Source organism: Microtus pennsylvanicus, chromosome 3, assembly GCF_037038515.1.
Source record: "Microtus pennsylvanicus isolate mMicPen1 chromosome 3, mMicPen1.hap1, whole genome shotgun sequence".
Taxonomy (NCBI): Eukaryota; Metazoa; Chordata; class Mammalia; order Rodentia; family Cricetidae; genus Microtus; species Microtus pennsylvanicus.
In genome coordinates this window covers 104,111,147-104,399,504 of record NC_134581.1, presented here as the reverse complement: position 1 = coordinate 104,399,504, position 288,358 = coordinate 104,111,147, and the positions used below count along the sequence as shown (strand labels likewise).

Sequence of the window (288,358 nt, the reverse complement as noted above, 5' to 3'; positions counted from 1 at the left end):
GACTAGACTGTGGAGACAGCTGGTTTTTGGAGTTTCATCATTTTTCTACTGGGAAACAAAGGCAAGACTGTTTCACCCCACTGAAGCTGTGCATCTCCTGGGAAACGCGACCTTCTGTACCAGGTATCCCACGCTGAGTCAGGCACTTTCTGCGTCCTAAGCGTCATAATTCCTCATTACAACCAGTGAGGGGCTTGCCAATATTCTTGTTAATTGTTTTCTCTCCTTTACGGGTACAGCTCTTGGTTTATCCACTGCTGGTGAAAGACCCCCAATGAGGGCTGCCTTTCAGTCTGGGGAGACCCCTCCCAAGGAACAGCGAAACCACTCGTTCGGATGCAAACAGCAAGAGGCTTTTATTCGCAGGTACCTGCGGGCAGCAAGTCTTTCGGAGGGCTTGCGCCCCCGCAGACTGGGGAGAGGTCTTTTTATAGGAAAGAGGGTAGCAGAAGCGGATTACAGAAGCAAATGCATGGTTATTGGTCAGTTGGAATGGGGCAAGGGGCACAGGTGGTTTTTCCTTTCCCAGCCCAGATGTATGGCAACAGGCTTCCTGTTAATTGATTCTATATTCTGCCTTGCAGCCAGGAACCCTGACCTCACTCTGCATTTACATTGTTCGTCAAAAGCCGCGTGGAATGACGTTACAGCAGCTAAGCTGGGATCTTCCGTAGGGGGAATTGTTTCTCCTGTGAATTGTTGATATATCCTAAGTTGGGCACATGTGCTGGCTATAGGCATCCTGTTTCCCCTAGACAAACGGGATGTTCTCATTCTAAGTTGGGCACATGTGCTGGCTATAGGCATCCTGTTTCCCCTAGACAAACGGGATGTTCTCATTCTAAGTTGGGCACATGTGATGGCTATAGGCATCCTGTTTCCCCTAGGCAAACGGGATGTTCTCATGAGAGCCGGCTAGCTGCAGGTCCTGAGAGGGTCCTGAGGGTCTCAAGCGGACAGGATGTTTCTCATGAGAGCCGGCCAGCTGTGGGTTATGGGGGGGGGGGGGGCGGCTGGGCTCGTTATTGCTAACTTAATGCTACTAGGTAGGGGTCTGCTAACTTAATGCTACTAGGTAGGGGTCTGCTAACTTAATGCTACTAGGTAGGGGTCTGCTAACTTAATGCTACTAGGTAGGGGTCTTTTATTCTTTCACTGGGAATGAAACCCAGGCCTTCATGCAGCGCGTCAGGCGAGCACGGGGAGGGAGAGGCCAGTGTGGGGGACTCTGACAGTTAGGCCTCTTTGTTTTGCTGTTTTCAGGCTCCGGTAGTCCAGGCTGGCTTTGAACTTGCTGTGTAGAATTGCATGCCTTGAAATCCTGATCCTCCTGCCTCCACCTCCTAAGTGGCAGCCAGGATTGCAGATGTGGGCCACTATGGCACCTCAGAGGCTGGGGTGTGTGTGTGTGTGTGTGTGTGTGTGTGTGTGGAAGGTTCCTGCTTTCTGGTGGGTAAGTCCAGAAAACCTTTCCCTTCCGTTTGCAGGATCTGTGAACCAGAGCTGCCCCTGAGGGCAGAAATGACCCCTGGAGTGTCACAGCTGGAAAGATGAAGACAACAGAGGTTTCCAAGACTTAGGTAGCTCAACCGAGCAGTCATAAGTCAATGGGGTGCTTTTATGGTTTCCTGGCCACAGGTCAGGTTCTGCATGCTCCACGGGCTCTGAAGTGGGACCCCCTCAGCCCCCAAACCTCTCTGTAGTGCTGCTGTAATGTCTGGGACAAATGCTGCAATTCCAGCTCATTGTGGCAAGAAATGACAGTGGCAGGAGCCTGAGAGAACAGGTGTTATTGCCCAGGGTGAGGAGCAGAGAGCGATGAATTAACATGCCTATACTAGTCCTCATCTGGCTTTCTCCTTTTGTTCTTCCCAGGCTCTGGCCTGTGCAACGGTGCTGCCCACATTCAGAGTGGGTCTTCCTCCTGCATTCAGGCCAATTAAGAAGATCTCTCACAGACACGCCCAGGAACAGCCTAACTTTAAAACCCTTCACTGAGACTCCTTTGGCTTCTACACTGTACCAAGATTGCCTTCGAAGCTTCCCCTCTGTTCTGTTCAGCCTGACCCTCACTCCTGGTCCACTGCTGACCCACCTCAGGACTTCCAGGTCCCTCCGCATTGATCTCCCTGAAACTGGCTCTGTCTAAACCTTTGGGCCCTCTCCTCTACTTGACCCCTGGATAAGGTCATAACTCTATAAATTGGACTTGTAGGGCCCAGGGCAGTTTGGCTACACTGTTGCCAAGACAGGCTCAATAGAAGCCAGTCAAAAAGCAGGGCTGAGTTTCAGTCTACCCTGAGGCAACATGTGGTTCCAGGAGAGACCACCCAGGAATGGGCCAATCAGCATTCAAGGGTAAATACCTACTGATCAAAAGGAAATACCTAGTGTTCCAAATGTTGTAGAGAGGATCACTAGATGCCTTAGCTCAACAAATACCCATCCCCTTTCACCAGGACACCCCTAGACACATGTCAGCCAATCCAGAATCCTAAACTTTTAAAATCCTCTCACCCCCAACCTCTACTATTATTTAAAAAACAACAACAAAAACAAAACAAAACAAAACCCTACCCTGCCCCAGCTTGGCACTGCTGGATTGGACACACGGAGGGAGGGTCCAAACTCAAGCTTGAATATAGGCTCTTTGTTTTTGTGTATGAGTTCAGACTCCTTGATGGTTTTGGGGAGACCCTGAGATCTGGGCATGACAGACTAAGAAACTACATTCTTTTTAAAACATTCTAGCCTTTTTTTGGAGAATGTCATGTATACATACAGTATATTTTGTTTTTTGAGACTGTCATGTGTATACAGTATATTTTGTTTTTTGAGACTGCCATGTGTATACACAGTATTTTTTTTTTGAGAATGCCATGTGTATATACAGTATACCTTGATCACATTCACCTCTCATTACTTTTCTTAAGTTCTGGATCTACCCTCAATCCCCTCCCAACTTTACATCCTCTTCAAAATGTTTTTTCATTTTATGTATTTGAATGCCTTGCCTGTAAGTTTTATAATTTAAAAAAAAATGCTGGGAGGTCCCCAGCAGCAGTAGGCAGGCAGCAGGCTCTGGGAGCAGCCAGTCCCAAGGCAGAGACAGCTGTGGGTCCCTGCAAGATCCCCGGCAGGCCATGTGGCGGCAGGCAGTGGGCTCTGGGAGCAGCCAGTCCCAGACAGAGATGGCTGCTGGTTCCTGGAGGGGTTGCAAGATCCCCAGCGGGCTGGTACTGCCCACCCATTGCAGTTTCCCAGCTGCGAACAGAGTCAGTAAGAAGGGACATGGGCAGACAGATCGTACAGAATAGAATTGAATATTTATTACTTAAAGGCGTGGGGAAAGAAAAGAGAGAGAGAGAAAGGGAAGAGGGAAGAGAAAGGAGACAGAAAAGGGCCCGAGAGAGACACACCCACACCAAGAGGGGACAGACAGAATCTAAGATGGCAGGGAGGTGGGAGGGGCTGCCAGGAGTCGATGTGGCTTGCCTCTTAAAGAGACGAAAACCATAACAGTAAGTATGTATGTATGTGCACCACGTGAATACCTGGTGCCCATAGAGTCCTGAAATGGATGTTGAATCCCCTGGAACTGGTGTCACGGATGGTGATAAGACACTATGTGAATTCTAAGAATTAAACCTGGGTCTCTGGAAGGACATCCAGTGTTCTAAACTCCTGAGCCGTCTTTCCAGCCCTCCTTTCTTTTAGAAAACCTCACCAAGACCTGCTTGTAGTCAGCTCATATGCTCTTGGGTGGAGGGTCACCCCCCAGAGTGTGGCCCATTAGCCAGGGACCACGACCTTGAAGAAATCTGACTTTTCCTGCTCTAGGGGCCATCAGCTGTCAATAGCTCCTCAGCAAGGGATGGAGGCTCTCAAGATCCTCCGTACCCCATGCTGGATTGTCAACCGGCTGTGTGTTCATGAATGCAGAGGCCCTGTCGTGTCCAGTAGGCACAGTTTTGTCATGGTCCTCCCTAACCTCTGGCTCTTACAGTTTGTTCACCCCCTCTCTGGCAATGGTCCCTGAGCCTTTGGGGGTATGGGGTTTGATATAGATAAGGAACTTGAATCTTAAATGTTTTTCATTGTAGTTGTAGTTAGAAGCCCATGGCTTCCTTCTGCCAGAGGGTGAGCTTTGGCCTCTGGTACTGTTCCCATTGAGATCCTATGAGCTTGTGTGGGCTGAGACCTGACTCACAGGTGAGAGTGTGCCCTGCACTGTCGAGTTACTGCAGACTAAACCAGCATGCTCAGATCTTAGCTCTGCACCAGTGCACCTGAGATGAGAAGGCAGGTCCTGGAGAAGCTGGAGTTCAGCCCCTGCCCTCCCCCCCCCACCACCCCGTGGCCCATCTCCTGCCTCTACCTTGTCAATTGTGAGGAATCATTTTTTACAAGATCGCACCACTTGAATTTTATTTGTACTTTTATTATAGCTTTGCGTGTATATCTGCGTGTACAGTGTATATGCACATGACGCTGTGTGTCCTGAGGTAGCCCTGGGTGTCTTCCTTGTCACATTCCATATTATGTATAGAGACAGGGTCTCTCTTCCTTTGAGCTGGCCTGGTCAACTGACTTGTTCTGGGCAATTTCTTGTCTCTGCCCGACCACTGGGGTTACAGGATACTACCACACCCACCCAAGTTTCTAACTCAAACTTCGTGAAGCAGGCAGCAGGCACTTTATGTGCTGACTTCTCTTCAACCCCTCCCTACACTTAGAACTAAGTCTCTCCTGCTTTGTCTGCAAATTTGTTCGAAAAGCAAAATATCTCGGCCAATGTTATAGTTACATAAAGCTTATTATAAGCCAAATACTTAGAAAATCCCATGCCACTAGTCTAATGGACTCTTTTGAAGCCCACCTGGTCAGAAGCATGCTGTTTTCTTTGCTGCTCCTTTGTGTGGGTCTTTCTTGTGTGTGTTTTCCTTGGTTTTGAAAGGTTCTTCCTTTTAGTCTTGTCGGGAGAAAAACGTGGCTTCCTTAGTAAATGACTACATGTTTCCCAGGCTTCAGACCACTTGTTTCTGGGAGTTTTTTTATTTAAATTCTCACTTGAACCAATTGTTCAAAAGCTTCCTATGCATCTTCTTCTAGTTGGCCTTTTTACTGCTTTCTCGGAATAATTCTTTTTTCATTACATTCTTTTCAAGCTTCGATGTTCAATTTCCAAGTAAATCCCAAATTCATTTTGTTTTGTTTTGGAAAGACCATGGGAGCTCATCCCTGACACCTGAATATCCTCAAACAAGCCCTTATCTTACTGTCTTGAGGCCGAACTGGATTAGGGAAGGAACCTTACACATGTTGGAGAGAGGGCACTCATGGGAACCTCGGCTCAGGCTCACCCAGCCCTTCAGGGAACATTCTGCAACATGCTGTACTTAACAACCACTCCTTTGTTCTGAGTAGGCTTCTGGGAAAGGCACTAGGGAAAGGAGGAAGACAAAGGCATCAGCAGAGCCTTCTGGAATGGAGTGCTACAGAGCCAGGCACAGCAGTTCCCCGGAGCTGTGTTCTGCCTGAGTGTGCTCTAGGCCTTGGCTCCTTCTGGGCCTCTTTATTTGGTCAGTTGTAGCTTTCAGCTATGGAGGACATAGATGCTCCACATGTCTCCAGCTTATCTCTATGCACGTGTGGGGACAGTCAGCACTGGGAAGGCAGCAGCTCAGGTCATTCTCTCCACTTCCAGCTGGTTCCATCACCAGCTCCAATGTCCTACCAGCTAAAGGCTTGCTCTTCTGGGGGAGGGCCGTTCTGTATGAGCTTATGAAAGCTTTTGTTTTTCCTTATGGAAGTAGAAACTATGTGAAATTTACATAGTTGAATCTGTCTATTTTTCATTTATTTTCACAGATGTGTATGTGCACATGTGTGCTGTGTACACTCATGCACACATGAATACGCACAGGGAGGGCTGAGGCTCATGCTGAACGCCTTTCTCCATCACACTACCGATGTTCACACATGGTCTCTCATTGAACCCGGGTCTTGTCATTTTGTCTAGATGGGTTAGCCCATGAGACCCACCCTGCCCACCTGTCTCTGTACACCCAGTGTTGGGGTACTTTTGGTGGAGGGTGTGAATCTTGACTCTGGCCCACATGCTCGGAGAGCAAGCACTTTGCCCCCCAAGCTGTCTACGGATCCCCTATTTGTGTAGCTTCTTTATACCACAGATACCAGTCCTTCTCTCTGTTCTTTTCTCCTCACCTCAATGGTCTTTTTATTCCCTAGACTGCTTTTCTAGGTGGATGTTGAGACCCCATTTGGCCCGTTGTGTCTTCTCTCTAGAATTCCTTTCTTTTGCTCAGGCTCCTGACAGTTTTCCTTAATTCTATTATCTAGTGCAGCTATTAAATTTTTATAGCAGAAATTACATTTCTAATTCCAAGGCAATTATTTTCTGAATATCCTATTTTTAATACAGCCTGCTCATGTTCCACAGACAGAAATCTCACTTCAGATTTGTGAGATTCTTAATAAAAAGTGGTTTTAAGTGTTTTTATGTCATCTTACATATGTTTCTTCTGATAGTAGATTTTCTTTTTAAGCTTTTGTTCCAAACTTTGAACAGTTGTTTTGTTTTGGTGTGCATGTATGTATTTATATACATGTGTGCAATCACATAGAAACCACAGGACAACTTCAGTTGTCATTCCTCAGGTATCATGCACCTTGGCTTTGACACACGGTCTCTCACTGGCCAGAAGCTCAAATAGACTATGATGACTGGTCAGCAACCCCCAGGGATCCGCCTGTCTCTACCTCACCAAGCCTGGTGTTTGGGCCTGGGTTCTGAGTGTTGAACGCATGTCCACATGCCTGCAGGCATCTCTCCAGCCCCTTTGCTTCATTCCCTATTTTGTTTTGTCATCTTGGTCCTTCTTTTTCTACCAATCAGGTATTGTTCCTCAAAATGCTTAAGATCCTGATGCATTAAGAAAGAAAGGAGAAGGCTGTTTTGGGGGACAATTGACATGAGTCCTTCGTCATTTCTCCAGCAAGGTGATTGTCCCCATGAGCAGGGTTGGCTGGGAGCTGTTTGCGTATGTACACAGTATGTTAGGTGAACGGTGACTACATACAGTGTGTGGAGCCCAGACAAGAACACCAGTGCTCTCTTTATAACATAGGAGGAGCTTTACTCTGATCAGCCACAAAACCCCAAACTGAGGTCCATGGCTGCCGGGAGCTGACTTGTCCCCGAAAATCCAGGGACAGAAATGTGCTTGAGCAAGTGGCCGGGTTGTTCAGTAATTAGGCTCCACCTCTCTCCCTAATCTCTTTCCTGCTAATTCTGAGTCCCCATGAGGGGGTACAAATCCCACCTCTGCATCCGCTCTCCCTGAAGGGTGCTCTTCCAGCAGAGCCCTCTGTTCTGGGACACCTGCCTGCCTTGTATGCCCTGAAAATCTACTCCCTGTTTACTCATCCAGCTCCGGACTCCTGTGGCCCTCAGGGTATTGTAAATGGATTTCATTTGATGATTTCTTCCTGTTATCCCAGTGGGCTTCATGTGAGAGCTGTTTGCTGTCCTGACTGAAAGTGCAGATTTAATAAAACATATGAAACATTTCATTCAGTGTCCACAACATCAGAGCTGCTTGGTAAGCAGCTGAGGGTGTGAGATTATCAATCCTGAATTGTCGGAGCATCTTTCCTTCTGTTGAGCTAGAAACATCTTCCTTATAACATCCAATTGAGGCCAGTCTTTGCCTCTGGGAGCCCGCGTGATGACTCCACTCATCTGTCACAGGGAAGTCATACCGGTACCCAGATTCATCTTTTCTCTAAGGATAAATACGCCCAGTGCTTGGAACCTCTTTCTTCATCCAGCAGCGCTCTGAGCTTCCAATGCCCAGTGCTTGGGACCTCTGTCTTCATCCAGCCGTGCTCTGAGTCTCCTCTTCATGTTTGCTGGTCCCCTCTAGCACAGTGCTTCTCAACCTTCCTAACGCCGGGACCCTTGAATGCAGTTCCTCATGATGTTGTGACTCCCAACCATAAAATTATTTCATTGCTACTCCATAACTATAATTTTGCTGCTGTTATCAGTCATGATGTAAATATCTGATATGCAGGATATCCGATAAGTGACTCCCCAAGTGTATGCAACCCACAGGTTGAGAACCGTTGCTTTAGATGATTTCTAATGTCTTAGTTTTAAAATTTATTATTATTGTATGTGTGTTTGCCTACCCATGTATGTCTGTGTACTACATACATGTAGTGCCCACAGAGATTAGAAGATGCTAGATGCTCTGGAACTGGAGTTACAGACAGTTATTATTCTCTACATGGGTGTTGGAAATTAAACCCAGATCTCCTGAAAGAGTGTACCTTGCTCTTAATTGTTGAGCCATCTCTCCGGCACCGGGTTTCTAATTTCTGATCAGGTGTTTATCTGACGCTTACATGCCATCCAATAGGCATGAGGGAGACAGTCACATTTTGGCTTCTCAGCAGCTCATAGACATTCTCAGCCTTCTGCCCAGTACTGCTGATTGCTGTTGCCCTCTACCCCTAGACTGACAAAGGAATAAGTTCACACAAATCTCTGGGATGAGTTCCCAGTTCACAGTGCTATGGCCATCCTGTCAAGGGCAAAGTGACAACTGTCGAGTGGATGTAGAAGGCAGTGAAGACAAGGGGCGCCCTACTGAGGGCCCATCCACTCAGCCCTACCCCAGCTCTACAGAAGCACGGTGCGTGGGAGAGATCGCTTAACTACCAACTTATAGCTCACATGTGATCACCCCATTTGTTGAAAGCCTCTGCTATCTAAACTGCATGGCAGCTGTCTGATCTGGGGATCCTTGCTTGTCAGTGAAAGGAAATCATACCTAAGAAGGAGAAGTGAGATCTCTGCATGTCCAAGTCAACGACCAGTCAGGGGCTTCCACAGAGGTTGACACAAAGCCAGGAAGTTTCTTCTCAAGGAAAGCCTTGAAGTTTCTGTCTCAAGGAGGGTCTGGGGCCAGAATATAGATGGAGAAATTGATGGGGCCAGGTAGGCAGGAGGAAGGAGATGGTCCATGTAAGGCAACCAGAGCCCTGGGCAGAATGTGCTGTCTGGCTACAGAGAGAGACAGATAAGGAATTTTCATCACCTCCCTGGAATAGCTTAGCCCAGGTCTAAAGATAGCAATGGAAGGGATGGGTACAAAAGAGCTGTCAATTCATAAATGGAGACATCACCTGAAAGCCACTTATGCCAAAAATCCCTAATCTACACAATTTTAGCGGGTGCTTTTCCTCTGTTGGGGAAGATTGTCCCTTGGCAGGTGGCATTCATCTCACATAGGTGACTGCATGGTTGGGTAAGCAAAGAAGAAAGCCCATTACAGTGGCAAGCGTGTGAGTGCTTCCTTGCCTCTGAAGTGCCATCCTCCTAATTGATTCTGTTCGGTACAGTCCTCAGGGACCCCACACTCCCTCCCCACAAGCCATATGTGAGCACGAATATTTTCCAGGAGTGACATGGAGGACCCTGCTTCCTTCTTTGGAGACAGAATCAAGTCTGATTAACCTGGAGTGAAGACATAGTCTCTGTCTCTTTGTTCTAGGAATTTCCAAACAGATTATGTGCCAAAGTAAAGATGTTTCAGAGATATCTCAGGTGAGCAGGCATCATTCATTTTATGACTAAAAGGTCAGGATTTATGGTTGAAATGATGATGCTTTTTATTTCCCTCTCTATATCAAATGACACAAATTGATTTGTTTTCTACATCAAATTTTAAATACCAAAGATCATGTGACCTTAGCTGGATAATACTTTTTTGAGGGCTTCTCACTTGAATATCCAATGTGGACTTTGAAGGTCATTCTCTGCCTTCTCATTGGTTCACTCATTCAGCAGATACTCACTTGGCATCTGCATGGGTCAAGTGTAGCAATCCTGAGGATATAGAAATGAAAGGGGCATATCTCCTGCCAAACAGCCACTGGAGGTGTTGCTCTCAGGGATGTCTGACTGTGTCTGGTGCTGTGTGTGCACTGCGGAGGAGGAAATATGACACCCTGCCTGGACTGTAGGGAAGGGGTTAGAAAAGGCTTCTCAGTGAGATCCCATCTGATGGCTGATATGGAAAAGCTGCAGCTCACTAGGTGGACAAGATACAGTGTGCATCTCATGTTGGAGTGATACTGTGAAGGGTGTACAAACAGCCCCAGATGTGAACTTGCACAAAGCATGAGACTGAAGAGAAGCCACCATCTGAAACATGAAGGGCCTTGAAGGCCATGCTGAGGAATTCAAGCTTCATCCTTTGTACAGAAGCGCACTGTTAAATATTATTAGTCAGGCTTAAAGAATTTTATTTTAGGTTTTAAAAATTAGTGCAACAAGGGCTGGAGAGATGGCACAGTGGTTAAGAGCATTGCCTGCTCTTCCAAAGGTCCTGAGTTCAATTCCCAGCAACCACATGGTGGCTCACAACCATCTGTAATAAGGTCTGGTGCCCCCTTCTGGCCTGCAGACATACACACAGACAGACTATTGTATACATAATAAATAAATAAATATTTAAAAAAAATAGTGCAACATTTTAAAGAGAAAATTAGAAATGATAAGGTGGCATTTAAGGATGAAGAAGAATGGAAGGAAGAATTCGATAGATTCCAGTCAATAAAAAAGTAATCATTGTTCCTAAGGCTGCCTTAGTGGTGTGCCACAAACTTGTTGCTTAGAAATACCAGAAATCTGTTGTTTCTTAGTTTTAGAAGCTTAAAAACAAGGCATTGGCAAATCTGTGTTCTTCTGCCAATGGAATTAATCCAAAACTTGGACAAGGACAGAAGACAGCCACTTTCTTCACCAAGATATCACAAGAACAATGTCTAGGCAACATCCTAAAATTCTTCTCCTCTGAAACCTCTTGAGTGAGCCCCACACTTCACCAGATCACACTCAGCACCACTGTCTTCCATGCTCCCACTAGTATGGCCCATTAAGCAGTGCTCAAAGCATCCCACTGCTTTCCTAACCCAAAATATTGAAGTCCAAATTCTTCCAAACAAACACATGACCTGGCCTATCATATCAATATCCCAGGTGTGGTACCAATTTTTGTCTTAGTTAGGCTTTTATGTTATGAAGAGATACCATGACCACCATAACTCTTATAAGAGAAAACATTTAATTGAAGGGGTGGGTTACAGTTTCAGAGGTTTAGTTCATTTCCATCATGGCAGGAAGAATGGCAGCACCAGGCAGGTGTATTGCTGGAGCTGAGAGTCATGCATCTTGACTCAGGGGCAACAGGAAGTTGACTGACTCACTGGGTGGTACTCTGCGAGGAAACCTCAAAGCCTGTTCCCATAGTGACACATCTCCTCCAGCAAAGCTATATCCACTCCAACAAACCACACCTCCTACTGGTGCCACTCTGTATGAGCTTATAGGGGCCAATTACATTCAAAGTACTACACTGGACAACATGGAATATCCATTGTGTATCATCGTTTCAATTTTACTTAGTTATACTTACATGTGTGTGTATGTATCTATATATACTTCATTGTGCATCATACTACACACAGACACATTACAATTCAGTGAACAGAAGTACACCCGAGAACGTTGGGCCAGCATCCTTCACACAAACCATAGCTGCTGTCCACATGAGGCACCCAGGAGTCAGAATGTAACTGGTTCAAACTGAGATATTCACTAAGCATAAAGCTGATTTCAAATATTTAGTATAAAATAATACAAAATGCTTCATTAATAATTTTTATGGATGAGTACATCCCATGTTCCTCTTTTTGGGTCTGGCTTGAAAGGAGACAGAGACAGATTCCCACATTGGAGCACCAGACAGAAATCTCAAGGTCCAAATCAGGAGCAGAAGGAGAGAGAGCATGAGCAAGGAACTCAGGACCGCGAGGGGTGCACCCACACACTGAGACAATGGGGATGTTCTATCGGGAACTCACCAAGGCCAGCTGGCCTGGATCTGAAAAAGCCTGGGATAGAACCGGACTCGCAGAACATAGCGGACAATGTGGACTACTGAGAACTCAAGAACAATGGCAATGGGTTTTTGATCCTACTGCACATACTGGCTTTGTGGGAGCCTAGGCAGTTTGGATGCTCACCTTACTAGACCTGGATGGAGGTGGGTGGTCCTTGGACTTCCCACAGGGCAGGGAACCCTGATTGCTCTTTGGGCTGATGAGGGAGGGAGACTTGATTGGGGGAGGGGGAGGGAAATGGGAGGAGGTGGCGGGAAAGAGACAGAAATCTTTAATAAATAAATAAAAAATAATTTTTTATGGATTATATATTAATAGAATGTCCACCTCACCAAGATATTTCTAATGGTACAATAGGACCACTGCTGTGGAAACTCATTCAGCCTATAGCCTTTAAGATGCCAGCCCACGTTGAGCATGGTCTCATGTATTATAAATGCAGATGAAAAGTGTGTGTGGGCCCCTTGGTTGCTGGATTCAGTACTAGTTCCCAGAACATGAAAAAGACTACAGGTCACTAATCTTTTTGTGAGTTTATCCCCAGATAAATAAGCCTGTGTTATACTCCATTCTGGGCTATTGTGGAACTCTTTTGCATGACAATAAACTGGTGCCCACATGGCCAGAGTCCACACCATTGCTGGGCCCTACCCAGACCCCCATCTGCAGCCTTCTCTAACCCCACATAACTGAACTACCCCTCCCCGCAGTTGAACTACCCCTCTGGCGTGCAACTGTACACTTTTGGCTGGCCATGTGATGAGTTGGCAGTTTCTCTTCACCCAACATGCTTGGCTTAGTCCCACCTATTAAGTGGCTGACTTGCTGTCACCTGGACTTTTGCCTAAAATTCTCCATGGCTTCTCTGGCTTCTGCCAGGCCTGCTTGGGAGCAGGGGCTGCTCTGGCTTGTGTTCCCAGTTCTGATCTGTGAATGCCTGATTCAAACTCCAGCCAGTAAGTAACCTTGTGGTTCACGACTGCCTGCAAGCTCTGAGTTCCTTGATATTCTCCCCAACTCAAACCTTCTCCATGTATGAATATGCTGCTCTTAAGTAATTAATTAATTTGTTAATAATTAAGTCTCAGGTAATTCAGGTACCGATCTAGGACCTGCCTTACTGCCACAACTGTGACACCTGCTGGCCAATCAAAGGTATTACACCTACAACAATTTTCCGAAAATTAATATGGAGGTAAGTTAATTTGATTAATAAATAAATAAATTTGAAAATTGTAAACCAACCCCAAGATAATTGCAGATAATACCACCATACAGGAATTTAGCAACTTTTTTGATTCTACTATGGATAGAATTCTGCAAAATCTATATGAGCTACTTTGTACATATATTTTTGTCATCATGGAGGCTACTAACTTTATTCTTCATATTATATCCTTAAAGAAATGGTTTGCTAACAGAGTCAAGAATGAAAAGCTTTTAGGAAGAAGAGAGTCTTTAGCTGATAGGATTCATACTATTGAAAATAATAACCTTAATTTGACAGGCAAAATTCAATCCATGTCAATGGGTTATGAAACCCTACAAAAGGGTACTGAGAGATTATCTAAAACAATTTATACTGTTGAAATTTACAATCAAAATCTGTTGCAAAGTTATGATAAGCTAGCAGATAGAACATCCCTCCAGGAAGACAATCTATACACCATCCAAATAATCTGTAAGGATGAGAAGATATCATTAATGGAAAAAATTATAAACTTGGAATTACATGTGCAGAATGAGAACCAGAAATTAGTTGATTTGATAAACTCATTGGAAATATTCACAGGTCAAGAGATTCAGGCTTTACAGAAGACAGTGATAAAAAGATTTGAATTGACTGAGAATCTTGTCAGAACTGATAAGCAAGGAGAGGAAGTATAGGCAAAGGGTTTAGCATCACCAGTACCTCTCAGAGTCAGAGATGACTTACAGGAGTTTCAGCTACTTACCCTGTTATTACCTCTGAAAAGCCAACAAAAACTCAATATACAAATGGATATACAGGATATAAATAGGAACCTATAGGTATAAAAGATCTATGAGATATTAAGTAAGCAGTAGTATCTTATGGCATGCACCACCATTTGTTAGGGAGATGGTAAAAACATGGGCTTCAAGCAATAGGGTTACTCCACATGTTTGACTTTAATTAGTCTTAGCGGTGTTAGAAGATGGGCCACGATTACAGTGGAAGTGCTTTTGGAGAGAGGAGGCTAAAGCCCTAGAACAGCAAGGTAGAGTCAAAGGATCTGAGGCTTCCCAAGATAAAATTCTTGGTGAAGGTCGTTATACTGATCCACAGAGTCAAGTTATTTACAATGAACAGATCTTGTTCCTGTGCCATACAGCAGCCTTGAATGCTTGGGACAGGATTTAAGAATGGGAAGAATAATTGAATTATATATGAAGGTCATGAAAGGCTCAAGAGAACTCTTTAGTGACTTTTTACAAAGATTAATTAAAGCTGTACAAATAGGGGTAACATCTAGAAGCTAGACGAGTACTTATTGAATCTCTGGCTTTTGAAAATGCCAACTTAGAATGCAAAAAGATACTTGGGCCTTCAAAGGTCATATCAACACCAGTGGATCCTGCACAAAATCAATGTTGAGTCACGTGACTATAATACTGAGACTTGGGTAGGAAAAGCAATTTCCGGAGGTATGAAGAGACATCAAAATACCAAATGTCTTAAATGTAGTAGAATAGGACATCTGAGAAGGAATTGTAGACAAGGCATTCCTAGAAATAATGTCTCCCCTGGGAATGACAAAAACAAAAGGTCTCTATTCTGGATTACGTAGAATATGTGGCGAAGGCCGACATTGAACCAATGAATGTAGATCAAGAAAATACAAACAAGGCAACCTGTTACCATAGAGAAACTCCGTTGGGGGGCATCTTGTAGGCCCCCAGGTCAAAAGTGGTCCAGTCATTCCCAGTCACTGTGGGGGACACACCTCCCCAGGAAAATTTGAAAAAAATCCAGTGCCTGTTGTAAAAAAAAAAAAAAACCACACTGCTCTGGATGATAGAATAAACATGGAGGATGAATCAAAAATTCAAATAGAAAACAGGAAACATATATTTTGGCAGACTTCAAAAACCAAAGCTGAGAGTATGAATAAATAACATAGTAATTGAAGGATTACTGGACAGCGGTGCCGATGTGACTATTATTACTCCAGAATCTTGGCATCTGAATTGACCGCTTCAGGAGGCAGATGTTCAGTTCTTAAGAAGTGGAACCCTAACTCAAGTGAAACAAAGCAAGAGGTGGGTTGAATGTATAGGACTAGAAGGACAGAGAGGAAGGTTGAGGCCATATGTAGCTAAGGTAGCAGTGAATCTATGGGGTCATGATCTGCTACAACAATGGAATACCCAGATAAACATTCCTGTAGTGTCAGAAACAGAATGTAAACCAACTCATTCTTCTAGGAAGGATATTATAAGGTACTATTTAAAAAGTCACCAACCATTTAGGCTGTACAAAACCACAAAACAACTAGCAAACATTTAGAGGTACTAACGACCCTACCTTTAAAATGGTTAACTAAGGAACCAATATGGGTTAAACAATGACTTTTAACAGAAGAGAAACTGCAGGCTTTAGAACAGCTGGTACAGGAGCAACTAGATGCTCAGCATATTGAAGAATCAACCAGCTCTTGGAATTCTCCTATATTTGTTGTTAAAAAGAAATCTGAAAAATGGAGAATGGTAACAGATCTAAGAGCTGTTAATAAAGTGATTCAAACAATGGGTCCTCAACAGTCTGGAATTCCTTTGCCTTCCCTATTGCCTAAAGAGTGGCTTCCTATAGTTATCAACTTAAAAGATTGTTTTATCACTATACCTTTACAAGAAAAAGATAAAGAAAAATTTGCTTTCACAATGCCTACTTATAAATAATTCTCAGCCTACTAAGAGATATCAATGGAGGATCCTCCCACAAGGAATGTTAAGTAGCCACACCCTTGTTGGTGGAGGCTGCTTGTTTGTTTCCTGGCAGCCCAGACCCAAAATAATAGCACAGAAGCTATATTAATTTCAATACTGTTTGGCCAGTATCTTAAGCGTATTTCGAGCTAGCTCATTTATCTTAAATTAACCTATTTCTATTATTTTATATGTTATCACGAGGCTCATGGTTTACTGGTACTGGCATGCAGGTGCCTTTCTCCTCCAGGGGCTACATGTCATCTCTCTGACTCCACCTTCTTTCTCCCAGCATTCAGTTTAATTTTCCTGCCTAGTTATATTCTGTCCTATCATAGGCCTAAGCAGTTTCTTTATCCATTAATCAATAAAAGCAACACAAGTACTCTTTTGTGCACCAACAGGGTCACTTACACATTGAGGGTAATCAACTACTATCTAATTGGACATAAAGCCTGACCAATAGAAGAGATTTTAAAGGAGCTGGTACTGTAAATCTGGCCAATTTGAGGCTGTTAGGAGCACAGATCCTAGAGAAGAACCCATTCCTACCACTTTCATGAAACATTGGGCATATGCCTAAACGTGATAATCAGACTGGTATTGTTTTGAACAGCATTCTAAAAAACTTATCTTTGTGCTCCAGGTAAGTGTAGCTCTCATCTCCACCAGAAAAGCTACTTTCTGCCACAGATAAAGACAACTGCATAAACCTACAACTGTCAAAACGTGGAGAATAGCAGACAGCAATGCCTGCACCCAGCTGATGCATCTGCAACACATCCCTACACGTCAGGCTCAGGGGACACTATGGAAGAGAGGTAGAAAGATTGTGAGAACCAGAACACATCCCTACACGTCAGAAAAGTTGAAGCTGACAGTTGCTGTGGACAAAGGTTCACCTGAGCAGTTACTCTACATGGCCCTCAACCCTACATTCCTTTCAGCCACAGGAAAACAAGGCTGTGTCCAGAAAGCCACAGGCTTTCACAGATATCTGAAACTAACACGCTGTCATCAAAATTTGTGAATCTCAGAATGTCATGTGACTCAAGGCCTAACCTCAAGATGGTAAGAGTTTTGTTGACCACCGCCTGGTGTATGGTTTTTACTGTATGAAGAGACTTGAAACCACCTCTCTTTGTCACCATGTCAGAAGCCCAAATTCTGTCTGTGGCCCTGTGGTGTTTAGAATAAAGTTTGCTTCTGGTTAATAGACTTCAGTGGTCTGATACCTATTATTTGTGCAACCCCAGAACCCCACAGACTTCTGCTGGAGAAAGTGTCTTCTATATCTGACTGAGACATTGTACTGATGAAGTTTCAAAAATAATAGCAATACTGCACGATATGCCAACACCGATAGGGGAAATCTCTCACAGCAATCCCATCACATGAAGGGCTACAGGTTCTGTAGTCAGAGACTCCACAGAGCATTTGCATCTGGTTTGAATTCAGGAGTCATAAACCCAAGCTTTAAACTACTTTTTGTATAATGTCAGGGGTTGTTATCTGAGTTGCTTTTTTGAGAGAATTACGGAGTCTTTATATAACTTAGTCTTGATAGTGCCTGGCACGCCAGAAGGTTTCATGACTGACTGAGAATTGCTTAGGTAAATGGTTATTTCAAGCAACTCCAGATAAGAGGTTTTGGTTTGGAAATCGATTTGCTAGCGGTATAATTTGTGTAACAATAAAGGAGGCTTTAGCAAAGCCAAGAGTCAGTTCATCAGAGCTGGCTCCCTTGCGGCTGTTGTTAAAGCCTAAATTACATTTTGGAGTGATCCCCTTTCTTTGACTGACCTTTGCAATACAGAACTAGACAGCAATTAATGGTGGAGAGAGAGAGAGAGAGAGAGAGAGAGAGAGAGAGAGAGAGAGAGAGAGAGAGAGAGACTTCTCTAGGTATGAGCACCCTGACAGGTTATCCAGTCCCAAAGGGCCACCCTAAACACATATGCATATGAGCAATACTGAAGAGACCCAGCAGGCTATACATAGACACCTACCTACCTAATTACCTACATACTTATATATATAGGTATGTACATTCATTCCAGTAATTATTAGTATTCAGGCATCTGCACTGGCCTGCCCTTAGGGTCCTGACAGGATACATCCTCAACTGCAGCCACTAAGAGCACTTCCTGGGCACATTTTCTACATTCCCTTTTAAAAGGTAGGTCTTACCCACCTCTCATCTCTCTCTCTCTCTCTCTCTCTCTCTCTCTCTCTCTCTCTCTCTCTCTCTTGTGCGCACACCACTCTTGTCTCCAGGGACTGGTCTGTCCCCACTCTACTCCCCTCTCTACCCATTCTCTCTCTTCTTCAAATGAGCCTCCTATGTGAGCCTTGTTAAATGGTATGACTTCTCTTCATGGAGATTTTAAAATTACAACAGGACTAATTAATGAAGAGAGGACTAATTAATGAAGAGCGGTCATGAATTTGAGAGGAAGTTAGGGGAGCATGAAAGGAGCTGGGTAGAAGAAGGTGGAAATGTTGTGAATATAGCACTCATGTATGAAACTCCCAAAAAACTTTAATTTAAAAATTACCTGGAAATGAGTGACGGCCCCAAATGTAAAAGTTTGTGCTATGAAACTTGAGAAGAAAATGCAGGAGACTACTTTCACTGCCTTACATCTGAAAACTCTTCCCTATGTAGGGCAAAGAGGAAAGAAGTCATAGAGAAATTAGCCTTCATCAAAACTGTCTTCTACACGTTATCAGATACCAGAAACATTTCAAAACAAGAGTCCAGATGGAGAAAAAAAGAACTTCTTTGTGATTAGGTTATTCTTACAATAATAAGAAAATAGCACATAAATATGGACAAACTACGTGCATAGAAATTTCATCAAATAAAGAGATATAAGAACATCTTAGCCTTTTGTAAAGAAAAAAATACATGAATGTCCAACATCCGCATGAGCATGTGATCAAGATTAAGCAGCAAGGAACAAGAATTAAAACTGTACTGAGATGTCACTTCGTGTGATTAAGATGTGAAACACGAGGAAGCCTGGCATGGAGGCACACCCCTTTAGTCTTAGCACTCAGGAGGTAGAGGCAGGAGGATCTCTGTGAGTTTGAGGCCAGCTTAGTCTACATAGTGATATGCTGGGTTTTTTTTAAGAAAAAAATATGAGCAAGATTAAGTGTTGTCAAGGAGGTGGAGAAACTGCAAGCCTCATTGCTAGTCAGAATTTAGCATAGTATCACCACTTTGGAAACAGTGTAGGCATTTATTACAAAATTAAACATTTATGGTTTAAATGACAAATTCTAATTGCCAGAGAAATAAGTATCCTGAACACAGGAACACATGCTACAGGTGTTAGCATCCTGGCACATCTGGCCACTCCCTTTGGGGACCGTGCAGAGCGATTCTCTTCTGCTGTCGTCCCTGCATCACGTCTGCATGGTGGGCAGCTGGTATCCTGTCTCTTGAAAAGGCAAAACTCCACCTACTTCTCTCTCTTCCTCCTCTTGCCCCTTTTCTCTGTGCATCTCTCTGTCCTTCTCTGTCTCTGTATCTTTCTCTCTTCCCTCTCCTTCCCCCTTCTCTCAATAAACTCCTCACTTAAGCTGAGTCTGCAGGACAGGGCACCTTGAGGCTTCTGGGCTCTCACCCTGCCAAGGTCTCTAGCTCACATAATCATTACAATAGGTTCTCAGGGTAGCTTTATATATAACAGCAAAAGCCTAGAAGCAACCAAAATATCCATCTATAGGTAAAGCCATGTGCAAAAACTGTGATGTTTGCACACCAGAGAATACTTCTCTGTCGTAAAAAAGGACAAATCTGAGCAATAAGGTCATTCACTTAGGTGGTCACCTAATTGTGTCTTTAGAGACTGGACGAGAGTTCCCAGAGTCACCTCCCAGAAGTGATTCACTGGAAGTTGCCTCCCTGTGGCCCGGGGAAACAGAGAGGTCCAGTGAAGAAAAGATAGACTATTCCAGATAAAGAGAATAAGAAAACACGAAAGAAGCAAGAATGTGAAAAACAAAATTGTGAATCTTTTTAAAAAATGTAAGAGCCCAAACCAGACTGAAAGAACAATGAAAGAAAGTGAAGTAATACCACATTTTGATTCTTTCTGAAAGGTGTTTGTTCTAGAAGACATGTTGAACAGCATTTTACCTTCCCTGGTCATACTTTTGGAGGAAGTCTTTATCTAGGAGATAGAACTGGCAAAGCCAACTACATTTGTGCTGGGTGTTTAAGTGGCATCTGTCCCATCATAGTTGCTGTGCTGGGCATTTATGTGGCATCTGTCCCATTACTGCCACTTGTCTTAAAACAATGAACCCCGCAGATGGAGAACGAGCTACCCGGCTGTAGGCAGTCCCTCTGCATTCTAAGCAAAACTCATTGCAGGGAGAAACTGATGTTTAGGAAAAGGGTTTCATTCCTTGTGAATTCATCTAATGTCAAATCAGTTGTATGGCTATAAACTGTATAGCCCTGTGCTTCCCAGTGAGTAGAAGAACCCAGCATGCTTGGATTAATCAAATGAATGAGACCAAAGGCTTGGTGATAGCTAACAGCTAACAGGTCACTTGATGGCTCGGAGACAGCTGCATCGCAACAACTCAAGTCATTTCCTGCTCAGAAAATATCTGTGTGCGCAAACCCTGAATAAAACTTCTCTTGAAGTAGATCTTGTCTGAAGCAGAAAGGATTCTTGCTCTGCAGTTGGTGTGCTGTGTACTCTGATATCTGAGGTAAGAAGGTGCTTCTTTATCAAGTGCCCCAAACAAACTCAGCGTGGATGCCAGAAGTCATGGCTGCATGTGGATGATTGATTGCTCAGGCTGACTCTCATTCGAGCTATCTTAGTTCACATTTGTGTTAAGAATTATCAAAAAGACTTTTTAAAAATCATATGTATTTTTCCATTAAATCCCATCAAGTAAAATTATTCCTTGTGCATAAAAACAACTGAAAAAGAAAAATGCCTGGCATTGATGGCATATCCCTTTAATCCCAGTACTCGGGAGGCAGAGACAGGCACATCTCTGTGAGTTGGAGGCCAGCCTGGTCTATAAATTGAGTTACAGAACAGCCAGGGCCACTCAGAGAAATTCTGTCTTGATAAAAACAAACAAACAAAAAAGAAGAGAAAAGATTAAAAAAAAAGGAAAAAGGAAAAGAAACCAATGCTAAATAGAATTTTATCAGTTGACTTTGACAGCTCATCAGAGATACTGTACAGTAGGGTTTCCTTTAAGTTTCTTCCCCTCACTCCAGGCTCATGGGTCTAAACACTTGGTCCTTAATTAGTGGCACTGTTTGGGAAGGATGTGGATTTTCCAATGGTTCTCAACCCTTATAATGCTGGGACCCTTTAATGCAGTCACCATCAGAAAACACAGATGTTTACATTATGATTTATAATAGTAGCAAAGAAAACAATTTTATAGTTGGGGGTCACCACAATATGAGGACCTGTAAAAGGGCCAGTCAACCCCTAAAGCAGTCAAGACCCACAGGGTGGAAACACTGCTAGGGGTCTAGCCTCAGTGGAGGAAGTGGGTCACTAGGGGTGGGTCTTGGAGACTTGATAGCCCAACCTGGTTTCCTGTTCCCTCTGTCCTTCCTGGTGCCAACCTCTGCTCCCACACCATGCCTTCCTGGTGGATTGTGCTCCCGAGGAACTGTAAGTCCAGCACCCCCTTCTCTCAGGTGGCTTTGTCAGGGCATTTTATCAGAGCAATAATGAAAGGACTAAGACAGAAGATTGGTAGGAAATGTGGCTGTTACCATGATTGGCCTTTAGAACTGGAGGAACGTGGAAAGTTTTTGGAACTTTGGGTTAAAAATGTTCTTGAAGCCATTGTGTAATGCTGTTGAAGATGAGACTCAAGTTGCGATGGGGAGTTCCAAGTGATTAGGGCTGGAGCTTTTTCAAGACCTGGAAGGTATCTTCCCAAAGCACAGCATTATCAAATCTGATCATACTGAACTTAGAAAATCTCTGCAGCAAAGGGTATCACGAGCAACAAGGAACACAAAAACTGACTTAAATTTATTTCAACACATTCACATATTAACTCAATAAAATAAACTTAGGCAATCTTTAGAGAAATTCCAATGTCCATACAATTTTTTTTTAACAAAAGGTTTAGACACTTGCTCGTTAATAAGGAAAAGGAAAAGGAAAGATTATAATTATTGCATGATGAAAGTTTTCAATTGCATGCTCCCAGGAGAGTGGTCCTGAATCATGGTCCGTTTTCAGGGGCCTCGGGCTCTGCACAGCTCTTGCTTTCCTCCCTGCATATATGTGCTTCTCCTAGGGCAGTTCATGGCTTTGCTTGTAGCTGTGTGCACACAGCCTCCACCCAATCTGACCCAGCTGGCTTGCTGTCACTCGTCTCATGGCAATGCTTGCCACACTGACTTTAAGTCACTCTTGTTCAGAAAGACCAAGAGTTCAGTCCCCAGCACATTGGTGTGGGTTTGTATAGCTTGAACTCATGAATTATAAATTAGGAATGAGCTTAATTCAGGAACCCCAGAGCAAGCAGTGTCTGGGGAGAAGTTAATAGGTAAGCACTAACGCATGGAATGCTTCTATTGTCCAGCTGGGTTCTCTAACACCCTTCAAAGAGTATCTTCTCCTGGTGGAAGAGACTCTAGAGAGAAGCAGCAGGAGGCTGCTCAGGTGGGGGGGACATTTCTACGAAACTTAAGACCTTAAATCTTATCAGGAAATGTGTCCATTTTGGCCTGTGGGTCCAGAGGCACCGCTGATATCAGTTTGGGAAAATGAAAGATAATGGGACTGGAGTCTGAATGAACAAAGGCTTGGTCCTGCTCGGCTGGCCAAGGAAATTAAAGCCTGGCCTAGCCAGTCTATCTCCCATGGGGATCTGTTCTAAAAATCTGATTTCATTTTCAATGCAGGAATCTGAGAACTTTGGGTAGAGGGACAAAGAATAGGGACATTTTGCTGGTCAGTTGTACTCTGCAGGGAGGAGAAATAAGGAATAGAATGTATGCACATGTATGCGTGAAAGAAATAGAAAGACTGTATTTCTCTCCCCCTACCACACATGTACAGAAGACAACAGCTACCAGGAGGAAACTGGCACTTATGAAATTGCTCAAACCTTATACAGACCTAGAACCACATGGTAGCAGAAACTGCAGAGGGAGGTGAGATTATTGAGATAATGAGAAAGAAGGATGAGACTCAACAGACCTGGGGTGAACATGTTAGTACAGGCTGAAGAACATTGTCTGGAGCAGATGACCTGGGTTCAAATCCCAGCTTTGAGACCTACTCAGAGCATGGCCTTGGGTAAGCCTCTCAACTCTCTAGGGCTCCGACTGCTCTATAATACACTGGGTCTAAGAATCACAATGAGAATTTAGAAAGGGATGATAGTCCATCTGCATTGTCTGCTTGCCTGCATTTGTAATCACCACGGAAACACACCTTTGGGTGTGCTCACAAAGTTGTTAAGAGGAATTCTTGGCTGAGGAGGACTCACCCTGAATGTGAGCAGCAGCAACCAATGGCTGGGACTCTGAGAAAAGGAGAAAGCAAGCTGAGCTCGGGCATCCTTTTGAACCTGCTTCCTAATTGCTGACGCTGTCACGGTGGACTGTGAACTCCCAAACTGTGAGCCAAAATAAACCCTCCCTTCCTTGACTCCCTTTTGTCTGATGCTTTGTCACAGCAAGAAGAAGGTAACATGTGACAGCTTTCCTGGCTTGCTGACCCACAGGTGTGACCATCACTGCTATTTTGTAAAGGTCAGCTACCCCTGTTACGGTAGTAGCAAGGCTAAGCTGTGAATTTTATACAACAGTGACTTCCATATACCATTATTCTCAGTCTTGTGATGGCTGCAAGAAGCAAGTAGTTATTAAAATAGCATGGTCCTTGTCACTGTGGAGACAAGCACAGGGCATCTGTGGAGCTTCAGAGACAGACCACATCCCTTCCTCCTCCTTTTCTTGTTTCAAGCTTGGGTCTTTGACTTCCACACCCCTACGATCCTGCTCAGATCCCTTCAGCAAACTATAAGGCTGAAGAGGTTAAAATGTCTTGGCAAGCTGCCATCTCCCAAGCCAAGATGCTTTTGCTGGTCCTAGGTAACTCAGGGCTTTGCCCCCAATGCTGGAAGATCCCCAGACATTTTAGCCAGCCCACCTTATATTCAATCTTGTTTAAAATACAACAAATTCTTTCTTTGCTCTAATTTCATGTCCCTTTTGTCCCAACTGCTTTTGCTGGTTTCCATGGAGATGAAGGCTTCTGGCTGGGACCATCCCTGAAGCAATGTTAAGGAGATTAATAGGCTCCCTCGCCCTGTTCTGTTCATTTCTCACCTTTGGTTCAAGGAAATGCTCACAAGTCCACCTCCTCGTTTCCCCAGGAAGATGGTGGGGACATGCCTCACTATGTAGGGGGGCAGCCTAGCAGAAATTGATTTGATTTGTGGGGCATTGCTCTGAAGTGTGTTGACGTATATTGACTGGCTTCGAGTGAAATACACGGAAGTGCTCATAACTCATGCAGACATTGATGATGGATAAAAACACTGGGTCTCCAGGATCCTTCACTGATGATGATGCTGGGAACCAGAGTAGGCTGTTACCTGTGCTACCTGTTACTGTGACAACCATGCTGGCTCTTTATGTCCTAAAGTCAACAGTGGTCATTTGTCCTTTGGAGGCTGAGCTGAGTGTCCAAAGCCACAGTTCTATACAGGTGGGGGAGGCATTGACAACAGACTTAGTGTCTGAGAAAGAAAGGGTACGGAAAACCAAGTTTGGTTTGAGTAGTGCCGTGCCTAGCCTTGGCAAACTGAGACATCTGACACACATGTACACAGCTGCCTTGGTGAGGAGTCCTGGAGAACTGAGGTGTCGGCACCCTACCCTTACTTCCATCATTTTTTTTATATTTTATTTTTTAATTATTTTGGGGGACAGTCTCTCTGTAGCTCAGGTTGGCCCTAACCTTGTTACCATCCTTCAACCTTCTTGTCCTAAGAGAGAAAAGATGTAACCCTTTATTATTGAAAAAGGCAGATATATGAAGGCACAGTTTACATACAGCAAGATCCGCCTTCCTTTGTGCTGTTTGTGACAAGCACATCCAAGGTTCAACCCAATCTGTCCCCCAAACCTCCCACACCCCGCTGTGGTCCCTCCTCCACCTCCAGCCTCACATCCATTGCTGGGTTTTCTGTCCTTGTGGGTTTTTATTTTCTTTTTCTTCTTTAGAACACCATATAATGTTTCCCTTTGAATCAGGCTCCTCTCTTCCTCCATGCCTTTGAGATGGTAATCGCGGGAAGGTTTGCTGTGACCCCAGCTTCAGAGGTTTCCTGACTAGCTAGCATGACTGCTCTGGGGCCTGATGACGAGTGGTTTGTCATCACCGGCTGTGGAGGAGGAAGCTGAGGGAAACTAAGAAGTAAAGAGAGAGGAGGGACTAGGGTCCCCATATCTTGCCGAAGGCACGCCCCTGTGTGACCTGAAAAGTTCCTTGTATCCCAACTTCCTAAAGTGCTCACACCCGCAAGGACACCACAAGCTGGAGAGTAGGCTCTGCAGGACCTTCAGCAGAGATGAATCTGTGCTAGTTGCTGTGAGTTTCTGCCCTCAAGGTGATGATGCCACAGTTACCTTTGCTCCGTAGATAAGATCCCAAAAACCTCAAAGAGAATTCAGGATCCATTAAAGCAAGAGAATTGCCGGGGAGAAAATTGGGATCTTGGGGGTGGGGTGGGATGGGGGTAAGGGGAGATGGGGAGAGAAAAGGGAGAAGGGGAGGATGGGGGGAACTAGGGGAAAAAGGAGGATTGGGATAAAGGAAGGTTGGATAGGGGAGCACGGAACCACAATTCTTAGTTAAGGGAGCCACCTTAGGGTTGGCAAGAGACTTGAACCTAGAGTGGCTCCCAGGAGCCCAAGGAGATGTCCCCAGTTAGTTCCTTGGGCAGCTGAGGATAGGGAACCTGAAATGACCCTATCCTATAGCAATACTGACAAATATCTTGCATATCATCATAGAACCTTCATCTGGTGATGGATGGAGATAGAGACAGAGACCCACACTGGAGCACTGGACTGAGTTCCCAAGGTCCCAATGAGGAGCAGAAGGAGGGAGAACATGAGCAAAGAAGTCGGGACCACGACGGGTGCACCCACCCACTGAGACAGTGGAGCTGATCTACTGGGAGCTCACCAAGGCCAGCTGGACTGTGACTAAAAAAGCATGGGTTAAAACTGGACTCTCTGAACATGGCGAACAATGAGGGCTGATGAGACGCCAAGGACAATGGCACGGGGTTTTGATCCTACGCAATGTGCTGGCTTTGTGGGAGCCTAGCCAGTTTGGATGTTCACCTTCCTAGATATGGACAGAGGAGGGAGGACCTAGGACTTTCCACAGGGCAGGGAACTCTGACTGCTCTTTGGACTGGAGAGGGAGGGGGAGAGGAGTGGGAGGAGGGCGAGAAGGGTGGGAGGAGGGGGAGGGAAATGGGAGGCTGGGAGGAGGTGGAAACTTGGTTTTTTTTCTTCCTTTTCTCAATAAAAAAAATAAATTAAAATAAAAAAAATAAAGCAAGAGAAGCCAGGGCTGGTGGGCTCTAAAGTTCTGTCTCTTCTGCTAGACTGATGCTGGGGGAGGTGAGGACGCAGGGTGCTGGGACAAAGGGGAGGACTACTGGATAGCTCCACCCCTCAGAGCTGGCAGTGCAGAGACCCTCTCTCCCTCATGGTGAAAGGCTTGCAAATGCTTTCAAGCTTCCCAGTGATTTTGTCTGATCTAATCGCTGTTCTGGAAGAAGACTTTCCCAGGAAGAGCTGAGGTAGGCAGCTCACTGAAGCAAATTCTGGGAGCAGGAAGAGAACAGGGGCGTGTGCCACAAGGATGTGCTTCACCTTCCCTTTACAGCATTTAATTAGTTTATTTATTATTGTATACACGTGCCTGATAGGGCGGGGCACACTTGCTGTGGCCATGTATAGAGGTCAGAGGACAGGTTTGCAAAGTCAGTTCTCTCTGTCCATCTTTATGAGGGTTTGGGAGCTTGAACTCAAGTGGTCAAGCTTGCACAGCAAGTAAGTTTACCTGCTGAGTCTCCTTGCTGGCCCTTTAATAGCATTTTAAACATTAAATATAATTCCACTCACACACTCATTATTCTTTGCCACGGGACAAATGGCCCTACAGTGCACTGGCTGAAAAACATAGTTTTTACACCACAGTGTTTGGAAACTAGGGGCAACCCTGCTGGGTTAAAACTACTTAAGATCTCTTGTTTTTTGTTTTTGTTTTTTTAAATCTTTTACCCTTTTGGCTCTTTGCTGTTTTGTGGGGCCTGCTACCCAGCTCCCAAATAAAACACATGGAGGCTTATTATTATTTATAAATGCCCAGCCTTAGCCTGGCTTGTTTCTAGTCAGCTTTCCTTAACTTAAATTATCCCATCTACCTTTTACCTCTGGGCTTTCATGTTTCTCTACTTCTTTATATCTTACTTTTCCTTTACACTCTTACCCCATGGCTGGATGGGTGGCTGGGCCCTTGCCTCCTCCTCTCCTTGTTCTTGTTCTTCCTATTTCTCCTCCCAGATTTCTCCTTCTATTTATTCTCTCTACCAGTCCTGCCTATTCGGCTCTTTATTAGTCCATCAGGCAAAGAATCACAGTTTCACAGAATTAAACCAATGTAACATAAACAAGGCAACACATCTTTGCATCATTAAAACAAACGTTCCACGGGATTAACAAATGTAACACATCTTTAATGAATACCCCACAGCAGTCTCTCACAATGTTGCAACCACTGGGAACTGGGTCCTCAGCTCAAGGCTCAAACTTCACTCTAGGCTTGGGCTCCTGCTGGCTGTTGTCCAGCGCACCAATCCCCTCATGTGAGTCTCTACAGCATTCTCACAACGAGCCCTTATAGAGAGAGCAAAGAACACAGTGGCAGAGAGGGGGTGAGTCAGTCTGTGATCTCATCCCAGAAGCAGCAGGTCATCCATTTTGCTGTATTTGACCACCGGAAGTGAGTCACCAAGTCTAGCCCACATTTCAGAGTGAGACATTACTCCAAGATGTGACTTCCAGGAATCCAGGATCATGTAGAAGCCACCTCCAATCTGGTTTAATACACGAACCTTGAGACGTATGGATCTCGGATTCTCGGTCCTGTCTGGTTCAATACACTAACCTGGAGATGTATGGATCTCGGATTCTTGGGGGGGGGGGATATGCGTGTGACGTTGTACACCATGTGACATCACTGAAAGTGGGATATAGATGATTTCCATGCCTTTAGGTTTCCTTAGCCTTGCGGTCCCCTCATGACCCCCACCATTCCTCTCCTATGCACGGCCACTCCCACTTCTCTCCTTCCCTCCCCCTTTCTTTTCTTTTCTTCCTCTCTTTAACCCGGTCCTTCTGATAGGGGTTCTTAGGGACAGAGGGCCACTTTTAGATCCTGTGTTATGAAGACACACTTGGACTCCATGTTGTAGCTAGGAACTGTTGTGTGCATGTTATTACCAGCCCTGCAGAGTATGATGAGGGCCAGCACTAGACCTGCTGAGTCCTCTCCCCAGCTGCAGCTCACTCGAGTGAGCATGTCGTATTATGCTACTCATGAAAGTTTTGATTGCAAACTGCCTTTCTACCACTTCCTAGCATGAGCCTGAACTTCAGACCCACCTGGAAACATGTCCTTTCTCAGACTTTCCCACAAGCTAGTCACCAGCTGTGCCCTGTTTATTACTTCCAGGTGCTCCGTGCCCTCTCTGCCCCTCCTTCTTCTAAAGCTCGCACACATGGCTGTGATGTCATCTCTAACCACGTTGGTTTGTTTTTTGAGACTCTGTAGCTCAGGATATCTTCTAGCCTGCAATCCTCCTGCCTTAGCCCCTCAAGTGCTGGGATGACAGGCATGCATCACCTGACTTGGCTCCTTTTATCCCTCTTTAAACACCTTGACACTAGGTGACTATCCACCTCGTCACCTATGTGTCCTTTTTGTCCTGTATCAATGATGTAAGGCACAGTGCGTTTAGCCTTCACGGCATGGCACGGTTATAATTAGGTAATAGTTTGGTGACTGTTGTGTACTGTTTCTCTCCACCATTTGTCTAGTTCTTGTCTCTGCCATTCTCAGCGCCTGACATACACTGAGCGTTCTACACAATGCTGGTGTGAGAAGGGAGCACACAAGCCCTCTCTGTGAGAGGAGACCAGAGAAACAGTAAGAGTCATGTCCCATGGACTGAATACTGAACCAGAAAGAGACCAGGTGTGGGAACCTGGTGAACTCTACAAACACTGAGTTTAGATCATAGCAATTGCCCAGGTGCGTGTCATGGCCTTGACAAATGTAAGATCTTCTCATCTAGGGGAACTAGCTGAGGGACTTTGTTGTTGGGGTTTCTGTCTTGCTCAGTTCTCTCAATCATTAAGTCCCAAAGAAATCACACAGAGGTCTACATTACTTATAAACTGATTGGCCCATTAGCTCAGGCATCTTATTAACTCTTATAACTTATTATTATAATGTGGCCCATTATTCTTGTCTGTGTTAGCCACATGGCTTGGTACCTTATTCAGCGAGGCAGTCACATCTTACTTCTTCGGTAGCTGGGTCACAACTGCGGACCAAGCTTTCCTCTTCCCAGAATTCTCCTGTTCTTTTTGCCCTGCCTCTACTTCCTGCCTGGTTGTCCCTCCTATACTTCCTGCCTGGCTACTGGCCAATCAGCATTCTATTAAAATACAATTGACAGGGTATAAACCATTGTCCCACAGCAGGACTTTTGGGTCCCCTCTTTACTCTGCAAATTTTCTGAACATTTAGAATTATTCTAAGCAAAAGGCTGCTCGTGTGTGTGTGTGTGTGTGTGTGTGTGTGTGTTATACGTATGTGTCCATGTCTGTGTGCTGTGTATGCATATGTGGAGACCAGGGGTTGACACTGGGTGTTGTTATGGAATATTTCTTTACACTATGTGAATGTATGTCACTGTGATTGGTTTAATAAAAAGCTGAACAGCCAATAGTGAGGCAGGATTTTCAGGACGGAAAATTCTGGGAAGAAGAAGGGGGAGTCGCCAGCTAGATGCAGAGGAAACATGACAGGCTGTAGGCCGAGCTTTCACGACTGATGAGAAGTCTCTGTCTCATTATTGTGGAGCTGGCTAGTGGGGCAGAGAAAGTCCAGCTACAGGGGGTCTTCCTCTGTTGTTCTCTACTTTATGAGACCAGATCTTCCACTGACTCTGGAGCTTACCAATCGGCTGCTAATCACCAGTACGTTGGGGTTTCAGGGGATTGCTTCCCCACTGGGCTTTTCCATGGGTTCTGGAGACACCTCCAGGTCATGCCTCCTGCAGGTACTTTTCCCACAGAGCCATCTCTCTGGCCTTGGGTGTTTGGTTTTATTTTTAAAGTGCCTGGCATGTACTCTGACATGAACAGACGTTCTGATGGAGAGCTACAGTCAGTCCTAGAGGATAATACCAGCCAGATAGACACAGAGAGATCAGAACTCTGGGCCTGGTAGACCTAGGCTTGACATTTAAACCTCTGGATATCTGTTCTTATGGTATATGGAAGGCAAACCATTGGGATCTGGACTTAACAGAGTTAGTTGGAATATCAAGACCCTAAAATCGTAGTCAAACTGAAGAGATGGCTCAATTCTTAAGAGCTCCTGCTGCTCTTAAGCAGGACCCTAGGCCTAGACACAGCATTCAAGTCTGCAGTTCGCAGATGTCTGTAACTCCAGGTCCAGAAGGCTCTGGCACCTCTGGTCTGTGAGCACCTGCACTAATGTGCACACACCACCCGCCACACACACATGCAAACACACACACATAATTAAAAGTTTAAAAAAATCTAAAATGTATCATTAGGTGCTCAGGCTATTGTAAATGCTGAATTAATGACAGCAACCATTTCTCCTTGAGCTCCAAAGAGTGCAGCCAATCCTTGTTGCATTTCCGGCAACTGGTCCCAGGGTTATACAGAGGTGCTAAGGATGTAAGGAGGAAAAGAGCTGAAAACGCCCTGTGTGTTCTATGTGATGATCTAGTTTCCCTGCTGTCACAGTGATAAATCCCCCTGCCCATAAGAAACAGCGGGAGAAAGGTTTGTGTGGCCTATAATCCTGGGCACAGTCCATCACTGAGGTCCATCAAGCCAGGAACTTCAAGGCTGACATACTTGGGATCCCATGCAACATTATCTCTGAACAATAAACTTCACAGCCACGGGAGAACAGCAGGAACCATCGAAGATGCCGCTTTCTGGCTCGCAAGTAGGTTTATACCCATTTAGCTTTCTTGTACAGTTCAGAACCACCTACCTAGGGAATGTAGCTCCCCACAGTTGGCTGGGAACTCCCACATCAGTCCCTCATAGACATGCCCATAGACCATGGTCTTGGTAATAATTGAGCTGAAATTCTCTTCCTAGATAATTCTAGGTTATGTCAAATTGACAGCTGAAGTTATCTAGGACATTGGATAGCAGGACACATCATCTAACTTAGTTAGCATAGAAGAACATAGAATATTCCTTAAGTGTTCATTAATTCTGAAAATATAAGTTCTTCTACTGTGCGACCCTGAACAAGTCTTAATCAAGAAGTAAAATACTTTATTGGCTTCCATCCCTTAGGTGGGAACATTTCCTTTGGCAAATAGCCTGCAGGTGCCCTAGCCTCTTGACTCTACAGCTATATAAGCCTCTTATGATGAGAGAATCATTGGTCCTTCAAAGCTAACCAAAACCTTGCCTCTTCTAGGAAGTCAGTCCTTCCTACCTCCAGGGTCTTTTGATATTTTCTTCTCAGAAAAGAGCTTATGAGTTAGGATAGAATCATCACCCAGTGGGGTGGTCGGCAGATGAGGTACCACCCTTAAGACGGATATTTCCATTCTTGACTTAATGTCAGACTCACCTGGACAGTTCTGAAAACTCCCAACATTCAAATTCAACTCCATGAAATCAGACACACTAAGTCATACTCTTGGGGAGGAGGCTGTGGCATTGATATTTTCAGGAAGTTCCTCTGAGTGTCTTTAATGTGCAGCTGAGGTTAAGAATCACAAGCTCTAAGGACAACCTTATGCTGGCTGCTCGGCAAAACAGCCATACTCAAGCACCACCCGGAATACAGTCTCCCGCAGTGACTATTGTACTATATGTCTTAGTCGTGAGCCGATTGTCCCCTGCAGCCCTGGTTTGACCTCTCACCCCTGCAAGACTCTCCAGGGCCTTCATCTTATCTCTCCTTGATCCTCCTAAAGACTCACCTGGCTCCGTATGATCAAAGCTCTCAATTAGTTCAGGACATAGGAGATTTCAAATTTATTAAAGCCAGGGCTGTATCTGCGTCCAGGTTGGTGTCTGAGGGCCAGGATGCATGCAGATCTGAGTGGCCTGCGCTGTTGCTGGATCTGGGAGCCACACAAATATTGAAGATGAGGCCACCAATGTTAGATGAGCAGAGGTAACTTTATTCCATCACCACGGGGTACCAGAACTTCTAACTAGTTAGGAACATGAGCACATCGGGATCTGACTCCATGACCCTGAACAGAGAGAGTAGCCCCTTTTAAAAGCGATAAAGCCATAAGTAGAGGTGTCAGGGGTGATATAAGAAAGAATTTTTACAATTTGAGATTAACTCTTGGGTGACGTACTTTGCAGGAATTTACAACTCATGATGACGTTTTACAACTAGTAGTACGATTTGTGATATCAAGGTGTCTGTCCACCTAACAAGGATCTGCAAACCTTGCTTCCACAGGACTGTGGCTATCTTAACACAGCTCTTAGCACAGCTGCGGTTTTTGTTTTTGTTCTTGTTATTCATTTTACATACCAACCACAGTTCCCCCTCTCTCCCCTCCTCCCCACAACTTACCCCCATCTACTCCTCAGAAAGGTTAAGGCCTCCCTTGGGGAGTCAGCAAAGCCTGGCACATTCTGCTGAGGCAGGACCAACCTCCCTGCCCCCCAGCATCAAGGCTGAACAAGGCATCCACCATATGGAATGGGCTTTAAAAGGTCAACGCATGCACTAGAGATAGATCCTGGTCCTACTGCCACGGGTCTCACAATCAGACCAGGCTACAGAACTGTTACTCACAGGGTCTTGTCAGTTTTTAACCAAATGTTCTTCTCACAACTGCAGAGAATATGGGCAAGGGTTATGCAACAGAAGACGTGGGGTAGGTGGTTAATGTTTCTGAATCATTGTGAACTCCACACTGCTACTCAATGTCATGGTAACATCTGAGTCAAAGCTGAAGCTGAGGGCCATATCAGGCTGCACAGTTGTACTGAAGCCTGGGTCTGTGCTGATGTACCATGGAAGGCAGCACAGATCTCTGAGACCAAGGGCCATGTTGGTGTCCAAGGGCTGTACTGCTGCTGCGGCTTGTGCAGACCTGAGTGGCCTGCAATGCCATCTGGGACAGTAGTGACATCCAGACCCAGCTGCTGTCAGGGACCATGTCTGGTTTCATGGTCTTACAGGGTGTGGGGCTGTGCTGAAGTCTGAGTACCGTATTGCCACCAAAGATCACATAGAAGCCCAGGGTTGGGGCCACAACCCAAGGCTGCCAGAACCATCCTGATCTGAGGGGCCATTGCTTCCACCCAGAGCCAGGATGTCATCCATATCCAAGCTGCTACCACGGGCCATGTCTGGGTCCATGGCACAGCTGTAGGTGAGGTCTGTGGTTCATGTCACCTCAGAAGGAACCATGCAAGATGAAATCAGAGCGTCATGCTGAGCTGGCTCCACCCTTGGCTGGCCCTGGGGAAGCTGGCCTTGCCGCTTGATGAGCACTACAGCAAGAGAGCTGCACCCTTCACTAAGGAGACATGGCCCCACCCCTCATCACAGGCAAGGGTGAACCAACCCTGAGTAGGGGAGTTGATCCTGCCCCTTTGGCTGAGGAGGGTAGCCCCAGTGGCCTGGACTGACCAGCTCAGCTACCGCCCAGGCCTATAGCCAGACCTTGGGTTGGCTCAACCTAGCATACCCTATCTACAACCTGCTGGAGCTCATGGAGGGACTGGACTAGAAATAATACCTGCAGGATCTCCAAGACTCAGGGCAGCAACAGGACATCCCAGAGGAGTTTTGGTGAGGCTCTAGTGATGATGGTGTAACAGAAATCAGAGGATTTGAACCAGACCAATCACTCATTTTAATGAATACTTGCTAGTAAAGCTGATAGGACAAAAGGGTATACAGATGACACACTGAGGCCCCCAAATGCCACCAGGATGAATGAAGAGGTGTTGGAGAGATGGGAGAGGAGAAACAATGAGGGTTTCATCGTTATTGTTTTTGTTTTGGCTTGATTTGGGGAGGGGTTGCTTTTGTTTGCTTGCTTACTTTGTTTTGTTTTGTTTTGTCTTGTGGGGGATACTGCAGAGGTAAGGGATATATGGGGGGACCAAGGTATAAGAAGAATTGGGGTACATAATGGGAAACTCCCAAAGAATCAATAAAGAAGTTAAAATTTAAAAAGAAAAGAAAAGAAAACCAAAGCTGCAGTCTATTTCCAGCAGAGAGTAGCATATTGTTGAGCATACGATAGTTAGAAACTTAATGTCTTTACATACAATGGGTATGTTTACAAAACTTTCTATAAAAATAGAAAAATATTGGTGTACAAAAGAGTCCCACAATAGTCCAGAATGGAGCATAACAAAGTTTTATTTATATGGGAATAAACTCATAAAAAAGAGTAGTGATGGGCTGTCCTCTCTGTGCACTGGGTCCTGTGCTTGCATTTATAGTATATGAGACCATGCCCAAAGTGGGTGGGTATCTCACAGGCTATTGGCTGAAGTTCCCACAGCACCTCCCCCTTTTGTCTAAATAAGAGAGTTGTAAACCTAGTACAAAATTATATACAATAATAACAAATATCAAGTATTGTCCAAGGAAAAGAAGAGGCAAAAACATATATAAAAATTAGAATTACAACCAATATGAACAACATCAAATAAGAAACATATGCCAAATGTTTTAATAGTTATCCTATCCTAAAAAGTCTAAGTATTATATTAAAAATGGCTTGGCTTAGTCATGAGAAGAAAGTAACTGACTATCTAGTCTTTAACCTTATCAAAGGCCTGAGAAGGAAAATAATATTACTTGAGTAAATAGGAAGTACAACCAAGCAATTTGCAAAAGGTGCAAGAAATGAAAGAGAGATTGCCCGACTCCCTGGGCAATCACCCAAAGTCTCATTTGCAACGTTGGGGCAACAAACTTTGGCTAAGGCAAACTTACAGACCATTTTCAGAGGCAAGAAAATTTGAAAAACCATCTTACCCTATATTGGCAAGGTTTGACAGTCTTTTTAATTTTATCACAGATGCTCTTAATCTCAGGGTCATGGGTTCATACCCCACCTTGGGCACCAATTTGTTGGCATACAAAAGAGTTCCACAATAGCTTGGAATGGAGTATGACAAAGGTTTGTTTATCTGAGGATAAACTCATAGAAAGAGTAGCGATTGGTAGTCCTCTCTGCACATTGGGAACTGGAACCAAATCCAGCAACCAAGAGACCCACACATGCTTTTTATCTGCATTTATAGTATATGAGACCACGACCAAAGTGGGCCAGTATCTTAAAGGCTATTGGCTGAAGAAGTTCCCAAGCACAAGACAATGTGAAATCTATAAACATATGGTTGACACTGTATTTGAAAGGAGATATTTGGGGCTGGAGAGATGGCTCAGTGGTTAAGAGCATTGCCTGTTCTTCCAAAGGTCATGAGTTCAATTCCCGGCAACCACATGGTGGCTCACAACCATCTGTAATGAGGTCTGCTGCCCTCTTCTGGTCTGCAGACACACACACAGACAGAATATTGTATACTGTATACATAATAAATAAATAAATAAATAAATAAATAAATATTTAAAAAAAAAAAAAAAGAAAGGAGATATTTGAAGTGACCTACATAAAGTACCTCAAATGATATGGGAAAACAATAAATGACCTGGAAAAAAAGAAAATGGAAAGCATTGTTGGATTAATTGAAACCCAGGTATTGTAGCAAGCCCACCAATGCTTTTACCATTCAACTAAATGACTATGAGACTAAAAGCTCTTGAGGTTGTCATGAATGAGTGCTGAGTGACTGGCTTCATTGATAGCTTTTAATTGCAATTTGTGCTTAGGAAATGACTACTTTCAGCAGTGGTTTTCCTGAGGGCCAGTTATCATGAGAATTTTATGTCAATGTGACCTACCAGAGAATAAAGATGCATGAGTCACAGCACCAATGCAATGATTTTAAGACTCCATTAACTGAATTATCAAGCATGGGACCTCGGGTCAGGTCAGTGTTGGACTTCCTTTGTGAAAGATGCAGGTGCTAGGGATGGCTCTCCCTCCTGCCCCATCCTGCCAAAATCTTCTGAGAAAATGAAAAAGGTCTGTTGCTCTAGACCTATGTCAGGTAGGTGGCTCGATCTGCTACTCAGCAGAATGGAAGACACATGTGTAGTGTCTTGTTACCGAAGAAAAGAATGATTCTCAGATGCTATAGCATTGCCATTGCAGAGAGAACACACAAGTTCCAGATCTATGTATTCCCTTCTGCTAAGAATGAAGTCAAGCCATAAATGGAAGGACTAACTTAGCTAGAGGATGTAGACATATAAAGGGGAGGGTTTCAGGAGAGCTCAGATTCACCTGAGTGACTATGCACCTCTCCTAGCAGGATATTTCTCACCATGCTGAAAGAGGATGAAATTGTGGAACCCTTGTTGGTTCCTCACGGAAAGTAGGTAGTAGAGAGATTCAAGACCAGAAAGGCCACTGCTTCTTCTCATTGTAGTTGGTGTGACATAAGCTTTTGTCAGCTAGCACAATGCAATTTCACCTTTCTCTCTCATACAGTTCAGAGGGATGGCATGCCCAGCGTCCTTCAGCATCAACATGTGGGGCGACCCACACGTGTTCCCACTGGGACTCTATACTCCTCATGAAAACCAGAGTTTTCCCCATTCAGCTGGTAGACAGAGACAGAGACACTGACAAAGGTATCTCTTCCTGTGTCTGCCCAGAAGCAATGCACCTTACTTCTTGTCTCTCCTGGGCAAGAGCATAGTCATATGATCTCACAATAGCCACAGGAAATTCAGGAGATATGCCTAGTTCTGTGCCCAGTAAGATAGGAAATTGGGTCCAATATGACAAGACATCAAGACAAAAGAATTCAGCTAGCAGAGAAAAAGACAAATCAATAAAAATGAAACATTCCAAATTTTAATTTTGAAGCCTCAGTTTGCTTAAAATTAGCTCAACAAGACAGTCTTTAAGTATTTTATGATGTTTAAGGTGTCACTGAAATATTGAAGGGAATGATCTGAATGTGCCCCTCCTCCACAAACATGTGGTGCCATTTAAGCTATAATGTAATGGTGATACAGTCTTTGGGGTCTTGGAACTATACAGTATAGGGGTCTTGGATCTGGTCAGTGTGTGAATGAGTGGGTCTCTGATTCTTGTTCCTACTCTTGGGGCTCTTTTTCTTCTGTTGAGTTGCCTGGTCTAGCCTAGATGTGATGGTTTTTGTCTTCTTAGTATATTTAATTTTGTCATGTATGGTTGTTATCTCTTAGAAGCTTATTCTTTCCTAATGAGAGACAGAAAGGAAGTGGATCCAGAGAGGAGGGGAGGTTGGAAAGAACTGGGAAGAGTAAACAGAGAGAAAATGGTAAACAGGATATATTGTTTAAATTTAAAAAATTAACAGGTAGGAAAAATCTGAAGTGCAACAAGCAACAGCAGAGAGATGGCAAGCATTTGAAAGAGAATCAGCAGCTGAAGGAAGGCTGGGCAAGCACACACATCCAGTGAACACACAGAGAAAAAGATTCTCTGTAAAGCAGAGTGGGACTCAGGAACCCGCAAAATTCTAGTCTCTTCTCAAGAGCAGGGAGTTCTAAACCTCCAAAGAGTTTTCCTCAGAGCTGCTGTGGGATGTGTCCTGAGTAGGGCTTGAACTTGCTGAGCCTGCTGGTGGGAGACAAAAACCTACATGGCCTTTGTTTTAAGCTACTAGGCTTTTGCTTCAAGTCAGGAAGGTAAGGAAGAAGCTCATCATCTTGGAAATTCGCCACCTTTCTTACCTAGCCACGACCCCTCTTTCTATCTGCCTACTTTCCTACCAGGAGTCTGTCTAAATCCTGATCCCTCTTTCCCCCTCCCAGAGGTCACCCTAACCTCTACTAGAGATTTCAGGGCTAATAATCGCTCTTAAATGCTTTGAGTTGACCAAAGTTCTACAATGGAGTGGCAGCAGGGAGAGTGTCTCAAAGGAGAATCTATCTAAGGAGCCACAATGAATTTCAAATGATGGCAATGGTCCAGAGCATAGACCAGCCATTTGGTGGTGATTGAGTATCTCTGGAGCTGGTCATATGAGTACTGCAATTCCTACTGAGAGCACAGTTAGAAAAATAGCTCTGGCAGTTTTGCCCTTGTTATAGGAAGAGAATAGGGGAGAAAATCCTTGGCAGGCTTTGTTATAGGTATCAAGGAGAATGATGTGGGTTTTTTTCTTTTTCTTTCTTTTTCTTTTGGTCATCATCGTTCTACTGTAAGATTACACGGTAGAGCTGCAGAGATGCCATTTGTCCGATTCAAGAGTTCCCGAGCCTTTCATCAGCTGACTTAAGTTTAAAAGTCAGGTTTCCTCTACTGCAGTCTCATGGAAAACAAACGACAAGATCGATGAGGAAAGGTCCCCAATGTCATGGTTAACATAAGTTTGGTCTGATGAGATGCAGCATAACTTTGTAGCTGGCTGGACTGTGGACCAGAAACTGTTTATCTGAGTCTTGTAGAGGCCTCTTGACAGAGCCTTAGCAGCAAGAGATGTCTTCACTGATGTCCAGTGCGGGGACAACATGAGCCAAACCTGAGTGAAATCCAGGTTCCATTTGTTGACATCACAGCTAGACATGAGCATCTCTAAGTCTGGCTGGCAGCCTCCTTTAATTGGGGAGCGTGGTTAGTTAGGGTATGGACATCGTTCTGAGAAGAAAGTACCCATAAAACTGCCAAGTCTTACCAAGCCCTCTGCTTATCATTTGTATCTAGTTTCTATTAAACTCAGGAGGCAACACTGACCTCTAAGATGGCTTATTTTATTTTATTCTATTTATCTTAATGTTTGGCTTTGTTTTAATCTTGAGTTAGAGTAACAAGACTCAAGAACAACGGCAACAAAACTAATATGATGGCCTTCCAAGTTCTTTTAAATAATGTTTTGTTCTGCTTTTTTCCCATGTCTACTGTCCTAGATTACAAGGACTTAAACACAATTTACATATGGAAAATTCTAAAGAGACTCCTAATTTAGATAGTATTCTTTAAATAAAAGAAAAAAGTACGAGTGCTTAATATGATTGCTTCCTATCTGGTGTGTGTATGTGTGTGTGTGTATGTGTAATAGCTTTAAAAAATAAACATATGGTTGCAAAGGGAAAGAAATTGTTCCTAACAAAGTCTGAAAGCCCTTCAGCTATGAATCGTAAGTGGCCTAATTCATTCATGAGGCCAAACACAATCATGACAATCATTTTCTAAAGACCTTGCCACGCTTTGATGGAGGTGTTAAGATGTTGATTGGTACTCACAAGTTAGTGCCATGGTCCAAATGTATCCCTTCATCCCAAATCCATATGGAGAAAGTTAATCAGTGATGCATGGGCTTTGGGAGGACATTTAAAATCCAAAGCATAACACCAGAGTGCCATATTTCAGGGAGAAATTCCCTGGAAACCCCAGCTTCTCCCACTACCTATGTATAGCTACAAGGAAGAGTGGCCTGTGAAGCAGGAAGTAGGTCCTCAGCAGACAGAGAATCTGTTAGTACTGTGAGCTTAGACTCAGTCCCGGAAATGTGAGAAATAGCTCTTGTTTGTCCATTGACCCGCTGATGCCTCAAATGAGGAACTGTTGTGAGATATTTGTACACTATGTGAAAATGCATTGTTGTGATTGGTCTAATAAAAAGCTGAATGACCAATAGCTAGGAAGAGTTTAGGTGAGACTTCCAGGGACAGAGAGGATTCTGGGAAGAAGAAGGGTGAAATCGCCAGCCAGATGCAAGCAGGAGGTGCAAGACAAAAGAGAAGTAATGCCACAAGACAGAATGTAGATCAGTATACATGGATTAAGTTATAAGAGCTAGTTGAGACAGCCTAAGCTAAAGGCCAGGCTTTCATAATTAATAAGAAGTCTCACAACTGTCTATAACTCTAAGATCTAACACCCTCACAGAGACATGCATGAGGCAAAACACCAATGCACATAAAATAAAAATAAATAAATTATTTTTTAAAAAGAAATCTCTCTGTCGTATTGAGGGGAGCTGATGTGACGGAGGGGGGCTGATGGGAGGTGGAATCTGTTTACAGGGAACCAGGACAGAGAGGGGATGGGATATCATTCAAGGTCACCAGAGGGAGCTTCAACTGTTTGTACTGAGGAAAGCTGTCAAGGAACACAACGACCATCTTCAAAGAAATGAAGGCCAGGAGAAGAGCAACCAAGCCTGTGGAGCTGCCCCTTGCTCAGAAGATGCCTCTTCCAGTCCACTCATTCCCACTGCTATCAAAAGCAAGCTCTTTTTACAAGTCTGTGGGCCATAGCCACGCCAAACAGTACTTAGACACAAGCAAACTCTGTCTGACCTCCTTCTTCCGTGACCATAACCCACCTCAGCTTCCCCCTCTCACGTGCACACTTGCGTGTTCCTGACTCATGGTGCACTTGTTCTTCAGCTTTCCATTTGAACCCCTTTCTCCCTGAACATAAGAAAACCTTTCACCTCTGCACATATCTTACTACCGGGGGAAGAGTCTTCATTTACATTTCCCTCCTGAAAATCTCTTTAACAATAGTGGTTGACAGGATATTATAGACTGGTGGCAGCAAGGCAGAGATTTAGCCTCAAACAAGAGGGAGTATGAGCGTGAGCCCCAAGTCAGGACTTTACCAACGTAGATACCGAGGCCAGGACTAGAACCTGGGCATTGCCTCATCCTGTCCTCTTGCCATTTGACCAGTGTACCTTCTGTCTGTCACAGTGGCTCTCGTTTTCTGTAGACTGGTCCCTGGATGTCTTGTCCAGGACTTTGAAGACAACGCTCTCTCTGCTGGGACCTTCCTTCTTCTTCTAAGCCTTGTGCCCTTCCGCTCTCTGTTCCCTCTGCTCTGATGCTTCCCTTGGGTCCTTTTTATAGACTGTTCTACTACAAGTTCTCAAATCTAAGCGCAGCATGGACAGGGACCATGCTGGTAGGTGTGTGCATCTATTGTCCCATGACACAGCACAGCAACACATAGGCAACATATAATAAAATACTGACTGAATACGTCTTTTAAATGCCTACCGTGAACAATTACTGTGCTGCTCAGTAGTGCAAAATTTCAAACAGGAACTATATACAAATGATGCAGATGTTTATTATAGTTCCAGCTAAATCAGTACAATTACTGCCTATTCTTCAAAGCCGGGCAAATATGTTTACATAACTCACACTAAGCCTTCGTATTCCAATACAAATAATACATCTTAAACATCTAGGGTACACTCAGTACTGTCTCCAGCCTGTTTCTTCTCCTCTGATTTCTTGCTAGAGTAGGAAAGGAGGCTTTGAGTTTTCAAGATTCAAGATTTAAAGGTTTTCAAGATTAAGAAGACCTTGGTTGCCCTGCCAACCTCTTTGTTTTCTCATTTCCTCAAGGCAGAGCAGGGGGGGTAAGTGGTGGTGGTGGTGGGGGGGAGTGAAAGCTTCATGCACGCCTGTCTGTGTGCCTGCAGAGTGTGCTGTCGCAATTATGGTTTTCCAATTACTGCTTTTCCCAGAAGCGGGCTGGGGTACCATGCTAGAAATTTCCCTCTCCCATCTGAACACTGTCTTCATCAGGCTCTCACTTCTGCTGTGTCTTAACAGTCGGGCTTCAGCCTCCACATGCTAGGGCTGTGGTTCTTAACCCTTGAGTCAGGACTGCTTTGGAGGTCACCTATCAGATATCCTGCGGATCAAACACTTACACGACAATCCACAACAGCAACAAGATCACAGTTCTGAAGTAGTGACAGAAGGATTTTGTGGCTGTGGGTCACCACATCTTAACACAGATGTTTCCTTTTTATTGTCTGAGGATTTCATACATGTGAATAGTGCACTTTTAATCAAATACGTCCTGGCCTCTCCCCTCCAATTCCTCTCATACCCCACCACTTCCTCTTCCAACTTCACAACTTTCTCTTTTTAAAACCCATCAACTCCACTTGGTGCTGCCTGCTTGTGCATGGGTGTAGGCACCTCTACAGGAGCGCGGATGTAGGCACCTCTACAGGAGCGTGGGTGTGGGCACCTCTACAGGAGCGTGGGTGTGGGCACCTCTACAGGAGCGTGGGTGTAGGCACCTCTACAGGAGCGCGGGTGTAGGCACCTCTACAGGAGCGCGGGTGTAGGCACCTCTACAGGAGCACGGGTGTAGGCACAGATACAGGAGTGTGGGTGTGGACATCTCTACAGGGGCGTGGGTGTGGGCACCTCTACAGGGACGTGGGTGTGGGCACAGATATAGGAGCGTGGGTGTGGGCACCTCTACAGGAGCATGGGTGTAGGCACAGATACAGGAGCGTGGGTGTGGGCACCTCTACATGGGCGTGGGTGTGGGCACCTCTACAGGGACATGGGTGTGGGCACCTCTACAGGGGCGTGGGTGTGGGCACCTCTACAGGGGCGTGGGTGTGGGCACCTCTACATGGGCGTGGGTGTAGGCACCTCTACAGGGGCGTGGGTGTGGACACCTCTACATGGGCGTGGGTGTGGGCACCTCTACATGGGCGTGGGTGTGGGCACCTCTACATGGGCGTGGGTGTGGGCACCTCTACAGGAACGTGGGTATAGGCACCTCTACAGGGGCGTGGGTCTCTCATGTCCTGAATCCCTGAAGAAAGCTGACTTTTCCTCCGTGAGCAGCCACCAATCACCATTAGAGCCTCAGATGGGAGAGGGCTTCTTGAGCTCCTCCCTCATCCATGCAGAGACTTTGGCAGGTCTTCTGTGTTTGTATATGACAGCCCTGACACACCGAGCAGAAACTGTTTCACTGCCTCTGGCTCTTCTACTCTTTCTTTCTCTCTGTCAGTGATGACCTCTGTTTCGGGAAGAGAACTGTAATACAGAGGTCCCATTTAGAATGAGCACTCCATGGTCTCCAATTCTCTGGCTGTTGGTTGGTAATTAATCTCTATCTACTGTCAAAGAGGCTTCTATGAGTATAAAGATAAGTATTTAGGGGTAGTTTATTATCATGTCCATTTACTGGAATAAAAATAGTAGGTTTCCTCCTAGGATCGATGATCTAGCCAGCTACAGGCTTTTGGCCCAATTAGTGGCACCAAGCGTGAGTTTTGTTTTGTAATGCAGTTTTTAAATCTCAACCAGAAACCAGTTCCTCCCATGCTCAGTCAATAAAAACATTCACACACACAGACAGAAAAACAACTGCCCTCTGTGGCTGTACTTCCAGTCCTGAGTCTGAACCAATTACTTCCTCCTCCTCCTCCTCCTCTCTTTACCCCTTCCTCCCACCCTCTTGCTCTTGATTATGGGTTTGTTTGTGGTGTCCTGATGTTATGCCTTGTCACCTTTTTTTGCATGTGACATCATTTTTTTTGTGATAACTCCATCTTCTGGAGGTAAAAACACCCCCATAGGACCTTCCCTTAATGTCTGTGAGCTCTGAAGGGAGTGTTTCCAACTGGAAATAAGAAATTGAGGTTTATGTTTTCCTCCTGCTTACTCCCAAAGAGCTCATGTTCCACAGAAGTGTCACCAGAAGCAGTGAGAAGGTGCCATCGTGGCCCAGCTCTGCTCTCCCGAGAGAGGGGCCCACAGTCTCTCCTGTTCCAGACATCTTCGGGCCGATGATGACGTTGTCAGTCTCTAGGTGCGTCCTGATCCCTGAAAGCGGACTATGTTTACAAGGATACTTTGTGGCCAGCATGCTCATTGAAGACCTCTGAGTCTCTGCCCAAGGTATGCAGAGGACCCTTCTGAATACTCGAGGCTTTGGAGACTAGAACCTTTCTCTGGTGACCACTCAACATCTGCCCAGTGAAGACGCAGTGGAAAACCCACCCTCCAATTCCTGATCTTGCTCCTTAGGCAGAGACCTGGGAGGATCCACAACTCTAGGGAAACTTAGTCAGCATCTCAGTGGGTAGCTGATGTGCTTCTAAGAGAGAAGAGCGAGACAGCTCCTTACCAGGAAATCCTCCAGACATTTCTCCTCAGAAATCACACTTGCACAGTGGAACAAAACAAGACAGAAATGCCCCGAAGGTTAAAACAAATGGTATTTCCTCTCAAAGAAGCAGCGCTGGGGTCCTTCCCAGGAGCTCATCCCCAAGAGAGTGCTGGGGTCCCGGTGACTGACTTCCTTTTTAGAAGGGTTTCACTCACAGAAGTCATGGCAAGTTGGTGGTTTTGGTAGTCTCTGAATATTGCCAGAGTCAATGCAAGTGACAGAACTTTAACTTGTGGAGTGTTTTACATTTGGTGTTTGTTGGTCATTTTCCTTGTACCTTATGACTCTCTGAACTAAAATGCAGTTCCCAGAGGCAGACATTCTTGTTCAGTTTTTCCATGGTTCTATCCCTGGCGACAGTGGGGCTGGTTTCCTAGAAGGTGTTCAGTTAATAACAGAGCAGAGCTAAGTATGGACTTGTGAGGTTGTTGGGCTTAGCTTATTTGTAAAACAACTTCAAACCCACAAGCATAGGCCTAACCACCGCTACCCAGTTGCTGGCAAGAAATCAAAAGGGAGCCAAGAAACATGCTAAATTGCATCATAAAGAGTCTGCCAGTCGAAACAAGACAGGGAAAACATATAGGAATAACAATTGTTTAACAAGTTAATTGTGGAAGAAGAGTGTAAGTGTTAGCACTCTGAAGAAGAAGGTATCCCCAACACAAATGTTACAGCTCTGAGGGGAAGGGCATCCCGCCAGTTCAGATACTACAAAGTTACACTGAATGGGAAATCTCATACAAGAAAATATTGTAGTCATATAATATATCATAAACCACTGAGGGAAACCACAAGAAAGACTTCAGTAAGAGGTTTTATGTTGTCTAAAAAGCAAGAGAGACTTTAGTATGTCGTCTGAAAAGCAAGGGAGAAAGCAGGAGACTAAAAGAATAAAGAGTGGGAAATGGATTAAAGGTATATAAAAGTTATAAAAGGTCAAAAGGGGATGGGAACTATGTTTGCTGTGGTTTCTCATACATGCAAATACTGAATGTGTTTGTTTTGTTGAAAAGTTTGTGTAAGTTTTCTTGCAAGCAGGGAGCTGAGACAGAAATGGTCTATTTTTGCTGTCTCTGCCACCCATCACTGCTGTGGCCACATTTACGGGCCTGACTTCAGAAATTTATCACTGAGCTCTGGTTACTAAATTTGGGTTAGCAGAAATTCAGATGACTTTTTGGTATAGATAATGTTAAAACTGCTAAATGCTGTTTTTTTTATTAAAAAACTGGCTCTTGAATTGGATTATGGCTCTTCCTTTGTTAGACCCATGTTTTATTTACTTAAAATATATACATGGGTAACTTAAAAAAACATAAGACATAATTCCATTTTAAATTTTGGATTGCCATTTTGCTAGAGTTAAAAAAAATGGCTGCCACATGATTTCACCACCATCTCGATTAAAGGTGACCATGTGGAGTGGGCCTAACAAATCTCCAAGATAGTTTGAATTGAAATAGATTTTTGCATAGTATTATGTATTATATTGTTAATATTTAAACTTAAAATAAAAGGCTAAAAATTAGGATCAGAGCCATAAGCACCAAAAGCTAACCAGAAACAAAATTGTTCTTTTCTTGTGTTGCAGTTTGGTAGAGGATTTGGAATAGTGTCCAAGGCTATGAATCTCAATCTTTTAGAGACTGTTGTTCAGTGGTAGTCTAGGACCACCTGCATGTCAGATGTTTAAATTGAGATTCACAACGCAGGCAAAACTGCAGTTGTAAAATAACAACGGAAAAAATTTTGTAATGAATTTAGAAAATTTGTAATGTAATATAGAAAACTATATTAAAAGGTAAAAACATTAAAATATTAACTAATGATTTAAAAATATATTTCTTTGTTCAAGGTCTATTGGCTTAAAAGTGTATGTTTAGCCTCCTTATCTTTGCTAATTTTGCTAGGTTTAAGCTATTTGGATAAACTGAGTCATAAATTTTTGTATTGATACTAAGAGGTTTGGACCTCCTCTTCTGGGGAAAGAATGTTGTTTCTATGTCAATCACACTGGGGTAAATAGAGATTCAATGGCCCTGTTAATAATAGAGAACAGACCGCTCACAGGGAAGCTGGATGAAAACTTGTTCAACTGGTCTCCTTGGTTAACAACCTTACTTTCAGCTCTAACAGATCCCTAATGATCTTGCTTCTTCTTATCAGCAGACTGATGGCTTTTGTTCAGAATGGGTCAATATTGTTCGACTGATGGTATTGAGGCTTCCGTATCACCCCCTTGAGCTCCTGGGCAGACAAGACCCATGATTGAGTCCTGTCATCAGTATGTGTGAAGGGGGAAAAATGTGGGACCTAGAGCAGCTTTCCCAGGGCAACTTGGCACACACCTGCCAAGATGGATTTTGTAGATCAGCAGGAAGGTAGACCCAGTCTCATTTTGCCCTAGGGCAATGCTAGCTCTTAGACTCCCTCCTGTTCCCATTTCACCCTGGGACCTGTTCCTTGCCTTTGCAGGAGACAGCACTAACAGCTAGATACAAACTTGTTCTGTGTTTACTCTTGGAATAACTAATTCAGTTTCTTTATTAGCTTTAATACAAAATCATTAGTGTGGAGTTCTAATCTTGTAAAAGCTGCTAACTTATTATAGACTGTTAGGAAATAGAAGTTAATCAGTCATCCTTAAAGTACTGATATAATTAGTTACAGGAATAAGCCTTATTTAATTCCCTGTATATGCTTTCAAAGTCAAACTTAAGACAAATAATGAGAAACAAAGTTTGTCTAATCAGACATAGCTAGGCAGCCCTCATACTTCAGAGATCTGCAGAATATGACATTTAAAATAATGATCAAAAATCTTATTATATTAGACAGAGACTCTGAGATCCTAGCAGTAACCCAAGGTCTCCAAAGAAGGTTATGGGACACCATGAGTCTCCACCTGGATTACAATGATGCTGACCACTGGACGAAATGCCCCAGTGCAACACCTGATGCCAGGACCTGGTCCAGACTGTGGATAAACAGCAGGACCTTGGAGAATTGATTGCACCACTTTTGCCTGGACAAAATAAGGTCAGTCTTTTCTATGTCCCTCTTCCACAGGAAAGAAAAGGTTCACCTTATGGGCCTGGCTGAGACAGTAAGACTGCTGTTCTGGATATTTCTCCCTCCGATGCTGTGGAGACTTGGGTGTGACTGAGTGTATAAGGACTCTGGTCTCTGTCATTTTTAATAGATTCAGAAACTATTCGGTCTGCACTCAGATACACTTTATTTATTCTTCTGAGATCTCTGATAGTATTAATGGCTAGGGCAGTTATAATGTCAGTTTAATAGCAAAAGGTATCCAGATTCTTCCACAAAGCTACAGCCAGCTTGTTAGTTCATTAAAAAATGTTTTAAGGTCTGAGGATTTAAAGTTCATAAGCTTTGAGGGTATGAAAAATGACTTAAGACATAAATAAAGGTTAAGATACAAAAAATGTTTCTAATTTCTCCCCCCCCCCCCATGGTATAGTTCTAATAAACTGATAGAGCAATGACTACATACTGTGTAGGTCAAAAACTCAAGATTTTAGATTTATTCTGGTTGCCATTTAAATATAAACTTAAAGGTATTTCTCACTCGGCCAAAGACATCTCTGTCCAAACCATACATGGTTCTTTAGACAGCAGAAAAATATACATGCTTCTAATCAATCTGTAGTTTTTGCTAGACTCAAAGGAATGAGTCTATTCCTTCTGTTGACAGACACCTATTATCTGCTCTTTTTCTAATCTTTATTTTCTGTTCTCAGTTTAAACTTATCCCAGTAGGCTTCCACTTGGCTGGCAGACGCATCTAAGCATTAGTTGCTGACTACAACCTGCTCTAAGTGGGGGCGGGCCCTAAACTTCCTAAAAGCTGATGTGGACCAGTCCAGCTGATACAAACACTCCCTGTTCCTTCAATAAAGTCTGATGAGTGCCCCATTGCCTGAATTTCTTCCCTACCTTTGACTAGCCTTTCAACCTACTTGGGCCTGGATAACAACACCCCAATGTCAGCTTGACGTAGTTCCAGAAAGGAACACATTGTCCCATGCCCCCTGCCCAAAACAGGTTAAAAGGCTGAGACAAAGGGGAACTCCCTGGCATGGGGGACATGATAACTACCTATAGTGCCTGTTGATATACTAAAAAATAGGTCCAGAGTTGTCAATTAATAGATTTATTAATTTAAATTGCTCCATGCCTCCTTAAAGCCAGGGGCAAGCAGGACCCAAGGTTGGGTCCTGTCATTAGTGCTTGTGAAGGGGGAAATGTGGGGGCCAGCCATGATAAGCTAAGTATGGGAGGTCACCGAAAGGAAGTTCTTTACTTCCAGCCATTATCACCTGCCAGAGTAGGATTCAGCCATTGATAACTTTAATAAGAGCCCTGGGTCTCAGTAGTTTACCCTGAAACAGTGTCTGGTTGCAGGAAAAACCACAAGCTAAGATTACCTAAGCACCACCCAAAAACAGATCATCCAAAGGAAATGCATAACATTCCAACCGCTGTGGATAGGACCGTTTGCCAGCACACACTCACAGGACACCCTAGACAAATGTCAATCAACCAAGGGTCCTGAACCTCAGAAACCTCTCACCTCCACTTCTTCTACTATAAAACACTATTCTAACTGAACTTGGGGCTCTCCGTTTATTCCAGTACATTGGACATGCAGAGAGACTGAGTTTGCAAACTTGCATAAAATAAAGGCTCTTTGTTTTTACTCAGTCTCCTTGTTGGCTTTTGCAGGGACTTCGTGGATTTGGGCATAACAATAACCTCAGAGTAAAGGCTTAGAAAAAAAATTTCTAAGCAAATGCAGCTAGGAAGCAAGCTGGTGTAGCCATTCTCATAATTAACAAAATAGACTTCAGACCAAAATTAATCAAGAGATGGGGAAGGACACGTCATACTCATCAGAGGAAAAGGACAACAAGATGATGCTTCCATTCATAATATCTATGCACCAAATGCAAGAGCATGCATGTTTGTAAAAGAAACATTAATAAGTTTGTAGCAGGTCTTTCTTGTCAGACTTTATTTTGGGCTGCCAGCAACCCAATAATGGCATGGAGACTTATTATTAATTATGAGAGTTTGGCCTTTTCTTGCTAACCAACTAGCTCTTATAATTTAAACTAACCTGTTTCTATTATCTACATTTTGCCACATGGCTTTTTACTTCTCCTCCATTCTGTATGTCCAACTCCCTCTGTGTCTTGCTGGCATCTCTCAGTCTTGATTTCTTCCCTCAAGTTCTTCTCTCTCCCCAGAAGTCCCACTTATCCTTTTCTGCCTAGCTATTGGCCATTCAATTCTTTATTAAACCAATCAGGTGCCTTAGGCAGACAAAATAAAACAGCAACACATCTTCACACAGTATGATAAAATATACTGCAACAAAAGTTTAAATCAGGGGCTGCAGGGATGGCTCAGTGGTTAAGAGCACTGACTGCTCCTCCAGAGGACCTGGGTTCAATTCCCAGCACCCACATGGCAGCTCGCAGCTGTCTGTAACTCCAGTTTCAGAGAATCTGACATCATTATACCAATGTACATGAAATAAGTTTAAATAAAGCTTTTTTTAAAAAAAAGTTTAAATCATTTATTGATAGTGGGAGATGTCAACATCTCACTCTCACCAATGAACAGGTAGGTCATTCAGCCAAAACTAAGTAGAGAAACACTAGAGCTAACAGATGTTATAAACCAAATGAACACAACAGATATTTACAAAATATTTCACCCAAACACAAAATAACATACCTTTCCTCAGCACTTCATTGGACTTTCTTAAAGCTGATTTCAACAGATTCAAGAAAATTGAAATAATTCCCTGTATCCTATCAGGTCATCACAAACTAAAGCTGAATTTCAACAACAGAAAGCTTGCAAACTCACAGAAACTGAATAATTCTCTACTGAATGAAAACTAGGTCAAGACAAAAATAAGAAAGAAATTAAAGACTTTCAAGAATTCAATGAAAATGAATACACAACATACCCAAGCTTATAGGACACAATGAGAGCAGTGTTAAGAGGAAAGTTCATAGCAATAAGTGCCCACATTAAAAAAAAATTGGAGGGCTCTCATACTTACAACTTAACAGCACACTTGAAAGCTGTAGGACAACAACAAAAAGATAAACACACCCAAGAGGAGTAGATGGCAGGAAATAATGAAACTGGGCTGAAATCAATGAAATGGAAACAAAGAGAACAATACAAAGAGTCAATTTAAAAAATGAGTTGGTTCTTTGAGAAAATCAACAAGATAGACAAACCCTTATTCAAACTAACTAAAAGATAGAGAGAGAATATTCAAGTTAATAAAATCAGAAATGAAAAGGGGAACATAACAACAGACACTGAGGAAATCCTTGGAATCATTAGGTCATACTTTAAAAACTTGTACCTCACAAAACTGGAAATTCTAAAAGAAATGGATAATTTTTCTCAATAGATACCACTACCAAAGTTAATTCAAGCTCAGAAAAACAATTTAAATAAACCTATAACCTTAACAAAATAGAAGCAGTCATTAAAAATCTCCCAACGTAAAAAAAAAAAGTTTAAGTGCAGAATTCTACCAGACCTTAAAAGAAAAGTTAACACCAATACTCCTAAAATTATTCCACAAAATAGAAACAGAAGAAATATTGCCAAATTTATTTTATCAGGCCACAGTCACCCTGATACTCAAACTATACAAAGACTCCAGAAGAAAAGAGAATTATAGACTATTTTCCCTTATGAACATAGATGCAAGAATACTCAATAAAATACTCAAAAACACGAGGGCCCCAAAATGTGAGCCTATTTCCATCCTGATATACAAGTGTACTTCGCTCCTTCTTTTGTAATATGAGTCTTTTGTTGCCTTTTCTATTGGGGTATAACAGTGTATGGAAAATTAAACACAGACAATTTCAGTATTGACTGGAACACCCTCTGGTACAGAGGTGCTTTTGTTGAGGCTGGTCCCTGACAAAAAATGAATTCAAGAATATATCAAAAGAATCATCCATCATGGCTGATTGGAAGTGTCATCCCAGCTCCCTGGCATCCATATATACAAAGAGTCTAAAATGTTTGGTGGAAAGTTCCAAGTCCCTTCTCCTGGAAGTGGTCATAGTCCAGACTCTACGTCCAAGAAAGCCTACCAAATGGTGACTCCTCCCCAGGGAAAACCAAGACCACTCCCATAGGCTATTTAAACTGCCTCCCAGAGAACGAACACGTGGTCCTTCCAGTTCTCCTTTCCCCATCTCCACATTTTCCCGGGGCTACCCAGGAGCACTGGCACCCATTAAACCTGGGCTTTTCCTAATTTGGTCTGATTTGGTTTAATTTGGATTATTGCGTTGACAGAGAAACTTAACAACAACCAAGTAAGCTTCATTCCAGAAAAGCAATGATGATTCAACATAGGAAGACCAGTCAATGTAACCCACCATATAAACAAACTAAAAAAAAACAGACAAACAAATGAAAACCCACATGATAATTTCAGTAGATGCCGAAAAAAGCATTTGACAAAATCCAATATCCATCATGATAAAAGTATTGGAGATATTAGAGATACAAGGAACATACCTCAACATGATGAAGGCAATTTATTGCAAGATGATAGCCAGCATCAAATTAAATGAAAATAAACTCAAAGCAGTTTCACTAAAATCAGGAACAAACAAGGCTGCCTTTTTTCTCCATATCTCCTCAGTATAGTACTTGAAGTTCTATCTGGGGCAATAAAACAACTGAAGATGATCAAGGGGATATGAACTGAAAAGGAAAAAGTCAAAATATGATTATTTACCAATTATATTATAAGTGACCCCCAAAAGTCTACCAGGGAACTACTATAGCTAATAAACACCTTTAGTGCAGCCCTTCCATACAATTGACAAGTTGACTAAGGAAGAAACTAGGGGGGAAAACACCCTTCACAATAGCCACAAATAATATAAAATACTTTGTGCTAACTCCACCCAAGTAAGTGAATGACTTGTATGCAAAACTTCAGGGTTTGAAGAAAGAAATTGAAGAAGATATCAGAAGATGATAAGATCTCCCATGCTTATGCATCAGTAGGATTAATATAGGAAAAATGGACACCTTACCAAAAGCAGTCAACAGATTCAACACAGTCCCCATCAAAATTCCAAAACAGTACTTTTTTCTCTTTTTTTTAAAATATTTTTTTTATTTTTATATTTTAAAACAGTCCTTTTTTTGTTGCTTTTACATACCAATCCCAGTTCCCACTCTCTCCCCTCATCCCGGTTCCCACACCTTCCCCCAACTATCCACTCCTCAGAAAGGATAAGGCCTCCCATGGGAGTCAACAAAGTCTGGCATATCACTCTGAGGCAGGACGAAGCCCCTCCCCCCAACCCCATCCTCCATATCTAGGCTGAGCAAGGTATCCCTCTATAGAGAATGGGCTCCAAAAAGCCAATTTAAGGAGCAGGGATAAATCCTGGTCTCACTGCCAGTGGCACACAGACTGCCCAAGTCACACAACTGTCACCACATTCAGAGCGTTTAGTCCTATGTTGGTTTCCTCATTGTTAGTCTGGAGTCAGTGAGCTCTCACTTGCTCAGGTCAGCTGTTTCTATGGGTTTTCCCCATCATGGTCTTGATCCCTTTGCTCTTCCCTCTCTTTGACTGGGTTTTGGGAGCTTAGCCCAGTGCTTAGCTGTCCAACACAATTCTTTACAAACCTTGAAAGAACAGTACTCAACTTCATTTAGAAAAACAAAACAACAACAACAAAAAAAAAACAGCATAGCTAAAACAATTCTGAAAAACAATAGAACTTCCAGAGGTATATCCACCCCTGATTTCAAGCTGTTCTTTAGAACTATAGTAATAAAAACCACCACATGGTATTGGCATAAAAAGACATGTTGATCGATGGATCAAATCAAAGACCCAGATGTAAATACACACACTTAAGAACACCTGATTTTTTATTTAATAAAGAAGCCAGAAAGAAGGCAGGGCTGAGTTTTAGAAACCGGACTGTGAAGCTTTGCGCTTCCTCTTTCCTGCCAGCACTGAGCGATGGGCATCTTTCGGGACAACTGGCACCTAAAGACAGGAAGCAAGAGAAAGCCCTACCACAAGAAGCGGAAGTATAAGCTGGGACGGCCTGCGGCTAACACTAAGATTGGCCCTGGTCGCATCCACACGGTCCGTGTGCGAGGAGGCAATAAGAAGTACCGTGCCCTAAGATTGGATGTGGGGAACTTTTCCTGGGGTTCAGAGTGCTGTACTCGCAAAACAAGGATCATTGACGTCGTCTACAATGCGTCCAATAACGAGCTGGTCCGCACCAAGACTCTGGTCAAGAACTGAATTGTGCTCATTTACAGCACCCCGTACCGACAGTGGTATGAGTCCCACTATGCACTGCCCCTGGGCTGCAAGAAGGGGGCCAAGCTGACTCCCGAGGAGGAAGAAATATTAAGCAAAAAACGATCAAAGAAAATTCAGAAGAAATATGTTGAAAGGAAAAAGAACGCCAAGATCAGCAGTCTTCTGGAGGAGCAGTTCCAGCAGGGCCAGCTTCTGGCCTGGATCGCCTCAAGACCAGGCCAGTGTGGCAGAGCAGATGGCTATGTGCTAGAAGGCAAGGAGCTGGAGTTCTATCTGAGGAAGATCAAAGCCCGGAAAGGCAAATAAACCATCTGTCATAGCTCATGTAATAAAGGTGTTTATTAATCTGTAAAAAAAAAGCCAGAAATACAGAAAGGAAAGTGTAAACATCTTCAATAAACGGTGCTGGTCTAACTGGATTTCTGCACGTAGTATGCAAATAGATTCGTGTTTATCACCCTGTACAAAACTCAAGTCCAAATGGATCAAAGACTTCAACATAAATCAAAATGTCTCTGAGATTCCACCTTACACTAGTCAGAATGGCTTAAGATCAAAAACACAAGTGACAGCTCATGCTGGAGAGGATGTGAACACTCCTCCATTGCTGGTGGGGGTGCAGACTTGTACAACTACTTTGGAAATCATAAAACTGGAAATAGATCTACCTCAAGACCCAGCTATACCATTCTTGGGCATATACGCAAAGGATGCTCCATCCTACCACAAGGACTCTTGCTCAACTATGTTCACAGCAGCTTTATTCGTAATAGCCAGAAGCCGGAAAAAACCTAGATGTCCCTCACCCAAAGAATGGATGAAGAAAATGTGGTACATTTACAAAAAAAAATCAGCAGTTTAAAAAATGACATCATAAATTTACAGGCAAATGGATGGAACAAGAAAAAATCTGAGTGAGGTAACCCTGACTCAGCAAGACAAGCATGATATGTACTCACTTACAAGTGGATATTAGCTGTTAACTAAAGGATAATCATGCCACAATCCACCGATCCAGACAGGCTAGGTAACAAGGAGGGCTCAAGGGGTACACAAGACTCTCCCTGGAAAGTGCGGAATAAAATAGACTTTGCAGGGGGGTTGGGGGTGGGCGGGGATGGAACTAGGAGAGATCAGGTTGCAGGGATGGAGGGGGAGAGCACTGGGAGAGACAACTGTAATTGGAGGGCATTTAGGCGGCGATGTGCAAATCCACTGTAGTGGAAACTACCTGGAATCTGCAAGGGTAACCCTAGAGAGGACTCCTAGTAACGGTGGATACAGAGCCTGAACCGTCTATCTTCTGTAACCAGGCAAAGCTTTTAGTAGCGGTACTAGGATACCAACCCAGTCACAAATCTTGGCCCTACAATCTGTCCTACATGCAAGATGTGCTGAAGCAATGGTGCACAGAACATGTGAGCGTGGCCAACCAATGACTTGTCTAATCTGAGCCCATGTCATAAGATGGAGTCCATGCCTGATACTGTTCTGATGGATGGCCAGGAACCAGAGACTAGATAGCCCAGAGACTTAGGGTAGACCAAAGATGACTGGGGGAGAGAGAGGGAGAGGGAGAGGGAGAGGGAGAGGGAGAGGGAGAGAGAGAGAGAGAGAGAGAGAGAGAGAGAGAGAGAGAGAGAGAGAGAGAGAGAGAGAGAGAGAGAGGAAGAAGAAGAAGAAGAAGGAAGAGGAGGGGGACGAGGAGGAAAGAAAGAAAGAAAAGAAGAAGAAGAAGAAACATTCTACTACACTCATAGAGAGGTGCCTAGTCCAGTCATCATCAGAGAAGCTCCTCTACCCACTGATGGGAGTGGATGGAGAGACCCACAGGCAAATATTAATCAGGGAGAGGGCCCAGGTTGGAAGTATTCATCAGCCCGCTCCCCTTGGAGCTTGGAGAACCCTGCCAAAGACAAGGAGGAGGAATTGTGGGAACCAGAGGGATTGAGGAGACTGGAGAGCAGCACCTGTGGAATTAACTAAGAGGGCTCATGGAACCTCACAGAGCCTGGAGCTGCAATCCCGGAGCTTGCATGGGTCTGCTCTAGGTCCTCTGCATATATGCTATGGTTGTTGGTGTGATGTTTTGGGGGACTCCTGACAGTGGAAGAGGGGGTATCTCTGACTCTTTTACCTGCTATTGGGGCCCTTTCCCTGCTACTGGGTTGCCTCATCACACCTTGATATGAGGGTTTGTGCCTGGTCTTATTGAATCTTGTTGTGCCATGTTTGAATGATGTTCCTTGGGGGTCTGCTCTTTTCTTGTGTGGACAAGAAGGTGAGTGCATCTGGGGAGAGGGGAGGAGGCGGGAAACTGGAAGGAGTGGAGGAGGGAAAGCTCTGGTTGGGTTGTATTATATGAGAGAAGAATAAATAAAAATTTAAGACAAACAAACTACAAAGCAACTACAGTACCACCAAAAAGGAAACTGAGACTTAGCAGGCAGCTCCTAAGGGGAGGAGGCAAGGACACAGGGAGGGTTCCAATAGGAGGAGAGGAATGTCTTAGTAACTAGAGTTGACCCTGTGGTAGGGGGCTTCTGAGGGCTTGCAGGCTCTAGGAGCCAGAGAAAGGCCACTTACTGAGTATGGGGGAGAGATGAATGGTTAGAGCCAGGGAAGGAAGAAGCAACTGAAGAGGCAGAGTCTAGAATTTGGAATCAAATATGGTGGGTGACAGAAACAAATGATCCACACGTCAGAAGCTGGGTTTGGAGCAGCCTAGTCTCTTTGCTAGCTGAAAAGCATCCTGTTGATCAGTGGTTCTGGCTGAGAGGGCTCATCAAAGCTTCTGAAAAGACCTGGCAATGTACAATAGTTACAAGAAGAGGCTCATAGGGAGAGGCCTTATATGGCGGGGAAGGAGGATAAAAAGGGGGTCTAAAAACATAAGAAGCTGACCATCCCTAGGAAGGATAGAATTTTGTCACTGGTAGTGGGGACTGTGAGTCACTGAATTAAGTGTTCCTTGCGAGTGTGAGCTAGTCCCAGGTAGGCAAGGCGGGGGGTGAACAGCTGGACCTGAGAGGAAGACAGACAGGAGGTTTAGTAGAGTAAAGGAGTCAGCATGACTGATTTTAGGAGGGACTGCGGAGGAGAAGATCATCTATGTACTGTATAAGGTTGGATTTAGTAAGAGACAAAGAAAATGAGTCAGAAACCAAAACAAGCCGAATAGCTGTGGGCCGTCCTGAACTCCTGGGGTAGAACAGGCCAGGTGAGCTGTGGGCCATCCTGAACTCCTAGGGTAGGACAGGCCAGGTGAGCTGTGGGCCGTCCAGAACTCCTGGGGTAGGACAGGCCAGGTGAGCTGTGGGGCGTCCAGAACTCCTGGGGTAGGACAGGGGAGCTGTGGGCCTTCCTGAACTCCTGGGGTAGGACAGGCCAGGTGAGCTGTGGGGCGTCCTGAACTCCTGGGGTAGGACAGGGGAGCTGTGGGCCATCCTGAACTCCTGGGGTAGGACAGGGGAGCTGTGGGCTGTCCTGAACTCCTGGGGTAGAACAGGGGAGCTGTGGGCCTTCCTGAACTCCTGGGGTAGGACAGGGGAGCTGTGGGCCTTCCTGAACTCCTGGGGTAGGACAGGGGAGCTGTGGGCCTTCCTGAACTCCTGGGGTAGGACAGGGGAGCTGTGGGCCTTCCTGAACTCCTGGGGTAGGACAGGGGAGCTGTGGGCTGTCCTGAACTCCTGGGGTAGGCCAGGGGAGCTGTGGGCTGTCCTGAACTCCTGGGGTAGGAGAGGGGAGCTGTAGGCTGTCCTGAACTCCTAGGGTAGGACAGGCCAGGTGAGCTGGGTAGAAAGCTGGTGTCTGAGTCCAAGAAAGGTGAAGCTGCTTTGTGACTGGGGATCAAGAAGAATGGAAAGGAAGGCATCCCTAAGGTTGAGAACAGAAAAGTGAGGGATTTCTGGAGAGATGGAAGGAAGGATAGTGAAGGGGTGTGTACCACAGGGCAGAGAGAAACTATGGCAGAGTGCGTAAGGAAGAGCTCCCCAACCAAGTGGTGGGAGACAACACAGGGCACAGAAGGCCTGGTCTTTTCTTTTTTAAATATGTGATAGAAAATATTTATTTTCATATCAAATAATCCTGTGAGTTTTTCTATTCTTTTTTAAAAATTTTATTCTTTGTGTCTTTCACATCACGTATCTCCATTCCATTCATCTCCCATTCCTTCATATTCACCCTCTGTCCTTCCAGCCCTCCCCACAAACAGAATAAAATAAAATGTAAGAGAAAAAAAGGGTGGGGGATAAAAAGCGAGAGAAGGAAAAAATCAATCTCATCATGGAAGCCGCAGTGTGACACCTTCTGCCCTTGCAACCTCCCTTGCCCATGCTGCCACAGGACGGATGAGTTCAGGGAGGCAGCTCTCAACGCTAAGAGCTTTGGGGTTGCTCACTTCCACCAACAGGATTGACTCTGTTGTGCTGCCCAGGGGGAGGTGCAGGACCCAGAAAGCCTAAGAGGCCTAAATTCCTTGAGACTTTGGAGGCAGTGGATATTGAACCTGTGTGATGTAATTGGCAGGATTTTTGTAGTTGAATGATGAGAGGGGATAATGCTGGCTATAGAGGGGTTTGGGGTGTCCATATTTGGGGATGCACCTGGGAGGCTAGTAAGGGAGAAGGTATGCAAGATTGTGTGGTTTGGAGGAAAAATAGGAAGGGACTGGCTGGCGAGCCTGGGCTCAGCGGGGGTAGGGGGTGGAGGAAACAGGGGCTCCCACTTTGGCTAAGAGGTCCCTTCCCAACCAGGGATGGGACAGGCTGGTATCACTAGGAAGGACTGGGTAAGAAGGATACTCCTAAAAATACAACTAGATGGTGGGGTTTGGGGAGGGAGGGAGGGAGGGAGGGAGGGAGGGAGGGAGGGAGGGAGGGAGGGAGAAAGGGAGAGAGAGAGAAAGGATAGTTTTTATAATTAACTCTTGAGTAATTTACATTTATCAGAGATGAGAAGGCTCTGTTGTTGTTCAGGAGCCCTACTAGCTCTCTCAGCTAGTAGGTAGTTGTTAGGAATACTCCTAAAAACAAGCTCTTCGCTGACACAAATAATCCCAAGCAGACCAAATCAAATTAAAAGATATCCAGGTCTACTTGGACGTCTATGCTCTCAGGTGGCCCGTGAGGGAATGGAAAGCCAACATGACACAGAAGAGGAAGAGGAAAGACCATGTGTTTATTTTCTGGGGTGCAGTTTAAATAGCCTGTGGGAGTGGCCTTGACCTTTCCTGGGGGAGGGGTCAAGGTTTGGGGGGCTCTCTTGATCCTCCCTGGGGAGGAGTAAAGGTTTGACAGGCTCAGGGGAGGGGGTTTCCAAAGATGGAGGCTGGGGGCTGGGATTACATTCCTGATTCTTTGTATAAGGAATGACAGGAAGCTGAGGTGATATTTATGACCAACATTTTAGGCTTTCTTTGGATAAAGGGGCATCATCACTGGCTACTTCCTGCAGGCATGGGGTCACGTGGGGGAGGGGAGAGCTGGGTGTTGGTGGGCCCACGCTCAGCGAGAGGTGTGGCTAAAAAGGCATCCCATGTGCTGTCAAACCAGAGACGCCAGACATCTGTTCCTTGAGGGAGATGAGAAGGCAGATGGCAGATGACAAGTGTCCTGAGTAGGTGCCCATTTGAGCCTGGAGAGATGGTACCAGCATGGGTGTCCCAAGAGCTTGGCAGTCGAGGGGGTGGTGAGGATTACCGTGTAAGGTCCTGTCCATCAAGGTTCGAGAGACCTAGGAGCTAGCTGTTTGAGGAGTACTCTGCCCCCTGGGGAGAGCAGGGCAGGTTTAGGGGCATTAGGGTCCACTGGTGCGGTGGCAGGGAGACAATTGTCAGCGTGTGAACAGAGAAGGGGCCATAAAAGGGAGAGGTAGGGTAGATACCCTGCCAGTGGAGGAGTTTGGACTGAGAGGTGATGGTTAAGGAGAAAGGACCTGCCATAAAGGAGCTCAAAAGGGCTCAGACCCATAGTGGAATGTAGGGTGGTCCTGAGGTGAGTAAAGGCAATGGGGAGAAGAGAGGGCCAAGATAACCTGAGTTCAGTGGAGAGCTTGGTTAGTTGTTGTTTGATGAGTCCATTGGCCCTCTCCACCTTTCCCGAGGATTGTGGATGGTAGGGGATGTGGAATTTCCAGATGTTGAGAGCTTCTGACATGAGCTCCATGACCCTGGAAGTGAAGGCTGGCCCATTGTCCATCTGGATGGTCTATGGAATGCCAAATTGAGAAATGATGTGGTCCAGGAGTACCTGAGCCACCATATCTGCTGTTTCCCTGGAGGCCGGAAACACTTCTATCCATCCTGTAAAAGTGTCCACAAGTGTTTTTTATGAGTAGGCATATGTGTGAAATCAACCTGCCAATCTTCACCCAGTTGGTGTCCATGAAGCTGGTGTAGAGACTGACGTATGAGGAGAGCCCCCTGTGGGTTGGCCTGGGCACACATCTGGCAGGGGTGAACCTGTGAAATACCATCTCGGAGATGGGTGGGGTCAAAGAGGGGCTCCAAGAAGTGGAAGAAAGCCTTGTGGCCTGTGTGTAGGTCTGGTAGATGTCTGAAATGATCGACAATGCCTGGTCTTGAGGAAGGGTGAGATGGTGATATGAGAAGAACCATCCATCTTTTGTTTGTGTGTTCCCCCTCCCCCATTTGCTTTATGACTTTATCCCTCTCTTCTGGTTGGTAACAGGGCTGATAGGAGGGAGTTAAAAACAAAATGTGTTCTGTGGAGTCTGAGGAGCTGGAGGCCAGCCCCTGGGCCACTGAGTCAGCCTTGGCATTGCCTAAGGCCACTGGGTCCTTGGAGGACTGGTGTCCCCAACAGTGAATAATGGCTACTTCTGCAGGGAGCTGGAGGGCCTCCAAAAGGTGGGCTATAAGGGCGCCATTAACTATAGGTGTGCCCTTGGTAGTAAGAAAGCCCCTTTCCTTCCAGAGTGCAGAGTGGATATGGGCTATTAAGAAGGCATATTTAGAGTCAATATAGATATGAGCCAATTGACCCTTGGCTATCTGGAGTGTTCTAGTCAAGGCAATTGATTCAGACTTCTGTGATGAGGTTCCCATTGGCAGATGGGTTGCTTCAACTCTTTTAGTGGAAGTGACCACTGCATATGCTGCCTGGCGGTTTCCTGATTTATCTATAAGGGCACTTCCATCAACAAACAGCGTGAGTTGGGGATCTGTCAGTGGCTGGTCTAGGAGACCAGGTGGAGGTGAGATTAAAGCCTCTACAGCCTCTGGGCAAGAGTGAGAGGAGGTATCAGAGGGGAAGGGGGCAGGAAGGAGAGTTGCAGGGTTTAGGGCAGGACTGTAGGCCAAAGTAATTTGGGTGTTCTCTAGAAACAGTAAGTGAAAAACCTGGACTTGTGAAGGCCCAAGGAGAGAGAAAGGAATAACTCAGAAGGTCTGCGAGGTGGTAGGTGGAATATACCATGATTGGCTGGACAAGGTGATCTTGGGAGCCTCCGGGGTAAGTTCAGCTGCTTCTGCCAGGGCTCTCAGGCATGGTTGCCATCCACAGACGGTGAGGTCCAGCTGTTTGGATAAAAAGACAACAGCCTGATTTGCAGCCCAGCCTGTTGGGTTAGAACTCCTGTGGCCACTCCTGACCTCTCATCTGGATAGAGAAGGTAAGGTCTCATGGGGTCTGGAAGAGCAAGAGCAGGGGCTGTTAAAGGGCATCTTGCATTAGAGAGAGTGGTGATGGACAATGGCCGGGTGGGTGAGAGGCTGCCTTGTACAGAGGCTTGAGTGATGGCAAAGGTAGGGATCCAATGACGGAAGAACCCTAACAGGACCCAAAATGAGAGGATCTGAGCCCCTGTGGTTGGGGGCTGTAAATCCCGCAGGGCCTGGACCCTCTCAGAGGTGAGGGTCTTAGACCCCAGGCTGAGTTGAAAACCCAAATACACCACAGCAGAAGAGCACAGCTGAGCCTTAGCTGGTGAGACTCGGTATCCCAGGGATCCGAGGAAGTTCAGGAGCACAGAGGTGGCCTGATGGGACAGAGGCAATGTGGGACTGCAGAGAAGATCACCAACCTATTGGAGAAGTGTGCTAGGACCAGGGTCAAAGGTCAGTAGATCCCTAGCCAGAGCTTGGCCAAAGAAATGGTGGCTGTCCTGAAACCCTGAGGGAGAACAGTCCATGTAAGCTGTCTGGAGAACCGAAAGCCAGGGTCCTCCCAGGTGAAGGCAAAGAGGAAGTATGAGTCAGGGTGTCAAGGACAGTAAAGAAGGCTTCTTTCATGTCCAGGGCAATACAGTAGGCAGGAGTCAGGCTGAAGTTGTTTGTATAAGATGTCACTAGTCATTGGGACACGCTCCCAGAGGTTGGGTTTATCTGCTAGATTGTAGGGGATGTTGCTGTTTTATTCTGGGTCCTTTTATTTTTGCCCCGTTGGCTCTACAATCCTTTTGCTCGACAGTATGTGCTCCCTCTTGTCAGTCAGTTTATAGTCTGGCCACCTGTGGTCTAACAAGGAGCACTAGACCCGAGCCTTTGAGGAACAGGTGACAAGCATGTGGAATGTGGAATCTTGAAACCATCTGGCAGATGGCGGAGATGGAGCCATAAGTCTGTCGCCTCCAGCTAGACGCAGCATCAAGTGTTAATCTCAAGGTGCTGGTCAGTAGCCTCTTGCCTGACTTCATGTGGAGGAAAGGGTGCTGTGGGTGCCAGTTGGTGAGTGAAGCATGGCCCTGTCTACACGGACACTAAGGAGTTATGATACTATACATGCACATTTTGCCGCTATCCTACAAACAAAAAGATTGAATTACAGAAGACGAAGACTGATGTTTTCCTATCACCGTTCTTCAGCGCGTATCAAATCAGTCCATCTTTTAGACGTGCTGCGTTAGAATGGTTTCTCTTAAAATTTGCTGTTTGAGCTGCTGACTTGCGTTTCACAAAGATTTATTTAATGCATTTTAGCTTGGATAGGACAGAATTTTCAAGAGTTTCTGAAAGGGTCCTAGATCTATTTTTGCCAATTTTTTATTTCCTTTTTCTCTTTTTTAGGATTTTTTATTCATGTGCATGTACCTCCGGGTTAGTGTATGCTAGAAGACACGGTCGGATCCTCTAGAGCTGGACTTGCAGGCGACTGCAAGCTGCCTGATGTGGGTGCTGGGAACTGAACTTGCAGCCTTCAGGAAAGCAGTAAGTGCTCCTAGCCTCGGAGTCATCTCCCCAGCCCCACATCTGCCACTTCTCCCTGGGTATTTATGTGAAGGAGTAGTATGAACATTGTTGATTATAAAACCTAATATCAATATGTTGAAACACATTGAAGATACTTGGTCTTCAACATCAAATACTCAGATTTAATTCTTTATTCAAAAATAATAAAGCAGGGCTGGAGAGATGGCTCAGTGGGTAAAGCGCTTGCTGTGGAAGTGTAAGGACCCAAGTTTGATCCCCCAGCACCCATGTGAAATATCCAGCCATGGTGGTGTGTACCTGTGACTGTCCACTCATGGTGGTGAGTGCCTGTGATTGTCCAGCCACGGTGCCTGTGACTGTTCAGTCATGGTGGTGCGTGCCTGTGATTGTCCAGTCATGGTGGTGCATGCCTGTGACTGTCCAGCCATGGTGGTGCGTGCCTGTGATTGTCCAGTAATGGTGGTGCGTGTCTGTGCCTGTCCAGTCATGATGGTATGTGCCTGTGATTGTCCAGCCATGGTGGTGCGTGTCTGTGACTGTCCAGCCATGGTGGTGCGTGTCTGTGCCTGTCCAGCCATGGTGGTGCGTGTATGTGCCTGTCCAGCCATTGTGGTGCGTGTCTGTGACTGTCCAGCCACGCTGATGCATGTCTGTGACTGCAGCCCTGGGAAAATGAAGACAGGGAAGAACTTACGGCATTCTGGCCAGCAGTGTAGATGAATTGGTAGACTCTAGGTTCAGTGAGAAACTCCAACTCAAAATATAAGGTAGAGATGTTATAGAGGAGACCGTCAACATCAACCTCTGACCTCCATACACATGTGCACACATGTACTCCTATAACCTTACACATGTGCACACATGTGCCCGTACAACCTTACACAAGTGCAAACATGTGCTCCTATAACCTTACACATGTGCACACATGTGCTCCTATAACCTTACACATGAACACATGTGCCCCATAACCTTACACACATGCATCATGTGCCCTATAACCTTACACACGTGCGCACATGTGCCCCATAACCGTACACATGTGCACACATGTGCCCCTACAACCTTACACACGTGCACACATGTGCCCCTACAACCTTACACACGTGCACACATGTGGCCCTATAACCTTACACATGTGCACGCATGTGCTCCTATAACCTTACACACGTGCACACATGTGCCCTATAACCTTACACACGTGCACACATGTGCCCTATAACCTTACACACGTGCACATATGTGCCCCTATAACCTTACACACGTGCACATATGTGCCCCTATAACCTTACACACATGCACACATGTGCCCCTATAACCTTACACATGTGCACACATGTGCCCTATAACCTTACACATGTGCACACATGTACTCCTATAACCTTACATGTGCACACATGTGCCCCTATAACCTTACACATGTGAACACATGTGCCCCATAACCTTATACATGTGCACACATGTGCCCCTATAACCTTACACATGTGCACACATGTGCCCCTATAATATTACACACACGCACACATGTGCCCCATAACCTTACACATGTGCGCACATGTGCCACTACAACCTTACACATGTGCACACATGTGCCCTATAACCTTACACACATGCACACATGTGCCCATATAACATTACACACATGCACACATGTGCCCTATAACCTTACACATGTGCACACATGTGCCCTATAACCTTACACATGTGCACACATGTGCTCCTATAACCTTACACACATGCACACATGTGCCCATATAACCTTACACACATGCACACATGTGCCCTATAACCTTACACATGTGCACACATGTGCTCCTATAACCTTACACACGTGCACACATGTGCCCTATAACCTTACACATGTGCGCACATGTGCCCCTACAACCTTACACACGTGCACACATTTGCCCCAATAACCTTACACACATGGACACATGTGCCCTATAACGTTACACATGTGCACACATGTGCCCCTATAACCTTACACATGTACACACGTGCTCCTATAACCTTACACACGTGCACACATGTGCCCCTATAACCTTACACATGTGCACGCATGTGCCCCATAACCTTACACACGTGCACACATGTGCCCCTATAACCTTACACACATGCACACATGTGCCCCTATAACCTTACACACACGCACACATGTGCCCCTATAACCTTACACATGTGCACACATGTGCCCCTATAATATTACACACACACACACATGTGCCCCATAACCTTACACACATGCACACATGTGCCCTATAACCTTACACATGTGCACGCATGTGCTCCTATACCCTTACACACGTGCACACATGTGCCCCTATAACCTTACACATGTGCACACATGTGCTCCTATACCCTTACACATGTGCACACATGTGCCCTATAACCTTACACACGTGCACACATGTGCCCTATAACCTTACACATGTGCACATATGTGCCCCTATAACCTTACACATGTGCGCACATGTGCTACTATAACCTTACACACGTGCACACATGTGCCCCTATAATATTACACACACGCACACATGTGCCCCTATAACCTTACACATGTGCACACATGTGCCCCTATAACCTTACACATGTGCACACATGTGCCCCTATGACCTTACACACATGCACACATGTGCCCTATAACCTTACACATGTGCACACATGTGCCCCTATAACCTTACACACATGCACACATGTGCCCCTATAACCTTACACACACACACACATGTGCCCCTATAACCTTACACATGTGCACACATGTGCCCCTATAACCTTACACACATGCACACATGTGCCCTATAACCTTACACATGTGCACACATGTGCCCCTATAACCTTACACACATGCATACATGTGCCCTATAGCCTTACACATGTTTACACATGTGCCCTATAACCTTATACATGTGCACACATGTGCCCCTATAACCTTACACACATGCACACATGTGCCCCTATAACCTTACACATGTGCACACATGTGCCCCATAACCTTACACATGTACACACATGTGCCCCTATAACTTTACACATGTGCACACATGTGCCCCTATAACCTTACACACATGCACACATGTGCCCCTATAACCTTACACACGTGCACACATGTGCCCCATAAGCTTACACATGTGCACACATGTGCCCATATAACCTTACACACATGCACACATGTGCTCCTATAATTTTACACACATGCACACATGTGCTCCTATAACCTTACACACATGCACACATGTGCTCCTATAACCTTACACATGTGCACACATGTGCTCCTATAACCTTACACATGTGCACACATGTGCCCCATAACCTTACACACATGTACACATGTGCCCTATAACCTTAAACATGTGCACCCATGTGCCCTATAACCTTACACATGTGCACACATGTACTCCTATAACCTTACATGTGCACACATGTGCCCCTATAACCTTACACATGTGCACGCATGTGCTCCTATAACCTTACACACGTGCACACATGTGCTCCTATAACCTTACACATGTGCACACATGTGCTCTCTAACCTTACACATGTGCACACATGTGCCCTATAACCTTACACATGTGCACATGTGCCCCTATAACCTTACACATGTGCATCCATGTGCTCCTATAACCTTACACACGTGCACACATGTGCTCCTATAACCTTACACATGTGCACACATGTGCTCCTATAACCTTACACATGTGCACGCATGTGCCTATAACCTTACACATGTGCACGCATGTGCTCCTATAACCTTACACATGTGCACACATGTGCCCCTATAACCTTACACATGTGCACGCATGTGCTCCTATAACCTTACACACGTGCACACATGTGCCCCTATAACCTTACACACGTGCACACGTGTGCCCTATAACCTTACACACATGTACACATGTGCCCTATAACTTTACACACGTGCACACATGTGCCCCATAACCTTACACATGTGCACATGTGCCCCTATAACCTTACACACGTGCACACATGTGCCCCTATAACCTTGCACATGTGCCCCATAACCTTACACATGTGCACACATGTGCCCCTATAACCTTACACATGTGCACACATGTGCCCCATAACCATACACATGTGCACGCATGTGCCCTATAACCTTACACATGTGCCCCTATAACCTTACACATGTGCACACATGTGCCCCGTAACCTTACACATGTGCACACATGCACTCTCACCCTCACATATGTTAAAATAAATAAATAATAATGATGACACATTCATTAATATGCAAATTGTTTTTGACTTTAGAAAAGGCTAAAATGATTTATTTGTACACCAAAGAACTACTTTAAAGTACATTTCTTGCCTGGCGATGGTGGCGCACGCCTTAATCCAAGCACTCGGGAGGCAGAGGTAGGCGGATCTCTGTGAGTTCGAGATCAGCCTGGTCTACAGAGCTAGTTCCAGGATAGGCTCCAAAGCCACAGGAAACCCTGTCTCGAAAAACCAAAAAAAAAAAAAAATTTTCTTTGCGGGGTGGTGGTGGCGCACGCCTTTAATCCCAGCACTCTGGAGGTAGAGGCAGGCGAATCTCTGGGAGTTCGAGGCCAGCCTGGTCTACAAGAGCTAGTTCTGGGACGGGCACCAAGGCTACAGAGAAACCCTGTCTTGAAACCCCCCCCCAAAAATACATTTCCTTACGATCAGTAAATGTTTGATTTGCACACCCTCTTTCTATAATTACATACTGGAATTAAGTAAAAATTTCTTGGCAGAAAAGAGTTGCAGGTAGAGAAAGTTTAGAAAGCTCCAGGCAAGGTCACACTGTGACAGGGCTGTAACATTCCCAGCTGACTACAGCCCAGGCAAGGTCACACTGTGTGTAGCATTTCCTCACTAACTACAGCCCAGGCAAGGTCACACTGTGACAGAGCTGTAACATTCCCGGCTGACTACAGCTGATTACCACTAAATTCTTGCTCAAGCAAAGCCCAGTATAGAACTGTGTGGCTCACTCACCACACAGAACTTCCTTTGCTGTCTCGCCACCCCAGGCTTTGTGGTCCTGCATACACAAAGGTGCTTCTGAGTTTTTGAAGCTGTTACTGAAAAAGAGGAGGGACTGGTGAGAAGACTAAAAATAAAACGCTTTGGCCTTGAAGTCTAGCACATCTTATCTTATCTGATTGACCACAGCGGATCACAAAACAAGGGATCAGGGGAGCACAGAGTGTGGGCCACGTGGAGGTAGAGCCTGAGGAGATGCTGGTGTGTGTGTGTGTGTGTGTGTGTGTGTGTGTGTGTGTGTGTGTGTGTGTGCTGTGTATACAGGGCCTGGCCTCGGGCCACACTAGGCTACATTCTGGCCAGGTACACCCTGAGCCCAGCTCTACCTCTCACAGAGAAGCTGCTAAACTTCCCAAGTCAGGTTTTCTCCCTGTGGAGGATGATGGGATGCCTATTCTTCTGTGGATGAGACACAGATGAGCTAAAGGTACTTGCGGTGCACTGAGAATGCTAAGCACCAGTTGTTAACTGTCAGTAGTATTAGAAGCCTTTCGAAATTTAATAGACAAGGATGCTTGTTTCTAAAGAGAGCAGTGAAAGCGCGGAACACTTCAGAAAAATGGTCCCGGCAGCGAAGACGGAAGCACAGATTGATTTTCTATTCGGTGTTCAGTCTAATGAAGAGCCATATTATAGTTTTTGTTTTTATCTTTATTTTTATGTGCATGTGTATGTATGCGAACACATGCATGTGTGTGTGTGTGTGCGTGCGCATGTGTGTGTGCATGTGTTTATGTGTGTGTACATGTGTGTGTGTGCATGCGAGCACATACATGCGTGTGTGCATGTGTATGTGTGTGTGTGTGTGAGCATGTGTGGATATTGAAGATTGAACTAAGGGCCTTATACAGTTAGGTAAATACTCCACCATTGAATTATATCATTCAGCCCTTTTAAAGTTATTTGTTAACTTGAGAAAGAGTCTCACTAAACCACCAAGGCTGGCCTTGAACTATAACTTTGAATTTATAATCTTCCTACCTCGACCTTCTGTGTAGCTAGTAGGGTGGGTCTGTACCAGCAAGCCTGGCTTGTTCTTTTATTCATGAATTGCTGATTTATTGTACATATGTTGAAGGTTCAGGGACAGTCGGCAGAAATGAAATACGTTTTTGTTAGCAATAAGTTGATATTGGAAAACAGCATGGGGTAAACAATAGTGGATTTCTCAATACTGAACCTAGAATTGGATTAGATACATCTCACGCCATTTAGTGTGATGGAGAGAGATATATTGCAGAGAACAGAGAAAGGGAAAATCATGTCTCAGCGCCATACTGGCAGCTGTGCAATATTAGAATACACATTACATAATAATACATAATGATTTATAATATATGATATAATATATATTAGAAGGAGGGCCTGCATTACAGGTGTGTATAAGCATAACTCAAGAGGACCTGACAGTCTGTGAGCTGCCCACTGCCGCCAACACATCCCATCCCAAACCTGTCATGTTCAATACGACACCATTAACAGACTACACCAGCCCTAAATAAAGCTTGGCTAACCCCTTTGGGATATGAACTGCTTTCAGATGCTAAGGTAAGACGAGACAGTCATTTGCTCTGCAGTAATGTGCCACTCACGGCAGACTTGTGCAAACCATCGTGGGTGTGGTGGGAACAGCCTGGAGTTCACCTCTGCAGAGCTCCATAAAGAATCCTTCAGAAGATGGAACACTGGCGTTCTATAATCTCAGATAGCATTCCAGTTGCATTGCAGGGTTTTCTTGGTGCATTCTAGGGAAAGCACTTGAACAATAATGTTAAAACAAAGGAACCCACAAACAAAGAGCCAAGAGGCCAGGTCTGATAGCTCAGTCGAAAAGTTACCGTGGCCACAAGGTCATGTTTGGTTTAATTTCCCTCCTTTGACATTCAAAATGTGTTGAGTTGGGTTATTTTTATATTGAAAGGGAAGAGAGGTAAACACCTGGTGTGGCTTCTGAGCTGTTGGCATTTTCAGAGTCTGGCTATGTGTCTATGGGGGAGAGGAGATCAGCCTTCCTTCCTGGCTTGCTATTTTGGCTGCCTCTCCAGGTCACTGTCCAGTGGACACTGTGGCTGGACGCTTGGTTTGACCCCGTAGGTGACTGGGGTTCTCTGGATTCCCATCCTCCTCTGTTACTTGAGCCTCAGCCTACCTTCTGCCCTGCACTGGTTGCTGTTCTCATCACTGTGACTACAATCCTAACAGGAAGCAGGTTCAGGGAGGAACAATTTGGTTCCTGCTTTACAGAATATAGGCCACTGTGGTGGGGAGAGCATGTGCCAGGTGACTGTTATGGTATAGATAAAACCGTGCCACTCTCCAAGTGGTGGGAGTGGGCAGCCAACCATGGCAGGCCACGAAGGCAGCCAGTCCCAGGCAGGGAGCCAGGTAGGAGGTGAGAGACAGAGATCTATTAGGCACACCATGCAGAGAAAGTGGGTATTTATTTAGTGGGTTATGGAGGAGAAAGGGGAAGGAAAGAGGGGGGAAGGGGGAGAGCAGAGAGAGAGGCAGAGAGAGAAAGAGAAACAGAGAGGCAGAGAGAAAGAGAGACAGAGAGAGAGGAGGGGGAAAGAGAGGAAGGGGAGAAGGCTGGAAGCAGAGTATCAGCTTGCCTCAGCAAATGGGGGAGGGAGTTGGTGGGGCTTGTCTCTTAAAGGGACAGGACAGACCATTACATTCCCATCTCTTTTGTATTGCAGGTTAAAGGAATTGGGATGGCAGATTTTCAAGATTGCTTCCTGCTTATTTGTGGGCATCATCTTGTGGGGGGGGGGTTGAGAAAGCTGGGTGTTGGTCACTTCCTGGCATAGCTGGTCTTTTTGCTCCTTTCTGGTGTTTGTGGTATGGAAATACCTGGTGTCTCTTACACCTTAAGGCATTGGCAGAACAGAGGGCAAAGTTAAGTTTAGGGAAAAACATTTAGGACCAGAGAATTGAGAGGGGTATATCTGACTTGTTTCAGGTGGATCCTTTAATTCAGCTCCCTGGAACTCACAAGAATTTTTTGGGGTTTGTGAAAACATAAGTTTTAACCTATTTGTGTCAGAATGACTGTGACAGATGTTTTTGCACAATGATAAGTATTTTTAAGACTATGAAAGACAGCGTGAGAGAGGAATTTGATAGCATGCACTTATCCTCACACCTTTATAACTTGCAGGTACACACCTTAATAACTTGTATTTTGTATTTTACTGAAGTTTGAAATTTGTTTGGTGAGGTTGTCTGTCCTTTTAAATTGACAAAACCTCTCAGCTGTCAAACCTCACCAGAGATCTTTAAGAAGGATAAAATTTTACTTGAGTTGTTGATTAAAAAATGACAGAGAACTTACTTGGTTGGCACCCAGAGCTACTCCTCAGGGTCCTCCATGGTCACTGAGGGTTGTATTTGACTTTTGCTGTTTAGCGCAGGGCCTGTCAGATTTTAGAAGATCTTGTAGGTTAGAAATCTGTACGAAAAGGCTTCTTTGAGCTGAGCAGCTAGGCTGTCGATTCCAATGATTCTGTCCACTGTCTGGAGATCTTCAGTTTAGATGAAAGGTAGTTTTTCCCAGTGGTCAGTGCTTGGCAATTGAAGTAAATTGCAGATGGACGTTGTTCTGTGCCCATTTGTCTTCTGTCTTCTTTGGAGGAAATAGAGTACTACTGCTAGGAGCCAACCTGTCTCTTTTTGTTATGAAAAGTTTTTTAATAATTAAGCATTTAAATGCCATATTCCCCAGATCTCTGAGCAGTGGAGGGCTGTTTATCAGTTATAGATAAGTTATAGAATCTTCCTAGAGAGCTGGGTCCAAGCTTGACTGTACTGGCTCTCAACTTATCATGTGAGATTTACACTTGTAGAAGACAGAAAGAAGAAAAGCTGCTTACAATAGAAGGTTAACAGTAAAACTGACAATAGTAGAGAACAGCTTAATGTATTTTAAATCATGGTTGGATTAAATATACTGTATTTTTGTAAGACACTTAAAAGTACATAGCAGTTTAAAACGAGACTTATTGCTTTGTAGTCTGTAATGAGATACAATAAACAGACAATTATAACATTTAACTGTAAACATAGGTGCATTTAACTTACATGTATGCACAAACACACACACAGTGAACTGGAATTGGGTGAAAGGGATGCTCTTGGTGGGCCCTACCAAAGGCATGCCACTGCACAAAACACACATGTAACAAAGTGAGCACCCAGAAACCAGGCAGGGGATATCACAGTAAAGATGGCGGTACTTGGTCACCTGACCTGGTTCTTAGTCAAGATGGCAGTAAGGTCACCTGACCTCTGTCAAAATGGCAGCTGTCACATGTTGTATGGAGAAGCCATGTTTTTGAATGTGGGAGTTTTAAACATAATAACAAGAGAGACCTTGAGACATGATCCATCCTGTCACTGAATTGCCACACCACAAGCTGCCATGGGAAGAAAGGGCTGGAACTGAAAACAGCTGCCTCATGGATCCAACTAATCTTGTAGGTTTCCGTGGGATCAGCGCTAGTGGTGGCAGGGATAGTTTGAGGAAAAGTGGAGTCAGCAGGAGCATTTACAGGCAGGTGGCTGATAGTTTGAGGGTTTATACCATAGCTGAAAACATAAAAACCTGCAAAAATACCACAGGGCCTATAGAAGGATGTCTCCTCTCTAGGCGGGGTGTTGAAGCCTGACTGGCTGAGGTCCGTATGACTCGGAAGCCAGAGTCTGCTCGCTCCAAGTGGTCTCTCACAGCAGGTGGTCTCTCACTTATGAGCAGTCCAAAAGAAAAGAAAAAGAAAAAAGAAAGAAAAATTCGAGGGAGCCTGGGCACCCAAATCGAATGCACCACACAGCATGTGCAGTGCTAGCACGGGAGGACCAACTTGGTCAGTCCAGTCACAGTTTTAGCTATGGGAAGCAACCAGAGATGAATGTCAGTGAAGGGCTCAACTGTAGCTGTGAAGGCTGTGGTTGGCTGACTGGAAGGGGAAAACTCACCACCAAAGCTGCTGGTGTGCATAGAGGTTGGCATTCAGGCAGATAGAATGCAGAGCTGTTGTAAAGAAACCTGGTTCCTAAGCCCAGGGCTCCACATGTCCTCAGCTGGCCTGCCCACAGGCAGGAGGAAACATGGAGACAGTGTGGCCAAGTCATGAGCACCAAATGTTATAGTAAAAATAAAATGGTGCCATACCCCAAGTGGCTGCAGTGAGCAGTGGCCCACGAGACCACAGTGGGCCCCAGGAAGGGAGGGTGGAGACGTGGAGGGTGAGAGACCGAGACAGATAGACACATAATGCAGAGAAAGTGGGCATTTATTTGGTGGGTTATGGAGGGGAAAGAGAAGGGGGGAAGGGGAGAAAGAAGAGCAGAGAGAGAGGAGGGGGGGAGAAGTGGAGAGAAAGGAGAGACAGAAGGTGTCTCTTTGGGAGAGAGATAAAAAAGAAGGAGCTCAGGCCAGATGTAGAAGGAAGATCTGCTTGCCTCCATGGGGGGGGGGGGGCAGGACTTGTCTCTTAAAGTGATAGGACAGACCATTATAGTGACTTCAAGGTGGAGGGAGCACAAGACTGTTCATGTCACAGATAGGGAAGCAGAGGTTAGACAGGAGCTAGGGCCAAGCTGTACAGCCTAAGGGCTGAGCCCCAGAGTTCCAAGTCCTCGAGCAACTCCTAATGAAACTCTCGTAGGCCGTGGGTCTTCAAATGTGAGGTTACAAAAAACTGAGAGCAGAGGAGGCAGCAAACATGGAATGGGTCTGGGTATTTCTGGCAGTGTCCCAGAGGTCGCGTATGTGACTTCTGGGCAGACTTGGTTCTGGACACACAACCCTCAGACAGCACCATACCACCACCTCACCATGCAGTACCACCTCCGCTCACACTCCAGGCAACCATAGGATACAAACTGCAGTATTTCTGCCGAATGTACCCCAGTCCCTGCTCTTACAGAAACGTCACGGTTTAATTGTGGAAAATAGACTTTCAATATTTTTCTATCATCACTCCTCAACATGTAAGGATCTAATTAGTATTCTTTGGATTGCATTAAGACAAACAAGCACATCCATCAAGTTAGTATGCAAATTTGCTTTAATTTTTAATAGACTGTAAAATTAAATGCATGCCAAAGAAATGTTATAAAATATATTTTTATAATTTTTTTATTGTTATGAAGCTTGTCCCCTAGGAAAACACCATAGACTCAATCTAATTTTAATTTAAAAATTTATTGATTAACTGCTAGCAGGACGAGCAGCCTCTGAGCCAATCTGAGTTTGCCATGAAGGAGGGGTGTGGGAGGAAGGACTTTTAAAGGAGAAAAACTACGTGACCACCTTTCATATCTATGCAAGCATGTGAAAACTGTTCTGTTTTGACGAGTTATGTGATTAAGGCAACTCAAACCAATATTGGGCTATCTGTGTAAGCAAGTTACAGAAGAAAAAGAAAACAATTACATTGTAACAAGTAGTCACAACTGTACATTTTTGGGTGGGGGGGTCACAGAGTCAGGGTCACTGGTGTGAGAGTCGTTACATTTTAAGTTTTAATTACTATTCCTTAGAGATCCATGAAACACAAATGCCTCTGATCTGCAAGCCCCTTGCCCAGGGACAGACAGTTCCTGAAAAGCTAGAGGCTCTTGTTACCAGATAACAAGTCACGTGTTTTCACTCCCCTAGACAAGTTTGTTTGACCCACCTGCACCGAATGTGCTTGATCACATGTGGACAGCAGCTACGTAGGCAGGCAATTTGTCAGGATGTATGTTTGTCCTTGATTGAACCTGATGGGAAATGCAATGAATTATGGGTTTTCCTTCTTAAGCCCATGACGTACTTGATTCTGGGCCAGTTTCCCAGGAACCTGGGTATGGACCTCTCCAGAACCTGTCCATCTGGGCCAGTATTTAATTAAAGCTTGCTTCCAATTTGGCTTTAAACTGTGGTAGTGGCCTTATTATAGATCGGTAGGATTAAGACTGGGAATTTGTCATCTAGGGACTAGAGTCAGATAGAAATGGCTGGTTGGTAACAAGAAAGAAGTTTAGCATACAATGGAGCTTCTTTTGCCCTAACAGTTACCAGAAAATGTTTGATTCGCATGCCAGTTTACCTATATACCTGGGCTGTCTGCAAACTTCTTGGGTGCAAAGAGGTTGCAAGTGGAAAATGTTGGAGAAGCCTGAGGTTGACACAGCGTCTCAAAGCAGCATGCTCTCTGGGGACCAGGGTTCAAACACGAGCCCTAGAGAGCATCTCTTGTGAAGCTGCTGCAAGGCCCCGGGCACAGAACAGTGAATTCTGTTCCAGCGTCGGTCTCCCTTGGCCGCTCCTCACGTGAAGAGAACCAACACAACAGAAAATGGCCTTGGCCTGTCAAACAACGTTCGCTCTTTTTCTTTACAGACAATCCAACCTCTGGCAAGATTGTTTCTGGGTGTTTCCCTCATTTTATGGCAATGTACTGCCCAGGTACCCTTGGTTCTGATATAAAACTGCCTAAATTTCCTTTCCTTTCCTGGTGCTAGGACACGTTAGAGACATATAAAATTGATTTCTACAGCTAGTCGGAGCTTTGGAGCCCTCTAAAGCACAGAGGACCTTTAGTGGTCCGATTTCAGTGCTTGGCTGATTTAACAGTTTCTGCTAACTGCGCATGTGTGTCTAGTGCACTCTTTCTGAAGCCACGCAGTTCGCCCAAAAGAGACATACTGGAGTCTGCGATGTTTGTCTAGAGAAGTTTCTAGATCTCTTTTGTTGTTGTGGGGGACACCTTTATTGGGTAGGAGGTTCTTGGGCAATGGTCTTGTCCCTTCAGCACCCTGAACAATGTCACTGACTTGTACGGTTTCAGTTGTCCTTTATGTGTGACAAGGTTCTTTCCTCTTGATGCTGTTAATGCTCTCTCTTTTAAAATGTGTTAGTTATCAAGTCTGCAGTATTTTTTTTTAATATTTATTTATTTATTAAGTATAGAATATTCTGTCTGCATATATGCCTGCAGGCCAGAAGAGGGCACCAGATCTCATTACAGATGGTTGTGAGCCACCATGTGGTTGCTGGGAATTGAACTCAGGACCCTTGGAAGAGCAGGCAATCCTCTTAACCGCGGAGCCAAGTCTGCAGTATTTTCTTTGGCTTAAACAGAAGCGACAAAACCAACTCTATTTTTGTACTAGGCCCTAAGGTGTCTGTAAGCAGATCAGGAAGTTCCCTAAACTGGAGCCCAGCTGCTGAAGGTGCCGTCAGCAGAGCGGGCAGTTCCCTAGACTGGAGTCCAGTTGCTCGAGGTTGATATCAGCAGAGTGGAAAATCCCCTGGACTGGAGCCAACCTGTACCCCTTATGCCCATAACAATAGATTTGTGATTTATTTTATTTTATTTTATTTTATTTTATTTTATTGCCTTTATAAGCCCTACCTAAGAACGGAGGGATACCTCCTCTGGCTCCCTCTGCGTTGGGTGCAAGAGGAGGTCAGAATCATGATTTGCATAATTAAATCTTGCTTTTGCATTTCGATGAGTCTCTAGTGGTCTTCTTGGGGTCCCTGTGACTCAGGCACTACAAAACCCATTTGGATCTTAGTGGATTGATGTACCAGTGTGCTCACAGCTCTCCCTAGATTTATGAGAACATCTGCCATTGTTTCTCTAAGTGAGCTCTCTGTGCCCCAGCGCCCCAGCACCCCTTCCTCTCCACTCCCTCGGAGAGCACCACAAGGGATGCTATGTCGATTACACACCATCCTTCTCGGAGGCTCTCAGTTGTTTTCAGTCTTTCTCTTTCCCTTTCTTTCTCTTCTGACTGGACACTGTCCCGTGACCTATCTTTGTTGCTTTCTTCTGCTTCCTGAAGTACACATTGAAATGAAATATTATACTTTTTCATTTTATGACTGTCCCGGCTAGTTTCATATTGATTTGACACAAGCTAGAGTCATCCGAAAGGAGGGAACTTCAATTGAGGAAATGCTTCTGTAAGATCCAACTGTAGGGTATTTTCTTAATTAGTGACTGATAGGGAGGGTCCAGCCCTGGACTGGGGGTCCTGGGTTCCATAAGGAAGCAGGTTGTGCAAGTCATGATTAGCAAGTCAGTAAGCAGCATCCTTTCATGGCCTCTGCCTCAGCTCCTGCCTCCAGGTTCCTGCCCTGCTTGAGTTTCTGTCCTGACTTCCTTGAGTAATGAACAGGATTTGAAAGCATAAGCCAACCCAAACCTCTCCTCACCAACATGCTTTTGGTCATGTTTTATCACAGCAATAGAAACCCTAAGTAAGACAACGCCTTAGATTTTTCAGCTCTAGAATTTGTTTAACCCTTTCTTGAACTGTTGTTGTTGTTGTTCATACATTGTTTACCTGATGTTCTGTCCCTGTCAATATTTTTGAAAACTTACATTTGAAGGTCTGCAGTTTAGGAGAGTGACTGAAGGCCCCAGGTTGTACAGCCTGGCCCTGGCTCCTCCCACTTCCACTGCCTGATCTGTGACTTGAGTGTGCATCCACCTGTGTTCTCGCAGCTTGCTGAGCACCTGGAAGTGATGGTTTAGAATTCCTTGCCAGCTAACCAGCAGATCTCCATTTCTTTGAGTGTGCGACTGATCATGCTATTGTGTTAGTTTGCTAGTGTCATTTTCTGCTGGTTTCTTCATGTTCCCGGGAAGTCATGCCACTGTCTGCACATCTGAAAAAAATAGTTACCTCTTTACACTCTTTACTGTCTTCAGAAGAGGAACACACCAGTCACTGCAGCTAAGTATTCTGAGACTCTCTCAAACCTTTTTAATGGATGAGCCCAGTCCGTACCGCATGTTTCTTCCTGGAAGGCCATTATGTTTGTGTCTCCCTTGATCCCCAAAAGCCAAACAAATTGCAGAGAGCCTCTCATTTGGTTCTCTTGGGATGATGGCTCTGAAGTGCTCAATTTTGTGACCTTTCCCCCACTTCTGTCACACTGAGTGCATTTGAGGAAATGGCCTGGGAAGGGAACATCGGCAAAGAACAGAACCAGCAGAATGTCCTTACATTACAAAATGGAATTTACTAGAATGTCTTACAGCTGAGAAGTCTGGCTAGTTCAACAATGGTTGTCTAGACACCAGACAGACTGGTAACCCAAGAGTTGCTCGGTCCACAAAGCTAAATACCTCAGTAGTCCCCACCTGGTACTGAAGGCCTGGAGGAATCTTGGAGAGCCACTGGTCTTCAATCCACACTGGAAGGCTGAAAAGTTGGACTCATCACAGGATAAGATGTAGTCGTCAACAAGAGAGGCAAACAAGCAAGCAGCACTAATTCTTTCTAAGACCTCTCTGTTTGTAGGATGCCTTCAAGAGGTGCTGCCCTCTGTGAGGGTGTGGTTTTCCCTCAGCAGCTCTTTCCTGAAAATGTCCTCACTCACAGCACCATCCAGAAGCCTGCTTATCTCCCCTCAAACTGACAACTAAGAGTAACCATCATCGAAGGGAAGGTGAAGTGTACAGAGCACTTAGGGTATCTATGGGTCATTCTGCGTGCGGAAACACAGATGAAACGTACCACCCACCTTACCTTTTTCTGATGGAGGCTGGGAAGTAATTAGGATCTGTGGCCTCTTTGCCTCACTCCCAGTCCCTCAATTGTGCTGAGTGCCTCAGTAACCTAAATGAGGTGAGAGGGAGTAAGTCTCTTGGGCAGCATGGTGCGGGGCCAAGGAGGCTAAACATAGTTCGCTATAGAAATTTCAGGCCAAGAAAATCGCTGTTGATATACCACCTTAGAGACAACATGGATCTAGTGAAAAAGCCCTTTTTACTCACCGCAATATATCTGGAGTCAAATTTTGTTGTGATGACGACGTGCTAAAACATCTCTACTAGCTTCCCAGATTCTACAGAGCCACTATTGGTCAAGGGTAGTTATCCCATTGAGGTGGGATGCACCTAGTAAATCTCCCCATTCTACCATATTGTTACCAAGGCTGACTTTTAAAGTCATTCCCTGTATTTACAATAAAAATAATCATGGATGATTTGGGTTGATCATTTGTGACCCCGAGTGTCTGTGATCACTATTGACAGCAATAATACTTACAAGACATGTATGTGGGTTTGTACACAAGCCACTTGACGTGTATGTGGGTTTGAACACTAGCCACTCTATTGTAGGTGGGTTTGTACACTAGCCACTCTATTGTATGTGGGTTTGTACACTAGCCACTCTATTGTATGTGGGTTTGTACACAAGCCACTTGACGTGTATGTGGGTTTGTACACTAGCCACTCTATTGTAGGTGGGTTTGTACACTAGCCACTCTATTGTATGTGGGTTTGTCCACTAGCCACTCTATTGTAGGTGGGTTTGTACACTAGCCACTCTATTGTAGGTGGGTTTGTACACTAGCCACTCTATTGTAGGAGGGTTTGCACACTAGCCACTCTATTGTATGTGGGTTTGCACACTAGCCACTCAATTGTAGGTGGGTTTGCACACTAGCCACTCTATTGTAGGTGGGTTTGCACACTAGCCACTCTATTGTATGTGGGTTTGCACACTAGCCACTCTATTGTAGGTGGGTTTGCACACTAGCCACTCTATTGTATGTGGGTTTGCACACTAGCCACTCTATTGTATGTGGGTTTGTACACTAGCCACTCTATTGTATGTGGGTTTGTACACTAGCCACTCTATTGTAGGTGGGTTTGTACACTAGCCACTCTATTGTAGGTGGGTTTGTAAACTAGCCACTCTATTGTAGGTGGGTTTGTACACTAGCCACTCTATTGTAGGTGGGTTTGTACACTAGCAACTCTATTGTATGTGGGTGTGTACACTAGCCACTCTATTTTAGGTGGGTTTGTACACTAGCCACTCTATTGTATGTGGGTGTGTACACTACCCACTCTATTGTAGGTGGGTTTGTACACTAGCCACTCTATTGTATGTGGGTTTGTACACTAGCCACTCTATTGTAGGTGGGTTTGTACACTAGCCACTCTATTGTAGGTGGGTTTGTACACTAGCCACTCTATTGTAGGTGGGTTTGTACACTAGCCACTCTATTGTATGTGGGTGTGTACACTAGCCACTCTGCTGTATGTGGGTGTGTACACTAGCCACTCTATTGTAGGTGGGTTTGTACACTAGCCACTCTGCTGTATGTGGGTTTGCACACTAGCCACTCTATTGTAGGTGGGTTTGTACACTAGCCACTCTGCTGTATGTGGGTTTGCACACTAGCCACTCTATTGTATGTGGGTTTGCACACTAGCCATTCTATTGTAGGTGGGTTTGCACACTAGCCACTCTATCGTATGTGGGTTTGCACACTAGCCACTCTATTGTATGTGGGTTTGCACACTAGCCACTCTTTTGTAGGTGGGTTTGCACACTAGCCACTCTATTGTATGTGGGTTTGCACACTAGCCACTCTATTGTATGTGGGTTTGTACACTAGCCACTCTATTGTAGGTGGGTTTGTACACTAGCCACTCTATTGTAGGTGGGTTTGTACACTAGCCACTCTATTGTAGGTGGGTTTGTACACTTGCCACTCTGCTGTATGTGGGTTTGTACACTAGCCACTCTATTGTAGGTGGGTTTGTACACTAGCCACTCTATTGTAGGTGGGTTTGTACACTAGCCACTCTATTGTATTGGGTTTGTACACTAGCCACTCTATTGTATGTGGGTGTGTACACTAGCCACTCTATTGTAGGTGGGTTTGTACACTAGCCACTCTATTGTATGTGGGTGTGTACACTAGCCACTCTATTGTAGGTGGGTTTGTACACTAGCCACTCTATTGTATGTGGGTTTGTACACTAGCCACTCTATTGTAGGTGGGTTTGTACACTAGCCACTCTATTGTATGTGGGTTTGCACACTAGCCACTCTATTGTATGTGGGTGTGTACACTAGCCACTCTATTGTAGGTGGGTTTGTACACTAGCCACTCTATTGTAGGTGGGTTTGTACACTAGCCACTCTATTGTAGGTGGGTTTGCACACTAGCCACTCTATTGTAGGTGGGTTTGCACACTAGCCACTCTATTGTAGGTGGGTTTGCACACTAGCCACTCTGCTGTATGTGGGTTTGTACACTAGCCACTCTATTGTATGTGGGTTTGTACACTAGCCACTCTATTGTAGGTGGGTTTGTACACTAGCCACTCTATTGTAGGTGGGTTTGTACACTAGCCACTCTATTGTAGGTGGGTTTGTACACTAGCCACTCTATTGTAGGTGGGTTTGCACACTAGCCACTCTATTGTATGTGGGTTTGTACACTAGCCACTCTATTGTATGTGGGTGTGTACACTAGCCACTTTATTGTAAGTGGGTTTGTACACTAGCCACTCTATTGTATGTGGGTGTGTACACTAGCCACTCTATTGTAGGTGGGTTTGTACACTAGCCACTCTATTGTATGTGGGTTTGTACACTAGCCACTCTATTGTAGGTGGGTTTGTACACTAGCCACTCTATTGTATGTGGTTTTGCACACTAGCCACTCTATTGTATGTGGGTGTGTACACTAGCCACTCTGCTGTATGTGGGTTTGCACACTAGCCACTCTGCTGTATGTGGGTGTGTACACTAGCCACTCTATTGTAGGTGGGTTTGTACACTAGCCACTCTGCTGTATGTGGGTTTGCACACTAGCCACTCTATTGTATGTGGGTTTGTACACTAGCCACTCTATTGTAGGTGGGTTTGTACACTAGCCACTCTATTGTATGTGGTTTTGCACACTAGCCACTCTATTGTAGGTGGGTTTGTACACTAGCCACTCTATTGTATGTGGGTTTGCACACTAGCCACTCTGCTGTATGTGGGTGTGTACACTAGCCACTCTATTGTAGGTGGGTTTGTACACTAGCCACTCTGCTGTATGTGGGTTTGCACACTAGCCACTCTATTGTATGTGGGTTTGTACACTAGCCACTCTATTGTATGTGGGTTTGCACACTAGCCACTCTATTGTAGGTGGGTTTGTACACTAGCCACTCTATTGTAGGTGGGTTTGCACACTAGCCACTCTATTGTAGGTGGGTTTGTACACTAGCCACTCTATTGTAGGTGGGTTTGTACACTAGCCACTCTATTGTAGGTGGGTTTGTACACTAGCCACTCTATTGTAGGTGGGTTTGTACACTAGCCACTCTATTGTAGGTGGGTTTGTACACTTGCCACTCTGCTGTATGTGGGTTTGTACACTAGCCACTCTATTGTAGGTGGGTTTGTACACTAGCCACTCTATTGTAGGTGGGTTTGTACACTAGCCACTCTATTGTAGGTGGGTTTGTACACTAGCCACTCTATTGTAGGTGGGTTTGTACACTAGCCACTCTATTGTATTGGGTTTGTACACTAGCCACTCTATTGTATGTGGGTGTGTACACTAGCCACTCTATTGTAGGTGGGTTTGTACACTAGCCACTCTATTGTATGTGGGTGTGTACACTAGCCACTCTATTGTAGGTGGGTTTGTACACTAGCCACTCTATTGTATGTGGGTTTGTACACTAGCCACTCTATTGTATTGGGTTTGTACACTAGCCACTCTATTGTATGTGGGTTTGCACACTAGCCACTCTATTGTATGTGGGTGTGTACACTAGCCACTCTATTGTAGGTGGGTTTGTACACTAGCCACTCTATTGTAGGTGGGTTTGTACACTAGCCACTCTATTGTAGGTGGGTTTGCACACTAGCCACTCTATTGTAGGTGGGTTTGCACACTAGCCACTCTATTGTAGGTGGGTTTGCACACTAGCCACTCTGCTGTATGTGGGTTTGTACACTAGCCACTCTATTGTATGTGGGTTTGTACACTAGCCACTCTATTGTAGGTGGGTTTGTACACTAGCCACTCTATTGTAGGTGGGTTTGTACACTAGCCACTCTATTGTATGTGGGTTTGTACACTAGCCACTCTATTGTATGTGGGTGTGTACACTAGCCACTTTATTGTAGGTGGGTTTGTACACTAGCCACTCTATTGTATGTGGGTGTGTACACTAGCCACTCTATTGTAGGTGGGATTGTACACTAGCCACTCTATTGTATGTGGGTTTGTACACTAGCCACTCTATTGTAGGTGGGTTTGTACACTAGCCACTCTATTGTATGTGGTTTTGCACACTAGCCACTCTATTGTATGTGGGTGTGTACACTAGCCACTCTATTGTAGGTGGGTTTGTACACTAGCCACTCTATTGTAGGTGGGTTTGTACACTAGCCACTCTATTGTTGTAGGTGGGTTTGCACACTAGCCACTCTATTGTATGTGGGTTTGTACACTAGCCACTCTATTGTAGGTGGGTTTGTACACTAGCCACTCTATTGTAGGTGGGTTTGTACACTAGCCACTCTATTGTATGTGGGTGTGTACACTAGCCACTCTATTGTAGGTGGGTTTGTACACTAGCCACTCTATTGTATGTGGGTGTGTACACTAGCCACTCTATTGTAGGGGGGTTTGTACACTAGCCACTCTATTGTATGTGGGTTTGTACACTAGCCACTCTATTGTAGGTGGTTTTGTACACTAGCCACTCTATTGTAGGTGGGTTTGCACACTAGCCACTCTATTGTATGTGGGTTTGCACACTAGCCACTCTATTGTATGTGGGTTTGTACACTAGCCACTCTATTGTATGTGGGTTTGCACACTAGCCACTCTATTGTAGGTGGGTTTGTACACTAGCCACTCTATTGAATGTGGGTTTGTACACTAGCCACTCTTTTGTAGGTGGGTTTGTACACTAGCCACTCTATTTTATGTGGGTTTGCACACTAGCCACTCTATTGTATGTGGGTGTGTACACTAGCCACTCTATTGTATGTGGGTTTGTACACTAGCCACTCTATTGTAGGTGGGTTTGTACACTAGCCACTCTATTGTAGTTGGGTTTGCACACTAGCCACTCTATTGTAGGTGGGTTTGCACACTAGCCACTCTATTGTAGGTGGGTTTGCACACTAGCCACTCTGCTGTATGTGGGTTTGTACACTAGCCACTCTATTGTAGGTTGGTTTGTACACTAGCCACTCTATTGTATGTGGGTTTGCACACTAGCCACTCTGCTGTATTTGGGTTAGACTATGGATTGACTCAATATGCCTGGACCAGACTCCAGCTCCACGTACTTGATCATTTTAGCTTCCTGTAGTGGCAGAAGTTCAGAGAAAACAAGGTAATCAAGCCCTGACACTGCCCCACACCAGCAAGTGCTTGTCACAGCTGGCTCAGCTTCCTCTACCTATGCATCTTGGGCCTAGGACAGCCAGGCACCCATTGGCTGTGCATGTCATCCCTCCTCTACCCCTACGGGCAGTTCCAATGAGCTGATTCACACATGGGTAAATAGTGTCAGATGGGGGCATGGGCTTATCCAGCTATCAATCTAGCCCCTGCTTTTTAATTTCCCCAGAAACCCACCAGCTAGCCTTGGAGATAGGACCTTGAGGAAGAGCAGGCTGGGATGTGGCTCTATCCACTGTTTGGTTGGTTGGTTATTTTTAACCAGGTCATATCCTTGTATACCTAGGCCACTGAGCAGGGTTCTGGGAAAATGCCACTTTTCCCAGAAATTTCTTGCTTTTTGTTTAAATAAGAGGATTATACTAGAACTGTATTTTTTAAGCTTGAAGGTTTTCTTTCCTATAAAAAAGGAGTCTAACTCCTAGCATAGGCAAATACATTTTTTTTTTTTTGCTATTTGATGCTGTTTTTCTCACAGTTGTTTGCTTATCTACTTAGTTGCTGAACAGCAAATATTTATTCTCATAGCTCAGATGCTGGGAATCCCCAAGTCCAAGCACCAGGAGACTGTGTGTTATGTCTGCTGAGGACCCACTTCGTGGCTTGTGAGCGACCACCTTCCTGCTTACCGCCACATGGGGGAGAGGGAGAGATAACTGTTTTATCCATTTTCATATTCCTACCTGATAAGAGAGTCTTTGGGGTACAGTAACATTTAGACACTATTTAATGAAGACATGAGCGGGTGTACAGGAGTGTGGGTGAATGAATGGGTGGCTGGGTGAGTGACAGGAACGTAGCTGAAGTTGTAGTGATGATCTGTGGTGAGTGTAGGTGACATCTTGGGCAAAAGGCCTGGGAAATGAGAGAAAGAATGAACTATAAAGATCTCATCCTAATAAACACAGAGATATAAGGTATGTATCTTATATATAATAAACACAAGTATATAAGGATATGACCTGACCAAAAACAACCAATCAAACAGTGGATAGAGCCACATCCCAGCCTGTTCTCCCTCAAGGTCCTGTCTCCAAGGTTAGCTGATGCCTCAAAGTTACCAGATCCTTCTGAGGGCATAGTCATCCAGTCAATACAGGTCTGATGCAGTTGGTGGCTCACCAAGATGTGAACCCATGTCTACCGTGAATTTAGAGCTCTGGCCTGTACTCAGCCAAAGGGCTGCATCTGATGGGGTTTCTATCCACCGGGGCCACTGAACATCATCTCTGGGGTTACTACCACTCCTCCAGTTCTGCTCCCAGCTGTTCCTCCTAACCCAGCCAGAGGAACAAACTGAGAAAGTCAGTATAAAGCCAGAGTCCCACAGTTACACTAGAAGCTGGTGGTTTCCATAGTAACAATGTAATGGTTTAAGTAAAATGCTGCAGGTCCCTGAGTGGTGGCAGTGGGCAGTGGGTCCAGAGACCACAGCAGGCCTTGAAGGCAGCCGGGTCCCAGGCAAGAAGTCGCATGGTGGGTGAGAGACTGAGATGGATAGGCATGGCATGCAGAGTGGGGTTGGATATTTATTTAGTGGGTTATGGAAAGGAAGGGGAGAAGAGGGAAGAGGAGAGAGAGAGAGAGAGAGAGAGAGAGAGAGAGAGAGAGAGAAACACAGAGAAACACACAGTGAGAAACAGAGACGGGAAGGGGAGAAATGGGGAGAAGGAAGAGACAGAAGGAAAGGAAGGGACTCAGGTTGAAAGCTGAAGATCAGCTTGCCTTGATGGATGGGGGGGGCATGGCTTGTCTCTTAAAGGGACAGGACAGACCATTACAAACAGACTCAATCAGTAAATCAACAAGGAGTCTGAGTGCCCTTTGTGAATTCAGCCTGGTGTTGTATCTGAGCTCATAGGGGAGGTGGAGCAGTGCGCAGGGAGTGGAAGTGTCTTACAAACAAAAGGGTGACCCGTGATGTACCACAGGTGTGGTGTGGGCATGGCAGATTCACTCTGTGCAGGGCCAGAGTAGAGTGTGATTCAGATAGGCAGACAGCCTTCTCAGTGCCCCTTGCCACCCGGGACCGCACAGCTATTGCTGGGAGGCGTACTCTGGCTGTGCTAACAGAACCCTGGCAGCCTCTGGCTCTGGAAGAATTTGGAGCAGCCATATCAGTTAAGCAGGTGCTAATGTTTTGTTATGAAACTGGATGTACATGGAGGATGTACTTTTACTCAAATCGTGGTATAATTGTGGGGCTGCTGGGAGTGGGGAATCTAAGGAAGCTTATGCGGGTGAGGCCTCATTTCCCTAAACTTTAAGCATAAAAGATGTTTCAATCACACAATTCCATGGAGAAAGGTGAGTTTAACATATTCATAACTAAACCATCAAGATTAAACTGTAGTATAAGCGTTAGACAGCTCTGATGAGGCTGTGTAAAGCTCTCAGCAGGAAAGGCAGGGTCTGGTCCTCTGTCACTGCTGCTGACCACAGGGGTGTTGGGTCACATCCTCTGGTCATAACAGCCATGGGGGCAGCTCTCGTCCCAATAGTTTTAGAGTACACGGCTCTTGCTTACTACTACATAGGTCCAGCACATGCTGGGTATTAAATACACCTTGAGGTGCATATGAGAGCTTCCTTTAGCCTCCTCACCCATCAGAATTACTTAACATGCAGTGGTGAAACATGCTTTTTCTGGGGATCACTACAGAGGTTTCTGTAGGACCCAGCCATGGCAAGCTCAATAGAGGCCTGAGTCTCAGGAGTTTACCCTGATGCAATACCTGGTTCCAATAAAGACCACAAACTGAGGGGGGCTGGAGAGAGGGCTCAGAGGCTAGGATCACTGACTGCTCTTCCAGAGGTTCCTAGTTCAATTCTCAGCAACCACATGGTGGCTTACAACCATCTGTAATGACATCTGGTGCCCTCTTCTGGCCTGGAGTCATACATGCAGACAGAACACTGTAAATAAATCTTTAAAAAAAAAAGACCACAAACTGAGACTACACAGGCACCACCCAGGAACAGGCCATCCAAAGGAAATTCCTAAAGTTCCAAGCACTGTAGATAGGACCACCTGCCAGCACACACCCATGGCTTTTCACCAGGACACCCCTAGACAAATGCCAGCCAATCAGGGGTCCTGAACCTTAGAAATCCTTCACTCCTAGCTTTGCTACTATAAAACCCCAACCCTAACTAAACTTGGACCCTCCGATCACTCCAATACCTTAGACACATGGGAACTCCAAGTTTGCAAGCTTGTGTAAGAATAAAGTCTCTTTGCTTTTAAATACAGGGCCTGGTCTCCTAGTTGGTTTGCGGGGGACTCCATGATCTGAGCATAACAGCTTCCTTCCTGAGTCAAGGTGAGACTGGAACCTGCACTTACCCACACCCTGGCAAAGCGTGGACTCTCAGGTAGGCCAGCAAGCCTGTGCATCAAAGTGTGGACTCTCAGGTACATCAGCAAGCCTTTGCATCATGTTTAGCTCCCATCCTCTCAATTGGAAAATGGGAAGACGACACATGGGCAGCAGTGAGAATTAACCCCTGCTTGGGACTCATACTTGATCCTTGGGGCTTCTGCCAGAGCAGCACTGGAGCCTTTGGAGTGACCCTTTCACCAATGTCATGGGCTACATTGGTGCCAGAGGTGTCTGGTCTTTCCAGGGTTGGAAAGGGCACATCATGGGTAGATAACCAGACAGTGGTTCAGCGGCATGGTTTGTGGGGCCTCTTCCTCTGGGCTGGGCTGGATCTTCTACTGAGTTTCTGAGACCCACACTGCAGGAGCCAGGCCCACTGTTTTTGTACACATGTGACAACCACCAGCTGTCCTGCTTTCATCTCAATACAAATAAGAATGTGGCTTCTTTTGCCCGCTCCCACCCCTGCTCTACTCCTGTTCCCTGTCTGACCCCTGTCCTCCTTTTGTAGGACCCAGGGCAGCTTGGAACACACCTGCCAAGACAGGCTCAAAACACTAACAAGTAAATAGGCCCCAGTCTCAGTTTACCCTAAAACAATACTTGGTTCCAAGAAAGACCACAAACTGAGACTGTTATGATTCAGCCACAATATGGCTGACACTTCTGGATTCCAGGGCCACGCATGTGAGGACAAGCCTTCAGACGTGACCCACGTGCAGCATGGTTGCATCACCTACGTATGGCGCAGCTGCATGAGCCCTTGCATGCATGCATGAGCTCTGTCATCTCTGTATGACATCACCACGTCATCCCCCTGTGCACATGTGCTAGGCAGCCCTTAAAAGCTGGACACGCTATCTTCATGCTCTATCTCTGCACACTGACCTCATCAGGCCTTTACATGCCCCCTCTAATAAACGCCTAAGTGGATTTGCCAAGTGGTCTACATTTCCTTCTCACTCATCCCAGGGAATTTCATTGGTGCTGTGAGACTCGGGAGACTCTCCCGCCCCTCTCCCAGGGTCAGGATCTGGAACTGGGTAATTTTTCCACAATATCCATGTGTTCCATCTGCCTGAGTGTGACCTCTACACACACCACTGGCTTCAATTGGTGAGCTTCCCATTCTGGTCAGCTTAACCATTTCTCTGAACCCAAGGAATTGAGTGTTGAGCTCCTGAAAATCTTCTGGTGTTCCTAGAAACAGGGTGGCGGGGGGGGGACAGCCCCCAACCATTGCCTTCATGGCTACAGTTGAGCCCTTTGCTGACATTCATCTCTGGATTGCTTCCCTTAGCTAAAATCATGATTGGACCAGCTAGGGTTGGCCTGCCACCTCAGGTTTTTCTTTGATGTGGGAGTGTCATATATCAATCTGTTGATTTCATTGGTTAAGCAATAAAGAAACTGCTTGGCCCTGATAGGTTAAAGCATAGGTGGGAGGAGTAAACAGAACAGAATGCTGGGAGGAAGAGGAAGTGAGCTTAGACTCGACAGCTCTGCTCTCTGGAGCAGAGACGCCATGCTCCCCTCTTCTGGGCAGACGCACACAATGAAGCTCCCACCCAGGATGGACGTAGGGTAGAATCTTCCCGGTAAGACCGGCGCTACACAGATGATTAGAAATGGGCTAAATTAATATGTGAGAATTAGCCTAGAAGAGGCTAGATAGAAATGGGCCAAGCAGTGTTTAAAAGAATACAGTGTCCGTGTAATTATTTCGGGGTATAAGCTAGCCAGGCGGCCGGGGTGCTGGGGACGCAGCCCTGCAGCCCCGCAGCCCCCTACTACAACATTTCTTTTCCTTTTTCTTTTTTCTTTTCTTTTCTTTTTCTTTTTCTTTTTTTTTTTTTGGACCACTTGTCAGTGGTCCCCACTGTGAGAGACTGCTCAGAGCAGCCTCTAAGCCTCTTTGACTTCCAAGTCACCAGGACTGGAGTCAGTCAGGCTTTAACACCCTGCCCTGTAGATAGAGGATGCTCTTCTACAAGCCTTGAGATGTTTGCCGCTGTTTCACACCCCACCTATAGAGGGGAGATCTCCCCCTATAAGCCTTGTGGTGCTGCCGTTTTTCAAGGGTTTTCATGGTTTCAGATATGGGAGCAAGTTGTCCAAGACCATCAACCCAGCCTTCCCCCTGGAATGCCTTTTAGAGGTCCTAAACCCCAGGCCTTAATGCCCTACTTACAGATTCCCACACTTGTCCACCTTTCTTCAAAAAATGGCCTCCTTACAATTTAGATAACAATTTAAAGTGGCCGCCTAACTGCACCTTTGATCCTGATATTCTACGGGAGCTTTCTAACTATTGCTAGTGCACACGCAAGTGGAAGGAGTTTCCTTAAATACAAGCCTTTTACTATCTAAGCTCTAAATCCCAGTTGTATAATCTCACCATTCATGATCTCTATATGATCCTATCTAACAACCTACTTCCTGAAGAGCACAGGCAAGTTTGGGAGCAGGCCAGACTACATGCAAACAAGGTTCACCAAACACATGCAACACCCCCCTAGGGAGCAGAGGCAGTCCCCAAGCAGAAACCACACTGGGATTATAAAACTCCACGTGGAATTTTAGTTAGGAACGGGTTTTTGACTTGCCTCCTGGCAGGTCTCTGTAAGGCTAACCTCAAGCCAGTAAACTATAATAAGCTCTCAGAGGTCATTCAAGATATGAAGGAAAATCCTTCTGCATTTTTGGAACGCCTCACTAAAGCCCTGTTACAATATACTAACTTCGATCCAGAAACCACAGAAGGCAGACAGTTACTCATGACTCATTTTGTTCTTAGTGCTACCCTGACATTAAGGCTAAGCTTGGACATTGGGAGAAATGCTCCTTGACCCCACAGGCAGAAGTCTTAGAGTTGGCTTTTAAGGTGTACCATGCAAGGGATGACAAAGCCCACAATTATTACTGTCACGTGCTAGCCACAGCCACCCAACTGGCCGAGGCAACAGACCACCCTATCTGTGCTGTTCATGCTGTTCCCTTGCCCCCTGGAGCTCAAGAATAGTCAGGCCCATGTTTCAAATGTGGTAGAACTGGTCACTGGGCCCGAGCATGCCCTAATCCTCATCCTGGTCCCACAAGACCTTGTCCTAGATGCCATAGGAAAAGACATTGGGCAATTGATTGTCCTCATGCACATGGTGGCATGGAGACATCAAACCCCCAAAATTCCCAAGTTGACCTTCTAGGTCTGGCAAGTGAGGTTGTCCGGGCTCCTTTGATCTGACCACAACCATCATCTGTAACAGGGAGCCATGGGTAAACATCATGGTATCAGGATGGCTCATCTCCTTTCTCTTGGACACCGGAGCCACATACTCGGTACTGAGGGAATTCTGGGGGCCTACCTCTCCTTAAAGTTTCTCTATTGTCGAGGTAGGGGGACAGCCTTATCTACCTCAGCAGACCTCACCACTTAGCTGTGTTTAGGGGTATTATCTCACTCATTCATTTTTAGTCATGCCAGCCTGCCCAGTACCTCTTATGGCAAGGGATTTTTTTTTAAGCAAAAGTAGGAGCTTCCATTTTGTTTGCTCCTTCCATTCACCTTACCCCAGGTTTGCCAACAGCTCCCTCCTCCTCCCTCTAGCCTTTCAACTTCCCAGGTCCAATGTGTTTTTTCCTCTACCAGCCTCTCAGGTGGAGCCCGAAGTCTGGGACACCCAGAACCTCTCTGTTACTAAACACCATTCCCCCATTGTTACACAATTACAAGATCTTACTAAGTACATTACCCAAGCTCAGTACCCCTTCTCTCTCCAGAGCCTTAGATGACTTAAGCCTATTATCTCTGACCTTCTAAGAAAAAAGTTACTTCGCCCCACCTCTTCTCCCTTTAACACCCCTATACTTGCTGTTAAAAACCTAATAGAACCTATCACCTGGTTCAAGACCTCCAGCTCATTAACTCCGCAGTGGTCCCGCTTGATCCTGTAGTGCCTAATTCTTACACACTTATTTCCACTATTCCTCCAGAAACCTCCCACTTCTCAGTTCTAGATCTTAAGAATGCTTTTTTTCTCTATTCCTCTCAGCTCTCAATCTCAGAATATCTTTGTCTTTACCTGGACTGACCCTGACACTCACCTCTCCACACAGCTCACCTGGACCGTCCTTCCCCGGGGATTCTGGGACAGCCCACACCTATTTGGTCAGACTTTAGCTTCTGATCTTCTCTCACTGTCTCTCCCTAAGTCTAAACTCATACAGTATGTAGATGATATTTTACATTGCAGTCTATCATTGGAAATCAGCAAAACTGATACCTCCGCTCTTTTAAATTTCCTGTCCATAAGGGGCTATAGAATTTCACCTTCTAAGGCCCAAATGTCTACCTCTCAGGTCATTTCCTTGGGATTAACTATAACCCCAACCCAAAAAATCTATTACCCTAAACAGAAAAAAGCTAATTCAGTCCCTTGCATCTCCTTCTACAAAAGAGATTTTATCATTCCTAGGAATAGCTGGCTTCCTGCGTTCCTGGATCCCCTCTTTTTCTCTCCTCACGCACCCCTTATATGAGGTAGCTCTTGGCTCTCTGCCTGAGCCCCTTCTCCAACCCATTATTAAACCCTTCCAGGGACTCCAGCAGGCCCTTATCCAAGCCCTAGATCTTCATCTCCCAGATTTAACCTGTCCCTTCTCACTCTATGTAACAGAGAAAAAGGGATATGCCCCTTGTGTCCTAGGATATCAGCTGGGACCTTCCTTTGCACCTGTAGCATACTTGTCAAAAAAGATGGACCTCACCACTCAGGACTGGGCACCCTGCATAAGTGTTTTAGTGGTCACTGAGCTTCTGATTCGTGAGTCAAAGAAACTAACCTTTGGGTCACCCACCACTGTCTTCTCCCACCACAATCAGTCCCATCTCTTAACATGCAAAGGCTTACAAACCTTACCCCCTTCCCAAGTTCCTTCCCTCAAGGTGGCATTAGTAGAAGATGCCACAGTCACTTTCCAATGCTGCCCACCCCTTAATATCTCAAATCTCCTACCTCAGCCTAACATTAATTATTCCCCATCTCATTCCTGTATAAAAACCTTAGAGGATCTACTGACCTACCCCTCACATATACAGGAGGGCAAACTGTCCCAGGCCACTTATACCTGGTACACAGATGGCAGCTCCTTTTTATGTGAAAGGATCTATAGAGCAGGCTATGCCATAGTGTCAGATACCGGGGTGGTGGAGGCACAGGCACTCCCTGCCCATACCACTAATCAGCAAGCTGAATTAATAGCCTTACTTTTACCTTCCAGTTAGCAAAGAGACAATCTTTAAATGTTTACACAGATTCCAAATATGCCTTTCATATCCTCCTGTTCCACACAGCTATCTGGAAGGAGCATGGGCTTCTTACAACAAAAGGAGGATACATAACTAACTCAGGTTACATTATGGACCTGTTAAAAGCCTCCCATCTCCCCAAGACGATAGAAATTATTCACTGTCAGACCGACAGTTCCATTATTTTCAAGGGAAATAGCCAGGCTGACCAAGCAGCTAGAACAGCAGCATTCCAGGGCCCAAACCTACCTCAGTCACCTCAGGGGATTCATACATACAGCCCACATTCTCACAGACACCCCCTGACACCCAACAAATTCTATCCTATCTACATCAGCTCTTTGATCCTAATAGCAAAGCTCTGTTTTATTTTGTCAAGGCTCACCTCCAACCAAACCCTGATGACTTAGAGTTCTTAAAAGTTATCACTGCCTCTTGTAAAATTTGTCAAAAGTCAGATCCCAAGACCAAATATTGTAGCTTCCCCTTTCCCACTCAGCAGGCCAGGGGCTCCCTTCCAGGAACTGACTGGCAGCTTGATTTTACTCATATGCCTATAGTCAGAAGAGTTGAATATCTCCTGGTTTTGGTGGACACCATGTCTGGGTGGATTGAAGTGTTTCCCACCACTAACAAGAGGGCCCAGAGAATTTCTGATGTTCTTCTCCGAGAAATCATCCCCTGATTTGGAATCCCAGCCTCTCTTCAGTCAGATAATGACCCAGAGTTTATCACTCAGATCTCTCAAACTTTAACATTCCCTGACATTTTCATATCCCATACCATCCTCAATCTTCAGGGAAGGTAGAACAAACTAATCATTCTTTTAAAAATGTTCTTGTTAAGATGTCACAGGAGCTTCACCTTGACTGGGTAAAACTTTCACCTTTGACCCTTCTAAGGCATAGGGCTCTCCCCAAAAGCCCCCCTTCCATCTCGCCCTTTGAACTCATGTATGGGCGGCGGGTTTTGACTCCTGGCCTCTCACCTAAAACCTCTTTCCTTCCTGATCACCTGCTTACTCTGCTGTTATCCCATCTTTGCTCCCTATTATGGGATTTTACCGACTACTCATTACCTCAACCATGTGCCAATCCATGCCCACCGTCGATTAAAATAGGGGATCAGGTACCATTCTCTCCCCCAGACCAATGCCTCCCACACCTTTCCCCTAATGGCAAGGACCCTTTAAAGTAATTCTTGTAACTCCCACAGCTGCCAAGCTTGAGCGACTCTCTCATTGGATCCACCTGTCCCACCTAAACCTTTTACTCTTCCAGATGAAGATATCCCCTCATATATGGTAACTCAAACAGGGCCCTGCTTCCTCAAGTTCCAAAGGACACCAAGATCAGTCACTTTTTCTCCAGTTCTAGAAAAACAAAAGTTTCATCACTATACTCAACTCTCCTGTGCCAAAAACTCCATATACTCTCCCTCTTTCTCTTTCTCCTATCTGCTTTACCAACTTCTCTATATCTCCAATATCATACTTAAATTTCCAGTTAACCACTCAGCTGTTATTACAGGGACCATCATTGAACATAGAGCCAGAAATACAAGGATTGCCAAAAAGCCCAGGTGGTAAGAAACAATAACGAGTTTGGGGAATTCACAGCCCCAGACTCCAAAACCTCACAAAACAGACTTTAACATAACAGGTTTATCACTGATTGCAGCAGTGTCTCCTGGGTGTTGAGGTAAAACCATGATGCTAAAGAGAACAAGTGCCTTAAGATTTGCTTCAGGTAAAACATTGAGGGGTCTAATAATTCACCTTTCCAATAATCCCCCCTTCTTTTCCTCCCTCCTCTCCACCATCTTCTATTCCAACACTATACCATCATAATCATAAGCTTTTAATATGTCTAAAATATATTTCTTTTCAAACATGTTTTCATAAGCTCCAGGGAGCCAATTGGACCTATCTAAAGAGACTAGACTCACCTAGAATAAGTATCATTTAATTCTTCCCTTATCATTCCTGGTCTCAGGAACCTCTGGGAAATTCCCTCCTCCACAGCCCCCCAAAAACCCCTCTATCTTCCATTTTGGGAATCTCCTCCCTTAATCACCAGGATCTAAAAAATTTTTTTTTATTGAGAAAAGGAAAAAAACTAGTTTCCGCCTCCTCACAGCCTCCCATTTCCCTCCCCCTCCTCCCACCCTTCTTCCCTCCCCCTACTCCTCTCCCCCTCCCTCTCCAGTCCAAAGAGCAGTCAGGGTTCCCTGCCCTGTGGAAAGTCCAAGATCCCCCCCCTCCCCCGTCCATATCTAGGAAGGTATCCAAACTGGCTAGGCTCCCACAAAGCCAGAACATGAAGTAGGATCAAAACCCCGTGCCATTGTCCCTGGCTTCTCATCAGCCCTCACTGTCCGCCATGTTCAAAGAGTCAGGTTTTATCCCATGCTTTTTCAGTCACAGTCCAGCTGGCCTTGGTGAGCTCCCAATAGATCAGCCCCACTGTTTCAATGGGTGAATGCACCCCTCGTGGTCCTGACTTACTTGCTCATGTTCTCCCTCCTTCTGCTCCTCATTGGGACCTTGGGAGCTCAGTCCAGTGCTCCAGTGTGGGTCTCTGTCTCTCTCTCCATCCATCACCAGATGAAGGTTCTATGGTGATATGCAAGGTATTTGTCAGTATTGCTATAGGATAGGGTCATTTCAGGTTCCCTATCCTCAGCTGCCCAAGGAACTAACTGGGGACATCTCCTTGGGCTCCTGGGAGCCACTCTAGGTTCAAGTCTCTTGCCAACCCTAAGGTGGCTCCCTTAACTAAGAATTGTGCTTCCGTGCTCCCCTATCCAACCTTCCTTTATCCCAATCATCCTTTTTTCCCAAGTTCCCCCCCTCCTCCCCTTCTCCCTTATCTCTCCCCATCTCCCCTTACCCCTATCCCACCCACCCCCAAGATCCCAATTTTCTCCCTGGCAATTTTGTCTACTTCCCATAGCCAAGAGGATAACTATATGTTTTTCCTTTGGTTCTCCTTCTTATTTAGCTTCTTTAGGTTCACCAATTGTAGACTCTGTGACCCTTATTTATGGCTAGAAACCAATTATGAATGAGTGCATCCCATGTTCATCTTTTTGGGTCTGGGTTACCTCACTCAGGATAGTGTTTTCTATTTCCATCCATTTGCATGCAAAATTCGAGAAGTCATTGTTTTTTACCGCAGCGTAGTACTCTAGTGTGTATATATTCCACACTTTCTTCATCCATTCTTCCATTGAAGGGCATCTAGGTTGTTTCCAGGTTCTAGCTACTACAAATAATACTGCTATGAACATAGTTGAACAAATGCTCTTGTCATATGATAGGATATCTCTTGGGTATATTCCCAAGAGTGGAATTGCTGGGTCTAGGGGTAGGTTGATCCCGAATTTCCTGAGAAACCGAAACACTGATTTCCAAAGTGGTTACACAAGATTGCATTCCCACCAGAAATGGATGAGGGTACCCCTTCCTCCACAGCCTCTCCAGCAAAGGCTATCATTGGAGTTTTTGATTTTAGCCATTCTGACAGGTGTAAGATGATATCTCAAAGTTGTTTTGATTTGCATTTCCCTGATCGCTAAGGAGGTTGAACATGACCTTAAGTGTCTTTTGGCCATTTGAACTTCTTCTGTTGAGAATTCTCTGTTCAGTTCAGTGCCCCATTTTTTAATTGGGTTAATTAGCATTTTAAAGTCTAGTTTATTGAGTTCTCTATACATTTTGGAGATCAGACCTTTGTCTGTTGCGGGGTTGGTGAAGATCTTCTCCCAGTCAGAAGGTTGCCTTTTTGTCTTAGTGACAGTGTCCTTTGCTTTACAGAAGCTTCTCAGTTTTAGTAGGTCCCATTTATTCAATGAGGCCCTTAATGTCTTTGCTGCTGGGGTTATACATAGGAAGCAATCTCCTGTGCCCATCTGTTGTAGGGTACTTCCCACTTTCTCTTCTATCAGGTTCAGTGTGTTCAGACTAATATTGAGGTCTTTAATCCATTTGGACTTGAGTTTTGTGCATGGTGATAGATATGGGTCTATTTTTATTCTTCTACAGGTTGACATCCAGTTTTGCCAGCACCATTTGTTGAAGATGCTTTCTTTCTTCCATTGTATACTTTTAGCTCCTTTATTGAAAATGAGGTGATCATAGGTTTGTGGGTTAAGATTTGGGTCTTCTATACGATTCCATTGGTCGACTTCTCTGTTTTTATGCCAGTACCACACTGTTTTCATCACTGTAGCTCTGTAATAGCGTTTGAAGTCAGGGATGGTAATGCCTCCAGAAGATCCTTTATTGTATAGGATTGTTTTGGTTATTCTGGGTTTTTTGTTTTTCCATATAAAGTTGATTATTGTCCTCTCAAGATCTGTGAAGAATTTTGATGGGACCTTGATGGGGATTGCATTGAATCTATAAATTGCCTTTGGTAGAATTGCCATTTTTACTATGTTGATCCTCCCAAACCAAGAGCAAGGGAGGTCCTTCTATTTTCTGTTGTCCTCTTCAATTTCTTTCCTCCTTCCCTCTCCCAATCTTTCCTTCTTCCCTCCGTCCTTCATCTCCCCTCATGTCCCCTCATCCAGGAACTGCATCCTGGTAGGGATGCCCTTCTATATGTGCCTGAAGGATTCTGACACTCTCTCCCCTCCTAAGCAGTATAGATTTAAACCATTCAGGGCCAAGCACGGCAGATGTCTGGAGTACCTGCTTAGGGCCCCTAGTACAGAAACCCATGTGACCCCGAAGTCAGGCAGTCACTCCCGCAGGCTCTGTGCCCGAGTGGAGCAGAGGTGGCAAGAACCAGGGAGGGTTTCAGAGCTCCATTTATGTAGACACTCTCTGAATTTCCTCTCTGTTTTTAAACGTTATTTCTGCAGTGAATATGTCATTCAAAATCAAAAGTAAAGTGTGAATATCTGGGGAGCCACTACCTGGCAAAGCCACCAGGCAGGGAAGTATGCCCAGAGGCCTTGGTCCTGAACCTATGTGGGTTCTCTGCAGTACCCAGAGAGCATTGTGCAAGGCCTGGGAGATGGGTTTTGCCCCTCCCCCACCTCCTCCAGCCTCCCCACCTCAGGCTGGGGGAGGTTCTTGTCCATCTGGTTTACTCTTTGGGGTTCTCTGAGTCAAGAATATTCCTGGGTCGCTTTGACAATACCCACACCACCCTCACACAGCTGCCGAATCTTTGCTTCCATTGGTGCAGGGCCAGGAAATGGAGCTCGGAGTAAAGCAAGCCTTGGCTGCCTCTCTCAGCAACTGCTCCTTCTAGGGCTCTTCCCCAAAATGGACTTCCCACCCTTGAAACTCCCCATGCCTTTCTTTGCATTTATAGTTGTTTCTTTCTGGGGCAGACAGGAAGCTAGTCTCTGGGGCTGGGGTTACAGCCCTAGTACTACAGTGCTTGCTAGCGTGCACAACACCCTCAATCTGCTGCCTAGCACTGGCTAAACCAGGTGCGGTGCTCCAGGCCTATAATCCAGCTCTCGAGAGGTGGAGAAGTTCAAGGTCAGTTTTAGCTGCAGAGCAAGTCTAAAAAGCAGGCTGGACTACCTGAGGCCTGTCTCTAAACAAACACAGCTCCTATCTGCAGAGCTCCCGCTGATTGTCAAGTGTAGTGTCTCTCTGTGTCTGCTTAACAACCCTGAAAAACAGAGAGACACTAATTCTCAGGGCCAACTCAGATGTTGAAGAGATGTTAGACCCCAAACCAGATTTTCTGGTGTCAAAACCCAAACTGAGCCTCCTTGGCTACCCCATACAAAAAATTTTCCAATTTGTTCCCGTAATGTAGGAGCCAGCCATGATAAGCTAAATAGAAACAGACCACCCAAAGGAAGTTCTTTACTTCCAACCATTATCACCTTCCAGAATAGGACTCAGCCATCATTAAAATTAATGGAGGCCTGAATCTCAATAGTTTACCCTAAAGCAATACTTGGTTGCAGGAAAAACCACAAACTGAGATTACCTGAGCACCACCCAAAACCAGACCATCCAAAAGAAATGCCTAAAGTTCCAACCACTGTAGATAGGAGCACCTGCCAGGACACATTCACCAGGACACCCCTAGACAAATGTCAGGCAATCAGGGGTTCTGAACCTTAGAAATACCTCACTGTTATGGTTTTCTGTCTCTTTAAGAGACAAGACATGCCCACTCCCTCCCCCATCCGCTGAGGCAGGCTGATCTTCAGCTTCTGGCCTGAGCTTGCTCTCTTTTCCATCTTCCTTGGAGAGGCAGCTTCGCTTCTGCCTCTCTCCCCACTTCTCCGCTCCCCCCCCCCCGTCTCTCTCCTCCTCCTCCTCCTCCTCCTCCTCCTCCTCCTCCTCCTCCTCCTCCCCTTCTTCTTCCTCCTCCTCCTCTTCTTCTTCCTCTTCCTCTTCCTCTTCCTCTTCCTCTTCTTCTTCTTCTTCTTCTTCTTCTTCTTCTTCTTCTTCTTCTTCTTCTTCTTCCTCTCTCTCTCTCTCTCGCCCTCCCTTACCCTTTCCCTTCCGCAACCCCCTGAATAAATATTCAACCTCACTCTGCAAGTTGTGTCTATCCATGTCTCTGTCTTCTGCCCGCCTGCCATGTGTCTCCCTGCCTGGGACCAGCCAGTACTTGGGGACCGGCAACCGCCTCTGCCTGGGACTGACTACTCCCAGGGCCCGCTGTCTGCCGCCACATGGCCCGCTACCACCATTTGGGACCTACAGCATTTCTGCTGCCTACTGCTGCCTAGGATCTTGAAGCATTTTTAAAAAAAATTATAAAACTCACCCCCACTTTTACTACTATAAAAACCTAACTCTAACTGATCTTAGGGCTCTCGGATTATTCCAATATGTTGTACATGTGGAGAGACCAAGTTTGCAAACTTGCATAAAATAAAGGCTCTTAGCTTTTACATATAGGACTTGGTCACCTTGTTGGTTTTGGGGGGACTTTGAAGATCTGGGAATAACACCCATAACTTGGGATCTTCTAGCTTTCTAATCAAATATTGTTTATTTGACCCTGAGTGCTTGGTGAACGTGGACCCTGGGCTTAATGTCTTTATATAATTTACTTTAATTCTTAATAATACCTTTGACTCTGTGAGACCCAAAAAGAAACTGAAGCCTAGAAGAGGCAGGAGCCAAGTTTATCCAGAAGTCGCAAGCAGCCTATCAGAAGAGGACATTTTTCAGGTGCTTCACCCAAAACGAGCAAAATGTGCTTACTGGACAGTGAACACCCAATCTGTGTAGTTAGATGCCCAGCACATTATTAGTGCTCAGGAAACTAGTGTTTCCTAACTTTCCTCTGTCCAGGGAGAAGAAATAGAGCCCAGAATCACAGACTAGTGCACTTCAGAGATGTAGTTCAAGCTGCTCACTGGAAAAACGACCCTTCAGTGAAATTATAGATAAAAGCCAAGCATTTTCCTTCCCTGGACTTCTTTTTTCTTAGGAAAAACAAAGCAAAAGCCACATGCATGCATGCACCACAGCGCTCATGCCTTTCAGAAGCCGGTTCTTGCCTTGTTGAGGTGGGGTCTCTACTGTCCTGTGGCTGTGTTGCAGGCTCCCGGCTAGTTGGCTGATTCTCTTCCCTCTGGTCTTACCCTAGGAGTGCTGGTATCACATAGGCATGCCACCCGATCTAGCTTTTCACATAGACTCCAGGGAATGTTCTCTGGTGGCCAGGCTTCTGCAGCTGAGCTGTCTCTCTGGCGTCCTTACTTCACCACCATGATTCCCAGCAAACACGCATTGCAGGAGGGGTTTGAGAAATCTGTTCGCTGGATGTTAATGCCATCTTTGCATAGAGTTTAAGGCAATGAAGGCCTTTTCCTAGTGGGTCTTGATGTCTAAGGGAAGCCAAGCATCCTGCTTCTCCACCCTAGTTTGATCAGTGCTCCTGGGGGGCAAATAACCTGGGGTCTCTTCCCAGCCTGCTCACCTCTCTGGGCTTATTACCCTTGGCTCTAAAGGTAAGAAGTACTAGCTAAGGTCTAACCACCAAGTTTTACAAGGAAAGGAAAACGGAAGGAACCTCTCAAGCCGGTCTTCATATTCAGGAACTGCTCAGAGCTGCTGCCAGGAAAGGGGAGCTGCTCTACCCTGAGCACTGTGCCCATGAATCTGTGTCCTCTGTGGGATGCTCACAAGAAGCCTGTGTAGAACCCTACTCAGCAACAAAAGAAGCGACCCATGAGTGCATGCGTGGATGGGCCTCGGGTCACTGTTACACTGGCCGAAAGCAGTCAGTCTCGAAGGGCTTTAGATTTTGAGTCCAGTACTAGAGCATCCTCTAGATGAGAGTGACAGCTGGGGACGGTGGTCACCTGGGGCAGGGTGGGCATGACTATGCAGGGGGTGGTGGGAAGAGTCCTTTGGCAGCGACAAATGATTCTTATTTCCATTGGAACTCACATGCAGGTACACACCTGTGCATACACATGCATGTAAATGTGCCCCAAACCGGGCAAGTCCAGAGGAAGTCTGCAGTGCAGACTGGATCAATGGGTTGCTGTTTCCTGTTTTGAAACAATACCATTATGTAAGAGGGCACCATTGAGAAAAGCTAGGGGTACCGCAGAATGATCTCTCTCTCTGCTGCGCTGCTTTGGCAGCTTTCCATATGTTCACAATTAACTTCACAGTTGACATACACCCAAACCTGGGAGACTATTCCATCCTACAGATAAGGACCGCGGAGGTCATTCAGGGCCACACCACTCTGAGATACGATGCGTGTGTCTGACTCCACACTCACAAGCTTCTCTCTACCTCAGTCAGTGACTTGTGTGTGGAAAGAAATCTCCAGGACAGTCTCCAGCTGCCTCTCTCAAGCTCCCCCTCCCAGAGTGTTCTCATTAAATCCACTGTGCCGAGCCTGCTGGAGACGGTAGGTGCAAGTTTCATCTACCCCGGTCAGGGGCTGGCGGCCAGCTCCCCCCTTAGACAGACTCAGCTGTAGTGTGTTGTGGGAATCTAAGCATTCAACACCAGTGGAGTGGGAGAGAGATGCCCTCGGTAAATGGAAGGCAGACTAGCTCCCGAAAGCTTTCAATCCTGGGTCCTCTTTGTATTCTCATTTTCTACCCCCAAACCACCAGGCAGGGCAGCTAGCTGGTTGTTTCAGCCAATTCTCCATGTTTCTGTCTCAGGTAGCAAGTGAAATCGTGCTTGGCAAGTAGCAGTATAAACAGTGCTTTAAGTAAAACCACTAAATCAACCAATAACTCAGTGTCTACTGATTGGCCTTTTTAACCTTATTCTACTTCGAGTGCTCATTGCCTCTGCCCCAAAAGCTTTGCGTTTTCTCCCTTCAGCTTGTGCTCTGCAAGGGACCAGTCTGAGGCTGGAGGGGCCAGTGAGGGTTCTTCTCTTGGCCACTCTGCCTGCTGAACCTTCCCGTAAGGCTCTTTAGTGAACATTGCCAAATCTGCTTTTAGCAAGAGCCCTCCATAGTACCTGACCACCTTCTATGTCAGATCAAGGCCCCATGTCTGCCTCTTGCCAGGAGTGTCTGATCCCCCACCCCATAGTAAGCCAGGACCCTTCTTGTTTTGCTAGTTCCCACTCCTGAGTCTATCCCTCTTCCTGAGTATCTAACTCACCCGGCTTTACTGTATTTGGGACTGGGCTCAAAATTTCACTGTGAAGTCCCATTTCCAAGGCTTCCAAACCCACTGCAGAGGTCCTGGATAACTATTGCCTTATTGACCTTCAGTGGTCAAATGCGATGAAGGCACCAAGATCTAACAGCGCTCTGCCTATTTGGGGACGTAGGAGTAAGAAGTGCACATGCAAGTCAAACAATGCGCACTCGGGGCAAACAGAGAAGGGGCTGCAGCGGTCAGCGCAGCTTATTAAGCTCCCACTGTGGATTAACAAGCATCAAGGGAGGAAATATTAACGTGCATCTCACCTTAAGCGTGCATAAATCCCTAGAAATGTGTCAGCTTTCACGGTTACATGCCACTGTTAATTAAATCCATGTACAGGGACAGTGCCTTCAGAAAGGAGAAAAACGTAGTGCTATCACTAGGTGGGAACGCAGCGCAACCTATTTTGACATGCTCTGTCAATGTAACGACCACCAGCCACACGGTGCAGTGGGCACTTGCGTATGGTCAGTCTCAAACAAGAAGCACTGCAAGCCAAACATTTATGTCGAACTTAAAAAGTTAGGTAGGAAAGATGTAAAATACCTTGCTATTTCTTTTTTTTTTAAACAAAAGATTTATTTATTTTGTATACACTGTTCTATCTGCATGTATGCCTGCAGGCCAGAAGAGGGCATCAGATTTCATTGTGAGCCACCATGTGGTTGCTGGGGCTTGAACTCAGGACCTCTGGAAGAACAATCAGTACTCTTAACCTCTGAGCCATCTCTCCAGCCCCCCTGCTATTTTCTTTTCTTTTTTTTAATATTTATTTATTTATTATGTATACAATATTCTGTGTGTATGTCTGCAGGCCAGAAGAGGGCACCAGACCTCATTACAGATGGTTGTGAGCCACCATGTGGTTGCCTGGAAATGAACTCAGGACCTTTGGAAGAGCAGGCAATGCTCTTAACCACTGAGCCATCTCTCCAGCCCCCCCCCCCCCCCCCCCCGCTATTTCTTATACTAAAAGGGGAACTAATATTCTGGGTTATTCAGTTGGTTAGGATGATGACTAACATTCATTCTGCCCATTTCATTTCTTTATGTGGATAAGAAATCTGAAAATTCCACAGTGCCCTCCATTGTATCCCGTTGGACAAGCTCTCCCAACCTGATGATACCTGTAGCCTACTCCTCCTCCCCTCGCTTACTCTTGCTATTTCTTTTCTTCTAAAATGAAACTTCTCCTCTCACGGAGACGGTGTCTGTAAAGTACAAAGCAACGGTGAAGAGCCTCAAGGGCCTCTGTTCTCAGCGAAGCTTCCTTTGTAACAGGCACTTCTCAGACTCAGAACAAATGACAGGAACGCTAAGATCTCTGAGTGTCCTTACCTCTGAAATTATCGGCAGAACATTTCCCTTTATGTTCCTGAAGTTTCATGGAAGCTTGGGTTCTAGATGACCGTCTTCACTTAGACGTGATGCGGATTTCATTTCTGGGGGTTTGGAAGTGATTTTGACAGCTCTTTAGCTCCTCTTGTTTTTTATTTGTGTGTGTGAGAGAAAAGACACACGGCAACTTCAGAAACTGGCTCTTGAAAGGGATGCTTCACAGACAGGCCTGCTCCCTCCTTCCCCCAGGGGCCTGTCGGCCCCGTCTCTGCTAGAACACCAAGAACACCACGCTCTTCCTCTGTTTTGCTTTCATGAAGGGGCTGCCAGAACACGGGAGTTATTTGAGGGTGTAAGAAATAGAAGGCGACTATTTCTCGATTCTACAATTTAGCTGCTGTAACTCGGTGTTATCTGGAAGAGCCCAGGGCTGTGGGTCCAGGTCAGCAGCTGCCAGTCCAGCATCTCCTTCTTTTCCTGTTAGACCCGTGGGTGACAGGAGGGGCTATCACAGAATAAACCTCTTTCGTGGGTGTATACATACTGAGAACAAGTGCCCCCCTTCTTACTGTAATGGCATCGGCACTTCCAACTGGTGATGATGAGCACGCTACGGTTTGAAGAGAACTTGGTCTCTTAGTTGAACACTTGGTCCCCAGCCAGCGGCCTTGTTTAAGGAAGTTATGTAACATCTGGGAAGGGGATCTTGGCTGGAGGAAGTACAAAAGGATTGCTCTGAGGTTTTACAGCCTCAGCCCACATCTGATTCCGTCTCCCCATCTGCAGGTGAAATCAGCTGGGTTCCTTCTCCGGCCACATCTCCCCTGCCTGTAGCCAAGACTTCCCTAACACAAAGGACTCCATCCCTTTGGAACAGCAAACCCAGATAAACCCTTCTGCTTTTCGTCAGGGAACTTTTAATTCCAGAAACAGCACACACTAGAACACTCAGACGAACTCGAACTCTTATATAACAGTGAGGTTGTGAGAACCCTAAGAAAAGGAGACTGCCGGGGGCAGTGAGCACCAGTGTGGATGGCAGGCACTAATGTCAAGGAGAGGCTCAGGGTCAGGTTCTCAATCACTAATGGGGGGGGGAGACGGGTGTGATGGGGGAGAGTCTTCTGTTTTGTGTTAATTTCATTGGTTAAATAAAGAGACTGCCTTGGCCCTTTAATAGGACATAAAATTAGGTAAGCGGAGTAAACAGAACAGAATGCTGGGAGAAAGAAGCTGAGTCAAGGAGTCGCCATGATTTTCTTACCGGACACAGACGCAGGTTGGTAAGACACCTCGTGGTGTTACAGGGATATTAGAAATGGGTTAGATCGATATGTAAGAGCTAGCCAATAAGAGGCTGGAACTAATGGGCCAGGCAGTGTTTATAAGAATACAGTTTCCGTGTAATTATTTCGGGTATAAAGCTAGCCGGGTGGCAGGATGCAGCCCAGCCCGCCAATCTTATTACAACACGGGTGTGAACTCGACTGTCTTAAATTGGGCAAACCAGATGTGTAGTAGAGCTAAGTAACTGGCCCAGAGAAGAGTTCACTTCTGACCCATGCTCCCCTCCGCACCCAGCAACCACAGAATTCAGTGTTTGGGTAAGCAATCTCTGTAGGTGGGCATTGGTCTAGGTGCTGGGAATTCAGGGACAAGGAACCAGCTTGCCTCATGGGCGTCTCGGGATGGCGGGAGGGACAGGTGTCAGCATAGGAGGCTGGGTGGAGACCTGGGGGAACTTTCTGCAGCGGATCTTAGAGCTGATGGTTTAACAGAAAGGAGGTAACAGTAAAATAGCTAAGGCTGCAAAGCCATTAGGCAATGATACATGTGGCTACTTCAGATAGGAGGGAGGGGCCCGGGCCAAAACCCCAGAGATGAGCAGGTGGTAGGGCTGGCTCCTGCAGGCAGCAGTTTCTCCAGCTCAGTCTCCAGAGACCACCACCTGCCATCCTGACAGTGACGGCACCTGGGACCCTGAGCTGAGGACCTGGATAGGCTGTCCACACTCCTGGCACAGGGAGCTGCAAGACCAGCAATGGTGCTCTGAGCTGTTGAGTATGCAGTTATACTCTGGGGCTACAGAAAATGAGTGCAGCACACAGATCCCTGGGGCACAGCTGGGGACCTGGAAGCTTTTATAGTGTGCTTACTACAGCTACGGACTCTGCCAAGATTGTGTGTGCCTGTGGTCTACTAAACCTGCGAAGTGTGTTCACTTCCATCGCAGAAGTGTTCTTCTCCTGAGCAGAGGAGAACAGGCGCTCATATCCGCCTGCCCAAATCCAGACAGCTCAACCAGACACCAGAAACCTTGTCAACCCCAGCCAGCCTGTGGGCTTCCTTCACTTACTGCCAGCTGGATTTTACCAAGTACTGTGGAGACTCCTGGATGTCAGGCAGCACCAGACAGGGAGGAGCCCCAAGGTGTTTCAAGACCCTCTTCTTGCTCCATCTTCAGTGGAGCAACTCCTAAAAAAGGTAGGTGAGGTCACATCTGTTACTTAGAAAAGTTTTATTTGCGGAAACATCAGAGCACAGAACTAAAGCACCATTTGCTACTGTCTGCAGACACAGCAGCCTTGACTGTGAGCTCTGTACCCCCTTTAGATGAACGTCAGCGTCAGCGTAGTGTGGCCAAGCACCTCCCCGGAAGCACCGCCTTCAGCAGTAGGGCGAGCGTCCCACGTGGTCTTCACAAGGCTGTTTTCTGACGCCATCATCTGGTCTCAGTTTTTGGACTTTGTGGAACAAAACTGAAGATGAACTTAAAGTCTGAAGTTGTTCTTCAAAGGCTCAGTATTTTTACCAAATGACACAGCAAAAAGAACATACATATTTTTTTCTTGAAAGGCTTCAGAGAAATTTTAATCATTACAAATTTAACTTAGCCAAGCACAACAGTACACGTTTAATCCCAGCACTAGGGAGGCAGAACTAAGTGGATCTCTAAGTTTGAGGCTAGCCTGGTCTATACAGCGAGTTCCAGGACAGCCAGGGCTATACAGAGAAACAAACAACAAACAAAACATAAACAACCACCAAAAATTCTGCAGGCTGGCTACACAAACAAACCCTATCACAACCTCCCCTACCACCCCGAAACTTCTACACAGAATGCCACTGTAGTGAACGCCCATCACACTGCAGTTAGGGCAATTGAGAAAGGTCAGCTTGTTACAAAGTGGAGCTGACTATGTCTGTTTTCCTAAGGAATGCCTGTCACACTGCAGTTAGGGCATCTGGGAAAGGCCAGCTTGTTACAAAATGGAGCTGACTATGTTTTCCTAGGGAACTCCTGTCACACTGAAGAATCCTACTGTTTCCTCCTGTGTTGAGCAAGGAAAAAAAAAGTACCTAAGACAGAAGAAACTTTGTACCTTTCAGGAACCTACGAACAATTACTGATTGAAAATTACATGCTCCAGCGACAATGTAACCCAAAGCTAAAGAGATCCAGAAACACAATAGCTCTAATTGAATGCAGGAGGGACACGAACTACAAATTAGCATCTATTATATTCCACATTTGACATAATAGCATTTGTCAATCCCTTCAAAGAGGTGTGGTTCCTTTGAGACATAAGGCGGAAATGCCAATGATCACCCAAGGAGCCATTCATCTCAGTGCCTGAAGACAAAACATTCATTGGTAATGGTACATTTTCAGCCACAGACCCTTTAAGAGGTTTATTCTGTACCGCTGAGACCAGGATCTTAAAACCCCCACTTCCCTAGCCACTGCAAGACAACTCTGAACTTAAATAAACTCGGAGAGTGATCATGACTCATTTCACATCAGAAGCTAAGAATCACCCATGTTTCCAGGGAAAGGCTGTCTGTCTGCTGCACTGCTACTTCAGGTCAGTGGAAAGAGCCTTCCCACTCTCCTGCAGAGGACCACGCGCCCATTAAATCAGAGATGCCAACAAACTATCTCCCCTTGCTCGCTCGCTCGTTCAACAAGGGGCCTGGTGAGCTCGGCTGCTGGCTTGAGCTAGTTTTAACAGCCGCGAACGCTGGGCCTTTGAAGATTTGTCCTGCTCCGACACAGCAGATTAAAGCAAGCAGTGTGCGTGTCCTGAAAGGTGTAGCCATCTGTCTTTCACAGAACAAAGCCACAGGGCTAGGTCTTGGGTGGGAATGGATACATGATAAAGGTGTTTATACATGCCAAAAACACACATGCAATACAGACCCACCAAACAAGGCGGGGTTTCCAGTCCCTAACAGCACCACTGTGAAGCAGGGTGATGCTATGTAAGCCGTATGTTGCTCCCCGCCTGCACTCCAGAGACACACAACAGGCAAGAACTCCAGAGAAAACGAGATTAATGCTAGATACCCAGTCACTCCAGGCCGGAGGCTGCCCACCTCACTCGGATTCACTTTGAGTCTAGAAAGTGAAGGGGAATAACAAAAAGACATTCTCTCAGAGGTACGCAACCATGACTCAGTTGAGCCAACATCCAGCCCAGTCTCAGGCTGAAGGCAGCAGCTTTCTCAAGGGCAAGGCACGTTCCCCTCAGAAGGACAAGCTACAAGATCTGGGTCTGTTGTAACTTTAAACACCCCACCCAGAGCTGAAGGGCCTCTACGCTGGAGAGCTCTGTGTGCCCCCTTGGTAAAACGGCAAATGCGCCAGAACACTGCTTCCAGAAAGATCTGTGCTGCTCAGGCTGCCACGCTACTGTGAGTCTGGTTTGGAAACCTCCGTAAGCCCACTAAGACTTAAAACAAGGCCAGTGACCCACAGTGGTCATTTAGGAGATGCTATGTCTGTAATAAAGGGACAAGTGCTGACAAAAGCGGCCCCCTCATCCCTAGAGAAGGGCTCAAAGCCAGCGAGTCAGCGGGCAGAGGGGCTAACTCCAGGCCAAAGTGCACCGCTGGGCATCAGTATACCAGCTCCTTGGAGCTGTAATTCAGCAGCAGCACCACGTGCCCCACGGGCTTCTCCCCATGTCCTGGAAGGAAAGTAGAGAAGCCAGCTGCAGCTCAACTGCTTAAACCAAGTTGCTATTCTGTCTAAACTTTCGTCTAGAGGCTTTACGGCTGAAGATGGTCACCGGCCTCCTGGAAACCACCAGCTATGGAACTTAGGGCAGGGAATAGGCAAGGGGACCGGACAATATGGCTCCTCTTAACACCACAAAGGGTCTTCTGCTTTCTGGAAGTCCCTCCTGTGGGTATTCTATCATCTCTTAGACCTACCCATGTCTTCACTGTGCGTTGCTAGGCTCTGACGCCCTCCATACAGGACTGCCTGCCCGTATATGTCAGTTAGTACCAAGTCAGATGCCTGGGATGCCGTGGGTTCTACTGTAGCTCAAGAGAGAAGGGAGGGCAAACTAAACAGAGACCAAGGACCCAAGCACACATTTGACCAAAGAACTGCATGTGGCTGGGCTCGGAGAGTTCCCAATCTCCTAAAATATCATTCTTTATTACCTCAAGTACATGTTATGTTACAAGATGACGCTTTTTGAAAAAAAAAATCCATAGCCTAGAAAAAAACACTTTAAAGGTCATTTCAAAGTAAAAATAAGAACAAAACCCACACACACACACACTGTAGAGGACTGTAAAGAAATGTCTCCAACACAGCAGTATAAACATGTACAAATCAGTCCTTAGTTACCATGGCGCCCGTCACACATAACTCAACAGGAAGAAGCACCGTGGAACAGCACCATTCAAATACCCAGTGCGCTCTTGACGTCTGAGTTCCCAACTAAGACCCTGCCACGGAAGCATAAGCAAATCTGCTTTTCTGTACATTCCCGAAGGCAGACAGCCACTCATGCAACGTCTGACTTCATCAAAAAGCAACTAGATAGGGTAAACAGCTGTCCCTAAGACTGGCCAGAGGTACCCTGGGTGATTCCTGAGGGCTTCCAACAGACAAGGTGTTAGAAATGGGAAGGTCTGCAGACAAAGCGAGAACGTACAGCCTGTTTACACGGTCAGAATGAGAACGGACTTTACCGAATTCCAAGTCAGCACGCCTGTTTATAAAGCCAGGCCCTGTAACACAGTTGTGAGCCTGGCACTTGGGAGGCCAAGCGAGGAAGACTGTCACAAGTCCAAGAGCAGGCTGAGCTACAGAGCAAGACCATAATAAACCTGTTCACAAAGCAGTGCTTACATCCATCCTGACCTCATGTGTGTAATGTATTCTGTAATTCTTATCAATGCTAGAATGTTCTTCTCAAATGATCTCAATTATATAAATTAATCTGCAAGTTTAAAAGTTGTGCTCCAATATAAACAACTTGTCTCCAACCGCATCAGCTCCGTGCACAGCTCACACTGGGCAAAGTGCCCCTCCCTGTGCTTCCGTGAATCGCTGTTCTCCTGTCTCAGATCTCTTGATGACATCTATCAGTACATCTAAATTCAGATTTCCCACTGGGCTGTCTCTGAAGCCTTCCTTCCGAGAGTCACCATAGCATCACCGATACACAATCTGCCTCCTCAGCTGGGTTCAGTCGGCACGGCCTCAGCCTGCTGTGCTTGCAGAGGGCAAAGGGCAGCGAGCAGAGGTTACAGGACAACAATCAGCTGAGGCTGGCAGTGACAGGAGAGTCTGCCAGTACAGGGGCCATGACTCCAGGTCACACCCAACTTAGGGCGCTGCCGTGCACAGGCCAAGGTTGCTGGTCGGACCAGTGAGTGCTTTCCTTCTTCAACGGTCAGTAAGAGCACACAGAGGCCATTATTAAACTATACCCTGCCATGTTTATTATCACCTCATAAAACAAGACATCTCCCAGAGTGCTTGTTCTCCGGAAGCTCCAGGTCTCGCAACGTGTCAGTCCAGAACGGCGTTTCTTCAAGGCTCTAGAAGGCTCTTGAAGGCTCTATGCTCTTAGCAGCCCTTTGATGAGGACCTCAGACAGAGCCCATTACTCATTTCCATATTTCGTCTCGTGGGACAGTCCTAATCCTTTCTTCCATGGCACTCGTCTATCACAGTGACAGACGACACTTTGGCCATTGTGTCTATCGGGGACTGGTAAGACACACGCCACATCACTAACAAAGACACTTTACCGCCAACTAGCTACAGGCCCAACAGCGGGGCTTCGGCCGCAGAAACCACGGACTTGAAACTCAAGAACGAAACCATCAGCAGGATGCATTCAGAAGTCTCTGTCGAGAGTTCTTCTCTCCGTTATTGGTTGTAGTGTCGCTGCTCAGGTCCAAATCTGTCAAAATTAAAACCACTATTTAGAAAGGAGGACTAGCAGGGAGCATGGTGCTGTTTACTCCACTGGGAGGACTTCTCACACAACACACACATTGTTTTACCGTGTCTGCTTCCTAGTCTGAAGTCAGGTTACGTCAAGAAAGTCCCTCTTTTGAGAAAGAAAGTCAAATGGTGGCTTTGGGAGTAACCAACTACTCTCTTGGTTTTATGAGTCCTGCTCCAGAGGAGGGAATTCACACTTGTACAGTAAACACAGTACAAAGCCCACAGCTCAGAAGGTCCTAGGTTCTAGAGAGGCCAAATGGACAAGTTATCAAACTCCCTTCTATATATTGACAGTTCTACCCATAGATCAGTGCGGCCTAGGCCGGAGAACCCTTCCTTCTGTGGTGGGCAGCAGCCAGTGCAGAGACTCACAACTGGTTTAAGCTCTGAGAGCAAGTGAAGTAGCTGCTGAGCACTCAGCCCCAAATGAGACATCTATTCTAACCCCCGAATCTCTAAATCCAAGTTCTGGGAATGCCTATGAAGAGGGAAAAAAATTAAGAGCAAGGGGCAGGGGGACAAAACGCTGGCTCCTGAACACGACGTGGTTGGCACCCAGCTCACTGCAGCGATGGTGACCTGTACAAGACAGCCAACATGAGCAATCAACGTCCTTGCAAGCAGCACTAACTGGACTCACTGGGTCATAGAAGAAAAGGAAAGGAAAGAAGGAAAGGAAAGAAAAGGATATGAAGGTGGGAAGGGGCTATACTAGGGAATAATTGTGGGGAAGCTGGATATGATATCAAGATGTACTGTAAACACATATGAACTTGTCAAAGAACAAACAATCGATACTAAAAAGAAGGAAAGGCAGAAGAAAAAAGAAGGACAAAGAGATGGGAGGTACAGACAGGAAGACAAGACAGAGACAACAAGGATGCTAGAAACAGAAGCGGGGCAGGAGACAGAGAACACGACACAGACAGAAGAACCAGAAGGTAGGTGGAGAGGAGACCGAGGAGAAGTACAGATTGACCCTTGTTTGGAAACTCGGGGTAACAGCAATCTGTTCCCACACTCTTCCCCAGGACAGCAATGGGGCGATGGTCCAAGTGACAGGCAGGTGAAGACAGCCCCGACTGACACCAAGGCGTGCCTATCCAGAGAGCCAAGCCTACCTTTGAACTCCGTCATCTGGCTCCCCTGGTCCTGTCCCTTGATCTCTGCGGACATGGGGGTCTTTCCATCAAAGACATCCATCTTGATCATGCCTAGGTTAGTCAGGAGCAGCATGGGATCGATGCCCTGCCCGTTGCTTTTAATGTTCTCCAGCACCTTAAGACACTTGTATGATTTGAGCTCACTTATGTTCTCTTCCAGAAAGAGGTTGTAGAGGCTCAAGTCGTTGTAGCCTTCAGACTTGAAATGCAGAACATCGAAAGTAGGCAGGATCTCGTAGACCTTGAGAACATCTGTCTTCTGCCGGAACGGGACGAACAGCGTGTAGATGACCACGGGGGCCAGCAGGGCGTACACGATGAGGTTGATGAAGCTGAGCAGCTGGAAGATGCCGACGGCGATGAGCTTGCACTGGAGGCGGTCGGGGATGGTGCTGTCATTGCTCAGGATGCCCGATTTGATGTTGCACAGAAACTCGTCTGACAGTGAGGAGAGGCTGAAGTAATAGCTCAAGTAGACACACGCCAGCAGGATGACGGCCAGTGTCACCAGTCGGCAGCTAATGTACTTCACGATCAAATGACTAGAGTTCTTCTTCGTCTTCAAGTACTGCTCCACGATTGGGTACTTGAAGTGACTTTCGGAGATCTCCCACAGACTGGAAAACGAAGCAAACAACAGTAACCGAGACGCTTGCCAGTCTCATATCAAATGTCAAAGGCACGGACACGGTCAACACCGGCACACTGAAAACTTCAAACGCATTGACTAGAACTTCACTCAAGCACTAATGAATAAAACCATGCTTAAACCTTCTTTTTCATTTTAATATTCTAGACTTTTTAAGAGTTTATATGAGTACTTTGCCTGCATGTGTGTAGTGCCCTCAGGAACCAGAAGAGGGGGTTTGATGTCTGAAGCTGGAGTTATAGGCATTTGTAAGCCAACATGTGGATTCTGGGAACCAAACTCAGGCCCTCTGCAAGAGGAATAAGTGCCCTTAACCGCTGAGTCATCTCTCCAGGCCCCCTTTTAATAGTTTAAAGACAATTTGGTTGATTAAATGTGAGTAATACTTAATAAGTTTTAGGGAAATGCCCAGTACCCAGGGCTCAATGTCTATTAAATAAATTTATCCGATCCAGAATAACAGCCGGCTTATTGTTGTTTTCAAACTACAATCTCTCTCTGTGCAAGCTAATAAAGAAATTTTAAGCCCAACTAGAACACATATGTTTCTACCAGGGAGGGTTAGGGAAACTCGGGGGACCCAAATGGCATTGTTTGGGTCCCTGGCTCTCCCAGAAAAGACTGCATGACAGTGTTTATCTATTACCTAGAAACAAAAGGGTAGAAAGAGGCAAAAAAAGCAGTTAAATTAATAATGCTGCACAATAAAACAGAGCCTAGAATTGGACGGCTACTTTCTGTCACCTTGATACAAGCTAGAGCACTTTTCTAAGTGGGACCTCAACTGAGAAAAGACCCGTAGTAGGGGGGCCTATGGACAAGCTTGGGTTTCATTTACTTGACTGTTGAGTGTCATGGGAGGGCCCAGGTCACTGTGGGCAGTGCCGCCCCTGGACTGGCAGTCCTGGACGCTGTAAGGAAGCAGGCTGGGCCATCCATTGAGAGCGAGCCAGTCAGCAGCTCTCCCCCACGGCCTGTGCATCAGCTCCTGCCCTGCTTGAGTTCTTGCCCTCACTCTTTCAATAACGGAATGGAATGGTGGATGGTTAGCTAAAATAATCTCTTTCCCCTTCAAGTTGCTTTTGGTCATGGTGTCATATCACAGCAACAGAAGCCCTACGACAGGAATACGACAAGAAGTCTTAGACATAAGACAGCTGTTGCTACTATTGTTATTACTGGCAATGACAGAGCCAGAGGAAGAACGTGACAAGGAGGGTCTCCACCTATTGGGGCCACTTCTTTCATCCCTTCCATATGTTTGATTGCCCCAGAATCCTCTGCGCTTTTCCATTACAGACATCAAAGCAAGCAAGCTCTGTTTGAGACTTTGATCTATCATCCCTCGGAGAACTACTTTCCAAAGGATGAGACCGGCCAGGGAAAGGAACACCGAAGTGAGGACAGTGGGGAGGGGTTGTCCCTTGCCAGCTGGTGGCAGACACCCTACCTACCTACCCACTCTTGGCAATCAGCACTCTGGGCTAGCCCGGCAAGAGAAAGGGCAGGGAACTCATTCTAGGATGCCTACGGGCAGCCTTCCGGCGCTGTTACCTTTGCCCCACATTCTCATTCACTCCTGGCGGTCCAGGTCCATCTCTCAGGTCCAAGTCCCGGGCGCTCTTGGCAGCCTTGATGGCACGGTTGTAGACTTTGTCGAGTTCTTCCATGATGAACTTCAGATCTGAGCAGAGGTGCGGGGCTGCTGCAAAGCGCCAGAAGAGCGTGGGCAGGTACAGGAGTATGGCGAACAGCAGCAGGATGTAGGGGAAGAACTGGAAAGCAAGAGCCAGCCTTGGTCAGCAGCAAGAAGCTTGGAAGCTGTCCCGACTCTGCCAGGAGCTGATCTTGTCCCCGTTTCGGAGACACGCGAGCATTCCCTTGTCGCTCATGGACACCAGCTTGCTGCCTGTCCACTACTGTTTGTTTCAGTATTGGACCCCAAGTTGACCCTTTTTCATTCAATAGACATTAATTTGAAGGAACTGATGACTCCACAGAGAAGAATAAAAGGAGGAGAAGAGGAAGAAGAAGCACTCCCCTGTCCCACAGAATGACCCCTCAACAGAACCACAATTAAGAAACAGGTAGAGGTCACAGTGACCTTTGCTGGCTTTTGTTGTTGTTGTTTTTATTTTTACTTGTTCTGGTTTAAAGTTCTAGTTTTCTGTTTTGCTTTTTACTTCTTTGGAATCTGGGAAAATGCCAAAGAAACATTATGAAAAACTCTGGTTTTTTTTTTTTTTTTTCTGTCAGTGGTCTGTAAAGCAGCTGGAATAAGCGCCTAAAACCTTCAGGGTGTGGAAGGCGAGACGGTCACATCTGGGACAGATCTATGGTGAGGCACCAGGGTTGGGGGACACACAGAGCAGGGTGTCAGGATGTCAGGAGACTGAAGGATACCCTGGAACCCCGTCTGATTAGAAGCCCGGGAAGGCGGGAGCACTGGGCTCCAGTGAAGCTCAGCCTTGTGGCTTGGGCCATGAGGTCACAGGACCTCTGACCCTCAGTTTCCCCTCTCTGAAGTAGTCACGTGATACAGGTGTCATGAAGAAGAAAGTGGATCACTCCCGTAAAGATGCTAAACAAGACTGATGCCTGGCCTATCATAAGCACCAGAGATCACCAGGAAAAGCTAACAACGGGGCTTCCTCCTTTGAGCCCTTCTGAGGACCCACAGGCTTGTGAGGCTAGGGGAGAGGAAGCTCGGAGTGGTTTCTGGCTCTAGGTCCCAAAGCTGGCAAGTGACCCAGTTAGAATTTGACCCCCAAGCTACAACTCTGCACCCTCTACACTGTATTAGATTGCACTGTTCCAGCCCCACGGTTCACTGTGGTGACACTAGGCTCGATCTACCTGGACGCACATCCTCTCCTGACCATCTCTAAGAGCACGCAGAACCTGTGTGAGGCCTGCAGCAGAAGGCCTGTGCAGGAGACCTGCGCTTGTGCCCGCAGCAGGAGACTGCGGCTGCAAAGGCAGTGTGCACATTCCCAGAGCCCCGCCAGCTCTCCCGGGGGAACGCCTTACATGTCCACAGAACACGTCAGCTGGCACAATACGAGACAGTAAAACTCCAGGCTTTGGTTTAAACCCCACAAGAGTTTCCATGGCTGTCCCCTTTCCTGATCTAGGACTTGGACCCAGGCACCCATTACCTCTGAAGCTGTGGGTGCATAGTTCCCTTGGTTTTGTCAAAATGCCCTGGTTTTTGCTTGTTTGTCTCATTTGTTTTTGTTTTTAAATGCATGAAACAACACATACAGGTTCACAGAGGAAATGGGTGTGCGGATCCAGTTACCAAAACATGGAGAAGTCAATTGACGTGTGCTTCTCTATCATTACCACGACACAGGCCCAGTGGACAGCCTGTTAGTACCACAGTTCTGGAGCAGAGATGAGGGAACCGCATTAGTCCAGACAGACTGTGCCTTCATTGGGTGAGGAAGCTCTTGCTGGTTGTATCCTACAGTAATTTTCAACGCTAACTCTAGTAGAAGTTAACGAGAAATAGGAAATCATCCACTCACAAACATCCCGAAGCTCCCATGAGTCCTTCCTGGAATCCCTGATGTAACAGAAACAGAGATAGAAACCCAGTGAACCCAAACTCGGCAGCACCCTCCAGGAGGCTGCCCTCTGGGGTTCGCACAGGACGGGGTCCTTCAGCGTTAGCCTCAACTGCACACACCGCAGGCTGGGCATGGCTGATCTAGTTTACAGTTAGCTGTGTTCGTTCCATCCTTGTCTATTCTAGTCACGGTCTACTGTACAAATTAGCCCGACAGCCATGCTGATTCCTACACTGGAACAGCTAAGCACTTCCTCTGGGAGCTTTGGGCAGCTCTATTTTAGCTTGGGCTTCTGAAATAGTTTTATAGGTCATGCTCTTTTGGGGGTTATTTGAATAACAGCATTTACCTTGGACTGTTCCCCCAAAGTAATAGTGTACAATCTGTGAAACACACCCAAGGAGTGTGGCATGGAGCCCCAAGGGCAAGAGAGCGCAGTGCACTGTAATTGGAAAAATGAGTGTTTAAGGATCTACATGGAGAACGCTTGCTGTTTCCCAAATACCCGTGCAGCCTGGCTGCCCTTCAGGAACGTACAGAAATGCCTTGCTCTCCTTGCAGCCTGGCTGCCCCTGCAGGAACGTATAGAAATGCCTTGCTCTCCTTGCAGCCTGGCTGCCCCTGCAGGAAACGTATAGAAATGCCTTGCTCTCCTTGCAGCCTGGCTGCCCCTGCAGGAACGTATAGAAATGCCTTGCTCTCCTTGCAGCCTGGCTGCCCCTGCAGGAACATATAGAAATGCCTTGCTCGTTAGTTTTCCCACACCCATGAAAAACAAAGGGCCATTCTGCATGTCTTTAACATGGCATTCAAATCAACTCAATTGCAATATGAATCCAAACAGTGTTAGTTAAATTATAGACTTTACAATCCTTTTGCCAGAGTAAGAACATGGAGAATCGCCAAGGTGTCTGCATGAGGAGAAAGCTTTGTTGCCAGCGCTGCCTGCTCCACGTTAGGACTGGGGTGCACATCACTCTGCGCTCTGACTGCACCCCTTGGTACAATGTCCTGACTGGTTGGCACTGCGTTCTTCCCAAGACAGTGAGACCCTCTCGGAGAACCAAGAGGCTGCTCCACCTGCTTCTCTCAGCCTGTTGACTTTCAAATTTGTTGTTCCTGGAAGGGGTTGGGGTCACATGACCTCTGTGTGGAAGGAGCCTGAGGTTACCCAGAACAACTACCTCCATGGTCTGACTTTTCATTTAAGGCAAAGATCCATGCAAAGGGATATGCCGCCTGTCTTACAGGGTTAAATGGACGGGATGTGGACTCAGAAACATTCCTAGCACCTGCCCTGTGTCAGGCAGTGACAGGGTGCACACCCCACACCTGCCCTCCAGGTTCAAGTAGCGCCATCTCACCAAAGATCATATAGCCCAACAATCAGAAATCAAAACACAGCGGAGCCGCAGAGTGTAAGTACTTAGCACAGAGAAAACAGAAAAGACCCTAGAGAAAGAGGTCAGAACCGCCACAAGAGGCAGAGCCTACTGCTTACTGCGCTGTGAAGCACATGAGAGAGAAAGAGCAAACGAGACTAGAAGTCTGAACACAGTTCTCCTCCTCTGTGGACCTTAGAGCATCTGCTTCCTTCTGCCTGGAAGCTTCTGTCTGGGGAGCTCTCGCCTCTGCCTGGAAGCTTCTGTCTGGGAAGCTCTCACCTCTGCCTGGAAGCGTCAGTCTGGGGAGCTCTTGCCTCTGCCTGGAAGCTTCTGTCTGGTGAGCTCTCACCTCTGCCTGGAAGCTTCTGTTTGGTGAGTTCTCACCCACCCAACATAAATACCATAAATAACAGAGACACGAGCGAGGGAGGACAAAAGGGTTGGAGCTGAATGACTGACAGAGGGTGAATAGGATCCCCTGAAAATCCAAGAACGAGGGCTGGAAAGATGGCTCAGTGGTTAAGAGGACCCCAGATTGATTCTCAGCATTCACATGGTGTTGCAAAACTGTCTGTAACTCCAGTTACATGAGATCTGACCTTTGCTGGGAACTGGGCAGGTTCATGGTGCACAGGCATACATGAAGACAAAAGAAAAAAAAAACCACATAAAATAAATAAATAAACTAAAACAGAACAAAACCAAGAACCCTTGAGTGTGAAACTGCTCAGAACTAAGGTTGTGGCAGACCACAGACCACGGCAGCTACAGACCAGAGGCGGAGGGTCTAGGGAGTGGAGACCTGTGCCTACCACCCGAGGAACAGGTATGGCAGAGTCCTCTCTCATCTCTATCAGCACTTCCCCTTAGGTCTACAGATCCAGGAGAGACCAAACCCTGCTGTGGAGTTTGCTCTGGTCTGTGGTGCTTGTCACAGAGGTTCCAGGGAACATCAAACGTCCGTAAGCTAGCAACTGAACTATGAAGGCCCCACCCCGACACCGGACACAGCGGGAGACACTGGTAGGGAGCATGATCAAAAATGCCTTGGCAAAACAACAAAGCAATTCAGAGAACGTGCAGAGGTGGCAAGGCAGGTGGCCACTGCAGCATTAGTGATGGGACCAGAGACAGCCGAGCAGAGCAAGGACACCTGCGTGACACAAAAGGCAGAAGCCCTGAGGACTATGGTGGCCTCTGGCCCACGAGGGGTGGGGCCCACGAGGGGTGGGGCCCATGCAGGGGTGGGGCCCACGCAGGGGTGGGGCCCATGCAGGGGTGGGGCCCATGCAGGGGTGGGGGCGCTGGCACTGGCAGCCGACACGTGCACAGGAGAGAAGAGGGAGGGGCATGGGAGGCAGATCTAAACTGGGAGAAGAAGCCCCTGGGGGAGATCTGCAGTAGCCGCGGAGAGCAAGGGAGGCATAGGGCTTGTGACTCAGGACTCGACAGCACACAGCCGGAGCCCAGCGTACAACAGCGGAGATGACCCCAGGGAATGGGGAAACCAGAGAGAGGACCCAGCTGTGGTCCTGTAACATCTCAGAGTCAGACAAAGAATGAATAGCAGATGGGACAGGTCAGAAAGTAGGACGTAGGTAAAACAAGATCATCTTGGACTTGGGGATATGAAATACAAGGGTGTGAAGGGTGCCGGCACTGGCTGTGGGATGTTCACATAAAAACTCACTTAAAGACAGTCCCAAGTACGGGGAATAAAGAAGGGAGCCATCCACCCTGAATGGTGGTACAGAATGCAGACAGTAAAGACATCAGGGCAAAGACAACCGGGCGGGTGGCATCTGAGGGTGGGTACCACTCAGAGTGTCCTGAAGAGGACAGCAAACTCAATCTACATGGAAGACGGAAAGGACCGAGCCAGGAGAATCAGAGCCACATAAATGCAAGGGGTGAAGCCTGCAGGGAACCACATGCTCCCGTGTGCTCGGCCCTGTGTGAGGGCACTTTAGGATTACAGACCAGACAAAGGGTCCCTGCACAGTGCTAAGACTTTGGGAACCACACTGTTCCTGTGGCTGCCATTCCCTCGGCTGCAGACTGTGAAAACTGTGTGGGCTAATGCGTAAGGATGCCACTAATTTAAAACATTATTTAAAGAGAGCCTGGGTTTGGCTTGAGAACATGTGGCGTCCCAGTTTGCCAACCTGACCTGGGTTTCCTTCTAAAAGAGCGCCCTGGTCCTCAGACCAGTGCCTTCGCTATTATTCCTGGAGCGGCCAGCATCTCTTTGATCGCTAACTCTGTCAACTTGACATAGCCTAGGACAGGGGTTTTCAACTCGTGGGCCACGACCTTGCTGTGGAATAGCCTTTCTGTACACTGTGAAGATTTGTCACGGGTTGGTTTAATAAAGAAGCTGACTAGTCAGTAGCTGAACAGGATAAGGTGAGGCGGGAAAGTCAACCTGAGAATGGAGAACGGGAGAAAGAAGGGTGGAACAGAGGGGCGGACAGCAGACGCAGGGAGAGGTGAGATGAACATGCGACGCGAGAAAAGGTACCGCCACGTGGCAAAGCACAGATAAGAAATATGGGCTAATTTAAACATAAGAGTCAGCTAGTAACAAGTCTAGCTACAGGCCGAGCATTCTCAACTAATATTAAGCCTCCATGCAGGTAATTTAGGAGCAAGCTGGTGGGACAGGAAAACTCAGCCTACACGACCCTTTCATGGGGTTGCCTATTGGATATCCTGCACGTCAGATATTTATAACACAATTCCTAACAGTAGCAAAGTTGGTAATGAAGGAGCAATGGAAATAATTTTATGGTTGGGGGTCACCACAGCATGAGAAAATGTCCCCACTGTGCGGACTATATATAACCTGGAAGTGTACACCGACATAAGCCACCTCTCCCCTAAGTTGCTTTCTGCCAAGGTATCATAGCAACAGAAATGAAACTAAAGCACAGACTCGCAGGCCCTCGGGGACGACATCTGCCTGGGCACATGCTCTTTAAGGAACACCAGTCTAAATCGATGGTGCCTGGTCAGGGCTCCAAGCCAGGCAGGCCAGCAGCACAGCTATATTCCTGGCCTTATGCCCCCCACCCCCTTAGTGTTAAAAGTTCCACCCTAGCATGTGGGTGGGGCTCAGATCCCTTGCTTGCATATCTTCCAGGTAATGCCACAGGCTTCATGTGAATCCTCCCACTAGGTCTCTGACTCCACATTAGAAAACTATTTTGTCTGCTTTGTTAAGTACTTTTTATTCTTATTGTTTCTTTCTTTTAAGTGCTCTGTTTCAAAGGGAAACCTCACTAATCTTTGCTGACAAGCTGGACAGGAATGACTGGAGAGTTCACCAGTCTTAGAGCGCCCCCTGCTGGCCTCCTGTATGCATGCACATGGGCCACCAAAATCCCAGCTCTTAGCACCCCAGCAAGCCATCAGCAGTGAATGAAGTGAAGCCGCCAGTCCACGGTGACAGTCACTTACACATTACACTGAAGAATGTCTTTGGGGGGTGTGAATCTCCTGGTTTAGTGGGCGTTGAATTGAGACATGTTTAAATAAACTCCCGTTTGTGGGCAAGCACCTGGAGACCCTAGGCAGGACACACATGCTGCCCCCCCCTCTCTCCCACAGATTCTTCACCGACTGCCACAGTGAGCCCCCTAGGAAAGGGGTTTTAGAAGATATTCTGGGCAAAGGGGTTTTATGTCCTGAAATTTTCCCCATGTTTTTGTTTAAAACTACATCCTATTGCACGGTAATTTAATGTGTAAGTTGCACCACTGTAAAGTATGTTTACTTTTTTAAAAAGTTTTCTGGTTTTACATTAGTTACCTACCTAGTTTGCTTGTTTCTTCTCTCTCTCCTTCTCCTCCCTCCCTCTCTCTCATTCTCACTTCACAATACCCCGCCCCCCAGACAGGGTTTCTCTGTGTAACAACCCTGACTGTCCTGGAACTCGCTCTGTAGACCAGGTTGGTCTTCAGCTCACAGAGATCCGCCTGCTTCTGCCTCCCGAGTATTGGGATTGAGATGTGTGCTACTACTGCCCAGCTTAGGTTAACTATGTTTCTAGATTTTACTTTTAAACATTAAACATTATTTATTTACTTAGACATTATTTTATCTTTAAACGTTCAGTGTGGGGTACAGGAACTGATTACCACATCTGTGCCCAACTCAAGAAGCCACATCCTTATTCCATCTACATGGGCTATTTCCCAGTTAGAGACAATCCTGATTTCTTTTACATATTAGACTTGTTTTATTTTTAGTTATGTGTGTGAAGTGTGTATATCATGTATGTGCAGGTGCTTATAAAGGCCAAAATATGGGATCAGATCCCCTGGAATAGAGCTACAGGCAGTCATGAGCTAGCTGGTGTGGGAACTGGGAACCAAGCTAAGGGCCTCCGAAAAGCGGTACAGGCTCTAAACCACGGTCCCATCTCTTCAGCCCCAAACCATGTTTTGTAAAGTCTGCTCTTTTCCTGGAGCATTGCAATCAAGTTCCACACCCCGATAGTCTAAGTCTTCTTTGACAGTTCTGTAAGTTAAGATGCTCCCGCCAAGGGCCCTGGGGCTGTCCTTCCTTGCCCCTCCCAGTACCCCTTGGTTACAGAACACCTTCCCCACAAGTATTCCTACACAATATCGCATCTATGCGTGCCTATGGCCAAGTTCATTCCTTGTATGAGGACACCTGCCATATTGGAGGCGGAGCCCACCTGACCCCAGGATGGCATCTCCTAAGTCACTGACTATATCAATAGCAGATCTGTTTCGATAAAGTCATATCTAAGGTGCACAGGGTTAGGACAACAACATAATCTTGTAGGGGACACAATTCAACCTTGTAGGTCTCAGTCCCCAGCACACCCCTGGCAGCATCTGGCACAGGCTACTGTATTGACAAGCTGACACTTATAGGACCACCAGCTCTTTACGCCTGCAGTACACCTTTCTGTTGGTCTCTCCACACCACTCTGTCTTCTGTGGGCTCCTCTTCAGCCCCAACTCTCCAAGCTAGATGGCCCCCTTACTCGTCAGCGTGGCACAGCCTACAGTTACCTGATGGGGGAGCACCAAATGAGGAAGTGCTTAGATTAGCTTGGCCTGTGGGCACATTTTGAGGGAACTGTTGTGATTACTAAGTGATGTAGGAAGAGCCAGCCTACTGTGGGCAACACCACTGCCTGGGCAGGGGGGCATAGGTGTATAGGAAAGCTAGGCAAGAGCCTGCATATGAGTCAGAGAGCTAGCCAGCAGTGTCCTTTCACAGTTCCTGTCTTAAGCTCCTGCCCTCAGTACCTTCAGTGGCCGATTATAACCTCGAAGTGGAAGCCAAACCAATGCTTGCCCCCCATGTTGCTTTGGTCAGTGTTTATCCCAACTGAAACAGACCCCATTGCGTCTACACCCACCCTAGAGTAATCTCCTGGCTTCCATACCAAATTCCTGATAGACGCCCATGCACTGAGAACCGTCTTTCCTATCCACTAGGGGCCCAGCAGCCACAGAGCAGCTCTAGTTAATAGCCGAGCAGCCATCCCCTTCTCTTCCTCGGAGTTCCCACATCCCGAGCCAATCCTGGGCCACACCCAGGCTCTCATCCTCCCCTGCTAAGTCTCCATGTTCCAATAGCACATCTTTCTGGCCCTAGCTCCTCAGATGTGGAATGTCGTCTTCCTGTGTCCCCAGGCATGCTATCCCGGGTGGAGTGTGTGGGACTGATTAACTGCTAACTAGTCACAAGCACACTGCCTGTTGCCCTGGTGTGACTTCACCGTCCAGTTGTCCACAGTGAGTCTGCTGGCCCCGGCACAGGCTCTCAATATCCCCTTTCAGGATCTCACGGTGTCACCTTGTAGCTGGCTACATGACAGCAAGCCCTGCTTGCTTTTGCACTTCCCCACCTCAGAAACACCGGCTTGCCTCGCCTGCTCTGAGCCTGGCTCTCGGGGTCTTCTGCGCCTCACTAGGCTCTCTCCACCCCGCCTCTCTTCCTTCCCAATCTAAACTCCCCTTTTGTGTCTGGCTAGTGGCCCTCCCTGTCTCCCCTCCTGCTGACCACAAGTTCCTCTGTGCCTGGCTAGGTTTTCTCAGTCTCTCCTCCAACCACTGCGGAGGACCAACTCTTAGAAACTAAGCACCGCTCAGGAACATACAGTGGCCCCGCTGACGCAACACCTGTTTGGGAGTCGCAGATCAGACCCCGTCTCTGCAACCTCGCCTCCATCCTGGTCTACATCAGGACAGGCATGTCCGGGGGATGCTTCACTGCTACGCTCCCAGGCCAGTGGTCCCCAACCTTCCTAATGCTGCAACACTTTAATACAGCTCCTCGTGTTGTGGTGACATCAACCATAAAACTACTTCATTGCTACTTCATAACTGTAATTTTGCTACTGTTATGAATCATGATGTAAATATCGGATATGCAGGCTATTCTAGGGTGGTTGAGAACCGCTGCCCAGGTCAGTGCCTCGGTGGTTGGTGGTTCAGCATCTCTGGTCTCTTCTCCAGCCTCTCATCCCCTCCTTCTCTGGACTCTCATCACAAGTGCAGTCTTCCTGGACACGAAGCCTTCACCCCTGTTCCCGCCCAATTTGTGACCTCTGCCCACAGGAAGAGCATATCCTCTAAGGAAAAGGCCACTTGTTCTTCTAAAGCATCACCCTCATTTCTTACACACACGCACGCACGCACGCACACCCAGGAGCTCCAAGGATTAACAGCACACAGGCCTGGCTGCACCCCAGCAGCAGGGGGATTTAGGAGCTCATAGCTCAGTCTGCAAGCTTGTCCCTGGTTCAGTGAAAAACCACTTTTTCCCCTTTCTGTCTTGGTTTCTAATTATTCTCTTGCATGTTCATTTCACCACCAGTGAACTCTGAGAATCTGACATGCCATCTGTGGCCCACTGCTGCTGTGAGAACCATCTGGATTTTTCTTGCTCTAACAAGCCCACAGTGGCTCTCATCCCATTGTGCAATCCCAGCCACAGTCTGAGTTCAGCCAACGCCAACCCAGACAAGCCAACGGCTTGTGCTTCCACAATGACATTTTAACATGGACTTAAACTACAGAAGCATGGGCTGAAATTTACAAAGGTTCTTTATTTTTTAAATGATTTATTCCTTTTACTTTACTTTTTTATTTTATGTGCATTGGCATTTTGCCTACATGGACGTCAGTGTGAGGATGTCAGATCTCCTGGAACTGGAGTTATAGACAGGTGTGAGCTGCCTTGTGAGTGCTGAGAACTGGACCTGGGTCCTCTGGAAGAACAGCCAGTGCTCTTAATCACTGAGCCATCTCTCCAGTCCCCCAAACAAAGGTTCTTATCCCCTGCAAGTGTGTCTGCTTATGCTGAAGGTCCTGACACCGTGGTAGAGTGACATACTGACCAGTAAACCATGCAACGTGGACAAGGGCCCACCCAGCACCCGGGCTGCAAATCAAAGGGAAAAGCCCAACCCAGCCACCATGTGGTGCCCTCTGTGCCAAATGTGCAATGAACAGGTGTGGGGGAGGCAGGTCAGAGCCAGCGCGAGTCACTGTGTGCAGAAAGAGGTCTATTTAGAAGACCACGGACTGGGTGTTCAGGGAGTCAAGGCAGCAGAGGATCTACGGTCAGTTCTAGCATCATAGAAGCTACCACGTGCATTCTGCAGGAGATGTGAGCATCAGAAGACACAAATGTTCTACTTATTGTTATGAAGGGCAAAAGAACCAGCAGATGAAGGGCAGGCTGAAGCAGAGCCCTGCTGTTGTGTGTGCAGCGAAGACCCAAGGTGTCACCATCATCACTCAGAGAAGACCCAGAGTGTCACAGAGAAGACCCGAGACGTCACATTCTCTCTCACAGAGAAGACCTGAGATGTCACATCCTCACTCACAGAGAAGACCTAAGGTGTGACATCACCACTGCCAGAGAAGACTGACGGTGTCAAGCTGCCATGTAAGAGTGTTAAGAGTGTTCTTCTGCACACAGCTAGGTTCAGCTGTAGCTTCTTACTGTCCAGTTCCTGCACACTCCCACCCTACAGTGCCCTGTCCCATCGTAATGGTCTGTTCTGTCCCTTTAAGAGACGAGCCCCCCCCCCCCCCCCCCCGACTGTCTACCACCCAGGCAGGCAGATCTTCCTTCCACTTCCAGTCTGAGCCCTTCCTTTCTGTCTCTCTCCCAAAGAGGTAGCTGCTGCTGTGGCACCTCTCCTCCCCCGCCCCACCGTCTCTCTCTCTCTGCTCTTCCCCTTCTCCCCTTCCCCTTCCATAACCCACTACATAAATACCCAACCTCACCCTGTATGGCGTGCCTATCCGTCTGCCTCTCACCTGCTGCTGCTGTGGCTCCTCATGGGACTGGCTGCTCCATCTCTGTCTCTCACTCACCATGCAGCTCCCTGCCTGGGACTTGCTGCTCTCGGCCTCTCACCCCACCACACAGGTGGTGCCTAACAGGTCTCTGTATCCCACCCTCCATGGCGGCGGCTCCAAGGACTCTCACCCTCCATGTGGCTCCCTGCCTAGGACCCACTGGCCCATGAGGGCTCCCTGCCTAGGACCCAATGGCCCATGAGGGCTCCCTGCCTAGGACCCACTGGCCCATGAAGGCTCCCTGCCTAGGACCCACTGGCCCATGAGGGCTCCCTGCCTAGGACCCACTGGCCCATGAAGGCTCCCTGCCTAGGACCCACTGGCCCATGAAGGCTCCCTGCCTAGGACCCACTGGCCCATGAGGACTCCCTGCCTAGGACCCACTGGCCCATGAAGGCTCCCTACCTAGGACGGCTGCCTTTGTGGCCCGCCATGGTCTCGTGCCTGCTGCCCACTGCCGCCACTCGGGGACCTACAGCATTTTATTTTTGCCATAACACATGTCCCACCAGAAACCCATCAAGAGTTGTGTACCCTGGATTGATGACCAGGCTTCTAGGTGCTTTAGCAACACAGTGGCCAGAAGCAACTCAACTATGTGTTAGGCTTTACTTTTGTTACAAACAAGGCTCTGGCCAATGTTCAAACCCCAGCTCTTCTTATCTGGATGTTCAAAAGGTAGTGAGGGCCCACCATGGGCCAGACTTTCTGCAGGGGAATTACGGACACAAAAGAAACAAAGATGTACAAGATGCCTGAAAACCTGAAATTTGGAGAGTGCCTATCTGATGCCGTCACTGCTGTGGCTTCTCCAGTGTGCATGGCCTTGGGGGGCACAGCCCTTCCAGGCCTCCATGTCTATATCCGGAAAGCAAGCACAGCAGGTGTGACCGTATCTCCTTACCTTGTGCAGCCAGAGTGGGAGGTTTCCAGACTCGCTCTGCAGGGAACTCTTCTGCTGTACAGCCGCCCAACAGTAGGAATCCACAAAGGAAGCCTGTCGCCAGGAGAAAGAGCTTGGGGAGAAGCAGCTTATCTGGGTACCTGGGAAGCAAAGGAGAGAGTTCCAGATGAATGAAGCTCTGGGCCTGCACCTTCCTGATCCCCACTGATGCCCAAGTCAATGCTTCCTGCACTGTGAGTCATAACGTCACATATCAACTAAATGCAGCATCAAAAACTTTTGACAGTGAAAGGTTTCTGAACATGACCAAAAACTCAAACTCAACAGTAAGTGCTCATCCATGCAGAGCCGCGCAGCTTCACAGCAGCCTGGGTTCTAAACACACAGCAAACACTTAGCACTATGCTACACCCTGAATGTGGCCTGAAGCACCTCAGCTCACAGCCAAGCCTACTGTACGTTATTGTAATAGTTTTTTGCTTGTTTGTTTTTTGTCTACTTGACAAGCTAGAGTCATGTAGGAAGAGGAAAGCCGGCTGAGGAATGACGTCTATCAGACTGGCCTGTGGCCATGTCTGTGGGCCTTTCCTTAATGATGTGGGAAGACTCAGCCCACTGTGGGAGGTGCCAACCGTGGGCAGGCAGGTGGGCCTGGATCATATGTAAAAGGTAACTGAACAAGTCAGGAGGAGAAAGCCAGTGGGCAGCACCCTCCAAGGCCTCTGCTTCAGTTCTTGCTCCCAGGTTCCTGCCCTGACTTCCCTCAGTGATGGACTATGATATGGAAGTGTAATTCAAACAAACCCTTTGTTATGGTTTAAGTAAAATGCTGCAGGTCCCCAAGTGTTTACTGGGTTACAGATGTGTCACGGGCATCCTTGTGTCCCTTGATCCCCCTCTTCTCTCTAGTCCACCCCCCATGAGGCAAGCTCTCCCTCACATCCCACACAGGGTGAGGGATGCTAAGTGCCTGGGCTCTGAGGCTGTATTTAAACCTCACCCGGCCACTTAATTGGATGACTCACGGCAGGTGAATCACTCAGCCTTTTAAGCCTGGGTCTCTAATGCACACGACATTAACATCAACACTTCACAGTGCTGTTGCAGAGAGGGAAAGGGGCAGCAAATTGGTTCCTGTAGTGCCTGGTTCTCATTGCTTGCTCCTCCGTCAAGAAGCAACAGGCTGACCTTTCCTGCACTGCTTTAAAGACTAAAGCACACCCATCACTGTGCCTTCTACTGCATGGGAAGGGGGGAAGACAGTGAGCTGGACCTCCCTATGAACGCCATAGGCCTCCAAGGGTCACCATCCCCTGGAGAAGGTGTTCTTAATACAAACACTTGTATTAAGAAAAGGAAGTGAAGTCTGCAGGGTCAGGAGGGTTGACTTTGGAGGTGGTGAGGGGATGCACGGAAAAGCTCTGAGCACCCCTTCTTCTTCAGCAGGTGACTTGACACCCAGACATCAAGAAAGCGAGAGGCACAGGCCCACACTGATTCAGTGAATCTGAGCAGCCTCACTCTGGGTTCAGAGCCAGGGATAGAAAATGGCACCAGAGCCAGTGTTAGAGATACTTTGTCCCCAAACCTGGAGCCTGAAACCAGGACCAAAAGAACACACTAAGCCCCTAAATTCAGACTATACCAAAGATATTATTCACCCTGGTCTCAAAATTGAGTCAAAAAAGTAAAGAACCAAAGAAAGACTCCAGAATCAGAACCACCTCTGCCCCAACACAAAACCAGCCAATCCCTGAACAGGGAAAACAGACCAATCACTGAGTCCCTAGAGGCAGTTACTGGCAGTTGGAAATTCCCCTCAGGCCTGGAAACCCCCTTTCATCATAGAGGGCAGCCAATCCCAAGCCTGGAAGTCTGGAATTCCCCTCACCCCACTAGGTGGCAGCCAATCACAAGTTTAGAGACTTAGAATTCCTCAAATCTCTTCTCCTATATAAATCCCCTCTTTTCGTTGCAAGGGTCTCTCCTGCACTGTTCCTGTTGTCATTGCTGCTGCTGCCACTTCAGACAGACGGAGGGGCCCCAGGTTAACCTGCAATAAAAACTCTTGGCTTTTGCATCCGATACGTGGTGACGTGCTGGCGATCCAGACTTCGGGTGTAACAAAAGCACTTCACGGCAAGTCTTGAGGGAGATCGTTTTGAAGTCACCAGCCACTGCAACGTGTCTTATCATAGAGATAGTTCTTGCCACCAAGCGAGGGTGTCAAGCATGAGTCAGAACAGGCAAGACATGTGCAGGTCCCCCTTATCCCACTAAACTCAAATCTTGCATTTTATAATGATGTGGGAGTGATTTCTTTCTAATCTGTTGCTTTCATTGGTTAATTAATAAAGAAACTGCCTAGGCCCATTTGATAGGCCAACCCTTAGGTGGGTGGAGTAAATAGAACAGAATGCTGGGAGAAAGAAGCTGAGTCAAGGAGTCGCCATGATTCTCCTACCGGACACAGACACAGGTTAAGATCTTCCCTGGTAAGACACCTCGTATTGTTACAGGGATATTAGAAATGGGTTAGATCGATATGTAAGAGCTAGCCAATAAGAGACTGGAACTAATGGGCCAGACAGTGTTTAAAAGAATACAGTTTCCATGTAATTATTTCGGGGCATAAGCTAGCCATGTAGGCGGCCAGGTGCCAGGAACGTAGCCCGCCGCTCATATTACAACATTATAAAACAAGAGTGTCAGGGTGCATGGATCTCCTCACACTGCCGCTGTGTCAGTTGAGCTGATGTCTCTTGCATCACTACCTACCAAGGCATAAGTGTGCAGTATGAGGGACAAGCGGGGAGGGTAGCTCCAGGTTCTCCTAGATTTGCCAATAAGCTAGTTGCTAGGGAACATCTGTCCAGCTACTCATGAAAACGGACAGCGCTGTCGGGAGTTCATGGAAGCCTGCCTGGCTTCGAACATGATACCATCCCCAGAAGAAAACTGCTTCAAGCTCTAGTTTGCGGTTTAGGGGCTTTCCGCATGGAGGACAAACAGAAGTGACCCTCATCTAGAGCAGAGACAGCAGGCAATGGCACTCGCTGGACACCTCCAGCTCCTTCCATTGTCATCGACTCTATGCCTCAGTCATATGGGGAGAAACAGCCAATCCTCTGTCACCCTGGAGGGAATTAGACTTCAGAGTGGTCCAGCCGTCATCCACCCATCTCTGCACAGGCCTCTGAACAGGTTACTCCAGCAAGCCCCCTCTAGAGGAGTCCCCACCAGGGTCTGTTAGGATAGGCTGGCCTCGGCAGGTGGTTCCTCCAAGTGGTCGGAAGAGGAAAGCCTTCTGGCAAGGGTTGGGAGCATTCCAGGAAATCCAAGAGTACAGGCTAGAGTCTCTAGGGCAAGGCAGTGTGATGCCCACCACTCTGTAAATGCACGTGTCCTGATCTGCACAGACAATGTCCCCACAGGCGCAGGAGTCACACACTTGGCCCACAGTTGGTGGCACTCTTTTGGGGGGTTCTGGAAACTTGGCACTGTGCTGTGGGGTTTTATGGAGAGACAGGTCCCTGGAGTGTGCCTCTGTAGGGTGTAGCTGGTTCTCTGCTTCTTCCAGTCTCACTCTGCTTCATTCCCCCATGCTCCCACAGCCAGGGGTTCTAGCCAAGCACCCCCAGACGGCACCTCCAAGAATATGAGCCCAAATACACCCATCTGTTCTGAGGGAATTGGGTCATTAGTTCTTTTGCTTGAGAAAGAATTTCTGCAGCACACACAGGGAAAGTCAGGAGTTTCCGGTCTATGTCAAAAAGAACAAGAAACACTCCTTCTGGCTGGCTGAAATGCAGAGACAGCTGTGGGCTTCACATCCATGTAGCTGGCAAAATATGGCAAGATCGTGGAGAGGAAATGTGTGCTTCCTGGGGCTTCATGAAAGACGTCTCATCCGCTAAGCAGAGAGCTTGAGCCACGGAGGTGTCCCATCACCTCGAGCCCAGAGTGTGCTCACACCTTCTGCCTGAGCCCAGTGGCCCAGTGCTGTCTAGACCCTCATCTACTGCAGCTGCAGCACTAGCCTACGAAAAAACAAAGAGCAATGCGGTCCAAGAAGCAGACCCAGGGCAGGGGTGCAGACGGAGTCAGCCAAGGTTTCTCAGGGACACTAATGCCAGTTGGGATTGTCTGCACACTCTAGCTTCCGGGGCAGGGTGGGGGCAGGGCAGGGCTCTGGTCTACTTCTGCTACTGTTCCCCTCTTTCTTTACCTTGTACACAGTACTGATACAGAACATGGCAGGAGAGCAAGGGCAAGATGGAAGGGGGGCTGCAGTGTGCCCCATCCCTTCTAACAAACACCCACAGTTCCTCCTGTCCCCCCTACCCCCCACTCCCTGCCAAGGGAAGTGAGTTTGTTGTGCTGCAGACTGGAAAGCTATAGGGAAGGGAGCATCGGGAACAGGCTCACGAGGAGCTGACGAATCTCATCAAAGCAGAGAACTTAACAAAAATAAAAACATCAGTAAAGAAATCTAGTCAGCTAACTAGATTTTCAGAGAACTTTCAAAAATGCATGGGATTCTAGGAAGTGACTCACTGAAGAAACCACGGGGGGCAGCAGAGGCCCAGGAAAGTGGTCCCTGTGGTCAGCTTTCACCCGGTCACCTATGAGGCAAGTGAGGCACAAAACCCCCTGACTACAGAGACAGCAACTCGGGCCTCCAGAGAAAGAGGAAAAGGAAGGCACAGGCTACTGGATAAAAGTGGGTCTGAGACAGGGGACTGTGAGAGTCTGTTGATGGGAAAGACATGCGCTGGGCGGGGCAGCTCTTACAGGAGACACGAAGGGAAAACTATATCATCGTGATTATATTGCTGACAGCTAACTTCTGCACCACTTAAAAGTGAAAAAATATTGTCATTTCAAAAACAAAAATAATTATAATTCATCTACTGTAAACTATACACCAACACACACACACACACACACACACACACACACACACACACCTATCTCATATAAGGAATCCAAGCAGATCGTAAAACAACATTCACAGCTCTGAACTTCAAAGTCCTGGCTACCTTTTAAGGATGCCAGAAAAAACCTGAAAACCATTCTTGTAAACTCTCAAGTGCAGTGAGAGAAATCATAAAGACAACCATGAACGCAGAGCAGAAAGCAGAGCTGAATTGTCAGCTCTTACAGCAACAGGCCTCAGCACAGGACTGGCCTCCACCTGCTGCAAGCCACTGCAGACACTCCCCCTGGGTTTCTCCCAACAACACTCGGAGCTCCTGGCCACCAGGAAGCTTTGCAAAGCTCCAAGAATCTCACAGTAACTTTTCCTTCCAAGCAGGAGCCCGTTCCTCTCCTCGCACCTCTCCAGCCAGCTTCTATCCAAACATCTTCAGCTTCAAACACAATTCTAGAATGGTAGAATTAGATTCTGGAAGACCCAATCTGCCCAGGACTGACTTCCCTTTCTCCGCACGAACTGACATCAAAGCATCCACATTATTTCATACTGGTGAAAATATAAGCACTTTTAACAGCCCAGATCAAAATTGGAATGGAAGTGATTTTCACTGCCATTAGGCCGGCTAACTCATGAGGACACCTCTGCACGGTGGGACCAGTGAGACCAGCTCTTGGCTAAGACAGGCGCAGGCATCACCTACAGGAGCCCCTAAACATCCCAGAGCTTGACCAGTCACTGAACCACATTAGATGCTGCTCCTTTCGAGTCCCACAAACCGGATGAGGCACCGCCAGGAGAGCGGAGAAAACATCCATGCCTACTGGTGTCAGGAACCAGGACAGGCAGCCCACGCCGGAGAGAGAAACGCCAAGTTGACAAGTGTCATCAAGGAATATCGCGTGACAACATAGTCCGAAACACAACCACACGGCCAGGAGTCCACCCAGGGAAACACAGCCACACGGCCAGGAGTCCACCCAGGGAAACACAGCCACACGGCCAGGAGTCCACCCAGGGAAACACAGCCACACGGCCAGGAGTCCACCCAGGGACACACATAAGGAGGAACTCTGTGGTGTCTGAGGTTTCTCTCCTGTGCCGGAAGTCACTCCCTGAGCACACCCACCAGGGTGTGTATCACATCACATAAAGAAAACTTGTCTAAACCTAACATAAACCTGACAACCGTCCCATGAATAAAAGTTCGTGACTGGGACTGTAAAAGAAAGGTACAAAAGAGCCTAACGGCATATGAAAGATGGAAAAACCTGAATCATTTAAATATGGTTGTCATCTGCGATGAGCTACTTCAGACACTGAAAATTATTCAAAAATTTGAATCTCAGGTATACAGGGCCCCCCTCTCCCCAGACAGGGTTTCTATGTAGTTTTTGAGCCTGTGCTGGAACTAGCTCTTGTAGACCAGGTTTGCCTTGAACTCAAAGAGATCCATCTGCCTCTGCCTCCCGAGTGCTGGGATTAAAGGCCTGAGACACAACGCCCAGCCAGATGGCACGCAGGACTTTAAGGTAGAAAGGATATGTTGCTGTATTGACATCATCACTTTTTAATTCAACACTTCGTTTTGAATTTTTTTCAGAACTACAGAAAATTTACAAGAACATGACAGTGACATCCCACTCCGTGCTTAGACTTAAGCATCACAGAACTCAGACCTCACGCCCTCTCTCGCATCTGTGTAACACACACATCCTTCCGTGGCTGCAGACCACAGTCCCTTCTGTCAGGACTGTATACCTTCTAAGAACAAGGGCTTAGATTAGCCAGTGGGCATGTCTGTGTGGGGCTGTCTCATTAAATGACGAAGGATGATCCAGTCCACTGTGGGCAGTACCATTCCCTGGGCGTGTGATCCTGGGCTTTTTAAGGGTCCGGGAGCAAGCCAATGAACACCGTTCCTCCAAGTTTTCCTCCTTCACGATGTAACTTGAATTCCTGTCCTGATTCTCCTCAGTGACAGCTATGACCTGTGAGCTGAAAGACACCCATCCTCCCCTAAGTTGCTTAGGATCAGTGCTTTGTTTTGTTTTCACAGCAACAGAACAAAACTAAGACAGGTTAGAACTAGAAGTGTTTCAGAACACACGCATAGAGTTTACCAGCTGAGCTCCAAAAATCAGAATTCAGAAATGTTCCACAATCTAAACTTTTTGAGCATGATGTTGAAGCTCATAAAGTTTCAGATTTCAGAGCATTTTTCACTGCAGATTTTCAAATCAAGGATGGTCAACCCATTTTCATATTTACCAAATTATCGTGTACAGCAGCAACAACTTGCTTTTTCTCCAATCAGGACTCGATTCTGTACCACACACTGCATGTAGTTGTCATGGCCACCTGATCCTGGGATGGTCCATGGCCTGTATGTCATCCATTCTCCTAACATGCCACGCCCACCTTGATTCAAGCTTGTCTGTTTTTCCATGTTTGGACTTCTACAACTAAGGTAGAACACAGGGAAGGACCTGGCTTTTTCCTTAGGTTCCATCCCAGTTTGAGAGGCACAAGATGACAGCTTCCTGTTAAGTGGTGATGTCCCCTGTGTTATCATGCTGGCTGCTCCCCTGTGAAACGCTAAGGGATCTGAGGGAAACCATGGAAATTGGAAACAGCGCATCATATACAAACCGTACACCTCTTCAACTTGCTTCCTCCATTAATCTGATTTGGAAGCACAGACATTCACACTCTGTGGGGATCACATACAAACCAGTGTGACTCCCATATGGCACTGGGATCACCTCCCCCTCCCCAAGTCCAACTGTGATGATTTGAGTCTGAAATGGTCCCACAGATTTATTTTGAATGCTTACTCCCCAACTTGGGGTGGAAGCAGAATCTTTATGGGGTTGGGAAGGGAAGCAACTATAAGAAGTATAAGTCTTGAGAGTCAGGGTTCTGGAGGTTACAGCCCAGACTTCTAGTCTAGACCAGGCCACTCTGTTTTCTGGTCTACCACAGCCTAAGCAGTTACAACCACAGGTTGCCCCCACAAAAGACTAAACCACTCTGCCACACCTCCTCTGCTCAGATGTTCTGATCCCTCAGAAACCATGAGTCAAAGCAAACATCTCAGCCTTTAAGCCATTTCTGTCAAGCAGTTTGGTCACAGCAATGTAAAAGTAGCTGATCCAAACCACAGTCAATAAAAGAAACGTATGAATTACTGCCATTATTTCTGTCTTACAGAGGCGGCTCAGGGGATTTAAATGGGCCAATTGATACTGGGTTAGGTGACAATTCAAGCCTAAGTGTGTAGTTACACATACCCTTTGCTGACACCATGGCGTCCTAAGAGTAAGTAACCAATTACTGGGCAGGAGAAAAAAAACAGACAGACCTGAGACTAGGTCATGTCTGGATAATTAGACCCACAAAATGCAGGGCTGGTCAATATAAAGGAACACAAGAAGGCCAGAATCAAGCTCCAAGAAAGCCAAGCCTGAGCTAAGATCCAGGTTCATAAGAAGGTATCATTTAAACTACTAAGTTAGGTTGGGCAATGGCTCAGTGGGTTAAGAATGCTTGCTGAGCAAGCATAAGGACCTGCATTCAATGCCCAGCACCCACATAAAGCAGGGCACAGGACACAGGGCACATGTGGGCCTTTAACCCCAAGACTGTCAGGGCCAAAGAAGGAAACCACTAGGGCTTGTCTGGCTCCAGGGAAGAAGGAAGAAAGTAAGAGGGCTTGCCCCATCTCAAGAGAAGGAAGAGACAGCATGATCCCTCATATGCTGTTCTCACTGTGTGTACCCACACACGTGTGCATCCAACACACACACACTACAGAGCCACCATGACTTGCTAATAGTGAGCACACACAGACCTTCCCCAAGCACCTAGGCCTCCCTGTGTCGAGCCAGAAAGGTGGTAAACGTCTGCATGGAGCCTACCTGGAAGGAACAGAGACGGCCTAAATAAACAGATTCATTAAAAATATCACAACAGAAACGAGACGTAAGAGGTTCAGAAAGCAAACCCAGGCTTACCAAGCTTCCCGTAGGGGAAATGGAGTTGGCCCTGGGTTTTGCATCTTTAGAGGGTAGTGGGAGAAGCTGGCCCAGACCCATAGTAGGCACTAGAAGTGGGCACTGTGAAAGGGAGATGAAGGAGTTGACTGGAGAGTAATGCTAAAGAAAAGGATGGTGAGAGGGCAGGGACGGGTTGTCACGATGGCAGTCGGGAACACAAACCTCATCTACAGAAAGCAGCCTGGAAGTCCATTAAATGTGGCCAAGGGGATGTCAGCACACAGGGGGAAACAGGCAAGGTCTTTCCTGAAGGGAGGTTCCAGAATCCCTTTTCATCACTGTTGTTTTATACAAACAAACAAACCCACTACATTCATAGGCACTGGGTTTGCTTTTACTTCCCATCGAGTTATACAACCTAACTATTTTCATTTATTTATTTTTGGTTTTTCGAGACAGGGTTTCTCTGTGGCTTTGGAGCCTGTCCTGAAACTAGCTCTGTAGACCAGGCTGGTCTCGAACTCACAGAGATCCGCCTGCCTCTGCCTCTCGAGTGCTGGGATTAAAGGCATGAGCCACCATCGCCTGGCTCTCTTTTCATTTATTAAGCTTCACAGATTGTTGAGAGGCTTAAAAGGAGATGGCCATCATAGAGTTAGCCTCACAGTGAGCTCAGCCAATAGAGAGCTTACCTTAGAAGCACAAGGACCTGAGTTTGATCCCCCAAACCCATAGAGAAAAATCCAGAGATAGCCGTCTGTGCTTGTACCCCCAGTGTCGGGGAAGCATTGGCAGGAGGATCCCTGGGGCTCACCTGACAACCAGCTTAGGCTACTTATGGAGTTCTAGACCAGTGTAAGGTGTCTGTCTGTCTGTCTGTCCATCCGTCCCTCCCTCCGTCTCTCTCTCTCTCTCTCTCTCTCTCTCTCTCTCTCTCTCTCTCTCTCTCTTTCTCTCTCTCTCTCTCTACGGCAGCTGAGGTTTTTATTTCTGTCAAGCAGCATGGAACAGGATGCAGGTTTCTTGAGTCACAAGCTGTCATATTTTCTTCAGTGCACACATGATTCATTTCTTGTTTATTTACTGGTTTTATTTTTTTAAATTCTGCAGCAAATCCACCACCATGAAGGTGGACTTAAAAATGCCCCAGCCTGAGAAAGATTGAGCTTAACCAAGCCCCTCTTCATCATCTCTCCCTCCAAGACGCTGTCTGAAAGTTGGCTTTATAGTTCCTGACACAAAGAAGCCCTTCTGGGGAAAAGGCCTTGAATATCTCCACTCTGTGCTCAAAGTAAGATTTTGACCATGACAAAATGAAAAGAAGCTACGATGACTGTGGCCATTATGAGGGCACTGTCACGAGACTTGCAAACCCAAGGACATTCTACACAGATCACATGGGTTTCACAAGGCAGAGCCTGGGGTCCACGCCTTCTGAGGGCTGCATTCCTCCTGAGAGACACCACAGCATGGTAGCTTAGTGTGCAGCACAGGTGGTTCATATGCAAAAGTGAGAACAGGAGAGAGAGAGAGAGAGAGAGAGAGAGAGAGAGAGAGAGAGAGAGAGAGAGAGAGAGAGAGAGAGAGGCAGAGACAGAGAGAGACAGAGAGAGACAGAGAGAGACAGAGAGACAGAGAGAGAGAGAGAAACAATGAATAGCTGAATACCCCAGAGCCCACATAACCATGGTTCCCGCTGGAGAGGACCAGGAGTGCCTCTCCTTGCTAACATTAATACAGTGCCCTCACAGACTGAGACTAATTTTGGGAGAGGCACTTTGGTCAGATCCCGCCACCCCGCGGGATCTTGCTGTTGGGGATTAATACCTTAAGTGTGTTCCTTTGGTTCTTAAGAAGGGATTGACTTTCTGCTCCCTTGGTAGTGCCAGTGTGTGCAAAGAGTTTTCAGGAGACAGATGAAGCCTTAGTAGGGGAAGAATGTGGGGAGCAATAGTTCTTGAGCTGTCTTCCCTCCAAGGCCACTGGAGGGAGGAAGACAGGCCCTTCCCAGTCCTTCATTGCCAGACTCATCTGAGCAGAGCCAGGGAGCCCACTCAGCGGCCTGAGCTTGAGTGGTAACCTGAAGTGTCAGTGTGTGCCTGCTCAGATCTACCTAGTACCTCCCACTGTGCAAGCCTCATGTCCCTCCCTCGGAGTGGCAGGCTCCACTGACCACCATGTCAGGGTCAGGCTTCTGCCTTTGGGTCTTGGTTCTACCTTCTGGCTTGCAAATGAGCAGGCTGCAGTCAGAGAGGGAGGTCAGCCTCCCAGCCAGAGCACAGCCCAGGAGCTGCTGCTCTGGATTCCACAGGGGAGCTGCCAGCCCTATGAGCTCTCAAGAACCCCGGGTTAGATCAAGTGCAAAGTAAACTTAGAGGCAAATGTTCAAAGCCATTTTCTAACTTCCTACTGAGCATGCAGTAGGTTTACACACAGCTGACTAAGTATAAACAGGAAAGAGGGCTCAGAAGTGAAACTCTCTCTCTCTTTAAAAAGGCTTTTAGCTTGAAAAAAAAAAAACAAGTTCACTGAGCAGTGGTGGCTCACGCCTTTAATCCCAACATTTGGGAGGCACAGGCAGGTAGATCTCTGAGTTAGAAGCCAGTCTGTCTACAGAATGAGTTCTAGGCCAGCCAGGGCTCCACAGAGAAACCATGTCTCAAAAACAAGACAAAACAAAAAGTTCAGACAGGTATAGTGTCCTACCCCTGTAATTTCAGCCCTTGAGAGGCAGAGGCAGGAGGACAGTGAATTCAAGACCGTCCTAGGCTATGTAAAACTATGTCTAAAAGAGCCAGGAAGAGAGGGAAGGAGGGAAGGAGGAAGCAGAGCAGAGACAGACAGCAGACAGACAGCGGAGGGGGGGGGTCAGGGGAATGACTGGCTTCCAAAGGAAGAAAGTACTTTACAACGCAATGACAAGCAGAGGCCAAACAGCAATGGTGCCAGCCAGGTGAGAAGGGGCAGTCCCCTGACACGGCCCAGAGTGACAGCCACACCTTAGTGTAATGCTGTAATAGGGATTACAAACCTGGAAATGCCACTTCAACTGTACAAACAACAAACTAAAACGGAAAACAATGGGCCAGCGGGATAGTTCAGAGGGTAAAAGCCACCAAATCAAACAACCTGAACTGGATCCCAGACCCCAGAAAAGGGAGAATTGAATCCCTAAAGTGTCCACAAATAAGAACAACGGACATGCACACACACGCACACAGAGACACACACACGTGTGCGCGCACTCCTCTTAAAAATGTAATCTTTTAAGTCTGAAAGGTACAAAACCAGACAGCTGTCAACCTGCTAACAGGGGACATGGGACTCTGAAGGGTTCTAGAAGTGCCCTTTGGAACCGAGTGGTTCCAGAGCGACTGCCCTGAGAGGCCTGGCAACCTTGGAAGGGACCAGGGGCCCCTGGCAGGAGCGCTGACATGAATTTGCAGTGACGCCACACCGTCGCCTGCCTTTCCAGTCTATTTCTTGTGAGTTAAAGGGGTTCCCCAGAGGCTGTGACATGCGCATCAGAGGGACGAACGACTGCAGATAGAAGCATCTGGTCTTCTGCTAGGAGCTAATACCAATGGGAACCAGTGTCATTCGAGCTTTTGAAGCTGTTTTTTATAAAAATGTATAATATCACATACACTAACAGTGAAAGGTGTTGGCATTATTTAAGAAAAAATACTTTCGGGGCTGGAGAGATGGCTCATAGGTTAAGAGCATTGCCTGCTCTTCCAAAGGTTCTGAGTTCAATTCCCAGCGACCACATGGTGGCTTACAACCATCTGTAATGGGGTCTAGTGCTCTCTTCTGGCCTGCAGGCATACACACAGACAGAATATTGTATACATAATAAATAAATAAATATTTTAAAAAATACTTTCTAAATTTCAGAGATTTAATTTCTTGTAAAGTGGCAAAATCTGTAAGTCATAAACAAAAGTTTCTTTAGAGGCCTAACACTGAAGTGTGCACTAGATCAGAGACTCTGAGAACTCCAAAGTCATGCCTGTACAAGGGTGTGCATGAAGGTTGCACCACTCCAGAGCCACGCCTGCACAAGGGCACGCATGAAGGTTGCCCGTGAGTAGATTCATCATGATACAACAGCTAAGTAAAGTGAGGAACAGTCCCACTAAAAAGTCCTCTCCGCTTAAATAGAATGAGGTAGGCCCAGAAAGTGGCCTGGTGCTAAAGACACTCACTGCCCAAACCTGAGGACCTGGACTGGACAGGGCAAAACTGCCGGGCTTCCAGGCCAGCAGACTAGAGCCTCGACAGGAAGAGCAATAGCTCACCAGGTAAAAGGCTCGCATGCCTGCCTGCACACGCATACACACACACACATACAGACTCTTTCTCTCCCAGTCACACACACAGACACACAGACACATGTGTAGTATGAGTATGAAAACATCTCCAGGGCATTAATGTGGATAAATGAACAACCTGCAGCACAGTGCACATGCACATTGTTTAAATCGGTAACAGTTTTGCTTTGCATGTGTGTTTACATGTGCGTGTGCTGCTGTGTGCACATAGAGGCCGGAGGACGACTCGAGGGGCTCAGTTCTCCCTTCCACCACGAAGGTCAAGGGGACTGAATTCAGGCTTTAGGTTGGCAGCTTCTTTACCCACTGAGCTGTCTCTCTGATCTGTTTAAATTTTATAATATAATATTGGTTTTTGTTTTGTTTTGTTTTCTGAGACAGGGTTTCTCTGTAGCTTTGGAGCTTGTTCTGGAACTAGCACTTGTAGAGTGTAGGGATAAGTGTCGCCCCGTAGGGGGCGTGTTCGCCTCGGGCCCCACGTTGGGCGCCATTCTGTTGTAATAGGAACGGCTGGGCTGCGTCCCCAGCACCCCGGCCGCCTGCTAGCTTATACCCCAAAATAACAACACACAAATTGTATTCTTTTAAACACTGCTTGGCCCATTATATCTATCCTCTTCTCAGCTAACTCTCGCACCTGGACTAGCCCATTTCTAATAATCTGTGTAGCAGTCTTACCGGGAAAGATTCTAGCCTACGTCCATCCTGGGTCGGAGCTTCATCGCGTGTGCCTCAGAGAGCAGAGCTATTGCGTCTGCCTGGGAGAGGGGAGCATGGTGTCTCTGAGCTCACTTCTTCTTCCTCCTAGCATTCTGTTCTGTTTACTCCTCCCACCTATGTTTTGACCTATAAGGCCAAGCAGTTTCTTTATTACTTAACCAATGACCTTCCTCCATCAGTAGAGCAGGCTGGCCTTGAACTCACAGAAATCCGCCTGCCTCTGCTTCCCAAGTGCTGAGATTAAAGGTGTGTGCCACTATCACCTGGCAAATTTTATCATATTGTTAAAATGCTACCACAATGATATTTTTCCAACAAAAAGAAGTTTAACATATTTTACCCATATGAGAAGTTACCTCTGGCCAAGAGACTAGTATTTGAGTATATACACACGTGAAAAGGGTAAGGGTTTAGCTTTTCCCACTATGTCTGGATCTTTAACAAATACACCCTAACACATACAGACACACAGTGTTTGGCAAATTACAGTTAACTGATATGGAGCGATTTCCTCTGGATTGAAACCATTCCTCTAGAAGGAAATCAGGGAGGCAAGTGGGACTCACAAACGTTCCGAGGCCCTGGCCTGGGAGTTATAAGCAGCGGACATTTGCCCTGGGAGCTACAATCCTTCCCAAACAGTTCCACCACATGGACAGGGAGCTATTCTCACTCACACCACTATGGGCCAGGAAAGAAGCGTCTGTCCCTTACACAGGGTTCAGCCCTGTACCCTGAGGGAACAAATTTGTCACCATCTCCCAGGACAAGCCGCATAACAGCTGGAAAGTTTCCCTAGGACTGCACAACAGTCAGTGGGACCTGCCTGCTGGGGCTGACAGCAAGGGCACAGTGGGGCAGTCACACAGCACCGCAACTGCCCACCACCAGCTCAGCACCAGGCCGTAGACTAACCACACTCTTTCAACCAGAATCTTCACCATCTGCTAACACGAAATTGTACTTTTCTTAAAAGAACTGCTTTAGTCAGGGTTGTCTAGGAGAACAGAGCCTCTAGGAGGTGAATATATATCCGAATTTAAAATTGTAATGATGGCCAAATTACATCTGAGACGCTGAGAACATGGTGGTTGGTCCTTGAGGCTGGGAGCCTCAATAGTCAGAACAGTCCTAGAACAGCTACTGTGCACTGGGGACCGGCAGCCCACTGTCACGCAGTCCAGGGAATAGCAACTGTGCACGGGGGACTGGCAGCCACTGTCAGTCAGTCCAGGGCGCCTCCGCAGTCCCAATCTGGTACCCACAGCCCAGAAAGATCCAACCACGAGGAAAACATAGGAAGATGGGTTCTAGGTGTCAGTGAGGGGATCAGCAGAAGCAGCAACAGGGCCGACCAGCTCCAGCCCAAGAGGGAAGGCCACGAGACAAGGGCAGGAAATAGCTTCCTCTGAAGACCTCAGCAGAGATGGGGAGAAGAAGGCACCCGAGAGGCCCCCCTCTCGCAGTAACAGAGCAAACTGTGAGGGACTCAGTGAGCCAGGTCACCTCACCCACCCATACAAATGAGAGACTCAAAGGACATCCTGAGAACCAGGAGGGACATAAGGAAGTAAGCGTCATGTCTGAACTGTGAAAGCAGCCTCCTCTGGCCAGCGCAACTAAGGGGTGTACAGTAATAAACCTGTTGATCTGTCCAAGATAAGGTTATTTGATAAGGTCAAAGATAAGGGCAGAAGCAGCTTTTATATCTGCCCTTAGCAGATTTTGGGGAATAAGCCTGCTAGTCTCCCAGAGGTCTGTGATCCTGACCTTCAGAGACTTCAGTCCTGCACTGCAAACAAATGGGTGCTCAAGGGCTATGACCTACAAAAGCACAGTAGAGAAGTGGGCTGAGGAAGTCCTGAGCGCAAGCTAGCAAGCCGCACTCCTCCATGGCCTCTGCTTCGGCTTCTACCTCCAGGTTCCTGCCTTCATTTCCTCTGATGACAGACTGATGTGGAAGTATAGGCAAAATAATCATCTGTCCCCAAGTTGCTCATGGTCATGCTTATCACAGCAACAGAAACCTGAAGGTGGCGCACGCCTTTAATCCCAGCACTCAGGAGGCAGAGGCAGGAGGATCTCTGTGAGTTCGAGGCCAGCCTGGTCTACAAGAGCTAGTTCCAGGACAGACTCCAAAGCTACAGAGAAACCCTGTCTCGAAAAACCAAATAAATAAATAAGAGAGAGAGGGGGGGGAGGAAGGGAAGGGAAGGGAAGGGAAGGGAAGGGAAGGGAAGGGAAGGGAAGGGAAGGGAAGGGAAGGGAAGGGAGAAACCTGAACTAAGACTGACTGCTAAAAACGCAATCACAGCAGCTGGTAGTAGTCACTAACAGTTCTGACCAAAGCATGAAGAGAAAAGGGGTAAGGGGTATACAGATCAGTGGTAAGGGCTTGCCTAGCATGCATGAGGCCTTGGGTTCAATGGAGGAAAATAACAAACAAAACCAATGAACAGGCCACTTTAACGACCCACGATGACTTCTTCCTGTGAACCATTGCCTTTCACACACTTTGCATCCTGTGCAGAATGAATGCCAACAGGTGGCACGCATGCCAGGTACAGCAACCACTGAGCTTCATGCTCCCCAGATTCTGATTCTGATGCGAAATGCATTTAATTGACAAACCAGCATAACCCAGTAAGAGAACAGTCAGGTATTACTGTATAGGAATAACCGCCCCCCCCCAAAAAAAAACAAAGCAGTGAAAAGAGCCCTAAAACAGATCCACCTACCCAAAGATAACTATAGGAAAATCACTGCCCATCAGTGGCCTAGTGTCTTAGTCAAAGTTATTACTGCTGTGATGAGACACCATGACCAAAGCACCTTGAGGAGGAAAGGATCTGTTTGGCTTACTCTCCATCATCACTGTTCATTACTGAAGGTCTGGGCAGGAATTCAAGCAGGGAAGGATCCTGGAGGCAGGAGCTGATGCACAGGCCACAGAGGGGTATGCTTGCTAGCTAGTTCCCAAGGCTTGCTAAGCTTGCTTTCTGAGAGCACCTAGGACCACCAGCTCAGGGATGGCACCATCCACCATGGGCTGGGCTTTCCCACCTCAATCATCAACTTAAAAAATGCTTTACGGAAGCACTTTCTCAATTGAGGCTCCCTCCTCTCCAATGACTCTAGCTTGTATCAAGTTAGCATAAAACTAGCCAGCACTCCTAGGCTTCCCAGCAAGTGGCAGTGAGAAGATATCAATACAAGTTTTGATATCGTATTGAAAGAACAAAACAGATCGAGTGGTAAATGTGAAATAAAATCACTGAAGATGGTCAGGAAAAAAAATAAACGGATAGTATTCTAGTAATAATGAAGTTGAAAAAAATAAAATCGGTTTTTAAAATTATTTGTACAATCATTTCTTTATCTGTGAGTGTGTGCGTGTGTGTGTGCATGCGTGTGTGAGTGTGTGTGTGCATGCGTGTGTGTGTGTGTGTGTGTGTGTGTGTGTATGTCAGAGGCGGCGTGTGCTTCTGTACACATATGGAGGTCAGAGTACCTTGGTAGTTGACTTTGCAGGAGTCAAGCCTGGACAGGTCAAGGCATGTGTTCTTATACTTGGCTGAAATACGAACTTAGGATCGCAAAGTCATTCTGGGAGATGAGTTCATCTTTCTGGAAACCGATACTGTTCTCATCTTTCGCTCAGTGAGGGGAAAAGGGAAGCATTTGCCAAGATTATTACAAGCAAATGTGTCAGAGCTGAATCTTAGTGGCTGACATAGGGGACTGTTCAGCTGATGTATGGTTGGACTACATTATGCTACGGGGTTCATTCCGCCATTAGAAGCCAGCGAGGGGTGAGATGGCTCTCTGAGCCCCAGGCCCCACATGAAGGAAGGAGAGAAACCCCTTTTGCATGTTGTCCTCTTAGCAACACTCATGCACGTGGTGTGGCACGTATGTACCCACACAGACACACAGACACAGTAAGTACATGGAAGCACACAGAACAACAACAATCAAAAGCCCAACAAGGTGACACTTGTGTTACGACATAAAAAGTACCCCTGATGTGGGAGTGTCATATATCAATCTGTTGATTTCATTGGTTAAGCAATAAAGAAACTGCTTGGCCCTCATAGGTTAAAACATAGGTGGGAGGAGTAAACAGAACAGAATGCTGGGAGAAAGAAGCTGAGTCAGGGAGTTGCCATGATTCTCCCACTCCAGGCAGACGCAGGTTAAGATCATTCCTGGTAAGCCAGCTTGTGGGCTACAGCAGATTATTAGAAATGGGCTAGTCCAGGTGTGAGAGCTAGCCTAGAAGAGGCTAGATAGAAATGGGCCAAGCGGTGTTTGAAAGAATACAGTTTCTGTGTAATTATTTTGGGTAGAGCTAGCCATGTGGGCGGCCGGGTGCTGGGGATGCAGCCCCGCTGCTCCTGTTTCAACATACCCCAAATGTACTAAGTAGAGGAAATAGGTTACTGTGGCATGGGCCTGCCTAACAAGTAGGATGCATACACGAGGCTGCGAAGGGAGAAGAGGGCCTATGAAGTTCCCACTTATCCTCTAGAAACATAGATAAAGTCAGACACCTGTGCCAGAGGGCTTTCCTGACCTCCATACCCTCTTCCAGGTGCTTTGATGCTGAGTGTGAGCTGAGGATGTGTGAGCCCAGGATGTGCAAGCAGAGGATGTGAGAGCTGAGGGTGTGCGACCAAGGGTATGCGAGCTGAGGATGTACCCTGAGGATATGCGAAGGGAGGTTGTGCAAGCCGATGATGTGTGAGCCAAGGACGTGTGAAACAAGGACGTGTAAGCCGAGGGTGTGCGACCTGAGAATGCTCAAGCTGAGCTGAGGGTGTGTGAGCCAAGGATGCGTGAGCTGAAGGTGCGTGAGCTGAGGATGTGCTGTTATTGGAAAGCTAAGGATCACTCTCAGCTCACACAGACAGCAGCTCTTTGCAGATGATGGGACAGCTAAGGGACAGGATTATCTGGCCTCACAGACCCCTCCCCGTTGGGGAGGTCTGGTAGCAGGCAACTCCACAGCTGTGAGAGCTACTTGCTGTCATCTCAGCGGGCTGAAAATCAGAGCAGACAGGCGGAGTGGCCAGCAACCTCAAAGCCTTCTCTGAGACCATCCAGCACACACTGCACAAGACTGAAGAGAGGTGAGAGAGGAGCAGGGTGAGCGCCCATAGGGCACTTGGCACCAACTCTCCCTTCTCCACCCCCAGTTCACAATTCCATTCCAACTGTCTTCCACGGAGTGAAGCATTAGAAGCAACCACAGCAGCTGCCCAACTGAGCTCTGAGTTCTTACATTCCGGGAAACTACAATCTTCAAAATGTGATCCAGGACTTGGAAGTTAAGAGCATTTCTGAGCAGCTCCTTCCAGAGGGTGTGTCTGTAATTGTCCTCACTGTAAGGTCAGTTAGGACCAGTGAGCAGTCCCAGCCCCAAGTGTCTGCAAAAGCCACCAAAGCTACCTCATTCATGACACACTCTACAGTCCTCAGGAACAGATCAATCAGACTAAGTACTGGCTATGTGACAGACACATAGACAGGCTATGTGACAGACACAAGTATTCCAGACAAGAGAGTGGGAGGGGTAGGGGCCAGGAGAGAGTCACTCAGCCGTGCTTGGAGCTGCCAAGTCCTGCCCCACACTCCCGGGGCTGTCCTTCCCAACAGTGTGGTGGGCAAACTGCCTGCTTCATTTAAACAGCTCCACCATCCTTGGTTGTTGTGATTAAGGTTTCCATTGCTGTGATAAACACTGTGACCAACAGCAACTTGGGGATACAGGGTTATTTCAGTTTACAGTCTGATGTCAGCCTCTATCACTGAGGGAAGTCAGGACAGGAAATCAGGGCAGGAACCTGGAGGCCACGGAGAAGTGCTGCTTCCTGGCTTGCTCCCCGTGGCTTGATCAGCCTCCTTTTTTATACATCCCAGGACCACACACCCAGTGGTAGCGCTCTGTCCAGTGACCTGGGACCTCCCACATCAATTATCAATCTGGTGCGGGCCTTTTCTCAACCGAGGTTCCCTCTTCCAGGACCCCAGCTTGTGTCAAGTTTTCATAAAACTAGCCAGCACACTGGGGTTATTACAATTATTACAATATTCATTCTCATCCTTCTCTTGGGGTTTTTTTTTCATTTGATGGCACACCGTTAAACTGCACAAAATTAATCCTTGATTGTGAATACTGATCTCCTAGGACTTTCTGTGGGGGTTCATTACACACCTGTCTTCCCCTCCAAAGGCTTGAGCGCTCAGAAGACATGGCCATCTGCCTGAGTGTTCGCCTAAGAGCCAGCCAGCCTGGTGCTCAGGAGTTCCCTCTGCCTTATCCTGAAATCACACGGGTGGAGGAATGTCACCTGGTAGCAGATTAGTGTCCAGTGGGATGGTAAACTGCTGGTAGAGAGGGTCATGCTTTGAATCCTTTCCAATCCCCCACAGTGCACAGTGGAGCACATACACAGCCTAAGCAGAGTCTTGCTGGCTGGACCCACTCCTATGTCCCCCAAGATGCCTCTCACACAGTACATCCATCTGGACCTGCATAACAGACCCCAGCTCCAGGTGCCTCAAGAGTCCTTCTAGAAGGGGGACTTCACAGAGAGTGACCAGCTCCTCCCTGTTGGCCTCTGCCCACACCAGGTGTCCAGGACTTGCATCTTTATCACAGGGACATTTATTCCCGGGATTCTGATGCCTGGCACTTGGTTCAGTCCATAGCTGGAAGCCACAGAGACTATCATCAGCCTCCAAGCGACTCTGTGGTTTCCCTTTCAGCGGGATCATCCCTGCCCGAGAACCAGGAAAACCCACAGCTCACTCTGCACCCTTGCTTCAGCGACTTTCCACCACAGTGTCAAGGAGCTGCACCAGCCATACCCTTCCTTTTCCGCCCAAGCCCTGCCTCGACTCCAGCTTCCACCGGCACCTCAGCTCACTCAGGTGTACAGACGGCCTCGCTCTCTTCTCTCCACAGCCCATTAAAATCTAGGTACCCAGCTGTTTCCTATTGCTCCCTCGTCTCTCAGAAGGGCTCCCCTTTCCTTCCTCCACGCAGCCCCCATCCATGCACAAGACCTCAACTGATGCCATAGCTCAGGGCAGTCACATGTCCAGATCCTCACTCCCTTCCTACATCCAGAACCAATGTACTCTCACTATCACTTACTGAGTGCTGTTTTCGACCAGTCTGCCAATCAATGGCCTCCCAATCCCAGGTGAGTGAGCAGGTGCCTCTCTGTAGTAACCTGACCCAGGCCCACATTACCCTAAGCTCCTAGAGCCTCCCCTCCCTCAGCGAGCTCCCCCCCCTTGGCTGTCACAGCCCCCTGACAAGCCTCTCATTTGGGTCGCTCCACACTCCACCCACCCTGGCACAGACACTCTACAAGGCCCCACCTGCAAGCGCCCCCACTCTCCGCACACACACACTACTTACCTGCAATTCACACACTGAATGTCAGGGTAGCTGGTAAGTAAGACCACTCACTCTGGCTCATGATCCCGCCCCAAACACTAGACTTTGGATTTTGCATAACTATTAAGATGAAATGATAGTTTATATGAAGAAGATTAAGTCATTTCTTCAACTTTCATTCACAGCAAGGCCTAGGTGAAGGACCTCTTCCACCTCCAACGGTATTACTCCCCATCACACACCACCCTAAGACAGGCCCCAAGGATCAGTGAAACACTGTACACGGACCGCTTGTCTTTACATCCTTCCTGGAGCCACTAGGGAACTTCCTTGGTGTGAAATTTTAAGTGACTGACTGCACAATTTCTGGGGAGAGGAGTAGGAAAAGACACTCTTGGAACGTCTAGCTGCAACAGGCTGGATGTGAACTCCAAGCCACAACCATGGGGCGGGAGACAAAGGAACTGTAGGGAGGATGCTAGCAGGGTCAACAGATTGCATATAGGCAAAATAAGTCTTTAGTCTCAAATCCGGTATGAGCAGGATGGCTACATTAGGAGGGGCGTGAGGAAATGCCGGCTGTGTGCAATGAGATCTCCCCTTAGCGGGTCCTGCCAACCCCAGACAATGCCAGCCTAGCCCAGGCCGCCCCTGCGCCCCCGGCCTCACCGATGGAGATCTCCTGAGCGAAGGCCAGAGAGATGAGCAGCAGAGGCAGACCCACGGCGATGCATGTGACCATCTTATCCACTGCTAGCTCCAGCCGCAGCCCCTTGAATTTGGGCTCGGTGGGCTCCTTCAACAAGAAGTCCGAGAACACGTACTCCGTGGCCAGGTGAGCGATGGCCATGGTTACGGCGCGCCGGGTGCCGCAGGACTGACAGCCGAGAACAGGCGCGGGTGCTGCCGGCAGCCGTGGAGAGGCGCCGAGTCCTCGCGGTCACCGGCCCGGCTCGCGGCTTCCGCTTTCCCTTCCCGGGCTCCCGGGCGGGCCCAGCATCGCACCGCCTAGGCAGTCTCGGGGCTACCGCCTCGCAGGGACCGCACGGGAGCCGCAGCTGCGTGGGACCGCCCCCAAGCTGCGCAGGGCGCACGAGCTCCTGAGCTGTGGCCGCAGTGATCGCACCCGGTGCTCAGCCCTCGCGGCACCAGACGCGCGCGACACCAGGACTTCGGCCTCTCTGCGCGCGCAGGGGCAACAAGGAGCCGGGAACAAAGCACTTGGCCCCAGTGGCCACAGCAGCTCAGGGAGCCGAGCTCTTCCGGAACCTGCGCGGGGAAACCGGGTTCCCAGGCGAGCAGTTTCCGGAAGCGCGCTTACGCGGGCGGGGTGGGCGCGGCCACACCAGGACCCTGGAGTTCGGACTGGCGAAGGGTCGCCCCACCCTGTTGCCCTCAGGACAGACACGCCCCTTCCATCCCTCTGCTCCCAACTCTTTAACACATAAAAATTTTTAAAATGTGTTTTTTTTTTCTTTTCTGTCTTTTTTTTTTCAGTCCTTTCTGTTGGCAGCCCCTTCCCCTGAGCAAGAGCTAACCCCTTTCTACGCCTTGCCCACCCTTGTGTGGGCGTGTGATGCTGAAGATGAACCCAAGCCTAGCTTACTGCCCAGACCACCAGCGCTCTACCACAGCACCACGCTGCAATCCCGCTTCTGTTAGAGCTTCAAGGAACAGCCTTTAATAATCAGGCGATGTTGAGCGAAAGTATGCTGCAGAGACGGTCCTGGACTTTTCCGTAGTTCAGTGAGGGAGAGAGAGAGAGAGAGAGAGAGAGAGAGAGAGAGAGAGAGAGAGAGGGAGGGAGGGAGGGAGGGAGGGAGGGAGGGAGGGAGAGAGAGAGAGAGAGAGAGAGAGAGAGAGAGAGAGAGAGAGAGAGAGAGAGAGAGAGAGAGAGACCAGTGTGTGACTGGTCTCAGGCCCAGCCCTCTCTGCTCAGTCCTGGTGCTGCAAAGCAGTGGCCAAGGCCACAAAGGAGTGGGTCACAAAAGGTGGGTGTGTGGTGTTGAGTACCTACAGAGAGCTGCTTCTGAAAGGAGATAATGAGACAGTCAGGAAATGCTCCAACCATTCGCTGCCTTGAAAGGTGAAGGGGCAGGCCTGGACAGCTTCTCTGGGTGTGTACATCAGCAGGATCTCAGGGGTAAATCCAAGGCCCACATGCACGCACCTCCCCACCAGACTAGTCCTAAAGCCTTCAGAGAATTCACTCTTTACCTCGACCTCAGCTGCTGCTGACTTCCACATTCCCCAGGCCATAGCTGTTGGTGCTCGTCCCAAGACAGAAGCCTGGTGCTTCAATTTTAGCTTTCCCAACTCTCTTGACAACTGCCCCAAGTAAGTCTGAATTTCTGTGCTTCTCTTTGGCAGATCTGACAGCTCCCCACCCGCACAACCAGTAACAGAGCCCCAATTTACTCCACCGCCAGTTGTCAAGTGTGAGGAAATAAAAGTGACATACTCATGCTTTAATTAATTTCATCCAAACAGTCAAAAACCGAATGACTGTCGCCTAGAATGTTTTTAAGTGGCCCAGTTCCCACTCCTCTGTCCATTCCTCCCAAGGGTGTGGTATGGGACAGTGATGGGCTAGGCTAGCGGGGCATAAAAGGGTGAGTCTGGGGCAGGTAGAGCGGGAATGAGTGTTTTCAAGGAACCAATAAGTCATAAATGTTCTTCTCCCTGTCAGGGTCAACGCATCCAAGAGGGGAAATGACCTCTTTTGGGGACCATCTCATGGCCCGCCCCCTAGTTGGAAATACTCTTGGTGCTTCCCTCCCAACTCTCTGGCAGCCAGTTCGCCCTGGGCAGGTGATAGTGGTTCCTTGGATATCTGCTCTGTAATCACACATGAAACTTCGGAGTTTCTAGGTTGAGTCTCGGTAATTTTATAAACGACCTTCTTTGCTGGCAGGTTTTGTGCATTGGTTAGGACATCAGTCAAAGACTGATGAACTTAAAACAGAGACAAGAGAAGCTACTGGGAACTGGGAAGAAGAGAATGTGACACTCATATGGGGTCAAAAGTGAAAAGACAAGCACAGAGTCTGAAGTTTTTTAAGTAGGCAGTAGATAGTGTTTGGAGGGAAGTAAACAGACAGGTCTACCTTAAACACTCCCAGCAAAATCCCAGCAAAATTCTTCACAGACCTCGATAGAACGGTACTCAACTTCATATGGAAAAACAAAACACCCAAGATAGCCAAAACAATCCTGTACAATAAAAGAACTTCTGGAGGCATCATAATCCATGACTTCAAACTCTACTACAGAGCTACAGTGCTGAAAACAGCCTGGTATTGGCATAAGAACAGACAGGAGGACCAAATGGAACCAAATAGAAGACTTGGATATTAATCCGCACACCATGATTTTTGACAAAGAAGCAAAATACATAAAATGGAAAAAAGAAAGCATATTTAACAAATGGTACTGGCATAACTGGATATCAACATGTAGAAGAATGAAAATAGATCATATCTATCACCACGCACAAAACTCAAGTCCAAAGGGTTCAAAGCCCTCAACATAAAGCCAACCACACTGAACCTCGTAGAAGAGAAAGTGGGAAGTACACTTGAACACATTGTCACAGGAGACTACTTCCTAAATGTAACCTCAGTAGCACAGACACTAAGAGAATTAATAAATGGGACTTCCTGAAACTGAGAAGCTTCTGTAAAACAAAGGACACGGTCAACAAGACAAAACAGCAGCCTACAGATTGGGGAAAGTTATCTTCACTAATTCCACATCAGACAGAGGTCTGATCTCCAAAATATGCAAAGAACTCAAGAATTGGTCATTGAACAAATAATCCAATAAAAAAATGGAGTACAGACCTAAACAGAATTCTCAACAGAGAAATCAAAAATGGCTGAAAGACACTTAAGTAAATGCTCAACATCCTTAGTCATCAGAAAAACGCAAATCAAAACAACTCTGAGATTCCATCTTACACCTGTAAGAATGGCCAAGATCAAAAACACTGATAGCAACTTATGCTGGAGGGGTTAAGGAGTAAAGGGAACACTTCTGCATTGCTGGTGGGAGCACAAGCTGATACAGTGTGGCAATTTCTTAGAAAATTAGGAAACAACCTTCCTCAAGATACAGCAATTCCACTTTTGGGTATATAACCAAAGGATGCTCAATCGTACCACAAGGACATGTGCTCAACTATGTCCATAGCAGCATTGTTTGTCATAGCCAGAACCTAGAAACAACCCAAATGCCCCTTGATAAAGAAATGGATAAGAAAAATGTGGTACATTTACACAATGGAGTATTACACAGCAGAAAAAAATAATGACATCTTGAAATTTGCAGGCAAATGGATGGATCTAGAAAACATCATATTGAGTGAGATAACCCAGACCCAGAAAGACAAACATCATATGTACTCACTCATAAGTGGCTTTTAGACATAAAGCAAAGAAAAAACAACCAATAATTCACAATCCCAGAGAACCTAGACAACAAAAAGGACCCTATGAGAGACATCCATGGATCTAATGTACATGGGAAGTAGAAAAAGGCAAGATCTTCTGAGTAAATTGGGAGCATGGGGACCTTGGGAGGGGGGAGGGGGGAGAGGAGAGGAAGGGAGGGGAACAAACAAAACGTAGAGCTCAATAAAATCAATAAAATAAAAATGCTCACCCTTCTGAACTGTGCTGAATAGGTTGGAATGGGGGCTGCAGGGAAGAAGCTTTCAATGTGTCCACGAGAAGTAAAGAAAGCCTCCGGCCGAAGGAAGAAACAAGCGGTACACAAAGGCATGATAGTTGAAGGAGTCATTTTTCTTACTCCAAAAAGTCAGATGAAAAAATATCTGGCCTAGGCCAGCATTCCTGGGCGAAAACCAGAAGGCAAAAGCCATGAGCCTAGTGCTTGGTTTGTCTCTTGCTTGCTGTGTGGCCAGGATATTTCATTAGAGGGCCTCAACTTGTCACCCAAATAAGGACAGTCCCATAGGTTCACCTCAGAGATTGTCCTTAGAATCAGTGGGATACCAGAGGAGTGTAGTGACACAAACTTGCAGTCCTGGCACTTGAGGGGCAGGAGGACCAGAGTTCAAGGTCACCCGTGTCCACACAGTGAATTCTGGGCAGCCTGGACTTCATGAGACCACCTGAGTGAGGGTGCCATTATTTAAAACCTCTCCTCAATTGCACACTCTTAGCATAGCAACCTCAGGGCTTTAACAAGTCAAGTGGAAGCATAGGCAGCATGGGTTTCCTCTTTTTTTCTTTCTTTCTTTCTTTTTTTTTTATTTTTGAGACAGGGTTTCTCTGTAGCTTTTTGGCTCCTGTCCTGGAACTAGCTCTTCTAAACCAGGCTGGCCTCGAACTCACAGAGATCTGCCTGCCTCTGCCCCCCGAGTGCTGGGATTAAAGGCGTGTGCCACCACCACCGGGCGGGTTTCTTCTTTTTTTCAAAATAGACTTTAGATTTTCATTTAAATTGTGTCTGTGTGTGGAAAGCAAAGTCTAGTCAGAGATGTTCTTCTCTCATTCCACGTCCTATTTTTTTAAGATATGTTCTCTCACTGACGCTGGAGCTCATCAGGTCAGCAAGACTAGCTGGCCAAGGAGTGTCTGCCTCCCCAGCACGGCCACTACAGGCACGCGCCACCATGCCTGGCTCCTCTCATTGCTGCTGGGGATATAAACACGGGTCCTCATATTAGTGGGGCAATCACTTTGCCAGTTGAGCCATCTTCCCAACCCCAGATTTCAGTTTGGTTTTAGTTCATTTTCAGATTTTCAAAAGAGTGGTAAAAAGATTGGGAGTTCTTATATACCCACTCCTGTACTCAGAGTCTCCTTGTGTTGTCAGCTCGCAATAGAATTCATTATTGGCTCCAACAATGAATCACCATAGAAAGACTATGTGTGTGTGTGCGTGTGTGTTGGGGAGGGAGGGAGGGAGGGAGAGAGAGAGAGAGAGAGAGCGCGCGCTTCTCATGTCCTTTGTGTTGTGATGACGTTACCTTCTGATAACTATAAGTGGCACTTGGGAATAAATGACATCAAGTCTGCCCTGCCCCATCCCTCTCTGGCAGCAGAGTGACCCAAGGTGGGGTGTGACCTTACAGGCAGCCTCCCAAAATTCTGGTTTGCTTGCTTGACATCCTTGGCATCTGATTACAAGGTCTTTAGCAATGAAAACAGTTCAAGTCAAAATAGTCAAGCTCCCCAGGCTGTCTGAGCTATGCACACATTCACGTACTCCTTGGAGAAATACTTGCTGAGCAACTGCTGTGGACTGCATGGCTGCCTGCTCTGCAGATGCAGCAACTGCTGTGGACTGCATGGCTGCCTGCCCTGCAGATGCAGCAACTGCTGTGGACTGCATGGCTGCCTGCTCTGCAGATGCAGCAACTGCTGTGGACTGCATGGCTGCCTGCTCTGCAGATGCAGCAACTGCTGTGGACTGCATGGCTGCCTGCTCTGCAGATGCAGCAACTGCTGTGGACTGCATGGCTGCCTGCTCTGCAGATGCAGCAACTGCTGTGGACTGCATGGCTGCCTGCTCTGCAGATGCAGCAACTGCTGTGGACTGCATGGCTGCCTGCTCTGCAGATGCAGCAACTGCTGTGGACTGCATGGCTGCCTGCTCTGCAGATGCAGTAACTGCTGTGGACTGCATGGCTGCCTGGCCTGCAGATGCAGTAACTGCTGTGGACTGCATGTCTGCCTGCTCTGCAGATGCAGTAACTGCTGTGGACTGCATGGCTGCCTGCTCTGCAGATGCAGTAACTGCTGTGGACTGCATGGCTGCCTGCTCTGCAGATGCAGTAACTGCTGTGGACTGCATGGCTGCCTGCTCTGCAGATGCAGTAACTGCTGTGGACTGCATGGCTGCCTGCTCTGCAGATGCAGTAACTGCTGTGGACTGCATGGCTGCCTGCTCTGCAGATGCAGTAACTGCTGTGGACTGCATGGCTGCCTGCTCTGCAGATGCAGTAACTGCTGTGGACTGCATGGCTGCCTGGCCTGCAGATGCAGTAACTGCTGTGGACTGCATGTCTGCCTGCTCTGCAGATGCAGTAACTGCTGTGGACTGCATGGCTGCCTGCTCTGCAGATGCAGTAACTGCTGTGGACTGCATGGCTGCCTGCTCTGCAGATGCAGTAACTGCTGTGGACTGCATGGCTGCCTGCTCTGCAGATGCAGTAACTGCTGTGGACTGCATGGCTGCCTGCTCTGCAGATGCAGTAACTGCTGTGGACTGCATGGCTGCCTGCTCTGCAGATGCAGTAACTGCTGTGGACTGCAAGGCTGCCTGCTCTGCAGATGCAGCAACAAGCAGAACAGATCAACAGTTCTCACTTCCAGGGCCCTTCCATAGCCACCAAAGATACAGACAAAACTGACACTAACAGACAAAATAATTATGTCTCACTATTAATGTTGCAAAGCAGAACACCGGAGATGGAACACAGCAGAAGTTGGGACCACACTGGGGAAGGCAGTCTGGGGAGCTCGTGTCTAAAGTTAAAAAAAAAAAAAAACCTAAGAAAGAGGAATAAGATCCTAGAGGAAGCAAAGAAAATAAAAGTCACGGAGAGGAGCCTGTGCAAAGACCCCGAGGCAAGAAATCCTAGAAGTAGTGCTGATAAAAAGCTGAGCAGAAGAGAACACAGGAAGCTGGAGAGGTGGGCGTGGGTCCCACCATGCAGGGTCTCACAGACCTGGATAAAGAGTCTGGAGCAATTAAAAGTGTGATGGGAAGACGTTAGCGTACTCACCAGGGAGTGACCTGATGAGATTTGGAATGGCATAGCAGCAACAGACAACTCTGTGGAAGACAGCGCATGGAAGACATGGGAATAGCGTTGTGCAGGGAGCTGTTGTAATGACCCGTGGACCTGCAATCCTCTGACCACGGCATGCATGTTATGGCACATCGGTCAGAAACAAAGAGACCAGCTAGCCGGGATGTGACCAGCACCCAGCCTTCTCTCGCGCCCCCCCCCCAAAGACGACGCCCACAATCAGCCGGAAGCAGTCTTGAGAGTTCGCTGCCCCAGTTCCTTTGGGCTGTGGTGCCTGGTCTCCTGCTTTTTAATTATAAGGAAGACCTGGGAATGTTGTGCTTTCCTGTCACTTTAAGAGACAAGCCACACCCATTCCCTTCCCCATCCGCTGAGGCAGGCTGATCTTCAGCTTCCGGCCTGAGCTCACTCTCTTTTTTTCCATCTTCCTCTCGGAGAGGCCTCGGAGAGGCAGCTTCGCTTCTGCCTCTCTCCCCACTTCTCTGCTTCCCCCTTCTCTGTCTCTTTCTCCTCTTCTCTCCCTCTTCTCTTTCTCTCTCTCTCTCTCTCTCTCTCTCTATCTCTCTCTCTCTCCCTCTCCCTCCCCCCTTCACCCTTCCTCCTTCCATAACCCCCTGAATAAACATTCAACCTCACCCTGCCTGTTGTGTCTATCCATGTTTCTGTCTTCTGCCCGCCCGCCATGTGTCTCCCTGCCTGGGACCAGCCATTGCTCGGGGACCAGCAGCCGTCTCTGCCTGGGGCCCACTGCCTGCTGCCACATGGCCCGCCACCACTGCTCTGAGACCAGCCGCTGTCTGCCGCCACATGGCCCACTCTCTCTGGGACCGGCAGCCATTTCTGCTGCCTACTGCCGCGGGGATCTTGGAGCATTTTTAAAATTAAGAACAACACACACACACTAATGAGGACAGTAATGTTGTCATTTAATTAATAGACAAAGGAGCACAATGGGCTCAGTGTCCAGTTCCAGGAAATGCCAACATTTTGAGGTCAGGAGAGGAGCTAGCCAAAGAGTGAGAAGAAATAGAAATGGCAGACAAAGGAAGCCTGGGGAGTCGCATCGCAGAGCCAGGGGACTAGAAGGTCATCCTTCGTGGCTGGAGGTAACATGAAAGTGGAGAAGCCTCTGAAAAGGGTCTTGCAGATGTCCTCTTAATACCACCTAGTTGGGGTGCAGGGCTGGCCTTCCTACCGGTTGGATGATTTCAAGCCCTTGGTGTAGCCTAAAGAGTACAGGAGGCGGAGGTGGGCGGTTCTCTCCACTCTGCGCTAAGGAGAGACACTGACTGCTGAGTTAAGGAAGGAGGCAGATGTGGGCGCTAAGGAGAGACACTGACTTATGAGTTAAGGAAGATTGCTCCCTGCTCTCCATTTTTAATGGTGGACATGGCTGGCAGCTTAGCTCATAGAACGATGTAGATAGAAAAAAACTGATAATAGGGGAATAAAAGCCTTCGAGAAAGCAAAAAGAGGGAAGGTCAGGACTGAGTGGAGAGACCCTGGCTCTGTTAGGAGCAAGGACACCTCCTCCACGGTGAGAGAAACGGTGATTATCTCAGGAGAGCGAGTTTGAGAGTCAGAAATGACCACATGGGAGGAGTCATATTGGATAATATATGATTTTGTTCGCTTTAATGGGTACAACTGACATAGTTATAGAGGATAAATATGTAATATAGTTCTGTTCTTCTTTTATAATTTATTTTTTATTTTATGTGCATTGATGTTTTGCCTGCATGTCTGTCTGTGCAAGGGCATCAGGTCTCGGAGTTACAGACAGTTGCGAGGTGGGTGTTGGGAACTCAACCCGGGTCCTCTGGAAGAGAGGCCCATGCTCTTAACCGCTGAGCCGTCTCTCCAGCACCTATAGTTCTGTTCCGACCACCTTTCAAGTGACAGCTAATTCTGAGTGGGAAAAAAAAAACAATGCAAATTTGCCATTTTAGAATATATGAAACTTTATTAAAAAGAGAAATAGTGCGACAAAACTACTTTGTGGTTTGTTTTCATTAAAAAAAAATAAATGAAAAAGGAAAAAGGACTTTGACAACTAAACAAGTTTTTGACTTACTAAAGGAAAGCCGTAGGAGCTCACCATACTTCTCATGTAATCGTTCAGTCTACCATGCATGAACTCCAATAAGCCACAAAATCACACTGTCAGTGGTTAGCAGGTCAGGTTCAAAGTCGTGTGGACGCCCTGTTTGACAGGGCATTCAAGCGGACTACAACAGAATTAGCAGTAGCATCCGGCTTATGTAAGACTTTCTATCAATTTCCCCTCACCAAGAAGATTAAAACAAAGCACGAAAGATCCCTTCACCAGAGTGTTTATTAGGCCCTACTAGTTCACCTGGACACTCAAGTGACCCCCTGCTAAGGCAGGTCTAACATCATGTGTCTGGCCACGGCATCCCAGGGCAGCTTGTCCTGAGCCAAGGTAGATTCCCAGTCTAGTAATAAACAATGTTGCTTTCATCAATCTTACATCTAACCTCTAGGGTCCCTCAGAGAGGATGCACTGTGTCCTTTCCTCCATAGTTTTGTTTGTTGTTTCCTGATTGCGTGAGTCTTGGCAGCTATAATACTTATTTCAAAAACTGATCTAATGGTTTAAAAACCACCAGGACACCCCTTTCTAGCTGCCCTCCATCCTCTCAAGGCTATGTCTTTAACAAGCATGGAATACAGGATTTTAAGAGATTTTCCCAGCCAGTCAGTTGCATTGATGTATGCCTCCTGCCGTCCCTCACATGATGAAACTGTAACTTTCACAGAAAATGGAGATGTGGAAAAATGCCCCCCAAATGAATGAAAAGTCAGACTGAGGGTTCAGGCCCTGACAGGGAGTCTCTGGCTTACAGTGAAGAAGCCAAGCCTGCTCCATCACTGATTCTAGCCCTCCCTCATCCTGAAATAAGAACCCTCTAGTTGAGTTTTGAAAATAGACGAAGCCACGGAGACACGTGGTAAAAATGTAGCATGAAGTGAATTGTAAACGTTCAAGTATTCCTACAGGTTGGATTAAAAACAGCAGCAATGAAATAAATAACCTTATAACTTTGGCTTGTATCACAGACAATGCACAGGCTCTCTGTATCAAAGGTGGAAAGGCCTGGAGAGCTACTGGAAGCCTCAGAGAGACTCATGTGGTCCAAGCTCATACTGACTTGCACATTCCCACCAACTCTTCAGAAAGTTGTTCACCCTGGAACAGCTGAGGGGATGATTTCACACGTCAGTGTGATTCCAGACAGACAGATGTCTGAGGCTCTCTCGTACCCCCTAGGAGCTTCCCATCTAGAAACCTTGGTGACTAGCTGAGGAAGCACCATTTGATTTAAAGCCATGAAAATATTTCTCAGAGGGTATCCCCCCACCCCGAGTGAGTTGTGCACAAAACAGACTGGTGGCTGGCACTTCTCAAGCCAGTGCATTCTCTTTTTTCATGTATTTTCTACCTGAGAATCATTCACAGCCGTTAAAATAAATAAATAAATAAAAGCACATTGCTTTAGATGGCATTCCAGAGGCTCAGAAGCCTGATCTAGGATACAGTGTCAAAGTTCCTTGGTGAACAATGCATCGGTCCAGTGTCCCTGTTGGCCACTGTGCGGCCAGTCACAGAGCCCAACCGCTCTCTGCCGAGAAGGCCGGAGCATTCACAGAGCATCTGTGGGGAGTGCACAGGACTGGACTTCCCTGTAAGCTGTCTGCCTTCTCGCAGAGCGGAGTCTGAGGGAGAGAATCACAGTAGCGACCAGAAGGAGGAGTCCCAGGATGAAAAGGATGACCAGGGCTGCCTTGGCTCCTCTTGGATGCAGATTCTTGCCGAAGAAATAGAGGTCTTCCTTGCCAGGTTGTTCTGTGAGAGAAGGAAGTGAGGCATCAGGTACTTGCCTCTCCCAAGGAGTCAAACACTGGGATACTCACATAGGGTTTGGAGAAGGTGTCCTTACCTTTGGAGGGCACTGTGACTGCATGGGATCCTGCTCCAGAAGGGGACTTGGTAGAATATGGAGTCCTGTTGTCTGGACAAAATAAATGCACACATGCATACATACATACATGCATACACACATACATATATGTGCGTGTATGTGTATAAATGTTTATAAATAGAGATCCTTTTCATGGTACATGAAAGCCATGTCTTTGGACCAGTAAGGGCTTTACCCCCACCCTATTTCTGTCGTCTTTCTTGAATACCTACTGGACTGTTTAACACCAGTATCAAGTGCCGCCTTCTCTACTTTCTGGGTCTGCTCATCCACTGAGATCCCTCTTTAGATTATAGCATCTTATGCCTTGGCTCATGCCCCAGACTATCAAACATGCCCTCCTCCTCTGCTTCCTCCTCCTCCTGCCTCTGGACCCTGTACTCTGCACTCTGTTTCTGCATATCTTTCTCCATGTGATTACACATTCACCTATTTGTCTCTCTTACTTGACTCTGAGCCCCTTGGGGGTCTGTACCTGTGTTTTTCCTCATGCCTCCTGTTTTCCAGGTCTATGGGAGGATTGGTGCCATGAACTGGCATCACTGACAGACAGTACCTATGTTCCTGAGGACAGTGTAGGTGGTCTCCATGCCAGCATGAATGTGGTCAGATACATGGCAATGCAGCAGCCATGTCCCTGGGTGATCAGCAAACAGCTCAATGGTTTGAAATGTCCCAGGAAAGAGATCATACACATCTTCTCGGTAGAAATTATCTATCTGCAAACATCAAAAGACATGGCCTGTGGCTTCTTTTGTTCAGCATGGTAGGAAGAAAAAGAAGAGTGAAGAAACTCAGTAAGTAGAAGGAAGGAATTAAAAAATAGCGAAAGTCAAGAAAAGCAGGATCAGAGCACAATAGAGATGAAGAAAGGTAAAACTGTTTTTTTTTCTTAACAGATCAATTTGATAAACTTGTAGTGATGACCATCCACAATGGCCCTAACACCTCAGTGTAAAACAAGGCCAGTGCAGAGCAAACTGACCCAGAAAAAGATGACACAGACACAGCATTCAAAGCACAGGTGTAACCAGGTGCATAAGCACTCTAGTGTGTTTCCCTGGGGGAGGAAAAACTGTACCACCTCATCTAGAACAGTTGGACAGATTCTTATAAAATTAAACACTTATGGCGCCCAACACGGGGCCTAAATTTCACATAGGGCCTGAGAAAACTGAAAAACACAAAAACAAATATGGCTCCTTTGAGAGGCGTTGCTGTGCAGCAGAGCATTTGAGCAGCTAGGGCACTAAATAGAAACAGCAAGCTAAGTAAAAACATGTGCCATAGTGTGATCAGCAACTTCCTAGAGCAGTTCCCAATTAAACAAGGCTCCCAGTTAAACCAAACCCATGGGCTTAAGGTTCAGCTCTCAAGGACCCAAGGAGTGGGCAGAGCCAACCACTAGAGTCACAGGGAGAAGGCTCTAGATGCTTCTTAGTAGTTTAAGGCTTGGCTCATGAGATCAGAGAATGTTACAAATATACAGTAAAACAGGTCCAGACCATCAGAACCTTCAAACGGGTTACACTGTTCATGGGTGCTTAAGAAAGAAAAGAAAATGGGTACAGACAACCTTAGGAAGAAATAGTTTTAAAATAATTTAATTACTTAAAGTCTTTAAGTAAAGAATAAAGTAATATATAAAAAAGAATAAGCTATATAAAGATAGAAAATACACAGGGCCTCTGGATCCTGTATGGTGTTTTGTTGACCTTGATATTTTTGAATGCTGATCAGTGAATGACAACTTTTCAGAGACACTTGATTGTAAAATGAACTGTTGAATTAAAGCAGCTTAGATACTTCATGGATATCTTAACTTTAAAATGGAATTCAGAAAATATGTTGCATTGGGGCAGAGTTTGTGCTCTTGTTTCCATAAGAAATAAAAAGCTATGGATTTTTTTTAGATTAATAGAGACCATATTTGATTGGAGGAGACCCCCTGAAAATATTGCTACAGACACTAAGAAATAAACCTAGAAAATCTACAATATAAGTGATGTATATGCTGATCTCTTGACATAGGAACAACTCTAAGACAGGATAAGACATGGTAAGTCTTGTTGGGTACAGAATCCTCATGACTTATTATTACATATGACATAGATAGAGGTTTGGTTATATACCAAGCAAACTTATAAAGTTAACATAAAACAAAAAATACCTTTGACTGTCTTGTGTACAATGCACAGTCCATACTTGTGTTAATGAAGACATTTATGTTCCCTTTGAAAGTTTGTGTGTTTTCAGAGTAAGAGGAACATGAAACTGGGTGGCTCAGGTGATCCAGCCTCTCAGAGTGTCTCTGTTGATGATTCCTCAAGGCTGCTAGCTGAGATGGTCCAGTCTCACAGACTATTCTAGTAAGGACTTCACATAAGACTTGTACTTTCCCATTACAAAAAGATTAGACAACAAATGTTATAGCTAGTTTTCTTAGGAGTTGACCATTCCCTCAATTTTCTCAGACAACATTCTCAGACAACAGGAAGCAGTCTAGAGAATGCAACACCCATATTCCCAAGAGGAGGAGTGGGTGGTATCTGGTCACTTGGTGGTTTATGGATATTTGTCATCCTTCAGTGGAGATATAGGAATATAAGATAAAAAACTATTTATCTCAAATATTTTACATTGTTATGGATATATATATATATATGTACAAATTTAAGGTTATTTTTCTTATACCATATGTTTCTACTCTTATTTAAGGTATTGTACCTATGCAACTCATTTAAAAATGTAATATAACGCTCTAGTTTTTAAAAGCCATTATTACAAACTGTTTAGGACAATTAAAAATGCAGGGTAGTAGTCATCTATAACACCAAACCTGTAGTCATGTTAGCCATGTTTTTGAGGTTAAATAGGTATATTTTAGATAAATAGCTGAGCTTCAAATGCTTCAGAGACTTATATAATATGGCATTTAAGATGTTTAATAATCTAAGGCTTTTCGTGATAGTGAGATACATCTGCTCCTGGCAGCAACAATCTACTTCATAAAAGAATGATGAGTGTCAAAGAATCTCCAGTCAGCCAGCTGCGTCCATCATTTCTATAGTTTAAGAAATTGCTTGCTCTACATTTCTTGTTTACTCGGGTAATATTATATCTTTCTGTGTCTCTGATGGAGTTGAAGACTAGATAGTTATAGTTTGTCTTGTTACCAAATTCAGAAAAGAAACTTACATAAGAGATGTAAAGTTTATTAGATTGAGAAGCATAAAAGCTTAAATTGTTTATCTAAGAAAATGTTTTAAGGTCTAAAAAGATAATATTGGGTTGGCAATACAAGTTAGGATAGAAAGTAAATTTGGTACATAACTCTGGACTCACCAAGATCAAATAGACAATGGAGTACTTTCTCAGAATTTGCTAAATGCAAATGAGCTGGATATTGTAAATACAATTCTTATTTGATAATTGTTCTTATTGTATGTAGTTTTACTGTGTTAAAGCTAAATGATTCTTTTTGTTAGACAAAAGGGGGAAATGTTGCAGAATATTTATTTAATTATGTAAAGATGTGTTGCATTTGTTTATGTTGCAGAATATCTATTTAATTATACAAAAATGTGTTGGATTTAACTATGAAGAGATGTGTTGCTGTTTTACCTTGACTGCCTAAGGCACCTGATTGGTCTAATAAAAAGCCAAATAGCCAATGGTGAGGGAGTAGGTATAGGCGGAACTTTTGGGCAGGGAGACTAAGTAGAAGGAGGAATTTAAGCTCCAGGAAGAAAGAAAAGGAGATACCAGGACCCAGCCAGACAAGGAGAAATCAACAAAGTAGGACATACAGATTAAAACAAAAGTAAAAAGCCACAAGGCAGAACGCAGATGAAGAGAAACATACTAAATTAAGTTAAACATGTGGGACAAACCTAAACTAGGCTGAGCATTCATAATTACTAAGTCTCCATGTCTTTATTTGGGAGCTGGTTGGTGGCCCAAAGAAAATTCCAACTCCACCTTTACATGGTTTAGCAACTCAGCACATTTTGTCTAGGAAATAAAGACTTGGATTCATGCATAAATGTGTGCATCTATGTACTTTGACTCTCCTTGGAGACCCTCTCACAGTTCTCATCGGGAAAATTAATACATGACACTGTGTCCTCATGATAGACTGCAACTCTGTGAAACAAAGTTGTCACATGTACGAGATGCATGAGACCCAGCACCTGTGCTAACAAAACAGACAGATGTGAGATAATGCAAGTTGCTTGGCTTCTACACAAGAGATATACGTAGCATTATTAATAAAAACCCAGAGAGAAATATTGGGGTTCAACCTGAAGGTCAGAAAAACAAAACAGCCAGCCATTGGTTCTTACCTCTACTTCAGGCTAATATGGTGATCCTGCCTCCAGGAATCTCAGAATGAGACTGAGAGCTGTCTCCTCCCATTTTATATTCCTCTTAGGGCTGGGATTAAAGGCCTATACCACTACCACCCAGTTTCTATGGCAAACTAGGGTGGCTACTGGGATTAGAGGTACGTGTCACCACTGTCTGGTCTGTAAGGCTGACCAGTGCAGCTATTTTATTCTCTGAACTTCAGATAAGCTTTCTTTCCTAAAATACAAATGAAATATTACTACAGATATAGTCTGTGAAATTTATTTCAATTTCATTTTAGATTTTAACATCTCTGTGTGTGCACGTGTGTTTGTGTATGTATGTGCGTGTATGTTCGTAAGAACGTCGTAGGACATGTGTGGAGGTCAGAAGACCGCTCTAGGGGCTTGCACTGTCGATCCTCGCACTGTGGATCCTGAGGGCCAAACTCAGGTCAGCAGCCTAGCAGGACAAGCACCTTTGCCTGATGGGCCATCTGGAAGGCCCAGGAAGAGGAGGAATCTTTTGTTGCAGTTTGGGAGGCTGGGAGCCCAGGATAAAGAGATCTGACTTGGTACATGCTTCTTTGCTGCACTGTCCAGTGGCTAAAGGCACAAGGACACAATGCAGAGAGCAGCAACTCAAGTTTGCAGCCTCGGCAACATGACCGGCATCTCTCTATTCATGAGAATTCCAGCCTGAAACAGATCCCAGCCATCAGGCCCCACCTGCCCACACAGATGGGACTTGGGATCAAGTCTCCAACATGTGATTTGGGGGGAAGCACATTCAGATCATAGCAGAGACAGAAATAGAATGGTGTTAGCCAAATGTTCACCCTGGGTACTGAAGCAACCTACAGGGGTAGTGGGGAGGGAAGGCTGGGCGTGATGGGGATTCTCTGCTTTACTTGCTGGCTAGATCACTGTGTTAACAACAACAACAACAAAAAGAATCTTACAGTAAGTGGAATTTTATGCAATATGAATCAAATCTTCGTTTAAAACATACATAATGTATAGATGAGCTTTTTATAATGTTATGATTTTTTACTTAACATTTAAAATGTGTATTGAAAAATGAACTTTCTGAAAACTCTTCAACCTGTGACACTGTAATCACTGTTGGCAACACCTGACTGCTCTGAAACAGACATTTCAGTAGATTATTGCTGACTCCTGCACACTAGCATGGGCTGGTTCTGCTGCCTCGTGTATCAGATTTGGCTATATTGCCTCTTGTAGGAAGCACCAGAACCCGAGATGTTTATAGACTTTATCCCTAAACATTGATTCATCAGGTCTGGGGTGAGGCGTGTTCTTTAACCAGCTCCAAAGGTGATTCTACCGTGCGGTCAGCATTGCTCACATAACAAAAGGTCGCACGCGGTGAATCCCAGCTCTCGGACAAAAGTCAAGATGAAGCTGCTCAAGCTGGAGCTCGAAAGGTCTCCTTTACTAGACAGGGCTGTTTTATTAACTGGTCAAGGAGAACAAGAAGTAGAGATCGCAGGGAAGGGAAAGAAATAAGGAGGGGAGGGGTAGGGAAGAGGAGAGGAGGAGAAGGCATGGGAGAGGAGGGAAGGGAAAAGAAGAGAAGGGAAGGAACAGGAAGGGATGGGAAGGGAAGGGAAGGAGCAAGGAAGCCCCAAACACGTGGGAGTTCATAGACAGTGTTAACAGCACACTCCACATTGCTCACAATTATGGCCAGACTACTGACGGCAAAACTCTCTCTGAAACTCAGAGAGGCTGGTGGTTTACAAGTAATGATATAGATATAAACATTAAGAAACACACCAGGAGAAGGGAAGCCACTCTGTTCTGGTCTCAAATGAGTCCCTCTTGACCTATTGACAGCTAACCCCCTTCCTCTCAGAAATGCCCTAACTGTTCCCTCTGTCTCCCCCAACACTTTCCCAATACTTACCTTGAACAGAAAGCTCTCTGCATGGTAATGGATGGTGTGTATGTCCACTTCGCTTCCTATTCCCAGCAAATACCAGTTAGTCATTGTGTCTTCTGTCATTATGAGACCAGGAAGGTTTCCAAATATCTTGCCATTAATGGCTAAAAAGATGAAAATAAGATAGTCTCAGGTCAGTGGAAGACAGGTACCCCTCACCCCGATGGTAGAAATCGTTCAAGGTCTAGGCTATTCGTATTTGTATCTGCCAGACAGACAGGAGCCGGCCTCCCTCACTTGTCAATGACCCCACCATTCTAGATCCAGAACTCAGATAACCACGCAATCTTCGCATGTAGGGATATGGGAAAGTTTCATCCCAGCTTTTCTTTCAGAATTGCACCGCAAGTAACATGGTACTTGTCATTTACCCCACAGGCCTCTTCGGGAAGCCAACTGCAAGGGTGCTGGGAGAAGCCAGATTCAGATTTCCCCCATACTATACACGAGTGAACCAAGCCACAAAGAAACTAGCACGTACATGTATGCGCAAAACATATGTGCATAAATATATATATATATATAAGTTATATATATATTTATAAAAATATAAATATATATATATAAATAAATCACACCACACACACACATGCACGTGCTGAATCCATTTGAATCTATGTCTACTGTGCTCTAAATGCTTCACTTTCTGAGAACAAGAATAAGCCCAACCGAGTCTCTTAAAAGGGCATGAGGCAGGCTGCACAGGCCTCACTGTGAGCTAAGCAGGCTGAGCTTGCAGTGCTGCCTCTGCCCTCTGCTTCCTACCAGCCTTCCAGTCTGTGGACCATGACACAGCCAAGTCAGGGATATCTACTTGCTGCAAGCTGAGAACATGCCGAGGGGCTGCAGAGATGGGTGAGAAATAGTGTCTGGATGGGCGATCCTGCCACGGAGTTCTACTCCGCAGAAACCTGGCGCAAGGTCCATCTTTAAATGCAGATTTTGGTGAGAGAGAGTGAGTGTGTCCTTGCACACACGTCACTCCTGCCCAAACTATCAAAAAGCGAGCTTCTTTAAGTGGCACCCAATTCAGTAACACACTCACATGAAATAAAATTTGTGAGTGACATTTCATGTACCAAAGAATTAACCCAAATCCTTAATTTTGACCACACGGAAGCTGCGATGGATTCACATTTAAACTTGTCAATAAGTGACAATTGGATCTTTTAAAAAGTGACTTCTTCACAGCCTCCAGTCTCAGCGGCAGTTAAGACTAAACAAAAGGCGCAGACCTCAGTGGTGAGGCTGGTTCACTCCCGAAAGGGCCTCAGAGGGCTTTGTGCAGGTGTCCCTGGAGGAGAGGAGGTTCAGAGGCGGGGCCTGGGTCCCTGGAGGAGAGGAGGTTCAGAGGGGGCCTGGGTCTCAACAATGGCCTGTCTCAGCAGCAGTCTCTCTTTAAATGCTCGCGCGTACCGTGCATTTTGTTGCTCTCTTCAAAATCATCTGTGCGCCTGAAATCCCGTGGATCTTTGTTGAGATACTTCTTAATATTGTCATCCAGATACCACGATTCATTCTCATCAAACACCAGGAACAAGAGAGCAAACTCATAGTCCACGTCACTTCTTCTTCCCTTCTCATTCAGTACCCCTTCTCGGCATGTGATGAGAGGCCCCATCAAGCCACTGTATGTGTCCTGGAAGGATAAAATGACCAACGTTGATGAGCGATTAAATGTGACATCCTTGCCACCTGCCACCCTTGTAGCATGGACACCACCTGCTCTCTCGCCCTGGCTCATTCATCACCGGGTGGAATTTGAACAACACAAGTACTCCATATATTTGAGATGCATAATTGAATCATCAAATAAGTTTCCCATGCTGCTCATGTATAAATACACTTTTCCAAATGACCTGTGTGCTGATCTCCTGAACTCCAAGAATTAATTCCTAATATCTAAGGTGCTGCTGAGAGAGCAGAAGGTGAAGAGAATGCCCCACTTTAACAACGATTACATTTTGCATAGGATATGACTCTGGTTTGGGCTTTGGTTTATGTCATTTGATTAAACGCTACTGCAGTTTTACATACAACAGGTTCATAACTCAAAGTCGGCATTGAATCTTTGCTTTTTATTTCTCAGACTATTTAAGATCTAAAGATTCTGCAGTTTTAGTTAATCATGGGGTATCTTCTATCCCTGAATCCCAACCATTCTTCTAACATGAGCAGCCTGAGAGACGGCTCAGCCAGGAAAGACCTGCCACCAAGCCTAGTGACCCAAGCCTTATCCCTGGGACCCACAAAGTAGAAGTAGAGAACCTGACCTTTACGTATGTGCTGTGCCATGTGCATGTGTTTATGCACACATGCATAAATGTAATTAAAAGGAAAAGATTTCACATCTCCCAAAATAAAAAACAAAATCTATTGTGGGACACTTGTTTCCCTCCAAACTAGCATATTCTCACATGATTCAGATTATCTTGGAGGTTCTATATTTGGAAATTAAATAGTATTTCATTTGTATATTCCTATACCAGCAGTTGGAAAGCTTGAAATAGTTATTAAGCATTATATGCTAGGTTTTTTTTTATGCTTTGTGGGTCATACTGCCTCTGTTACACCCATGGGTGGTACTGATGTGTAGATGCAGCTGGATTTGGCTAGTGGACTATTCTATGACCCTGTTCTATGTCATGCCCCTTTTACATGTGCCCACAGAATGGGAGTGGCTTCAACCTTGCAACCAGCCCGGTTCCTCTTTCCACCTTACCTTCACAAAGTTTGCTGTGGAATAGTATACCCATGGGATACAATTAGGATCAGAGGGTCCAGGACCTGATCTCTTGGGGACATTCCATCTGTAAGTTTTTATTTCCCCTGACATTAAATAGAAAATCGAAATTGGTTATTAGATTTACCTGAAGAATTACACGCAGATCTTTATACGCTCTAGTCAGTGGAGATAATTTCTCGCTTGCCAGACATGTTCTTACTAACCTCATTCACACCTGATTTTTACGGTCTTGAGCTGGTACGGGCATCTCTGTGATTTCCCTTAGGTTTGCTATTTCTATTGTTGACTAACATCCAGGATGTAAAGATGTATTTCGCACTCCACTATTCATCCTGCTTGACTTTGGCACACTTTGTCCTCCAGTGTCCCCATCTTTGCCACTGATACTGTGATGATTAACCCTGATTGCCAGCTTGAGAGGCTCTCCAGTCACCTAGGAGACAGTGTAGGCGCACCTACGGCACCTGATCTAGTTAGACCCTGTGCTCTATGATCTAGATAACAAGTTACCCAGATCAGGGTAACCGTTGAGCTTATCTGGGAGGAAAAAATCTTGATTTGGTTAACTGAGGTGGCCCTGTTTCATGGGATGGGGTCCTAGACAGAATAGAAAGGGGGCAAACTGAGAACCAGCATCCATCTCTCTGTTTCCCGACCACTGATGAGAGATGACCCACCACCTCACGTCCCTGCTACCCTGACTTGACAGGAACTGTGACCTGAAACTCTTTCTTTCTTAAGTTTCTTCACCAGAGTCTTTGGAGAGTGGCAGAGTCTTGCCATATAACCCGGGATGTCTTTAAACTCACCATCCTCTTGCGTTGGCTTCTCAACTGCTTAGCATGGACTGCACATCTGACTGGAACTTTCTTTTAACTGATATTTGACAAACTACTTAATTTCACTGATTTAAAGTTTCCTTATCAGCATACTAGGTTAGTCTCCATATTTTGAGATTTTTTTTTAAAGGATTAATTGAAATTATGTAATTAATACATGGAGGCGGTGTTTCATACTCTGGGTGGTTAATAAATGTTAATTTTTTTGTTTGATTTTGTTGTCTGAAACAAAGCCTCCCTGTGTGGCACCAAGGAAAGACAAAGCATCAGGAAACAGGGGACAGAGAAGGGAACAAAGTCCCTCAGTCCCACGGTTTCATGTATGAAACAACAAACTTGTATGATCAACAAAACCCATTATGTAGCCCCGCTTGGCAGAATCCATACTCCGTTTTCTGAGAGATAGCTCAAACAAGAGGGTGACCAGCTAAGGAGCCAGGCTTAAGGATGTCTTAAACTCCATGACCTTTGAATATCCTTATCAGTACCCCTCATAAAGCACACACCACCTTTCGGTTTCATCTACAAACTGAGAGGAAGTTCTCTACAGTGAGAGAACTGAGTAAGCAGGATCACTGTAAACTGAATCTTTAAACTTTGCTTAATCTTTGAACCTGGTTGTAAATTACAATGTTTGGACAACATGATATCAGAGGCTACAAAACCATGTGCTCAGCGAGGGCTAAGACATTTCAGTGTGAGCCTATCTCCTGAGAAGCCCAGCCTAACCCCTCGGCAATGGCTAAGATATTTCGGTGTGAGCCTATTTCCTGAGAAGCCCAGCCTAACCCCTTGGGTGTGTGTGGCCCTCTTCTTAATAAACTCTAATTTTGCTTCCTGTTGATGCCTGCTACACCCACACGGAGGCTTCTGGAAAGGACTCCTCCTTGAGCTGCGTAGGAAACAGTGTCTCGTCAGGGGTAAGAGGTCAACAGGCCTCATCTCCCACTGTTGCTGCCAGACTAAACTAGCCCCAGCCTCGAGAACTCTCACCTGACCCTCCTGAGTACTCATAGGCACACACCACCACACCTAGCTGACTTTTTTATGCTCTAAAAACAAGTGTACACACCCACTTATGAGTAGGCACCATATCTATACATCACTGGGGCTGACCCAGGATCATACCCTGAGTCAATATATTCATATTAACTAGCATGGTAGCCACATTGCAGAAGATTCAACTGGAAGCATGTTCTAAGTCATGAGCTCCTTGGACTATCTACACCCCGATCCCATCTGATCAGAACGACCAACCGTTGCCTTAGTGTATGTATACAAAGCAAAACAGAAGTGATGCATTCATGGAACTCCCTTTTCTTCTGCTGTAACAGTGGGCAGGGATACAGCTTCAGGTGTGATGTCTACGGTCTCTTTGAAGTCCTTTGCCTTGTGAGAGACTAGACAAAGAGCTGGATTTAGCGTCAGAAAGGCAAGTGGTTGCAGGTGCTCTTTAACCTGGACTAATCTGTTGTTTGCCCAGTGGCAAAGGAAAGGATTTCGGTAAATGTTTGATGCATGAATGGCTGTGGTAGTCTGAATGAGGTTAAACCTTGTTCCCCATTGGTAAGACTGTCTGGGGAGTCATGGACCCTTCAGGAGGTGGGTCTTGCTGAGAAGTACATCTCTGGGGGTGGGCTTTGAGAGGTCATAGTCTCGCCCCACTTTTAGCTTTCTCTGTCGCTTGTGTTTGAAGTGTGAATTCTCAACTTCCCATTCCAGATGCCTGAAGCCTCCTCCAACATTACGGAGCGTTTCCCTCTGGAACTGCAAGCCCAAATAAGCCCTTCCTTTTCTAGTGCTAAATCGTGGCAACAAACAGCAACAAACACAATGGCTCCATTTCAAAAGAACAAAATTGAGAGGGGCTGCTTACTTTTCAGTTTAAAAACGTATTTGTTATCGCTGTATGTGTGTATATGTACGTGATGATGTGCGTGAGAGTACAGGTGGTGTGTGTCATGGCACACATTGCTCAGAAGACAACTTTCAGGACTCAGCTCTTGCCTTCCCCTTTATTGAGGCTGGGGCTCTTGCTGTCTCTGCTGTGGGACATACTTGAGGCTGCATGGCCTACAGCTTCTCACTGATTCTCTTGCATCTGCCTCCCATCTCACTGTAGGAGTGCGGGGATAGCAGACGCACACCAAGTGCGGGGATAACAGACGCACACTGAGAGCGGGGATAGCAGACACACACTGAGAGCGGGGATAGCAGACCCACACCGAGTGCTGGGATAGCAGACCCACACCGAGTGCGGGGATAACAGACGCACACTGAGTGCTGGGATAGCAGACACACACTGAGAGCGGGGATAGCAGACCCACACCGAGTGCGGGGATAACAGACGCACACTGAGTGCTGGGATAGCAGACACACACTGAGAGCGGGGATAGCAGACCCACACAGAGTGCGGGGATAACAGACGCACACTGAGTGCGGGGATAACAGACGCACACCGAGAGCGGGGATAGCAGACGCACACCGAGAGCGGGGATAACAGACGCACACCGAGTGCGGGGATAACAGACGCACACTGAGTGCTGGGATAGCAGACACACACTGAGAGCGGGGATAGCAGACCCACACAGAGTGCGGGGATAACAGACACACACTGAGTGCGGGGATAGCAGACCCACACAGAGTGCGGGGATAACAGACACACACCGAGTGCGGGGATAGCAGCCGCACACCGAGTGCGGGGATAGCAGACACACACCGAGAACGGGGATAACAGACACAAACACCACATCTAACTTTTCACATGAGTTCCAGGGACTAAGCTCAGGTCAGACTCAACAGACACCTCACCAAGGAAGGCATGCAAAGGGCAAGCGTGTAATGAAAAGATGATCAAAATCATATGCCATTGGGGCACTGCCAGCTAAGGCAGTGAGTCCATACCACCATGTGCCTGTTGGAATGACCAAAGGTTAAAACAGAAAATTCTGGTAAGGATATGGGACAAGAAGGCCCTCTCATTCAAGGTGGGAACAGTGTACAGTCACTTCTGAAGACATTTTGACAGTTTCTTTAAAACTACCATATTCTCACCACACAACTCAGTGGGTGTATTCCTTAGCATGTACTCAAAGGAGCTGAATATTTATGACCATACATTAACCTTCATGTGAATATTTCAAAACATTCTCCACCATTTAGAACTTTTTATAATCTATGTTCCTACTGAAATGGCTCATTGTGTCTCTCTTCTCTCCCCTCAGCTCATCTTGGTCACGTCAGAGAAGTGTATAGTGAAAGGGTAGGGTCCTGGAGTCAAACAGAGTTGCCACGGTCATTCATCCAGGGCCTGGTCTAGTGATGTGCTATTCTGTGCCTTCATCGTTGGTTGCATGGCATAGCCATGCATATTTTCTGAGTTGTAAAGGTAAAACGCTCCATTTTAACATACTCGGATGGGGTACATCTTCAAATTTGGAACATGTTATAGTTTAATTAGAAGTGCATTTTCTTTTCTTGTTTTAATAACAGATAAGACAACAATGGACACTATGACTAATGACTTCTGAACTGACAAAATGGTGTCTGCATTGTGGGATTGCTGTTAGGATGGATTATGGGTGTTTTGTTGTTACTTTTCTGTTTCAAATGTTGAAAATGATCTCTGACCCAAGGTACCGCTCAGTGGGTTCACCATTGGTGTTCCCATTGTATGAAGAGCCCATACCCTAGGGACTAGGCTGTGACTGAGACACACCTAGGATGCCATTCAAGACCCTCGGAGACCAGAAGAGGAGATCTTGGTGACCTACCTCATCAGGATGCAGCAGACCTTGCGTGTGACTTACCCGGCTGTGTAACAGGCACTTCGAGACGCTTCCCACTATCCGAGTCCTCCACACCCTGGGCTGTGATGGAGTAAGGCCGACTAGCTTTGTTCTTGAAGATGATGAGGATGGAGTCCCCCACCTCAGCATGGATCATGGGGCCTAAAGCAAAACACAGCCAGGACATCACACATATTATGTCATGCTTAGCAGTGGGGCCAACCTGAGTCCAAATTCTCCCTCCTTCCCTTAACAGAAGGCCTTGGGTGAATCATGTAATCAGAATCTCAGTTTTCTCATCTGCAGAATGGCTTCACGAGGACTACTCCCACAGGACTATTAAATGGCATTGTATAGGTTTTGTAGAGTTTATTTCTCTCAACGAAGCCAAGTACTCAGGAAATGCTTAGCTTCTTGCTGCTCAGGAGCAGCAGTGTTTCATTGTAAGCTGGGATCCTTTGGATGGGAAGTGTCCCCCGTAGTCTTGGTCTCCAGTTGGCACTGTTTGGGAGGTTTAGGTGGTTTAAACTTGCTGGAGTATGTCAGTAGGGGTGGACTTTGAGATTAAAATCTCCACATCTCCAGTCTGCTCGCTCTAAAAGTTTGCCCTGTGTCTGCCCTGAAAGATGCGAGCTCTCGGCTTCCTGCTCTTGCTGCCTCCTGCTGTCTCACCTCCCTGCCGTGCCAGACCCCTACCCTCTGGAAGCAGAAGCACAGAAAAGCTCATCCTTCTCCAGGCTGTCTTGGTCATGGTGTTTCCACAGGAACAGAAGACTGACGAATGTTAATGCAGTGTGAAACCTTGAGGGATCAAAATCGTTGATGGCTTAGTAAATGGGGTTGATATTAATAATGAGCTCCCATGAAACAATGGGTAATAAAGGGACTTAGGGTAGCAAAGCCATGTTGCATGTCTGGTGCTGACTCTCGACACGTGGGTCACTAATGCACACCTGGTGCTAACTCTCAACACATGGATATCGTGATGGTTAGTTTAAATGTCAACTTGACCCAGCCTAGAATCAACTGAGAAGGGTCTTGGTGAGGGGTTTTCTAGATCTTACTTGTGCTCTTGTCTGTGGAGATGGTCTTGACTGCCTTGGCTGACTGAAGAAGACACAGCCTGAAAGTGCACAGCTCTGCTCCTTGGTCTGGGGCCCTGGACTGTATGCAAGTTGAAAGCTCCCTGAGCACTCGGCATGCATTCCTTCCTCTCTGCTCTTGAATGTGGAGTGTCTCAGGCTCTCCATCAGATAGACTGTAGCCTGGAGATGTGGGCTAACACAAACCCTCGTCTATCTAGGTGGCTTCTGTCAGGTTTTGGTTTCTTTGTTTGTTCTATCACAGCAACCGAAATGAAACTAGGCCAGATGCCCTGAGCACACAATGCTCTCTGGCCTCTCTTGTGGGCTTCTGTGTCCACGCAGAAGGAGTTGCCCCTGCAGGAGAGATTGTGCCTGACAAGTGGTGTCTTCCTCATGCCAAGTGCCTCTTGCTTTGCAGTGCTAGGGAAACACCCCAACAAGATGCAGTGAGGGGCTCACAGTCATCTTCAGACTCCCACTGCAGAAGCATCTGCCACCTGAGCCCTACGGTTACAGCTTGGGAATTTGGTGTGTTCTACGTTCATCCAGACATATGTCCTTGGAGGGTTAACAGTGTGGTAACACCCATTCATTTGTCACTGAAGCAAGCTACGCCTTTGATCCTGAGGAACACGGATAGAGTCATTAATACATCTAAAGGTTGTTGAACTACGGTTCTCTCCAGAAGCTAAAAGGAACTGCTATGTGTTTAAGCAGTAAGCATGGATATGGATCAGACAGTTTGCACACATTCAAGTCATCACTCACTACTGGTTACCAGTCCACTGCACAAGCCTTACTGGCTAAAAAAGTGTCTTCCAGCTGGCAGTGCAATATGAGAGGACAGAGCAGTGGTGGACAGAGGTGGACCTGCCTTGTCCCCGCTGAGTTACTGGGAGTCCAGGCCACTCTAAGCTGCAAACAGTGAAGGAGCCTCGCTCTCCACTGGATGATGGCTGTGAACTTGCCCCTGATGTATGTCCCTCATTTCCCATACCAACCAAGCCAGGCTCTTGAGGAGCTCGCCCAGCCCCCTCTGCTAGCCCAACCCTTTTCTTTGGAGCTCTGAGAGCACTCGCAGCTCCAATGAGTGACTCATGGATTACTCATGTGGAAATGGCAAACAAGCTGGTGAGACGGCGGAACACGGAGGTGTGGGGGAGGGGAGCACGTCATCAATGCCAGGCTGTTATCACAGCCGTCATTGTGATATTGGAAACACCGTGTAACCCACACTCACGAAGCTACCTCTGGCGTAAAAACCAGAGAAGTCTTTCCCAAGTCCTCTAATTTAGTCTTCTGCCTTCAAAAGATTCTTTTCAAATGGGGTGGGTCTAATGTCTCCCAGGTGAGGGGAAATGGGGAAGGGAGCTAGAAGGGATTGTTAATGGCCAGTCACACAGCTGGGGCATCAGCCAGCCCAGAGTCCGTGCTTACACATGGTCCGTTCTGCGGTCCATAGGTCAGGTTGAGACCTGTCACTCTTGGCACCCAACACACACTTTGTTGTCAAGGTTCTCTGGGGTTGTGAATTGTAAGCTGCTTTTTCTTTGCTTTATTTCTAAAAGCTATTTATAAGTGAGTACATATGATATTTGTCTCTCTGGGTCTGGGTTACCTCACTCAATACGATGTTTTCTAGATCCATCCATTTGCCTGCAAATTTCAAGATGTCATTTTTTCTGTTGTGTAGTACTCCATTGTATAAATGTACCACATTTTTTTTTACTTATTCCTTCTTTGGTCAAGGAGCATTTAGGTTGTTTCCAGGTTCTGGCTATGACAAACAATGCTGCTATGAACATAGTTGAGCACATGTCCTTGTGACATGATTGAGCATCCTTTGGGTATATACCTAAAAGTGGTATTGCTGTGTCTTGAGGTAGGTTGTTTCCTAATTTTCTGAGAAATCACCCCACTGACATCCAAAGGGGTTATACCAGCTTGCATTCCCACCAGCAATGCAGGAGTGTTCCCTTTTCCCACAACCTCTCCAGCATAAGTTGTCATCAGTGTTTTTGATCTTGGCTGTTCTTACAGGTGTAAGATGGAATCTCAGAGTTGTTTTGATTTGCATTTCTCTGATGGCTAAGGATTTTGAGAAATTCCTTAAGTGTCTTTCAGCCATTTTAGATTCCTCTGTTGAGAGTTTTCTGTTTAGGTCTGTACTCCATTTTTCTATTGGATTATTTGTTGTTTTGATGACTAATTTCTTGAGTTCTTTGTATATTTTGGAGATCAGACCTCTGTCCGATGTGGGGCTAGTGAAGATCTTTTCCCATTCTGTAGGCTGTTGTTTTGTCTTGTTGACTGTGTCCTTTGCTTTACAGAAGCTTTTCAGATTCAGGAGGTCCCATTAATTAATTGTTTCTCTCAGTGTCTGTGCTGCTGCGTTATATTTCGGAAGTGGTCTCCTGTGCCCATGCGTACAAGTGGACTTCCCACTGTCTCTTCTAGGCTCATGCTCAGTTTCACAGTGTCAGTTTTCTATGTCACTGTGCACACTGATCCAGGACCTTGACGAGGTCCCGCAGACACTCTGCCTAAAGTCCTGAGTCATCAAACTATTTAGATGAAAATTTCTCAGCCCAGCAGAGAGGTGGGAAAGGGGCTCAAGAGCATGAGACACCTGGTAGATTGCCCTGACGACAGGGATCCCAAGGTGTGTATGAAAGGTGGGGCTGGACCGCGGGGGGGGGGGGGAGGGGAGAGGTGGAGAGACATGCCCACCCTCGGGGCTGACAGAGCCTGGCTGAAATTGCCTTACCCAGGAGTTGTAGGTGGTCCTCTCTCGGTGGCCTGGCTTTAATCTCCACAAATTCTCCATTTGTGTATTCCCTGTAAACCACCTTCTTGTACTGAGAGCCGATCCAGTTTTCAGTGTGGTTCATAAATATGTCCCCATGTCTGCAAAGAAATCAAGGTCATCAGAAGGCAGGAGTACCTCTGCTATCTGCAGGGCTCTGGGGTGGTGCTCCCCAACTCCAGCTGGTCTCCCTGGAGAGCTGGCCTTTGCAACGCCACTGAGAGCAGGGCTAGCAATGGCACCTTAGAGCTCCTCATGTCCTCAACCTAGCATGGACCCATGGCCACCCTTGGAAACCATCATTGTCACCCACAGCATTGTTCTACACTAGGCTAACCTTAGAGAATCCTAACACGCAACAGAGGCTGTGCTTCTCTGGCTGCTACTGGTGAGCACACACACACACACACAATAAATACACACATGCACCCTCCTCACAGAAAACACACTCACACAATACACACTCACACAATAAATACACACACACCCTCCCCACAGAAAACACACACACAATAAATACACACACGCACCCTCATCACAGAAAACACACTCACACATACACACACACCGTCCTCACAGAAAACACACTCACACACACACACACAATAAATACACACATGCACCCTCCTCACAGAAAACACACTCACACAATAAATACACACATACCCTCCTCACAGAAGACACACTCACACATACACACATCCTCCTCACAGAAGACACACTCACACATACACACACACACACATGTGCACACGTGTGCCCTTCTCAACTCTAAAACCCTCCAGGTCCCATGATTGCCATTCTTCCACTCTGAACCCCCCAAGCCTGCAGGGTGGGTACTGTGAATGTACAAGTGCATGGTTCTTGTTATTTTCGTGTTCTAGTCACCCACCACACCGTGGGCTTGTGTGTACCTGTTTGAGGACACGTTAGCAGATGTCAGGGTGTGCTAATACCGACCTCAGCTCACAGCACTGTACTCAGTCTGAAGGAAGCCGCTCCGATTCTTTTATCCTCTCCACAAACAAATCCCAGCCCTGCTGTGCTTGGGGACCTGAGACAGGGCTTCTACACCCCAGCTCTTCCCAACAGTGGACCCCATAAAGCACACAAACATGCACACGTGGAACGAAATGGGCCAAGAGCATTTGTGCACAACGGTAGGGCTGAAGCAGGACTCCGAGATCCGCTTCAGGATGTGGATGTGTGCACTGAGCCTCTGATGTTTTCACAGCTCTTCAGATAGCTTCACATTTTCACGGGAACCTCAAGGGTTTATGACTGATTTGAGAATACTCTGGGGTCGCCCTCCCTTCCAACGTGTCCCCTGGGCCTTCCTGGAGAAGTGGCCTTGGACACCACTCTGGGAGTAGGGCATGCCAAACAGACTTTAACAAGTAGGCACACTTGTAAATGTGAAGCCTGTGACTATTAAGGACAAGCTCAATGTGTCTGTCACTGAGATAAATCACAAAAGATGGAGAAGAAAACTCAGACACAGCTGGGTGTCATGGCACAAGTATAATCCCATCTGCTTGGGGGCAGGGCTGAGGCAGAAGGATGGCTAGTTCAAAACCAGACTGGGCTACACAGTGGGATATTGTCCCAAAGAAACAAAAATCACTCTCTCTTTCAAACAGGGTGAGTGTAATGTCCTTCCATGTCTCCCAAATCAGCTACCTGTGTTCTAAGGCAAGAACAGTGCTGCATGGCTCTCCCTCCACCTACACAGCCTCCCTTCTACTCTCCTCTCTGCACACAGATTGCTCCCCAGCTCCAAGGCTGACCCTCTCTCTTCCTCATGGTAAACCTCTCAGTGACCCTCTCTGCAAACCCTCTCAGCTTGGCTCAGGCCCTGCACTATCTGTTTTCCCTAAGTTCTGAACCTGACTGGTTGTCCCTTCCCACCTCCAGACACTCTGTCATCCTAAGCATTGGCTCTCTTGATCGCGGTGATCCCTTGTGTATGCTGGCTGCTCTTTCAAGAACTAGTCCCCTCTTCTTGCACTGCCTTATTCCACATCTCATTTCAAAGACTGTTTCCTCCGGGAGCCTCCCCCATCATCCCTGCCTCCAGATGGGACTGTGTGTTCCACTGTGAGTTCTCACTAAAGCTCCCATCTGTTAGAGAGTGTCCCTCCCTGCTTGTTCCAGCCTTATCCTTGAGGACCACGTATTCAGTGTGGGAAAGCCCCAGTCTTTGCTCCACACGGTTTCACCAGCATTTGCACAGCAGATATTCAATAGATACATACAATAGCACCTCTGCCCTGGCTATACTTATTGCAAGAGGAGAGAGTCTACTTTACAGTCAGCGGGGCTTAGCTGAGCTTGTGACCTGCACAGACCCTGCTTGCTATTCCCTAGCTCTCCTCTGCTGCAAAAGGCAGCAGAAATTGTTGTATGAGAGTTTTGTCAAAGCTGATGCTGGGGAGGCGCTGCCCGAATGAGTCAAGTGTGCTACGAGGCCATCATGACGAATCGCCTATAAAAGTTTTAGCAGATGCCTGGTGTATAATTATTGTTCAGTAGATGTTCATTATGGTGACTCCTGGGATTGCTAAATTATACACACACTGGTCTTCAAGCTCAAGGGTGCTAGCACCATAACTTCACTTTCTTTAACAATTTAATCTACTTTTCCCCCAGATTTCCTCTTTTTGCACAAATCTGATGTGAAGTTGTGCTGATGGGTGTATGTATCACCATTCTGGAATGTTTATGCCTTCCCAACACACTCTAAAGAAATCCCCAATGGGTCATGGGAAAGGGTATAAAAGGAGGGGAGAAAAGGGAGGGGAGCGAAGAAAAATGTCTAGTTAAAAAAAAAGAAAAGAAAAGAAAGAAACCCCTAATGAAAAAATTGAGGTACTGAGAGGGTCTGTGCTGATCAGGACAGCAGCAATAAATGTCTCTGGGATGATTTATGCCAGGAATGGGGTATAAAATAACAGCCTTGGGGCAAAATCAGATGTGTAAGCCAGAGGTGTGCCCAGATACACCTGCGAGCTTCTGCAGAGGCTGAGACAGGGGAGTCAGAAATTGAATTCCAACCTGGGTAACTCAATGAGCTCTGGTCTCTAACAAGCAGCTGTTGATCTCAGCGGTAGAGTGCTTATGTAGCATGCAGGAGCCTCAGTTTGATCCCCAGGACTAAAACAACCATAGGCAGAAAAGCTGGGATGGAGAGAACCTGGTCTCTCGGTTCCTATCACTGGAGACACTATGGATGTACACCTCAGGGTGTGCACAGGCCATCGTGTGTGGGGTCAGAGGAGGACGACTTTTGGGAGCTGGTTGTCCCCCCCACACACACACTGTGGGATGTGGAGACTGAACACAGGTCATCAGGCTTGGGCAGCAAGCTCCTTACCTACTGAGCCATTTTGCTGTCCCTGGGCTTCATATAAACGGATAAAACTACAGAATTTGGTATACCTTGAATGTGTGGCGGTGTCCATATTGGCTTATGGTCAATAACCAGAGCAGTGGGACATTAATTCATGTTATCCATCTTTCCCACCAGCAGTCTCTTGTTTTTCTGTGCCTTCAGCCCAGAGCCGCAGAGCACGAAGCTAGACTTCCCTTCTCATTCAGATCGACTGGCGCTTCAAACATAAGTTAACGTGAAGACTGTGGTGACTAACAGCAGCCTCTTAGTGAAATGATTGCTTTAGAAACAGCCAAATTAGCTAGCTTTCATTTTCCACAGAAAATGTTTCACCAGTGTTTAACCTGGACCGGCAACACAAGCAGTCCCCAAGAAACATGTCTAGATTAGCAAATTATTTGTGAATAATTGAGTAGATTTTAAATGTTCCTGCCCTCAGGGAAAACCCTCTCCATAGTCACTTTGATTTTTTTTTTTTCCGTTACAGCTGCTCTTCCCCAAAACAACGGCTGGCAAGAAAGAAAAGAAACTGAAGTGTTGAGCTTCAGGAAAGCAATGCTAGAGGTGTCGGTGTACTGCAGACATGAAGGGTTTGTAGGAGGTGGCAGGTAATGAGAGCCTGGGATAGATGCTAAGAGCATCTATGTTATGCTGTGTGTTATGTTGGAGAGAAGCGATTTTCCCTGGGACATCTGCATTCAGTTCCTGCTCTGCCAAAGGTTACCTGGATGCCCGCTCTTCCCGCCGAGGCTCCCTCATCTCTGTGCCAGGGCAGCAGGAAGTGGTGGAGCAGACGTGGTAAGGTTAGGGAAGTAGGCACTCTGTGCTGGATGCCTTCCTGATGCCCAGAGACCCCCGTGTGCCCGAGGAACTTGGTCCCGAGTTCCAGAGTAAGGACAGTGGAGAATCAAGACCTTAGTGTGGCCTGAGCACCGCCCATGCTTCAACAGTGATCCCGGCTGTGATCACTCCAACAAAGGGTCAGTCTTTCTGATTTCCTGGGTAGCTTGGAAATCTGCTCTTCCTGCCCTGGCTCAGGAACCTCTCTCCAGGCAATATAGGTTTAGATCATCCTCGGATGTCCCCATCTGAATCCGTGTTTGCCAGAAGCATTTCTGCTGCTCCCCTCCCCTGTACTACTGGGTCTACAGCGGCCTTTCTTCTCGCCTGGATTCCACACACCTTGTCTCTCTCATCTGGTTAATTTTTCTTCCCTGTCCACTATGGCTGCGGCTCCCACTTTTCCTCTGAGCACGCCCATCTGCATGCTCACTCAAAAGTCTGTCCATCCACCCGTGCATCTATCCATCCATCCGTTCATCCATCCTCCTCAGCCATGAAGCAGACCAATCTAGGGGACTAGGAGAGACACAGGAACCCACTATGGTGCCCCTAGGGTAACTTCTGATCTACTTTCAGGTGAGGAGACAGAAGACTCACTAATTTTCTGCACTCATAAGGAATAGTCTCTGCCTGCAGAACTGTGCCCAGAAAGCCCGGCCGCTTGGTTTCCACGGCCCACAGAGCATGCGCATTCCCACCGAAGAGCCGTGGTTTCGCCCATGGTACCTTTCCCCTCCTGCGTCCAAGTGCTGCTTTTCGAACTCCCAGTTTTTGTTAGGGGCATAATCCCATTCTACCTCTTCAGCGGCGATGAAAAAGGTTCTTAGCATCCCGTAGGGTGGCTCAGAAGGGTCCCTGTTGCCACAGCTGCTGACCTCATAGATCTGACCCATGCCTCTCACGAAATGGTGCAAGGTGGAACAGAACACCTTGAAAATACCTGGAGGAGAAAAGGCTTGGCATGGTGCCCACGACTTGATAGTTCTGGTAGTGGTGATCTTACCAAATTTACGCATCTTATCCCAACATCAGTAACCAGGAAGACGGACATTTAGAATACCAACCTCACGGTATTTTTTACGGCATACCTCATGAGGAATAAATTACTTTGACTATATTTTTGAGGGAAAATATTACTTAAAATTTATTTGTAGTATGGAAAAATCAGAATATTGTGGCCGAGAAAGGACTTCTCTGGACCATTCCTGTTGTACACACCTGCTTCCAGTCACTTCTGGAAAACTACTGATTCTTACGACTCTCAGCCCAGCCCAGTTTATAGAGAACTCATTACCTATGAGATGAAAGACCTAGACAACGTTCAAATTAGGCCACGGTTAGGATTCTGCCCTGAAGGATTTCGTGAATTATAGAGCAAGTAAGCATGAAAGTCAAATGGATTACTCCATTACAGCCTTGAGCCAGGGAGGGCTCGTGTATCTCATGAGGGGTGGAACAGAGGAAGGAAGGAAAAGATCACCTGTAATTCTCTATAGAATACCAGCTATGATGTCTGGCTGAGACTTATGTAATTTAAAAACTGAAGTTCTAGACATGTTGGCATCTGAGATGTGTATGTATGTGTGTATTTAGAATATACATATATTCAAATTAAACTCACCATACAATTATGTAAAATGAAATCATTGATGATATTAACTATCAATAAAATTGTTGGATCAATCATCCCTTTCTCTAACAGTGTTCTTGGAGGCAACTGATTAGCTGTCTATAAATCACCTGCAGCATACGGAGAGAGCTCTGCTCTTGCTTCACAGGTAGCTGTTGTCTAAATTATGACTGTCATTTCTGGATGAGCAGAGTTGGTTAGTTCAATGGGTCCAATTCACCCACTTTGAACAGAATCCCAATAAATTATAGTTAATACAAAAGGTATTATTAGTATTATAGACACTAGGAGCATCTTTTTAAAACCATAGAGAAGACACCCAGGAAAGACCTCTCTCTACACCATAGAAAGGACATCCCGGAAAGACCTCTCTCCACACCACAGAGAAGACACCCAAGGAAAGACCTCTCTGTACACCATAAAGAAGATACCCGGGAAAGACCTCTCTCTACACCATAGAGAAGACACCCAGGAAAGACCTCTTTCTACGTGGACTTTTATCCCGACAGAACACAATCAAGAGTTCATTGTGGCTTCTCAACAATGGAGTCATTAAATCCTCCAGGACCTAAGGAGAACAGTGTGAGTTGCTATCTACGGTCTGCTCTACCCACACCTCTCTGTCTCTGTTTCTGCATCTCTCTCTCTCTCTCTCTCTCTCTCTCTCTCTCTCTCTGTGTGTGTGTGTGTGTGTGTGTGTGTACGAGTGCAAGTGCAGGATGTGGTAGTTTGAAAGAAAATGGCCCCATAGGGAGTGGCACTATTAGGAGGTGTGACCTTGTTGGAGGAAATGTGTCACTGTGAGGATGGGCCTTGAGGTCTCTTTTGCTCAAGCTACACTCGGTGTGGCACACAGTTTCTTCTGCTGTCTGCAGATCAAGATGCAGAACTACCAGCTCCCTCTCTGCCTTATGTCTGCCATGTTTCCTGCAAAGACAATAACGGACTAAACCTCTGAAACTGTAAGCCACCCCAACTAAGTATTTTCCTTTATAAATGTTTCCTCGGTCCTGGTGTCTCTTCATAGCAATAGGAACCCTAACTAAGACAGAGGCCAAAGGACCACCTGGACTGTCTTTCCTTGGGAGCCATCTACCTCAGTCTGAAACAAAGTCTTTCATTGGCTGAGACGCAACCATTAGATGAGGCTGGCCAACCAGCGAGCCTCAGGAATGGCCTTGTTCCCACTGTTGAAGCACTAGGTGTCGGTACATACGGTTTACCTGCATGGTCCGGCTGCATGAACGCCGTGGTGGCCATGTGGGGAAACAGAGCCAGGGAGTCACGATGAGTCCCTCGTAGGTGGATGGTGTTGCCTTGAAAATAAACTCCGTGCATGTCTGTGTCGGTGCCCATCCCAATCAAGTGCCAAGAAACTCTGTCCTTCTTGCACATGCTCAGTCCCGGCTGGCTGCCGTACATGTAGCCATTGATAGCTAAATGGAAGGAGGAAGACTGTGAGATCCTATTGTGGACTATTAGGTTAACATGTCTTACATTCATTTGTGCTGTGGAATATTGTTTAATGATGCAAAGATATGTTGCATTCTTTTATGTTGCTTTTGTTTAAATCTATAAAGCTGTGTTACTTTGCCTGCCCAAACACCTGATTGGTCTAATAGAGAGCTGAACAGCCAATAGCTAGACAGGAGAGGGATAGGTGGGGCTGCCAGGCACAGATAATAAATAGGAGGAGAAATCTAGACTTGAAAGAGAAGAAGGAGGAACGAGAAAAGGAGAAGGAGGGGAGGACGCCAGGGGCCACACAGCCCTTGAGTAAGAAGGGAAAAAAGATATATAGAACAAAGAAAGGTACAAATCCCAAGGGCAAAATGTAGTTAAAGAGAAAAGGGATAATTTGAACTAGAAAACCTAGCTAGAAACAAGCCAAGCTAAGGTCAGGCGTTCATAAGTAGGAATAAGTCTCCATGTATTTATTTGGGAGCTGGGTGTCAGGCCCCCAAAGAGTAAAACCAACACGAGGGCCCATTGTAATTCTGTAGCCATATTGAAAACACTATCTCCCAAAGCAATTATCAGTGGGCTTGAGGGAGAATTACAAGCATATGAACAGTACATAAGATCCTTGTTACTAGAGGATGAATGTTACTAGAAAAAAAACCCACATGGTGTCTAGAATTAACAATAAATCTGAAAATATACTAAATTTATAAAATTTAGCAACACATATTCTAAGACAGTAATCACTAAGGTATAAGGTTGTTTTCTGCAGGTCTGTTTGTTCATATGACAAAACTGCCTGATATTTGAAAGCCTTTCAGTTAACATTCTATTTGTGTATGTTGGAAAAGCATCATCCCTATTAGAATGTCCTTTGAGGGGACTGGAGAGATGGCTCAGTGGTTAAGAGCACCAGTTGCTCCTCCAGAGGACCCAGGTTCAATTCTCAGCACCCACAGGGTGATACAGACATCTGTAATTCTAGTCCCAGGGAATCTGACTCCCTCTTCCGCCTTCCATCGGCCACGTGGTGCATAAGCAAACATGAAGGCAAAACATTGATTTGCATAATAAAATAATTTTCAAAAAATATCATGAAGATGACTTCCCCATCTTCTCATCTTCCTCTAGAAAGATTCTTGATACAAAAATTATTTTCTTTGAGGTTCTTATCCTGTTATCTTTGTCGAGTAACTTCATCCATTATTGACTTATTGAATTCAATTAATTTAATTGAGACAGATTCTCATTTGTCAATGACTTTACATTTGCTTCTAGAATAAGTTATCAGATGTTCATTTACAGAGTTCCTAGATCCTGAGGAACTAGAAGTGTTTCAGTAAATTGGTATTGCATTTGCAGATATGACCAATGGGCAGACTGGGGGTGTTAGGAAGAGCTGTGTTTCTGGAAGGTTAGTACTTGAGTGAGGAACTTGTGTCTAATGGTCACTTGTCCACCCTGATGAGAGAGTGAGAGGTCTAACGGGGATGGTCTTCTCATATAATCTTGTGTATAAAATGTGTCTGTCGTTTGAACCAGCGAAGCTTACCAAATGCGCTTAAATTTAGAATTACTAGTAAAAGAAGCCCCAGGGCTTCTAAAAGGAACAAATTTTTAAAGAGGCATTCATAATACTTTCACCAGTAAACTATCTAAACCTTGTCTACAAAATTTGAAAGAGTATTACCATAAAGTTGGGTACTAAGCAATCTAGCACTTGAATGAGTTGAAAGAGAATCTTTTCTGACTCTAGACATGGATTTAATGCTTCTGTTTCTAGACCTTTCGTTCATTCATCAAATACCATTTGAATACAGCTTATGGAATACACACAGCTCATGGCAGGGCACCATAAGAAGCCTTTAGTCCTTAGGGGTTTTTTGGGGGGGGGGTCCTTTCCCGGCCATACAAACACAATTGGAACTAGAACCCAGCATATAACTGATATGAAATTTGAGCCTAGAAACCTTGATTTCTCTGAAGTGTGCTTTTTGGTGACATGTGAACATGAGTGTCACATGGTCAAACTACACTGAGGCTGGATTTGAGGTGGCCCATCAGCTGTGTTATATGCCAAGCATCTCTGAGGATACCTTTCTTTTAAAGTCTGGCTTTCCTCGGCGGCATGACCAGGTCTTTATCATAGCTTAGTCCCTCCCTTTTATTATCAACTGAAAAATATAATGATGCATGCCTGTAATCCCAGCACTTATAAGGTGGAGGCAGAGGGATCGGGTGTTCAGCATTTGAGGTCAGGCTGGGAATACAAGAGCCCCCGTCTCACAAACCAGCAAACAAACAAACAAACAAATATCAGAAACCAATTCCATGTCCAGTTACAGAAAAACTATCCTGGAAGCTGACACTGAAGGTCATTGCTCCTTGAATTCCACAGGTCTAAGAGGTGTCTCTGTTGGGCCTGAGCACTGGGCATTATGGAAGCCTGCAACCTGATTGCTGTGGGTTATTGTAACCTTGGACTTAGGGAACTCCTGAGATGTGGAGGGATCTGAGAGCCTATTCGTGCATTCTTCTCTATTGTTCTAAAAGGTAATGGAGATGTTACGCTCGGAGCTGCCCTGGGAGGCCTCACAGCTGCACATACACTGAAATGTTAGTGTGCTGGCGAGCTGCTTGCTCTTATGGTTCTGCTGTCTGGCTGAGGCCGACAGAATCCTCTGTTAGTCACGGACAATCACTGGAGGCTTGCCATCGTGATATAAAAAGAATCAAGTCATTTCTCCTGAACTGAGATGAGGTGTTTGAGGAATTTAGTCCTGCAGCAGTCGCTCATGGTAATTGACTACAAACCCTCAGTGCGCTCATTCTCCTGGTCTCCTGTTAAGGGCGGCACGAGGCCTTAGAAGTGTCAGACTCCCAGCAGCTCTGGGAGCTCACGAAGCTGAAGGTGTGAAATGATTTACCTCGTGACCCTGAGCAATACCAAAGACACCAAAGTTAGGCAGTGGGGTGGACTCAGCACACTTCCCAGCATGCCTCAGCCTTCCGTACCGTGCATCCTGTTGGACTTCACAAACTCCTTGTCTTCTTTGTTGACACTGAAGGGGCGCCAAGTAAATTTCTGGATGTTCTCATCGAGATACCTGCTGAGATTCTCATCAAAGACGGTGAACAGCAGGTAAAATTCCTTGTCTATTCCTTTCTAGAGAAAATGAAGAAACCGAGACATACGATGTACAGCCTGAATAGTCCTAGAATTCACACAAAGTGGGTATCCACATTAGCCATAGACCCGCCCGTCATTTCGTAAGTCAGGACTCTGAGTGCGGTCTGTCTGTTGCTGTCCTCGTGTCTAACACGTGCTGTCCAAACCATTGTCTCTCCTGCTGCTTGCCTCACAGCAATCCTTAGCAATGGTATCCGGTTGCCTCTCTCTCCATGACGTTATGCAAGCTCAGTGACCCCCTTCCTACCCGCCTGCTCTTCCTGTAGTCTGCACATTTCTATCATTGTGTGCTGAGGAGGAGAGAGAGTGCGTGAGGGGGAGGAAGAGTAAGAGGGAAGAAGTGGGGGAGGGAAATAGGAAAATAGATGGGGGAGGAAGGAACTGACAGAAGGTAGAATTGGAAATTTAATTGACTGGCTGTGTGGAGGGCAGTGATGGTCAGAATCAACCTTATGTCACCTGACCATAGTCTGTGACCCACCTTCAGTTCTGGGAGAGTTAGTGACTGACAACTGGCTGGAAGGAAACCCTCCTCTCTAAGCCCCTTTCTCTCTCTGCCTGCCTAGAAGAATTGTAACCAGGTTTTAGTCTACAGAGAGACTGGCATACTTTCTAAGGTACCTTTTACACTACAAATGACTGGGTAGGTGGATTTGGGAGGCAGAGGCAAGTGAATCTCTGTGAGTTCAAGGCCAGCCTAGTCTATAGAGCTAGTTTTAGAACAGCTAGGGCTGTTACACAAAGAAACGCTGTCTCAAAAGGCAAACAAACAAGCGAAGTCATTTGTAGTGTAAAAGGTACCTTAGAAAGTATGTCAGTCTCTCTGTAGACTAAAACCTGGCCACGATTCCTCTACCACTACCCAGTGTTACAAATGATTTTATCTTGGGCCAAATGGTTTTATTTATTAACTAAACATGGGTTTTTTACTATTTTTTCTTGCTGTCTGTTTTTAATCAATCTTGACTTAGCAACATTCTTTGAAGACTATGAGGAATTGTCAAAGTTTTCATTGAGTAGATACAACAGAAAGAAAAAGAAGGAAAGAAAATCAGAACTACTCTACAAGTAGTTTCTGTCTCTTAATCTCTTTGACCCAGGACTTTCCAACAGTGATAAGCAGGTTAGCCTACTTGGGATAGGGACGGTAAGATGCTTCCAAGTCCCCAATTCTAATGACCTTCAGATTTACTAGCTGCAGTTCCTTGAGTATCACTCAGTGTCTCTTTGGCCTCCGCTTCTTCACCTTTGAAATGCAAACCACCACACGGCACTGCCTTCTGTGGCTGTTGAGGCACACACCCACTGTGTTTCACAGCACAGCTTTCTAAAGATGCTTCCTCAGAGAGATAACTGACAATCCAAGACAGACCAAGAGTTTTCTGTCCTGGATAAACAGTCCTTGAGCCCCTGTAAGAGGCCTGTACAATGCCAGATATTGTAAGATAACAGCACTTATGTGAATTAGCCTGCTTTTTCTGATTGGGAGGTAACTGATGAAATGCGTGGTTAAGTGAGCAGATTTTCCACTTTTCATAGATGACTTTAAATTGTGTAACTGCAACTTGGAACCCTAAGTTTGGTCCTGTCCTTCCATACATCCACCCAAACCCTGGAGTAGGGCCATACAAGAAGCTATCTATGTGCCTTCTCTTCCTTTTGGCCTCCATGATTGATTTCTAGTGACTTACAGCAACCCTCAGCTTTGACACAGTCATTATTGATTTCTAGTGACTTATCACAACCTTTGGCTTTGACACAGTCTAGAATCACCTGGAGATTCTGATTGGACTCTGATTGGTGTGGAGTGGTTGGATAAAGGAAGCCAGAAATGCTCATGGATGTGGCCAAGTCAGAGACATCTCTCAGCAAGAGGGATCCCAATCACACACCCTTACAGATGTTGAAGATTCAAGAATTAAGGCAACAGACAGCTAAGAATGCCAACCAAATATCAACCACACCACAAACAGAAATGCTAAGATCTTGAGTCATGGTCTCAATTTTTCAAAAATTAAGCAAACCCTCATAACCACAGAAGTCAATTTCAGAAGGCAATGTTTCGTCATCGGCCGTTGCTGCTTAACCTCCAGCTACACTGCCAATCCTTCCTATCCACCGCCCTGGGAAGAGTGTGGTGACACTGGTGGCCTACCTGTGTCCCATCAGCATTGAGGGCACCTTTTTTACAGACCAGCAAAGGTCCCACGAGCCCAGCACTAGTGTCCTTGATTGGCTGGACTGCTGAGAAGTAAAGATAGGTCAGGCAGGTGGGATCTTCATCTGTCGGGCTGACACTCTCCGGCACTGTCCACCTGTAGGTGAAGGTTTCTCCTGGCTTGACATGAGCCCCTGGTTTCAGAAAGCCTGAGGATACAAATGAAACAATTTGACAAGCCAAGAACATTAAACTTGCCAGGCTGGGTCTCAGTTTTGCATGACTCTCTCTGATGACATATTTTAAAAAAGGAAGGTTATTTTTTTTTCTTACAAATTCTACACTGAGAACCCCTGAACCTCAGACACTATTTTATGAGATAAATACTGAAATCAAAGTGTTGCTTTCTTTGCAGGTTGTGTTCTGTTTTGTTCTCACACCATGCTTAGCCAGCCAGTTTTAAGCGAATGATAGTGTTCCATTCACACAAATGAACACAAGTCTGTAAGATAGCACCAAATATCTTCTATGTGAAACATATCAATCTCAGTCCTACAGAAGACACCTGTGAAATTCAGCAAGAAACCTATCTTTGGGGGCTGGAGAGAAGGCTCAGCAGTTAAGAGCACATACTGCTCTTGTAGAGGACCTGAGATCAGTGCCCAGCATCCATATCAGGAGGCTCACAACAGCCTGTAACTCCAGTTCCAGGAGATCTAATACCTTCTGATATCAGCAAAGACCTGCACACACACACACACACACACACACACACACACACAGAGAGAGAGAGAGAGAGAGAGAGAGAGAGAGAGAGAGAGAGAGAGAGAGGCACGTACACACAAGAATTCAAAAATAAATCATCAAAACAGAGTACCTGGGAGGCAAATGTAGCAAATAAATCAAGCAGCAAAAGCCGGAGCTCCTGAGCAAGTGTCCAGGGTTCAGGGCTCTAAACAGGCAGCCTGGGCTGAAACTAAGATTACAGATCTCTGCACTTAGCTCTGTCTTGGTGCTGTCAAGGGCACACTGGTCTCTCTGACGTGGACAAGGCTACACGTTAGCTCAGAAGTTCTGCGGCAGGAGGTAGGGTGGATCTGAGAGAGCACCTCCCTCCTCCGTTCTGTTTCAACCATCACCATCACCATAAAGTCTGCTCTCCACTAGCATGGCTTTATTCTAGATCTCAAACACTTATCCCAAGCGGCCATGATGCCTAGTGCAGAGATGGGAGGTGTACCAAAAACCCTGGCGTATTAGCAACGCAAGACTAGTTCCCACTGCCTCTCCTGTGTGCAGAGAGCCTGTGCTCCTGCCCTTTGAGGAACAGAGGCTGTAGATGTTGGCTCACAATACTGATTTCTTATAAATATCTACTCGTGGATTAGACAGAGACCATGTGTGGAATGGCCAACAAAACGGTAAGGCCAGATTCTTCCCCTCAGTTCTCGAAGCAGAATTTTCTGAAATGTGTAGTAGATGCACTCTCCATGTGGGGAACTGGAGGAGACTGTGGCTCAGTCTCTGTCACTGAGGGAAAGGGAAGAAATGAACATTTTCTAGGAGGTGACTGGGCTGAACTGAGCCCCAAATGCTCTCGCTCCTCTCAAAGCCTTGTGAGGTTGATGTTAGGATGTGCAATTGATCAGCAAGAAGAACAACATCCACTCTTGGAATTGGGAAAAGAAGGGACTAGGGACGTGAACCAAACTTGCTTCCTTTTTTGTGTAGATGATGGGTATACTCGTTCATGTGGGGGGATGTAATGTGGGTGCATTCATTGGGAGGTCAGAGGTCAACTTTGCACACCTTCCTTCAATCACTCTCCATCTTACTCTTTAAGATAGGTCTCTCACTGAACACGTAGCTCACTGACTTCTACACTGGTTATCCACAAGTTTCAAGGAGCTTTACACACACACACACACACACAAGCGCGCGCACGTGCACACATGAAACATATGCACACATGAAACACGCACGCGCACACACACACCAATACTGGGGTTGCAGAATGTTCCATACTGCTCCCAGCTTTGGCATGGGTGCTTGGGATCCAAACTCAGGCCTTCATGCTTGCACGGTAAGCGCTCTGCCTGCTGAGTCACCCCCAGAACCTCTGTCTCCTTCCTAACCCTTCCCTCACTCATCCTGTGTCCTGGGTAGGTGGGTGGAGACTTACCATCTACATTCGGGGCTGCGTCCGACCCCTTGTCATAGAACACACCGTGGGGTAAAATGCTGTAGACCTTGTCAGCTTTGTTGGCAAAGGTCACTAGCAGGGTGTCCCCTACCTCTGCCTTGATGACTGGACCTGGGAAGCCAGAGAAGAGGATGAAAAGAGACAGGAGAAACAAATCAGAGTATTCTGACGTGATGTCTACTCCCAGGTGAATCTACCCTTCAACATCAGAATGCATATCCTGTACCAAGGATTCCAAGATGATCCTGGGTCTCAGAGGGCATCTTTCTTCGACTGAAGGTGGCATCAACATATTCTGTGTACCGAGCCTTCCAATATCGTCCTCCTATTCTGTTTTCAGCTTGTGTGAAGTACGCTGCAGAGTCACTGTGAAAAGACGCGGGAGTCTGAGAATCTATCCGGATGCATCTCCCAGATGCACTCATCTTGGAACCTCATTTTGCATCTGTTCCAGGGGATCAAACACCCTCTTCTGGCCTCCACAGGCACCAGACTTGCACGTGGTGCATAATCATGCATATAGGCAAAATTCTTATATACATAAAATACAATTATTTTTTATCAACTTGAAAAAGACTATGTCATATGGAAACCCAGAGACTTAAGAGGCAACACTAGACTTGGGTTTCGAAGGAAAAGTGTCATTTAACTGGACAGGGAGGGAAAGGACAGAGAGACTGTGCGGCTTGCACAGCTTCCCATTAGATCTCACAGCTTATCTCAGTAGAGATTTCCTTATCCCCTGATACTGCCCCACATGGGCAACGGCCATCCATTCTGTGGTGCAGTTTCTCAGATGGTCCTGACCGCCATTGTTTGCACTTAAGGCGTTCTCAGGAAATGCCTGGTACACAAAGGAGAGAGTGGATGAGCGAGCGAGTGAATGATTGGATGACAGAGTGAACGAGTGAATGAATGAGCCTGTTAGTGAACGAGTGAGTGAACGAGTGAGCCTGTTAATGAATGAGCGAACGAGTGAGCGTGTTAATGAATGAGTGAACGAGTGAGCGTGTTAATGAATGAGCAAACGAGTGAGCGTGTTAATGAATGAGTGAACGAGTGAGCGTGTTAATGAATGAGCGAACGAGTGAGCGTGTTAATGAATGAGTGGGTGAACGAGTGAGCGTGTTAATGAACGAGTGAGCGAACGAGTGAGCGTGTTAATGAATGAGTGGGTGAACGAGTGAGCCTGTTAATGAATGAGTGAACGAGTGAGCCTGTTAATGAACGAGTGAGTGAACGAGTGAGCTTGTTAATGAACGGGCAGATGATGAATGGATACGTGAATGAATGACTGATAAATGAATATCACTTCAGATAAATGAATCCGTGAGTCAGTGAATCTGTGAGTGAGTGAATGAATGAGTAATTGAACGAGGGAGCGAATGGGTGTTTCTAGAGTTTTGATCTACCCAACAATGACAAATCACTGCTTTCCCACTGCTCTGCGCCTTTCCGAACAGAAGCAGAGCAGGAGTGTGTGGGGGGGGGGGGAGCGTGAGTAATTAATTCATTTTAAAAATAAATTAATTTTAAAAAATGAGGATTCTACAAGCTATGACATCATAATGTCTGCCATCGGAAACACATTGAGATAGACCACAGGGAAAAGTCTATTGCACACCTCTCTGGAGAGGAATTAGAAACACCAGCAGAGTTCTTACCTGCCAGATGCATTCAGGGGAAACCCGGTGAACTTATCATAGCCTTGGGGAGCATAATCCCAAAGGACCTTTTCGGCGGCTATGAAGTAGTGTCTCTGCTGACCCTGCATCTTCGAGTGAGGGACATTACTTCTGCAGTTACCCACGTCGTACTGGCCCAGCATACCAGCTGTGGACGGAGGAAACACAGGCCTAGGCGTGGATAAGATGCTCAGGAGAAACTTCACAGAACTGACTTCGTCAGTATTTGAAACTTTTATACAGAAAATTGGATGGCAAACAACGTTAACAAGACAGGATAAATGGTGTGTGTGTGTGGGGGGGGGGGTTGGTAATACATTTAAATGCAACAAATATTAACAAATTAAAGTTAATCTAAAAAAGAAAAAAGTAAATCCCCAGTAGATAATGGGCAGGGTACAGAATTGGGTTCTTCGGGAAAGAAGTAACAGCAGTCAGTAAACAAATGGAAAAGTTTCTGTCTTAACTGTATTATGCAGCACCATTGTTTGTGGATAGAACTGATAGCATCTAAGACTCACAATTCCCAGGGCTGTCAGATGGGTGGAGGGCAGACATGCTCGCATGCTGTGGGTGGGTGAGTAACAGTGTCTGGTAGGGAATTAAGCAGTGTGTCTGAAGCTTTAAAAGAAAAAATCCAATTCAGACCCAAGAATTCCAAATCCAGGATAAGAAGACAAATCTGTAATTCGTTACAGCAGAAAGGAGAGAAAGCAGAAGTGTTGAGCGGCAGAGCAGCGGTGAGGCCAGCTGTGGACCTGTGACGCTGGGGGCATCAACACTGATGAAGTCACTCTGCTCACTCACACGGAAACACAGCCACAGAATGCTGATGAGTAGGAAAGTAGCTGCAGGGAAGTGGAAATAGAGTGACTTTATCTCACCAAGTACAGACCTATCTCTAGATGGGGCCATTGGTTACAAAACTCAAATTACAGGAGCTGGAGAGAGGGCTGGGTGCTTGAGAGGACTTGCTGCTCTTGCAGAGGACCCAGATCTGGCTCCCAGCATCCATCTGTGGCTCACAGCTGCCGATAACCCCAGTTGCAAGGGGTCCAACTCCCTTTTCTGACCTCCGTGAGCATTCTGTGCACATGGTTCACATGCATACATGCAGGCAAAACACATACACATAAAACAGGAATAAATTTTTTAAAAAAGATAATCACATAAATTTATGCTTCATGATAATATTTTCTGATAGAATGGGCAATTCAATAAATATTTTATATTGGTCACTGTATAAATACCCATTTGTGGCTACAACTGCCAGCTAGACCAAGCTGCCATATTAGTTTCACATGGCGATTGTTGTCTTGGTTTAGATCTAAATTTGGAATTCATACATGAGAAAGTTTCTTCCCAAATTTAAGAGCGTGTGCAACATTAAGAGTAGGAACCTGGGGACTGGAGAGATGGCTCAGCAGTTAAGTGTACTAACTGCTCTTGCAATTGACCCAGGTTCAATTCCCAGCACCAACGTGATGGCTCACAGCCATCTTTAACTCTCATTCCAGAGGATATGACCACCCCTTCTGACCTCTGTTGGCACCAGATACACACATGGTACATAGACATGCATGCAAGCAAACTCTCATATACATAAAAATAAAATAAAATCAATCTAAAACTAATTTTTAAAAAGAAGAATAGGAACCTGTCTTGTCCATCTGGTCTTTCCATACTATTGTCCAGAACTTATTAACTGGGCTGAGTTTAGCTGGAATAACCCAGATGACTGACACCAGGACCAGCTGCAGAAGGGTAACAGGAACAAGGAAGTGTTACCAGTATCACCCAAATGTCAGGACTCTCGCTATTAGCATCTGCGTGTGGTAGTAGCATCCACATTCAACCAGACTTTATTCATCTGGGTCTATGCCACTGGCATCTATTTTTCTTCCTGTTTTCACCATCTATGATCAGGTCCTTTGTGTGGTGTAACTCTGCTACTGGTCCCTGGTTGGTGCAGGGGCCTATGTTTCCCCCCTGGGGTACGTTCTGCATGTGCACAGTGATCACCCCAAGCCATTGTACTGAGCACAGCAAAGCCCCAGAGTGCCTGGGGGTGTGGATGTCACACCTGGTACAGACACCTGTCAGCTTCTCAGCCTGGCCATTTAAGTCCCTCCCTGCAGGGTCATCTGCCTTCCTAGTCTCTCTCATGGCCCTTTGTCACAAACCCCACAGGAAGTGAGACACACTGTGGGTTGTCTCCAAGAACCAAGACCAGGACATCCAGCAAGCACATAGGTCAACTTTTTTTTTCTTTTTAGAATCTTCCTACGCTGAGCATAGAATGGTATCTGCCAATGGACTTTTGTCTCAATATAAAGAATGTTCTGCCAGAGCCATGCAGAGCTGAGCTGAGCTGACACAGCACTTACGATGATCAGGAGGAAACTCAAGAACTGGGTGGGGAAGACGCCTGAGCACACCAGGACTTTCATTTTCAGTTGCTGTGGCCTTTCCTCCCTCCATCCATTCATTCCCTTCCCACACATCTAGGCTCAGCTTAGGAGTTCGCTCCCCAGGAGCCCCACAGACTGCTCTACAGGAGCGAGCAGCACACCCACTGGGAGTTCATGTTGTCCACTCTGTGCACTGTGTAAGTACCTAAGTTCCTGTAGAGTTTCAGATTCTTCTTAGGGACATTATTAATAAACACCTGTAGGGGGCGCTAAACAAATGCACACTGTGTGTTTGAAGATACTCAATAGTCAGGTAGATGCAATGAATGTGGGAATCTACTCAAGAGCAGTGCAAGGTGAACCGCCCATGCCAAGCCTCTCCACACAGTTTCCATCCATTTTTTACCTTGCAGATGGTCACTGACTTGGCAGGTTATCATCCATTTCCCTGGATTCTCCACTATCATCTCCGCGGTGAGGAAGGTGGCTGGGAACAGGTTGACAACATCTGCCCGGTGCCCTCTGGTGATGAAGGTGTTACCATAAAAATAGATGGAATGGATGTCTATCTCATTCCCCATCCCAAACAGGTGCCAGGACACAGATTCACCAACACACATCTCGGGCTCGGGGAAGTTTCCAAAAAGGAATCCATTGAGGGCTGCAAACACAAACACACCGGTGGAAGACACTCCCCTGCAGACGTGATCAGGACCGAAGCCTTGGCAACATACTCACCAGCTAGGCTGGACAGTCAGTGTGGGTCATTGCTACAATGTTTCCCTGCAGCAATCTCCGACCTGGAAAAGTCTCACTACTCATGGTGTGAGAATCAGTGACTGGGCACTCAGCCCCAAATGGGGCATCTGCATCAACCCTGCCCTGAAAAGTCTCGGGAAACATTGTGACGAGGGGGTTGGAAAGAGCTTAAGAGTGGCGGGAGAGGGAAGGCTGCTGTGGAGTGCTGGCTTCCTCATGTGGTGTGGCTGCTGCCCTCATGACCTTACGGCATCTGTGGTTACCTGGACAAGACGAAGCCAGTTAAAAATCCCAGGAGAGAGAAGGGAGGGACTTGAAAGTGTCTGAGGTATAACTGGCAACTGGTGGGTTCTGAGGGGCGGAAAGTCACTTTTCTTTGGAAGTATAGTCATTGATGGGTTCGCCATGGCCCACTGGGTGGCCATGGCATGCTCAGGCACATATGGGCAGTATCAATTGGACTCAGTAGGTTTAAAAAAAAATTTTAAATGAAGTTTAAGAAGCTGGGACAGAGGTGTGACAGAGGCCCTTGGAGCAGCAAGTAGGGGAGGTACAATCAAGATGCATTGTATACATGTATGAAAATTTCAAAGAATAAAGTATTATTTGGGGGGCTAGAGAAATGGTTCAGCATTTAGGAGCACTTCTGGCCTCCCCGGGCACCAGGCACAGACATGCATGCGGGCAAAATACATACACATTAAAAAAGACAAAAACTATTGTTCCTAACATGATAAAGGCTCAGACAACATCATTTATCCTAAGTCATTTTGGAGAATTTAAATTAATTGATCGATAAACTTTGTATTGATTTAACACCTTTTCTCTTCCAGTTATTTCTTCTGTACTTGGCGTGTCTCCTTTGCTAGGATTAACTGTTTGCAGACTCCTTCTTCACACAGCTGCTCTATAGTCTAAAAGTAAGTTAGTTTTGCTTACACAATTTATTTCTTTGTGGGGTGGATTTAACTACAGAAGAATAAGTCCCGAATGGCGGGGGAAGGGCTGCATAGGTAGCTGAGTCTTGAACTTTTTGATTTTCTGCAGTGTTTAGGGTCTCATCCCCAAGTTCTGAAGAACAGAGATAAAACTTGTCCCAGCAATGATTTCCACTCAAGTCCTGTTTTCGTGGCTTCCTGTCCTTTTCTTTTCCTCCCTTTCCTTCCCTCCTAAAACATTTGCCAAGCACCACTGCATACAAGATTGATGAAGTCACCACAGAGAAGATGGATGGCATGTTATACAAGAGAGAACATGTGTACTGACGTGGTCCTGCTTGACTGTGTGTTAGAAGCAGAGGCAGTTAAACAGAAATGCATTGACTGTGGACCTTCTTGTCCAGGCTCTCTCGGGCAGATCTCTGGTACAGATCCCCTGGCCTCAGTCTTGACTCAGACTCTGACCCCATTACATACTGCAGCTCCTTTCTTTTACAACTGAGTGTACACAGGTCTGGTGTACAGTGAGTGTTTACTAAGTCTTGTAAACTTTAAAGAAGGCCCAGGAAACAACAAATTCACAAGTATGCACTTAAACTCCATGCACAGCATAGTTCTGAGAATTTCACAAAGGCTTGGAAGATAGTTGCTGGATAATCAGAGAGTTGTTATGTGGTGAGATTTTATTCTCCCTTCTGACAGCCTAAATCCACCTATCCTCTGGGCTTACCTCAGTGTCCAGTCCCTTCCTGATTATAAGGTTCCCTTCTGTTTTCTGTACTCTGGTCAGTACAATGTAGCACTTGTCTACTTAGTGTAGCTGGTGTATCTGGCCTTGTCCTGCCTCAGATTGTTGGGATTCAAGGTGTGTTGTATCTTACATCACTTTCAAACCACTGTCTTCCCAATCTACACCATCTCGCAGAATGAGGTCCAGGTTCCCATCTGTCTTGCTTCCCTCAAGTGCCTGATCATGCAGAGGCCCCGCTGCGCATCTGAGCTCATGGCAAACACTCACCATGCATCTTATTGCTCCTCTGGAAAACAGCATCAGTCTTATCGACGGAATTCGGGTCAGTGCAGAAATGCCTGATGTTTTCATCCAGGTACCAGCTCTGGTTCTCATCCACAAGAGTGAACATGATAACAAACTCTCGGTCCACGTCAGTCCTCGTCCCTGAGTATCTGTTCAGCACACCTTCCAGGAACGCCGGAAGAGTGAAGGAAGAGCAATTAGACATCAACTAAGCCCAAGTGAGGCTTCTCTCCTGCCAACAGTGTCCAGTAAGCTCGATAGGGGTAAATCTGAATAACCCACATCCTACAGCATGCAAGCAGAAGCCGGCTCTAGCAAATGACAAAACTGTAGAAGAGTCCCAAGGCTTGAGCAATGTGGACTTGGAGGCCTGGCTGCTCCCCAAGGAACAACTATAGACAGCGCAGACACTCGTGGAATCAACAAGAGCAAACTGAAGGTATCGCTGGTCACTGGCTATATTATTCGCTCTCCGACATGTAGCTGACGGAATTTTATTTTTATTAAACAGAACTTTGCCATGATTTGCAACAAGTGTCTGAACTGTCTGCTCTGCTATAGTGTCAGCATGACCTTCCACGTGGCCTAAAGAAAGAATAGAGGAAGACACACATCCTATTTGAAGCAAGAAAGGTAGCGAAGTGAGACCTGAATCTTATGCACACTTTCAACATCCCCCCCATTTCCAGGGAAGAAGCTTTTGGGGGTTCAGAGACTGCCTACCTTCCTTGCACACCAGCAGGGGTCCAATTAGCCCAGAGCAGATATCCTTAGGGGCATCGATGTGTGAGTGGTACACCCAGGTCAGGCAGTTGGCATCTGCTGGGGCAGGTGCGTACTCTTCTCTCACCGGCCAGACATAGGTGTAGTTCTGGCCAGGGGGGACCATGTCATCATCCTTGTTCTTTCCAGATGTCCCATCTGGGTATAAGGCTCCTTTCAACCAAAAGAAAAGACGCTATTAAAACCCAGAGAGTTGACGTTGCAGCAGAGAGGGCAGAACTTTCAAGTTGAATGTAAATGAGTTTCAGTGTATTTGCTGTGGAACATGAGGAAGCCTGCCATGTTCTTAGTGCCCTGGTTTCTGCTGGCCAAGCCAGAATGCTGAGGTCTGCACCCATAAAAACAGGAGAGCTCAGCGAGGAAATGCGTACAGATCGCTTCTCCCAGAAACACAGACTTCCGAATAAAGATGACCCTGCTGCAAGGTCCGAAGGGGTTCAGGTCTCCTCACTCGCCATTGTCTTGAGACGAGACAGACAAGCAGAGAAGGGAATAATGAGCACCACTTGGGGACTTATTACAGATTCATCCCCCGTGTGCATGACACAAGAGATGAGAAAGAGGGGTTAGGGCTCTCCTGGCTTCCAAAGATATTACCATCTTGTGGGACAGAGTGGGTTTGTATTATTTACACATGCTCAGCTAGAGGATAAAGCAAAGTACTGCGAAGAATGTTATTTTGGATGATTTTGAAGGCTGTGTCTTTGAAGCTGAACATATCAAAGTCCAAGAAAACAAAACATTCTATACACATGTAGACATACAAATTGTTAGCAAAGCATCAGCAGACCAATATTTAGACATTTACTATTTCATGGACAAATAAGATTTATCCTCATGATATCAAAGTTGCAAATCAATTAATGGAACTTATAAATGGATTCAAGGGCAAGTATCCAGAACTCCCTTGAAAAACTCGCAGCCACCTGTGAGTAGAAGACTTCTTCCTCAACTCAATAAAGGCAACTAAGAAAACTCCACAGCCGACATCAAGCTTAAGGAAAAGCAATCACTTTCTTTCAAAAACTGAGAACAAGATGAGAATGTCCATTCTTGACACTACTACTATTAAATATTATCCCTAAGTTTTCTAGAATAATAAGGAAAAGAAAATTCAATCCATATAGTTCGTCAAGAAAAGGGTTAAATTGTCTTTATTTATGATGATGCTGCATTTTCAAGCTACAGGGAACAAGTTAACCCAGAGAAGGAAGACCCACACCCAATACACAGCATCAACTCTTTTTCTAGATACAACCAAGAAACCATCCAAAAGAAAAAAAGAAAAGAAAAAGATAGATGAAAGGAAGGAAGGAAGGAAGGAAGGAAGGAAGGAAGGAAGGAAGGAAGGGGAAGGGAAGGGAAGGGAAGGGAAGGGAAGGGAAGGGAAGGGAAGGGAAGGGAAGAGAAGAGAAGAGAAGAGAAGAGAAGAGAAGAGAAGAGAAGAGAAGAGAAGAGAAGAGAAGAGAAGAGAAGAAGAGACATATCCATGTCAACTGTTTCCCTAAAGCCCTGTCAGCAAACAGAATGCTTAGCAAGAGGCCCTCTCAGTGTGGAAGCAGAACTGAAGACCCTGCTGGGAGTCAAAGGAACTCCCAACTCCTGCTCATTTCTGTGTACCATCAAGACATCATGTCACTATTTCCCTTTCTTATGGGCCTTTTTATTTATGTATTTAGGCTGTTTCTGGGTCTTAAATTTTGTGTAATTCTTTTTAAAGGAAAGGTGGTGATTTCTCCTTCATTGATCAATAAGTTTATGTAATCTCCATAAAACAATTACCCTAGCTGCCTCGCTTAAATAAAATGTATACACAATAACCAAAAATTCTTTAAAAGAAGAATAAAGCTGAGGGAGTCATAATAGTATTCATTTTTAAATTTTACTGTAAATACTCAATAAGCAAGAAAGTATATCTGGGTAGTGGAGGAACACACCTTCAATCCCAGAACCTGGGAGGTATAAGCAGTTGGAGGCCAACTCTGAGTTGGAGGCCAACCTGGTCCACAGAGCTAGTTCCAGGACAGTCAGGACTACACAGAGAAACCCTGACTCAAAAAACCAACAAAAAAGGAAGGAAGGAAGGAAAAAAGGAAGGAAGGAAGGAAGGACAGTATTGGTGCAAAGATAAATATAGATCAATAGAGCATATTGAGACCCTCAGTTGAACCCCTTTCTCTTAAGCTCACTGATGTCTGGAAACAGTCTGTGACTCATTCATCTCTTCTCCCCAGGTCAGTCTCTTGGTCCTACTGGAGACTTGATCAGACATCTGTAATAAGCTATCTACTGTTGTGAGCAAAACTGAACGGAGCCTGGTCGTAAAATTGTGTGTGCCTGTAATCCCTACACTGGTGATGCTAAGGCAGGAGGATCCCTGCCAGTTCAGATTGGCCTGGACTACCAAACAGCACAATTTAATAAAAGAGAGAGAGTGTGTGTCAATCAAGGGTCCATAATCACATGGAGAGAGTGCCTGGTCATTGCACTGAGTTTTCACAGAGCCCTAGCTAAGACTTGCCACATTGGTGTACAGGAAGGGCAAGGCAAGAGACTAGTGTACAGTGGTGGGGGGTGGATGGGGACAGGCGGCCTGTGTCAAGCACAACTCGACGGTCGCTATCTCCACACATTTCTTGTGGATCTTGACTCCTCCGGAGGAGGCTTCTGAAGAAGAGCCCTGGGGAGGATTTCAGTGGTTTCTAGCAATCCCTTGAACTGAGTTCAAACCAATCTGAGTCAGGAGCTCATAGTCTTCAGAGATGCTCTGAAGGGTTTGTGATATAAATATAAATATGTTTTTACTGCACACACACACACACACACACATTGCACATGTAGCCCAGGATAGCCTCAAATTCACCATTTTTCTAAGCTAGCCTTGAACTCCTGGTCCTCCTACCTCTACCTCCAAGGGGAAGCATTACACAGGTACACCACCTTTATGAGGTACTAAGAGACCAGAGAGTGCGTTATGTGTGCTAGGCAAGTACTCTGTCAGCTGAGCTACGTACCTGCTCATGTGGTATTGTATATGCTATGGCCCGTGATCATTATCGACTTGACAGAATTTCGGGAGACACGCCTGTGGACATGCCTGTGAGAAGTTATCTTAACTGGGTTAATTGAGATATCTAAAAGTGGGTGGCACCATTGCATGGTGGACCTGAAATGCCCCTAATGTCAAAGTCTTGCTCTCCTGAGGGAAGGTCATGTTCCTTTGGTGGAGCTGAGCAGAGCCTAGTGGAAGGTCTTGAGGTCACAGTGGATTAGGAGGGTACAGTCACAGAGCACTGGAGGGAACAGTGGATTCGATTCTTTCCTCCTGTCTTTCCCGGTCTCACCCATGAGGAACTGGTTTTAGCAGGCCACATGCTTCCTACAGGGATGTGCAGCCTCCCCCGTGAGCCGAACAACTGGGACCAGTAAATCATGACTGAACCTCCCCGACTGTGAGACCAGATCTTTCTCTTTAGGAGTTGGTTGTCTTAGGTATTTGCCACAGTGATGAAAACGTAACACAGTTACAAATATATGTATGTCTGATGGCTGGAAAGTCTTTGTATCTCAGAAGTCCAGCCCAACAGGGCTTCAGTTTTTAGATTACCAGGGAATCAGGAAACTTGAGTGCCAAGGAGAACAGGAGTGCTGCACAGGGGAAGCCCAAAGGCAGTGGCTCTGAGACAGTCACCCCACACCCACAGCCACCGCTGTGACTGCAGACAGGAGAGGCTGTCTTCAGCCAGTGCTTCCCAGACACTACTGACAGGCATGGAGGAAAGCTGGTCAGCTTTAGGGCTATGCTGGGCTCAGAACCCTGTTCAGAGAATATATATATATATTAGAGAGGGGGGGGGGCTGGGGAAGTAGCTCAGTTAGTTGGCATGTGTGAAGCCTTCAGCACCACATAAACCAGATGTGATGTTGCACGCTCGTAGAGGTAGTAGGACTAGAAGTCCACAGTCAGCCCCAGCTATGTGAGACCCTGGAATATGAAAGAGAAGTAGGAAGGAAACGCGAGAACAGAGGGAGACAGTGAGCATTAGAATCAGGGCGCTCTTTGTAACTGTGCAGTGTCCGATGAGTGAAACAGAAACAAAATCACCTTCTGAATCCTTGTTGTAGAAAACACCATGCGGATGCAAAGAGTAAGGTCGGGAAGCGAAGTTCTTCAGGTGGATAACGATCACATCGCCCACTTCCGCCCTCAGGATGGGACCGAGGAAGCCCAGCCAGGGGGGCTTGGGGATCTCCGTGGAGTAGCTCCCGTCTGTGTAGTGTCTATAAACCGCCTTCTTGTAGATGCCGCCTATCCTGTTGGGTCCTCGTTCGAGAAACAAGGTTGCAAGTCTGGAAGTGAGAAGGCAAATGTTTCACTTGCAGCTCAAGGAAAACCTGCCATTTGTCCTTAAAGGGTCCTCAGAGACCACACTATGTATCAGTAACCTCTGTAGACTTGGCAAGATTACCTTTACTTTGCCAGTGTGGAAACAAGGTACGGCTGGCTAACTGACAAACCAAAAGACATAAACAGTGCCCACAGCCAAACTGGAAAAAGCCAAGTGTTCTGAAGCCACACTCTCCACTTGCCCCTTCCAGGCCACAGGTTCCCCCACTTTTTATTTGCTTGTTCAGTGTGTGTGTGTCTATAGTGTGCTCAGGTGTATGTGTGTGTGCGCTGGTCCATGTATACATACGTGCACATTTGCACAGAGGCTGAAGTCAAGCCTCAGCTATCTTCCTCAGTACTGTCGACATTGTTTTTTCAGACAGGGTCTCTTGCTTTCACGTAAAATGTGGTGATTCAAATAGGCTGGCTGGCAGTGAGCCCCGGGGATCTGCCAGTCCCTACCTCTCACGCACAGCCCCCTAGTGTGGTAAGAACTTCCTGACTGGATCATTACCCCCTCTGTTGTTCATTCAGCTCACACTTCCTGTGCCCTGCATGTGTGCCCAGTGCTTTGTAGGTGAAAGGGACTCTAACGGAGGGAAAGTGAAGTAGTACACAATGCAGCGGGAGGCCGGGGTAACAGAGGAAAATGAGCAGTGCACAAGGCAGTAGGGGGCCCATGGAATGCAGTGGGGGGCCGTGGAATGCAGTGAGAGGCCAGTGGAACGCAGTGGGAGCCCCGTGGAACACAGCGGGAGCCCCGTGGAATGCAGTGGGGGCCCATGGAATGCAGTGGGGGCCCGTGGAACGCAGCGGGAGCCCCGTGGTAACAGAGGGAAATGAGCAGTGCATAACGCAGTGGAAAGCCCGTGGAATGCAGCGGGAGGCCCGTGGAATGCAGTGGGAGCCCCGTGGAATGCAGTGGGAGCCCCGTGGAATGCAGTGGGTGGCCGTGGAATGCAGTGAGAGGCCAGTGGAACGCAGTGGGAGCCCCGTGGAATGCAGCAGGAGGCCCGTGGAATGCAGCGGGAGCCCCGTGGTAACGGAGGGAAATGAGCAGTGCACAACGCAGTGGAAAGCCCGTGGAATTCAGTGGGAGCCCCGTGGAATGCAGTGGGAGCCCCGTGGAATGCAATGGGGGGCCCGTGGAATGCAGCAGGAGCCCCGTGGAATGCAGCAAGAGGCCCGTGGAATGCAGCGGGAGGCCCGTGGAATGGAGCGAGAGCCCCGTGGAATGCAGCGGGGGCCCCGTGGAATGCAGCGGGAGCCCCGTGGAATGCAGGGAGGCCCGTGGAATACAGCAGGAGCCCCGTGGAATGCAGCGGGAGGCCCGTGGAGTGCAGTGGGGGCCCCGTGGAATGCAGTAGGGGCCCCGTGGAATGCAGCGGGAGCCCCGTGGTATGCAGCGGGAGGCCCGTGGAATGCAGCAAGAGGCCCGTGGAATGCAGCGGGAGGCCCGTGGAATGGAGCGGGAGCCCCGTGGAATGCAGCGGGGGCCCCGTGGAATGCAGCGGGAGCCCCGTGGAATGCAGCGGGAGGCCCGTGGAATGCAGCAGGAGCCCCGTGGAATGCAGCGGGAGGCCCGTGGAGTGCAGTGGGGGCCCCGTGGAATGCAGTAGGGGCCCCGTGGAATGCAGCGGGAGCCCCGTGGTATGCAGCGGGAGGCCCGTGGAATGCAGTGGGGGCCCCGTGGAATGCAGTGGGAGGCCCGTGGAATGCAGTGGGAGCCCCGTGGTATGCAGCTGGAGGCCCGTGGAATGCAGCGGGAGCCCCGTGGTATGCAGCGGGAGGCCCGTGGTATGCAGCGGGAGGCCCGTGGAATGCAGCGGGAGCCCCGTGGTAAGAGAGGGGAAATGAGCAGTGCACAGTGCAGTGAGAGGCCCATGGAAACCGAGTGGCTGATAAAACAAACACAGGCACAGTGTTTCTTTTTTAAAAATATAATTCTTTTGCTAATTCTTTGAGAACTTCCTGTGTGCATTCAATGTATCTTATCATAGTCACCCCCATTCTTCCTGCCTCCTTCCGGATCCAGCCCTACCCCCCATTCCACTTCCTAAATTCATGTCCTCTTAAAAATATGTTATAACTTACCAGAGGCATTTTGTGCTGCCTGTATCTCCTGGGAGTGGGACCATCCACTGAGCATGGTTGACTACCCGAGGCCACATCCCTTAAAGAAAAGCTGTTCCTCCCTCTCTCTTTCCCTCCCATTAACCCACTAGTGCCTCCATTGCACGAGAGGGCTCATGAGCCTTTCCTGCTCCGTGCCAGAGTGTTAACTGACTTATCTTGTGTGAGTCTTCTGCAGGCAACCACAGCTGCTATGAGTTCCTGAGTAGACACTTCTGTCATACGCCTGTACCAGTTGCAAGCCTTGGACTCAGCACTCAGGATTCAGAGGGGACACAGCCCTTGCCTTGAAGGAGCTCCATTTTGGGTGGGAGACTTGTGAGAACGAAGATTATGTTCTGAGTGGGAGAGGCCAGGAGAGGCTTTCTGCACAAAGCGCCGCCTAAAGTAAGCTCCCACTGAACTTTCTAGGACGTTTAGGAAAGAGAAATCACAGAGACCGAGGAGGAGGAGAAGGGCCCGTCTGGAGGTCGGCGGTTCCGCCTGCGTAGCCCCACTTGCCATTCTCTGGTCCAAGAACGCCAGAGAATCTGGATGAGAATGCCTGTGCTCTTTCTGGGTGTTCTGAATGGGGTGCCAGTGACAGAGCAGGTAATGCAGCTTTCCCTGTGAGCACATCACACTCCCCTGTACATCACATCAGATGGGACTTGTGGCCTAGAACCTGGACCACCCTGACCACAGAGATCAGAGACAGTGTGGCCAGTTGGTTTAGTCTGAGAATCTGGGGATCTGTGAAGGATCCTTGATGAATATGGCCATGTCACCTACGAAGCTCTCTCTTGAGAATAGTGCGACCAAGTTAGCAAAATACTGAAAATGTTGTTAGTGAGTTTATGCTTTTGTGTTAGGTCACGTTTATAGCTGTATTGTCATATTTATAGCTGCATATGGCCGCAGGCTGGACCACTTGGTGGAGTTCCTGGTACCAGATAATTGACTCCAGAAGAGTCCACCTGAATGTTCTCTGTTCTCTCTCTAGTTGCTTAACTTTTGCTATAAAATCTATGTGCCCCTTAGCTAGACTTCCCCACGTTCCTCTTCTGCTCAACAACAGAGCCAAGGCCCATGCTTCTTCTGAGATCGAGGCAGATTTTTTTAGACAAGATGAAGTCCATAGCAATATGTAATTGGGTCCACATAGTCGGGCAAGCCCCTGAAGAGACAAGGTCACTTTGTATGAGGACCAGTGAAAGCCTCTGCCTTGTCCCACGTCAGCACGCCCCACGTGTGTCTCTATGTTAGTCCTGGGTGATCTTGAAGATCATTGTGTTGGCTTCTAAGAACAGACTGAGGACATAGTGCATACAGAGTGCTGGCCTGGTGTTTGATGCTGAGGATACTGAAATGAGCGTGGGCCCTGGATGTGGGCACTGATGGACACAGGAAGGGACAGGAGCTCTGATGTTTGTATAAAGACAAGGCAAACAGGAGGTCCTGATGGGCATGCCAAGTAGAAGAGGTAGTTTAAGCCAGGTGTCAAAGGCAGGCTTCAGTTTAGGGAAGCAAAAGCAGATTTATATGACCAGGAAGCATGGTAGGAAGGCAACTGTGGGGAGACATGGGCGCTGGGAGAAAGCAAGCAGGCACATCTGTGAATACGTGTCACTAAGGTTCTCACACGGACGTTTGGTATGTCTAACTAATATTTCAAGCATCTTTCAAGGTCAGTTCAAATTCTTTCTTTTTAAAAAATTAGGTTTATGTGTTTTATTTTATGTGAGAGTGTTTTGCCTGCAGGTATATGTAGATCAAGTACCTATTTGGTACCTATAGAGGTCAGAAGATAGTATCAGATACCCGGAACTGGAGCTATGGATGGTTGTGAACCACCATGTGGGTGCTGGGAATCCAACCCAGGTCCTCTGCAAGAGGAACAGCTGCTCTTAACCACTGAGCCATTGCTCCAGCCCCAAATTCTTCCTTTTCTCATTTCTCTTTATATTCAGTGCTCTGTTCAGAACACTAGACCTGTAACAGCATTTTCTAAAACGTGCTATGTCTGTCCTTGGCTGGTGATCTAATCAAAGGCAGATAGCTTTTCTATCCGAAACTTGCACTAATTTCCTAATGTTCTGAAAGAGTTGCTGCTTGCTTGGGACCTAAGACAAAGTAGCAAATGAAATCTCCATGAATTTGTCACTGATGGGCAAGTCAGAGGCAGGACAGTGTTGCCAGCTGCGTTTGCAGAAGAGCTCGGGTGGACATGCTTGAGCTTAAATATCCTCTAGACATTTAAGAGTGGCAGGCATATTTTTGTCTTCTGCTTCACATCTGAGCAGCTGGTAGTGGCTGCTTAGAAAAGGGGGGGCCAAGGTGCATCATGTGGGAAAATTAGGGAGTCACGAAGGCGTCTGCTGTGGAGTGGTGCTTAGCCTGTGCTCCGGCCAGACAGGAGGCAACATGATGCTTCAGGATCTTTGAGTGTGACCTGTCTGCACAAGGATGACATCATGCCTGAGTGTGACCTGTCTGCACACAGATGACATCATGCCTGAGTGTGACCTGTCTGCACACAGATGACATCATGCCTGAGTGTGACCTGTTTGCACACAGATGACATCATGCCTGAGTGTGACCTGTTTGCACACGGATGACATAATGCCTGAGTGTGACCTGTCTGCACACAGATGACATCATGCCTGAGTGTGACCTGTTTGCACACGGATGACATAATTCCTGAGTGTGACCTGTCTGCACACAGATGACATCATGCCTGAGTGTGACCTGTCTGCACACAGATGACATAATGCCTGAGTGTGACCTGTCTGCACACAGATGACATCATGCCTGAGTGTGACCTGTCTGCACACAGATGACATCATGCCTGAGTGTGACCTGTCTGCACACAGATGACATCATGCCTGAGTGTGACCTGTCTGCACACAGATGACATCATGCCTGAGTGTGACCTGTCTGCACACAGATGACATCATGCCTGAGTGTGACCTGTCTGCACACAGATGACATAATACCTGAGTGTGACCTGTTTGCACACAGATGACATAATACCTGAGTGTGACCTGTTTGCACACAGATGACATAATACCTGAGTGTGACCTGTCTGCACACAGATGACATCATGCCTGAGTGTAACCTGTTTGCACACAGATGACATCATGCCTGAGTGTGACCTGTCTGCACACAGATGACATCATGCCTGAGTGTGACCTGTCTGCACACAGATGACATCATGCCTGAGTGTGACCTGTCTGCACACAGATGACATCATGCCTGAGTGTGACCTGTCTGCACACAGATGACATAATGCCTGAGTGTGACCTGTCTGCACAAGGATGACATCATGCCTGAGTGTGACCTGTCTGCACACGGATGACATCATGCCTGAGTGTGACCTGTCTGCACACAGATGACATAATGCCTGAGTGTGACCTGTCTGCACACGGATGACATCATACCTGAGTGTGACCTGTCTGCACAAGAATGACATCATGCCTGAGTGTGACCTGTCTGCACACAGATGACATCATGCCTGAGTGTGACCTGTTTGCACACAGATGACATCATGTCTGAGTGTGACCTGTCTGCACATGGATGACATCATGCCTGAGTGTGACCTGTCTGCACACGGATGTCATAATTCCTGAGTGTGACCTGTCTGCACAAGAATGACATCATGCCTGTGTGTGACCTGTCTGTACACGGATGTCATAATGCCTGACACACCCTTGAGCCGTTTTCCTTGAGTGGTATGTCTAGAGAAGACCCTTTCCATGCTCACTCACTAAGTGCCCCTGCTAATCAAATGATACAGACCTTATCCCAGGATGCCTGACTCCAGGACACAGTTTGTGGCTATCATATCTCAGAAAGCCAGCGTGCTGCCATTGACTATAGTTTGCTGGGTCTACCTGTCAGAGCCTGCTGGCCTCTTACAGGCACCTTGCCTTTCTACAGTTACAAAAAAAAGAGCAAAATTAAAAAGAAAATCATTTAAACAGAGTATAACAAGACATTCAGAGCAAGTTAAATCAATGGGGCCAGTAACAGGATTATCAAGAAAAGGTGCTAGCAAGCCTGAGGACTGAGGCTCGACCCCTGAACCCACCCACGTGGTGGAAATAGAGACCTGACTCTCACAAGTTGCCCTCTGACCCTCACCTGAGTACTGTGACACACACACACACACACACACACACACACACACACAAATTCATTTTAAAACACGACTATTCCTTTGTCTTTCTAGCCTGTCCTAAACCGTCTAATATGACCACGTGCTCAGACCAAACACACCAGCACTAAGCCTGATATAATGACGCTAGCCTCAGTCTCAAGGTAGAAAAACTTCCAGGGGATTGAGTCCTCTGAAAGGTCAGAGCAGTCAAGTTTCACCTCAAGGAGCCTAGAACGTCACTGCGGAGCTAAAGTAACGTGGGACAGAAGGAAATAGCTTTGAAGAAAGAGAGTTCCTACGCCCAGAAGTTCTCTGGACTGAAGACTGTTTTAGGGCTTAGAAAAAGGCTTTGCTTATGATGAAATTAGGGGACAGATCTTGGTGACCCCAAGGGTTGTGTCCACTAAAACCTACTCCACAGAGGACTAGTCTGGATGTCAGGATGAGCTCCTCTCGGCACAGTGTTAAGGGAGGTCAGGGGCTTCCACATCATGCAGCCTCCTCTCCTCAGTGATCAGTCTCTTCTCCACACGAGAGCTGAACACACGCCCTTGCAGATGTCACTCAGCTGAGCCCCAAACCACCTGCCTGCCCCAGCACTGCCTCACTGTTCTTCCCAGGACACTAGAATATGCCAACCCTGTCTGCCCTTGATGCTAAGTCAGTCAAGAGAACCTCAATGAGGAAGACAGAAGCAATGGGTTCAGGATCTCCCTGGAGAAAGCAGAGCCTTCCCAGAGAAAAGTTTATTTCCCTGGATCCACAGTGTGCGTGAATACACAGCAGACAGCTGTGCACACAGTGTATTGTGAAGTCACAGCAAACAGCTGTACACATAGTGTGTATGTGTATGTGTTAATACACAGCAGACACCTGTGCACACAGTGTGTGTGTGAAGTCACAGCAGACAGCTGTGTACATGGTGTATTGTGAAGTCACAGCAAACAGCTGTGCACACAGTGTGTGTGTATGTATTAATACACAGCAGACACCTGTGCACACAGTGTGTGTGTATGTGTTAATACACAGCAGACACCTGTGCACACAGTGTGTGTGTATGTGTTAATACACAGCAGACACCTGTGCACACAGTGTGTGTGTATGTGTTAATACACAGCAGACACCTGTGCACACAGTGTGTGTGTATGTGTTAATACACAGCAGACACCTGTGCACACAGTGTGTGTGTATGTGTTAATACACAGCAGACACCTGTGCACACAGTGTGTGTGTATGTGTTAATACACAGCAGACACCTGTGCACACAGTGTGTGTGTATGTGTTAATACACAGCAGACACCTGTGCACACAGTGTGTGTGTATGTGTTAATACACAGCAGACACCTGTGCACACAGTGTGTGTGTATGTGTTAATACACAGCAGACACCTGTGCACACAGTGTGTGTGTATGTGTTAATACACAGCAGACAGCTGTGCACACAGTGTGTGTATATGTGTTAATACACAGCAGACAGCTGTGCACACAGTGTTGTGTATGTGTTAATACGCAGCAGACAGCTGTGCACACAGTGTTGTGTATGTGTTAATACACAGCAAACAGCTGTGCACACAGTGTATTGTGAAGTCACAGCAAACAGCTGTACACATAGTGTGTATGTGTGTGTGTTAATACACAGCAGACAGCTGTGCACACGGCGTATTGTGAAGTCACAGCAAACAGCTGTACACATAGTGTGTATGTGTGTGTGTTAATACACAGCAGACACCTGTGCACACAGTGTGTGTATGAAGTCACATCAGACAGCTGTGCACACAGTGTGTGTGTGAAGTCACAGCAGATAGCTGTGTACACAGTGTGTGTGTGAAGTCACAGCAGACAGCTGTGCACACAGTGTGTGTGTGAAGTCACAGCAAACAGCTGTGCACACAGTGTGTGTGTGAAGTCACAGCAGATAGCTGTGTACACAGTGTGTGTGTGAAGTCACAGCAGATAGCTGTGTACACAGTGTGTGTGTGAAGTCACAGCAGATAGCTGTGTACACAGTGTGTGTGTGAAGTCACAGCAGATAGCTGTGTACACAGTGTGTGTGTGAAGTCACAGCAGACAGCTGTGCACACGGTGTATTGTGAAGTCACAGCAGACAGCTGTCCACACAGTGTGTATGTGTGTGTGTTAATACACAGCAGACACCTGTGCACACAGTGTGTGTGTGAAGTCACAGCAGACAGCTGTGTACACGGTGGGTGTGCAGGTGAAGACACAACACACATCTGTGTATGTGGTGCCTGTTTGAAGTCATGGGGCAGAAGCTCCCTCTTGTGTTCTAGAAGGCGATTCTTCCTCCTCAGAAGGAAAGAACAGAAGCTCCCTGGGGAGCCAAGTAGAGAAAGAAGCTGTGACTCCAGAGTGCTATCTATTCCATCTATGAGGGGGTACACTGGGGCTCAGAAGTTCCCCACTAGCAACTGTCTGAAAGCCAGGGTGGGGATTTCAAGTGACACAGGGGCATAAACTGTGATGGAGATGACCTCCAAAAGCCAGTAAAATTGGTGGTAGTTGGAGAGCATCTTTCAGTACTGTGGCGGGTGTCCAGGGTAGGACCTGGGGGTTCATGGCTCACAAGGTGTGTGCACCTCAGCAAAAATCCATCCCCTGCCTAGTTTGGGTTCATTTTCCCATCACTCATCATGAAGCAGCTGAGGTTTGGAACTGTAAGTGGAGGCCAGGTCTATTACTCTCAGTCAGTTCCTCTCTACTCAGAAGAGTTACGTTTGGTTGGGTAACCTACACCATGGTAAATGGCAGCACAGTGTGGTCTCTCTGGATGCCAGGTCTGCTGCACAAAGCTGTGATATCAGAGGTAAGTGGGTACGGTGAAGGTGAGTCAGAAACTCATGGCAGCAGTACAGGTGACCAGAGCAGATGTGGGGCTCTTAGAGTCACATAGGACTCAGCGTCATCTACGCCTGGATAGGATACCACTCACGAAACGAAAACAGGACCATATCAGGACACCCAACACTGGGCAAAGAGGGTGGAGGCAGATTCCACATGAGAACTGAGAAACCACGCCTTCCCTAATTAGATGGGTAATTTTTAAAAGCTATCTGGGTTATGTACTCCCATATAATTCTTTTATTATGATTCCTGTAGTGCCACCTAAAGCATGGGTCCTGCTTTGTCTCACTTGCTTTTCCCAGAAGCCCCTCAGAATACACAGAACTTGTGTTGAAAGAGAGAAAGAAAGGAAGGAAGGAAGGAAGGAAGGAAGGAAGGAAGAAAGAAAGAAAGAAAGAAAGAAAGAAAGAAAGAAAGAAAGAAAGAAAGAAAGAAAGAAAGAAAATCCCCAGAGCTTTGTGAAAAGTGTGTCTGGGAGAACAGAGCTCACCCAGTGTGAGCTTCATCACCTCCAGCACAGCTTTCCTCAGATCAAAAGGGCCCGGAGCCACTCAAGTCTCTCTTTCCTAGTCTCTAGAAGTCCTTCAGATAAAGCAATGACCATTCCTTGTGAAAATGGAGGTCTAGATTGGTCACACGCTAAGGGAGGCAAGATTCCTTCAGAAACTTCAAGGAATGCTCTCAGCCTTAGCTCCTGTGGAGTGTGATTTTTATTTTGGACTTGTGGCCTCCAGAACCAGAAAAGAGTAAATCACTGGTGTCTGAATCCACCTAGTTTGTAACCATTTGGTCACAGGCATGAGAAACCAACACATGTCCAAGCATTGTGCCCATTTTTCTGAAGACCCACATGAAGCAATGCTGGGGAAGTTTCCCTGTATTTCCTAGTCCCCTGACAAGGACCGCTGTGTCTGTGTGACATGTGCAGGAAGGCGTCTTAGACCCTTAACTGTCATACTTTATGTTTTCCAGATCTCAGGGGCCCTGCCCTGGATGAAGAAAGAGGAAGAGGGGACCCCAAGAAGATGCCCCTGACTGCGGGGAAATAGAGGAGACAGGGGCTTCCATATCTTCTCAGTGCCCACACTTCCCCTTTTTGCCTCATAGCAGAATTGAATTCTATCTTAGAAATCACATAATAATTGACCTTATTTTCCAGTCTCCTCTGTGTGAGTGTCCAGTGTGGTGCAGCCGGTTGGGGTTTCTGCTTCCTTTCTTTGTACTGGGGATTAAACTTGGGGTCTCATGTATACTTGGCAAGCGCCCCTACTATTGAGCTCCACTCCACATGGATGGTTTGAGGTGTCCATGGCAGTCGTTTAAAGACTGGTGCAGCATGAATATCCCTGAAGAAGGAAGCTTCATGCTAAGGATGGTTGACCCAAAAATACAGAGAGGCCCTAAATCTCCATCATTCAAGCTTTTTAGCAACTTTCGGCTGTTCACATCTGGACTGCGTTTTAGCAAACATAAAATTTTAATTTGTTCAGCGTGCTCTTTTCTGGGATCTGTAGCCAAGCACTTATCTGTATAAGATATAGCAGCTCCAAGTTACTCATGTTTTTCAGAAATCTTGTGTGTGTGTGTGTGTGTGTGTGTGTGTGTGTGTGTGTGTGTGTGTATGAGGAAGGGAGGGAAGAAGGGAGGGAGGGAGGGAGGGAGGGAGGGAGGGAGGGAGGGAGGGAGGGAGGGAGGGAAGGAAGGAGGGAGGGAGGGAGGGAAGGGGAGGATGCCACAGTGTTTATATGGAAGACAACCATAATGAGCTTCCACCTCATCTGAGGTAAGATCTTCCTTTTGCTTGCATGGCATAAGTGCTTCCAAGCGTTTTTTTGTCTCCACTTCCCATCTCACAGCAGGAGTGCTGGGATTTTGGGTGCACACTATCATAATGACATCTGGCTTTCTGTGGGTTCAGGTCTTCTTACTTACACACCAACTGCTGCACCCACAGAACCATTTCTCTAGCTCAAGTTCGCAAATGATGCCGACTGGAAAAAACTGAAAACTTGAAAGCTGCAGTCCATCTAAGACCAAGCAATGATAAAATGAAAGCCTTGACTGAAAGACACATAAGGAAATGATCAACAACCTTAGTCATCAGAAAAACGCAAATCAAAACAAATCTGAGATTCCATCTTACACCTGTAAGAATGGCCAAGATCAAAAACACTGATGACAATTTATGCTAGAGAGGTTGTGGGCTAAAGGGAACATTCCTGCATTGCTGGTGGGAATGCAAGCTGGTACAGCCCCTTTGGATGTCAGTGTGGCGATTTCTCCAGAAAATTAGGAAACAACTTTCCTCAAGACCCAGCAACTTCACTTTGGGTATATATCCAAAGGATGCTAATAGTGCCACAGGACATGGGCTCAACTATGCTCATAGCAGCTTCGTTTGTCATAGCCAGAACCTGGAAACAGCCTAAATGCCTCTTGACTGGAGAATGGATAAAGAAAATGTGGTACATTTACACAATGGAGTACTAAACAACAGAAAAAAAATAATGACATTTTGAAATTTGCAGGCAAATGGATGGAGCTAGAAAACATCATATTGAATGAGGTAACCCAGACCCAGAAAGACAAATATCGTATGTATTCACTCATAAGTGGCTGACTTTTAAACATAAAACAAAGAAGACCAGCCTACGAATCACAATCCCAGAGAACCTAGACAACAAAGAGAACCCTAAGAGAGACATACATGGATCTAATCTACATGGAAAGTAGAAAAAGACAAGATCTCCTGAGTAAGTTGGGAACATGGGGACCATGGGAGAGGGAAGAAGGGGAAGGGAGAGGAAGGGAGGGGAACAGAGAAAAATGTAGAGCTCAATAAAAATCTATAAAAAATAAAGCCTTGGAAGTTGCTGTCCATCTAAGACCAAACACTGATAAGATGAAAACCTTGACTTCGTGCTAGATCTTATAGAAGCCTCTCTGCCTCCATCCTGTTCCCTCTATCAGCTTTCTTTCGGGTAGATGAAGAAGTCTTTCTCTCATCCCCATCATAAACCCTCCTTCTAGAGGTGACTCAGACCCTGTCCTATCAATGGGCTGCTGCAGTGATGGTCAGGCGACCTTTCTCTAGGAGTCCCTCCAATGCGGGAGCTTTGACAGAAACCAGCCACAGTCCTGATCAAGGGCATCTCACGTCCATAGGCAGCCTTATATCCCACTGGGAAGAAGCTATATGCATAGCGCTTGCCTAATAAGGTCTGTGATTTTTAAAAAAAAAAAACCCTCTGGCTTTAACTAAGATGACCGACTCAGCTGCATTAAAGAGCAGGGTTTACCACCGAAGCACAGTCACACCTTAATTAAGTTTTTTATGAGCCCCAGCAGCCCTGGCATGAAGGGATCAAAATGCTGACACAAATCCCAGGCAAATCAAAGGAGCCTGGTGTCCCCATTCCACCCAGAGAGGAAGGAAAGGAGCATACGGAGAATGTGTTTCTAAATAGAACACACTTCTGAAATCCTCTACTTTCTAGGAAACATTATTGCTTGACACTCCCAGATATGTTTTTGGACACTATGGCCAAGCAAAGGCATCACACTGGCAAGTTCAATTGCACTGTCCAGTTGTTAGAATCTCAGCATAAGAATTTCCACTTATTTCTCTTCTCTTCTGCAGGACCTCAAGCATCTCCATCCTGTTGAGTTTTGGGTTCCAAAAGTCTTGGCATTGCTGAAACTTTGATAGCCACTCCTTTCTCCTATTATCTTTTCCTTTTCAATTTCTCTTATCCAAAGTGAAAGCAATCAGAACAGCTCATAGCATTTTGGCTTCAGAGATTCAGAGTGTAGGCTTTCTGGTCAGCTCCACATGCAATATGGCTTCTGACAAGGCTCTGTGTAGTGGAAGGGGGTTGACATGTGGGGCCTTTCCCTCTGTCTTCCTGGAGCTCTAACTCTGGCTGTAGAGGTAAGTGTGGGCTTACAAGCACAGAATAACACAGAGGGAAGAAAAACAGCCCATCTGTGTGTATGAGGACCCCAGTCAGGTTAGAAGGGAAAAAGCTGGATCCACCTGGAGCTGTAGGAGAGAACTTCATTAACACGGACTGAGGAGTTGACAGTCTTAAAGGTTGGAGGGGGACCTGAGGAATGTCTCAGCAGTTAAGAATGTATGCTTCTCTTGCAGAGGACCTGAGTTCGGTTCCCAGCACCCATGTGGACAGCTCACGTCTGCCTGAAACTCCAGCTCCAGGGAACACAATGCCTCTGGCCTCTGAGGGCACCTTACATGCACACACCCACCACAGGCACACATTGTCTTTCATCTATTTTTTAATACTGGGGGACTTGATAAAATAAAATACAGAAACTCCTAAAACAATCACATAAGCACACTTCCATTCCTAGGTCTTCTGAGACTTCGATTTCAAGAGCAGACATTTGAAAACCACTCCTCTGTTTCACTAATCTCTGTGGGAACCTCTCTAAAACTAGAAAACCAGGTAGGATTTTTTTTTTTCACTTAGTGACAAAAATAAAATCTGATGCTCAAGTGACATTAGGGATGATTTAAACTGCCCTCCCTTGGCCACATTTAGAAACACAGTAGATGGTGTGGCAAGTTCAACACCACACAGCAAAAACTAGAAGTCTAGATTGTCATTCAAGATTGCTCCATTCTGGTGAAACATTGGCACTTGAATCCCTGGGTCTTCTGAATGCTGAACATTTGTCTGAGTACCCAAGCAATGCCCTGCCATGATGGAGTCTGTCCATCCCAATAATGTGACTTCCTTTTGCTTTAAAGATCCAGATGACTGACTTTTTGTTCTGTCTCCCATGGATATTGGGATATTGGCGCTGACAAGGTTCTTTGGAAGAAAGGCCATTCAGTGCATCGGGACCTTCTCCTCTCTTCATGGAGCTTGAGTGACTCCAGAGTGTGCACGGTGCTCATCTATGTCCCTCCATCATGGCTTCTTCACATGCATCTGGGTGTGTACTAGAGGCCACAATCAAATCTGTCAACTCGCCCCGCGTCACCTGCCACAGCCTGCAACTATCCAGTAAGCACCTGGGCTAAACTGCCTTCTGTCAAAAGATAGCCACAGATCTAGACAAAAATGTCCCCTGCAAAAGGAGGTACTTGTAATCTAGCTATCATCAATGTGACATAATCTTGTGCCAGCAACTTCCAAAGCCAGGCACCCAGTTACAAGGAGCCAAAACTGGTGTAAGGGTGCCTCCCTCAGACCTGGTCCACAGAAATGGCTTCAACGAGTCTAGTTCCTTTCTCACCTCAGAATTCTCATCCCTGTTGCTGCCCTTCATTCAAAGCCCCTTCTTCTAGTTGGGGGGATCCAGAGAAAGACCCCCTTTTCTTCACCTTCCTGGCGTTGTCTAAATAGCATTTGAGTCTTGAGTATTTAAGTTATTTGGAGGTTTTTAAACAAATTCAAAAGTCAGTGTGGCTACTGACCATTTAGGACCATTTTTAACTTCTCTCTGAGAAGAAAGGAGATGAGATTAAATGCACCCTTGGTAAGAATTAAGACTTTCCTAGAAAGTTCACACACTGAGATTACTTCCTTCTTTCAAGTTGGATTCAGCTCAGTAGGAAATGGTCAACTTTTCCAAGAAGTAGGTGACACGGAAGGAGGACACATGGGCCCTGGGGCCCAGACCATGTGTTTGATGAGGCCATTTGCCTGGTAAACTACAAGTGTTCAGCCTCAGAGCCTCCATCCTGGCTGGAAAAATGGGAATAATAACATCTGTAGGCACAAGCGGGTTAAGAGCCCCATAATACAAGTCTTGAGTAAAAAATAAGAAGAAAAAGAATCACAGCTTTGTTGGCCATGTACCGTTCCATGCACATATTCTGAACATTCTAATGTCCAATGGATATTCACACTGGCCATTTTCCAGTGACCCATTTCTCTGGCAGGAAAGCTCTGATTTCAATGATGGCTCTGGCCGTTCGGGTACTTTTTAACGCCTTGTTCATGTGTTAAAGACTGCCTCCGTGAGGGGCAGAAGTTGGCGACTGGAATGTATCAAGTCCTTTCTTTGGAAATAACCCTATTTAATTAAAAAAAACTATTCAATACAAAGCTCAATGAACAATCTTTGGTCACCAAGTTGGCAGGATCCTCATTATTTTTTTTTTTAAATAACAGGACATGACTGTCGTGATTGTGTTGTTACAAGAAGTTGACTAGCAAAGCAAACTGGATCTTAGGTCTTTCCTCTAGATGTAGAGCTGGCTCTAGAAGATTTGCTGGCAGACCCCACACCATTCCTAAGTTTGAGCAAATAGACTCATGTTTGGGAAATGGAATGTGGGTGTTGAATACAGGGGACTCTATCAATCAAGAAAGGAATATGAATTCAGGTACCCAACAGTTGCCAGATCCAAAATGCTCTAAGAACCATGAAGCTGAAAACACACTATTTCAGCTTCCTGAACCAGTGGTGGCTTCAGAGGCAGACCATGAAGCAAGAAAGAGACCTGAGGTGCTGAGATGCTGGGCCCTGGAGTGGAGGGTACTCTCTACTCAATCAAAAGCTAGAGACGCTCCAGCACCATCGTTCCCAACTGTGTCATGAGCCCTGTGGGATGAAGGGGTCAAGGCTGAACAAGCTCCTCAGCAGAGGAAGACCCATTTTTAAGTAGACTCAAGGAAACTCTTCAGATACAACCAGTTCTATTGTAACCACCCCCACTGCACATCTTACACCACGAAAGAAAAGCAAGACCACGTACAGCACAGCTAACATGCCACATTCCACAAACAGAACTACGAAAACGGCTTTGACATTTCATTCTTGGAAATTTTCAATTTTTCACAAGTTTGCCTTTGTTTTTCTTTTTTAACAAAGTCCAAGGATCTTCTAGAGTCTAGAAATTGCCAAAGAAAACCTACTATTCGAAACACCTTGTTGTGGATGTCTCCTCACAGTCAAGGGTAGCAGATGGCTCAGTGGACACACACAGAGGAGAATTTCTCTCACAAGTTACAGATCCACCTCAGTTAGGGATTCTTTGGCAGAAAAGAAACCTGCCTTTCCACTTCAGTCAGTTCACCTTCAACATAGTCACCTAACAATCACAACCTCCCTGGCACAGAGCTGAAAATAGGTCAAACTGAGAGACTGTGAGGGACCCCACTTTCACTCACTTGTCTTCTGAGAAGCTCTTCCCAGTAATGACATCCTTCCCTTGAGGCACATAGTTCCAGTACTCTTCCACAACCCCGATGTAGTATGTCCTGGTGACGGCGCCAACCAGCCCAAGCAGACCCAGGAGCGTGAGAAGGATGCAGCCAGCCGGCTGTGGCTGAGACATTTGGGGATGTGACTCCGGCAGGCAGCCTGCTAGGGAGTCAACCTGTGATCCCTCCCCCTCACCCAGAGCGAGTTATAAATAAGGAATGGACTGGACTGGCTCCTCCTCCTCAGGTAGCTTGGGGTTGGGACAGAGACTGACAACTTGTGCAAGCAGACCTCCCTTAGTGGGAGAGTTGCCATGACAACAAACTTGCCAGCCACTCAAAAGATGCATAACTGGCTTATTCATTTACTGCCCAAGCTAAACGGGCCTGTTTCTGAGAGTTTTTGGTACTCTGCTCTGATGTGAGTCATTTGTCTTCCCCAGAAGCAGCAGGGAAACAACCTGAGCTGATGGATTGTCCCTGCTTCGTCTTTTCTCCACACGTATCACAGGGCTTTGTGAACTGGAAAAGTGGGCTGGTCATGGTGGACCATCAGGAAATATTCCAAGCATGGAAAAAGGTTTAGTCTCTGTTGGGAAGGCATAGGGGATGATGTAATGCCTTCTAGTTTGTTTTATGAGGCTACAGGAAACACTCAGGTCAAAGCATAAAGCTCCCAACCACTCCATAAAACCCACCACTGACCCATCACCTCCCATCAGCTCACTCCTCTCCCCCAAATACTCTCAGACCCCACCAGCAAAACTGAGGGGCTTGGCTACCCTGGTCAACCCAGAGTTTAGACCTTTCTGCTCCTAAATCAATCATCTTTCCTCAAGATGAATGACCGTGTCAGAGGGGAAGGTAACCTCCAGACCACGGAGATAAACTTCAGAAGCAGATCTTTGAATAAAAAGGAGACCAGAATGCTTCCCCATATGCTTTGAGCTGTGACCTAGAATCTCAGTGTTGAAAGAGACCTTGTCCAACCTTGGAGGAGAGCCAGTCTGAGCGTCACCCAGAGATGTTCCTGAGCCAGCTAGCTGCCTTGGTGTGAAGTGAACAGCCTCCAGGGCTCTGAAGCTGGACAGACTTCGGTTTGAATCCAAGCCCCACTGCTTGCCAACTTCATAGCATTGAGGAATCATTTGACTCTGTCTGTGAAACAAGACCGAGGGACTTTCCGGCAGATTTAAGAGGACAATGTCTGCAAGGTGCCTGGCTCCGTCCCCAGCACCTCAGCCTCTAGCTCTCTGGCACAGCTCACGAAGTCCTCGACCTCAGAGCATCAAGAGACTGGACCAGTACCACCCTAGCTATCACTTTCCTTGTGTTTCTCTCCTTTTCTTCCCAGGAAGCTCTACCTACCATGCCTTCTGTAAGTGGAGCGTGCATCATAGAGATTCCGCGGCACAGGTTTCGTATATAAATATATTATCTCTCCTGATAAAATGCACACTACTTATCTTGTCTCACAGCAAGATCTCCCAGCTTGAAACTACTGATGGCCATCCCCCACAGGATGATGCCCACGGCACATTTTCCTTTCACTCAGATCTACTTCTGAACCTTCGGTGGGGTTGAGACAGTTCCAGCTACTCTTGAGAACCCACAGGATAGCCCATGAACACCACCTCTGACAAGAGTTGGAAGACCTTGGAACATAGAAATGTCACAGCCAAACAAATTCTTCTTTACAATCCAGGAAATCAGGCTGCTCTGAGCCTACCAAAAACCTTCTCCAAACAAATCCCATTGAGATAAATTCTTTCAAACAACAGAAACAAGAAATACAAATGATACATATCAAAAAGAGAAGAGCTACCCTCTGACTCAGCGTTCTGCTCGCCATGACTTGCTGGAATGCTGTCTCTGATTCAAAGCCGGGTCTGTGGAAGGGGGGTGGGTCATGCCTGCAATTCCAGCATCCAAGAGGCAGGAGGATCCAGGGTGTAAGGCCAGCTTTGACTACACAGATAATTTGAGGCCAGCCTGATTACATGGGGAAAAAAAAACAAATAAATGGGCTCTATGAGAACAGACTAGAATTGCCATAGCAAATACAGTTGACACACCAAGACCTCTGTAGAACAGAACTTAGTTACTGAAGGGCGAGCACTAGGGAAAGAGTGTTTTGAGTGACAAACTTCCTAAAAGATACTTCTTTACCACAGGCGGTAAATGTTCTGTTCAAACGGCATCTGACTTGCCCCCAAAGAAAGGACACTGGCCTCAGAGGAGTCCCTGCTACCACAGCACAGAAGAAAACATGCAATGTGGTTGACAAGGCAAGACAAGATGTGGTTGCAATGGATGTCAAAAGTTCAACTAGCAAGCCTGCAAGTAATGTTCACTTTCAATTCTATCGGGCACAACTTGGTACAAGCAAAGCAGGAACCTTGCCGTCTGTCCTTGAATGGATGGAGTAACCCCATTACTCTCCTCCAAACACTCTCTGGGGTGGAGCTACGGTGATATGATACCTTACCTCTCTCCAAAATATAGCACAGGTATTTTTTATCTATTTATTGGCATTTTACACAGGTATAGAATGGATTTTGATCTTGTTCACCTTTATTGCCCTCTTATTGCACCCAGTCCCACTGAACCCTGTCTTCTTCCAGACATGTCCTCCTCCCCTTCTGAGCCTAACTCCTCAGTGGGAGCCCAGGATTTAATTAGGGTTGCTTCCATGCGCATGGATAGTAGGTCATTTCCTGGAGCATGGGCAATTAGCCAGTGGCTACACCATTGAAGAAAATGACTTCCCCTCCCAGGAGCCATTAACTGGCAGTGGCTACTCAAGAAGGGGTGGAGCCTTCCCGTCCCCCATCCATGCTGACAGTTGACTGACAGGTACAATCCCAAAGCTCTGGGTGTTTAAATAACACATTTGGCTCAAGAGAAACCAAATCAGACCAGTGTGTTCTAGGTAGCCTCGGCCAAGGATCCTTTCTCTTAATGTAGTCTTGGGTTGCCTGGAACTTGCTATGCAGATCAGACTGATTTCTCACTTATAGAGATCCACCTGCTGTTGCCTCCCACATGCCCAGTGTGATGGAGCATTTTAAAACAATAATTACAACAGCCTGTCTTGAGACTAGCTGCAACTTTTTAAGAAATAGATCCTTTTTCCTTCAGAGATTCCTACCATCCCGAATTCCAGCCATGATCTTCTGTCAGCCCAGCCCTGTAAATGAAGTGCTTCGGTAGACCATGGCTGTCCAGCCTCATCAGGACCCTAACGATCTTGACGGAGCCTCTTTATCTCTCAGGTGGAGCCCCCACTTCCTTCTTCCCAAAGGACACAGCCTAGTGCCTCCACCACCTGAGGGTTTCAGTGGGCCTTTGCGGCCTTCAGGACGAAGGCTACAGGCCCTGACTTGGGTCTGCAGCTGATCCTGACATGGTTCCCAGGGACAAGGGATTTCTTTTCACTTTATGCTACTGCAAAGGCAACCATGGTGCCCTTCATCTGTGCTCTCTTCAGAGTAGAGCCTGCTGGGGACAAATGTATTCCAGGGTGCAGAAATCACTTATTTACCCATCTGCTTTCCCACGCACTAGCACTGACTTCTTATGAGCAGAAACAGGGCCTTGATCATCCCTGTGTCTGTGGTACCTGCCCCTGTAGACACGGGTAACATGGTAAAACATGGTAAAAGCCACCATGTGTGAATGAACAAACATTGGGTACTTATGGAAATGCAACCGCATGTTATACAGCAATCTCTGTGCTAAGCCTTTTCTAATAGTCAGCCTGGAAAACAAATAGCAAACAGGAACACTCGAAGTGGATTTAACAGGGAACATCCATGGGCCTGTGGGTGTCGTGACAGGCCACAGCAACTCCTGCATGAGGCTGAGGTTGAGGTAGAATCATGGATACTCACCTGTCCCTCCGTCCTCCCCGCTCCTCTTTCTGCCCTTTCTGTTTATGCCTGGAAGTGCTGGGGATGGAACCTTATGCATGTGCTTTCTAGGTATCTAAGGGGATTGATCCCTTTAAATAATAAAGCTGAGGAATCCCAAGATGTGTGAAATGGAGTTACCTCTATCAGCCCTAGGAAAACTAAGTCTGTGGACTTCAGGGACAGCCACACACAGTGAGCCTGATAACAAGATCAGAAGGCAGGGGACTGCCAGGCCCGCAACCTAGCAGGAAGAGTATTTCTACACAGACACCTGCCTGGCACTGGGCTCCTCTCCGTCAGGCTGACACCACCTGTTGTGATGGTACTGTTTCTTCCTAAGACAGGGTGCCCTGGCCATGGCTTTCTGTTCAGTCCAGTTCCTCTACTACATACTGAGTGTGGTGGTCTGGGGTATGGACTTATATTTGAATCCTGACACAGCATTTTTTTGCATCTGTAACCTTAAACAATTACTTACCTTCCACAGATTTAGTGTGCAGTATCTCCCTCACAGGGTATTAAATTTGCACAGTATCTTACTTACTCTTCTGTTGCCATGGCAGCACACTGTGACAAAGCCAATTTGTAAAAGAGCGCATTTAATCTGGGGGCTCACGGTTCCAGAAGATTAGAATCCATGACCATCATGGTGGGAGCATGGCAGCAAGAAGGAGCAGTAACGGAGAACTTACATCTGATCCACAATCACAAAGCAGCGGGGGGCTGTGGGGAGAGAGAGAGAGAGAGAGAGAGAGAGAGAACTGGGAATGCTGTGGACTTTAAAACCTCAAAGCCCACGCTCCTGTGACACATCTCCTCTAAGAAGGCCACACAGTTTCAAATATTCAAATATAAGAACCTATGGGGAGCTTCTCATTCAAGCCACCATAGACAGGATAAAAGGGAGAAGGCAAGTCAGATGGAACTATCTCTTTCCTTCAGTATCCTACAAGAAGCACGGCTCAGATGAGACTAGGCCCTTGCTGGGCTGATGTCCCAACAGAGTCCTCCTCAAGATGGGTTATGGTTCTTGTTTTCAGGCAAATATTCATGAACCTGCTTCATAATCTGCAGCCTTTATCTATTTCTCTAGAGTGATGTAAGTAACTCTGTTTTGAGTCTGGCAATGCTCATACATGTTATCTCATTATTATTATCCCACCCTCTGAGTACGAACCATTTTGGTCCTTGTCTGATAACTGGAGGTGCTGAGGCTTGAAACGGTCAGGTGATTTTCTTACTTCCTTTAATTTCCAAAATCAGCCTTCCCACAAAGTAAAGAGAAGAATGGGGTGCTGGTATCTACGACGCTTGTTTCAGATCACTGGTGGAAATCCACTCTCTATAAAGAAAACTGGGCCCAGGCTACTCACACACCTATGTGCTGTAGAAGGAAGGACCCCAAAACTGCCTCTTGAGTGCAGCCCCTCCACTCCTGACAGTGCAGATAAAACCCTAAGGGTCACAGAAACCCACAAATCCTCAAACATACCCTTCTGTTCCATTCCTCCATTTTCCTCCCAGTCCTCCACCCACCCCACCCTCCACCCCCAGGAAATTCCTTCCTATCCTCTCCAATCCTCCTAGGTGCTTCAACTTCCTGCCACACCCAGCACCCCAGCCTCCTCCCCCAGCTTTAATCACTCCTTCCTCTGGCTTCCCGTGCAGTGGCGGGCTGGCCTGCTCACCCTGTCTATCCTCTTGATGGCTTAAGCATCTCTCCTGGACACGCAGGCATCTCCTTGGAAATGGCATCTCACCAGCCTTCTGGCACTGCCCTCCTACATAAGAGGTCTCGGGGCCACCCAGCTCCACCTGCCAGCCCCTGGTCCCAGTGGCTGGACTCTTGTTCTTAACTAGAATCTTACTTCCCTAGGCTTCCCCCCACCCCAGGGATAGGGTGAGGAGCTGACTTCCCCACCCTGACCACGTGATGCTGCCTTTCTCCAGGCTGAGGATGGAGAGGCAACTGTGCCTCATCTTCACACCCAGAACTGGTGCTGTCTTACCAGGATGAGGAGAACAAACAGCCATCTCTCAGCGGAGCCAGGTGTGCAGCTAACCCCAGGGAAAGAACATTATTGGCAAAGTGGTGCCTTTAGTGAGTAAGGCAGGGTGTCAGCTTTCTCAGGCCTCATCTCTTAGCCTCTGAAAATGTAACAGCCTGTGAGGAAGATACTACACATCAAACCCCAAGGAGGGGAGGCTTATGTAAGCTTCACCCACAGTGAAATAGCTGAGTCAGGATTCAAATCCGGAGCCCACATCCCAGATCATGGCTCCTTACAGAGTAGTTCTGGGTGGTACTGAAAGCCAGGGCCAGGCTGGCCTTTCCTGGAAGGAAACAACAACATTGTATGAGGCTTCTCCATGGTAAGCAAGAACCGTGAAATTTAAAGGAACAAAACTGCAAACCACATGGGCAAACTGCCCACCACATGGAGTCCTGTAACAAAGACATTCAGCACCCAGTGGGCCACTCTTCTCTCCACAGTCCCTGTTGGCAGAGACCATAAACAGCGAAGAGTTAGGTGAAGTTCAAGTTGATCCCAAGGTGTGCGCATTTAAGGAGAACTTTGGGCTGTCCTGGGGAGTGCCTGAGCTTGGGGAGGTGGCCCAGCTGCTTGCTCTGTAGCCCACTTAACATTTTATAGGGTGAAATAAAACATTTCTCTCTCCTGGAAACCACAACCTATTAACACCATTTTTAAAAAATCCATGCCTTTAATCCCGGCACTTAGAAGGCAGAAGATGGTGGCTTTCTGTGAGTTGAGTAGATGAGTCCCAGGACAGCCAGGGCTACGTATAAATATTCTGTCTCAACAAACAAACAAACAAACAAACAAGACATAATAGATAAACAGGACACAAATGTAGAGATACAAAGAGGAAGATAAACATCTGTACAGTATGCGAGATTGTGCCCTTGAGTAAAGAAGAGGGGCCATGCTGTTCACGGTTAAAAAGTTGTTTCCAGAGCTAGAGCCGTGGCTCAGCAATGACCAGCACTTGCTGCTCTAGCGGTCTACCTGGATTTGGTTCCCAGTACCCACACTGGGCTTCTCGCATCCACCTGTAACTCCAGTTCTAGGGAAACTGATGCCCTTTTCCGGCTCCTGGAGCAGCGCCGCTCATGTAGTGCACAGTCAAGTGGGAGCACAGATACATAAAATACAGTAAGCAAATCATCAATCAATTGTTCTCTGTGCTCAACCATGGAGCTCACCTTCTGGACTGACACTTGATCTTGTGACTTTGCAAAACCAGGTGCTCCAACATCAATATATAGAGTCATCAGTGCTTTTATTATGAAGTGAGGATCTTTGTTTCTCATGCTGGGGAAGGACCTGGAGGGACCTCACCTTCTACCAGATTGAAGCAAACCTCCCCAGCAAGAGACAAAAGAACAGCAGGTTTCCAGAAGGAAGGGCAGAGGAGCTTCCTGGTCTCCTCTCCACAGGAGGCATTGCCAACTGGGGAGCGCCCAAGGCCCTAGGGCTCTATGACACTTGGGTCTTGAGGAATTCGGCAGAGAAACCCTCAGGTGTGTGGGTCCAAGCAAGCTTACGTAAGCTGTGAAATATCAGCACTGCTTGGGGTTACTGACACAGTAAACCAATCTCACCGTCCCACAAAAGAAGCATCCCCCATCAGAAGGGACAAGGGGTCCTCGAGGACACCTGCTGGAGCTGGAGTTTGCTGGAAGGCTCTGGAACAAGCCTGTAACTTTGGCCCTGAGTGCCTGGCCGATCTGCCAACCCTGGGGCACAAGCACCCAAGAGAGGAAATGAGAGGGGGAGACTCCCCAGAGCCCAAGGCCACGTACATGTTAGGAATTGTCCCAACTCGAGCTCTCTGCTGATGCAAAAATCCCAATCAAGGCAAATCACAACAAGCCAATTTAAAAAAATATCCAGGTTTAATGGGATTCCTGCACTCTCAGGTGACCCCAAGGGGAACCAGGAAGCCACAACCGCGACCACCATGGGGGTGGGGGTGGGGACCACACGGGAACTTTCCGGGCAAGTAATTTAAATAGACTGGGGAGGAGGGTCAAGATTTTGGTGGGCTGTCTTGACCCTCCTCCAGGGAGGGGTCAAGGCTTGGCAGGCACAGAGACAGGGCCTCCAAAGATGGAGGCCAGAGACCAGGACTTGGGACTTACAGTACATCCCATTTGGACTTAGAGCGGCTTGCTTAGATGGCACAGCCAGGTCCAGAAAGCAGAGGGGAGCTATCTTAGAGGAAGTGCTCAGAAGAAGTAGAAGGAATTCCCGGACTTCAGCTTAGCACAGACCCTCATCGTCTGGGTCTAAGGATGCTCCTGGGCTCAGGCTTCCAACTCCCCTCTTGAGTCCAGGGTTTAGGTTTTCTTATTGAAGGGAGAGAAGCAGAGAAGGGAGGATCCCTGCAGTTTGACAGCCAGCCAATTTAGCCAAATTTATGAGCCTTGGGTACAGTTCAGTCTCTGACCTATGTGCGTACACTCACACATGCACATGCAAATGAACACACATATGTTATTATTTAACAGTGAGGGCTCTAGCAGCGAGTGGAAGCTGTCTGGGCTGAGATATCCCAGGGACACGGATTCCCAGGAGAGCTACTTCTGGCCATCAAAGCACCAGCCGTTGGGGGAGAAAGGCTTTATTGTATAGCTTTGTGTCCCAGCTCCCAAGTGTGGGCAGGTAGATACATGCAGCGTGGATCCTGGAACACAGCCAAGCCTCTGCCTGGCCTCATCGCTGAGGCCTGAATCCCACCATCAGAACACTCTGTCTTCGCAATAAGAAGAACCCCGTAAAACGTTTAAGTATCTCATGGTATTGATCTCAGTGGTGTGTCTGCAGCGAATGGAGGATTTATTAGGTCTTTTCCCAGGACTAGGGTTAGATGGAGAGGAGGAACTGAGGAGAGGCACCCATTAAGGCTATGTCAAATCAGAGGGAACCCACGACAATGTTGAGTTCAGAAGAGCAACCGTCAGCTCACAGGCTGACTCCACCGCATTCAGCTTGTCTAAAACAGTGTCCCGTAAAGAACGTGAACTTGGCTTCATCAAAGACATGCTTCTCCTAGCTCCTAACAGACCTCACAACGCCTGTCTTGTATTAGTCTGCGTCACCAGCGCAGGACGCCTGGCCTGCAGCTATGTATATTTGTGAGTCTGAATTCTAATAAGTTCTCCACTCAAGGAAAAATTGTTTCAACACCGTGAATCCTTCGCTTACCCCTTCATTCACTCATACGTTCATCAAGAATTGCCTACTGACACTCGGCCAGAGAAGAGTTGGGCTAATTGCGGATTTCACCTTTTTCTCCTCTCCCCCAAATCCAATCCTTAATCTCATCCCACTTTGCAGTAGATCACCCCCTGCTACCTTCCTTCCTGCAGTGGGTCACACAGATCTTCCCCTCCAAACTCCGCCCCTCCCCCCCCATTCATCACTGTATCCCAGCAGGCTTCCCTGGGAACCTGCAGGCCACTCCAGATAGGGAAGCAACTAGCCTAAGGTTTGATTTTGTTTGTTTGTTTGTTTTTGTTGTTGCTGTCATTGTTTATTTGGTTAGTTATTTTTTTCTTTTGGTAATTTGGATTTTCGAGACACTGTTTCTGTTTAGCCTTGGCCATCCTAGAACTCACTCTGTATACCAGGCTGGCCTCAAACTCAGAGTTTTGCCTGCCTCTGCCTCCCGAGTACTGGCACTAAAAATGTGTGCACCTCCACTGCCCAGCCTAACTATGGAGTTAGCTCTCCCTCCTCTCCTACTCCATTGTTTATCCCCAGCTCTGTGGCAGATCACCTGTCTGACTTCCCTCACTCTCTGCCCTCATTCCCAAGGGTGGGGGGATAAGCAGATTCTGATGGGAAACCCTGCTTTCCTCCCTCCTGTGTACCCCACCACCATTATCCCCCCTCTCTTGCCCAATCCCATTTCCGAGAGTCAGCTCCCAATATCCAGAAACACATTTTACCAGAACTCCCAGTGACCACACCTAACAGGATCTCAGAGGAATTCCCTACCATGCAACACATGGCCACCTCACCCCCACTAAGAACCAGAAAGGGCAACAGAAACCCAGGAACAAAACACTCACCTAATAAAGACAAGACCATAAATCAGTACCTAGAATTTCAATCTTCCCTACCCAGATGTCTAGACACCAACATAAAATACAGCCAATAACAGCCAGGACCATATGTCTCCACCAGAGCCAGCAACACAACTACAGCAGGCCCTGGGAAATGCAACACAGCTGAAGGGCAAGACAAGACCTTCAAATAGTCTCTAGAGAGGTCCTTAGAGATGGAAGGACTAAATCCCCTCTTTAGGATCCTGTGAGCACAGGGGAAGGAATGAAAAAACAGTTCAAGACCTGAACGTGGAAATAGAATCAACAAAGAGAGCCCAGAATGAGGGAAATCTGGAGCTGAAATGTAGGAACTCAGACAGGAAGCTCAGAGGCAAGCCTCACCAAGAGATGGAAGAGAGAATATCAGGCATTGAAGACAGTAGAGAAGAAATGGATACATCAACCAAAAAAAAAAAAAAAAAAGTTAACTCTACAAAGCTCCCAGCCCCTTAAAATTCAGGAAATCTGGGACACTATAAAAAGACTAAATCTAAGAGTAATAGTAATAGAGAAAGGAGAAGAATCCCAGGTCAAAGGCAGAGAGAATGTTTTCAACAAAACGATAGAAGGAAGTTTCTCTAACCTAAAAAAGGAGATGCCTATGAGGGTACAAGAGGCATTTATTGGGGTACAGAACACAAACAGACTGGATCAGAATAGAAACTCTCCTCAGCATATGATAATCAAAACATTAATAGTACAGAATTAAGAAAGAATATGAAAGGCTGCAGGGGAAAAAGACCAAGTAACATATAAAGGCAAATCTATTAGAATAATTCCTGACTTCTCTAAAAGCCAGAAGGGCCTAGACAGACTCTAAGAAACCACAGATGTTAACACAGAGCACTACACCCAACAAAAGTTTCAGTCACAACAGACTGAGAAAATAAGATATTCCATGATAAAACCAAATTTAAGGAGTCTCTATTTACAAATCCAGCCCTATGGTAGATACTAGAAGGAAAATTCTGATGGAGGAGAGTCTTCTGTTTTGTGTTGATTTCATTGGTTAAATAAAGAGACTGCCTTAGCCCTTTAATAGGACAGAAAATTAGGTAAGCAGAGTAGACTGAACAGAATTCTGGGAGAAAGAAGCTGAGTCAGGAGTCGCCATGATTCTCCCACCGGACACAGACTCAGGTTAAGATCTTCCCTGGTAAGACACCTCGTATTGTTACAGGGATATTAGAAATGGGTTAGATCAATATGTAAGAGCTAGCCAATAAGAGGCTGGAACTAATGGGCCAGGCAGTGTTTAAAAGAATACAGTTTCCGTGTAATTATTTTGAGGCATAAGCTAGCCATATGGGTGGCCAGGTGCTGGGGACGCAGCCCCACCACTCTTATTACAACAAAATTCTAACCTAAAGAGGTTAACCATGGGGACTAGACAGATGGTTCAGCAGTTAAGAGGACTAACTACTTTTCCAGAGATCCTGAGTTCAACTCCCAGCAGCCACATGGTGGTTCACAACCATCCCTAGTGAGATCTGATGCCCTCTTCTGTCGTGCAGGAATGCAAGCAAAATAGGACATTCATATACTTAAAAATATATAAGTAAATAAATCCTTAAAGAGGTTAACCACACCCAAAGAAAACACAAGGAATAAACTATCTCAAACCAGCAAATCAAAAGAGAGGAAACACACACACACACACATACACACACCAAAATAACAGAATCAACAAACAAGGCTCCTTGATATCTCTCAACATCAATGGGCTCAGTTCCTCATTAAAACAATATAAACTAACAGACGGATGTGAAAGTGTTCAAGAAACATGCCTTAACATCCAGGACAAAGGACACCTCGGAGAAAAAGGATGGAAAACGGTATTCCATGCAAATGGACCTAAGAAACAAGTTTATGTAGCCACTTTGATGTCTGATAAAATAGACTTCAAACCAAAACATATCAGAATAGTTGGGGAAGTACACCACGTACTCACAAATGAAAAAATCCACAAGGTGGGCATTGCAATTCTTTTTTTTTTCTAGCGGGAAATGAAATATGCTTTGTTTTACAATCCCACAGGGAAAAACATTTCGGCAGTTAGATGAGAGTCCAGGAGACTGAGGAGTCACACCAACACCAGTCAGAATTGCTCTTATGGAATTACCTTCATCCCAAGCACAGGATGTACTTAATATATTGTTATTCAATATACTTTTAATTATTACTTTCATCAACTTTTCCTAATTGTTTCTAAGTATCATTTGCCTTTGGTGGAATAATCTTATTTTTATGACCTCAGAGAAAGCAGATAGGGGGATAATTACTCCAGGTATAAGCTGGCTCTGTGGGCGGTCATTTCCCAACAGACATGGAACCTTGGGAGGGTCTGGTTAACAAAGACTAGTTTGTGTAGAAACATCCGGGAAATATTTGTTAGTATTTCTTTCAATGTTGCCATTCAATCCTAAATGTCTTTTTTTAAGTCGCTTTTTATTATTAATTTTTTTCATTTATTTTACATACTAACAATAATTTCCCTTCCCTCCTCTTCTCCCATTTCCTCCTCCCCTCCTCCCCCCCCCCCTGTCTCCTACCTCCTCCTCCTCCTACCTGCATCCACTCATCCCCCATTCATAAAGAGGGCAGGCCTCCCATGGGAGTCAACAAAGCATGGCATATCAAGTTGAGGCAAGATCAACCAAGCTCCTTCCCCTGCATCAAGACTGGGCAAAACATCCTAGCATGGGGAAGAGGTTCCAAAAAACCAACTCTTGCCTGGGACAGGTCCTGATCCTACTGCTAGGGGACCCACAAATCGAACAAGCTACACAACTGTTACCCACATGCAGAGGGTCAGTCCCATGCAGGCTCCCTAAGTCCAGCATCCATGAGCTCCTATGAACTCAGGTGAGCAGTCTCTGTGAGTTCCCCTGTCACAATCTTGACCCCCTGGCTCATCTAATCCCTCCTCCCTCTCTTTAGCTGGACTCCTGGAGTTTGGCCTAGTGCTTGGCTGTGGATGAATGCTGATCCTCATACACTGATAGTGGGAGACTTCAGTACCACACTCTAACCAATAAACTCGACATCCAGACCAAAAAAAAAAAAAACCTAAACAAATAAATGCTGATGCTAACAGCCATTATAAACCAACAGGCATCTACAGAACATTTCACCCAAACACAAAAAATATACCTTCTTCTTAGTACCTAAGGAACTTTCTCCAAAAGTGACCACATGTGCAGACAAAAAACAAGTCTCAATAGACTCAAGAGCATTGAGATTAACACTCTGCATCCCACCACACCACCACAGTGTAAAGTTGATATCAAAATGACAGAAGTCTTACAAACTGAACAACTAACCAACAAAGGAGTGGCCAAGAGAGAAATTAAAATTGAATGAAAATGAATACACAATATACCTGAACTTATGGAACACAATGAAGGCAGTTTTAAGAGGCAAGTTCATAGCAATAAGTAGTTACGTTAAAAAAAATTAAGAGATCTCATAAAGTAACTTACAGAATACCTGAAAGATATAGAATGAAAAGAAGAAATCATACTGGAAAAAAAAAGATGTCAAGAAATAACCAAACTCAAGGCTGAAATCAATAAAATAGAAACAAACAAACAAAAGCAAAACAAAGAATAGATGAAACAAATGATTGATTCTTTGAGAAAATCAGTAAGATTGACAAGCTCTTAGCTAGACTAACAAAAAGGTGAAAAAAGAATATCCAAATTAACAAAATCAGAGATGAAAAGGGGACACAACAGACACAGAGGCAATCCAGAGAATCATAAGGATATACTTTAAAAACCTGTACTCCACCAAACTGGAAAATCTAAAAGAAATGGATAGTTTTCTGGGTATGTACCCACTTACCAAAGTTAAATCGAGATCAGATAAACAATTTAAACAGACATATAACCCCTAGTGAAATAAAAAGTCATTAAAATTCTATTAACCAAAAAAGCTAGGGGCCAGATGGTTTTAGTGCACAATTCTAACAGACTTTCAAAGACTACTTTATGTGAATATTCCTCAAATAGAACAGAAGAAATATTACCCATTCATTTTATGAGACCGCAGCTTGATACCAAAATCACATAAAACTCAACAAAGAGAATTACATATCAATTTCCCAAATTCTCAATAAAATATTTGCAAACTGACTCCAAAAACACAACTATTATCCGACATGATGAAGTAACCTTCATCCCAGAGATTCAAGGATGGTTCAACATATGAAAATCTGTCAATATAATCTACCATATAAGTAAACATAAAGAAAAAACATATGATCAGATGCAGAAAAGACCTTTGGCAAAATCTAACACCCTTCATAATAAAAGTCTTGGAAAGATTAGAGATATAAGGAACATACCTTGCATGTATAATAAATGCAGTTTACAACAAGCATATAGCCAACATTAACTTAAATGAAGAGGAACTCAAAGCAATTGAAAGAAACTAAAACCAGGAACAAGCTAAGGTGGTCTACTCTCTCCATAACTATCCAATATAGTACTTAAAGTCCTAGCTAAGGCAATATGACAACCAAAGGGGATGAACGGGATACAAATGGGAAAAGAAGTCAAAATATATTTATTTTCAGATGATACATATGCACATAGTGTACATAAGTGACCCCAAAAATTCTACAGGAAACACCTACAGCTAATAAACACTTTCAGCAAATTATCAGGATACAAACTTAACTCACAAAAATCAGTGGCCCTCCTTTACACAAATGACAAATGGGCTGGGAAAGAAATCAGGGAAACAACACCTTTCACAATAGCCTCAAATAATGTAAAATATCTCGAAGTAGCTCTAACCAAGTCAATGAAAGACTTGTATGACAAAAACTCAAAGAAATTGAAAAAGACATCAGAAGACGGAAAGATCTCCCATGCTCATGAATCTTTAGGATTAACATAGTAAAAACAGCCATCCTACCTGGAGCATTCTACAGATGGAATGCAATCCCCATCAAAGTAGAGACACAGTTCTTCACAGATCTTAAAAGTACAATTTCCAGCTTCATGTGGACACACAAAATACCCAAGATGGCTCAAAAAAAAATCCTGAACAATAAAGGAACTGCTGGAGGTATCACCATCCCCAACCTCCAACTATACTACAGAGCTATAATAATAAAACCAGCATGGCACTGGCACAAAAGCAGACATGTTAATCTGTGCAATTGAATTAAACCTAAGACATAAATCCACATACCTGTGGACACCCGATTTTGGATAAAACCAGAAATAGACCTTGGGGGGGGGGGGGAATAGCATCTTCAGCAAACAGTGTTGTTCAGACTGAATGACTACATTCAGAAGAATGTGAGCAGCTCCATGCTTATGTGTTCTGAAAAGAACACCATTAACACAAGCACTATGACCAACAATTACAATAAATGTGAACTCAAGAAACTCAAAGGCTTCTGGATTCCAAAGGACACCACTATTTGGACAAAGGAGCAGTCAACAGAATGGAAAAAGATTTTCACCAACAACATACCCTATAGAGGACTAATATCCAAAATATATAAAGAACTCAAAAAACTATCATCAATAAAACAAATAATCCAATTAAGTAATGGGTACATTTGCCAGCTGCAATATTCAGGAAAGCGGGCCCTGCACCTTGCCTGGGCCGCATAGTAGAGCCGGCCCCTTTGGTGGAAGCGTGGGTGAGCCAGCCCTGAAGAGGTGAGCATGGGAGAGCTGTCCCCACTACTTGTCTGTCATGTGGCAGCATGGGCAGGGGAGAGATGTCCCCCACTTACCCCTCGCCCCTCCCCCCTAGCAGCTGCAGCGCTCAGGAAAGCAGCCCTGCTCCTCTGGGCAGCACAGTAGAGCTGACGCTGTTAGCGGTGGAGCAGGTGGGCTGGCCCTGAGGGTGGGAAAGTGGGAGAGTAGGTTACACCCCCCCTTGTTTGCCTTGTGACAAGGGCAATGAAAAGATATGCTCTCCTCCTTGACCCTGATGCCTATGGTGGGCAAAGGAGCTGACCTTAGTTGGGGCTATGCTGAAGAGCTCACCCTAGTGGTGAGGAGGAGAAAAAACTGGCTGACCTACAAACCTGCAACTACCCAGGCCCAGAACCAGAGTTATGAGCTGGCCCACCCCAATATCCACCCCATCTGAGGGAGCACATGAAGGAACCGGTCCTTCAGAATGTGGTAGCTTGAATATAATTGGACCCCATAATCCCATAATCTTATAATCTCATATGGAATGACACTATTAGGAGGTATGGCTTTGTTGAAATGGGTATGGTCTTGGAGGAATTGTGTCATGTGGATGTAGTCTTTGAGGTTTCATATTCTCAGGATATTGCCCAATGTGTCAGTTGACTTCCTGTTACCTGCAAGATACAGCAGTCTCAACTCCAGTACCACCTCCGCCTGCATGCCGACATGCCCCCTGCCATGATGGATTGAACCTCTGAATTGTAAGTGAGCCAAGACAATTAAATGTCTTCTTTGTAAGAGTTGCTGTGGTCATGGTGTCTCTTCACAGCAATAGTAACCCTAAGATACGGATCCAAAGCTGCAGGATCTGCATGACACAGTACAACAATAGCATGTCCCAGAGGAGCTCAGTGACGGGCCAACACTGATCATGTAACGGAAACCAGAGGCCTCAAACCAGACCAATGACTCTTAGCAGTGAACATTTGCAAGTGAAGCTAGATGGATGAAAGGGTTTGCTGTGTGACTCACTGTGGCACACTACAGCTCCATGATGACATTTTCCCTTTTTTCTTTTCTTTTTTATTTTTCCTTTATATTTTATTTTACTTTGGTACAGGGTTACAAAGGCAAAGGATGGATACAAATGGCCAGGGAAATGAATGAGATCAAGAGCAAGTTGTGAAAGACACAAAAAAATAAATACAAAGATATTTTAAAATAGAAATAGGGTACAGCTCTAAACACTGAATTCTCAATAAAGGAAACTCAAATGGATGAGAAACACTCAAAGAAAATTTCACCATCCTTAGCCATCAGGGAAATTCAGATCAAAAGTACTTTGAGATTCGATCTTACACCTGTCAGAATGGCTATGATCAATAACACAAATGACAGCTCATGCTGGAGAGGATGTGGAGCAAGGGGAACACTCCTCTATTGCTGGTGGGAGTGCAAACCTGTACTGCTGCTTTGGAAATCAATATGGAGTTTTCTCAGAAAGATGGGAATCGATCTACCTCAAGATCCAGCTATACTACTCTTGGGCACATAAGCAAAGAACACTTCTTCCTACCATAAAGACACTTGCTCAACCATGTTTATTGCTGCTTTACTCATAATAACCAGAAATTTGAAACAACTTAGATGTCCCTCAACAGAAGATGGATAAAGAAAATGTGGTACATTTACACAATGGAGTACTACTTAGCTGTTTAAAAAAATATCATGAAATTTGCAGGCAAATAGATGGAACTAGAAAAAAAATCACCCTGAGTGAGGTAACCCAGACCCCAAAAGATAAATACAGTAAGTATTCACTTATATGTGGATGTTAACCATTAATGAAATGATACCAAGGTACAACCTTTAGACCCAGAGAGGTTAGGTATAGAGAAGGGGACTTGGGGGGGGGGCAATGGATCTTCATGGGAGGGGAAATGGAATAGATTTTATGGGTAGCCTAGGGATAGAAGACAGTAAGAATGGGAGGTTCAGGTGGGGAGGAGAGATGCGGTTGAGGAAGGGAATATGAGGAAAAACAGAATTGAGGGGCATTTGATGGGTGGTATTGAAACCTTGTACAGTGGAAACCTCCTAAAATATATAAAGGCTATCCTAAGGAAATCTCCAAATAATGGGAGAGACAGGACCCCAACTGGCCATCTCTTGTCACCAAATGAAGCTTCCAGTACTAGACTAGGTTACATTCAATTGAGCTGTTGCCCAGAAGATTCCCACAGAAATTCCCAAACAACCCAGGTTGCTCTCCCTAAACTGACAGCAAGGCCCCACTGATGAAGACAACAACCAACTCACTGAACACAGAGAGGTTGGGCTGGTGCCTACATAGAGCCTTCACTCCTATCTTTAAGTGTCCTTGGTACAGGAAGGTACTCTTCAGGTTACCAAAAGGGAAATATAAACACCAACCCCGACACAAACCCTGTGATCTACAACACTCCTCCCACCAAAATATGCTGGGGCAACAGTGGCACAAAGCTTGTGGAAGTAAGCAACGTCTGATTTGACTTAAGGCCACTCCGTGAGTTGAAACCCATACCCAGCACTGCTTGGGTAACCAAGAACCAGACATTGGATAGCCCAGAGATCCAGGGTAAAACCAAATATGACTGGTCTTAAAAAAGAAAATATAACAATAAAATGAACCTTAATGATATTCTTCTACATTCATAGATTAGTGCCTAATTCAGTCATGACCAGAGAAACTCCCTCCTGTGGCAGATGGGAGCAAACATAGAGACACACCGCCGGATATTATGCAGAGAAAGAGAGAAATCTTAAAACACTCCTCTAAATGGGATATCTCCATCAAATCCCTCCCCTCAAAATCCAGGGAACCCTGTGGAAAAGGAGGCAGGAAGAATGTAAGATCCGAAGGGGTGAAGGACACCAGGAAAACAAAGCCTTCCGAGGCACCTGAGCGAAGTTCGTGTGAACCCTGATTCTGAAGCGGCAAGTACAGGGCCTGTATGGGCCTCACCAGGTCCTCTGTATATACGTTACAGCTTTCAGGTTAGCATTTTTGTGGGAATCCTGAGTGTATGAATGAGTGGGTCTCTTATTCCTTTTTTTTAACATATCAATCCCAGTTCCCCTCCCTCCCCTCCTCCTGCTCCCCACACGTTTCCCCATCCCACCCCCCACCCGCTCCTCAGAGGTGGTAAAGCTTCCCCTGGGAAGTCAACTAAGTCTGTCCCCTCACTTCATTGAGGCAGGACCAAGGCCCCCCAGCCTAGGCTGAGCAAGGCATCTCTCCAGAGAGAGTGGGGTCTCTTACTCTTGTGCATTCTGTTGGTTTGACTTGTCCAACCTCATTGTGATGGTTCTTGTTTTATCTTATTATACTTTGTTCTGTTCTGTCGTTATCTCTTGGAAGCCCATTCTTTTCTAAGGAGAGACAGAGAGGAGGAAGTGTATCCAGAAGGAAGGGGAGGGGGGACTGGGAGAAGTAGCGGGAGGAGAGACTTTAAAAAAAAGAGAGAAAGTTTAAAAATGTATCCCAAGAAGAATTTTAAATGTAAGAATTTTGCAACTGGCGAGTATATCTCAGTAAAGCTGGTAAGTATCTTGTCAGATGTAGAGAGCGTGAGGGCCTGTGCCCACAGAGAAGCAACAGCAAAACGAGGGATGTTAAACATGCAGAATTGTCTCTTCAGTGGAGGAGATGTAGGCCTGTTTTTCACCCAGAAAGCTGGGAATGGATGTTGTCGGTCGCCTGGTGACCTGTGCTATCAGGTCACACCTGAATCCCACGGACTATTGTGTTTAGCTTTAGCCTTGTTTCTCAGCTAATAGAACCCATTCTTACGGAGGAAACCACATGTGGTTGTCAAAAGCATTGTAGTCACGCCTAAAGCTTATTGGGGTAATTGTCACCAGGAAACTTTTCCTCCAAAGTTGTACAGTACTGAAATATGTCCAAAATAAACTGCCCAGTGTTGGACTCCAGAAGTTTAAACCAACACCAGCTGACCTTATAAGTCACATTGAACCAGATAGCCCTCTTGATTCACGGGGACCACCACTATACCAACCCTGGTGTCTGCAGAGACCCCCAAATCAGTTAAGCAATGACTTTTATAGTAGTAAATAAAGCTGGTATAGGAGACATACCTTGAGGTCAGAAATTAACTTGGTTATTGAACCTGTGTTTAATATACATAAACAGGATATTTAGTGGCCACTAGGATTCTTTCCTATGTTGAGGATATAAGATTTTATGAAAGTTAGAGGCAAAAACAAAACAAAACAAAAAACACAGAGGTCAGCTTTTCTGGCTACTTGAGGTTGACCTCAGTTGTGAAGGAAAATGAGAAGCCAAGGCTCTGGGGTGAGTAACTAAATCCTACCCATGATGCTCGAGTTGGTCTGGTCCAGGAGACCAGGTGACTGTCAAAGCATCTGGTACAGCCCAAGCTGCCCTGCCTGCCCCATCCCTCACCTCACTCATGTCTCAAAAGGAACGCCTGTCTTCAGAGAGAATTCTAGAGGAGAACTCTCACACTGACTAGCTGCAGTGTGAACATGGAGGCCAATGAAGAGGAACCGCTACAGATTGTGCCTCCAAGTAGTCACCGTACCCCCGACCTGCAGTTTAGCAGGCCCCGTCAGTCATGTTAAAAAAAAAAAAACAAAGACAAACATTTACCGACTAATCTTGATTGTTACCTTGATGGGATTTAGAATTGCCATGGAAACAGATTTCTACACGTGTCTAAGGGATCATCTAAATTAGGTTAATGAGATCAAACGACTCACGCTAAATGTGGGTGGTACCATTCTATGGTCTTGGGTCCTAGTTAAATAAAAAGGAGGAAGCAAACTAAACGTAAGTATTCATTGCTCTGTTTCTTGACTGAGTGCAACATGACCGGTCTCCGGCTCTTACATTGTTCCTTCCTTGCTGTGATGGACCATATCTCCTGGAACTATAACCCACAATAACCCATCTTCAAGTTGCTTTCATTGGGTATTTTGTTGCAATGAGGCAAGTAATTGGTATAAAACAATGTTAGTGAGCCGCGAGATGAAACCTCACGCCATCCTGCTCATTTCTTCATCCAGAACATTCGTAGTGTATACGAACCCACCCTTTGGTCTACACCATCTCAGCTGTCAGATAAGAAAAGCAAAGTAGCCACAGTTCTGGAGAACGCAGCTTACATCGATAATCTCACAGTGCCACATGGAAGGGAGAGAATGGCTCAGTAAGGTTATCTCTTTCATGTGGGAGTGATAGGTTCTCACTCTGCAGCTCTGGCTGCCCTGGAACTCACAAAGATCTGCCTGTCTCTGCCTCCTGAGTGCCGGGAATGATAACTTGAGAGATGACGTTTTTGTGGTTTCTATTCTAGTATGTAGCTCTTTTTATTGGTTATTGCTAATATCCTGTTATATCTAACATAATCTAAACTCATAAGTACACGTGAACAGAAAAAGAACATACTTTAAATATAGTTCTTGATTTGGGGTATTCTCTGGGAGTCTTAGAAGATGTCCCCTGTAAACAAGGGGACATGGCTTTAAGTATATGTTCTAATAAATACAATTGTCTGAAAATGCAATGGATGCTCTGGTAACATCAGCAGTGTGTCCAGGAAAGAGTGAACATGCAGAGACACATCTGGACTTCTGTGGAACAATTGCTCTGAGGAAAAGCCTGAGGACCTTGTTAAAAACACAAAGCACTGTAGCCTGCAGTTTTGATTTAGTAGGTAGTGTGCAGGAGACCCAGATCATCTGCACTAACCTAGGTGTTCAAATGCCCAGGAATGACTGGCATTGCTGATCCCAGGACCACACACTGAGAAGCACTGCCAGAAAGGGTCTCCTGATGTGAGGCTAAAAGTCATGATTTAGCAAACAACAACAACCAAAAAAAACCCTTCAAAGTCCAAAGACCCACACAAGACATTCGTGTCCCAGGGAGTTATTTGCCCCCGGATGATACAGAATTCCCTTCAATGCAAACAGTCAAGTATGGAACACCCTAAGCATTCTTGCCAGTGTGTGTAGGTATATGAACCACTGCAGAAAATAGCAGCAATGACCCCCATTCTTAGAGACCTCACAGCATAACTGGGAAGGCAAACCTTGACATTCCTCTCAGCTGCTGTGTGACTCACCTGTTTCACACACTGCTTGTTTTGTTCTGGTCCTTAGCGAGCTGAACGTGGGAGGACACTGGTTTAAAGCTTCGACCCACGAAGTACTTAAGTTGCCAAAACGAGTTTATAGATATCATACCTCCACAGAACAGATGTTTTTGTAAACATGCTTCAGCAAGATCTTGTTCCCATAGCTGCCATGCTTTCCCCTCTCTATGCCAAGACAGCAGAACCTGACTCCAGAAGGGACAAAATGAGTTCCGGGTCCCAGGGTAACCCCAGAATCCAGACCCGCCACTTGATCCTGGAGAAGCATCGGCTCTGGCACGGATCCCACCAGGACTAGAGGATTTCACTCTGTGGCTGGTGGGTATTTAGCAGCGTCCTTGCCTCTGTTCACTGTGTGTTAGTGTCGCCTCTACCCACACAAAACATTTAAAGACACTTGCAGGCATTTCCAGATGCCCTTGTGGTACAAATCTGATGGATAACCAATGGCATAGAAGGACCCAGCCACACTGGGAGGCAGATTTAACAAACGAAATGGCATGACCTCCGAACAACTCACAGATTGGAGGTGATATTGTAAGTCATACATTGAAAAGAGATTGATTTTTCAGAGCACACAAAGATCTCCTATAAAATTATTAAAGCAACTGAGTTTAAAACTGGGTAAAGGGTTTGGATAGGTCCTTCTCCAGAGATGTACAGATGCCCGGGGAGCCCATAAAAATATCCTCACCACTAAAGCATTGTGGAAATGCAAACCAAGCCTGCAATGAGATACTACTTTCCACCCATTAAGACTCTGCTATTTATTAAAGGGAACCATGAGGCAAATTGGCGAGGACTCAGAAAAATCAGAACAGCCAGGACCTGGGCCACTGCTGCAGAAAGTAATTTGACAGGGCCGCTTAGAGTCAAAGGCAAAGCAGTCATGTGCCCTGGTTGTCCCTCAAAGACTGAACACAAGGTTGGAATAGATCTGTGTGACTTGATGTTCACAGCAGCAGTCCTAGGGGGGATAGTTGCAACATGGAGGTATCCCGACATCTGGAATAATCCAGTGGTGAACAGAATAGCAGCCAGCCACCGAAAAGGAACACAACTCTGGTATGTGTTACAACACAGACCTTGAGATCATTTTGGAAACAACAGTCCATGCACTGTATGTATGAGCTGATTTCTGCCAACTCACTTAGAATAAAGGGGAACTCAGTAGACTTGCGTGAGGACCTCAGGCACTGGAGAGAGAAGATATTTTTGAGGGGTTTCTGTCTGAGATGATGGAAGAGGCCTGAAGATAGACAGCGCTGGGATTCTCACTGAATCGTACATCAGAAAGTTATTAAGCATGGACCCTTCAGGCTGGTGTGACGTCTCATTAGGTGAAGTGCTTGCTGCCGAGTGTGATCATCTGAGTTCTGCAAATTGCTTCCTGATTTCCATACCCCCACCCTAGCTCACACATACATCCCATACATACACAAATAAATATAATTTAAAATCTATAAGTAAATAAAGTAGCAATTTTTATATTGCATATATTTTACCACATTAACAAAATTTAAAAGAGGACCAGTAGGAAGGTGGTCAAGAGAGACGAAAACATATTTAAAACAAGACCACCCAACCACACCTGAAATTCAGGTAAATATGACCCTGTGGTATTTGGGATGCTCTTGCACAAAGAAGTTAATTTCCTTTGGTGAAACTGAAATGTTACCTGGGTATCTTTATCATCAGTCCTGACAAGAGATGCTGCCAGTCTAAGAGCAGCAGAGACCTGGAGAGGATCCCACACACACTGGAGGGTCAGAATTAATAGTGACCACACAGAAGACACCCAACTGCAGAAAGAGGAGGTGAGAACCATGCCACTGTGACAGCTCATTCTTTATTCGCCTCCCCTGGAGCCTTTCCTCACACTGCAGGGGCTGAGGTCCCAGGACACAGCCTGGCAGTGAAGTGAGGCCCCTCAGTGGAATGCCAAACCCTCACAGCTCGTGAGACTGTGCAGCAGAGACAGCCGAGGCTAGCCTGACTTCCTTGGCTACTGCCTGGGTTGGCCCCGCAGCCTGTGAGGATTGTATTTTTGCCTGTGATGACCAATGTCCACCTAAGGAGCAGAGCCCCAGGGAAACTGTGGTCAGCAATCTCAGGGACAGGCTTGCCGGCTGGAAGGACTGCTATCTGTCTGTCCTGTTGCCTTCCTTCAAAAAGACAAAATGTATTTTCAGGGTCTTTCATAAGCCCAGAGTGTTGGAGTAAGACCTAAAGACAGACAGCGCCTAAATCAGACTAATGCCTTGGTTTGCTTCCAGGATCCCCACGCTGGCCCCTGCTGCTGCCTCATATACCCTGCGCATCCATAAATTATCACTTCATAGATGCACAGTCACACACTAAACCCATCCACAAAGTGCTCCATTAAAGGACTCTGGTTCACCCAGGAGGGATGAGTCACAAACATGAAAGAAAAGTCCATTTTTAAAACCCGACATTTCCTGGGAAATTCCCTAAGGCAACCAAGCCAGGCACTCACTTGCTCTGTTCGCGGCCTGATTTTTTGTAACTCTAGATCTAGAGACACGGCCCCTTTCCGTGGGGTAGGCAGGATCTCTTTCGTATAGTGGAGATTGCAGGTTGTCTGGGTGGTAGACTGGACAAGATCCTTGAGGGCGGCATGGTAACCTAAATTCCACCCCATCACTGTAGCCTAGTGAACGTGACTTTACCTTAGTGCTGCATGGACTCAGGAGGCAGGGGTGGGGACCAGACCAGCAAGATGTGATTGTGGTGGCTCCTGGAGGGAGCAACAGCAGAGCTGCCACCCAGTGCAGCTGCCCCACTCCTGGCTGTGGGCCCAGAGGAAGTGTAGCCAGCGCGGGAGCAAACGCCCACGCACCCAGGTTCACTGTGGCTCTAGTGGCCGAATCCAGGATGGAGCCAGCTCGGAGTCTGTCAGCCGATGAGCAGATAAAGAACACAGGTGCAGACGCAGCACGGAAAGTTAGTAATGTGCTTTTCAGGAAAATGGATAGAACTGAAGGTCACCATGTTTAGGGAGATAATCGAGACTGTGAAAGATAATCATCAGGGTGTATAAGATGTGAGATCCAGACTTAGGCTATATCTGCACATAGAATACGATCAAGGGAGTGAGACTATTTGGGAGAGGAGAGGGGCCGTCAGGAGGGAAGAGGGAAGAAAGAGGGTGACCGGGGGGGGGGGGGGGGGGGGGGGGGGGGGGGGGGCTACACCACAGTGCCACACTTAAGAGAAAATGTCAGGACAAACCCATTATTTCAGATGAGAATTTTAAAATTAAAGGAACCCAAAAAGAGAGGTACTAGAAGACAGTTTCTGGAGACTGAAGCACCTGGAGCCCCTGCAGCAGTGGGTGCTCCTGCAGCGGTGGGTGCTCTGTGTGTCCAGTAGGATGGGACACAGGAACCCTGTGACCCCTGGGCTGGAGGGAGCCACAATGACTCACTGTTTGCAATAAAGGCACCGCACAACTCAAGGCACCACCAAGTTCAGACAGCTCGCCACCAGGCAGCTCTAACTAGACCAACTTCACACACACACACACTCACAGGGTCTGAAGGTGGGGGGAGAGCTAGGGGGAAAAGATGGAAGAGATAATGAGAGGTGGGTAGGATCGAAATTCATTGTCCATGAGAATGCAATTGCCTAAGAGTAAGTCAAAGATATTCTTTCTAAAAGAATGGGGAGAGCAGCAGAAAGTCCGAGTCTCCTCTGCTTATCCACTGACCACGCGCTTTGTTTTTAATTTAAAAATAAAAAGGAAGGGGATTCAGAGTCTCCCTAGGGTGGGAGTAGGGAAGAGGCAGGTAGGCAAGAGCGGAACAAACTTGCAAATTCCTGAGGGGAAGCAAGTAAGGACAGCTTATTAACCTCTGCATGTGCGCAGCACATCACCGTCGCTTAGCTGCATGACTGAGTGAAAGAGAGAGAAACGTAAGAGAAACTGATGGAGTTAAAGTTAAGACAGTCAACATACAGATGGGCTAGAAGAAACAGAGAACATTTGCAAAAATGTGTGAGCTCGCTGGTCTTTCCACCCCAGACCCTAAGACTTAGTACACACACACACAATACACAGACCCGTGTGCACATGTCTGCATGTGTGTGAACACACATATAGCTGCACTCGTGAATCCCCTGGGTTGAGAGCTGAAGTGGGCAGCAGAGCACACATTCACAAAGGACTTAGGAGCGGTTCTTCCACTCACGGGTGGAGTATGCAAAAGGATGTCTTCAGAATTGCCCATCTGTTAATGCCCACTTCCTGCTACCAATTTCTCTGATCTCAGAAGGCATTTTCTGGCCACCCTAGTTAGCTCAGAAGATGTTCCTATATACACCACCTCTCCCCCTCAAAAAGCAGGTACCACCTAGTACTAGATGAGTTAGCGTCTTTCAGTTGAGTTGTGTATGAACAAGGCAAGGTAAGACGGGCATGTGGGAGAGCTGGATGGAGAGGAATCTACACACATACGCCAACTTGATCGCATCCTCAGGTGTCTTGATGTACACACAGCAGAATAATTGGCTTATGTTGTTTGAGAGAGACCCAAGCCATCATGAAATTAATTTTGTTTGTAGCAAAGCCAATGCGCAGAGACCATGGCCACCTGCAGCACAAGAATGCAATCCTGCACCCCTGTCCCCTAACACCTCTACCTGAGCAGAACTTCTGCCGTAAGGTTCTTCCTGGACTCATCAGAACCCAGGGACCTCAGATGTTAGCCCCTGAACATATTCAAGATCCCCATAGCATCCACATCTGTGAAGAAAATAGAGGGTGTGAGGCCAACCCAGGTTATAAAATGGTGCAAAGGAGGCAAGCCGTGGAAGAGCTGAAGGGCGCCTGGCCCTCGGGGTAAGTCCAGACAGACCCTGAGCCTGGGTGAGCTCTGGATTCAGGAACAAGCATTTGAAGGACTGGGGCTTAGGGGAAGAGTGCTTACCTGGCATGCATGAGGCCCTAGTTTCAATCCCTGTTAGTGCCACCCACTAAAAAAAGAGAATTCCTGTTTGAGCCAAAAGGGAATAGGTGTATAGGCATAGAGATGAGACGCAATTAAAATCAGTATTTGGTCATTTCAGACACTGACAATGATTAAGATCTTAATCGTATTCCAAATGTGAATTCTAAGACAGCAATCTGCTATGCAGAGCAAAGAACACTCTGACTTTGGGGAAACATTTCCCTCCGACACCGAACAGGACTGGTGACCCCTGTCTGGGAACAGTCCGGGAAGCTCTAGGAATGAAGGAGGCTGATCTTCCTCTTCCTTCTCTCCCTTCTTTCTCCCCCACCCCCCTCCCCATCTCCCCTTCCCAGCTTCCTTCCTCTCTCCCACTGTAATTAGAAATACCAAGGTTGCGATCCAGCTGTCCAATTTCTGGATTTATTTAAGAAGTCAAGAGAGGGGTTAGAAAGATGGTTCCATGGTTAAAAGCATGTATTGCTCTTGCAGGGACTCAAATCGACTCCCAGCAGGCACACTGGGAGGCTCACAACTGCCTCTAATTCCAGCTGTGGTGTATCAATCACCTCTGGCCTCCATAAGTACCTGTACCCATGCGCACATACCTACACGCAGATGAGGCATGACTCATACACAGAGGTTACAGGCAGAAGCTTGACTCCGGCTGCACAAGGTCTTAACTCTGGGAAGTGCATTCCTGCTTCCCGAACTTCGGTGTGCATGCAAATCACCTAAGATCTTGTTAAACTTCTGATTCAGTGCAGTCAGGCTGAAGCCTGAAATTCTGCATTTCTAAGACGTGTCCAAGTATTACTAGGTTGATTGACGGGCTCTTGACTAAGTAGCAAGTATACATTCCTCCAGTGGATGAGGGCAATTCTTCCCTTTGTGGGCGGAGTATGTGAAAGAAAGTTTTAGGGGTCATCAGACTGCTCATATCATTTCTTGGTACCAACTTTTCTGGCCTCAGGAGGCATGTCCTGGGCACCATGGTTGGTCCAGAATGTACTACTACATGCCTCCCCACAGAGAGCAGATGCCGCCCTACATAAGATTAGTGCCTTTCAATCAATGTGCCAAGGCTAGAGGAGACATGCAGATGAGAGGGACAAAAAGTGAAGAACAGTCAACACAAGGTCAACTTGACTAGGTGGATACTCTAGTATCCAAGAGCCTTGGCACTCTAGTACAGGTGGATTAACCCATCATGAACCCTTTATCTCTCCCTCCTCCCCCTCAGCCCGCAGCAAGACTGCATGCCTGTGTGCAAGCTCTGACGAATGGAGTGTGGGCAGAAGCGCTATGCAGCACTCCCAGGGTTAAATCATAAAGCCCTCCCACAGAAGAGTCTCACAGTCTCGCTGTTGAGCTTCCCTAGGAGGGCAGCAAGAGAGAGGCAGACCCAAAGGGAGCCTAGAGAACACTCAGACTTTAAGACCACGAGAGACAAATCTCTTGTGCTGGGTCAGCTTGCCTGAGAACTGACGTGGATGCTGATCATGGTGGCATATCCTAAGGTATGCTGAAGAGGCAGAAGCAGGAAATCACAAGATCAAGGCCACTTTGGGCTCCTGATGCCCTTGAGTCAACAAAGCTAAAAAGGAGTAACTATCAATAAGCCTGATTTCTCACAATAGAGGTGAGAAAGATCTGGAGTGTAGAAGATCCTCCAAGGTCTCTCTTGGAATTACTGTATCCATGATTAAAGTAAAGTCGAAGTTATAAACAACCCAATCCATGCAGATAATAGATGGCCCAGAACCTTCAGGAATTCAAGTATTGGTCACTCCTTATTAGGAACAGGACACGAGGCCAGTTTGGATTTAGACAACATAGCATTGATATGGATACACAATATGAAGTGAGGTTTACCTGGACATCCTGGCTATAAGTGAGCACAAAGTGTCTGACACCAGATATTCAGAGAACCCCAAATTTTTCCTGCAGAACTGCATAGTAAATGTTTTTAGTTTGACAGACCAAAGAGTCCCCATGGTAATGCTCCATTCTGCTGTGGAATGAAAGCAGCCATAGACAAGAGGCAGACAAGAGGGTGACCAGGCCCCAGTAAATGGGTACCACTGTAATTTGAAATGTGAATAGTTTCCATGCATTGTGAAATACCAGTGCCCTTTGACTTCTTCAGCTGAAGGAGTACAGCTACTCCTCATCAGACCATGGAGGGGTCCCATTGTCCTTTGATTTTTTTTTTGGACTAACTTAAACTCAAAGGATGGAGAGTGGTTCAGCTCTCATAAGATTATGGTAGGCACCCATCCCACATAGACTTACAAAACCCACAGGGTTGCTCAACACAGAGTGAACCCAACACACACTATGAACTTCAGCAAATAGAGATGTATTAATATTGGATCATCAGTTTTAACAAATGGGTCACATAAAGGCAAAATGTTAACAGAGAAGATGCTGGGTGAGGAGCAGAAGAGGTAGGCACACAAAACTCTGTGTCCTTCCTGTTCAACTATCCTGTAAATCCAAAGCTGTGCTTTGAAAAATAAGTCTTTAGAAAGTGCAAAAGCTGGATTGGTAGTCTGATGTGGGATGTCCTTTGTATGTTATGAATATGTGTTGCTTTTATTGGTTGATGAATAAAGCTATTTCAATCAATAGCATAGCAGAGTAAAGCCAGACAGGAAATCCAGGTGCGGGGTGAGGAGGGGAGGGAGCGGGGAGGTTGGGGAAAGAGATAATAGGTGGAGTCAAGGGGATGCCACATAGCTGCCCAAGAAGCAAGATGTGGGGTAACAAGCCTGGAGCCTCATCGTAAAACATAAACTAATAAAAATGGGTTAATTTATAATTAGAGTTAGCCGGTAAGAATCCTAAGCCAAACAACTGTAACTGATATTAAACCTCAGAGTAGTTGTTCGGGAACAGGCAGGTAGAGGAAACTGATCCAGTGGGCCTGGGTGAGATGGAGAAAAGTCTCCATTCTGCATCTGGTACATCTGATGGGGTTAACCTAACAGCCACAGCCAGCTCTCATAGCCTACCACCACTTCAGGTCCACCCCCAGCAGGCTTGCACGCATGCTCAGGGTCCAGAGGAACCTGATGGGGTCTGTGAGGCATAGGAAACCATGGTGCGTTCCCACCCCAGTACACAGAGATGTCTGATGGGGTCTGTGAGGCATAGGAAACCATGGTGCGTTCCCACCCCAGTACACAGAGATGTCTGATGGGGTCTGTGAGGCATAGGAAACCATGGTGCGTTCCCACCACAGTACACAGAGATGTCTGATGGGGTCTGTGAGGCATAGGAAACCATGGTGCGTTCCCACCACAGTACACAGAGATGTCTGATGGGGTCTGTGAGGCATAGGATACCATGGTGCATTCCCACCACAGTACACAGAGATGTTTCCATGCTGCACATCATGCGACATGGCAGAGTAAGCTTTTACTCGGACAAAAAAGGGTTTTGTGCTGCATGCTGTTTCCCAGAGTCAAAGTGGTGAGCACAGCTCCCACCTGGAGGTCCCAGAGCTGGTTACTTCCTTCCCGTTGAAAGATCAAGAGAGACAGAGTTAGCATTCAGGACCTCTACGACCAAACCGCTTGCCATTTTTAAAACACTCCTGGTCAAAAAAGGATTATAGATACACAATAGGACAAAGACGGCCTCTAAACAGGCCACAGTCTGCTTAATAAATGTGCATGAGCTTCAGAGAGAATGGATAAAAGATAAATATACATCAAAAGAGTAATTTAAGGATATAAACTAAGGTTCTTAAAGGAAAAATAAAATTAAAAAATCACAATGGGTCATGTAAAATAAAATACACAAAGAATCTAGATTATGAATATTATTGTGTTTTCTTTGAATTTTTGACTACAGAGAGACATTTAATTCTGGGGGCTGCTAAGCTAAGCCAACACATATATTATAAAGATATCCTGACTTCAAATAATCTTCGTTCTTCAATAGTTCATGCCTGTGGCACAGGCTGAGACAGGAGGATCACACGTTTGAACTCCTGCAGTTGTGTAATGAGACTCTGTCTCAAAACAAATACAAAAATGGGGACCAGAGAGATGGCTCAGTGATTAAGATGGCTTGATGCTCTTACAAAGGACCTGGATTCCATTCCTAGCGTTCACACGGTAGCTCACAATCACTTGTAACTCCAGGGGCTCTGATGCCCTCTTCTGACCTCTTCCAGCACCAAATACACAAATGATGCACAGACATATGTGCAGGTAAAGCACTCATGCACACAAAATAAAATAATCTTGAAAAACAGTAAGTGTAAAACCCAACCCTGAAGCTCGCTTTGAAAACCAGTTATATGACAGTAGGTTCCAGGTAATATGGTCAGGTGATTAATCCTAATGGTGTTTAGAATGGCTTGAAGGGTAGAGTGAGACACCTAGACACACTGTGTAGTCACTGAGAAGGGTGGAGGGACTTCCCAAAGGTTGTGGATTCACCCCTGTCTTCTCCACAGACCAGTGGCCATGGCTATCTGTAGATGGGCTTTTCTTTCCTGGCTACCAATCCTAAGTAACCACACAGATGCTTGTATTAATTACAAATGCTTGGTCAATAGCTCAGGCTTATTACTAGCCAACTCTTACATTTAAATTAAACCATATTTCTTATCTATACTTTGCCAAAATGCTTGGTACCTTTTCTCTGTACAACATGTCCATCTTGCTTCTCTCTGCAGTTGCTACACCTGAGACTCTGCCCTTCTTTAACCCAGCATTCTCAGGTTGGCTCTCCTGCCCAACCTTATCTTGTACAGCTATTGTCCAGTCATCTTCTTTATTAAACCAATCACAGTGACATATATTCACACAGTGTAAAAGAATGTTCCACAGTTGTCTGCAGAAGTAACAGCTGAGCCAGGCCCTATTTGCTTTTTTTTAATTAATTAATTTTACATTCTGACCACAGTCTCCCTTCCCTCTTCTCCTCCCACTTCCTCCCACTCTTTCCCACCCTCCCCCATCTGCCTCTCTTCTGTATTTGCTCAGAAAGAGGCAGGCTTCCCTTGGGCATCAGCAAAACATAGCCTGTCAAGCTGCCAAAGATCAAGCACCTCCCTCTGTATTCAGCCTTGGCAAGGCAATCCAGCATGAGGAACAGGTTCCCCAAAACAAGTCAAAGCACCAGGGGCACCCCTGCTACCAATGCCAGGATTCCCACAAATAGACCAAGCTACACAACTGTCACATATATGCAGAGGGTCTGGGTCAGTCCCATGCAGGCTCCCTGGTTGTTGGTTCAAACTCTGTGAGTTCCCATGAGGCAGGTTAGCGATTTCTGTGTATTTTAATTCAGTGTTCCTAACACCACCCTCCTACCATGCCCCTACACTTCCCTGGTTTTCTATAATTTCTCCTCCTTCTCCTTATCAGGACATCCAGAGCACAGCCCAGTGTTCAGACTTGGGTTTCTGAATCTGCCTCCATCAGTCACTGGATGAAGACCCCCAATGACAACCAGGGTAGTCACAAATCCAGGTACAGGGGGTGACCATCCCCAGGCACAGGGTATGACTGCTGCCAGGAGTCTTAGCTGGGGCCATCCATGTAGGCTTGGTGGGAGTTTCCCTTGCATCATGCGTCTACCAAACCCCATAAAGGCCTCCTTTCCAGTTATCTCTCAGCACTCCCTCCTCTGTCCACCTCCCAACCCGATCCCTCAAGTTCCCATTCCCACCCATCCCCAGTCCACCCAGGAGATCTTCTGTATTTCCCCTTCCCAAGGAGATTCATGCGTACCCCCTTTGGGTCCTCCTTGTTACCTAGCCTCTTTGGGTCTGTGGATTGTACAATTGTTGTCCTTTACTTTACAGTTAATATCCACTTATGAGTGAGTACATACCGTATTGGTTTTTCCAGGTCTGGGCTACCTCACTCAGGATAATTTTTTCTAGTTCCATTCTTTTGCCTTCAAATTTTCTGATACCATTGTTTTTGACAGCTGAATAATACTTCATTGTGTAAATTATGCCACATTTTCTTCATCCATTCTTCAGTTGAGGGGTGTCTAGCTTGTTTCCAGGTTCTGGATATTACAAACAAAGTTGCTATGAACAAGTTGAACAAGTGTCTTTGTGGTACGATTAAGCATCCTTTCAGTATATGCCCAAGAGTGGTATCGTTGGGTTCTCTAAACTTATGGGATACAGCGAAAGTGGTGCTCAGAGGAAAGCTCATAGCACTAATGGCTTCCATAAAGAATTTGGAGAGGTCTCATACTAGCGATCTAACAGCACACCTGAAAACTCTAGAACAGAAAGAAGCAAGCACACCCAAGAGGAGTCGATGGAGGAAATAATCAAACTGAGGGCTGAAGTCAACAAAATAGAAACAAAGAGAACAATACAAAGAATCAATGAAACAAAGAGTTGGTTCTTTGAGAAAATCAGTAAGATAGACAATAAAATCTTAATCGAAACTAACTAAAAGACAGAGCGAGAATACCCACATTAAAAAAAAAATCAGAAATGAAAAGGAGGCCATGACAGCAGACACTGGGGAAATCCTGAGAATAATTAGGTCATAGTTCAAAAACCTGTACTCCACAAAGTTGGAAAATCTAAAAGAACTGGACAAATTTCTTGATAGGCAGCATATACCAAAATTAAACCAAGGTCGGTTAAACAATTTTAACAGATTTATAACCCCAAAGGAAACAGAAGCAGTCATTAAAAGTCTCCCAACCAGGTGGGTGGTGATGTATGCCTTTAATCCCAGCACTCAGGACACAGAGGCTTTACGGCCTTAGCTACCAAGACAGGTGCCATGAGACAAGGGAAGGGCAAGAACGCAGAGCCCAAAAACCATGAACATATGTCAGACAGCCCCAATTTATAAAGATTTGGTAAGAGGCATCCCAGGGGCAACAGCGGATCTGGCTTTGAACTGCAAGTGCCCATTTTAAAGTCTATGCCCAACTGCATCACCTAAGTCCATTACAGTGTGTCTACCAAAATAGCTCTTAGGCCTAACAAGAGCAAACAAAGTCCAACTCAGCTAGACCCGGTCTCGTTGGTCTAGCCGCTGAGCTGAGATCAAACTCTTGGTGTGGGCCCGCGGCTTCCACAAGAGTCCGATAATTGACAAAAGTAAGTACGAATGGTTCCCCCCAAACCCTATAGCATGGAAAACAAAATGGGACTCACCAAGATGCAGCACTGTAGCCCAGGAGCCGGTTTTAGCGTGGTGTGGAGAGAGAGCTCAGAGCGTGGACTAGGGGGCTTCCAACGTGTGGCCGTAGGCTGCTGGAAAGGCCACCCTACCCAGTGGGACCTCCAAGACATTAGGGATTTTCCTAATGAGAGCTCTCTGCCAACGCAAAAATCCCAATCAAGCCAAATCACAACAAGCCAAATTAAAAAATATCCAGGCTTAATGGGATTCCTGCACTCTCGGGTTACCCCAGGGGAAAGCGGGAAGCCCGAACTCAACCACCACTAGGAGAGAGGAAAGAGACCAAGCAGGACCTTTCCTGGGAAGCAGTTTAAATAGACTGGAGGAGTGGTCAAAATTTTGGCGGGTTGTCTTGACACTCCTCCGGGGAGGGGTCAAGGCTTGTTGGGCACAGGCACAGGGCCTCCAAAGATGGAGGCCAGAGACCGGGACTTGAGACTTACACCTCTCTCTCTCTTTTCCAGCCTCTCTCCCTCCCTCTCCAATGAACATGCTCTCACTCTGTTCTTTAGTATATCTAAGATAATTCAGACAGGAAGATTACTCTATTCACAATCTGAATAAACTAGCTCAAACCCGCAATACCAGCAGGAGTTAGGATGAGGCAGGAGATTGCATCATTTGAGTCTGAAGGCAGCCCGAACTACATGGTAAATTCTAGGGCTACAGAGTAAGACCCTGTCTTCCTATTTTTTCCAAAAGCAAATAAAATATTCCCTCATTCATCCTCTTTTCCCCACAGCTACCTCCCCAGGATAAGCTTCTAAACCTGAGCCATTCAATATGGCTACCACTGGCCCAGGAAGCTGTTGAACACTCATTAAATAATTAGAATAACGGAGAAGCTGTACTTTTAATTTTTGTTATTGTTGTTGTTTTGTTTTTGCTCACAGATCACAGAGATCTGCCTGCCTCTGCCTCCCGAGTGTTGGGATTAAAGCCGTGAGTCACCACAGCCTGGCTTGTAGTTTTACATTTTAAATGTTGCATTAAACTTAATAAGTGATTCTCTGCTCAGTAATAGTGAAAACTTCACTGTGCAAAAAGACTTTTCAGCTATTAATTATGCAACACCCAAGCACAAATCAAGTATTTTCAGGGAAAACTTGACAACTAATTTAGGAATTCAAAGGCTTAGTATGAGAAAAACTGTTAAATACTTTATTAATGACTTCATACTGATTTAATGCTTATCTGTCATGAATTTATATTTGAATTAAACTGGGATTTATTCATAAATATATTATTTAATATCTTTTTCAATATGAATTCAACAAAATTACTTTTGTCTTGCATTCTCTGGGACACACTGCCCAGCAAGCGATGTAGGCTCCACGGTGTTTTTTAACTGCCAGCAATTCCACATCACTGTGCCGCCTGAGTCTCTTCTCAGTTTCCCATGTGGGGGCTATGCTCAGCATTTCCCAAGCAAGTTGTCATTTCTGTCTCAACTGTCCAGTGTGGTCGCCATTCTCTACCCTCCCTAGGTGCACACAGCCTGTGTCTCCCTAGAGCCGCACCTCTGTAGGCTCTTAGCTACATCCTGCCCTTGTGCTAGCCACATACTTTGCCAGTTCCATGTTAGTACCATGAGTTTTCATTCCCAAGGCTGTTCAAAGTTCTCCATTTCTCTTCTCTAGTCACCAGTGTGCACCTCCTACGGGGTGTTTGTTCTAACCAGCTCACAGAGGAGCATCTCCCATAAAATCCCTGATCCCTGGTGTGTCCACTGTGCTGCTGTACTGCTGGGTTGCCCTGTGCAGCAGACTGCTGCAGAACCCCAAGTCTACCGTGTTTTTTGTCCCCCAGCTGCACCTCCGCCATGCTTCCTAAAGGAGGGAGTAAGCGATACTGCAATAAACCCTAATGAAAGAAGCACCTAGACAGAGAACGTGGTTCTCACACACTAACCCTTCCTCCTACGGATGGTTCTCATGTAGAGAGGCCACATCTGGCCCGTCATCTGTCATGCCATTTGTAGAAAGAAGACACCTTCATCAAAGCCTTCATTTACCCAAGCATTTTATAACAAGGGCCCCTTATCTTTACAACAACCACTTATCCAGACAAGACTGTCAGCATCCTACCTGTGAGTCAACCACATCCATCCCTGTGCTCCTAACCTCACTGCTTTTTCCAGCAAGAGGTTTTTGCAGATTGATTCTTAATGGAAAAGTTGAACCAACATGCTTTACATAGAGATTTCTTACAAATCTCAGGCCAAGGGCTGGAGAGTTGGTAGAGTGCCTGCCTGGAATGCATGAAGCCCTGGGTTTGATCCCAGCACCATGTAAACCAGGGATGGTGATAACTGCGGGTCATCCAATACTCAGGAGTTGGAAGCAGGAGGACCAGAAGTTCAAGATTATACTCTTATAACATGAGTTGAAGCAGAGACCCTGCCTCAAAAAAAAACCCTTTATAAATAAGTCTTCCAAAATATTAGTCTCTAATACATACACAAACCTTTATTCATTTGTTCAAAAAACAGGTACTGACCCCCAACAATGTGCCAGATTATCATCAAGGAAGAACCCTATTGGGAAACCCGTGTGCTCACAGCCCAGTAGAGAACTATGTCAAAGGAGCAAATGAGAATCAGCCTTACCATGTTTTGTTTGCTTGGCAAGATGAGAGATGTGAGGGACACTCAGAGGCAAGGAGGCCTCACAGACAGACCAAGAGGTTTGTGTCAGAGGCCTGTTGTCAGGCCCCCGGGAGACAGGTGCTGAAGGTTCCATACACAACACATGGGTATACAGATGAGGACTGAAGCACCTCCGAGTCGCATCTCAGGCTTGCCTGACCTGGAATGGGTATGCAGAGTAAGGCTGCACAGACTTGCCAGAGACCCGTGTGACCTGGGAAGAAATAGAGCAATGGGAAGTCAAGTAGTTTGGAACTCACAGAGTGCTCCACTGTTCATGGAGACCTTGGTAATATCTTGCTAACCCTACGGACATCCCCCTGAAACAGGAAGTCCACCCATGAGAAGTTAGTATCACACATTGTGTGTCCTTACTAATTCACTGCTAATAGATGTGATACATCTTACAATGATTTGTCATTAGACATTTTAATGTCTTATTTGGTGTGCATGTATTTTAAAATTATTAAGGTGAAACTAATATTCATGAAAATATAATACTAACTTTAGAGTCTGTAGGGTTCATTCAATCATTGGATTTAATTTTGTTATAATGTACAACAGGAAATGTTTTTGATGGCATAGATACAGATATTATAGAGCCACAAACCCTTCTGGTATAGACATTGCCTAATATAATACTATAACAATGACTCCCTGACTGATGGAGGAGGGTCATATGTCTATTGGTTAATAAAGAAACTGCCTTGGCCTTTAATAGGACAGAAAATTAGGTAGGCAGAGTAGACAGAACAGAATTCTGGAAGAAAGAAAGCCGAGTCAGGCAGTCACCATAGCTCCCCTCTCCAAGATGGATGCAGGTTAAGATCTTACCGGTAAGCTACCACCTCGTGGTGGTACACAGATTATTAGAAATTGGTTAATCTAGATGTGAGAGCTAGCCAGTAAGAGGCTAGAGCTAATGGGCCAAGCAGTGTTTAAAAGCATACAGTTTCCATGTAATTATTTCGGGTAAAGCTAGCCGGGTGGTGGGAGGCAGCCCACTGCTGCTCCCACAACACCTGACAGATGAAACACAATGGGAATGCCAAGGTGCAGAGAAAGCGAGACTGAAGATTGCTTAGCCCTAAAGGTCACATCGGTGCAGCACCACTTCCTCCCAAGGCTCGGGGATCATTGTGGAAGATGGGGAAGAGAGAGTGTAAGAACCAGAGGCAGTAATAGCTCTAAGCAAACAGTGTTCTCTGCACACAGTGAGGCCGATGAACGTGCAATCAGACATGGCTGTGACAGCTCAAGCCAGGCAGGATGCTGGTCTAGAAAGTGGAGATGGGCATGAGGTCCCACGCTCACCCATGGAGCTATCACAGCCTAGGACAGTGGGGAGAGGAGAGTCAGTGTGGTCCCTGGAAGGTCAAGCACATGCCAGTGCGAGGCCGTGTATCTAAGTGTATATGCACAACACAGACTGCTTGATGGGTTTAAAACAAGAGAGTTTTGTGCAGGGTATAGATGTGGATACACACACACACAGACACACATTCCTTTTTTTGAGACAGGGTTTCTCTGTGTAGCCCTGGCTGTCCTGGAACTTGCTTTCTAGACTAGGCTGGCCTCAAACTCACAAACACCTGCCTGCCTCTTCCTCCCACATACTAGGATTAAAGGCGTGCACCACCACCTCCTGGTGGTGGCTTCTTTTGCAAGCAGCTAACCAGTTTGACCAGCATTATTTGTTAAAATTGTCATCTTTCTTACATTGTAAATTTTTTGGCTTCTTTGTCAAAAATCAGGTGTCCATGGTGGAACTTGCATAAGACAAAAGTAGGCCCTCTGAATTTGGGTCACAGTCTGTGGGGCCTCTGGCCCTGGGATCAGTATTTATCCCTAGTGCTTGGACTGGTTTTTTGAAGCCCATTCCCTTTGGAGGGATTCCTTGTTCAGCCTAGATATGGGGGGGGGGGCTTGGTCTTGCCTCAAAGTGATATGTCAGATTTTGTTGACTCCCCATGGGAAGCCTTACCCTCTCTCAAGAGTTGATGGGGAGTGGGGTCGGAGGGAAAGGTGGAGGAAGAGAGAGGGAAGGGAATGGGAACTGGAATTCATATGTAAAATGAGAAAAGATTGTTTCAAAATAAAATTTTAAAAAATAAAAAAAAATCAGGTGTCTGGTGCGGGAGGTTCTTCTGTAATTGTGTTGCTTTTCATTGGTTGAATAAAGAAACCTTGGCCTTTTGATAGGGCAGCCCTTAGATGGACAGAGTAGACAGAACAGAATGCTGGAAATAAGGGAAGTGTGGAAGATGCCATGAATCTTTGGCCTGAGACGGACATAGATTAGAATCTTTCCCAGTAAGCCACGACCTCGTGGTGCTACACAGATTATTAGAAATCAGTTGAATCAAGATGTGAGAGTTAGCCAAGAAGAGATAGATATAATGGGCCAGGCAGTAATTTAATTAATACAATTTCCATGTGGTTATTTTAGCGGCTAAGCTAGCCAGGTGGCAGAAAGCGGCCCACTCCTCTCACTACAGTTGTCCATAGGTGTGTGTGTGTGTGTGTGTGTGTGTGTGTGTGTGTGTGTGTGTGTGTGTGTGTGTGTAAAATTATTTCTAAGTCTTCAATCCTGTTGATCAGCACGTCTGATTGACAACCATGCTGTTTTTGTTGCTATAGCTCTGTGGTGCAGCTTGAGATGTAGGATGCTGGTCCCTCCAGCAGTTCTTTTATTATTAAGAATCACTTTATATGTCCTAAGCTTTCTGTGTTTCCAAGTAAAGTTTAAGATTGTTTTTCCATTTCCTTAAGTGTCTTTTAGATAAATACCATATACCAAAGTTAAACCAGGACCAGGTGAACAATCTAAATAGTAGTGAAGAATTAGAAGCTGTTATCAAAAACCATAAATTTTTAGACTCTACAATACCCCCCAAATTGAGTACAGACCTAAACAGAGAACTCTCAACAGAGAAATCTAAAATGGTTGAAAGACAATTAAGGAAATGCTCAACATCCTTAGTCATAAAAGAAAGACAAATTAAAACAACTCTGAGATTTCCATCCTACACCTGTAAGAATGGCCAAGATCAAAAACAATGATGGTGACTTATGCTGAAGAGGATGTGGGGTAAATTTGAAACTCCTGCATTGTTGGTGAATGTGCAAACTGGTACAGCCCTTTTGGATACCAGTATGGTGATATCTCAGAAAATTGGGGAATAACCTTCCTCAAGCCCCAGAAATGAAACCTTAGATACATTCCTTTGAATGTAATGAACAACGCAAAGTATCATTTATTACACTACATATTTTATATTTTATGGATTTCCTATTTGAGTATTTTCTAGCTAAAGTCATGACAGACTCTATGTATTCAGTACATACACAACATGCACTATACAACACAATCACATACACACACACAAGCACACAAACACAAGCATGTATGTGCATGTGTGCACATGTGCTGATGTGTCCGCATGCGCATGGACACACACACCCAAACATATACCCAATAATTTTCCAAAATGCTTTAATGAGAACGTCTTAGAAAATTTGATTCATTTGCTTTCAGTGACCTCTAAAGGGAGCTACACTTTTGTATGGTTATTTTCTGCTTAGCAAAGTTAGGCATTTTTCATGACTCTCCTATAACTTCAAGCACAAACATGTATGTTGCTTATCATCAAACATAATTCACTCTGATGTAACTCATCATCTCCATTACTGCAAGAGTTTTCCATTCTCCTTACTTCTAGGTTTACCATACACCAAATGGTTCTTCACAGACAAACTTTAAACTCCAGCTACTTTTAAAGAATTTAAAATTAATTTATGTGTAGTATGTGCGTGTGTGTCTATGTGTGTGCATGTGCACATGCACATGTGTAACTGTAGAAGCACAATAAGGGGCTGGATATTGGTAAATGATGTCTTCTTCTATGGTAATCCACCTCATTTTGAGACAGAATCGTTCACTGAATCTGGAGCTTACTGATTCATTTAGGCTGTCTGGCTTACTGGCCAGCGAACTTCAGAATATAATAGTCTGCACATTTTTGTCTCAGCCCTGAGAATGCATATGTGTTTGTCACCATATCTAGATTTTACTTGGATAGGGATCTTAACTCAGATTCTCAAGCTTTGGCAGTGCACTCCAATTACCAAATGATCTTTCAAGCCTTGTACAAAATGTAAGTTAAAACACAAAAAAGAATCCCTTATTATCAAATCCTCCAATTACTTTTTGTCCTTTCCAGGCAAATTCCTTGGTGTCAACCCATTTCTGTTTGCCAAGGCTTCAGAAATCAACATTTAGCATTTTTTTCTAGAATATTGTTATAAATTATAGCTGAACAAATTAATTTTTATTCCAAATAAGGTGAATTACCTCATGTACTTCATCACTTGAGTTGTAATTTTATTTCATACTGTAATAACACAGGAATTTTTTTTAAAAAGCCTTTATTGTGTGTATTAGTCACAATGACTTTCTACATATAAATGGGACAAGAGTGTCTTTCTTTCATTTCCTTCACAGAGACAGCCACCAAAAGATGTGTCCTAGAAATAAGGTGTATGTTCCCATCTCAAAAGCTCTGGATTTAGAGTAAGTCTTCCCAATTCAAACGATATTAAGAAAAGTTTCTCACAGGTGTACACAGCCACTTCAGTTGTAATTACTTCAGTGTGTTGTTCAGTTGAAAATCAGGAACTTCATCATATTGGTCATTATTATGAAAATAATAGCAAATATAAATCTGAATAATCATTAAAAATGAAAGAGTAAGTATTGTTTCATTAGAACATGAGGCCAAGTTCTGCAAAATGGAAGGGTAGAGAATGGCGTTTCATTCTCACAAATGTGAAATCAATTTAGTCCTGGAATCCAAATGTATTCTGCAGAATCTAACAAGAGGTAAAAGAAGAGAATGCACACAATACAGTTATGTTTTGAATTTCAACCACCAGCAGTGGCAAACAAGCCTCCACACACTTCTGTTAAATACCTAATAATTTGTGTGTGTGTGTGTGTATATATATATGTAATTATATATGTATATATGTATACATTTCTTTTTATTAGCAATTTTAATACAAACTTTTCTCATTTTGCAAAGCTATTTCCATTTCCACTGCCTCCTTTCCCCTTGCGCTGCACTTCTCATCCCACCCACCGTACACCCCTCAGAGAGAGAACACATCTCATGGGGAGTCAAAAAGCTGACACTTAACTTCAATGCAAGACCAAAGTCCACCCTGCTATGTCTAGGTTGAGCAGGTTATCCCTCCTTCTTATCCCCTCCCCTCCATGATGCCAGTTCAAACACTAGGAATAACTACTCCAGGTCCCACTGAAAGTGGCCCTATAGACTTCCTAAGCCCCATAATTTTCCTGCACATTCACTGGTCCAAGCTTGACCCTATGCAGATTCTCCCACTTATCAGGCCAGGGTCTGTGCTCTCAGTCGCTCAGGTCAGCTGTTTCTGTGGGTATCACTATCATGTTCTTGACCTGTGTACTCATATCATCACTCCTTCCTCTCTTGGATTGGTCTCAGGTAGTTTGGCCTAGTGCTTTGATATAGGTATCTTTATTTGTTTTCATCAGTTGCTGAATGGACAATTAAGATAGTCATCACTCTGCTAAGAGGGGAAAGGCCAGTTTAGGTGTCCTCTCCACTGTTGCTTAGAGTCTTTTTGGAGTTATCTTAGTAGAATCCTGGGATTTTCCCTAGTGCCAAGTTTCTTGCTAGAGCTTTGATAGTTCCTCAATCAAGATATCTCTTTTGTTGTTTTCCATCTGTGTTCCTCCCCTTCTTGAGCATTCTGTTTTCTCATGGTTTCCTCCTTTCTCTTCTTATCCCCTCCCCTTCGTTCCCAAGTAGTAATGTTGGGCAATTGCAGAAGACAACCCACCAGTAGGATTGCCACTGCCCAAGGACAGCCACAGCTGCAAACACTCAAGGCCACTTGTGTGGTGGTAGCCTTATTTGTAATTCCTGATCATCTCAGCAGTGCCTCGAGTTGTAACCCTATTCTGTGTTACCTTGAGCCTGGCAAGCACCTGAAAAGGGAAAGAGGACAGAAGAGACCTGGGCCATTAGAAAGGAGAGCAGCAAAACTCCATTTATTCAACCTTGGGAACATCCTTTCAGGCCTAGCTCATGCACAAGGAATTTGCAAGCCAGGTGGGTGAGAAAATGCCACATCCACAATGGAGTAAGCAATGCCCTATATCTAATCACCAGGTGGGGCAGAGTAAACACAGGAACAAACAGGATGTTTTAGTTGGATTACCAGAAACTGTCCTCAAGATGAACCCAAAGAGAAGGGGTAGACCCATGGGTCCTACACTTATTGAGGCAGTAGAGTTTCCCAGTTAAGGGGAGGCCATAGACCATGTTAGAGAATTGCAAGTTTGGTGTTCAAGACATGCTGGTAATGGTGATTGGAATGAGAATGTTCCCCAAATGCTTATAGATTTGAATCTTTGGTCACCAGGGAATGAGACTATTGAAATAAGTCTATTCTTATAAGATGTAGCTTTATTGGAGAAGTGTGTCATTGTGGTTTGCTTTGAAGTTTCAAAGAGGCCATTCTTAGGGGACCTACAAGGCTACACAGTATATCAGCTGGCATTTAGAAGACAATCCATCAGAGATTGACATATCTGATGGAGGCATGTGTTGAAATATGAGCAGTGGGTTACTTTCCCGGCACCCAGCCGCCCGCACGGCTAGCTTTACCTGAAATAATTACACGGAAACTGTATTATTTTAAACACTGCCTGACCCATTAGTTCCAGCCTCTTATTGACTAGCTCTTACATATCAATCTAACCCATTTCTAATATCCCTGTAACACCATGAGGTGTCTTACCAGGGAAGATCTTAACCCGCGTCTGTGTCCAGTAGGAGAATCACGGCGACTCCCTGATTCAGCTTCTTTCTCCCAGCATTCTGTTTTGTTTTCTCTGCCTACCTAATTTTATGTCCTATTAAAGAGCCAAGGCAGCCTCTTTATTTAACCAATGAAATTAACACAAGCCAGAAGACTCTCCCCCATCATTTCCCCTTTTTCTGTTTAAACAAAAAAGAAAGGCTTTCACTTTAACATAGTAAGATTACATATAACAAAACAGTTATCAAGCAAGAATTACAGTTACAATATTTATATCTATTTTATCTTTTATCATAACTAAGGAAAACTATAACTATAACTAACCATTCTTCAACTCCATCAAAGACTCCAGAAGGATATAATATTACCTAAGCAAACAAGAAATCCAAAGCTCTAGAAATGACAGAGACATCTCGCTGCCTGTACAGTCACACAAAGTTCCTCTGTACCATTGGGGCATCCATCTTCAGCTTTCAGGCCCATAGTATCCAGCAGACATTTCCATTAAGCAGGAAACTTCAAAGACAGTTCAGTCACTATCTGCTGTGTCCTGCAGAATGTCTTGCAGACTCTTTCATAAGTCATAAACCCCAAAAGACCGTCTCACCTTTAGGCAAGTTCAGCAGTCCTCTCTCTGCGGGTTCTCTGTGTCCATTTTATGTAACAGTCCAGGCAAGAGCAGTTTCTTGCCCAAATGGCTATCAAACTCCATAAGGATCCTCTTCGATGCCCATCTTCCTCTCAAAGTAGATTGGTGCCGCCAGGAGCAGACATGTCTCATTGTCATGAAAAGTCCTAAGTTATTAAAATATTTTAAATGCCATATTCTGCAACCTTTAGAGATATGAAGAATACCTATCTGAAATATATCTCTATATATCTAGAAAATCTAACTAACATGACTACAAGCTTTACTATTATCGATGATTATCCATTAACAACCTATATTTCTTAATTATACAGTACATTTTTAAATGAACTACACAATCACAATACCTTAATCAAGATCAGAAATACATATACATATAACAAAATTGACCTTAAAATCCATACCAATGCAAATTATTCATATCTATATCATTTCCCCCTTTAAATGTAAAAGAACATTTATAAACAATATTTTGGGAACATGGGCATAGTTTTTTCTCTCCAAACTGCTTCCTGCTGAATGGGGGCACTGTTAATCAGATCATTTAGGGTGTAACCTGTGTTCCAGGTTTATCTCAGTTGGCAGTTGAGTGAAGTAATTTTTTGAGGGTGTTCACAGCAACATTTCGGGAGGTCGTGGTCTATCATACCATATCGGGATAGAATCAATCCACAGGGTCTGGTCCTCTGTGAAAACAAAAGAAGACCCTCTCCAAAGCATCATATCCTTAGACCCAAATTTTGAAATCGTAATACCCTTATATCCATTCTGGTTTAGCTCGGCAGCCCATGTAATGAAATGTCTCTCTGTACTTAGCTCCTTCACAGTCAAAAATTTTAAAGAAAACACAATGTACATAATCCAGACTCTCTGTGAATTTTCCATTTTTACGTGGCTTATTTTTCTTTATTTATTTTAATCTCTTAACTATCTGTACTCTGTCTCTTTAAAGACTTTACCCTTTTTTTAAGACACTAACTTTATTCTTTATATTCCTTTTCTTCTCTCTCCCAAGCCTATGTACATTTATCCAACACTGTGTCTCATTTAGTGGTCTGAATCTGTCCTATTGTGAATCTGCAATTTTTTACTATCCAGGAGCACTTTTGATTTGCGCCTTTAAATCAATAAGCACTTAAGAATCTAAGCTGTGACTTTCCTACGTCAAAAATAGGTACTGCCTGCTTGCCCCGCCCAGTCCAACATGGCAGAGCTGCTTGTGCCTCTGAGCTGTGACACGCACTGTTCCAGGCACATGGCAAGTCCACATTGGAGCCACACTCAGCAGTTTAATTCTGAGACTGAGCGTGCAGCACAGAAACTCTTTTCATCAAGTTACATCCAAATCTGACACACAGAGCACTGTGTAGTCTGAAAACACGTCTCTGTATGGCAGCAGGAATCCACCATGCTCTTCCGCCTGCCTAAGCCTGATTCTGCTGTCTGCCCAGGTGCAGGCGGGGAGCACTGAGCCATCAGCACCGTCTCAGAGCACTCTCCTTTCGATCCCAAGCGGGAACACAAACATCCAGTCCCATAAAATCCACTGAAATGCTTTAAAGCCAGAGTTCACACTGGCAGCACAGCCCCAAGAAGCTGTGCTTTAAAATGACACAGCGTTTTTTCTGCTGCTGTTGCCAAATCAGGAAATCTCTCTACAGCACGCCACCAGCAAAGCAAAACTCTGCGTTAAACTCTGTTTTTTCTCTGTTTAAAATTAAGCTCTCTCAAGTTTTTAAGTGGATTTAGCCCCACGTTGGGTGCCACTCTGTTGTGTTAGGAGTAGCGGGCTACTTTCCCGGCACCCAGCCGCCCGCACGGCTAGCTTTACCCGAAATAATTACATGGAAACTGTATTCTTTTAAACATTGCCTGACCCATTAGTTCCAGCCTCTTATTGACTAGCTCTTACATATCAATCTAACCCATTTCAATATCCCTGTAACACCATGAGGTGTCTTACCAGGGAAGATCTTAACCCGCGTCTGTGTCCAGTAGGAGAATCACGGCGACTCCTTGATTCAGCTTCTTTCTCCCAGCATTCTGTTTTGTTTTCTCTGCCTACCTAATTTTATGTCCTATTAAAGGGCCAAGGCAGTCTCTTTATTTAACCAATGAAATTAACACAATCCAGAAGACTCTCCCCCATCAGGCATGTCTCATAAAAAATATTGTCTCTACAAATTCTCTAGTGTGATAGATAACATGTTCCCATTCTAACTTAGCTTTGGGAATCTTAAGCATTGTATTCCTCATATGTCAGGCACAGTCTTCGTGTATTCTAGTAGTAGAATAAATTTTTCCCAAAACTGTGCATCCTGGCAAATAAAATAAAACAACCAAACATTTAGCCCTAAACTGCAAAAAGAAAAAAAGAAAAACAATGAGAAAAAGAATGAAAGAAAAACAAAGAAAGATAGAAAGCCTTAGCAACCTGTTCTCTATAAATAACTATCTGACAGCATGATTGGATTTGGCCAGACAGAAGTCCTTGTAGAATGATTAGAGGATAAACTTTCACAAAGAGAAATTGCAGTTGTCTGGCCTTGCTAGATCTAAGTCCTTCAAAGATTGATGATGAATTAGAACTGTATCGCAGGTGTCTGTCCTTGTTATATCTTAGTCCTCCAACAGTTCAACAGCACCTAACTGACTAACCATGTTCAGATTTTATTAATCACCCTTAATAACAGTAAAATGGAATTTTCTCAGTTTCAGATGATCCAATTTATTAATTGTTGCTTTCAGAGTCTGTGCTACTGGGGGTATATTTAAGAAGAGGTCTCCTGTGCGAATATTTTCATGTGTACTTCCCCTTTCTTTTCTATGAGGTTCAGTATTGATGGTGTTACATTGGGGTTTTTGATCCATTTGGAGTTGAGATTGTGTATGGTGGTAGATATAGCTCTATTTTCATTCTTTTACATGTTAATATCTAGTTATACCAGCATCATTTTCTGAATACACGTTCTCTTTCAATTTTATATTTTTTGCTTCTTTGTGAAATATCAGGATTTTGTAGGTGTGTGTATTGATATCCATGATTTTATTCAATTCCATGGGCCTTCTGTCTGTCTTTATGGCAATACCAGGCTGTTTTCAGTACTGTAGCACGGTAGCGTGTTTAAAGTCAGGAAATGGGATGCCTTCTGAAGTTCCTTTATTGTACAGAATTGTTTTGGCTATCCTGGGCTTTTAGCTTTTCAATAGGAGGTTGAGTATCAGACCCCCAAATACCAGTGTTATATTGATGCCTGACTCCTATCATGCGAGGACCCTGCCCTCTTGTAATGGGGCAATTTTTGGTTCCTTCGTCTTCACAAACTTAGTTAAAAGGTTGGAGGTATCAAAATGCCAGTTAGCATTCAGCATGTAGATCAGCTGTCCCAGGTCATGTGATTTGGCTACAATGTGGGTGAGAACTTGTACCAGGCAACACTGGTACATTCTCACACCTTATCCTCGTCCTCGTCGTCACTCTCCTGGGTGGGCCTGGAGGACAAAGTAGGAAAAATAGAATAAGCTTCCTCCTTAGCGGAAAACTTTGTAAATCCTCAATTTAGCTTGACTGTCAGAGGGAATGCAGCACATTTTATCCTACAAGGCATACTCATCCATTGGTTCACTCACTTATCCAATGAATGATTAAATTCATCCATTCTTCCATGTCTCTCTCTCTTTTCTTCAATCCCTCTTCCATTTCCCCCTGTATCCTGTCAACAGCTTGCCCAGATAAATTTTCTGTGTCTCTTCTGTTCTTTAGTTCATTTGTAAAGAACTTGCCCTCTCAGGGGAGGATATTTTTTTTTGCTTCTCTATGGATGGAGACCATATGAGGAAGATCAGATGAGCAACCATGACAACTCTTGTGCTGTAAAGTTAGGCTGACCACATATTGATGGCTGACATTCCTGTGCAATGAGTCAGATGTCCATGAGCTCTGCCCCTGGTGACAGACTGGCAGACATCACTGTGGTCACACATACTTAACTCATTCAGTGTTCACAGATCCTGGAGATTGAAGTTTAATTCTTGTCCTAATCTGATGAAGAAACCAAGATGAAGAGAACAGAGGAGCCTGAATTAAGGCCTCAAAATGGGTCATTTGCAAAGTAAGGCTACCTGCCTCCACATGTGCTGTCTCCCTATCTTAGTCAAATCCATCCTTCCATAGAGTAGCTATAGAGTACTTCCATAGAGTACCAATGTCCAGCCAACTGCTAACCACAGGTTTGAACCCAACTGCCTTTGACATCTGAAACAATTGCTGTCCCCTTAAGGTCTCATAACAACACAAAAAGGTACATAAGAACTCTCCAGCACCACATTAGAGCAATTCTAGGACCCCAAAGATGCAGCAAGTTATGTTTATTGGGAATAAAGATGGTTCTGGTGGGACAAAAGGATGTAGCATTAAAAAACATATTGGCGTACTCAATATGATTGCATGTGATATGGCCCACACAGGCTTCTGGTTCTGAATACTTGGTTCTCAGCAGGTTTTGGAGGTTGTGGAGACCCAGAATTTAGCTGGAGGCATTGGGGTCTGAAAGGACAAGCCTTGATGTTTCAGGGCATCCTTTCACTTGGTCTCCACTGTTTACTGATTCCCTTACAGAGAACGAGCAGCCTCCTGTTACTGGTGCCATACTTTCCCCCAACAAGAACAGAGAGAACCCCCTCCACACCCTAGTTCTTTTCATCACATATGAAGGCATAAGTCACAAACAGTCTCCCACACCAATTTAGAATTATGATTAATAGAATGGTTATTTCTTTAAAGGGGAAAAATTTACAGATCATCATCCCAGACAACAGCCCTCTGCAGGATCAGGAAAGGAGCCTAGTAGCCGGAAGTGAAGCTTGAAGCAAGAGATCAAGCTGAAGGCAGATGCTGCTTTTGAAAGAGAAAGAGACCACACCAGAATGGGCTGGTATCTCAGCGGCTATTAACGGAAGGAGTGAAAAAAGCTCCTGCAACACACATATTTGGTCATAGCAAAAAAAAAAAAAAGTTACCAGTATGTGAGAAAAACCCATTTTAGTTTATTTTTTTTCAGTCCTACAGGATATATCACAGAGACAGATTCTGCTTTATACATGAGTGTCACTGATGATTTCCCTTTAAGAAGAAACCCACAAACACTCCCAACAACATCATTAGCATTCAACAACATGTCCATGACTTCTTTGCCTTGCCTTTGATGGTGCAGTAAATGATGCTGCTAGTTAATCTGTGCAAGGAATATGAATTTCCCTGTAACTAAATAGATATAATTGACAAATTATCTTAAACACATCAGGGAGTCACACTGCGATGGAGTGGGTTATTCATCACCAGCGTGACAGTGACATATTTAAGATCCCTCCTTTGTCTTTAAACCTCAGAATTGTCAACATGGTATGTTGTCATACAGATTTCTTAGGGTTTTGTCCCACTGGTAGTTTCCTTGGATGTATGATTTGGTATGTTAACATGATTTTTGCCAGATCCAATCAGTTTTTGCCATGCACTCTCAGCTCCACATCATTGTATTACCCTTAGATTCTAGTTCCAGGAATTTTAGACATCTTGCGACTATTGTACAAGTACTCATGTTCCACCTAAATGATTTGGGGTGTTATTTAGGCTGAGTTTTATCTTCCATTCCTGAGTTCATTGACTTTTCTTGGCCATCATTTCTGGGCCTCTGAGCCTAACTACTGGGGGTTTCCGCCAATTACTTTTTCTTGCTGAGATAGCCTACACTCTCAGTACTACTGTGACTGTGTTTAGCAAATATTCTTCTCAAGATAAGATAAATTTCAATATTACAATCCACCTGTTTTTATTGTGATTTAAACACACACACAAGTTAATGCACACACACTGATGGTATCTCAACTTAGGGGCCATTCTGGGGTTGGCAAGAGCCTTATCTCTCGAGGGGTTCTTAGAAGGCTATGGGGTGACCCCAACTAGAACCTTTGTCAGGTGAGGAGAGGGTGCCTGCACTGTGCCATGTCACTAGGCACTATGGGTGCCTTGTCCCATAGTCAGACTGATGACTATCTTGAATATCACCATAGAACTTTCATTTGGCAGTTGATGGAGATAAAGACAGGGCCCACATCAGAAAACTATACTGAGCTTGCAAGCTCCAGGTGAGGTGCAGAAGGAGGGAGAATATGAGCATGGAAGTCAGGAATACAAGGGCTTGGTCCACACACTGAGACACTGTGCCTGAGCTAATGGGAGCTCAACAAAACCAGCTAGACTGGAAATAAAAAAGCATGGGATCTCTGGAATCTCTGAATGTGGCTGACAATTGGGGCAGACTGAGAAGCCAATGATAATGGCACTGGCATTTGTCTGCACTGCATAGACAGGCTTTTTGTGATCCTATTCTATGTGGATGCATACCTTCCTAAATCTGGATGGATGAAGTGTGGGCTTGGACTTCCCACAGGTCAAGGTACCCTGCCCTCTATTTGGACTAGAGTTGGAGTGGAGAGGTTTAGTGGGGGAGCGAGAAGAAAGTGGGAGGAGTAAAGGAGTGGATATTTTGATATTTATTATTATGAAGTAATAAAAAATCAATAGAAGATAACCAATGAAGAGATGGGAGCTAGAAAAAAAACCATTCATGTGAGTTGTTGACTCAGACACCAAAGATTTTTTCAGAAAAAAAAAAACAGATAAAGGGATTGAGTTACTTGGGCAAGAGTATGACTCATGTAATTGGGAAGATGAGTGGGGTTTTCATTTTGGGTCTCCAGGGGGCTGTATGAGCAGCATTTTAGGACCTGTATGCTGGATGTTTCTGTGGGTAAATAGGGAAGAAACCAGCCTATGAGGGGTTTTATGACATAAGTAGAGCCTTGGTGATGTCACAAAGCCGTGTTTGGGGGTGGCAACTCTGTTCCACATGAAGCACTAGTCTTTGAAGGTGGGTTTACTATCTTCACGGTGGCTGAGGAGGTCAGTTCAGCTCCTGGGCTCCACAACTGTTCAACAGGATTAGGCTGCTGAACATTTCCAGAAGATGGAATCTGGAGAGCCAAGACATTTTCTTTTGGTAAATATATTTAGGAAGCAACTGGGACCTCTGTAGTCCCAGAAAGTTTTCCTTCAAATCTCCTGCTGGCCCACCATTTATGTGGTTACCAGCTCCTATGTTTGATAGCTGTGGGGACGGGGAATGCCATCTATTCTTCCCACTTTATCTTTGCTAACAATGTCCAATCCATCAGTCCACTAAAATGGCAAAGATCCTCTTTGTCCGTATATGTTTTAAAAGATATTAATTACCTCTAAATGGTGCTGTTGCCGAGTCTAATGAGTCTTTCTTGTTGCGGTGGGTCTCACAGTACTCACTTCTCTAATGAAGACACAGAATGGCTTTATGTAATAAACCTGGGTCTGGATCAGGAGACACAATACAGAGAGCCAGTGAACTCTAGTGCCATGACCTTGGGCATGTGGTTTGGATCAGCCACCTAACTAATAGCTTGAGGGAGATGGAGAGAAGTGGCTGTCCTTCAGATTCTTTGAAATCTGTTCAGATTTTTCTTACTCACTTTGGGGATAGGCATACCTTCTCCTCTCATTGACGTAGTCAGTCAGGAAGTAGGTTTCTCAGCAGAGGTCAGTTGCCTTTGGGCAGCAGGAATGTGTCTCTGATACAGATATACTGAGCTATAGACAATAGTTTGATAATTTTTCTATTAATTTCTTAAGACAAATTACATTTAGGTATCCAAATCTATTCAGCACTGCCTTTGTCGCCTGCTCCAAAGTTCTTCCAGAAAAGAGCCTTGACCTCACATCCTCACCTTCTTATCCTTGCAGGCACCCATGGTGGAGGAAACCACTTTGTGTCTGATTTAAACTGAAGAGTTCTTCCAACCCAGAGATTGGCAGCTATGAAGCCCAAGCACAGAAAGATAGCCAAGAGACAGCGGAACCGGAGTGCTGTGGCCTACCTCAGTAAGTCTACTGCCATGATGAAGATGCCTCATAGTATGAGATGCATGCCACCTCTCCAGAAGAGGAATGGGCCATCTCTCCAGAAGCAAAAACTGAGTAGGCCTTTTGAGGCCCTGGAGAAATATTGTTGGCCGCAGAATTTCTCATGGCTTGAAGGAAGCCAATGAACCAGTCACCCAGTGGAAAGCCATCATTCTAGATCAACTGCCAACAAATCCCTCTCTCTATTGGTTGAAATATGATGGGATTGATTGTGTCTATGGCTTGGAGCTTCACAGCGATGAAAGGATTTTAAACCTTAAGCTCTTGCCTAATAACGTGCCATTTCCTCAGGTGACAGACACTCATCTCTCAAACACCATAGTTGGCAGAGCAGTGAAACATACATTCGTGGGCACAAATGGCTCTAAGGATGACTGGAAGGGGATGGTCCTAGAGGAGGTGTCAATCATGAAGACCTGGTTCTATATTACCTACAAGAAAGATCCGGTCTTGTACATTTAGACCTCCTGGACGACTACCTTGAAGGCAACCTCCACATCATGCCAGGCTCTAAGGAGGAGTGGAGTGGCATGGTCCCAGATGAGGTACAGACCATGATGACCTGTTTCTACATTATCTATGAGAAAGATCCAGTCCTGTACCTTTACCACCATTTAGATGACTACATGAAAGGCAACATCAATATCATGCCAGAATGTCCTCTAGTAGAGGTTACTTTGGAATTAGGCAGGGATTCCTTGGCAGGCAAAAGTGTGCAGTACAACAAAAAAGATGGAACCCAAGAGATAGGTAAAATTATTTACCAAGTTCCCACCAAACCATCCGTGTATTTCATCAAGTTTGATAATGACTTCCATATCTATGTCTATGATTTTGTGAAGATCTGTTAAAGTGAAATTCTCAAATTTTGAGGGACAGACTTAAAACTGTGTTTGGAAAATTTTTTTCAGAGATAATTCAGGTCTTCTATTAATCCTGGTATCTTATTTTATTATTATTATTTTTTTTTATTGAAGAAAGAAAAAATTTCCGCCTCCTCCCAGCCTCCCATTTTCCTCCCCCTTCTCCCACTCTTTCCCCCCTCCCCCCACTCCTCTTCCCCTCCCTCTCCAGTCTGAAGAGCAGTCAGGGTTCCCTGCCCTGTGGAAAGTCCAAGGTCCTCCCCGCTCCATCCTGGTCTAAGAAGGTGAACATCCAAACTGGCTAGGCTCCCACAAAGCCAGAACATGAAGTAGGATCAAGACCCAGTGCCATTGTCCTTGGCTTCTCAGCAGCCCTCATTGTCTGCCATATTCAGAGAGTCCGGTTTTATCCCATGCTTTTTTTGGTAACAGTCCAGCTGGCCTTGGTGAGCTCCCAATAGATCAGCTCCACTGTCTCCGTGGGTGGGTGCACCCCTTGTGGTCCTGACTTCTTTGCTCATGTTCTCCCTCCTTCTGCTCCTCATTGGGACATTGGGAGCTCAGTCCAGTGCTCCAGTGTGGGTCTCTGTCTCTATCTCCATCCATCGCCAGATGAAGGTTCTATGGTGATATGCAAAATATTCATCAGTATGGCTATAGGATAGGGTCATTTCAGGTTCCCTATCCTCAGCTGCCCCAGGAACTAACTGGGGACATCGCCCTGGGCACCTGGGAGCCACTCTAGGTCCAAGTCTCTTGCCAACCCTAAGATGGCTCCCTTAATTAAGATATGTGCTTCCCTGCTCCCCTATCCAACCTTCCTTTATCCCAATCATCCCGTTTCCCCAAGTTCCCCCCATCCTCCCCTTCTCACTTTCTCTCCCCATCTCCCCTTACCCCCCTCCCACTCCACCCCCAAGATCCCAATTTTTGCCCGGCAATCTTGTCTACTTCCCATAACCAGGAGGATAACTATATGTTTTTCTTTGGGTTCACCTTCTTATTTAGCTTCTTTAGGTTATCATATTATAGACTCAATGACCTTTATTTGTGGCTAGAACCCAATTATGAGTGAGTATATCCCATGTTCATCTTTTTGGGCCTGGGTTACCTCACTCAGGATAGTGTTTTCTATTTCCATCCATTTTCATGCAAAATTCGAGAAGTCATTGTTTTTTACTGCTGAGTAGTACTCTAATGTGTACATATTCCATACTTTCTTCATCCATTCTTCCATTGAAGGACATCTAGGTTGTTTCCAGGTTCTGGCTATTACAAATAATGCTGCTATGAACATAGTTGAACAAATGCCCTTGTCATATGATCGGGCATCTCTTGGGTATATTCCCAAGAGTGGCATTGCTGGGTCCAAGGGTAGGTTGATCCCGAATTTCCTAAGAAACCGACACACTGATTTCCAAAGTGGTTGCACAAGATTGCATTCCCACCAGCAATGGATGAGGGTACCCCTTCCTCCACAACCTCTCCAGCAAAGGCTATCATTGGTGTTTTTGATTTTAGCCATTCTGACAGGTGTAAGATGATATCTCAAAGTTGTTTTGATTTGCATTTCCCTGATCGCTAAGGAGGTTGAGCATGACCTTAAGTGTCTTTTGGCCATTTGAACTTCTTCTTTTGAGAATTCTCTGTTCAGTTCAGTGCCCCATTTTTTAATTGGGTTAATTAGCATTTTAAAGTCTAGTTTCTTGAGTTCTTTATATATTTTGGAGATCAGGCCTTTGTCTGTTGCGGGGTTGGTGAAGATCTTCTCCCAGTCAGAAGGTTGCCTTTTTGTCTTAGTGACAGTGTCCTTTGCTTTACAGAAGCTTCTCAGTTTTAGTAGGTCCCATTTATTCAATGTTGCCCTTAATGTCTGTGCTGCTGGGGTTATACCTAGGAAGCGATCGCCTGTGCCCATATGTTGTAGGGTAGTTCCTACTTTCTCTTCTATCAGGTTCAGTGTGTTCAGATTGATATTGAGGTCTTTGATCCATTTGGACTTGAGTTTTGTGCATGGTGATAGATATGGGTCTATTTTCATTCTTCTACAGGTTGACATCCAGTTGTGCCAGCACCATTTGTTGAAGATGCTTTCTTTCTAATGGAATATTCTTGCTCTAAAAATAAAAATTTGTAAACATGTTGTGTTGTTTGGTTAATGATGGATTGTGTCTTGTGGATGGGACATCACAGAAAGACATGCCTTTGTTTCTCAAGTTATATCTCAGGATCCCTTCAGCATTGAAGATGTTGCATGAAACCCTTGTTCTGAAGTTGTAAGCATGAGGTCCCTTTGGGCATTAAAAGAATGTCTGAGTTTCCTGGTTCTCAAAGGAAGGTGTGTCAACCTTCTTTTGAACACAGGGTAATTGCTGAAGCTTTTGTTGTTGACAGGTTATTAGTTTACTGGTAAAAGCTGTGAGTTACCTCTGCTCTAGGCAGTAAAGATTAAGGCCAACTGTGCCATTCAGGAAGATCTGAAACCCCCAGTTCTGTAGAAGTGGTCAGAAGCTCCCTTCATCCATACATTTCTTTGGAAAATCTCTTTTAATGTCATGGTAAGACTATAGCCTGCTTGAGAATCAGTGGAGTTCATTCTGCATCCTGGTTCAGAAGAAATGTGCCTGAGAACCCAGTGAGTCCATGAAAATATTTTGAGGTCCACTTCAGTTACTGGGGAAAATGATGAGTCCTTCTGGGCCTGAAGGAATAAGTCTGAGGCCTCTTTGTCAGAAAAAAGTGGAGAACCCTGTACAGAATGAGAATGTTGCATCCACAGACAAACAGGGAATTTTGAATACAAAATTTTCTTTCTTCAGACACAGAAACTCTTATGCTTTGGGGAATGCAGAAAGGTCAATGACTCTTATGGGGCGCCTGATCAAATCTTCATGGGAATTTAGAATATCATGTTGTGCAGGGCAGGAAGCAGTGTGAACAATCTCCAAAGGCTAGGAGGCAATTCTCAGCTAGGGTCCGGACTAATTCAGTTAACTCCTTCTGATTTTGTTATTTCTTTATTTTCTTTATTTCTTTTGATCAAGTTAAGGGACATACACTGTGTTTACGGCACTGCTAGATGTTCTAATGTTCTAGAACTTTAGGCACCTGGGTTGCTTTATTTTTGCACGGAGACTTTGAAGTCATAAGATTTGAATAAGAAACACTGAACCTCTTAGACAGAGGGAATTGATCTTTCACACACTGGTAAGTCATGGTCAATATTAGTCAGAAGAAGCACATGTTATTCTCAGTGGGTAATAGATTGTATATCATGTTCTATGTAGAAACTCTGACCTATTAATAATCAGATGCAAAACATCTGCCTTTTTATACTCAGATGGACCAATCTGATGCCTTAATGTGCATCTGAGATAGCCAGGAATGGAAAGCAAAGTTTTAACAGGTAATTGATGAGAAAGAAAAGTTATAAACTCCTGTTGTTCATGTGGGCCACAGAGTAGGAAAATATGAGGCTGGCCTGTAAATAAGAAGATGTAAATATGGCATGATAAGAGAGAGTAGCACCAAACCACACCCCCCTTAAATGAGCATCTTTATTACCTCAGTTTGACAGGCTTGCAAAGTTTGAAGCCGCCATGGGCAGAAGAACTATGTTTGTGTCTTCCTGGGGAGAAGTTGAAGTTCTAACACAATCTACATTAGAGGGCACATTTCTAAATTCTCTTTGGTCACAAGGAGCAATTCTGTGGCTCGGTGATTAAGATGGGCAATTCTCGAGGCTCTCACTTTCAGACTGAAGCATTCTGAAGCTGCCTTGTCCATAGGAAAACCTGAGGGCCCTTTGTTCATTTTGATATGTTCTGAAGCCTTCTTGAGGGGGGAGGTAAGAACTTAGGCTCTTTTTGTGAGTCCCATTGCCTTTTAATCTGACAGGATCATCATAAGCATTTAGAAAACACAGGACTAAATGCAGAAACAAAAATCTAAAATATTCAGGCATCTGAGAAATTCACTTGGTTGAACACATTCCACTGATTTAAAAAGCAGTTCTCCAAAGCTGGATTGATGGCTCAGTGATTAAGAGAACTGTCTGCTTTTCTAAAGGTCCCGAGTTCAATTCCCAGCAACCACATGGTGGTTGTTATGAGATCTGTAATGAGATCTGGTATATTCTTCTAGCCTGCAGGCAGGCATAATAGTCCTTTTTTTTTTGCAAGGGGATATTTTGGAGATTCCATGGAACTGAACATGATTATCTATGGCCTTATAGGATAGAAGGGATGTGCATGGGTATCCCATATTTATATTGAAAGGCTGTGTGTCTGCCTTGGTACATGCCGGAAGATCTTAGGTCCACTAGTTCAGGTCATCTATGTCTGAAATTTTTTTGGACAACAGAGAATGATGTGGTACTCCCTTTTAGAATTGGTGAATATACACTATAGGCATATCTGTAAAGGTAAGATGCCAGTGTTTAAGAACACTGTCACTCTAGAGAGGAGGAGAGATATAAGGGTAAATGTCACTGAGTTCTCTGGTTTCCTTTTGCCTAAAAAGCCCAGATTCTGCATTTCTTATGTAAAGGTACCCATATGCATTTGGAATAATTGTTGTCAATGGTATTTGTCAGCTTTTTTTTTTTTTTTTTTTGCTTTCACATGACATAGAATCTTCTACTTATCTTACCCTGCCATCTTCTGTGGTATCATTCAGTTGAACACTTATGGCAATGCATTTCTGAAAGGCTGTCTGCCCACTTTAGTGTGAAGTCTAACCCTTCCTAGATCAGGAGATGAGTAGTTATGTCCCCCCACAGATGCTTTCTTTGTAGCTTTGGCAGTGCATGATAATATTGTGGTGTTCAATATGACAATATTTTTTCAGTTTGCTGAAGGGAGTGATAGATATCCATGAATGATGGTGAGTAAGGTGCAAAAATCTAAGCAACTCAAGGAAGAGTCTAAATATGGAAACAGAGACATTGAGCAGCTTACAACAGTGTTGTAAGTCAGGGACAGCCTTGATTTGCAATAGGATATCTGAGCCTGCACTTGAAACTCAGGCTGGGAGAAACATCAGTGTCTCCTTCAATGGCTTTTCTAGAGCATAATCTGATACCTGAGCTGGCTTCATTCTCTAGAGCTCACCATATCCCCTATTTTCACAGCAGACTTTTCAGTTGCAGGTGATAAAACACAATTCAAACTGGCTTTAGAGAATGCTGAAGTTTAGTTAAAGCAGAAATGCATCTAAGCATCAAAAGACAGTGAGTAAACTTCAGGTGCAGCTGGATTGGGTAATCAAGAAATCTTGACCAGGATCCTGGTCTTGCTCGCTATTTTTTACTGACTTTACTATGGACACAATGTTAGGATGTTTTCCCTGTCTGTCTTAAGGTCATGTGCATTTGCACAAAGCCTAATATGGTCAAGTGAGGTCAACTTTAACAAAACCAGTATGCCATAAGATGACTGGTCTAGCTAAATGGGGAAGGTAGAACATACAGTGTCCAACAGTTTGCCACAGCAAGACAGGAAAAGCCACACATGCCTGGATATGGAGGACAGTCTCAGAGAGAAGTAAAGGTGAGGGGCAGGAAGGTCCTTGTGGCATCTGTGCTGTACAGGTACTTATTTGTAGTCACTACTCCCTGTCATTTTTTATATTGTTTTCTAAATTTGAACACCATAGGAATTCTGTAATCACTGTGCTGTGAAGTCTCCAAGACCCTCAAAAATACAGTGGAGAATTACTGAAGAAATACCCTGATACTGACCTCATCCTATGCACATACATATACTCATGCATATGTGTAAACACCCATATTATATATATATAAACAGCACACACACAAGGAACATGATTACATTTTTCCAGATACATAGGTATATATGGTCAAAGCTTCAGTGTATAAGATACTAAAGATAATGGAAAAAGCAGTTACACCACTGACTATGATATCTAACACACATTTCTCAGTAATGAAAATCAGTAGACAAATGTGTCCTGAACCAGCACCACCAACCTGTATGAACTCATAAGAAATATAGAAAAGCAGAGTATAAAATACTCCACTAACCACAGGGTGTGTGACTCCCAAGAGATCCTTGATTTTAGATAGCAGGTCTTGAAAATCAAGGCTGAGATCCCTACAGCAAGCCAGCTGTCACTGACAACCTGCTAAAACACTCACAGGGTTTCTCTTTGGTTTTCAGCTTTGAACGCCATAGACCTACCATAAGCTTTGATTGGGATTTTCTTTTTTGCGGTATATGACCTCTCAGATTTAAAGTTTGGTATTTCTGTAACTTTAGCTATTTTGTTTTCAAACATTCCTTTAGCCCATCATCTGCCTTTATACACACAAACATGCAAACATAAACACACGCACACTCACGATAACTTATGGTAGATGTATGATGGATATGTTGGAAGTGATACAAAGGATGATGAGATAAGCATAGATGGCTCAGCAGTTAAGAGCATTACCTGCTCTTCCAAGAGTCCTGAGTTCAATTCCTGGCAAAAAACATAATGCCTCACAACCATCTTTAATGAGGTCTGGTGTCCTCTTCTGGCCTATAGGCATACACACAAACTGAATATTGTATTCATAATAAAGAGATAAATATTTTTTTAAAAAAAGAATGAAGAGATGAATTCTTTTTTCTAATCAGCAATGGGCAATACCTGTCCATAAAGGCTTTTGGAGATGAGGTTTACTAATCTACTCAAAGGCCAGACATGCTCTGAGATGGAAAATTAAAATAGATCCTCGTGACCAGAGGACATTGTCCTTAGCAATCCTAGCAGATCATAGGGGTTCTGGTTATGATATGTGATAGTATGTGAATAAACACTGTGAACTATAAAATTCCTGGAGATAAATACCTTTCAAAATGTAATTAGTGAGATAAATTAGGGTTAAAGAAAGGGAGGGATGAAGTTTTCAAAAATTCCAAGGAGTAAGTATGTGCCAAATCACTAAGACAATGGCACAGGGAGAAAATTAGGTGATAGAAAAGTGCCCCAATGCTCCTGAAGCCATATTGTCTGTGTAGCCAAAGGGAAACAGAAATTCTTCACGAAAATCAGATATAGCACTGAAATAAATAAACAAAAGCCTTCATCCAGCAAGAACAAAAAGTGCTCAAAGTAAAATTGGAAAAACGTGCAACAAGCAAAGCAAATTTTTCTATCAGTAAGATAGAATTTTTCTATCAGTCTTCATTCACATCTTCAAATTTACACTTTCTCAGTATGTCAACTGCTCAATAAAGATGACCTTTCAAAGAACCAACTACTCTAAGGGTTTCCAAAATCATTCTATGTAACTATACTTCAGCTTCGTCATTAGAATGGAAGTGAATGTAATGTGAGCCACTAGCCATATTGTGACTTCAGGGATTCCCAAACAATCAAATATGTAAATGTTATAGCACCCAACATGTAAACCCAGAACAAAGGAATTGCTTAAGGCCATAAGGGCTACACTAGCGAGTCCAGCTGTGGCTATGTTCTGAACTGGTGAACTTAAACAAAAGCAGATAAAAGTATTTGAAAAACAACTTGCTTTTGTACTATAAGACCATTATTTTTCTTAAACTTATGTTTATATACGTCCGGTAGCTGAAGCGCACAGTACTCGAGTGGCAGTTGGCCTCAGAAATTGGACAAAGCTCGAGAGCTGCACTTGGAATGGATGTCTTCGGGCCTGCACGGGCCAGTCCCGAGCTGTCTGAGCTGGCGGTTCTGCGTACACTAGCCAGGCAAACATCCAAGCTTTCTGAATGAGGAGGGCAACTTGGACCCTCTCTTCTTCATTGGGGTCGAGAGTGCTAGGTAGTCTGATGCCCACTCTCAGCAACCAGGACATGGACTATACATTTACATAATAATAGTACTGCAGTAACTACTATTAAGCAGACTAGAGATGCATTTCAGCATGCAGGATGATGTTCACAAAAGTTGTCACCAATTTACTAGAAAATCCCAGGATAGGTCATCCTTAAAATACAGAATAGCATTTGTAATATCAGGTCCAGATGAAATCCTCTGCTCTATTCAAGCACCATTACTTATCCTTTCCCTAGCACAACCAGCGATTGCCTGGCCCCCACAGTCTCTGAGAAGCAAACACCTGGATCACCCTTTCTCATTCAGTTATGAGGCTCAAACAGATCTAACTGCAACACTGACGACCTCCTGACAGCGGGACCAGACTGGTGTAATAGGAACCCGAAAGCAAAGTCTCCCAAGCACCCCCTTGCCTTCCGAATCATGTTGCCTCTTCAATAGTCCATATCCTGGTCACTGACAGTGGGCACCAGACTACCTAGCACTCTCGACCCTAATGAAGAAGAGAGGGTCCAAGGTGCCCTCCTCATTCAGAAAGCTTGGATGTTTGCCTGGCTAGTGTACGCAGAACCGCCAGCTCAGACAGCTCGGGACTGGCCCGTGCAGGCCCGAGGACATCCATTCCAAGTGCAGCTCTCGAGCTTTGTCCGATTTCTGAGGCCAACTGTCACTCGAGTACTGTGCGCTTCGGCTACCGGACGTGTCCACAGTTCTCGGGAAGGAGAGCCTCTCTCTGCGGATATTGTTTTGCTGCTGCTTGCCAGGAGTCACCATTGGCAAGTACATTCGCTGCCCCTTGCGAGGGGTAATTTCCCTTTTTATTTTTTCAACTACTTTATTGACTAAATGGCCAAACCTGTGGAGAGAGGCCAGCGAGCCTCAGCTGGTCCATCACACACTGACCAGAGACCACAGTTTTCCCAGCCTCCCCGGCCTGGGACCCCCTTCAGTGGACCCCGTCCAGGGTCCCCCTTCTGGGTCCCCCAATGGGATGATGACACCCTATCCCAATGGGTGAAGCGCTTGCCTCCTAGGCCTGGGACCCCCTTCAGTGTCTCCCAAGGGATTGATGACAGCACACCCCAATGGGAGACATACTTGACCAGCACCAAATTCCCGAGGGACTTTGCACCTCCGGGGGTGCTTCGACTGGCTCGGCACACGTTCAGGTGCCAAAAGCCTTATAAGGACAAAACATCCAAAATTCCCTACACTGGTACTGCAGATAGTCTGCGGAGTCTTAGAGCTCTTATAAAGACTACATCCAGTAAGAAGACTCTGGATCCCTTAAAAGAGCTGAAAGAGATCAAGGAAGGACAAGTTCTACTTTCTCCAGAGGTTCCTGACTGCAGGAGTAACCCACCGGGTAGGGAACCCAGACCATCTGTCTTACCTCCTGCTACCAAAAAAAGAGTGGCCTCAACTTCTGTGCACAGACCTAGGAAGGTGCAAAGAAGCCTGGATATGTCTACTGTGTTTGAAGAACCTATGGACTTTGACCATTCGGGCACCAGAGTGTCTGCAACATCTCCAAGACACTGTGCTAGGGATGCCAGTGAAAAGGTCAACGAGGATGACAGAGTGCCTGGGCCGTCTTCTGCTGACTCTTCCACTGACCAACGTGGACTGGTAATTTCCCCACAATTTCAAGGTTCTCTGCAACCTTCCTCCCCTACCCAAGGAGCTCTGGGATACTCCACTTCTTCCCAGGATGCTCAGGGACTACCCCTATCCACCGGAGAGATTCTGGGAGGAACCCAATATGATCAAGGGTCTATGGGGCAGCCCATATCTTCCCAGGCATCCCAAAAACCTCTCCCTTTTCCTGAAAGGGAAATCAAACATGTCTCCTTTTCCAGAAGGGTTTTCAAAAGTCCATCCTCTAGCCTAGGGGTCACCAATCATTCCAATTCTCTACCAAAGAGTTTTAGACAAGCCCCTTCTGATCAAGGGGGCCTACAGCAGGCCCCATTAGACAAAGAAGGCTCCAAATGTTTTTCTCCAAAAGGGGTGCTCAGTGATTGCTCATCTTCCCAAAATGGAATGTGTCCTACCCCCTCTCCCCAGAGGAGTTTGACACCTTTGAGAGCTGACAAAGATGATTGGAGAGTTATACCCTCTCATGAAGAGAGCCAGGCCTGTTTCCCCTCTCCCCAGAACGACCCTAAGCAATCAGTATCTGCTGAAGTGAGCTTGAATCCTGTCTCCTCTGACCAAGGGAATTTTATAAGTTCCCCTTTGAACCAAGATGGCTTTAAATGTCCTCCACCAGAAAATGGGCTCGGATCTTCCCTTACAGCACAGGGGGGACCAAGCTCTATCACTACTCCCCAAGTGGGCCTCACACCACTCATTCCTACCCAAGCAGAAACAAAACTATCTACATCTACATCAGGGATTCCAGAACCTTTGCTATCTTCAGAGGGGGCCCTAGAGAGTTCCACATATCTACAAGAGATGCTAGGCACTCCCAAGTCTACCCAAGGGTACCTTGTACCTTCTCAACATACACAAAGGTCTCTAGCATCTGCATCAAATTCCCTAGGGGTTCTGAGTCCTTCCATATCTGTCAAGAGGACACCAGAATTGTCTACATCTAGAGAAGTGGGTCAAAGACCTATTCTCTCTCACAAAAGGAAATTCAAACCTAATCCAGATATGAAAATGGGCAAAAAGATAAGGTCAGATCCTCCTTCTGAGCAAGGTGAGTTTCCAGTGTCCCCATCAGACCAAGAGGGCCCTAAATATCCCATGCCAACCAAAAAGGCCCTTCTGATTCGTCATTGGAAACAAAATAGCCTAAGATATGCCAAGAGAGTTCAAGTGAGTCATGCACGCCCCACAACTACCCAAAGTGCTAAGTCAATACAGCCTTCCCGTCTTCCTCAGGAGCCTCTAGGACTTTCCACATGTGTAGGAGAGGCTCTTGAAATTTCTACATATACACAAGGATTACCAGGTCATTTACAACCTGTCCAGGATGTTTTGGGTTCTACCATATGTGATAAAGTGACTGTGAGACAGGATACATATGCAGAAGGGGTTCCAGACTCATCCCCATCCTTAGAAATGGTTCCTGGATGTGACACATGTACACAAGAATTTGTAGCAAATTTCACATCGAGAGAAGGAGATTCCTTAGATTCTACCTGCCCGCAAACACCCACAGGACCTCTCCACTCTTCACAGGAGGCTGTGGAAGTTTCTCTATCTCCTCAAGGGTATCAACAATCTGTCACAACTACACAAGAGGCTATAGGCCGTTCCCCATCTACACAAAGGGATGTTAGTATTTCCACATGCCCACAAGTGACTCCAGAAGATTCAACAAATACTCCAAAGGTTCTGAATTCTACCTTATCTTCCCAAGGGCCCTTGGAATCTGTTTTGTCCATCAAACTGTCTCTAGAACCTAACATCCCTATACAAAAGGCTTTATTGTCTTCTACACCTGCAGAAAGTGTTCCTAAAACTCCCACATTTACACAAGGATCTCCAGTAACTTCCTTAGCTGACCATGAGGATTTTAGACCTACAACATATGCACAGGAAACTTTAGAGGATACCACACCTACACAGGTTCTAGAAACTTTCCCTCATTCTGAAACTGTAGTAAAAATACGCACATGTACACCTGACACAGTAGCACCTTCCCCTTCTGAGCAAGAGGCTCAAGGATCTACCACATCTCATGAAGGCACTTTACCATCTTCCCCATCTACACAAGAGAGTTTCATGCATAGCCCTTCTCAGGAGGGAAATGGTAAACATGTTCCCTCTACCCAAGTGGGCCCTGGATGTTCCATTTCTATGAAAAAGAGGTTGAGAGACGAGCCTTCTGATGAAGGGGACTTCGGAACTTCCTCATCTGAGGAAGGCAGTTTCATACTTCTCCCTTCCTCAAAAAGGGTATGTGCATCTTCTACTGCTCCGAAAGAAACATCAATCACTACAAGTACTCCTCAGGTAAGTACTACGCCTTCTATATCTGTCCAAAAGGACCTGCAATGTCCCACATCTGAACAAAAGACTGTGGAACCTTGCCATTCTAACCAAGGGCCTCGTGAACATTCCATATCATCCCAAGAGGCTCAAGGGCCTTCGCTGTCTGTCCTAAAGTGTCTATGTCATTTATCATCTGTCCCAGGCCTTCAGGGACATTCTCCATCTCTGTTAAAGGCTCCAGAAAATTCTACCTGTACCCAAGGGGATCTGTCAATTTCTAAATCTGACTTGGGGGTCTTGAAATCTTCCTTATCTGCCAAAGGGTCTAAGGGAAAGGCCAAATGTAAGCAAAAACATCTTGAACATTTGCCATTACCACAAGAGGACCTGACATCTCCTATGTCCTCCAAACCATCTAAAGATCCTTCTGCCTCTTCCTGCCTTCTTGCTGCAGAACACTTTCCATCTCCCCCAGGGTCTCCAAAACCATCAACATCTAAGCAGTGGTATCTAGGAACTTCATCATCTTGCCAAGGGTTTCTTGAACATTCACCATCTGCCCCAGGAGACCTGTATTGTTCCCAGGCTGCCCAGGGAGCAAAAGAACTTTTGCCATCTGCCCAAGGGCCTCAGGAAAAATTTCCACCTTCATTAAGTTATTCAGGACATTTGCCCAACCTCCCAGAAGATGAGGAAGATTCCTCACCAGAACAAGGGATTTTAGAACATGTCCCTCCTGCTCAGAACTCTTTGGAAACTTCATGCTCACCTGGGGTGCCTTTGCAAAAGCCCTTGTTGTCCCTAGAAAGGCCTCTGGATCTTTCCATACCTACTCAGGGGAATGCTGATACTTCCCAATCTGCACAAGGCTTGCAAAATTTTCTACCATCTACACATGAATATCTGGAAAATTCCCCTTCAGCCTTTGATCCTCTTGAGCACTTACCTGTGGCTCCAAAGGCTCAGGGACTTTCACCTCTGTCTCAGGAAATCCCTTTCCCATTGTTGCCAGTTCATGGAACTCTAGAATTACCTCAATATGGCTCAGAGGCCATATCATCAATGCCATCTGTGCAAGGGCTTCAGGGAAGTCTCTCACCCTCAGAAGGTAGCATAGCCCCTGTGCTCTCAGTCCATGGGTCTGTGGGACATTCCCTGTCTGCACAAGAGCCTATAGAAATTTACAAGTCCACAAAAGCAACTTCAGGGCATTCTCTGTCTTCTCTAGATGATATGTCACCTTTCATATCTTCCCAGGGGACCCTAGGACTATTGTCCTCTGTGAAAGTGGATGTGGGAACATATTCACACAACACAGGATCTCCAGGACAATTGAAAAATATCTCAGGGTTTCCAGGATCTATGATATCTGATCATGATCCTGTTTTAATTTCCTTACCTGCACAAGGGACTCTCAGAAATTTGCCATCTGCTAAAGAGGATGTGGGACTTTCCCTGTCTGCCCAACAAGCTCCAGAACTGTCCACATTGGAACAAAAGTCTATCCAACATGTGGAAGCAGCAAAAGTGGCTCTGGTAAACCCATCATCTCCCAAAAGGGCTACCGGAAAACTTCAGTGTGCCCAATATGCTTTAGAACATTTGCCACCTAGTGAAGGAGCTCTTCAACATTCTTCAAAACACGAGGGGACTCAAGAAAGTTTGAAATCTTCACTAGAGTCTCTTGAAATTTTGTCATCTAACTCTGAACATATCAAAAATTCTCTTTCTGCCACAGGTAGTCTGGAATCCTCTCTATCTGGTTCAAGGGTTCTTGGATATGAGCTAGCTGACAAACACTCTGAACAACATTCTATATATAAACAGGGGTCTCTGGGTAATCCACTGTCTACCCTAGAAGTTCAAGGACACTTAGTGCCTTTAAAAGGGAATTTGAAATCTTGCCAATCTGCCAAGGAGGGACAAAAAACTTTGATACCTTCACAAATTGTTCTGGAAAGCGTTCCAAGTATTTCAGAGGATCTAGGAGCTTTATCGTCTGCTCTGGAGCATATGGGACTTTCCTCATTAGCAAATGAGTCACTAGAGAACTCCCAATATGCTGGAAGTGTTGTGGAATCTTCTTCCTCTGCCACTGGAACTCTAAGAACTACATCTGCCCAAAAGTCTTTGGAAAATTCTTTGCCTGGAAAAGGGATTAGGGAAATATCATCATCTTCCCAAGGGGCTTTGGAAATGTTATCATCCACAAAAGGGAGAGTTGAAAATGTATCATCTCCTGAAAGGTCAATGAAACCTCCTACTTCTTTACAGGAGCCTTCGAGACCTTCTTCATTAATCCAAGGCCCTCACCAACATCCACTACCTGCACAAGAGCCTCTAGGACCTGTCCAAACTGACTCTGGCATTCAAGGACCTTTATTAACTCCAGAAGCTGGAGGAAATCTATCAAGGGAACCAGGTTCTTACAAATCTTT

The 288,358-nt window shown here is 45.9% G+C and overlaps 3 protein-coding genes and 1 pseudogene across 3 annotated transcripts; 2 read left to right on the top strand and 2 right to left on the bottom strand.

The window, feature by feature from the left end:
• Positions 1–53,419: 53,419 nt before the first annotated feature.
• LOC142847286 (small ribosomal subunit protein eS8 pseudogene) lies at positions 53,420–54,103 on the top strand (annotated as a pseudogene).
• A 52,219-nt stretch (positions 54,104–106,322) lies between these two features.
• Positions 106,323–149,774, bottom strand: Panx1 (pannexin 1). The gene is made up of 5 exons (XM_075966807.1): positions 149,181–149,774; positions 127,113–127,252; positions 114,449–114,669; positions 112,204–112,862; positions 106,323–111,035 (listed from the first exon to the last, which is right to left on the bottom strand). Exons 1-5 carry the CDS (start codon positions 149,359–149,361, stop codon positions 110,956–110,958), a joined length of 1,281 nt encoding a protein of 426 aa, XP_075822922.1. The 5' UTR covers positions 149,362–149,774; the 3' UTR covers positions 106,323–110,955.
• Positions 149,775–159,878: 10,104 nt separating this feature from the next.
• On the bottom strand, positions 159,879–221,199 carry Hephl1 (hephaestin like 1). Its single transcript, XM_075968000.1, has 20 exons — positions 221,033–221,199; positions 204,471–204,715; positions 200,306–200,518; positions 199,565–199,744; positions 197,256–197,510; positions 194,418–194,586; positions 192,980–193,119; positions 192,733–192,864; positions 190,548–190,759; positions 188,218–188,368; positions 184,965–185,177; positions 182,838–183,051; positions 177,839–177,978; positions 174,008–174,148; positions 169,336–169,442; positions 168,030–168,252; positions 166,578–166,717; positions 160,855–161,017; positions 160,257–160,328; positions 159,879–160,162 (listed from the first exon to the last, which is right to left on the bottom strand). Exons 1-20 carry the CDS (start codon positions 221,197–221,199, stop codon positions 159,960–159,962), a joined length of 3,480 nt encoding a protein of 1,159 aa, XP_075824115.1. The 3' UTR covers positions 159,879–159,959.
• A 51,986-nt stretch (positions 221,200–273,185) lies between these two features.
• LOC142846866 (spindlin-2-like) lies at positions 273,186–274,142 on the top strand. Its single transcript, XM_075967646.1, is given in 3 exon segments — positions 273,186–273,365; positions 273,367–273,747; positions 273,894–274,142. Coding segments are annotated over 3 exon segments (810 nt in total).
• Positions 274,143–288,358: the final 14,216 nt, after the last annotated feature.

Coding starts and splice junctions, on each gene's coding strand:
- Panx1 (XM_075966807.1), bottom strand. CDS start 149,361: ATGGCCATCGCTCACCTGGCCACGGAGTACGTGTTCTCGGACTTCTTG. Junction 114,670..127,112: donor TCCCACTCTGGCTGCACAAG/GTAAGGAGATAC, acceptor CTTGCTTTCCAG/TTCTTCCCCTACATCCTGCT. Junction 111,036..112,203: donor CCAGATGACGGAGTTCAAAG/GTAGGCTTGGCT, acceptor TAATTTTGACAG/ATTTGGACCTGAGCAGCGAC.
- Hephl1 (XM_075968000.1), bottom strand. CDS start 221,199: ATGTCTCAGCCACAGCCGGCTGGCTGCATCCTTCTCACGCTCCTGGGT. Junction 188,369..190,547: donor TCAATGCTGATGGGACACAG/GTAGGCCACCAG, acceptor CATTTTCTCTAG/AAAGGAATAGACAAGGAATT. Junction 183,052..184,964: donor CATGCAGCCGGACCATGCAG/GTAAACCGTATG, acceptor TTTCTCCTCCAG/GTATTTTCAAGGTGTTCTGT.